General features: G+C 49.7%; 11 protein-coding genes, 1 long non-coding RNA gene and 1 pseudogene across 31 annotated transcripts; 5 read left to right on the top strand and 8 right to left on the bottom strand.

Moving 5' to 3' along the window:
- The first annotated feature begins 24710 nt into the window (after positions 1–24710).
- GDPD2 (glycerophosphodiester phosphodiesterase domain containing 2) lies at positions 24711–33082 on the top strand. Its single transcript, XM_010117562.2, has 15 exons — positions 24711–24845; positions 25975–26078; positions 26152–26245; positions 26489–26548; positions 26910–27008; positions 27348–27441; positions 27884–28029; positions 28538–28620; positions 29156–29306; positions 29860–30075; positions 30883–31034; positions 31402–31549; positions 31768–31850; positions 32294–32322; positions 32635–33082. The coding sequence occupies exons 1-15, from the start codon at positions 24738–24740 to the stop codon at positions 32685–32687; spliced, it is 1620 nt and encodes a 539-aa protein (XP_010115864.2). The 5' UTR covers positions 24711–24737; the 3' UTR covers positions 32688–33082.
- A 609-nt stretch (positions 33083–33691) lies between these two features.
- On the top strand, positions 33692–112581 carry DLG3 (discs large MAGUK scaffold protein 3). Of its 11 annotated transcripts, none has more exons than XM_086756791.1 (24): positions 33692–33813; positions 35816–35947; positions 44332–44480; positions 46075–46230; positions 74021–74074; positions 81593–81643; positions 84729–84853; positions 85322–85491; positions 85868–86004; positions 86320–86464; positions 86608–86767; positions 92043–92199; positions 92595–92697; positions 97496–97610; positions 101298–101474; positions 102167–102242; positions 104692–104737; positions 105854–105895; positions 106631–106681; positions 107439–107540; positions 107722–107894; positions 108476–108585; positions 109701–109792; positions 111590–112581. In XM_086756791.1, exons 1-24 carry the CDS (start codon positions 33798–33800, stop codon positions 111694–111696), a joined length of 2646 nt encoding a protein of 881 aa, XP_086612917.1. In that variant the 5' UTR covers positions 33692–33797; the 3' UTR covers positions 111697–112581. The 11 variants fall into 11 exon arrangements, with proteins under 11 accessions (XP_086612917.1, XP_086612916.1, XP_086612918.1 ...); XM_086756790.1 differs by lacking the exon at positions 104692–104737 and adding an exon at positions 102839–102938; XM_086756792.1 differs by lacking the exons at positions 74021–74074; positions 104692–104737 and adding an exon at positions 102839–102938.
- A 9547-nt stretch (positions 112582–122128) lies between these two features.
- TEX11 (testis expressed 11) lies at positions 122129–159647 on the bottom strand. Its single transcript, XM_086756564.1, has 29 exons — positions 159616–159647; positions 159375–159487; positions 157107–157191; positions 155899–155978; positions 155392–155472; positions 155190–155309; positions 153655–153735; positions 151110–151195; positions 149490–149547; positions 148570–148665; positions 146362–146443; positions 144524–144602; positions 143640–143791; positions 142780–142865; positions 141549–141686; positions 140701–140803; positions 139870–139994; positions 138644–138729; positions 137947–138000; positions 137287–137327; positions 136679–136765; positions 133837–133907; positions 133174–133290; positions 130408–130480; positions 128765–128914; positions 127627–127735; positions 126496–126616; positions 123459–123623; positions 122129–122425 (listed from the first exon to the last, which is right to left on the bottom strand). Exons 1-29 carry the CDS (start codon positions 159644–159646, stop codon positions 122351–122353), a joined length of 2745 nt encoding a protein of 914 aa, XP_086612690.1. The 5' UTR covers position 159647; the 3' UTR covers positions 122129–122350.
- Positions 159648–159840: 193 nt separating this feature from the next.
- LOC104477781 (nuclear cap-binding protein subunit 2) lies at positions 159841–163144 on the top strand. Of its 2 annotated transcripts, XM_086756633.1 has the most exons (4): positions 159856–160034; positions 160286–160467; positions 161556–161694; positions 162366–163144. In XM_086756633.1, the coding sequence occupies exons 1-4, from the start codon at positions 159948–159950 to the stop codon at positions 162462–162464; spliced, it is 507 nt and encodes a 168-aa protein (XP_086612759.1). In that variant the 5' UTR covers positions 159856–159947; the 3' UTR covers positions 162465–163144. The 2 variants fall into 2 exon arrangements, with proteins under 2 accessions (XP_086612761.1, XP_086612759.1); XM_086756635.1 differs by lacking the exons at positions 161556–161694; positions 162366–163144 and adding an exon at positions 160823–161462 and having other exon boundaries at positions 159841–160034; positions 160286–160500.
- A 3019-nt stretch (positions 163145–166163) lies between these two features.
- LOC104477788 (serine protease 23-like) lies at positions 166164–167363 on the bottom strand (annotated as a pseudogene).
- Positions 167364–170416: 3053 nt separating this feature from the next.
- Positions 170417–178120, bottom strand: SLC7A3 (solute carrier family 7 member 3). The gene is made up of 12 exons (XM_086756537.1): positions 177851–178120; positions 175567–175975; positions 175231–175389; positions 174970–175150; positions 174756–174868; positions 173573–173795; positions 173274–173413; positions 173092–173194; positions 172583–172794; positions 171760–171926; positions 171374–171482; positions 170417–171267 (listed from the first exon to the last, which is right to left on the bottom strand). Exons 2-12 carry the CDS (start codon positions 175934–175936, stop codon positions 171134–171136), a joined length of 1911 nt encoding a protein of 636 aa, XP_086612663.1. The 5' UTR covers positions 175937–175975; positions 177851–178120; the 3' UTR covers positions 170417–171133.
- Positions 178121–181703: 3583 nt separating this feature from the next.
- On the bottom strand, positions 181704–189567 carry LOC147599399 (uncharacterized). The gene is made up of 5 exons (XM_086756688.1): positions 189308–189567; positions 188790–189262; positions 187797–187898; positions 186995–187095; positions 181704–182277 (listed from the first exon to the last, which is right to left on the bottom strand). The coding sequence occupies exons 1-5, from the start codon at positions 189565–189567 to the stop codon at positions 182023–182025; spliced, it is 1191 nt and encodes a 396-aa protein (XP_086612814.1). The 3' UTR covers positions 181704–182022.
- Positions 185428–186947, bottom strand: LOC147599400 (uncharacterized). The gene is made up of 2 exons (XR_015259657.1): positions 185802–186947; positions 185428–185622 (listed from the first exon to the last, which is right to left on the bottom strand). It is a non-coding gene; the product is annotated as an uncharacterized LOC147599400 (long non-coding RNA).
- A 170-nt stretch (positions 189568–189737) lies between the features above and the next one.
- SNX12 (sorting nexin 12) lies at positions 189738–194404 on the bottom strand. The gene is made up of 4 exons (XM_086756109.1): positions 194228–194404; positions 192375–192470; positions 192039–192163; positions 189738–191532 (listed from the first exon to the last, which is right to left on the bottom strand). Exons 1-4 carry the CDS (start codon positions 194390–194392, stop codon positions 191430–191432), a joined length of 489 nt encoding a protein of 162 aa, XP_086612235.1. The 5' UTR covers positions 194393–194404; the 3' UTR covers positions 189738–191429.
- Positions 194405–195333: 929 nt separating this feature from the next.
- Positions 195334–220965, top strand: FOXO4 (forkhead box O4). 2 transcript variants are annotated; one of them, XM_086756701.1, is made up of 3 exons: positions 195334–195845; positions 206696–207937; positions 220597–220965. In XM_086756701.1, exons 1-2 carry the CDS (start codon positions 195438–195440, stop codon positions 207917–207919), a joined length of 1632 nt encoding a protein of 543 aa, XP_086612827.1. In that variant the 5' UTR covers positions 195334–195437; the 3' UTR covers positions 207920–207937; positions 220597–220965. The 2 variants fall into 2 exon arrangements, with proteins under 2 accessions (XP_086612827.1, XP_086612826.1); XM_086756700.1 differs by lacking the exon at positions 220597–220965 and adding an exon at positions 212131–217336 and having other exon boundaries at positions 195335–195845.
- Positions 220966–221595: 630 nt separating this feature from the next.
- On the bottom strand, positions 221596–228122 carry LOC104474591 (sestrin-3). 4 transcript variants are annotated; one of them, XM_086756702.1, is made up of 9 exons: positions 227967–228122; positions 225966–226169; positions 225569–225751; positions 225218–225454; positions 225015–225126; positions 224638–224756; positions 224021–224211; positions 223533–223677; positions 221596–222986 (listed from the first exon to the last, which is right to left on the bottom strand). In XM_086756702.1, exons 1-9 carry the CDS (start codon positions 228030–228032, stop codon positions 222897–222899), a joined length of 1347 nt encoding a protein of 448 aa, XP_086612828.1. In that variant the 5' UTR covers positions 228033–228122; the 3' UTR covers positions 221596–222896. The 4 variants fall into 4 exon arrangements, with proteins under 4 accessions (XP_086612828.1, XP_086612829.1, XP_086612830.1 ...); XM_086756703.1 differs by having other exon boundaries at positions 224653–224756; XM_086756704.1 differs by lacking the exon at positions 227967–228122 and adding an exon at positions 227495–227611.
- A 1858-nt stretch (positions 228123–229980) lies between these two features.
- IL2RG (interleukin 2 receptor subunit gamma) lies at positions 229981–234520 on the bottom strand. The gene is made up of 8 exons (XM_010129917.2): positions 234406–234520; positions 232528–232618; positions 232118–232302; positions 231845–231987; positions 231573–231735; positions 231013–231121; positions 230857–230941; positions 229981–230769 (listed from the first exon to the last, which is right to left on the bottom strand). Exons 1-8 carry the CDS (start codon positions 234515–234517, stop codon positions 230659–230661), a joined length of 999 nt encoding a protein of 332 aa, XP_010128219.2. The 5' UTR covers positions 234518–234520; the 3' UTR covers positions 229981–230658.
- A 799-nt stretch (positions 234521–235319) lies between these two features.
- Positions 235320–275927, top strand: MED12 (mediator complex subunit 12). Of its 5 annotated transcripts, none has more exons than XM_086756734.1 (44): positions 235320–235540; positions 235881–235985; positions 236818–237009; positions 238748–238907; positions 240209–240384; positions 240651–240761; positions 241310–241564; positions 244299–244445; positions 244767–244866; positions 245305–245441; positions 246250–246411; positions 247114–247240; positions 247869–248098; positions 248530–248610; positions 249498–249671; positions 249948–250092; positions 251012–251130; positions 251281–251424; positions 252219–252382; positions 252640–252771; positions 255047–255274; positions 255472–255616; positions 255905–256025; positions 256725–256826; positions 257546–257659; positions 257936–258099; positions 261022–261201; positions 261366–261437; positions 261728–261879; positions 261971–262132; positions 262218–262329; positions 262578–262667; positions 263148–263257; positions 263756–263891; positions 264163–264324; positions 264867–265244; positions 265576–265726; positions 265926–266131; positions 267396–267473; positions 267715–267932; positions 268527–268686; positions 272603–272788; positions 272955–273036; positions 275236–275927. In XM_086756734.1, the coding sequence occupies exons 1-44, from the start codon at positions 235442–235444 to the stop codon at positions 275277–275279; spliced, it is 6513 nt and encodes a 2170-aa protein (XP_086612860.1). In that variant the 5' UTR covers positions 235320–235441; the 3' UTR covers positions 275280–275927. The 5 variants fall into 5 exon arrangements, with proteins under 5 accessions (XP_086612860.1, XP_086612861.1, XP_086612862.1 ...); XM_086756735.1 differs by having other exon boundaries at positions 267393–267473; positions 272618–272788; XM_086756736.1 differs by having other exon boundaries at positions 235321–235540; positions 246280–246411; positions 267393–267473; positions 275236–275926.
- The last annotated feature ends 2483 nt before the right edge of the window (positions 275928–278410 follow it).

Here is a 278410-nt window from a genome sequence, read left to right as displayed (position 1 = left end):
CTCACCTTTCTCAACTCTCTGCAAAGACTTGAGAATTACTTGTTTACAGACACTTATAGAAATAGACATCTGCTCAGTTTCCTTAGGTAGGGAATCAAGCAGGCGCATACAGCAAGTAGCCACTGCTTCTCACAGAGACAAGATCCTCTGAGACACAAAGTTCCTGCTGAGTTCACATCCAGATGGAGCTGTAAAACTGAGGGAGGATATTGCTAATAGTTGATTGCTGGCATCTCACCTTGTAAGAAGCAGGAGCCTGTTCAGTAGTGCCTGCAAGGATTCAAAGGACAGCAGCTCTAGCCTACAGTCATTACTATATCTGTACAGCATGATGTGGCATACCAGATCTCAGGTGTCCTGGTACAGCCCTGGCACCGGAAGCATTGTTTACAGGTTACAGCAAAGCACTTGGAAGAAGCAGACCATAGGCTACTTGCTTACAGAGGTTGCTAGACAGACAGGCCAGAACAACTGCTTTTGCTTTGACCTCCTCCTACAGCCACACTTCACTCCAGCTTTTTCATTAAGTAGAATTTATCCAAGTAAAAAAGCTAGAAAAAAATGAGTGTAAGAATGGCCATCTCCCCTGCACTCTCTGGAAAGTGCCTTTTGCCTGCTGTATCATGTGAGCAGCTATTTACTCAGCCATTCCCTCAAGAATTCATGCACTTGCAGCATGGGAACATGCTATGCTACACACTATGCTATGTTATACTTCACTATCACCAGCTTCTAGACGCTGACTGCAGAAGCTCCATCTTTTGCATTTGACAATGAGGTGGAGGAAGCTTTCATTAACAAGAATTTAGAGGGGGAAAAAAAGATTAATAGGACAGAATTTGTTTATCCTGAGGAGTACCTTGAACCTCTGGAAGAGGCTTCATAGTAACAGCAAATTAAGAGCAATATTTCAAATACAAATAAAATGCACACTGCAGACCCCTCCTTGTCCAATCTAATGGCACACAGTAATATCTCTTTCAGGGTAGGCACCTTCTCCACCAGCTGTTAGACTTCTTGATGCAGAGCTATAATTAGTCACAATAATCCATCACTAAGTTCTCAGGCTAGCTACTCCAAGTTATATATCATCCTAGGGCTAAAATAAAAAAGCTATGCAATCTTCCAAAATTCCCTGACAATAAACTGTTAATTTTACACTCTGCTTACCTTGGGAAGATGTAGTCTGAAATAAAAACAACAGCTGGCCTGATGCTCAAAACTGTCATATATCTCAGTACCCCAAGGGACCACCTAGCCAGCAATAAAATGCTTTATTATAGTGGCTAGAGCTGAGAAATATAACAGCAGTTCTGTAAATTTAATCACTGGTTGTTGGAAGAGCTGAAGAAAACTTCTCCATTTGTTATCATATGCTTCAAGAGGAAAAAAGTCTGGCTGAAAATTACAGTGTTATAAACACCATGTAACTAGTTCCGCAAATTCAGCACCTTCCATCACATTTCCATTATCATTTGATGACTCAGAGCCACTCATCATCTCAGGTGCGAGCAGTCCAGTACCTAATGCAAGGACTCTTCTATCAAAAGTAGTACATTATTTTTCACTCACTTCAGGATTTTTGAGTTAGCACAGTATGGTGCAGTATAAACATACAATAAAGTACAAAGAAGGGCAAATAAGTAAATGCTCCCAAATCTCCTGCTAATCCTAATTAAAATATCACAGTAGCACACAGTTATGCTTTTTTTTTATTCAGTAGTTCAGCAGCACAGTGTAAGAATGCAATTTATTCAACAATTTACTCAAGAGACTCCTGCAACAACAATATATTCAGAAACTCCTGAGACACTCTCACCAGTGGTGTTTGAAGATTGTCTATTTATGATATTTTACAATAGCTTAATAGAACAGAGGTTAAAATCCCTGGCTGTGTCTTCCCTGCCTTGCAAACAGGGGAAAACATATCAATACTGCCCTGAATCTGGCTCCCCATTGCAAGTTAGAGAGCAGCTTGCACCACTGAAAAGCTAAGAAACAACACAAGTTTTTTTCTGAACAATTTCAACATAATCCAAAACATTTCACAGAAAACAAGGTAAGTTGAACAGCTGTTTAGCAACAGTACATAATAATAGGCGTGATGAGTAAGGTTAAGAGGCAAATCTACTAAAAGCCAAATGAAAGGAAAATAAAACTGTGGAGAATCTCAGATAGGCCTATTGTCTCTAGCAAAACAGTAAGTACCAACCTTGGTGCTTCATCACAACCCAGACAGTAAACCCAAGGAGAAGAACAAGGAGGGCCTGCTCCTTTTACTGTTTATTACCTTTCCTCTTTATGAGCTTTAGTACATTGCAGGTACTTTTAGCCTTCATACTGTCATCATATTCATAGACAGTGTATTTTACCACTATGTTCTGACCCCAGTGTAATAGAGCAACTGCTGCACTGGGTTCAGGGCCCAGCTAGTTTCAAAGTAGTTTATGTCATTAATAATCCATTTATGTCATTCTCCTAATGACAGATGGACCACATGCTCCACGAATGGGGTCCATGTTGCAGAAAAATTTTTTTATAGGTGGTTTGCCAACCATGTACACTCAAGGAATAGGGAACTTAAGGAGAGGTATTCTGACCCTCAACACTGTCCTATCCATACAGGAATGCAATGCTACTTGGTGTGCAAAATACACATGTAATAGAAAGGTGTTCTTTTAGTATGAAAGGAACTACATGGTGCTGGCAGCTCTCTCTACTCTAGTGGATGATCTTAAGGACCTTTACTAACCCAAAGGGAAGGAAACCAGTTACAGAGCCCTATTCCTAGGGATGTACTTCTAGGACCATACTACCTACAGGAACCAGGAAAGCAGAAGAGAGACAGCTAAGGAGAAAAATGGAAGCAAAACAGGAAAAAAACTCAGCCATCCTCCAGGCAGCATACCCTTCAGCTTCCACTTCTGGCGCTGTGTCTTCACATTTCCCAGAAACAGTGCAAAACAGCTTCAATTTTTCACTATCTCAGAGTGAGCTCCCATAGGAGGGACTAGATCCTAAGTAGTGTGGATGGATATATTCAGTGGAGAAACTTTTCCATGTGTATGGAAGAGCTCAGATGCAAAAGCCCCACCAAGCGTGATCATTCTGTGGCTTTGGCTGTCACAGCACATGCAGAAGAGGACACACAGTGACTCACTAGTGTACTAGTGAGCTGCACTAGTACTTTCAGAAATGCTGCAAAAGAATCATAGAATGGTTAGGGTTGGAAGGAACCTTGAAAGGTCATCTAGTCCAACCCTCCTGCAAGGAGCAGGGACATCCCCGACTAGATCAGGTTGCTCAGAGCCTCATCCAAACTGGCCTTGAATGTTTCCAGGGATGGGGCCTCCACCACCTTTCTGGGCAACCTGTGCCAGTGCTCTACAACCCTCTGGGCCGCAAAGGCGCATTGTCGGCGACATGGACAGTGGGATAGAGTGCACTCTCAGCAAGTTCGCTGACGACACCAAGTTGTGTGGTGTGGTCGACATACTGGAAGGGAGGGTTGCCATCCAGAGGGACCGTGGCAGGCTGGAGAGGTGGGCCCATGCAAACCTCATGAAGTTCAACCAGGCCAAGTGCAAGGTCCTGCACATGGGTCGTGGCAAACCCAGGCTGGGTGAAGAATGGATTGAGACCAGCCCGGAGGAGAAGGACTTGGGAGTGATGGTAGATGAGAAGCTCAACATGAGCCAGCAATGCACCCTTGCAGCCCAGAAGGCCAACCGCCTCCTGGGCTGCATCAAGAGGAGCGTGGCCAGCAGGTCGAGGGAGGTGATTCTCCCCCTCTACTCTGCTCTGGTGAGACCCCACCTGGAGTACTGTGTCCAGTTCTGGAGCCCCCAACACAAGAAGGACATGGACCAGTTGGAGAAGGTCCAGAGGAGGGCCACAAAGATGATAAGAGGGCTGGAGCACCTCTCTTATGAGGACAGGCTGAGAGAGTTGGGGCTGTTCAGCCTGGAGAAGAGGAGGCTTCAGGGAGACCTGATAGCGGTCTTCCAGTACCTCAAGGGGGCCTACAGGAAAGATGGGGAGAGACTGTTCAGTAGGGCCTGTTGTGACAGGATGAGGGGTAACAGTTTTAAAATAGAGGGAGGTAGATTTAGATTGGATATTAGGAAAAAAATTTTTACAATGAGGGTTGTAGAGCACTGGCACAGGTTTGGCTCAGAGCTCCTATTTCTGCCTCCCTGGCCCTGGGGTGTCAGCCAAACCATCTAATTCTTACACTTTTCCCCAGGATTCTGCTCTTTCCTGCATGAAGACCACTTGCAGCCTTTTGGAGAACATTTTCAGTCTCCCTCAACTTCTGCTTCTCCAGCAGCATCAGCTGGGACACACATATATCTCTACAACACTGCTTTCCATGAGGCCCAATCTGCCAGCTCCAATGGCGCAACATATCCATATGCATGGATGGGGCAGAAAGGTTTTAACTTGTGTAAGGAGACTACCAAATAACTCTGCAATTACCCATATTTATTTCCTTCAAAAAAGCCACACCAATGCACAACCAAATTCACCAGTCTATCATACACACAGTGTGGGAAAAAACAAAAAATATATATTAATTTGATAGCTGCAGGACCTGGCAGCTTTCTAGAATTACTTATACTTCTTTCTACTTATGTATTTCTGAAATAGGAACTCCAGTAGACTGGAGTTAAAACTTTCTTCAAATAAAGGCTTGAGTTATTATTCTTATTGCTTAATGATGAACTGAAAAATTAAATAACCAAGGACAAAAGTTTTGTCAAGACTTGAGGTGCTGGCACCTCCCTCTGGCAGTGCTAGATTAGCCTGGAATCTATTATTTGCTTATGAATATTCTATTACTGTAAAGGAATGTATTATAATCATTTCTGCTTGTGGTTGACTTTCACTGCAAGAAGTGTCATTTATTTTGCTAGGATCTATGCAAGTTTGTCTTGTGCCATCTGGCAACCTCATTTGCACATATCACATTGTGTACAGAAGCATCACTAAGTATCTGTTTAAGTTTCATCAACATGGTGCTTTATTTTTATTATCAGAAACTATTTTCATTCAGATCACCAGCAGTAAAACCATATCTTTCCGAGCTAAACATTATTTCCCATTCCATTTAATCTCATGTGAGTTTCTTCCAACATGCTCAAACAGATTGAAATTTAGTATGTGAATTTCATTGGTTTTTAGGGCCCCCATCTTTAAGCACACACACAACGTTATACACACAGAGGTGAAAACCAACTGTCTAACAGATGTGAGGTGCCTGGTGCACAAGCAGAATCCACACCGCACACTTCAAGAAGTAGCAGGGGAAGATTAATGCATTCACTGCCAACAGAGGCTGGCAAAAACACTCCCTTGACTTGGAACACCACCAGGAATAGCCTACACTCTTGTGCAAAAAAAGCACCCCCGTTTTCAAAAACACCATTTGCACTTCTCATAGGATTCCCTTCAAGGTCTGTAAAAAGGATAGCCAGGCCCCTCTCAAAAGGGAAAAGGAAAGGACAACTCTTGTACTTCATTAACAAAAGACACCAGAATAGAAAATTAACAGAAAGCCAGAAAGAACCATCTGAGTTACTAGTCCCCTGCCATTTAGAAAGCTACTCCAAATGCTTCATCCCTCTGTGACCAAATGCAACTATGTTCTTGAAACTAAAAAAAAAAAAAAAAAATTACCTCATGTAGCATTTACAGTCAGGCAAATGCTGTCACCTCTCCTTAAGTCACAACAGATTTAGAGCAAGATCCTATGGTAGGAATATTCAGGTTTTTGGTGGGTTTTTTTTTCTATTTTCTTTCCCACCTATATATACACAGACAAAATAGGCTCATAGAAGCCTTGCTCTTCCTGCAAGAAAAATGGATTGCTGATTATAGAATCATAGAATAGTTAGGGTTGGAAGGGACCTTTAAAGGTCATCTCATCAGCAGATTCTCCTGGAAACCATACTAAGGCACATGGAAAGCAAGGAGGTGATTGGTGACAGCCAACATGGCTTCACCAAGGGCAAATCATGCCTGACTGATTGGTGACAGCTAACATGGCTTCACCAAGGGCAAATCATGCCTGACTGATTTGGGGGCTTTCTATGATGGGGTTATAGCATCAGTGGACAAAGGATGAGCAAATGATATCATCTACCTGGACTTGTGCAAAGCTTTTGACACTGTCCTGCACAACATCCTTCTCTCTAAACTAGAGAGACATGGGTTTGATGGACGGACCACTCGGTGGATAAGGAGTTGGCTGGATGGCTGCACTCAGAGAGTGTTGGTCAATGGCTCCATGTCCAAGTGGAGACCAGTAAGTGATGAGTGGTATTCCTCAGGGGTCAGTATTGGGCCCGGCCCTGTTCAACATCTTTGTCGGCAACATGGACAGTGGGATAGAGTGCACCCTCAGCAAGTTCGACGATGACACCAAGCTGTGTGGTGCCATCAGCAAACTGGAAGGGAGGGATGCCATCCAGAGGGACCTTGATAGGCTGGAGAGGTGGGCCCATGCAAACCTCATGAAGTTCAATCAGGCCAAGTGCAAGGTCCTGCACCTGGGTCATGGCAATCCCAGGTACAAATACAGGCTGTGCAGAGAATGGATTGAGGGTAGCCTTGAAGAGAACGACTTGGATGTGCTAATGGATGAGAAGCTCAACATGAGCCAACATGTGCTTGCAGCCCAGAAAGCCAGCCGCATCTGGGGCTGCATCAAGAGAAGCATGGCCAGCAGGTTGAGAGAGGTGATTCTGCCCTGTTGCAATATGACGAGAGATGGACTAAATGACCTTTAAAGGACCTTTCCAACCCTAACTATTCTATGATTCTAAGATCTAGTCCAACCTCCCTGCAAGGAGCAGGGACATCTTCAGCTAGATCAGGTTGCTCAGAGCTTCATCCAACCTGGCCTTGAACATTTCCAAGGATGGGGCATCCACCACCTCTCTGGGCAACCTGTTCCAGTGTTCTACCAATCTCCTAATATTTCCTGATATTAATCTAAATCTACCTCCCTCTATCTTAAAACCATTAATGTTCATCCTATCACAACGGGCCCTACTGAACAGTCTCTCCCCATCTTTCCTGTAGGCCCCCTTGAGGTACTGGAAGACCACTACAAGGTCTCCCTGGAGCCTCCTCTTCTCCAGGCTGAACAGCCCCAACTCTCTCAGCCTGTCCTCATAGGAGAGGTGCTCCAGCCCTCTGATCATCTTCATGGCCCTCCTCTGGACCCTCTCCAACTGGTCCGTGTCCTCCTTATGCTGGGGGCTCCACAGCTGGATGCAGTACTCCAGGTTTAATGTGGATAAAAGTCTATAAGGACCTCAGCTTATAGATTATGTGTATTAATATTACAGCTAATCAGCACTATAATTCAACATTATCCATCTTTCATTGGCAATGATGCTGTAACAGGTTAAACAAAAGCTCAGTGTGCATTTTGAAATAACTCTGGTTATACCCTATTTCTTCATAATACACATTTCCTATCTGCTTATCTCAAAAGCATAGGTATAAGAACACTGAAGTATAGGATATACTCATTCCTGTTAACAACATCCATCTGGAGATTTTTTTTTTTTTTACACAGAAACAAAGTGAAACACAATTATCTAGGCCTCACACAAAAGGAAAAACCTTCAGAAACAAGTCATTACAATAGTTCACAGAATTGAAGGAGGAAGGAACTCCAAAAATCACAATAGATAGAAAAGGTTTATTTTTTTAAGTTATTTTCAGTTCTTTCATTCTCAGAAGTATTCTAGAATAGGCAAAGAGACAGGAAGAGATTTACTCCCTCAGTTGGGGGAAACTATTCAAGACTGTCCCAGCATCTCTTCTTTTCTAAGCATCAGGCAATACTTGCCTGGTGATAACCACAGAGCTGAATTCCCAACAGTTTGCCTCAGTTGGGACCCTAATCCTTTGGGTTTCAAATTTGTCTAAGTTTTAAGTGAACTTCCAAATCACTTTATCTAAGATATAAAGATTACATATACAAAATAAATAGCATTGCCTGTAACTCACAGTACCTAAGTATTACCTTTACTCCAGTGACATTGGAAATGCAAGGTAATTCCATAGTGTATGTGCTTACCTCCTTGCATCCAAGAACCATCACAATCTATCTAGCCACATCAAGAACTGCTTTTCCTGTGAGATACAGCCATATATCCTAGATCATGCATAGCATTGACACACTAGCTCTGGCAGAGGTATTTCAATCAGAGGTTTACCAAATTGCCTCAAATGGCAAAACTAATATACAGATAATTTTTTCAAATATTTAAGTTTGAAAGAGGCTAAACTCAACACCACATGCTTTTAGAAGAATTTCAGTTCTGAAGCTCCTCCTTTACCTATCTCAATCATTTTAATTAATCCACACAATCACAGCTGACACAATGCATTGAATTATTCACAGGTCTTTATTTTCTTTAAGATAAGATTTCATAAGCAAATACATAGAGAATATTTTTCTATTTCCACTATTACAATGTTTTACAATGTTACCCTTAACACTAAAAGTCTAGTTCCATGTTAGTCATTTCTTTACCAGTTATGTCAACATTAACTAATTTCAACTTCAGATCAGGGATTATAACAAAGGTAGAGAAGAGAAGAAAATAATAAATTGGATCAGTATGCAGAGCCTGAATGCTCTTAATTCCCCATCTGGAGTACTGCATCCAGTTCTGGAGCCCCCAACATAAGGAGGACATGGACCAGTTGGAGAGGGTCCAGAGGAGGGCCACAAAGATGATCAGAGGGCTGAAGCACCTCTCCTATGAGGACAGGCTGAGAGGGTTGGGGCTGTTCAGCTTGGAGAAGAGGAGGCTTCAGGGAGACCTTGTAGTGGTCTTCCAGTACCTCAAGGGGGCCTACAGGAAAGATGGGGAGAGACTCTTCAGTAGGGCCCGTTGTGATAGGATGAACATTAATGGTTTTAAGATAGAGGGAGGTAGATTTAGATTAATATCAGGAAATATTAGGAGATTGGTAGAACACTGGAACAGGTTGCCCAGAGAGGTGGTGGATGCCTCATCCTTGGAAATGTTCAAGGCCAGTTTGAATGAGGCTGAGCAATCTGATCTAGTCAGGGATGTCCCTGCTCTTGAAGCGGGGTTGGAGTAGATGACCTTTGAAGGTCCCTTCCAACCCTAACCATTCTATGATTCTATAATTCTATGATTCTCTTTGCACTGATGTAGCTACATTTATCAGTGCCAGGTGTGCCTCTGTACCACTGGATTCAGACTGTTCAGATTGGCCAGTTCTGAAGGATTTCATTACTATACTGAATGTCAGAAAAGTCCACTAAAGATGACCTAAAAACCTTAACCTAAAAACTTGCTGAATCTCTGCCTGCCTAAATTGGTCATATCATTTAATTGTTCTTCCACAACCTTTGCCATCAGGAAAGAGAAGGTAAAGAAGGGACAGAATTCTACTTCGCATACAGGTATTGCCTGGTTAGATTAACAAGCACTGCATTTTATTTACCTCAAAAGGAAAACAATTCATCCAACTGCACAACCATCCATCATTTCTCGCCACAAAGCTTTCACGCTGTAATGGCCCCTGAGCACAAGCCAATTGGCAACACTAAAACAAGAAATGGGATTTCACCTAGTAGGTGATAGTAGATAGTAGGTTCTGGGAGAATTTGGACTCTTTCCTGCTCTAAATATACATGCTTTCAAATCAAGGCAATAACTGATTTGCTCACCAGAAGAAACATATTTTAGCATTAAGAGACACTATATATTTTTTCTACACTGTTCAGAAAAAGCATTGGAACATTTTACTGTAAATATTACAATGCTACCTTTTTTTATCAGGTCATGAGACTATTCCTTACTAAGTAAAATTTCAGGCTTCCAGTATGATGTCAAAAGTAAAAAATATATCAACAAGATATATGGTATTCATCAACACAGTAGAGAGAGAGAATTCTGGCACATTTTTGCTTCTTGGGCATAAAAGCTACTTTAATAAATAATTTAAGGCAGCATTATAAATGACTTCATAGGTATAGCAAATGTCATACAAAGTAAGAACAACACTGTGAAAGAAGCCTGTCAAGACTCCTCCTTCTATAAAATGATGCACAGAAATTATCAGCTGTAGTAAGACACCACTAGCAGGAGAATATTTTAATGCAAAACATCTTTCAGCTTGGACTTCAAAAGTACAGTGCTAGATTCACACACTGCAGGAACTTCTGCTGAGAAATATATTTTTAGTTTGTAGTCCATGACATGAGAAGCAACACTCTTTTAGCTTTGTTCCTTACCCAGTCAAAACCACTTTCCAAGTGGCTTGGCTATGTTTGAAAATGAGTATTTAGGCCATGTAAGATCCATTTCACAAAGAGATCACTGGGAAACTAAACTAGATGTCCTCTGTCAGAAAGCAGAGCAAAGAAGAGAACCCAAGAATGCTGGCTTGCAGTCCTCTATTTTGTACCTTAGGGGTAGGAGCAAAACCTAGTAGCATCACCTCTGTGCATGAAAAGCTCTGTAGGGTGAGGAAATGCTCAAGTTAAAGTGTGTGTACATTTGCTTTCACTACTATCTCCTGTATTACTCGATATCAGCCTAAAAAGAGCAGAGTATCAGCATCTTGTGGACACTCTACAGATGCTCTCAGCTGGGAACTATTCAGTCTAACTCAATTTCATACTCAACATGCTCTCCCAAAGCACAAGAGAGGTACAAGGAAACCTGCATATAACCAGCAAGTTGCCTTCAGCATGCTGAAAACTAGCACATCATGCCAGATGGGATGAGACTGACATTTTGATTCAAGCAAATGTGCCAAATAATCTTAAAACAAAGAATACGACGTAAAAAAAAAATCATTGCTACATAGCCCATTGTTCTGGGCAGACCTTCAAGGCAAACTCTCTCCCAGGTAAATCAAATACTTGCTGTAGAAAGGGCTTTGTTTCAAACAGCTTCCTCCATCCCTGTATATTAGTGTATACACACAGAAAGTATGAGAGATTTGGCATTCTTAATTGAATCTTTTTTTAATTATAATTTAAACTTAGAGAAACAAGAAAGATCCAACTGGCACAGTTATTTTTGTGCAGTAAAGCTTAGTATAGCCTAGCAGTTGTTAGAGCACTTACAGTTATTTATTTATTTATAATATTAGCAATAGAACTTGTCTGCTCTTCACGACTCTTCACTTATACCTTTGGCAATTTCAGTGACAGCAAAGTTAAGCAAGTTGCACAGATGGGCATTAAAAACAAAACTGATTCATTGTTCTAGAGCATATAAAAGCTTCTATTTGAAACACCAGAAATCTGAACAGATAATTTAAAGAAAGTCTTCATATAGTTTTCCAAGTACACAACAGCCTTGCTAGGCCCTACCACAAGTTTGGGCACAAGGCTTTCAGCTGAAATAGAGACCTGACTATCAGCTATCTGTCAAAGCAAATAAATTACTAAAACAAGCATGGATTAGGACAACCAAGATCACTTACACAAATCAGACTATTGACAACCTGCAGTCACCCAAGAATGGATTACCCTGGATCATGGACATTGAGATTCCTTTCTTACAGTAGCTCAGACAAGCCCAATAATCTTACGCCTGTTTCGTTTCTTTAGTATAGCCTTTGTTGGTTTTGTTACTGCCTCCTCTGTTTACAAGTTAGTGTTGGAAATTGTGTTGTTCTTTTTACTTACGAAGTTACTTATATCTTCACTGCATGTGTGGATTACTGGACACACCTCTAGCCACTTCCTCATCTGCTGACCTTGCTTGTTGAACCTGCTGAATCTGCTGCTGTGTACAGCTAGCCATAATCTAACCAAGGAACCCAAATGCCTTCCTCCAAGAATTCTGCAATTCTCATTTCACACTGCAATGCATAGCTAATATCTACATCGTTTATCCCTCTAAAGTACAGGATCCTAAGTTTTTTCCTTTGGACAACATAGCCATTTATGCCCGTTAAATCAAGATTAAGACTTACATTCTCCATAATGATATTCCAAGGCTCCATGATCAGGGGAGTTCCCCATCACCAGCCAGGATATGACAGTACTGCTTCCCAAATGATACTTGCAGTCTGGGCAACAAGATGTTGATCACTTCCACTCACTCCTCTGACCTTTTTGTTCCAGTGAATTGACTGTTCCTGTGCCAGGTAGTCCTCTTTTGAAAAGCTTCCTCTGTCCCTCTTTTTTTATCATTAAATACTTTGACTTGTGCTTTTGCAGCAAAAGCCATTCTCTCAAATAATGCTGCTAGTTTCAGTAATGTCTACTGGAATTCAACACGGATTGAATTTTTCACCTGCTACTTTTTTTGCTAAGTCTGTTTCTCAATATTTACAGTAGAACTGATGTGATAACATGCCTGTAGTTAAAAAAAAATGTTTCATTTTTTATGTCATTAGACTAGAGTTACTGAATAACTCAAGGAAACACACTTCTGGTAGCAGTAACCTCAAGCAGTATTTTTATTAAAGCATTTATAGTCAGGATACTTCTAATATTTAATTAGGCATCTGAAAGGGTAGCTTATGTATTACAGAAGTGACGGTCAGAACAGTGCAAATTAGTACACATATTTGCCCTACAACAGAGCAGAACAGGAACAAGTCAGTTAGCAGTGTTTAAGTGATTCTTAGTATAATGTAACACTCCCCAAAGTTTATTCAGTTGTCCAGTTCAAACATAGCAACTCATAACCACAGAAGTGAACAAATATGATAAGGAGAACCTAGCAAGCACCCCATAGCACCACAAAGCATGGGAGGGACAGTTTGGACTACACTGTAGTGGGAACCACAGAGTAGCCTCTACTACAGACAGACTAGATCACAGCTGCCTCTAATCCTCGGTCTCCAAAAGTTCCCAGGAAGACCATAAAGTACCCCAGAAGTTTTCTGAAAGCTTTCCACTATTTTTTCAAACCACTGACGACCAACACCATTCAAGAGCAAAATGCCAGTGTCACACATAACTCAATCTGAACACAAAGTCCCAGCAACATCCATCTACATTTTGCAGTTTTATTCCTAATATTTTATCACACAACTAGAACTCTCAACTTAAGCTTTGGTCACTATTGAACCCCTATTTAGGGCTTGTTCCATTCACATTCATCCTGAATGCATTCTCCTATACTCTCCTCACTACTTATTTTGTTTTGTAACAAGAATTTTTTGTTTTCTCCCATGCTAGCCTTCACATGTAGGGACCATCTCAAATACATGCAGTACTCACTCAGCTTCTGTATAATTCTGCAGAACCTAAAAAACAAAGCTTGACAGTGACAAAATAGCTAGAGTGCCAAGACAAATGCCCTTCATGCTGAGCTATGCATATTCTCAGTTCTCATAACTATCTGTCTGTAACTACCTGACAAGGCAAGCAAGTGCAAATACCTTAAGCAACAGTCACCTTCATCCTATAGCTGTATAATGTGTAATGCAGTAAGGTACACTTTGTGGTGGTACCTCCAAGTATGACAGCTGCAAACTTAGAGTAGCATTTTTCATCTCCATATCCATTTCAACTGTTGAAGGTTTTCTCAGGACTTGCTCTTAAGACTTTTTTCCAGATGTGCTTTTCTTCCCAGTGCTGGAGATAAGGACTTTAGGTGACAAATCCTCCCACAAGAGCATCACTGTGCAGTGATCAAGAAGGCAGAGCACCCTTCTCATGATCTTTACAAATTCTAAACCCTCTGTGCACTTGTAAATCAGAGACCAGCCCAGTTCTGCCAAACAAGAACAGAATATCTTCTGAGCAATTGAGCATCTTCCTAAAATAAAGGTAAGTTATCTGAATAGACATTAGATCTCTATATAAGTATCTTATCTAGTGAGAATTTCACAGGGATGCCTAGAAGTTCTTAGCAAGTATTAGTGCATGTCTGCTGCAACACAGGAGACAAGAATTACAAGTCTGTTTTCATTTCCTAATGTAAATTACATTCTGGTTTGGCCATAAGATAAATAATTTAACAGCAAAACTCAAGAATAACTTAGCAAAAGGCATAAAAGTGAATTAAGATTTTATCGTAAGCTATATTGGCATGTCCTTTAACTGCACAAGCTAGTTACGTGCATGAGCTTTACTTTTGGGTGAAATACAAGCTAGGGAAGAACAGGACCAAAGTAACAACCCTAGAGAAAAAAAAGGGCCAGACAAAGTAACAACTGTCATTCAATAGGTACAAGTGCAGAACAATGAGTAGTTGTTTGGAAATCACCCCTAAGTTCTTCAAATCCATGCCTGAATGCAAGCTGATCCATGGTAAGCCATCAATTAACAGTAACAAAAGAAAGCAAAACCAATTAGGCAAATAACAACCTAATAAACAGGCAGCTACTCAATGCACAACTAAAACCTAGTGATTCTTCAGAAAGCTCAAAAAACACCTTGAAGAGATATGCAAATGGCAGATTAATTGCTTATAATACTCCAATCTGTTGAAGTAGCTAAGCAAAAGAAATTAAGCATAGAGTTCTTTATAGGTAGACATCAGCATCATATTCCTCCTCCCTATGTATCCTACCCATCCAAATCCACTGAGTCTCAAAAACATGCTGCTTTAAGTACCACTGCCTACAAAGTTACTATTTATCTGGTCTTAGTACCATCTGAATCTGTGATGCTTTTACTGACTCAAAAGTAGGACAACCTAGAAGTATGGCTTTTATTCTAGCATTATTTCCAATCATCAGTTAAAACTTCACAGAAATAAGCTGCTGGGCTTCCAGATAAGCTGGGAGCTAATAAGCCTAAAAGAAAGGATCGCATACATGCCAACTTGAAAATCATTTCCCAAGCAGCTAAGAATACACCTCCAACAGAGATAGCCCATACATATAGAGATTTGAGATACTAAAATGCAAGTCATTTAAGCTGTTAATACATTCCCACAGTACATTCTCTTTGCTCATTGGGAAGAACCTATTCTAAAGGTTCAAACAGGCACAGCCACTTCAAGCTGACAGTAAAGAAACACTGATTCTGGACAGTATTGACATGCACAAACTGCAAGACCTAGACCTAATTTGCCAGAACCACTCCTTTGCAGCAGATCCCTCAGGTAAAAGCCAAAGCACTATTGCAGAAGGAGCATTGGCAGCCAAAGGTTTTTACATTTTGAAGTCCTGCCTTACAGCTGAGCTTCTCTAACACCACAGGAAATTCAGTTTTCCATTGTCAGAAAACTAACAACAAAAAACCAAACAGCTTTCTGCTATACTTTCTAGTAGCAACTCTTCATCAGAACAGCTCAGCCACAATATCAAGGTTCTCCATGCTATCTGAAAAAGCAGCATCTGTTTCAGCTTAGGTTCCAGATAAGAAAAGTCTCACAGAAAGCAAAAGATGTTATACTTGCACTTTCCTAACTTCAGTGCAAAAAGAGCCTTTTTATTCCACAGCCAACATGTGATATCAAGAAAATATTAACTTCACAACTACACAAACACCTTCTGCAGTCTGAGAGGAAGATACTTTTCCCACAAACATAAGCATTTTGTCCATAAACACTGAACATGAGAAACCACAGGCAGCTAGACACCAAGCCCCAGAGATACTGATTACAGAGTAACCCTGAGAAAATAGAGAAAAAATACAAGTGCAGACCATGAGCCAGAAACCCCCAACAACTCTTTGTAATAGTTAAAGGCTCAGATAAAAAAATCACATATGTTACCAAAACATAGACCTTACAGATACTGACAGTAGGTATTCTGTAAGAGCCAAGTAAGAAAACAAATAGTAGACAGTACTAAAGTCAAATTTCTTTAACTACTACAATATTCTAGCTATATTAAACAATTCAGTAGAGCCTTTACCCAAAGGTATTTATGACTGAAGAGACCTTCAACAGGTACAAAAGAAAAAAGCCATAAGCAAACATAGCCAGGAAATTATACTTACAGGGAACAAAAAGAGTCAAACTAACTATTGTAGACCCCAATTGTTATTAAAAAAAAAACCTACTCCTCTGTTAATAACTCTACATAATTCACTATAACATAGCTATGCCCCAGGCACCTAACAACACACAGACACAACACCACCCCCTCCACCAGATTACTCACCACTCCCTACCAAGGGCCCTTTATATAAACCCACCCTTAGCACAGGGCTCTGGAGTTTGGTCCCATAAATTTGGCAATGGCAAACAGCTGCTGCTTATGTACACTGGAGAGTTTGGAGCAAGAAGTTGCTTCTGTCTGGTAAGTATGCTGCTTTGGGACTTTTTCTTGGGGGTTTTTAGGGTTATTTTTTAGCATTTAAGCTAATAGTAATTTTAAAGCATAGGATAAGTCACATGTGTGGGAAAGTTGCTTTTATGGAAGTGTTTAATATGAGTGAGTTGTCTCCCTTAAGACAATAGGAAAGGTTTCAATAGTCCTGTGAAGCTGCCTGATAACAACAGCTTGTAGGTATTAGGAGGAAAAAGGTAGAAGTACTGCAAGTACAGTATATTACTTGCTGCATTACATGATGACTTTTAGAATTGTTTTGTCCTCAGGTAAACTGAGAATAAGGAAGTAATAGTAAAATAAATATGTAAAAAGGCTTTGTTCTCTCTGTCTAGACTTATGGAGAGGAAGGATCTTATGATTAATAAACTAGTAGGGGACGAGAAGTTATATTCCTCAAGCAAAGACTGACTTGAACTGCTACCTGTGTTGATACTTGAATACAAACCAAGCACTTACAAGTCAGGTGCTTGGGAGCTTGGGCTGTATCCTAATAGGTGCTTGTTTTAGTTTAAGAGTTGAGCTTTTTTTTTCTGTCGAGTACTTAAGCTTAGTTTTGACACAAACACTGATCCAGAGTCTTATCCTATCTAGACTACTGTTAGCTCCTCAGTAATGCTGTAACAAAGTATGTGGCTTAACAGTAACACCAGTGAGCAGTAATGACTTCATGGAAGGCTTCTGAAATAATGAGAGAAGAATGCAGCTTAAACAACAGATTTTGTGTTCCATAGTATGCCTTAACATAGTGATCTCACAGCTGCTTTTATGTCCTGAAAGGGAAGAAAAAAAATGTTGTTCTACAGTAACTATAACTCTGAATGGAAATTAAAAATGCATCAGGAGCAAACACTCCATAGCAAAAGGTTATCCCAGTGCAAAAAAGTTAGTAAACAAAAAAAAAACTAAATACAAAAGATTCTGTAGTAGAACCATGGAAGTAAAGGCAGATAAGATGTTTTCTGCTTATTGATAAGGGAAGAAGTATATTTTTTCTGGGAAAAAAACATAAATAGTGGTCAGAAAATAACACAAACCATTGATACTGGTCAAGTGTGTTTTTCAGTGCAGAGTGGAACCAGATCAGCATCAGTGTTGCCCCATTCAGTAAGTTATGCCTACAACTTAACTTCCAGTAAAGCTAATTATCCCTGTAAAGAAAACAGACTAACTAGAAAAACACTTCTGCTATAATTAAATTAGTCAGCTTCCTTTGTAGATGATACAAAAACCAAAAATATGTAGTTTAAGATGCAAAACTGCATGTGAGTATGCCCTGCAAGCATCCCTTCTATTGCATCTTAAATGTAATACTTCAGATTTGTTATTGTGTGGCTTCAGTTAAGTATGCAATGATAAGGCAATTAGGAAATTGCAAATGATAAACATCTTCAAATTCTAAACTAGTTCAAGTTCCAAAAACAACAAAAAAAAGCTAAATCTAAATAAAAACAACTTCAGGCCTTGAGATCATCAATGAAGTACAGCATGTAAATCTTACATGGTAAATCTCTGACAGAAATACCAGAATCTGGTAACTTATTTTTTTAAATGAAAGCAAGACTTATCTGTTTGAATTTGTCATTTTCTCAGGAAGCCCAAGAAAAGTCTTGTTTGCCTTATTATCAACTTCAGATATCCATGATGCTATACCTAAAAAATAATTCAACTGTATGTATACGGTATAATGCTTACTGAACAGATTACCTTTGGCTTTTCTACTGTCTAAAAGTTTGTGTTCTCTGTACATTTTATTAATGCATCTCCATAAACCCTTGAGGGGTGTTAGATTCCTATTAAAACAGTGGGGCTAAATCCTGCACTGGTACAGTGCCCAATCTGAGATCTGCTGTTACTGTGCAGCTTGAACTCTTAATATGTGTTAGCATTTGATCCTCAGAGCTCCTATCATTCATCTCTATTCCAAAAATGAATTATTACCACTCCTGAAAATAGCCCCATGCTGTTTTCAAATACTTAGGAAATGAAAACTATAAGGACCACCCATGAAAAATTGGGCCAAGTTACTTGCCCGCGTTATACAAACTCAGTGGTAAGAGTTCAAATAAATACAGCTTTCTAAAGAGGTTTCTCATGCTGAACAATACTCTCGCAATCTGCATTCCTGATATCCTTAACTAGCCTACTTCTGGAGAAGAAAAAAAAATCTGATTGGAAGCTTGTTCACTAAAGATTTTAACTCCCTAAAAGCTTCTGGCCTCTAGGAAAAAGTAAACCTAACCATGGAGACTAGTGCCATGATCTACATACCTTAAGTAGGCATTTTATCTTCTGAGTAGTTCTTTCTAACAACTTAATTTCTTAATATGTCTATGCAAGATAGCTTCAAAATGTAGCAAGTTCTATATTACTGCAGATTATCAGTAAGTAGGGATTTTTAGATTCATGATGGAAAGATCTTTGCTGTGGCACAATCGGTTTATGTAAATCAGCTACTAGCTGGGGTGGAAGTACACTCTGTGCCACTGGCTTTTTAAGTGTTGACAGCAGAGGAATGGTGATAGACTGAATTTTTATTGTCCATTACAAGCTGAGAGTGTGAAATAATGGTTACAGAAACCTGTGTTGCCTTACCCTTTTATGAGTCTTGAGTCCTATGGGAGATTACATGAAGGGGAAACATTCCCTAAAACAGTCAAAAGACAATATTTCTTGTAGATTACATGCAGTATAGTGAAAACCAGCAACAGTGGTTTACATCTTTTTCTGAAAAGATTGGTTTGTGACTGGCTCAGCTGACAAACAAGAACCTAATGTAAAGCCATTAAGTCACTTCCATATGTTGAAAATACCTTTTCTGCTTCCCAAGTTAAAAGTCCAGGGAGGTAACTTCAACTGAACTGTAATATACCAACAGAAGTTTCCCTGCCCACTTAAACCATTCCTCTGTGCATTTGTTTTTATAACTTCACTAGAATTAAAAGAATGCTTACAGATGAGACTGTTCACAAGTGAAGGCAGGGCCCAAACCCTGCTTACAGCAATGCAACACTTAAATGTTGTGCATGAGCCAATTCAACTGTGCTGACAGGGACATTATTTCTGTCTTCTTCCCAACTAGTTCTGGCTCTTCTGACTTCAAGGTGAGACAGCTATAGAGCTAAGCTAGCTTGACTATGCATTCTGGTTGTTAGCTTTAACTGTTCAATTGTGACTTGGCTCCTACAGATCAGACAAGCATCTCAGCTGGCAGAGCAGTGTCTAGGATGCTCCTGTTTATGGCAGTCTGAGGAACTTGGCCACGAAGTGTCCCTAAGTTCTACTCCTTCCTTTTGGTAAAACCCTGACCTGTGCTCCTGTGCTGTAGCAAGCTCAGGCAGCCAGGACCTGTGCCTCTCGTGGGGCTCACTTTGAACAGAGGAGGCACAAGGCAGATAGCCCTCATCAAAGCAGCAGTAGTTCAGCTTGGTGAGCTGCTGACTCCTATTGTATGCATATCAGAAGACCTAAACTGCCAACAGCAGCAAACTAAATGTCACTATGTCACCTCCATTGGCCTTATTACAACATCAAAACGACCTGAGGCAGCAGGCAGCTCCTGCTGACAGCCCTGCTCCGCGGGGCCTGCAACTGTGCTAGTCCCCAGCCGAGCTGCCAGCAGGAGTGTGGCCGCCACAGCCAGCAGCGAGCTACCCTGAGAGCCCTCACGCAGATTCCGCGGCCAGGCCCCTCTGGGGGAGCGGCTGGCGGGGGCAGCCACTCCGGAAGTGGCAGTGCCGGCCGAGGCGACCCCGCCGGGCGCTAAGGCGGCGGCAGCACGGGCCGAGCGCGCCCACTGGCGGCTGCGCGCCGGCACTGACTGGGCAGGACCCGGGCGGCGCTGTCGTCCGCCGCACGTGCCAGTACTCAAAATGTCTTCCGCCGCCTTACAGGCACCAATACGAGGCCGCTGCCCTCGCTCAATGTGGCTGCCTCCTGCTGTCGGGTGGTGGGGATGAAAAATGGCTGCCGCTTTCCAAGGGGCTGAAGCCGGGGGCTCGCACAGGAAGAGCGGCCCTGCCGCCGCTCCCTTTCTCTGTAGCCGCCCGTGTCCGGGCGCCGCCGGACAGGCCCGCGCCGGCCGGATCTGAGCCGCCAACGGCCTCGCCAGCGCGGCGGGAGGGGCTGCGGGACCATAGAGTGTAGCTGGGTGCTTATGGGCAGCAGAGCCACCGCGCCCTCTGCCGGGCAGAGGCTGCCGCTGCAGGCGGCTGCGGCTGCGCGCCCGTTTCTGGTGCGGTTCACCCTAGTCCTCGTTCCGTCCGTAGCGCCGAAGTTTGTCCTTCGAGACAGAACGGGGCTCCTCCCGGCGGAGTCAGACGGCGGCCGATACCCAGGGGGCTCCCTGGGGGAGCTGCAGGTCCCCCTGCTCCATCTGCTTGTGGTTGAGGGGTGCCTCTCCTGTCAGCTTTGCCTTGCACCCCTAAAATCCACAGGTTTTGGGTCTTCAGGAGCTCCGCTCCAACCTCGCCTCTTCCAGTATGACCTGGGTCTCTTTATTCATGCTCGGGTTTCCCCTCTCTGCTGTCTAAGCTATTTCTTGGTTTAAGTGGACCTTCCCCCCTCCCTGGTGCTCACTTCTTCATCTCCTGACAATCTGCAACACTATCCCCAGTGCTAAATGTCTTTAATCTAGTAAAATGGGCTCTCTGTATCCCAAGGGCTCTCCCAGGGCACAGTTCCACTGGGAAGACCCTTGCTCACGTGTTTGCTCTGCCCCGTGGCACCACAGTTGGTCTCTGCCAGAACTGGCAGAGCACACGAATGTGAGAGGTGAATGTTGCTCCTAGCTGCTCACAGCTGACAAAATTTGGGATGCAGGGCTGCTTGCTTGTCCCAGGGGCATTCCTGGCCATTGCAATGCTTTCAGCTTAGTCCTTCGGGTGCAGAGCAGTGGGTGTTATTAACACAACCCCTCCTGCAGTGCTGCAGACCCTCCACTGATAAGGCCTCACAGATGTACTTATCAACACATTTCATGGAGCTGTTCAATAATTTGTGCCAAAATTGTTAATAATGGTGTGGATTAGGATCAGCTGCAAGGGTGAGTACTGAGGCTTCTGCCTAGCATGGCAGTTGCTGTGTTGCTGCAGGATGCTGTCACGTAAGTCAGCTTTCTTGGCTCCTTTGCAAGTGGCAGGAGATCACAGAAGTGCTCTGGGATTGCAGGCAAAGACAGAGCAAGACACTGACAAGGAAAGGTCCGAGCTCCTGTCCTGCATCCTGAATGCACTTCTGCTGATACCTCTGCTGGAGCAGAGGGTAGGGGGTATGCAGCTGTACCCTGCCACAGGGAGGGAGCTGAGAAGTTGGAGGGCCATTGTCCCATCTGTCTGCAGGTGGCATCGGGCTGTCTCAGAGCTTGCTTTCATCTGCTCTAAAGGAGTTCAGATGCCTTGGCTCTGAAGCATTTATCTTGGCTCAAGATGAGAAACCACTTTTACCTCTGCTTCCACCTTCAAAGCATGCCCCAGTGGGTGTCACCTGGGCCAGCTGTGGTGTCCAGAGACATGTCTGTCCCAGGCTTCCTCTGGCAGGAAGGGAAAAGTCTCCTTTTGACAGAGTGGCTCCTGCAGCCCCTTGCTTGATGGCTCTGAAGCTCTGCCTCCATCTACCTTCCCCATTCCCATAGCTCTCCCCAGAGCCTTAATCTGTCTGGAGCATGGGCTGCCTGCAAACTCCCCTGCGCTGCAGCGTGTGATCCCTCCCTGGGCCCCTTCTCCACTTTTCCAGCGGCCACGAAGTGGAGGCTGTGCAGGCATCAACAGGGCACAAAGCTGCTAGCAGGGGCCTGCCCTGACCCCCAGCCCTGCCTCCTCTGCCCACTGTGGGCAACCTGCCTCTGTCAGCCTGTGCAGACCTGTCAGTGGCATCAGTGGCTCTGCCGGGCTGCAAACACACCCAGGAGGGTGTGAGCAGGCAGCAGCAGAGCAGGGCTCTGCCACGCAGGGACACACAGCTGAGAGCCCAGCCTCAGCACTCACCTGGCCTGCCAGCGTCCCAGCTGCTGGAACCCAACGTCCACAGGGAGCAGGTATTTTGCCCGCTTGGTTTGCTGCGCTGGGGTGGCAACCCATGCCATGGGGACACTGTCCCATGCTGTCACGGGAGCTGTGGGAGAGCTGGCAGAGTGGCAAGGGGGGGGGGGGGGGGTGATCGTCCTGGCCCCATATGCAACTGAGTGGGGGAAGGAAAGAGGCCATCCATGCTGTTTGCACACTCCAGTGAGCGGGGACAGGGAGCCCAGGACTGACTGTATGGGGGAGATGTGGGGTGTGAGGCGGGGAGCTTGGGCCAGGCTGTGCTGCTCTTGCTGTTTTGGGGTCACCCTGTTCCTCATGCTGACCCAGGAGCTCTGTGAGGTCAGAGGACAGCAGGGCTGGGCATCAGCTGATGCAGAGCTCCTTCTAGCCCTGATAGACCCCTGGCTCCCACTGTGCAGCTCCCATCTTGGAGCCAGAGCAGAAGCTCAGCAGAGTCTGCTGTGTGCCCAACCCAGCTCTGTTGGGGACCTGTGCACAACTGGTGCCACTGCTGCAGTCCCACTCTGAGCTGGAGAACAGGGTGGCATTTTCCCTCTGAACCCTCCAGATAGCACCACTGGTGTAGATTTGTAGACAGTCCTGTGCCACTGGTCTGCCAAGCTCCAGTCCTGGCAGCAACAGCCTCTTGGATCAGCTGAGTGCTGAAGTTTGACTGGCGCCCACAGCCACACCTACTGTAGTTTGTACCCTGCGTGGAAGCCAGCTGGGGGGGTGGCAGGGTTCCCCTGAGCAGCTGCTGGCACCGGTGCTCTGCCTCTGTGAGCAGAGAAAGGGATAGGGCAAGTCCTAGGCGATGCTGGCTGAGCCCACTGCTCCCTGGTGGAAGTGGTGCCTCTGGTTCTGGTGACAGCAGGAGTATAAGCCTGCAGCCAGAGCCCCTTTGGCATCAGGGAGGGAAACTGTCTGGTCCCATGGCTTCCTACAATTGTGTTAGGGCTTGCTGCTTTGATGCAATCACTGAGCAGATCACACCTGCTGATCTAGTCCCTATAAGATGGAGGGGGGCAGCAGACATGGGCACTATTGTGCTGCTCCCCTGCGCCTTGGCTGGGTGGACCTGCTGATGGCAGCCCCCAGACCTCCCCCAGCCTGCAGAAGCTGGCTGCCAGGTTAGAGGTCCTGCTCTTGGGTTGGTCTCTGACTGTGTGTGCCCAAGTGGCCACTGCTCTGTGGAGGTCCTGGGGGAGACTCTGCACTCCAGCCCTGGAGAACAACACACTGGTGATATTTGGGAGCAAGGTGCCATGCTGGAGTGCTGCAGTGTTATGAGGGGAGACTAGGCTGACCTTTGCTATAGCCAGGGCACAGCAGAGACGCTCTGGTGTGGCTAGCTGGGGCTGAGAGAGCCTGGGCTAGCTCTGCTCCCCTTCTCCAGGGCCCAGGTTGGGATGGGACATGGCCCTGCTAGGCACATCCTTGTCCCCAACATTGGAGAGGATGTCATCGGCTAGCTCCTGTGCCTGGCTCAGTGGTTGCAGTGAAATGAGTCTGACTTAATCTGCAAGGTGATAGTGTTGCATGGGGTGCCTGGGCTGTTGGGGAAGTTGAGATGAGGAGAGGGAGTAGCTCCGCAGCAGAGCAAGTGGTAATAAACATGGAGTTTCTCAGGGTGGATAAAGTGAGACCTTGTTTGGGGCTCCCTGCTTCCTCTAGTCTAGCACCAGGTATCTGGGAACCACAGCAAAGCATCCTGGCCTTCTCCCCTTCCCAGTGCATGGGGAAACCAGTGGTACCCCTCCACCCAGCCTGAGTGTCTGTGACTAGTAATGGGTTTCCTCCCATAACTGCCACTCTTCCCCCCCACCCCCTTAGCACTTGGACCAACAACCATCCAGCTCAGCTGCAGCTCCTCCAGCCCCCTGGGGACGCCTTGCTGTATGAGCTGAGCTGGATGGTGCTGCCTCAGCAGGGACCTGGGTTTACAGAGGAGGATGGGGACTTCACAGGCTGCTGCACAGCAGGAGCCCTGGACTGCGGCATGGGGCTGTGTGGTCCTTGCAGCTGGGCTACTCCTGGGGAGGCTGGGTGCAAGGTTGTGTCAAGCTGGCTGGTGAGGCTGCTGGCCCCTGGAGCCTGCACAGTGCCCTTGCCTCCCAGGCGGAGTGCCAAACCCCGAGCTGTGGCGCAGGCTTTGCTCCCTGCCAGCTCCTGCCTTCCTCTGATTCATTAAGCAAAGGGTTCCAGAGCAGCCTGCTCAACAGGTTGGGCTGCACCCTGTGCTCTCGCTTTCCCTGGCACCACGCCTTGCCTGGGGAAATAGCCAGCAGCCCTACTATGTCCCAGGGCTCTGGGGCAGCCACTTGCCAGGGTACTTGGACCCAGGATGCTGCAGTGCCCCATCCCTGGGGTGCGGGGTGTGTTTGAGAGGTCTGCACCAACACATTGTATGCATCTACCACAGGACGCCTGACCTTTGACCCAGGACAGCCCAGCGCTATGGCGTACCTTCCTGGCTGCTGCCGCCCCTGTGCCACCTGCCTGCTCTGCCTCTACAGCTGCCAGTGGATCACGGCCAAGAAGAGGAAGGGCCTAAGAACCACCAAGGTGATGCTGAGCTGGGGCTGGCCAGCCCCTGTGTGGGAGGCTCAGAGTGGTGGCTGGAGTGGGGAAGAGCTCCAGCTGGGGGGCCCACCCCAGACATTGGGCTGCAGCTGGTCCTGCTCCCCAGAGCTGAGCCCCAAGAGAGCTGGGGTGCTACCTGGCACCTTCTCTGTCCAGAGACTTGCCATAGCCTGCAGCGGCGAGAGAGTGAGTTGTCTGTTCCCGCTGGGTGACAAGAAGGGTAGAGCAGCACGCTGGCAGCAGCGAGTCTGAGATGTAGCTGTCCCCTGCCTGGTGGAGCATGTGTCTGTGGCACGTGTGGCTCACACGTGCTTGGAGCTGTGCACTGCACTCTCTGAGAGCTGAGTATGGCAGGCAGGTCCTGGGGCGCTGAGTGCCTGGCAAGGCACATGGGAGACATGTTTCCTGGGCTGGGTGCAGCCCCTCCTGATGGGGTGCTGGAAGGGGGTGTCCCCAGTAATTTGTAACCTGGGATGGGTGAGGCCCTGGGATTCTCTGACATCTCCAACTCCCATGGGAGTGGCTGTGCTGCTTGCCCCATCTTGCCTGGAATGTGTGAGCTGGTCCGGGCTGCCAGGTGTCCTGCTCAGCACCTGTGGCATCCCTCACCTCCCTATTTACATGGGGCTGGAGACCCTGAAGCTGGGCAGACAGGAGCAGCCTGCAGGCTCATTGCTGCAATGGCAGCTCTGAGGCACAGCACCCCTCTCAAGCCAGCCCACAGATCACCCTGCTAGAAGGGAACAGGACCTGGCTCCCTGCCGCTTCCCGTGTCCAAAGTCCCAGCCTGCTCCCAGAGGCTGCTGCATGGGAAAGGAGGCAGTCCTGCCACAGGGGCTATCCTCCCCAGCCTGGCATAGGCAGCTTTTTAGCTTGATGTAGGAGATGTTGATCTGTCTTCCTCTAGCGTAGGTCCAGCCAAAAGACCTGTCCTGGGGAGTTCTGTTCCCTCTCTGTGGGGCAGCTCAGTGCCTGGGCCCATGAGGCCAGTGCCTGCTGTGACTCCCTGTGCACCCTGCTGCAGGCTGGGTGCTCCTCGGGGGTCTCAACAACCTGGCCAGGGGTTAAGTGCCCTGCAGGTGTGTGCACAGCTGTCATTTCTGGCTTTCAGTGTGACTGCAGCTGGTTCCTTTTCCTCTTCTGTGTCTTCCTCTTCACACTGGTGTGGCTCTACTTTGCCATCATCATCCTCAATGATTTCCACAACTTCAATGAGTGAGTAGGATCCCACGTCCAGCCTTGCTCCTCATGTCCCTCCTGCCCCTCTGACCATCCCCTTTCCTGGCAGGTTCATCTTCAAGCAGAGAAAGTTGTGGGTAGACTGGTCCCTGGTCCTGCTTATAGCTACGGCTGTGCTGATCACCTACTCGGCTGTGCTGCTGGTGAGCCCTTCTGATCCTGCCTGGGTTAGTTGGGGTACAGAGCTGTGCTGAGCACAGGATGGCTGCCATGCCCTGTGCAGAGACTGGTGGGGCCTGCAGCATCCAGCCTGCTGGAGCTGTGTCAGCCTGAGCGTGGCCTGCCTACATCCAGGAGCTAGAGCTCCTCTGGCTGAGTCGTGTGCCCTTAGAGGGCTGAGGTGTGGGGTACAGCCCAGCTCTGACATCTCCTTGTTCTTCTCACAGGTCCTTGCTTTGTGCTTGCAGCTCTGCAGCCAGCCCTTGAAGCTACACTGGCTGCACAAGGTGAGACCGGGGGCACAGGGAAATGGTGCCTGCCCTGGCTGCCCTTGCACCTTGGGAAGCTGCAGCTGGCCTACTGCATACAGCTGCTGTGACCCCACTGAATTGCTATGTGTCCCCACTGAGCTGGGCTGCAGCTGTTAGTCCCCCAGCCACACATCTCTGGGATGGGAATATTCCCTTTGCTGAAAGCTTGGGATACAGAGCTCGGCTGCAGACCCAAATGGGGAAAGTGGGGTCTCAGGGCTTGCAGGGTCTCAAGGGGGAGGGATGAGGAGGATTCTGCATGCCGTGCCAGGACAGAGCCCAGCTGGCCTGCAGGATGCTGTGTGCTCCCCTAACTGCCCTGTGCACTGTCCCACAGACCCTGTTGATCTTAACTGCCCTGGTGGTGGCTGCAGCCTTCACAGGGCTGGGAATAAAGTGGGCAGAGGAGTGGAGAAGTGCACGCATCTCCCTGCAGGTGAGTCACCTTGATACCAGAGACTCCCCTGCTGTACCTGAGGAGCTACATCCTGGCTGCGTGCCACGGAAGTTTATTCCCTACCCTTGACTTCTGCTGCCTGGCCAGGCGAGGTGCTACTCCTGCTCTTGCAGTCCTGCCTGGAGCATCTGCAGTTACCGTGATGGACCAGGGTGGGGAGTTTGTTCAGTCCTTCCGGGAGCTTGTCCTTCCCTCCCTGGCACTGTGGCTCTTCCAGCAGTGCTGGGTGCAGTGGCAGTTCCCTGGCATTGGACTGTGTGGATTCTGGGGATAGGAACTGGGCCGGGGCTGGCTGACACCCTGCTTTTGCCTCCCCAGGCAACAGGTCCCTTCCTGCACATTGGAATCGTGGGGGGAATGACGCTCCTTGCCTGGCCCCTGGCCAGCTTCATCTACTGCACCCACAACACAGGTAACCCCCCTTCAAAATCTCCACCTTCCCCTCAGCTGGTGTCCTGCTTCCCTACCACCCAACCGAGCAGCACTGGTGGCAGAGTGGTGCGCAGAGAGCATCAGTGTAGCAGGAACAAGTCCCCAGGACTCAGTCTTGTAGTAATACCTGCTCTTGGTTGCTGCTTCTCAGGCCCAGCCCTTGGTGCAGCTTCAGCCCTCACTGCTTTGCAGCTGAAGGAGGGCTATGGATGGCTGAGTCCTGCAGAAGTGCTAGGTGGGGGTGCAAGGACATGTAGTGGGTCAAGAATAAATCTGCAGGGTTCCTGAGGCTGGGTTACAATTCCTGACCTATGGCAACCATAAGTTAGTACCAGGTGAAGCAGCCTTGGCTTATTCCTAATGGCCTGCAAAATACCTCCTCTGTACCTCACCCCCTCTGTCTTCTCTATCTCTGTCCGCAGGGCTTAAGGTGTTTCTGCCACTTATGTACTGCATGGTGATGATAGCACTGTATCTGGCCCCCCTGGGAATCACCTCCCCTTGCGTCATGGAGGAGAACCAGCTGCCCCCCAAACCAGACCTGGTTGGCCACCGAGGAGCCCCCATGGTCAGTTACCAGTACCGGCAGTGTCCTGGCACAGTGGTCAGGGTGGATGGGGCAGGTTGCCTCTGCCAGCGAAAGCCAGGCTGAGCCTGGCCATGGGGCACCAGCATCAGACCCTTGCTGCTTCAGGCCTGGATGAGCTCTGGCCAGTCCAGCAGAGAGGGGTCCCCACACCAGCTAGGGCAGCACAGTGCTGGAGGATGGGTGAGCACAGGGTGAGGAGGGTGGGTGCAGCTGCTTCAGGTCAGAGCTGCTTGCTGAGTGCTGCTGGACCAGGAGCAGACGACTCAGCAGAAAGCCTGGGTGTGTAGAGTGGGCTGGGAAGTGGGGACGAGGCAGGCTCTGGCTGTCTGCACCCAGCCATTTTCCACCCCTCACCCTTCCAGGGTCACCTCAATTTCATTGTGGTTGCCCTAGAGCCCAACCAAGCTGCTGGGTGCAGCCAGGCAGGGTGAGTGCCTGCCTCCTACCCCTACCTGTGCCCTCTGTGCTAACAATGTTCCTTTTCCAGCTGGCCCCCGAAAACACCCTCATGTCACTGCGCAAGGCAGTGGACTGTGATGTGCAAGTCTTTGAGACAGACGTCATGGTGAGGTAAAAGGGCTGCAGGGACTCGGAGAGAGGAAGGGGCCTGTGTATCCTGTGATGTCACCTCCCATATGGGGCATTCTGGAGGACTAATATAGGCTGTATTTGGAGGCAGCCCTGTTCAAAGGGGTCTGCATTCCCACCTTCCCAGAGTGGGGCTGGCTCCAGCTTGGTGTCCCAATGATCTGGGAGAGATACCGGGTTTCTGTCCTCCCCACACAGGTTGCCTTCCAGGGCATTAGGAGGGAGGCACCATCAGGGGAGGGGCACTGCCTGGAAAACAGATCCTGGCTCTAGTTCATCTTGTGCAATCCTGCTATGGGGACAGCTGTTGCAGTGAGCAAGGAACTACTTGGTTCCTGGCTTGCTTTCTAGGTGCTCTGTGCTTTCTGGACACTCACCATTTTGTGTAGAGGACCATAAATAGGCATAAGGGTGGGGGTTATTCTAGCAGGGTGGCTGTGAGGGTGCAGAAATGCCAGGGCAGGGATAGGAGACAAACAGATGCCACACAGAGCTTACCTCTCTGCTCCTTTGCCAGTGCTGATGGGGTCCCGTTCCTCATGCATGACAAGGAACTTACCAGGACCACCAATGTGCAGGCTGTGTTCCCTGAGAGGGCTGCCCTGAATAGCACCGCCTTCAACTGGACAGACCTCCAGCAGTTGGATGCTGGCAGCTGGTTCCTTGAGGTCAGGATGCCCCTAGGGTGGCTGGTTGGGGTTGGGGGTGTTTATGGGTGCATGGGAAGCAGGAGCCCTGCCCTGGGGAAGGCTTCTTCTGCTGCACTGGTCCTGACAGACACCTGGACAGGGTGCAGAAGCACTTCCATGGTTGCACGCATTTCTTGGGTGCGGTTACACCCCAAGCTGGGGTTTGTTCTGACTCTTCAGCTGAGTCATGGAGGAGGCTGGTTTGAGGGGAGATGTCTCATGTATTTGCTCTGAGCTGCACAGCCTGCCTGGGCTTGGAGGCAGCTGTGGCATGGCTCTTACCAACAGGTGACTAACCAACTGCTGAGCTGCTCTGAATGCCCACAGGTGTTGGAGCTGCTTGAACTGTGCTGTTAGTGGGGAGAAGGGTAGAGGTGCCCTGTGGATGTGCCAGGGAAGGATCCCTATGCCTGTTTGCACTGGAGAGCATGTGGAGAGACCAGTGCAGGAAACAGAGCCAGGGACAGATGCTGGTTTGGGAGGTGGAAGCTTACAGGAGCCTATGATGACTAACTTTCTCTCGCCCTTCCAGCGGAAGCCATTTCCTACTGTGTGGAGTCTTTCTGCTGGTGATCGCTACGAGGCAACTCAACAGAGGATCCCATCCCTGGAACAGGCACTAGAAGCAGCCAAGCAGAGCAATATCTCCATCATGTTTGACCTCCGGCCTGAGAACCACAGTGACTACCAGAGCTTTGTCAATGCCACCCTGGAAGTGATCTTACAGTCAGGCATCCCACTACAGCAGGTGAGCTGGCCACTGCTCCACCACTGCCTGGTCCTGTTGTCATACCCTTGCCATGATGGAAGGTGCTCCGCCAACCGCACTTAGCATCCCTGCCACCCCATACACCACATCCCCATAAGTGATTCCTGCTAGGGAACCCTGTGCAGCCATGGGGTTCTCTAGTGGGGAGAAGTTGCCAATAATTAGGGGTTAATGCCTACAGCTTTAGAGCCCTCCAAGTATTCTGGTTCCCCAGCACTGGCCACCCTGGTGTGTAAACAGTGACTCAGCCTAGGAAGGGGACCAACAGTGCTAGCAAGAGCAGGAAAACAATGGTCAGCCTTCCACACCCCTTTGCCACACCTCTCCCTGCAGCTCCTGGACACCTTTGCACTTCATCCAACCTCTGCAGTACAGGACACACCCTGAGGGGGATGAATTAGCACCCAAGTAGCTTTCCCTTCTTGGCTTTTTGGGAATGGAGAGCAGGAGGGGACACAGCGAAGGCTTGTACTGTAGTGCTGATTCAAGGCGTGCTCTTGCTGCAGAGCTGGGGCCAAAAGGATGCACTGCTTGATCCATTCAGGGACCCAGAAAGGATGTAACTGCTGCAGCTTTCTTAACCTGGAACTGCTTTCTCCCCTCAGTGGAGTCTGTTGTGCTTACTTCTTGGCTGGGCCAAGCTCTTAGGAGACTGTCCTGGCTGAGATCCTCATGGAGGAGCTGAGCATGGAGACGGGGGCAGGAAGCACCTGTTCGAGCAGGCCAAGTGTGCCTGGACCTGCAAGGAAATATTGACAGAAAGCAAGCTCTCTGGCTCTTGCCTAGGTGCTCTGGCTGCCAGATGGGTTCAGGGAACAGGTCAAACAGCAAGCTCCAGGTGTTCGGCAAGTTTATGGCCGGAAGAGACTCCAGAATGAGAAGGAGCCACTGCTGCATGTCAATCTGCCCTACCAGGACATGAGCTCTGAGGAGATCAGGTGAGAGCCCTGTGCCTGGGGCCCTGTGGGCTGTGGGTCCTGGGCACTGTCCCAGCTCTGTCCCAGTGGCCAGCAGAGGTGAGGGTCAGCTGAGGCTGAGTGCTAAAGCACTGCTGGGAAGGGCAGGGTGTGTGCTACAGCTTTGCGGGCAAGCATGCCTTATCAGGCAGGGCTGGTGCAGGGGATGGAGCTGGCTGCAGTCCTCTGCCTTGCCAGCAAATCTGCCCTGGGTCTGGCTCTCCAGACAGTTGCTCTATGTGGTTGCAAATACTGGATCACATCCCAGATATACAGTCCTCTCTGGCTCTACACTGAATGTGTTGGCACCCTGCTGTCTGCTGCTCTGACCACGGCTGTCCCTATGCAGGCAGTACCGCCAGGACAACATCTCTGTCAACTTGTATGTGGTGAACCAGCCCTGGCTCTTCTCTGTGCTGTGGTGCTCTGGGGTCAGCTCTGTCACCACCAATGCCTGCCAGGTGCTGAATGAGATGAAACACCCCATCTGGTTGCTTGTAAGTGACCCCTGCATCCTTCACCCTGCCCTACAGCCCTGTGTCCCAGGCACTTGGGGGTCCCTTTCTGCAGCAGCCCTGGGCAGCCAGGTGCCTGGAGGGTGGCTTTTTGCTCAGTGCCTGAGCCTGCAGAAGGGACTGCTGGCACATCATTCTCAGCTGTGGCACAAGCACACTGTCCCTGGCTGATGTTCATGCCTTCCCTTGTTGCCTTGCAGCCCAGCAACACATACCTCATGATCTGGATTGTTGTAGACTGTGCTTCCTTCCTTGTCATCCTCTGGGCCTTCCTCTTGCTGAAGTATGTTTGATCCCTTTCACCCTCCTAGGGCAAGTCTGTTGGGGGAGGCTGTAGTGTGCCCTGGGTGGTTGGTATATATGCAAACCTGGTCATATCTGCCGCCACCCCTTTCTGGACTCAGATCCTGGGGGAGTCCTCTCCTGTCTGGCTAAGTGAGACAGCAATGTGTGGAGGCAGCTTTTATCACCAGGCTGCAGGTAAAAATCTGGCCTGACTCTTGCTTGAGCTGCTGGATGCCTTAGTTCACACTTACTAGCTTGCTCTGCACCCCAGGGCTTGGTGGGCTGAGGCTGGGGGACCTTGGCCCTGCTCCTTTACCAGTGCTGCAGGCACTGAGAGCAGATCCCTGTGGGACTGTGACCTGTGGGGCCCCGTGGTCTCCAGCTGGGAGGTCAGGGGAGGCTAGCCTGACATGCTAACATCTATCCTATTCCATCTCCTAGGAAATGCTCCCAGAGAAGACAGCCAGTGGGTGAGTGCACATGGGTGTGAGCTCCCCTCCCTCAGAGCCAGGCTGTACCTACCGGACTCTCCCTGGCAGGCAGGCAGCTTTCTCCAGCTGAATGTGACAGAGCGGTTTGGGATGGCTGGGGGAGGGAAGGGAATCCCAACCCAGGGAGTTCCTGTCCTGCCCTTAGCAAACAGCCCTGTAGGCCAGAGCTGGGGAATCCCACATTCTCCAAGTCTCCTCAAACCTGCTTTTCAGGCCACTCTGCCTGTTGCTGGAGGATAGTGGCTGCCTGTGATGACTTTTTTTTTTTTTTCTCTCTCTCTGTCTCCCCAGAGTCTGAGACAGATGTGCTGCTCACAAAGATCAACAGCTTGATGCAAGAGTGACCCCTCGAGCCTGCATCAGCCACGGGGAGGGGCAGCCAGAGCCCTGCACAGCTCAAGCAGGGAGTGCTCCTCAGGCCAGCTTCCAGGCTCCTTTTCTTTGCAGATTCCTTCCTGAGCTTCCTGTCGCCATAGCCTTCCTGACTCCTTGTGTGGTGCACAACTGGCCTCAGCTGAAAAGACTTGGAACTGGGTTCCTAGTTCCCACTGGCAGTGAGGAACTGGAGCCTTTGCAGGGGTTTCCTGGGTCTGGCTTGTGCTTGGGGGCTGAGTACATCCAGTGGTGCTGGGGCCAAGACCTCTGCCCTGGGGTTTGGAGACTTAGCGGGGATTTGGGTCGCTGGGGAAGAGCAGCCAGTGCTGTGAAACAGTGTTTAAAGTGCCACTGCCCTGCCCCATGGCTGGATGAACAGAAAGGGGTGGTTTTTCAGGAGGGGGATATAAGCTCTTCTTCCCCCTTCCCCCCACTACTGGACACCACTCCTGTCTCTGCTGGCACCCCTGCAGCAGTTAGTGGCTGCTGCTCTGGGGGAAGGGAGCAGGGGCTGGGGGGTGTCTGGAGCTGTCAGGACCGCGATCATGCTCCTGCTGCTACAAGGCTGCGAGGGGGGGAGCGGTGGGACTCGGCAACAGTCACTTTGCAGCAGGGCTCGAACCTGGAAACGGTGGGGGAGGGGGATCGTGTCAGTTTTACTCGTTCCTACCTCTTTATGTCAATAAATCAGCGGAGCTTCAGAGACCCTGAAGGGGCGAGTTGGGCATCACTGCTTCCTCCCCCTTTCCAACTCCCCTACACCCCCCTACCTCTCGCTGCCGGTCCCGGCCCGGGGCAGGCGGCGATGCGCGGCGCGTCCGTGCCATCTAGTGCCAGCGCCGGGAAATGGGGCCGGGGCCAAGCGGCTCCTCCAGGCCGCGCCCTCCGCAGCGGGGAGAGAGGGGAAGCCAGGCCGACCCGCCCCGGCGGGCTCCGAGCGGCCGCGCCCCGGGGCAGAGCAGCGGGTGCCGAGGCGGTGCCGGCGGGGGGCGGCTCCTCAGCCGGTTGCCGCGGGGGGGGGCGGGCGGCGGCTCGGCCACTGGTGGGCTGTCACCGAGCGGAGCGGCCGCGGCGGAGCGATGATCCGGCGGGAAGGTAAGTAGCGCCCTGCCCTGCCCTGCCCGCAGCGCCGGGCACTGCGGCCCGCCACGCTCAACAAGTGTCCGCTGTGCCGGTACCCGGCACTGGGGTCGCGCCCGGGGCCCCGCGCTCCTGCCTGGCGGCTCCCGCCCGCCCAGCCCCATGCACCCCCGGGGCTGAGACCTGAGGACCGGGTGCCCCGGCTTCACGCCCTGCCCGGGCTGTGGGACAGGTCCTTGTGCCACTGTGGCTTGGCGCGGGGGGCCACGGGTTGCTGTGCCTGCAGCACCCTTGAGTGCTGTGGGGAGGGCAGGTATGGGAGCGTGGGCCCTGCGAGGACAGATCTCTTGCAAGTGGGACTTGCACCTTGAGGTATGGTGAGATGGGTCCTGGACACCACGGGCTCTTTCTTGGATGCTGCAGGAAGAGTGCTCTGGTCTCTCCCCTGTGCTGGGGCACAGCGCTTCACTGGGTTTGGCAGTCCAGGGCCAGTGCTCCCCTGCTCCAGCTGGCTATCGCCTAGGGCTGGTAGCCAGCAGCACAGGGGTCAGGACAGGGTGCAGTCTGCATTGGGGGGGGACGTTCACACCAGGTTTGCAGTCTGTGTCCTGGTGTAGTGGCTGCGGTTATCCACCTCCTTCTTTAGCTTCTGCTGCTAAGGTCAGGAATGACCAGGCAAAGATGACTCAACTCTGCTCGTGGGAGGCTGGGCCGTGTCTGAAGCCACTATCTGATCTTGCAGACAATGAAGCCCTTAGTCATAACACAGGGCTGGGATGCCCATAAAGCCCAATAAATCTGGAGTCTGGGGACGTCCCTGCTTCCCAGAGCTAGCATGGAGCCCAGCTCTGAGCAGGAGCTATTCATGCTTCCCCAGGCTCCTTTCTCTGTTCTGCTCCCATGGTAAGTAAGTGTGGGCCAATGACATAGGCAGGACCCCCTTCACCCTTTGGCCAAGGAGGAGCCGGGCGGGGAGCTGGCTGGGCCAGCTGGGACAGCAGGTGGCACGCACCCTAGCAGACACAAGCCCCTTTGTTCGATGACCTGAATTCCCTACCGAGAGTCCTGGGATGAGCAGGGTCATCCTTTCTGCATGAGTTCCTGGGTTAAAAGATGAGCCCCCAACAGTGGCAGGACAGCTTCCCCGCCTCCACACAGATGCTCTTTGTCTGTGGGCTTCCTGGATTACAAAGGGAAATATTCACTGATAGGGCTGGGATGGGCTCAAGGTCCATGGGAGCTCCCCACCCCGCTGAGGCATGGGTCACATCTAGGGCTGGAGCTGCACTGGCAGCTCCAGGCGTCTGCCCAGAGAAGCATGGAGGTGTCCTGGCACAGAGAGATCACAGCTCCACTGTTTTAGGTCCAAGATTGTCTCACAGCTTGGGTGAATCCAGTCTTTAACCAAAGCATTGCATTATGGCAGCCTCCAGCTCCCCTTCTGGCCTGCATCCCTCCTTCCCTGATCCCAAGGTATCATGTTTCTTTCCCACTGTGTCTCCTGCTGACCCAAGGCTGCTTGCCGCACAGAGTAATTCTTACACTCCACCCTGTAGAAACCCAAGTTTTGTCACTCATGTAGCTGAGTGGTTTGCAATATTTCACGCTACGTGAGTGTGGGTATGCTCAGCTTTGCTGCAGCCATCTGGCCCCACGTGGGAGGCTGCAGCTTCTGCGGTAGCACTCAAAGCCATGTGCAACCAGGACGTGTCCTGCTCCTGAGCAGCTTCTCTGCCTGGGAGGTGGCAGAGGTGCTCAGGCTGCCCAGTGCCATGGGGTTCAGAGGTGAGGAAACTGGGGTTTAGCCCCTGATTTTCAAGTAGAGGAGGGCCAGCAGGCAGAACCACGTCCCCTCCAGCCCCTGTCCAGCTTCCGCAGTGGCCCTCCACACCTGGCGGCAGAGTTAGCTCTTCCAGGTATGTGTAAGGATGTGTAATTTGGTGGCTCGAGCTTTCCCTAACAATGTCTGTCCATTCTTCAATGTTAAAGCCTTGTTACTACTGTGTCATCTCTGCAGACACTGAACGGGCAGTGGAAATTCTGACCAGATACCAAAGCACCCTACAATCGCCACAGGAGCAAGAGCTAAAAGCCTCCATTGGAAAAGTCTCGCACATCTTCCAAAGTGACCTTTTCCAGGCTCTGCTGGGTAAGCCCCTGCCTTGTGGTCCCTGGAGCTTTGCAGTCAGTGGGCTCCCCTGGGGGTCTGATCCTGCAGAGGTACCTTGCACAGACCAGGCTGGGTGCATTCTGTGTGTGGGTGCTTATAAAGCCAGGGCGCTGGGTTGCCTTTCCCCGCCAGGGAAAAGGAGATACTGGGGGTCAGGGCTGCAGTCACTAGGTGTTTGCGATGTGAACAGGATTCCTCAGTCAGGTGATTGTGGACAAGGGGTAAAGCCTTCTTCATCAGGCCATGCCAGATCTATGCAGCATCCTTTAGTGGGTGCTGGAATGCCATGAGCACCCTTTGTACAGTGCAGGCGTGGTGTGTTTACAGTCACTGCCAGGTTTCCAGCTCTGCTGCCATAACGAAGGACATCCCGCAATGAAGCCTCACTCCTCCCTGCACCCTTCAGCCTTATCATAGCCTGCTACTTTCCATTCCTGCTGCTGACCCAAAGGGAAACTAAATCTTTCTATCTTTGAGAGAGAATCCACGGATACTGAGCTCCTTTTGGGGTATCCTGGCATTTCGTGCGCTCAGACTCACAAGCACTTGTGAGTAACACACCGTGCAAGCAGCACCATTTCACAAAGGAAACAGACTAGACAGCAAGGCTCATCTTGGGGATGGGCACCAGAAAATGCCATTTTGAGTGCAGCGTAAAGTTCTCCATGTGGATTTAGACAAACACAGCTGAAGTCTCACCAAACTATGCAGCTTCTCGGTGCAAGAGGCATGGTTATTTTGCTGAACAAGATCATTTGAAAATGTAAAGTATCTTTTTTAGAAAAACAAAATTCAATAGTTTTGGACTCTGAAGTTGCTCAGCTCCATTCCCTGTCACAGCAGACCAGATCCTGGCTGTGTGGGTTCACTTAGGGCACTAATTTTGGAGGTAATCCCAGAGAACCATTTGCAGAAGCTGCAGTGCGCTAACAGGGGCAGGAGCTCCCGCTCAGCTCCTCTCCTTAAGTCCCACTCCCTGTGAGCCTCAGGGAAGCACATGCAGCCCTAATGGCCTCTATTCCTAGGGAGAAGCTGAGTTTCCCTGCAGAGAAAGAAGGAAAAGCACCCCAGAAGTTCTGCACCCCAAAAGGTGGCTGCAGAGCTCCACGTGTGATCTGTGCCTCATTCTTGGTGCATTTTGACCAACGGCTGTCTCAGCCCTGGTGCTCCCCCTCACCATCGCCCTCCTCTCTTGGCAGCTCTCTCCTTTTTTTTGCACCTCTGCATCCAGAGACCCATTTCTGTGCCCACAAAGCCCCAAGTTCCCAGCAACTTCTCTGTGCTTCAGGTTATCCATTGAAAATTAAATACAATCATGGGATGAGCAGTGTGTGCTGAGCTATTTTATAGTCTCCTTTCCTTGTTCTTGCTGCTGAAGCATCACCTGGAGGCTTTCAGCGTCAGCATGTCCTTGTGTAGGGCTTGCACCAGGACATCTGTGCCATCAGCAGCAGAGACACATGGCAAGTGAGGGCTCCCCAGAGACGAGCGTGCATCTCCTTTCTTGCCTTATCATTTATACAACCCACTCTCAAAATGGTTCCCAGTCCATGGATTGCCCCATGCTGGAGGCAGTGGTCCCCAGCAGGGCTGTGATCACCTCAGGAAGCCTGACATGAGCCCAACACCCCTAACTGCTTCTGTGTGCTCCCCCAGCCCTCCCCAGGGCTGCATGAAGGCAGTGAAGCAGCTTTGCCAAATTCCAGGCAAATTACTGTTCATGTAAGTGCAAAAGTGTAGTGGAGCTGCACAGACTTCCCAGCTTCCTGCTGTAAGCCATCATACCTGTGTGCAATGCTCCAACTAGTAGCTTCCTACACCTGCTTCATGATCCCTTATATATATAATATAACATTATTTTTTCACATAGCCAGTGTCACAGGGAGAGAGCTTATGAGATTCAGGTTTGTTTAAAGGCATTGAGCCTTGAAGAGGAGAGAGCTTGAATTCACCCTGCAACTTCAAATTTCAAGTCAGCTCCTCCACCAAGCAAATGAAAGAAATGGAATCAGAAGAAATGGATCAAGAGAAAGTCTTGGTGTCCTGTCAACACTAGCACAAGGGAGTGTCACTTTATTGCTTGTGACCTTTTCAACTGGTTTAACAGGATATTAGTTCCCTGTGCCAGAGCGAGCTTTCTCTAGATGTGTTTACCTAACTAGGAATTTGCATTAATTACTTCCGCTGACCCCTCCCCTGCCCCGCCTCCCCAGCTGTGTGAATTCCTCCATGCCTGCGTGGACACGTGTGATGTGTCCAGCTGTGTGCTCGCTGTCCTCGGCCTGGACCCACTGGAGTGCGGTGACAGCTCTGGGAGAGTGGGGGAGCATTTTGATTTTATTTTATTTTCACCTCCGCTTTTCCCAGTGGGCTGCTGTGCCTCTGTTTGTAGTTTGCTTGGGGTCACGGAGCTGGTTGTGAGTTTATCCGACGGAGCAGGATTTGCAGGAGAGTCGCAGGCACGCCTGCCAGCGCAGAGGCTCCCGGAGAGGTCTCGGTCTGCAGAGGTCCCTCCTCTTGCAGCCTTTCAGCAATATGGGCCTGGTTTTTGTCAACCCCTGGGGAACATAAATGCCTAAGTGTGGTACATCCCTGTCCTCAGATCGCATACTCCTACAGGTAATGCTCTCCCAAGGCGTGCATTGGCCGGCCATGGTAGAGCTACCAGAAGTGCCAAGCATCATGGAGTTTTCCAAGTTGGTCTACATAAAAAATGCAAAGGATATGGCTTTCCATACGCTTTTTTAAAGGAATAAGCTGTTTTGTGCACGCCAGAAGCCTCAGTTTGCCCAGCCCCAGAGGAACATCTGCTGGGATGTTCAGATAAAGCCTGTTTGGTGTCCAGGGCTGGGTGTATCTGTCGCTGTGAATGTGCCCGGTGTTGCTCTTCACTTGCACAATTTTCTGCCGGACTCCTTTGCACACAGCACAACCCCTTAAATCCTTGTGATCACCATGCCAGACTCAACTCCCTCTCCCATGGAGAGACCATGCCCCAGAGCACACTGACTCTGCCAGGACAGCTCCTGCCCTGGCTCCGTGCAGCACAGTGATGCGGGAGCTGGAATGCACCAACCCCTGCTCTGCACAAAATAAATTCCTTGGCAGCGTAGAGGGAAAACAGGCTGTGCTGGCTCCCTCCTCCTGGCCCCTCTCTCCTTGTGTCTGAGGCCTTGGAGCCAAGCACGTGACTTACAGGGAAACAGCCTGGAGAAAGGGTGCTGGAGGAGCCTGGACTCGGGGATGCTGCAGCTGGGCTGAGGCGATCATGGCCCTGCTTTCCCTCTGCTTCCTGGAACCGCTCAGGGAGATGCTTGGCCTCGTCTCGTGCTGCCAGGAAAGATGGGGCTTGCACACAGAAGTAGGTCCCTGACCTTTCCTTACCAGAGCCAAGGCTGAAAGAGGCCGTTGTGCCCTTTGCAGCGGGCAAAGCTGGATGGACGGGCAGGGTTTGTGTGCACTCGGCCACCCTGGCTGCCAGCAGCCCAAAGGGCAGCACTTCTCCTGAAAGCCCTCTGGGGCTTGGCTCCTTCCCATGCCTGAGCAGTGGCTGGTGCAGACCCCAGTGAGGTCCTGTCAGCTGCTCAGGCCCCCAGCCCTCCCCTACAGCTTCTTTTACCCCAAAAAAAGTTGCTCCTGGAGTGCCTTCCTGCTGTGGAAGCATGAAGAGAGGCAAGCTGTTGCCGACTCGCGGTGCTTACCTGGGTGCAAAACTCCAGCTGAGAACTCAGCTTGGCAGCAGCACTGCTAGGGATGGCGGTCACAGCTTTGCCAGGTGGCTGTGGGAGCCAAGGTGGAAAACTGGAGGAATCTGGGGGAGTTCCAGCCCTGAGGATTCCTCCTCTTGCAAATTAGCCCATAGCCAAGGATGGAAACTCATAGCTTGCTTGAAAACTCTGCTGTGGTGGCCATAGGTGTGAATCCTTCCTATGGTGGTGGGCTGGGGCTGGAAGACTGGTGCGAGGCTGGAGTTTCTGCTCGGGGTAAATCTGCAGTGACATAGCTGATGATAGTGCATCTGTTGGGGAAGAAACATCATTTTCTGGCAGTGCATGTGCCAGTTGCACATGGGCACTGTATTAGCCTTTGGATGCTGGTGCTGTAGAAATATTTAATGACATTTATTTGATGTCTTGACCCCAGGAGGAAATTGTTAGACAAATTCTAATCTCTGTAAATCTTGAATTACTCTTCCTTATGTTCTGGTTTTATTTAGTGGGAGGGGGGCACTATGGTGGTAGCTTCTGTAAGAAGCTGCTAGAAGTTTCCCCTTTGTTCAGTGGACTCAGCCAGGCCTAGGGCGGACCCACTGCTGGCCAGGGCCAAGCCAATTGGTGACAGAATGTTCCCTGATAACACCTCTGCGATAACATATTTAAGAAGGGGAAAAACGGAAAAAAAGAAGGGAAGATGTGAAGATGCTGAGTGGGGACAGAGACGGGGAGGTGCGAGCCTTGTGGGCCTTGCGGCCCTCACCCTCTGGCCTCCCACTGGGCGGCCGACTGGGCCCAACTCGGCCCAGCCCGGCTGAAAAGAAATGGAGAGGAGATGAGATGTGAAGAGAACCTGAGAGGCATCTGCCTGCCAATGGTGAAGAATTTCTTGTGAGAGGAATGGTTGCAGACGCCAAGGTCAGTGAAGAAGGAGGGGGAGCAGCAATGCGGCTCCTGGCAGAGATTCCCCTGCAGCCTGTGGTGGAGCCCATGGTGGAGCAGGTTGTCCCCCTGCAGCCCATGGAGGCCCACGGAGGGGCAGAGATCCACTTGCAGCCTGTGGAGGACCCCACGTCGGGGCAGGCGGATGCCTGAAGGAGGCTGTGGCCCATGGAGGGCCCACTGGGGCAGCCATTCTGGAGGGACTGCACCCTGTAGAGGAGATGACCCACGCCAGAGCAGTTCATGAAGGACTGTAGCCCATGGAAGGGACCCCACACTGGAGCAGGGGGGGAATGTGAGGAGTTCTTCCCCTGACGATGAAACAGTAGCATAAAGTGATATGTGATGAACTGACCATAACCCCATTCCCTCTTCCCCCCTGTGCCACTCAGGGGCGAAGGAGGTAGAGATAATGTTAAGCCTGGGAAGAGGGAGGGGTGAGGGGAGGTTATCTTGTTCTCTTTCTCATTATCCTGCTTTATTTTTAATAATAAGCTAATAGTTTTCCCCAAGTCGAGTCTGTTTTGCCTGTAACGGTAACTTTAAGGATTTCTCCCTGTCCTTATCTCAAGCCTTTTTTCTTATATTATCTCTCCCTATTCTCTTGGAGGGTGGGGGGAGTGAGAGAGAGACTGCGTAGTCTGGTCCCGATCGGGGCTAAACTGTGACACCTTATTAGATCCAGAGCGAACTTACACTGTCAAACAGAAATTGGGCTGTAAGGCAGAATATGCAGTATCATCTTTTGCTACCACAACATCCTCTTACTGAGGCTTTTCAGGTAGCACTGCTTTTAAAGTGCGCAGGTGAGGGAGACTTGTGTGCAACTTGTGATGCCCATAAGAAATTAAGGAAACCAGCATATATTTGAATTATCTTTTATGGCACATGCACATATGTCCTAAAATGTACTCCTGTCACAGCCATGCCCTTCTCTACCTGAACCCTGTCTCCCAATCCTGAAACTCCTCTAATCCCTGGCACCAGCAACGATTCCCTCTCCCAGCAAGCGTCTAAAATGTTCTGAGGGTTTCAGAGGTGGAGAGTGGCTGCTTCGGAAGACAAGCTTCCTGCTCTGCAGGCACTTTGCCAGCTTGGCTGCCCAAGACTGTGTTCCTGCAGCAGATGGGTGACAAACGGGGACGTCATCAGTGGTGCACCCCCGTGACAGGGTTGCTCAAATTCTGTTTTCATTTTTGCAAAGTTTTGTGCATGTAATCCATGCAGGCAGGAGCCCCTGCTATCCTGTTACACAATTACTATTTTTATAATCAGAGGGTTATATGTTTTTGCCTGAAAACAAAGTCCCATTTGTCCGGCTGTGTGTGCGATGACTAGTTGCCATGATCTCATGTCTGATTTGGGAGGGCTTTGGGGGCTGCCAGCAGCACGCTCAGCATGTGGGGGGCTGTGGAGAGGATGCCTCAGGTGCGGTGGGTGGATCTGGGGTCTCCCACTCTTCCTGTCATTGCCAGCTACCCCATTTCTCCTGGGGCACAGGACAGAGCCTGACAATGATGCATTGCAAAGCTGCAGCTCCGAAAGTGGCATCAACGCTGGGCAGTGGCTCGGGGCTCCCAGGACTTGGGTGGCTGCATGGCCTGGCTGGGCTCCCTGTGGGCACAAAGCTGCTCTGACAACAGCTGAGATTTATAGCAGCTTTTTTCCTGCGTCTGGGAGGTCACCAGGCAGCCCCTGAGAGCTGGATGATGGAGGTTGATGCTGTTCCCTGTCCCATCTACAAAATGGATGCACTGCTGTGGTGCGTGGGTATGTGGTTAGGCATAGGTAAAGGATGGAGACTTGCATCTGGGAGTGCAATCCTGCTTTGTGAAAGTCGCCCTGGGAAATAGCCTCGGGCAGTACTCAGCATCCCTGCTTACACTGCCCAGCACTCACCAGATTTCCTTTGGAAATCTTTATAAAGTGGGCACCTGTGGTGCCTCGGTGCAGCTTAGTTTCAGGTGAAGGGCTGGTGCAGCCTCTTCATCCCCGAGCTCCCAGGGAGTGCTGGGGGAATGGCCACAGCCCCCTTGAGCTGAGACCCACCGCTTGCCCTTGGGGTTGCTTGCAGGAGAGGGGCTCTCCAGCCCCTGCAGCAGACACAAATACAGAAAATTAACTCAGGCTCCTGAAGCAGCTTTCGCTGCTCCAAGTGCTTATTTATGCTGCCGTAACTTTCTGGCCCTGCTGAATCCACCAGGGTTCCTGCTTCCCAGGTGCTTGAAGTGATTTATTATTTTTTTATGCCATTTGCAAGGTGTGTACCAAACTCTTTTGGCCAACCTTTTGGAGCTTTACCTTTAGCCTGGCAACATTTTCCATCCTTTGTGTTTTTCTCATTTGGATGCAGCTTCAGTGGTTTAGATTAATGTCTTCTCACTTTTATAGCCTCCATTCCCCTGCCATCCAGCCTTGCTTTCCTTCCTCTTGGCTTTACAGGATCATTCAGCCAGATACTGTGCGTTTGCTCTGATGTGCCAGTGGGGTCTCCCTAAATAGGCTCAGTGCCTCCCACAAATATTTTACTCTCTTTGTTACCCCTTTCAGTTTCTTCTTTAAAAAAAAACTTCTCACTTTTGGTGTAGTTTCCTTTCTGAAACTAAACACTTCTGCAATGGGTATGTTGGCTTGCTCCTATGGAGGTGCTGGATCTGGAGGTCTGTGTCTGACCTTGCTCTGGGAGACAAGCTGGGGGCTACTGGGGGGCAGTGGCTGCCTGAGTGCATGGCAGTGCTTCCTTAGCAGGGAGCGAAGCCCACTGCAGCCCTGCTGCTCCCTGCAGTCCTCCCCGTATGAGTGGGAGAGGATAAAATGCTTCTGGCAGGGGTAGGAGAGGGTCTGGGCTCCCATGGCCCCTCTGCCCCCCAGGCAGCAGCTGTCGTCAGGTCCCACTGTCACCCCATAACTGTCTCTGGAGCAGTGAGGGCTGGGACACTGCATTTTCATGCTTCTCTCCATAGCCACTGTGATTTACAGCAGCAGGCTCAGGTCCTTGGAGCCCAGAGTGAGGATACTTGGCATCTGCTTGCAGCAGTGCGCAGGTAGAGTTGTGGCATGTGGAAAGAGGGAATTTATCGAGGAAGGAGCTTGGACATAATACAGCTGTAGCCATCAGCTTTAGAGCTTGTACACAGTGAGCCTGCTGTCCTAGTGCCCTGTGCCCTCTCTGCCTGTCCCTGTGGGATGGGAGTCCCTCTGTGGGCCAGGGGCACTGGGGAGCCACACTGGGGAGGGAAAATGGCAGCGTCAGGGCAGGCAGGAAGGGACTGCCTGGCACAGGAGGCTCCTTGGAGTAGAAGGGACATGGGACCACGCATAGGGCTGGCACAGCCTGGAGGAGAGCAGGACGGGGTGGTTTTATGATTGCTGCTGCTGAGTGCCATTTGCTCTTAGTCCCCGTGAGGTGTGTGGTCATTGCTCCGTGGAAATGCCCATGCCTTCCACAGCCATGAGGCACTGCCTGCTGAACCAGGTACCCCATTGCACTTCTTGCCTTGGGGGGGGGCATGGTGGGCAGCACGGCAAGCGTGGGAAGCCATCAGAGCCCTGTCCTAGCCTGTCACCTGGGTGCCAGTGTCTCACAGAGGGCTCAGACTTATGATGCTCTTGGGGCAGATCAGTGGGCACAGGTGCTGCACCCTACGCAGGACACTGGCATCAGGCTGCCTCCCTGGTCCTGTGGATGTTTCTTATGCTCTTTTGCAGATATCCATGAATTCTATGATTTCATGCTGCGCTCTGCGCCCCTACAACCTCTCTGCCTGGACGCACGTTGCAGCACAGCCAGGCAGCAGCATGGGGCCAGCGAGCCCAGCTCCACAGTCACATCTGGAGAGCCCCAAAACCTTCCCAAGGTAAGAGCTGCTCCAGCACGATGCTGTGGGGCCAGACCCTGCACGCTCCTGCACCGAGGGAGTGGCAAGGGGCACGAGAGGCTTCTGGCCACCACCAGCTCACATCCAGGGTGTTTCCACAACTCCACTGTCATAGCTTGTCTCATTAATGAGGCAACTTCTCTGGTTCACAAGTGTTAATTGAATTACTCCTAATGAAAATAGCTTCAGCTCCAGCTCTGGTTCCTGCTCTGCTGTTGCAGCTAGTTTTGTTGCTTCCATCTGACGCTGTCTCCCATGGAGGCTCTCTGATCTAGCCACCTCATGGGCTGCTTTTGATAACTGAAGTAGGTTGAGTCTTTCAAGTTTCCCTTTTCAGGATTTTTTCCCATCTCTCAGATAAATTCTGCCTCTGTTATTTGCATTCTATTAAATTTTCAACCACCTTTTAAAAGATACAGCACCAGGTGGGGAGGCAGGAATTGAGCAGTAGGGTCTCAGTTGTCCCAAAGTCAACAAGGTAAATAAAATTGCCTTGTGCCTTTGCAGGCCCTCTTCCCATCCCTCTATCACTGCCTTGTGCCCTGCCAAGGGATGCTGTGGGGTCTCCCTGAACTGGGGATACAGAAATGCAACAATTTGAGGAGGAGTCCTTTCAGTTAAACAATCCTGACAGATAAACACCATATTTCTGCCTTACAGACTGAACTGTCTTCCCTTCATATACCTGTGGGGACAACAAATCTGAGTGGCACACAGGGACAATGGAGCTGAACAATGTCTCCTAAAGAGGAACACTTTAAAGGAGTTTGATGATCAAGAACAAGGGGCACAAAACTGCCCACAATGAGTGCAGGGGATATTTGTGTCCCTCAGGAAGTGTTTTAGTCCATTTTTTTCTTGACCTCCTTCACATTGACAGTCACTCTAGCTAAAGGCAAAGCTGCAGATCTAGTGTGTGTTTATGAATGAATTTTTAGTGATGTTATACCATAGGGAGTGGGATCCGACTTTAGTTTTTTTGTGTCTCCTGTAGCCTTGATCTACCCACCAGTGAGCTCTGCTGGAAACAGCCGCCGGTCTCTGCAGCCAGGCGAGTCTGTGGGGCCCTGAGGAAATGCGACAGTTGATAAGGACATTTAAAAATGTGGGGAAGCAACCATGGGCCTGGTGCAGCTGGCGTGAGGGGTGCTTCTGCTCCCCCTGCAGTGCCCTGCGCACAGGGAGGACGAGCAAAGCAGCTGTTCTTGGGGCTTCCCTGTGCCCAACACAGCCCAAGCCCATTGACGCCATCAAATCCCACCTTCTTTCTCCAAAAAATGTGCTTGAGGTATCTTATGTTGCTGAAACATGAAATGCAAAAGGGAGCTGCCCCTGCCTGGCAGCGGGACAGCCCCAGAGTCCCCTTCACTGTCACCTGCAGTGACCCTGCTGCCCATCGGCCCAGTGCTGGGGCAGGCTGTCACGGTTGGTGGGATCACCGAAAGCAGTATGAGCCCCCTGCGTTGGGGGAAGATCATTTTGGCCCTTCCAGAAGCAGTGGGGGGCCCTGGAGGCAAGGGGCCTGGGAGCAGCTGGCGTGCCCTACCCGCATATACCCCGTATCTCATTTCAGGATCTGTCCCAGGATGGTGAGCAGAGGCTTCCCACAAGGGCTGGGAACAGCGTGCCAGGGACACCACCACGGCTGGTGAGGGTGACAGCACGGAGGACGGAAGCACTGGCCAGCGTCTGCAGCCTGGTGCTCAGCTCTCGCAGCGCCTTGCCCCAGGTGAGCCTCCATGCGCCCCACACTGTGTCCCACCCTGCCAACCCGGCCAGTGGCACAGCACTGGGGCTGTGTGCCCGTAGGACCACAGGGACAGTGCTAGGGAGGCATTTTCCTGCACTGGGGCTGGCAGTGTTTTCTCATGGCTGTTCTGGTGATGCTCAGGCTAGGAAATCTAGCAGTCACCTGTGCCAGGGGCTGGACAACACGAAAATCTTTCCCTTGCATTAGCACTTACCATGGCCTGATATCAGCCCTCAAGGCTCGGAGGGCAGGTGGATATGGCACAGAAATAAAGAGGCTGTGTGGAGCTGAAAATCCTCCCAGCCCTGTCTCTCTCGCCCCCAGCACTGGCACGCTCCCATATTGCAGATATCCATATTTTTTTTCTCTGAGCTCTTAAATGGCAGGTCCATTCCTCAGCTTACTGGGAGCTTTTCTCTGCTGTCTTATTTACTTGGAAACGCCGTTTATCTGGATGTGCATCATAAATCTCAGCTTCCTCTGGTGTGAATGCATCACTTGGGCTACATATTTGAGGGGAGTTTTAGGGACAAGCAAAGGGCAAAATGCACTTTTAGGAGGGATGAAGTGGCTGGGATGGATAGAGCTCACCACAGATTTAAAATTATATAACAATGTTGTTTTCCTTGGGATAGTTTGAAATAATGTTTGTTTACTGGGTCCAAGTCTTCTTTAATATTTTAAATACAAAAATTGCACTGCTTATTTTATCTCCTTTTAAAATGTTTCCCTTCTTATTCTGGACTGCAATAAAATGGGTAATGCCCCATTTTTTCCCCCTTACTGTTTAATTTCTCCTTTTCCTGTTGCTACTCTCTACATTTTCAAACATTCACCAAATCTTTACCAGTTTTGGAAAGGCAGGATGGTGGTTTTCTGAACATGACAGGAGGATGAGCTTGGCTGCCAGTCTCCATTCGCCAGCAGGAGGGAACCACAACCACAGATGGGGGAGTCACAGAGCAAAACTCATGAGGGATGAGAGCCTGAGCAGTCAGGAACAGTCACATTTTAATGGATTTTCTTCCTAACTGTCCCAGACTGTGGAGTGCAGCAGCTCTTGCATCCAGCCCCCAATGTCTGGCTGTGTTGCATTGTCTCCTTTAGTAGCAGTCACCTAGCTTTGACTTTAAGACTTCATGTGATGGGGGATGTGTCCCTAGCCTGGCTGGCCTGGTGGTTATTTAGCCCTCCTATTAAAAATCTACTCTTGACTGTTAGCCTGGATTTCTCTCAGTTTAGCTCCCAGCCCCAGGAAATTTTGCTGCCTTTGTTTGCTAGGATAAAGAACTGTGGCAATCAGAAATGTTCCCAACATGAAAGTATTTATAGATGCATCTAAGTTCCCTCTTAACTTTCCCTTAGATAAACTAAACAGATTGGCTTCTTCACTCACTCAGTGTGAGGCAGGTTGCTCCAGCCCTGAAATAATTCCTGTCATTCTATTCTGAAGCTTTTTTTAATTTTCAGCCTCCTCCTTTCCTAGCCTATGTTGGTACAGGTCAGGAGCCAGTCCTCAGTGCTGGGCACTGGCGCTTTCGGGGTCACCCATCTGCAGGGACCACAGCTGCAGGCCTGGAGTAGGGCCTCCCTAGAGGGAGGGAGCAGTGGGGACCCTGGTGGGCAAAACAGGGCTTCAGGAGGGCTGTGCTCTGGCAGGGCTCTCTCATCATCTGCAGCCTCTTTCATCCCAGAGGATGGCCACTTCACAGCCTGGCCACAGGCAGAGCAGGGCCCTGGAGCAGAAAAACTGTCAGGATGGTAGTGTTCAGTGCTGTGCTTAGCCATGCTGCCCGTAGTCCTGAAACGACTTTCTGTGGAGACCCAGCAGCTTTCCTGGAAACTGGGACCCATTGGTGACGGAGAGCTGCAGGCTCAAGCACTGCTCCTCTGTGGCAGCCCCTGTGTGGTGATATGGGGGCCTTTGACACAGCAGTGAGCCTGTTCCCTGAGATGTCATCTTCCTCGCTGAACACAGGCCTTGCTCTGGCAGAGCGGTAGCGTTTCCAGCAGTCCCTCACATCAGCGATTCAGACCATGACATGAGATCAGCCATACCAATGGACAGCAGGACAGGTCCTGCTTTGCATCCCTCAGTTGTGCACGAAGGCACTGAGGACACCTCAGCTCCTACCCAGCATCACCTCCCATGTCAGTTCTCAACTGCCCCAGGATGCAGGACAGCATGGGTTTCAGGAAAATACTTGAGATGGCAAATGGCACTTGGAAGAAACAAGGAAGTTTTTAAAATAGGTGATATTAAATGCCAGGGCGAGAGGGGACCAGCTGCAGGGCAGAGCAGCTGCCCCCCTGGTGCTGTCTGCCCAGGAACAACAGCTCTAGTGGACACCCTGCCACTGACAGAAGGCAAGATGATGAATTGTCTTGGCCTGTCTGAAGTAAGTGCAATTCTCTTATCGCATCCATCAATGTAAATAAGTTTTCTGTTGTTCTGGCTTTGTCCTCTTCCCTGCCTGCAGCTCTCCCCGGCGGTGATGGCAGAGCAAAAGCCACCGTAACCTGCTTTAGCCAGGAAAATGCATGAGAAATAAATTGCCTCTCTGTACAAATGCTTCCAGGAATAGGAAATTTTATGTCTGCTGGCAAGGATGTGTGTGCGCTCCAAGTAGCCCTGAAGTGTGCAAATGGCTGCTGAAAAAGAAGTGGGACAGGTAAATACAGCAGCAATGTGTGCTTCCTGATGGTGACGCTTAGTGGGCTGAAAGCATTCCTCCATGGAAAAGTGGTGTTCAGCCCTCAATGGGGCAAGAGCAAAGGGACTCGGCCAGCTGAAGAACCCTATTGAGGTGCTCAGAGGCACAGTCCTGCCTGAGTAGGGCGTGTTGCAATAAGACAAGGAGTAATGGTTTTAAAATAGTGGGGGGTAGATTTAGATTGGAAATTAGGAAAAAATTTTTCACAATGCGAGTTATAGAACACTGGAACAGGTTGCCCAGAAAGGTGGTGGAGGCCCCATCCCTGGAAGCGTTCAAGGCCAGGCTGGATGAGGCTCTGAGCCATCTGATCTAGTCAGGGATGTCCCTGCTCCTTGCAGGGGGGTTGGACTGGATGACCTTTGAAGGTCCCTTCCAACCCTAACCATTCTATGATTCTATGATTCTATGAGCTCTGGGGTTTGTGAGGTTTTATTTGCCAAATTCTCCATTTCATCCTTTCCCTGAGCCCCATGGTTGCCTTAGCAAGGCTGCTCAGGGCTTGTGTGCATCTGCATCAGGAAGACCCACGAGGACACTCCCTTGGCTTGTGCCACTCGCCTGCGCTCACAGGCTGGCAGGAAGGCTGCTTCTCTCGGTAAACGCCATTCTTATCCTCCATGCGGGGAGCAGAGAGCCGCCAGCTGTAAATATAAATGAAAGAGGAACAATGCCACTGATGAGCAGAAACTCTGCGCCTGGAAGGAAGCGCTGCTCTTCCCCTGCCAGCCTCTCCTGCCTCCCAGCATGGCTCTGTAGCCACTCTGACTTCATCCCTGTCATCATGCCAGCACGGTGCAGCCACTCCCGCAGTCACCTGCCCGTGCATCCCAGCCTCCTGCCTGCCTGCCAAAGGTTTCATTGCTTCGCTGCCCGACGCCAATGCCACAGCTCTGTCCTTGCTCAGCTCAACAGCTGACACTGAGCAACAGCAGGTCTTAACGTGATGGAGAGAGAGAGTGAGACTGCTTCAGAGGACAGACATTCCAAGCAGGCTCCAAAATCGCTGGTGAACAGGAAACTTCGCAGGCTGAGTGTGTAGGACGCTGCTGAGCAATGTGCCAGGTGCGGGCTGTGCTTCAGCCCTGCTAGGCTGAGGCCAAAAATGTCCCCTTCCCTCCCTGCATCCCAGGGAGGACACAGCCCAGCTCCGCAGAAACACCCTGACAAGACGGTAGGGGCCCTCCCTGGCACTGAAGAAGATGCATTTGTCTGCCCTATAACCCAGAACTTAAGTGCCAAAAGGGTTCGTGGAGCTCCCTGGGGATTTGGAAGAGAAAGGCAGGCTGTGCCACCAGCATGGCGACCAGCTGTCTGCTTCCCCCATCCTTCTCTCAAGTGCTTTTTCCTCTTTCCGGATTTGCCTTTGGCCAAAGAGAAGGGTGTTCCCATGCTCTGCACCTTTGCCTGGCGGGAGCGGCTCTGGGCTAGGCATCCACAGCGAGTCGGGATGGGACTGGTGTGCGACAGATGGTGCAGCTGCAGAAATGCCCACTGCGAGCTCCCCACTCCTCCCTGCCCTGGCTGCAGCCCCACCACTCTTCATCTCTCCGCAAGGTGTGTGAGAGGGGAAGCACCATGTAGCCATTTACTATTGTGAGGAACATCAGGGAAATTAAGCAGGTCTCTGATATGGGCAATTGTCTGGCAATGAGTGCAGCCCCACCAAGAATCCCACTATGAGGTTGCTTGGTTGCATATGCCCTGCTGTCCACACTGCCCCATTTCCTCTCTGTGGGCTGGCTGGGTAGGCAGCTGAAGCCATCGCTGCAGGCCAGACTGGCCACTGCTTTATCTCAGCTTGAGCCCACCAGTGTCAGTCCTGCAACTCCAAAATCCTGCGAAGTGGCTAATGCTTGAGCAATGGGAGCAGAGGAGCAATGAGCTCCCAGAGGGACTCCCCCTCCCCATTGCATCCTCATGCACCTTTGAGAACATGTTTAATTTTAGGAGAAGCAGAGAAGAAAAGTGGCAACCTACAGCCCAGAGGCCCTGGTTGCTGCCCTGGTGTCATTTGAGCCACTTTGTGCCTGAAGGTCACTTCAGGGCTCTGCATTCAGATGCTTTTCAGCAGTTTTTTGTTTCAACACTACAGACACAGGCTCAAAAGCCAAAGTGCTGAAGACAAGAGGGTGTCTGTCTGAAGTAACACGCTCAGACTGAACCATACATCAGCCCTGCACAGCATGGACACCCGGCTGGGCAGCCGGCTGCCTGTGTTCCAAGGATGCTGCTGCTCAAAACGGGGTCAGCACAGGCTGTGTCAGTAACAGCTCTCACTTCAGTGGATGTTTTGGGGTTGAATGGCCTCAGCTTTACTAGAGGCTCTTGCTATTCCTGCTGCGGAGATGAACAAGGAGATGCTTAGACCTCAATTAGCTCAATATACAGCTTCAGCAAAGGATGAAGAAATCAGTAGGGCCACCAGGCTGTCAGACCAAAGGCTCATGCATGGCCACCTGTTCCTACTCTATTTGGGGACTTTCTGTATAAACCCAGGGGTAAAAGGAAGCTCCTCAGCAGACCCCAAGACTCTTCTGGCTGCACCGTGCAAGAAAGCCCTGCCAGACTTAGGGGTGGTTGTTGATCCACCCATTCATCCAAGTCGTTGTCACTGTTTCGAGGTTATTTTGTGATGGTGTAAATGCGTGCAGTGCTCCCTGTGCAGTGGCAGAAAGGGGACAGTGAGGGGGAGGCTTTGTGGAGTCCCCACAGACAACCATGCTCCAGAGTCATCCAGACAAGCCTGGAGTCAATCCATCCTCCCTCTAGATTAATGCTCTGGCTTCATTTGCCTGCACCTAGTGCACATGTCTGCACGTCCCCAGGGGAGCACAGCTGCTGGGGCAACTTGCACACTGAGATTCACACTGATGGGTTTCCTGCAGAGCTCTGAAAGCAAGAACTGAGACTGTTCACAGGCATCTCAGTGGGATGGGGACTGAAGAGGGGCAAGCCCTACCAGTGCCTTGGCCAGGAGCTCCATGAGCCACTGCGCTGTCCCCGCTGGGTCCCTGTCTGCTTTGCTCATCGAGTTTCCAAAATGAGCTGGTTCAGGGTCCCCACAGCAGCACCCAGGTCCCTCCTTTCCTTATTTGCCTTATCAGGTGGCTGACCACATTCCTGCTGCAACCAAAGGGAAGCGCTGGAGCCTGTCTCCCATAGCACAAACCAACCAGGGGCTCTCAAAGTGCTGAGCCTCTGTGCCTACACAGTACGGGATGTGCCGCCCCAACCTCCTCTCATCCACACCCTGCTCCCCCTCACAGCCACCCCAGCATCTTGGAAGGCTGAGAATAAATCTCCTGGATGCATTTCTGCAAAAAAAATGTGCTCTCCTCACCATTTTTTAAAGGAACAAACCAAGCTTGAAGGCAGAGCCTGGCAGGCCAGCTGCTTTCTATCTGGAGCGCTGGAGCTGAGGGAACGTCGCTGCATCTTAATGGCATCCATTATCCTCAGCATTGGTAGGAGCTAGCGGAATTGCAGGGGAAGGATGATAGTGGATGAGTGCAGGTTTGGGCATCGTCCCTCTTGTGAATGCAAGTGTGAGCCCTCTGAAAGGCGCCCGCTGCTGTATGCAGCCTCCTCTTGCTTTGATCTGCCTGCTGTGGTGGGGTTAGACCATGTGTGGCTGCAGCAGTGTGAGCGTTTCAAGCCAACCTCGTGCTCTGCTGCAGCAAGTGAGGGTTTGCTCCAGGGCCGCGCCCACTGGAGCCCTGCAGCCTGCAAGTACAAAGCATCTTGCAGGAGCTTTGCTGGCATTGCATCTAAAAACTATTCCAAGTATTGAGACTCAGGCAAAGGCCTCCTGTGGCTTATGGCCTAGATAACTCTCAGGGCTGGCACCACTCAGGCACACCAGCATCTGTGCCCAAAGCACTGGGACAGAGAGAATCGTGCCTGGCCGACATCATTCCCCCAGCCTCACAACCAGGTTCCCACCTGCACATGTCCAGGAAACGTGGCATCCTGCCAGGCTGTCCCCCAGCCTTTTTAAGGGGTATTTTTAGACCAGATCATTTCACAGCCAGGGCTACACCTGGCAGAAGGAGCTGTGGCAGAGCAAACGAGAGGGCACTGACTGCGCTGAGGTGCAATGGGAAGACCCAGGCTGGTCCTGGAGCAGGATTCATTGCCGAAGCCCGGGGTGAGCTCTGCCTGCAGCTTTGCAAGCATGTTGCAGTCCCATTGCTGCGCTTTCCATTCCCGCTCCCTTGGCACATACCGCACTCCCCTCTGTGCGGTGGTAGATTTTGTGTAGCAGAATCTCATGGGCTGTTTTTGCGGGGAGGTTGTGTAAGGTTTGGGGCTCCACTGCTGTGGGAGCACTCCTGTACTACTGCTCTGTTCAGAATAAGAGCATGGTGATGAAACTGCTCTCCCACCTGCCAGCTCTCACTGCACCGCGGCTCACTGGCAGAGCTCACGGCCTGGCTTCCTTCGGGGTGAAACTCAACCCACTGATGCACCCTGGGTCCTGTGGATGCCCAGTCCCTGGGACCCAACCATCCCTGGTCCAAACCAAGCCCTGAAGCCAGGGTGAGGGAGGCAGCATGTCATCCCTCAACATCATCAGTCACTCAGGGCTTGTGTGGCTGGTATGTCACTCCTGAGGAACACATGTGTATGGGTGTGCCTGTGCCTCGGGAACACCTGCTCACTCGACGGCTGGGACCCGGTTTGAAGGTCACCTCGGGGCTTCCGAAACGGTCATGTCTTCTAGTGGCGCACAGACGGCAGACGGGACAGGCGGGTGGCGACGGTGCGCCTTTAAGAGAGGCCCGTGAGCCGGCTGCGGCCCTGCAGTGCGGGCGCTGATTGGTCGAGAGGCCGGCAGGCGGGCCGGGGGCGGAGACAGCCATTCAGAAACTTCCGAGCAGCGCTCTCTCTCTTAAAGGGAGCAGGGTAGCGGTGGCTGGAGGGCCAGGGTCTTCCGGGCATGGGTCTCTGTGCCCCGCGGGTGCCCGGGGCTCCCAGGAACGCCAGCATTCATTTTTTACTCCGATGTTGGACAGGTTCCTACGCTGGAAAGCGTGTACTGGGGCAGCACAGGCTGGATAAGGCACCAGTATCCCTGCAAGCCACTGGCTGGAGGCAATGGGAGCTGCTGAATGGGCATTGCTCCGTCTGGAAGGGGCAGATTGGAGCAGGGCTGGCCAGGCAAAAGAGAGAAAGTGTGGACGCACAGAGCCCCCTTTCTTGTCCCCCACGAGTGGGAATAATCGAGGAAAGGGCATCCCAGGGCACTGGATGTGGGGAAAGGTCCCTCTGGGTGGGTCTGTGCTGCCCAAGGCAGCCCCAGATCTGAGCAAAGCAGTGCTGAGCCCTTGCAGTGCTTTAGGAGCCGCGTGTTGACCCATTTCAAGGATGGGACTGGTTCCTGCAGGGATGGCTCCTGGCAGAGAGTCCACAAGAGCTTACTTGTGGGGCTTTGTGAGCCCAGGGAGACATCGGCTTAGGCAGGGCTGGCCAGGAGACCTCCAACAGCTGTGTACAGCACGAGCAGGGTGTGTTTGGCTGCTGCTCAAGTGTGCAAGCACAGCCAGGGACAGTTTGGGCCTAGTGAAAGATACAGGGAAACAGGATGTCTGGTGGGGTCACACTAGGCACAACCTGCTGGAGATCAAGGTATAGGACCGAAAAAAATCAACCAGTTCTCTTAAAGACATGAGACTTTGAAATACCTCACTCTGACTCTGACTTAGAGTGGTGAAGTTGTGCTCTGGTCACATTTTCCAATCTCGCCTCTGCTCCATCAGGCTGGAAATATGCTGTATTCCAAAGGAAATGAGGCACACATAAGGACTGGGCACTCACAGACTACACGACATGGCAGTGCTGTAATTGCCATGCCCATGCAGCAGCAGGGATCCTGGCTTGCACCCAGGGACGTGCTGCAGGAAGGCAGCCCTTGGCCAGCCCATGCTTCAAGTGCTTCAGCACAAGGCAGGAGCCTCTCTCCTGGGTGATGGGGAGAGCGGCTGTGGGCATTGTGAGGCTGTCAGGAAATCCATAAAGCCTGCTGCCGTTGATTGCTGTTAAACAGAGCCTCCAGGCTCTCTTTTACAGGGAGGAAGCCTGGCCTCTACTTAGGGACTTGCCACAGGTCTCCATCGCTCCTTTCCCCTGCCAGCGGAGCCATGGAAAACATTTAGTTGGCCGTAATTTCAATTGCAGAAAGCAGCCAGTGGTGTTTATTGAAGACCCTTGCGCCACTGCTGCCACAAGTGAGGATATAGGAACTGTGTAGTGGCACTGGGCAACACATCAGGGATCATTAAGAGAATAAAAATGGTTTTGCCCTGAAGGAGAATAATTTCTTTGGCAACTGCCCTGAGAGCACTGAGAGTTGTCAGTCCCTTGGTATACCTGGTTATTATTACCCCAGCTGCACATTTCCCGACGTGAATTGCTGCCTATGGCAGGGAGGGAGAGTTTCAGTGTGAGATGTTAATTATCCTGCCCCTTCCCACTCATCCATGGCTGCACAAACCCTCCAGCGCTCACAGGCACCCGTTTGGCCGCTAGCTGTGCAGCTCTGCAGAGTTCAAGTTTCATCTGACAAGCCGTAGACACAGCAAACTGCAAATCCCTGCTGGATAGGGGTCTGTAGTAGTGCTAAAGGACTGAGCTGAGTTCAGCTGGTCACTCACTTTGCTGCTCATCTCCCTGTAGCCGGCTCCCCCCGGCACATTTACCTCGCAGTGCTCCTTGCCCCTCGCTCTCAGCTGGGAGGCTGAGGACCCTGCTGCCTCCCCTGCCCTTTGGACATTGGGTAGCTTTTGGCAGGTGACTGCAGTTGAGAAAGATGCCTCCTCCATGCAAAACTGTCCTCCACATCCTTCCCCAGCATTACAAAGATGAAACCTTCCATATCTGCATCCAGGCTCAGAGCTAATGTGTGGCTTTGGTTCCCCTGGCTGGACCCAGCTCCCACTTGGTCTAAAGGCAAGGATCAGTGTGATGGTGCTCATGTGACCATCATCTCTGCAAGGAGCTGGCTGTCTTCAGCCTGCCCCACCTTCTGCTCCTAGAAAGGCTGTAGGTGCAACAAACCCCCAGCTCCTGGTCCCTCACACTTGCCTTCCTCTTCTCACAGGACTTCATGTGAGAGGAAGGAAGCAACAACAGGGGCTGAAATGCTGGCAACACCAGATAAAACCTAGTTCTGTGCCGCCTTCATGTCGTGTAAATAGCACTATCTCTGAGGATTTCTTGACACTTTGCTGAAATTAGCACCTGTAAAAAGAGCAGCTGCCAAAGCTGAATTTAAATAAGACAGGCAGGCTTCTAGTAGGAAGAGGGTAGAGGATGAGAGAGCTCTTGCTTTCCTTGAATTACTTCCCTACATGAAGGCACTTATCTGGAAATCAGCTCCCAGCTCCTTTAGCCTTGCTCAGTGCCCACATCACTAGGACAAGATGCCCACAGCTGTCTGAAGGTGCTGGACACTGTGCCTGCCCTGCCAGACCCAAGTCTGGGCACTTCAGTGCAGGTGCACGTACCGTTTGGGCTCCTGCACTGCCACTCCCAGTAGCCAAAACACTGCTACTCACTGCAGAAAGCTGGAGAAGTGTGGGATGCAGATACCCCTGGCCAGCTGGCCCTTGCCTTCTCTTGAGCTCGGTAACATGTCCCAAGCCCCACACCGTATGAGGGAATGTTGCAAGCAGGCAGCAGCAACCAGGGATATTTTTTTTTTCCTTTTAACTGGGGCTAACACACGGTGCATGCAGTTCACTACAAATTAGTAGGAATTAAACAGCTCTCGTGCCAGCTAAAATGGGACATGTGGGTTTTCAGAAGCAAAGCTGCAAGTGAGGAGGAAAGGGCTCTGTCAGAGCTGCAGCAACTGAGGCTGAAGGCCCCTCCACTTGCAGGTGGTGATGAGGCGCTAAGAGATACAGAGCTGGGGGAAGCAGCAGCAGGTTTTAGATTGTGAAGCCATCCTTGAATTTGAGAGCTGAGTGGGGTAGAGGTGGGGTAGAGGCAGCAATGATGGGCTGGGGGCAAGGATGTTTCCCATGTGGGGATGCCCATTGCATGCACAGCTGCCCCATCTGCAGGGGCTGCCAGAGACGGAGCAGGGAAAGGACCAGAGACCTTCCTTGTGGAGGACACACTCCAGTCTGCCATGGAGGGGGCAGGGGGGGAAATCAAATACTTCTCTTAATTGTGCACTCAGCTCCTTATTAAAGCATTTTTCTGTAATAGGTCTCATGCTTTGCTTTTGCACTTCCCCCTAAGTGAATACCCATGTCCCTGCCTGCCCCCAGCACAGGACTGAGGGAAGGGAAGAGATGTGTCTGGAGCAGGGCAGGTGTCAGGGTTACAGAGTCCGCGTGTGCCCTTTCCCAGTGCTCTCCTCCCATCCAAGTCAGCTTCTTTCAGATATGGATCTCCTACCTGACCTTGGCCCAAAGATGGCTTTGGTGCAGGCTCATGGTAGTGGAGACCCTCTCCTTGCTGGGTGACCAGTGAGTCTCTGCAGACTGCACAGTCCCTGCAGCCGAACCATGCCATCCTGAGGTGGGAACTGCAATGGGAGGGAGGTTTGCAGCTGGGCTGGAGCAGTAATTAGTTATGGTTGTTACAGGTTCTGGGCACATCTCGTTGATGAAGTGAGTCAGGTCTCAGAGGTGCCACACGGTGGGTATCTAAGATGGACTTCATATCCTTTTACTCTCATGCAAGAGACCCTGGCCACCTGCGTGTTTCTACAAGGCTTATTGCTCTGCTTTGATGCAGCAATCTCCTACCTCACCTTCATTCCTGCCCCAGTCCCTCCCCTTGTTCCCACCTCTGCCTTCACTGCTGCAAGATGCCCTCTCCACATGGATGGCATCCCCCAGCCCCCTGATCCACACTGGCTATGGAGGAGGTACAGGAGCTCCTCAGCCCAGCACCCGCCTGCACAGCCAGCACTGTGTGCTCTGGGAGGTGGCAGAAGGAGCAGTAGAAAATGTGGAGATGCTCTTAATTTCTTAAAGCCTGAAGTGTAAAGTTCTTTGTTAATGCCAGCACTGCATTATTTCCTTCCATGCACACATACACAGTTTTTCACTGATAAAAATAACTCTGAACAAGTTTGCTTTGCATACAGGTATCCAATCCTTCCTTGCCTTAGTGAGTGCCTGGGGTCTGCAGCATCCCATGGCACTGAGCTCTGCAAGGCAGAAGCACTTTCTTACATGCAGCCTCTGGCTTCACCTTGCTGTGAATTTCGGTCTTTGGGTCAGTGCCACCAGTGCACCCAGTCACATAACTGACTGATTGTCAGCGAGAGCTTCTGGGACCAGCAGGGTGAGGCTCACCTGTGGAGCTCTTTCTGAGGGCTCAGCAGCAGTGCTGTGCTCGGCCACTTGAGGCCAACATGGCAGGCTCTCTCGACTTGCTTGTCCAGAAACATGATGATTGTCCTAAGCTGGGGAAATTTCCGTGTTACGAATCTGAATCACAACACCACTCCATGGCATGAAGCAGGGAGCAGCACGTGATCGTAGCATCCATCCTGTGATGGAGGTAACCTGGGAAGCCCAGAGGCAACGAGGCGCAAGCAGTGCTGGAGAGGACAGGCTCTGCACTGCTCAGTGGGGACCACGAGGCTTGGGGATAACACGGATCCTGATTACGGGGTGTCTTCTGTTCCCTCCCCTTTGCCCAGAAGCAACTATTTAACTTGATCACTTGGAAGCAATCACTGCAAGAGCACCTCTGTCCATGGTGGTCAAGTGCAGAAGTAATTTTGTATTGCAGCTTAAAGAGCTAAAGAATGAAGGCATGGGCAGGGGCGTTCTTCTCACCAGCCATCACACACTTTCTCTTCCCACAGCCCTGCTTGTGAGCAGGGCCATTATTGTGCTGGCTGCATGAGGCAGCAAGGAGCCTGCAGATCTTGCAGCTTGAGTTGAGGTGTGGAACCACCATGTCCTGTGGCTCAGCTTGTGGGCCCTTTCCACTTCTACCTCATTCCTTTACCCATATCCTGCAAGAGCCCTGTTGTGCACCTTTCATTGCTCCTCTATGTATTTCTGTACCATTTCTTCAAATAATTCTTCACCCACCCTTATGTTTATTACAACCCTTAAACATCAGGAGGCTGGGTTCAGGTTCTAACTGGTCAGATGTTGGGTTTTTGTAATGTTTCTTCTTTCTACCCTTCCATTTGTCTGGGTGACTCTCTTCCAAACTCCTTCCAGTCTGGCACTTTTGTGCAAGAGGTGAGGGACTGCCTGAGCCACACTGGGAGCTGCGCCCTTGCCCTGTCACACCAGCAGGTGTTTCTGCTCTGCTTTTACCATCCCCTGATCGTAGAATAGAATAGAATCAGGGAATCATAAAATGGTTAAGGTTGGAAGGGACCATTAAAGGCCATCTAGTCCAACCCCCCCGCAAGGAGCAGGGACATCTCCAACCAGATCGGGTTGCTCATAAAAGCCCTTGGGGTTTCTACAACACCAACGCACCTGTGGCTCACTGGGCACTGGCAGCACCCCAGGGTGCTGTGCTGGAGTGCGCGGTAACATTTCCAGCAAGGCAGGGGTGAGAGCTGATGTGGGGATGCGACAGTGATGATGCCGCCGGGCTGCTCATCATCGTTCGGATCTGGAAAAACAACTCCATGCTTCGGCGCAGCTCGCAGCTGATGCGAAGCCTCTCGGCGTCAACCGCCGCGCTGGCAGGGCTCCCCGCCCCCGTGCGGGGGCGGGAGGAGCAGAGCTGCCCGGTGCGGGGCCGGGGTGGGGACAGCGGGGAGTTTCTGTTCCTCCGGGGTTCAACCAGCGCGGACCGCCGGGGAGCAGCGGCGGGGGCGCGCGCAGAGCCCCGAGGTCCACCACCCGGAAACTCTCCTTGCCCACGGGGGCGACCGGCTCCCCCGGCTGCCCCGCGCTCACCGCCGGGGCGGAGCGCAGCGCGGGGACTCCGGCGGCGCGGATTGGCCGCCGCTGGCGGGGCGGGGAGTGGGATGCTTCGCGCCGCCGCAGGTGCTGCGCTCTGCGCTCCTGATCTGTCCGGCGCCGCATCGGGCCGAGCCGAGCCGAGCCGAGCCGAACCGGATCGGGTTGAGCCGCCCCATGCAGCGGAGCTGGGCGGAGCTGCTGCCCCGTGCTCCGTGTCGGGAGCGGCGCCGGGACTGAGCGGAGCGGCGGGCGATGCCGCGGCGCGCCCCCGCTGAGATCACCGCGCTGTAAACCGATCCCCCACCTTTCCTCCTCCGCCCGCTCCCGCCCGTGGGGCCGGGGACGCCGAGCGAACGAGGAGGCGGCAGGCGCGGTTTGCGCGGGGTTGGGGCCGCGGCCGCCCCTCGAGCATCCCTCCCTCCTCCCTCCGCGCCGCCTCCCTCCCTCCCTCCCTCCCTCCCTGCCGGCTCTATGGTGTGAGGGCAGCGATGCACAAGCACCACCACTGCTGCAAGTGCCCCGAGTGCTACGAGGTGACGCGGATGGCGGCCCTGCGGCGAATGGAGCCCCCCTCCTACGGCGAGTGGCAACACGAGCAGTACGGGTACGGCGGGTACGGCTCGCAGACCCTGCCCGCGCCCGGGGGGACTGCCCCCACCACCCGCGGCAAAGCCAAGCAGGGGCCCTCCGTCCGCGACCCCGCCGCTCTAAAGCCGCCGCCGCCGGGGAAGAATGCGCCCAAGGTGAACGGTAGCGGCCCGGGCTGGTGGCCCGAGTGCACGTGTTCAAGCCGCGACTGGTACGAGCAGGTACGGGCCAGCGCCGGGGCAGTGGGTTCCTGGTGCGGGACTAGGCGGGCAGCTGGCGGGGGGTAATCCGAGGAGACCGGCGGGATCGTGGCGGGGTGCGGCTTTGCCCCCACGGCGTCGCAGGCGGCCAGAGTGGGTGCTGGCGTCGCTGGGGCTGGGCGCCAGCCTGGTTGTGCTTGGCTGTCACCATCACTCAGGGCTGGGTGCCGGCATCACCCAGGTTGGCATCACCATCGCTCGGGCTGTCTGCCGGCATCACCCAGGTTGGCATTGCTGTCGCTTGGTCCTGCTCGGCGTAGGAGCTCTGCATTGGAGCAGCCTCCCCGAGATGAAGTGAGACCGACTGGGTCTCGTTTGGCACAAGGCGGGCGACGGGCGTGATGTTTTTCAGACACCTCACCCGAGGTCCTCACCTGTTGCCTGAAGCCCTGGCAGTGTCGAGGGCGTCCCATCATACTGTGTTTAGTAGCACGGGGCATACTGCCCACCAGGCAGCTTCGTGGGCTCACGGTGCCGCTTGCTAGCAATCCCAAACTGGCACCCGCTCTCCCTTGAGTTGTGGTTTTCTCGCTCTGCTCCTATGTCCCTGCTCCCTGAGATTATTATGTAACCCTGCTCTGGTCACTGGCATGCTGTGTGCATTCTGCCCCATTTCACTGCCTCCATTTCTTCCCACATACATTCATTTTATTAGTGTTCTCCTCCAGGACTCATTCTCAGGCTGTGTCTCTCTTTCTGCCCTAAATGGAGAAACCAGTCTTGTTTTGAACCTACAAGCCAGCTTAGAAAATGGTTGGATCTGTTTGCAAAGCATTAAAATGGAGGCTAGACCCTGCCTGGAAAACAATTTACCCTGCTTTAGAGAAAGTCGTTTCAGTTTGCTTCTTCTGCCTCTTTCATTCATTATCTTCAAACCTTACATGATTTCTTATTGATCCTTCTAATTGTTATTTTAAGACACTGTAGCAGGCAGATACACAAGAATCAATGGGAATTCTCTCCTCCTTTCCCCCTGTTCTTCCCTTCCCCTGTTTTTTCTTCGTTACTGCCTGTCTGTAGCTCTGGTTGAAATAATTAGATTCAAAGCTGATATGCTCAGATGATGTTTACAGAAAGCACCCAAAACCCCAGCCACCTTCCTATCATCCTGGTCCTGCTTTCTGTCTCTTTCACTGCCATTCTGTGCATCAAAATCAGCCTTGGCTGTCTCTCGCCTGCTGATTCCTGGCAAGCATTCTTCCATCTTTCCTTCACTGTCTCTTTCCTTCCCTCTATAAAAAGCAGCAAGCTCGGGGAGCTGGGTAGGAGCAGGGAACTGAAGCATGTCTGCTCCCTCCTTTCCACTCCTGCTTGCATGGCAAGTCTGACCCAGGGTTCCTGGTAAGGCGATTGTGCGCAGGCTGGGGAGGAAGCGATACCAACTGCATTGCTGTCATGGCAGGCTGGGCAGGGGAGCCTTTCATGTTTTCGCAATGGTGGAAGAGAAATCATTGTCTCTTTGTGGTGCTGCCATGGAGCTCAGGGGCTTGAGCTGCTCTGCAAGTCCACATTGGGAATCTCTGCCCAGCCTTAGCCTTTCTGAAGACTGGAAAAAAAAAAATAAAAATCAAAAGCTCCTCACAGCATTGCAAGCGATAGAGGACGACAGTGTGTGAGACTACGTGAGCATAGTGGGGTCTGCATGTAGAATATGACGCGTGTGGTATGTTGTGGTATGCGTGCTGCCGGTGTCAGAGCAGGCAGGATTGCTCCCTGGTGTGTAGCAAATGTGTGCAATGAGTAAAGCTTTGCAGCAAGTACCTCCGAAATGTTCCCCTTCCGATCTGAGGGTGCAAAGTGCCTGAGCCATTCAGGAATCCATGTTCTTCCCAGCCCAGTGGTGGGCAAAGAGACAAAAGGTGGTAAAATGGAAACAGCTGGGCATGGCTTGTGCCCACACAGATGGGTTTGGCTATGGGAGGCCAGGAGATGTTGGGCTTTGGGTAGATGTGGTTGGATATGGCGGAGGAGGTGAGGAGGCAGCCTCTGCATCCTCGGGAGCCTTGGTAAAGGCAGGGCTGCCATTTTTCAAGGCTGCCCCTTTAAATGAGCTCCCTGTCCTTGGAAGTACTTCCAGCAGCAGAGGTTGGAAGGAGAGTGCAGGCCAGGAGGCTTCCCCAGGAAAGCAGGGATCTGTTCACTTCCCTGGGAGCTTTACTGTCTCATTTAAGCCTTTTTTCTCGCCTTGTTTCTTCACGCAAGCAGAGGAGAGTCCGCACTGCCTGCGCGTGCTGGAGCGGCCCTGTGCGCAGATGCTCTGACATCAGAAACGTGCTCACAGTTGCATATGGTGGGGCATGTTCTCTGACGTCATGTGTACACACAGACCCTGTGTGCAGCTCTATGGCATGTGAGATGTGCCTACATGGCACAGTCCCAGCATAAACCCACACCTCCTCCCACCTCCAGTGCCCTGTTGGTTCTCTCCTCCTGCCTCTCCCCTTCTCTAGGACACAAATTAGCTTGCTCAGGCAATGCCAGTAACCCCTAATCCTGACTGTAGGGAGGGAGGAAGTCTCGGAACTCTGGGTTCTCATTTCTTTTTGCTTTGCTTTTTTTCTCCCCTCTGAGATCTCTTGCATTTCTTCTCCCTTATCTCTCCACGTTCCCTGTTCATTAGTCCCCTCTCCCTGTGCTTGCTGTCATTGATGTCCTCCGTTGTTCCCATCGCTGTCTCTCTGACCAGCCCTGTGCCCTCCTTATCCCCATTTGCTTGCTGGTGGGGGACTTGAGTCCTCCCCTGCCAGACTGGGGTGAGAGGACTCCTGGCTTTGGGGGATGGAATGGCAGCATGATCCAGGGAAGCATCCCTGATGCGCAGTGCTGGAGGAGCAGGGCACTCAGATCCCTCCTCTCCCCTGCGTAGTGATGCCTGCAGGTCCTCAAGAGAGGAGTGCTGAGCTGCCCAGCTGTGGCCATGCCTGAGCCCCTTCTTCAGTGCTGAGGATCCAGCATCAGCCACCATCTTTCCCTCCCACGGGGAAGGTCCAGCCCTGTGGCTTAGTTCACCCTGAGGTCCCTGATGCCGGGTACAGTAGCCGGAGCAGGGCCTCCTTGAGGCTCCCAAGGGTCTCACTAGTATTTTTGTGTGCGTTTGGAGTGGCTGAGGTGTGACTCCCTGAACACCTGTCAGTGGCCAGAGCACACTGGCCTTGCGTGGGCCCCCCGACAGAGGTGTTTCATGGTCAGGCAGGTGGAGGAGGGGGACAGATCCTCCCTGCCTGTCTTCGGCAGTGAGTGTTTCACCAAAGGCAGTGTTTTTTCACACATAAACATTGCTTGTTATTGTTCCTCTCATGCACTGGGAAATTACCTTGGGTAGGAGGGCATAGGGTGGCACATGTTGGCAGAAGTGCCAGCCTTTGCTGAGCCTTCGAGTGCTGCTGGATCTGGGGCTTCTGGCTCTTGGGCCATGGGTGGTGGGGGGAGGAAAGACCCTTGGGGAGGCCATAGGGGTCCAGGCAGAGTTTCTGAGCAGTGGGCAGGCATGGCTGGAAGGAAGGAGGGAGAGCACCGAGGGGCTGGGTGGGAAGCCAAACGCGAGTTGCTTCGTGGGAAATGGCTGAAGCCCCACATGTTCCCTGGGGAGATGCGAGGGAGGGTGAGAGGAACAGGGTGCCGGGGACACAGAGGCAGTGGAGGTGGTGAGGTTGGCAGGGTGATGTTGCTATGGCTACTCCTGTGCTATTCATAGAAGAAATTAGCTAAATCTTTGCACTGAAAGGTGGAGGAGGAGAGAGGAGGAAGGCGTTCTCCATGTTTGGAGAGAAGGAGAGAAGCCAAAACAGGAAGGGGGTGAAGTTTTCGTCATTCCTCTCTGCCTGCACCTTGGAGGGGCATTTGGGGGAAGCAGGGCTGCCTGACCTGCCCAGCACTGGCAGGGCGCAGGAGGACGTGGGCAGAGAGGAGCCATCCTGTGGGAAAGCCCCCCCGCAGAGCGTCCACACAGGACCCTGCATGGCAGGACGAGCTCTGCATTGTGCCAGGAGCACAGGAGACATCCTTTTAATTAAAAGACAGCTGATCTGTGAAAGGTATTTTTGGCAATCTAAATGTAGATACAACTGTAGTGAAACGTGCCCTTCACATCTGGCTCCATTGCTGAACACAGTGCTTGTCTGTTCCTGACCCCAGCTGCCTGCTTGCTGGTGGTCCCCCTGCTCTCCCTCCACCTCCAGCATCTCTTCCAGCATGTCCTCCTGCCAGCCAAAGTCTCAGGAGGGTCTTCCCTCTCCACCACTCCTGATCGCACTCCACTCCCTCGTTGTAAGAGTTTGATTCCCATCCCACAGACCTGTTTGTCACCTTACTCACGATATGTAAATCTGCATGTCTGTTCCTAATATATCTCCCTCCATCTGATTTCACCTCTCAGCAGGTTTCCTGGGCATCTCTGTCTGGTGATCTTGCCGTCATCACCCAGTTGAGTTGCTATAACTAGGTGCTGAGCTGCTCTCCTTCCCCAAAACCCAGCCTTGTGCCCGCCCTCTGCCCCTTGCCCTGTGGACCCAGGAGGCAGCCGATGTTTCTGATGGTCTTGACCTTCCTTTCCCACTGCCGACTGGAGCCAAGGCCCAGTTATTGCTTTATAAAGTCATTCCCCCTCCCTATGTGTCTCCTGGGGAAACTTATGCCTTAATAGCCAGATGCTGGGTGAGCTTCTTCCCCTTGCCCACCCCAGAGCATCCCAGGTCCTGCTGTCACCCATCCCCTGGACCAGGCTGAGGAGGGTCAGATATTCTCGGTGCTCCTTCCCAAAACATATCAAATTCATTTAGGAGTGGATAGCTGTCTCCTTGGTTTCTTTATTCACCTGTAAGACTTTTTCCCCCTTCCCTTGAGCATGTGAATCCCTCAGACAGGGGCCGTGCTCTTATGCTTGCTCACCCTTCTGACACATCCCATGAATACGGTAAGGGATAATGTTGGAATTAAAGAGAGGAGTTGAAGGACTGAGCTTAGCTCCTCTCCGGCAGGATTACCAACCACTGCCTGCCAGCCAGCCCAGATGCTCAGACCGGAGCCTTGGAGCTGCACCTCACTGCTGGTTTTGGGGTGTTGAGCTGCTGGAGGGACCCTGGGAGCAGCACAGGGAGAGGCACTGGAGCTGGTGTCCAAACTGGCCATAATAGAGATGTAGCTGCTGCTGCAGAGGCAGTGTCTGAAGCCGCATAGGTGGGAGAGACCTCATCAACACAACGTGTAGAAGAAGAGGAAAGTACCCACCAAAAACAAGATGATGTGGCCCTGCTGTGTGGCTGAGGAGGAGGAGAGCATGTTGGTGAGGCAACCAGGGCCAAGCACGAGCAGGTTTCAGCAGGGATGTAGCCAATGTGGAGGAGGTGGCTCCTCAAGAAGAATCTGCGGGTGGCAGGAAGACCTTCAGCCTCTACCACAGCAGCACCTGCCCTCACCTCTGCTGGAGGGATGCTCCCTGCGCCCCCATGGCTGCACTTTCCACCTGGTTCTTCCCCCATGTTTTTGGGTGTTACATGGCTAGGACCTGTCTGAGCCTGGTCCTGACCACTGCCCAGGATTTGGCAGGGATCTGCTGGCTGTCCTCAGGGTGTGCTCAAGGGAGGAGCGGTACCAGAGGCCCCATCCAGGTACCCTGGGTGCAGAGATGGATGAGCCTCTCTGAGGTGGAAGTGAAGCAGAAGTCATCGCCATCCCTGGAGAGTTGCCTCATCCGACTGAGCCCCTCAGCGTGTCGGGTGTGTCGTATGCTGTGATAGGAGGAGAGGAGCTTCCACTCCTTCCTTTGCTGCAAATGCTCATTTAGAGAGAGGAAGTCATTAAGACTAATCAGGCCATAATCAGCCGTGGCTATGTGCCAGGCACCTGCTGTGCATATGCAGGATCCTCTCCGAGGGGACCGTGGTCTCTGGGTCCCAGGGGAGAGCAGGTCCAGCAATAGTCTGCGCTGGGGCACGAGGAGTTTGGTATACTTGGGCCTGCCATCCCAAACCCCGTGCGCTGGCAGAAGGGACGGTGTGTCTCTGGCTCAGCATCACAGCTGTGATTTGGGAATGGGTGTAACCCTTGCTGTAAGGTCGTGCCAGCGCTGCGGGTGCAATGGGCTGTGCTAATGCTCACAGCTGGTTTTAGCACATGCAAAGATGAGATGATACTGGGATCCCTCAAGGGCCCTCATTGCAAATCCAACAATGTGCTATGAACACGTATCAGGGACTTGGAGATGAAAACTTTTAATACAGCGTTTAACAAGTTCAGAATACCTGAATTTGAAATGAAGTTCACAGTTTAGCCTGCAGAAGCTCACTTTGATGGGGTTTGCACTCAGAGAGTGCACTTATTTTGGGGGACATGTAGCGTTTCAGAGCACACTGGACCAGGCCCGAAATACCCTCTTGTCACCTTTGTGTTAACTGAAATTTAGTTTGAGGCTCTGTTAATAGATCTTGGTTTGCTTTTGTCCCACAGAAACATTGTAACTAGATGTGCACTGGAACTTAATGAAGAGAAGAAAACAGGGTATTTGAATCCCAGGGACCAAACAAATCTTTATTTTAACACTGTCTGTTATTCAATCTTCTTTTTCTGTCCCCTGTACATATATATTTGTCTGAGAGGAGGAAAAAAGAACATGAGTCTTTCAGATGATGATAAAATTGACTCAATTCCTTTTTTCACATGAAGAATTATTTGGTACCACCAGATCACAGGGAAGCTACCGGAGCCCAGCACCTCTGCAAATTGGGTCACTTATTTTAGTGGGCTCAGCCTGGAACAGGATGTCTAACTTTCAAGAATGAACACGCTGGCATTAGTGGTTTCTAAATGGAAACTTAGACTCCACAGAGTCTGTTGGGGAAAGCTTTCTTGCGTCCCCACTGAGTGAAGACTTTTTCCTGTCCCTATTTAAGCTTGCTTTTTTTTTTTTTTTTTAAAAAAAAAAAAGCCACCAAAACAAGGATTAAACCCTTAGTAGCTGCTTGTGTTCGCACTACACTTTGGGCACTTCATCGGCTTTGCCAAAGATCCTGGTGAGCACAGACCTTTCAAGTCCTGCATTCCCTGTTTCTGGATGGCCACAGTGCATTGAGCCAGTGCTGAGGTGCAGCAGTGGGGCAGGGCCTCTGCCACCGCTGCCCCAGAGCCTGCTCATGCTGCTGAAACGGCCCAGCTCCGATGTCCCCCAGAGTCAGCCTGGAGAGGAGGGCTGCTCTCGCCCACGGGTTACTATGCTGGCTGGGACCTGAGCACCGGGGCATGGGCAGCAGCTGGTGCCTGGCTAGCTGACGCCAACACAGGGCGTCTGGGCACCCACAAGCTCCATAGTCGGCACTGGCCGACTACGTCATTTATGCCATGTTTCGAGTTGTGCAGAAGGAAGTCATTAGGCTCAGTCTGTCACAGCCCTTCATGTGGGCACACTGTCAGGTGGCGTGTGCACCCAAACGATGTCAGCCAACAGGACGCTTTTGCACTCTGTGAGAAGAAATGCAAAGAGAGTTATTTTATCCAGCCCAGTTAAAGAGAAAGGAGTCATCTCTGGCCATGAAATTTTTCAGCCAGCTCTCCCTCGGGGCTCAGCAGCCCTCTGACACTCCCAAGCACGTGGTTCTGGCCATGGTGTAATGAGCCCATGAAGGCAAAAAGAGGTGAGCACAAGGAGCTGTGAGAAGGGGACCAGCCTCTGGCTGCAGTGTGGTACCTCTCCCCTTGAGAAGGGAAGGGACAGGAAAGCCAAAGCATGGATTTGGTATTGAGATACAGGAAAAGCCTTGCATCTTGGGGGCCAACTGGAAGCAAGGCTTCCGTTTGGGAAGAGATGTGCTGTGGTCTGTGAAGTGGCTTTCCTGGGCAAGCCAAGGGGGTCTGTAAGTGTGCAGACATTGGAGTGGCTCAGAGCAGCCTGGAGGGATGGTGCCAGCACCTCTTTGCTCCAGGTACCTGCCCTCTGGCAGGGACAGAGCCGGGGCTTGAGCCTCAGGAGCAGGTTTCTGTCCTGCCTCAACCTCAGAAGTGCCCACAGGTTGCTGTGGAGGAGCTGTGTCATCTTGGATGCTTTGGGAGGTGATGTTTTTGGCAGCTCCATGTTGGGCTCTGGATTGGTACAGGAGTCAGCCCCAGCATTGGGAAAACCAGTATCTGTGCAAAGAACAGGGAAGTCTGGCGCAAAGCAGATGAGTGTGTCAGTGCTTATCAGGATGAGTGGCAGTGAGTGCAAGCTCACCATGTGTGCAGTGCTGGCAGGACCTTTGTTCGCTCCTGTGAAATTAATTCATTAGCTTGGTGCAAACGCACTCGTCTCCGCAGCAGGAGCCTGTCCATCTCTCGGCATCCCGCAGCCAACCCCACTGCCGCCACAGCATTGCACCACTCCTCGGTGTCCCCAAACTGGTACCTGCGTGTTTGCAGCTAGCACTCAGCACTGTGTGGTCCTGCCGCACAGAGCAGCTACTTTCATAGCTGTAAATGCACAGCTTTCTCCATGGTTTAACACCCTTTAAAAAAAAAAAATCAAAGCAGATGGAGCAGACTACAAGCAGCCCAGTGTGTCCACCCTGTTTAGATGCTTCTGTTGGGCATCTCCACACTTGGCCTCTGCCCCTGGGAGCTTTTAAAAGGATGTGAAGACTGAATTTCACTTATCCCCAGAGTCATTGTCTTTTGAGTGTAACTATTATACCTCAGATGGTATGAAGCAAAGGATATTAAAAGGCAGATTCACTTTTCACTCTAATCCAATCTGTGAAAGTTGCAGAAATAAAGGAGTTAAGTTAGTATTTTTCTTCTCATGGACTAGCCCAGCATCACAAGTAGTCACCTTGCCCTGCTCATTGCTTGCTTTGTGACACGTGAGCCACACTGGCCTCCTGCAGAGACCAGCTCTGTGCATTAGGCCTGGTATTTGTCAGCTCTGCAGGCTCCTGTTTAAGTCCTTTTGCTGGTTAAGATGGAAATAGGTTTATACGTGGGCATGATCCATTTGTCGTTGGCCTGGGACATCTGCAGTGCATTTATTTTGTCTGGAGGAGGTACGTAATTCCTGACCTCTGTGGGCTGGCCACCGTGCCAGCTCTGTGGAGGATGTGAAGCTGTTGCAAAACTTCAGGATTTCAGCTCTGGAGGGAATATCTTGAACTTTCAGTTGAGAGCCTCCCTGCTCAACTCTCGTGTGCCAACCCTGAGAGAAGTCCTTGGGGAAATGCCACAGGGCTAGGCTTGGCCCTTGGAAGCAAGGTAACCTCCTCCGTTTGCATTTAATTGCAGCTTTTCTTTTGGTTGGAAATTTTGGGAAATCATAATGTTTTGCAATTCCTACCTTTGCCCCAGCAGATGATACCTATAGACGTTTGGAACTTGGCTGCCCCCGGGTGACAGCATTAGTACTCCTGGGCTGCTGAGGCCAGTTTCCCGTGGGAAATACAGCCCAAACGGCAGCAGTCCCTCTCAGATGACTGCCCAGAGGTGATATCTAAAGGCATTTCTGAAATGCCGCATCCTGTGCCTGAGGTGTGTTCGAGCACTGCCAGTGTCTGGCTGCTCCCTGCACATGCTGCAGTGGAATCGCTCCAGCCTGGGAGGGGCTGTGTGCTGTCAGGGACGAGTCATCCCTCCTGCCCTGCTTGCAGACCCACAGCTTCCTTTCAGCTTCAGCTATGGAGGCAGTTGCCCCCAGTTGGGCCCTAGGGCTTCTGCGGGGAGGCAGCCCCTTGCTGGGGGATGTTTGGGGTGGGTTGCTGGTCCCTCCATTAGCTGTGGCTGTGGCTGCCACCGGGACCATTGTGTAGTGCTCGAGTGCTGGTGGCTCAACATAGGCAAATGTGAGGCTCTGCTTCTCTCAGCCCCTGTGAGACCAGAGAGCTCTTGAATCTTGACCTTCAAACCTTGTCCACTTGTCACCACTATTCCTTTTAACTCCTGTGCTGCCCAGATTTTCCTGACAGCTGTCCTCTGCCTTGCTGGCTTTGCGCCTAGATCAATCTCTCTGCAGCTGTTCAGTGACCCTCCTCACTTCCTGAGGTCCTCCTTGAGTCTCACCTTCCCCACAGGCTCCAGCCCCTGAGCCCAAGGATCTGTGCAGCCCTCTGTGCCTCTCCCCATTGGAGGGAGTTTGGGACACCTCCAACTCCGCTGAGCTGTGGTGGTCCTGCTGCCATGCGATGAGCACTGCAGGCCTTGGACCTCTTCTCTTTCCATTTGTAAACCCCCCAAGCACAAACAGGTCTTGGTAAATAATAACGGTGTGATGAAGCGGTTTAGATGGAAGAGATCTGACAGCCCCTGTTGAGTGTGACCTGAATGCACAGCCCTGTTCTCTCTCCTCCCTGCGTGCAGCAACTCCCTGCTCCTTAGGGCATAAATTACTTACTGTTCCCTTTAGAGTTGAGGGCTTGGTTAATTCACCAGCACATTCCTGCTGCCTAGCAAAAAAAATGATGACGTTCTCTCTCCTCCCCTGGTTAGCAGAGGGCTTGGTACATGTGCGTGCCTGATGGAGGGAGGCAGAGGCTTTTCATTTTCAGACCCTCTCCTTAATTCTGAGTCTTAGGTCTTGTCTGACTCTGCGATAGAACAGGCAAGGTGCAAATGTTGGAGTATTTGCAAGTGGAAGTCAGAGCTAATGTCCAAACATCTTTCCTGTAGTAGCTGAAATAGCTGGCCACAGGAGGCAAGCAAGGATTTCCTGGTTTTAATTCCTCCAGACCATGTGTGACTTTGTTTTAAGCAACCACTCACATTCGGCATCTCCTGGGTCCCATCTGGAGCCTGAGTGGGAAATTGTGCTCCTAGCAGTATTTTGAGATGTAAAAATCACTAGTGTGGAATGGTTGCGAAGGATGCTCAGTGTGCAGTGAGCAGGCTAGACAAAATATGTCCTTAGGGCTCACCACCATGTGAGCAAGGCAATGTGATATGTGATTTGTGGGCTATTAGTAATTCAACAAAGAGACCGCAGTAAGGCTCAGTGGAGGACTCGGGCTGGACCTGCAGAAGCCTTTGTAATGTTATCATACAGAGCACTTCTCTCTGGGAGGGATCTAGGGAATTGAATTCATGTCATAAATCATGGGACACATGATGGGCTACATTTGCTTAGACTGCCTTTTCTGCATCCTTCCTGGAAACTCATCTAGTAAGAGCTGGCCTTTGGCACATCAAGGTTCAAACATTCATCATTTGTTAATTGCTGGCAGTAGAAGTGCTTGGTTTTTGCCTTGAAATGTGGAATCCCTTCCTAGAATTGCACTGGGGACTAATAAAAGCCAATGCCAGGTTTAATGTACGCCATCTCACAAATTATCTGGATTAAATACAAGGACTGTGTACTGCCAGAGAGGGGATATTCCCAGCTCAACATTGCTTCTTGGCCATGGAGATCCCAAGACATTGGACCTGAAAATTGTGATTCTCTTATGTGTGTGGGAGGGGTTTGGCAAGAGTGCTTGGAAGTGGTCATATTTGCCTGAGCTAGAGAATTAATTGCCATAAAAACTATGGTTTTGTAACCAATAGTTATAGCTGCAGGAAAGATGAGAAAGCATCTGAATAAATCAAATTAATTACTTCCTGCTCCATCCGTATGAAAGCAGAACCTTTCAGGGCAAAATTTAAACCACAATCCAGTTGACTCCTAACAACACTCCTACCTGTGAAATGACGAAAGTGAAAAGTCCAGAAATATGATCAACTAAAACAGGAGACAGTGGGGACTGCCATGCTGGGTTATATGAGGAGGCTGGTCTCTGTCAGGGGTGTATAAACCCAGAGGACGGCAATGAGGAGATAGTCTGCTCCTGCAAAAATACCAGAGTCACAGAGGCTGTTGCACTGTGTAATCCAACCACCTACTTTACTGGGCAGGCAGTGGTTCCTGTTAATTGCTGCACTAGCCCACACCTTGACTTGCTTGCTCCTCACCCTGACTCTGATGTTTCTGATGTCCTAAGGCAGAGGGTTCACTCACCTCACAGAATTATAGAATTGTTAGTGTTGGAAGGGACCTTTAAAGGTCATCTAGTCCAACATCCCCCCGCCCCCCGCAAGGAGCAGGGACATCTTCAACCAGATCAGGTTGCTCAGATTTCTGTCCAGCCTGGCCTTGAATGTTTCCAGGGATGGGGTATTCACCACCTCTCCGGGCAACCTGTGCCAGTGTTCTACCACTGTCATTGTAAAAAACGCCTTGCTTATATCCAGTCTAAATCTACCTCCTTCTAGTTTAAAACCATTAGCCCTTGTCCTATCACAACAAGCCCTAGTAAAAAGTTTGTCCCTGTCTTTCTTATGAGCCCCCTTTAGGTATTGTAGTTCATATCTCTTGGCATTTTCCCATCTTGCTCTGGCAGTTGTTCTCCACACGAGCCTTGGAATGATGTGGTGAATCCTGACTCACCTCTGACCTTCCAGATTTTCCATCACTTGCTGTTGTGTTCTGGTGAGGAGTATCTGCTTTGTAATTAATCTTAAATTTCTCACTTTTTTGCCGCTTCTTCCTCACGCTCCCGCTCAGAACCGAAGGCCTTCCTCAGCCCCCTTGCCCCAGCAGCCGCGCTGGCTTGAATTGCTCCCGGGAGCAAGGGCTACGCTGCGGGCTCCGCGGGACTCTGCGCCTTCAGGAGGTTGCGGCGCTGGACAGCTCCGGCACGGCGGGACCCCGGCCGCCCCCTCCCTTCCCCATGCCTCTCTCCCGGCAGAGCCCCCTCCCCATGGGGCCTCGTCCCGGCCTCCTGCTGCCTGGGGAGCCCTGCGAGAGAGCGGGGGGATGCGTGTGGTGGTGTGGGGGACGAGGTGAGGCGAGGCTCCACAGGGGTAACGAGGATGAGAGACCAGGTGCTGCCAGCTCTCCCAGGGCGTGGTGGTCTCGTGCTTAGGAGGGGCAGCAGCAGCTGCTGCTGGAAGGTGCATGAAGGCCTCAGGGCTGGTCTGCTGGCACTATATGCCTCCGTCAGAAGGACTTCCTTCCCTGCTCCTCCTATTTCTTAATCCCTCAATAATGTGGATTTCAAGTAAATTCTGGTGCTGGTGGGGTTCTAGCCCAAGGCTAGGATAGTTTCCAGTCTTCCCTGTCTCCTTCCCACAGCTTCGGCTGTGGTATGTTCAGGACACACCAGGCCTGAGGGATCCAGTGCCAGAGCTATGCTGTTCCCCTACTTCTGTCCCAGGGCTGTTGGGTACCTGGATAAGGGACATGAGCAGAGCCCTTTCTGAACTGCTCTCTTCTGCCTGGCCTAGAGGGTCTCTGGTGGCATGGCCAGGGGAGAGGCCGTGCACTGCAAAGGGCTGGGTTCATTGCTCCGCTCGGTGACATCCCACTTTTGTCTCCTCACAGGCCAACCCTGCTCCCATTATCATGAACACAGACTCGCTGGAACAAGGGCTCTCTGTAAGTCTCCTGGTTTTGTTTCACTTCCTTTGAACAAGCAGTGCATTTTCCCTGCTCAGCAGTGCAGGAAAGGCTCCTCCAGCCGAAGGAGGCCCCAGCAAGGTGGCAGAGGAGCCTGGTACCTGCACCATGTCCCCACAGAACATCCTGCCCCTGAACCTCACTGGGGCTGGATGATGTTGAGCAGAGCCAAGGCTAGCAGCAAGTGATGCTGGGGACTCCAGCATAGGGAGCGTACAAGGCAGGGGGCACTCAAAGGGGCACACTGTGGGGTAAGCAGGCATCAGAGGAGCAGGAGGAGCTGGGCTGGCTGCGTTCAGGGTTACCCACACAGCTGTTTCCTCAAGCCTTTTATGGAGGGTGGCTGCAAGGCTCTGCTGGAGCATCCCTTACCTTCTTGCACTGCCTCAGCCCCCTTCTGCAGCCCCGGACCCTCAGGATGGAGCCAGAGCTCTCCAGGGGCACTTGCTGGCATCACACCCATTGGTTCTCAGGGCAACAGGAGCCATCAGATTCTGCTTCTCTGCCAGTGAAGGCTGCCAGCAGCTGAGCAGTGCTTGGTGACTGTGAGTGTTTGCAGCCACAGTGCGTTTGGCACTCTCGGTGTAGTATAAAGATAATCCTCCTCAGTTTGTTGCAGAGAGGGTTTGCGCACTGCTGCATCCCTTCCCAGAACATTTGCAAATCATTCCTGCCAGGAAGGATGGAGGCAGGAGGGTGGCCAGTGTGGACTTCTACAGCACTGGCTCGATGCTCATGGAGTGCTCCCTTTTTTGTCCCTAAAGGGAGCTCAGTTGACAGCTTGCCAGGGCTGGGTGCTTTGCACCTGGTTTTCTTCTGATGTAGCAAATTTCAGCTGCCTTCCACATTAATGAAGCAGCACCAGGACTCAGAGCTGGGATTGGTTTTTCTTTGGAGTTGCAGTGGAGGGCTGCAGGTGACTTCTGAACCTTCCGTGTAAAGAGCTGCAGATCTCAGCCCACAGCCTGTGGTAGGGTCAGCGTGCATCAGAACTGTGCTGGGCTGGTTGCGCAGGGCTATGAAAAGGAAGGGAAGCCCAGCAGAGACCTGTGAAACCCTGACTGCGTGGTTTAATTATGACCTGGGTGCTGAACTGAAGCCACCTGGCATTGGGGAGGATGGCAATTGTATCTTTCTCAGTGTGGTGGTCCTGGATCCTGCAGCCTTGTATGAATGTACCAGAAGAGCTGCTGTCCCCCAAGGTTTCCTTCCCCAGGTGCATGGCATGACAGGGTGTTTGTGAAGTTAGAGGCTTCTTGCAGCATGCTGGGCACCCCGGCTGCAGGGCAGTGCCGTGTTACAATCTGTTCTCTGTGCTTACCTGGCTGCCGCCATTCTACAGGGAACTGTAAAAAGGGCAGTGTCTCCTGGAAGGGAAGGGCACACCACAAGGTTGGACTGGGGCAAGTGAGGAGTGTGCTGTGAGCAGGGCAGGGAGGTGTTCCTGGATGGGAAGTCTGCTTTGATGTCTGTTTTGTACCCTCCCTTCCTTGGAGGAACACTGCCTGCTCTCCGTGGCAGCCACCAGTGCTACATCCTTCACTAGGCTCCAGCTGTGCCTGTCCCTCTTCCCTGCCTACCCAAAGGCAGCGAGAGGTGAGCCGAGGGCCAAGGACAGGCTCTGTCACCCCAGGCAGGTTCCCAAGCCGAGCAGAAGCCAGCAGCAGGGAGCCCACCTGTCGGGCCAGCAGTCCCCTCCTCCCACTGCAGTGCACTCCACTTTCTTGCCCTCTTGGCTGCCTCCCCCAACTCCATCTCATTAATTCCATATCCCTCCCACCCCTCTCCCTCCACCCTGTTAGCTCCATATCCCCATCCATCCCTTCTCTCTGCGCCTTGGCAGCTCCTTCTTGCTGTGCTGGATGGGACCTGGTGGGTTTAGCTGGGTTTCAGGGGCTGCTCTGCACCCCTGGCAGGCACCAGCATCACCCTGGGAATGGCAGTCACCTACCCCATCCATCCAACCCCAGCAGCACATGCCATGGGGGGAACTGGCCTGCAGCAGTCAAAAAGAAGTGGCTCTCATCTGCTGGGCAGAGCGGGGACCACCAGCCCCATGCCCAGGCGTGTGCTGCCTGTGGGGTGCCTGGAGGAGCCCATTCCCTAGGCAAGGGAGACATCTCCCTTTGATTCCTCTCAACCTCCAGCCTAGAAGCCTTCTTGCTTTTTACTTTATGTCATACCAGCACAGAAATGAGCCCTGCTCCATCCTTTCCTTTTCTGGGATGCTGGGCTCCTCAGGCTCCATGGAAAACGCACCCCAAAAACCTCCCGTTTGGCGGTTTCCCAGGTCAGCAAAGGAGCCACACCAGGGGCTTGCTGCAGAAGAGCCCAGCAAAATGGCAAATCTGGAAGCATGTTTTTTTACAAACCCAAAAGCTGAAGCCTGTTGGTACAGTATGTATTTGGAAGGGTTAAAGTAACATCTTCCTGTCTTTAATTACTTAACTATTCAATGCTTCCCTTAATGATAAGCAGATGGATGTAGTCTAGTTCCTTCCTGTTCTAGCTCCATTGATTACATTGGAGTAGCTGCTGGGCTGAATTTGGCCCCGGCTGTTTATCAAGAAGTCTGCTCCACATTTCAGTCTCTCTGTCCACCCACCTCCATCCCCAAGAGCATGTGGCACCAGCAGCACTGTAAGGTACGAGATGCAGCACTGGGTCCCACTCACCGCTGAGGCCAGGGCACAGCTCTGCTGCCCATGGCTTGTGGCTTGCCCAGCACCCCCAGAGTGTAAAAACCCAAATAAATCCTTATAAAATTCCTGCTCTATTAAAAGCATCCCTTTATGGGTAAGGGCGGATGCTAGGGGGGTCACTCATGCCAGCTCCAGGTCATTGCTCACAGTTTCGCCCCTTGGTGCATTTTGCCCAGCAGGTCCATAGTGAGGAAATGGAGCATCAGAAGCACAGTTTCCCTGGTAGATGGGGTTTTAGAGCTGCCTTTCTGAAGCTGAAACAACTTCTTGCTCCCTGGGGTGCATGGCAACTGCTGCCAGGCAGTCCCAAAGTGGGCAGGGAAGGTCGCTCCAAAGCCCTTGAGGAGTTGAACATTTCATAGCCTGAGTCCTTGGAGCCCTCCTTTGCTGCCCCACTGCCCAGCAGTGAGGTGCCACCACCTCCTCAGTCTCTAAAAGCCAGGTCTGAGGAAACAAAGTGCTTCCCAGGCCTGATCCCAGCCAGCGAGTGCCACAGGAGCCCTGGGCTCTGCTGCCAGTGAGTGTAGAGACAACCCTCTTGTGCAGCACTGACTCTGCTGCCAGGGTCCCCAGCCACGGTCTCTGCAGGGTGCATGGCAGCAGAGATGGCCACCATGGTCCAGCACCTTTGAACACAGCAAAACTTGCTTGTAAGCCTGAAAAAAAAACAGTAGAAATCAAAACTAAACTTCCACTCTCACGCTTTGGTCCCAAACACTGATGGTGGCATGTCCTGCTGCCAGTTCCTGCAGACAACATGGCTATGGAGCCCTCCCAGCTGCGTGCTGGGGCTATCAGGCTTCAGACCTCTTCCCTCTGCCCGAGCTCAGAGGCTCATCCCCACGGCCCTCTGGCAAAAGGCTGACCAGAAATACGGTGTTTATTTACTTTGTGCACAAGGCCAACATTGTTTAGGCCAGGGGTGAGCTGGAAGCAAGTCAGTAGGTCTCGGTGCTGTGGCAGGATGTGTGGATGCGGGGAGATGAAGGGAGGGAGCTTTTGACCTATTTTCCGTGGGCCTCCTGCCATGTGTGGGCAGGGAGAGCTCTCCCTCGCCAGCGCTGCTGGAGCCCGTGCCAGTGGGAAGGTGCCCGTCGCACCCACTACCCTGGCGCAAGGCTGCTCTCCTTTCACCTCACTGAGGCAGGCGTGGGGCATCGCCAGGCACCTTCCATCCCCAGGTCCAGCTGGCACCAAGGGCTGACCCTCCAGCCTTCAGACTCTCTTCATTGTGTCGATACATGACTGCTTCACCACCAGGTCCCAGTGCCTGTCCCCATCACATCCTAACCACCAGATACAGGCTACATCCTTCTCCAAACACAGCTGCAGGCAGCATTATCCTTCCTGCAGGTTATTTTCTCTTGTAGCCTGGTGGGCTATTTGTATCTCATTTGAGGATCCCCGTCTTAGTCTTCTAAATTTGACCTCCTTTTTTAATTAAAAAACACCCAAACAACTCAAATCCTGACTCTCTAGCAAGTTGCAAAGCGCATTCCACATTCACTGGTGCGGTGTTGGCCAGTGGAGCCTGCAGACAGCTTGCAGTAGTTCTGGAAGGTGTGTGCTCTTCTGTTTATCAAATGAGTGTTAACTCTGCGACTCTGTTGATGATTTAAATGTCATCATGGCTAACTATTTTCCTGCTGCTCAAAACAAAAGAGAAGGAAAGGCCAGTGAAGGGGGCCTCTTCCTGAGCCCTCAGCTGGGCTTGTGGCATCAGAAGGGCTTGGGAAAAAAATACCCTTGCTCTTTTCCATGAGAAATCAGATGGTGCTTAGGATCAGGATGTGCTGGGAGTAGCTAATTAGCCCCAAACACCTCCATCAGTTCTGCAGGTGTTACGCAGGGAGACAGGAGTAGGGTGGGATGTGCTCTCCCTGCCCAGGGGCGATGGAGCTAGGCATCTCCCAGCTGAGCCCATAACACTGAGGTGGCCCTAAACAGGAGCTGGGGAGGAGCGCAGGGCACAGGCGAAGGAGAGGGGAAACAGCCTGAGGCACAGCCAGGTCACGTTGGCTCTGGTGGGTGCCCTGAGGAGGTTTTGCCGTTAGTGAGTGACTGGTATTCAATTTTCCGACACTGGAACATTTGCTTTGTTGGCTCGTTCCCTTGGTTACGTGGTATATATTAAGTTCTCCATTTGGCTTCCTTATGCAATTAACTGGTGTTCTGCTGTGATTTTGGAAACATAATCAGAGCTAAAACTTCATGGTCAGGCCTGGCTGACCCTGATGTGCCTGGCTGGAGCAAGCCGCTCCCAGCACGTGCCACGCCAGGCAAGCGCTGACACCACTTGCTTTTAGGGAGTGATGCAAAACCCTGCTCAGCATTGGCAGCCCCAAGATTTGGGAAGCAAGGATGCCCCAAACTCACCTATCTGGCAGCAGGGTGCCTGACGGTGTTGCCTGCCAGGGTGTCTCTGTGCCTCGGGTGCTTGCCGGCGGTGGCCGCTCGTTTGGCAGGCTCGCGTGCTGCTGGCTGTCTCTGCAGCTCACAGATTGTCAAAGTTTTCTGCACATCCCCATCCTGTAGGTATGTATGTGCTGTTCCTTTGCGGCCGTGGGTGTGCATATGGCTGGCTGGGTGGCAACTGTGTTGAATGCCAAAGTAGAGAGGACAATGTGTGTAGTAGCGAAGGCTGCCAGGAATCTGAGTTGCTGGAAAGCCTAGGAGAGGCGGCACCACGCCCCACGCACCGGGCTACCAACTGTGGAGATGAGATGAGCCTGGAGGCTGCGGCGAAGGAGGCTGTGAGGGCGGCACGGGCCAGTGAGCCAGCTCTGCTCAGGATTAGTCAGTATGATAGGATGCAAGGAGGGAAAGGCAACCCATGGCAGAGGGGAAGCCTGTGGCGAAGGAAGCGATGGCCCCCCTGCCAGCAGGAGCATGGCCCAGGGGGATGTTGTGGCAGGAGATGGCACTGGCCACACTCCCTATCCCTCCGAGGCTGTTGGGGATCCTGCTGTGGGTTAATCCCACCGCTCTCAGTGCTATTCTGCAGACGGGTCCTGTTCAAGAGCTGATCAAAGCCTTTCCCAATGTGCTGGGAGGATCAGAGCATCCTATTGTTGGAGCATCTGGATGTCCCAACCCTGAACTGTGCCCTAAAATCTTCCCATGGCACCAGGCACGGAGCACACCCAAGGAGGAATAGCCCCCTCCGCCTGTGTACCCTGGAACCCCCATCCCGTCTCTCCACTCCAGACTATCCCCAACCTCATCCTTCTTGAAGCACAGTACCCACAACAGGGTGTGGGATTGCTTTGGCCTCACCAGGGCTGAATCAGGCAGGGGATAAGGAGGTGTGTGTGTGGCAAACCCCCATCTCAGATCCTGGCATGCAGAACTGCTCTTCCACTTGGCACCTGATTATTCCTACCTGGAAAAACTCCTGTTTCCTTTTCCTACCTATAAACTGGGCGTCATAGCCACCTCGCTGAGTTTCCTTCCATGGTGTCAGATGATGGTTTTAGCACAAGGGATGTTTGCCGTTCCCTCCGTCTAAGGACTCAGCACTGTGGGGTTTTGGAGGATGGCTAGGCTCGGCCTCTGCAGGGGCCAATAGCTGGGAGCTGGGCAAACAGGACATACCCAGTGCGCTGACACCCTGTAAGGGGACCTGTGTTTGGGATATGGAGTGCATACAGAAAATGGCTCCGTATGAGCTACAAGCTGTCAATTAATGTTGGATTTAAAAGCCACATGAGGAGCCCTACATGTTGCCCAGGGGCTGCAGGCAGAGGCAGGGCTGCATGATGGGAAAGGTGTTTGCCTGCTGAGCCCTGGGTCCCGCTGCCTCCGCCACGACATGCAGATTTGCCTGCGTCCTGTCCCTTGTTTCCCAGAGTGTCTCAGATTGTGAGGCTGAGCCTGGTCCCCTCCAAAACTGTCGCTGTTGAGTGTAATAGTTCTGGACATTCCGATAGCAAATTGCTTTGCAAATCTTGCTAAATTTTAGATCTCAGAAGCTCTTTATGGCCTGATCCTGATGACCTCGAGTGAAACTGCCGCCTTCTTTTCCTGTGCATTGTTGCTTATGGGGAAAATAAGTTTTTGACCTGTATATTTACCATTTCTTATTTTAGAGCCTACGGTGTCATCCCTTTTGTTTCAAGCCACTAGATATCCCAGAGCCCTGCTTTGACACTCTGGATATGGGAGATTTTTAAGCTTGGGGATCAGTATGGTGTACAGCATTGACACAGGCTACACCAATTTTTTTCTATAAGGGTATCACAATGTTTTACTCTCTTACTGTGTCCCACACTTGCACCTCATTTCTTTTGCACCTAAGTAATTCAATAGAATATTTTTTTAAATTCCATGTTAACACAGTCATGCTACTAAAAGATTTAAAATATATAAGCTGCTAAAGGTGTTTATTATATTATTTTGTACAGATATTATTTTTTTTTGCTTGAAATGGACCAACCCCCTTTCTTTCCTTCCTGCAGCAGTGAATTCCTGAGGTTAATTACATGCTGCGTAACAAAGGCATTATTTCTTTTTGTGCCTTCGGTTGTGTTCCTTTTCATAGCTGGAGAAACGAGCCAGGAGAATAAAGGCTCTGCAATGAAGTGCACTGAAGTCAGTGGGCTTTGGCTTATGCCCAGAAAGAAAAGCAGCACACAGTTTAATTCCAGGGCAGGCTCGAGCAATTGCGTTTAAGTTTTTTTTCAGCAGTGATGGCGCAGCTTTTAGGTTGGATTCTCGATATTCAGCTATCAGAGGGGAAAACCAAATTCCCCCAGGACCGGCATTGAGCTGTAATGTGCTGTCTCCCTGTCCCCAGGTGAACGGCAGCGATGGGATGTTCAAATATGAGGAGATCGTCTTGGAAAGGGTAAGTGCTCTTTACTCACTCGCCAGCAGCCTTTGCTGCCTCTTCCCACTTGCCCTCACACTGGTGCAGCTCAGCTGGCACCCCCCGCATCCCCACTCCAGCTGATGGAGTCTCTGCTCCCCCCGGCTCTGTCCAGAGGCTTTTGAGAGTGTCACGCTTGCCTTCTCTGCACGGCCCCCACGGCGCGGGGAGAGGTGGGCTTGTTGCTTCCCACCCCTGCAGACCTCTCCAGAAGGGAGGGAGGAAGGCATGTCCCTCGCCTCTCTTGTTCACACCCTTGCCCCCACAAACCCACCAGTGTGGAACCGAGGTGAGAGGCCCTTTGTTACTGCCTTTGCCAGAAAATGGAGGTGCTGGGAGCTCTGCTTATGCAGGCGCACCCCACAGCTGGGCACAGGGGACTGAGGCCTCCCTGCCACCAGACTCCCCATCACACCGAGGTACGTAGCCCAGGGATGCCAAGCAGCAAGAATGGGTTTTCTAGTAAACAGGACCTCAACGAGGGGAGTTTCTGCTCGAGCCTTTTCTTGTCTGTTGGCAACATAGAGCTGATGGTGTGCACCACACTGGCCGTGGCTAAAATTAGCTCCCCCCACAGATGGGGCTTATCCAGGAGTGAGCCAGCACCATGGAGGGCAGGGAGGGCTTCCCCTGGCACCCAGGGAGCAGCAGGGATGGAGAGGGAGCGGGAAAAGCTGGCTCAAGGTTTGCTTCAAGAGGTGGGCACAGTCCTGCTGAGTGAGGATGGCCAGGGTTGGCGGCTGCCCGCAGTGCTCCACAGCACACCTTGCCTTCTCCTCACTGCTGCATCGGGTGGCTCAGCCTTGCCGCATGGCCAGCATTGCAGAGGAAGACACATCACTCATTATTCTGTTCCTCTCTACCTTTAGTCATCTTCCTCCTCCCCTTGGCTCTGCATCACAGAGGTGGGTGGACGGAAGGTTATCCAGGGCTGCCGCCTCACCCACCACTTCCCCAGCAAGCTGATGAAACCAGCCCAGGGGACGCTTCCTTTTTGGGCTGAGCACTTCTTGCTTTGGGCCCAATTTAGAGGCCAAAGCCTCGTTTTTCAGGGATTCTTCAGAGCATCCTCTGTCCTCGGCCCACAGCAGGAGCAGAGCAGGAGCAGAGCAGGAGCTGGCAGGGTCACACAGAGAGGCAACACTCATTGCTGCCCCATTTCAAAGGCCCAGGCAGCGATTCCTTTTCCAGCAGCGAGAAATCATGAGGGAATTTCAGTGCTTAGCAGCCAAGGCCAGCGTGGACCATAGCCAGGTCCTTCCCCTTCAGCTGGTCCCCAGTGGGATCCAACAGCCCCATCTCAATGCAGAAGCACCCTGGTGCCTGTGGGTGAGGCTGTCCCCTTGCTGGGATGTTCGGCTCCCAGAGACAACCTCAGTGTACTTCAGAATTGCTGGTCTGTCTCTGTTATTGATCCTTGTCCTTGTTGTGGAGACAAGGGCAAATGCAGTAGTGTTTTGGGGGCAAGAATTGAGGAAACACTGTCTGCAGAGGGATGTGGCTTTGGGTTTACCCACCACCCAGCAGGAGATGCCTGTGTCTATGTCAGCCCTGATGCCAGCTAAGAAATCCCTTGAACTCCATCTCAAGGTTTATCAAAATAAAAATAAACACCTCTCAGATAATTTTCAGGTTTTGTAGCTGGCATTTGAGCACACCATTCCGCAACGAATGGCTGGAGACCATTTTGCACAGTCTTAGCTGCCTTGCTGGGGCCACGCTGGGTCTCTAGTGACAGTAAGCAGCTTTTCTGAGCTGGGCATAGGGTAACCAGAATCCATCTTAGAGGAAGGAGAGTGACCTCAGACCTTTCACTATTGAATGCCTCCTTGTCACGTGTCAGTCAAATCTCAGCCAGCAGGAGAGCATCCGGGAGCATTGTGTAGTGAGAGACATTGGTGGCTCCCAGAGATGTGACGTGCTGTGTCATGAGTGGTGTAAAGTCAGAGCAGAGACCTCTGCATTGCCACAAAAGCTGATGCTGAGCCCAAATTGCTGGGGAGAAGCGTGAGCCCCAGCCGGCTGCTGGTACTAGATGATCCCGGGGACTCTGAGCTCCAGTGTGGCTGTCCTGGCCACAGGTCCCTCAGAAGAGCAGGGCTGCCCATTGCCTAACACTGAACACTGGTGCCATGGGCAGCTGAAAGAGTGCATGGCCCAAGCCCGTTTGTGCACGAGAGAGGCAGGCACGATAGGATATGACTAAGTGTCAGCTCTTCCGCATGAGAAAACAAGACGGAGCCATCTGATTTTCAAGGGAGAGCAGAAAAAGCAGAAATTGTCCACTTGCATCAAGCATGGAGCTTGAAGCAGTGCCTGTGAATCTGTCGCTAATGGAGATCCTGCAAGTAGGAGAGGTGGTGCAGGGCCATGGCCACTCATCCTGGGATGCTGCCGGGATGGGGCTGGAGACGTGGCACAGCCCCTGCCTTCCCCCTGGGCAGGCTTCAGCAGGATGAAGCTCAAGTGATGCTCCAAGCATGTGCGGGAGGAAGAGGAGGCAGAACTGGAGACTTTGCTCTGTCCTGACCCACCCAGACTCCACCCAATCCTGCAAATGTTGCTATCAGCACTGCTGGTCCCCGGGTTGGCTCCCTGCTGGGGCTGCATCCGAGGGTGCAGGGAGGCAGGGGTGGGATTCTGGTGACTGGCACAAGCTCTGCTGCTCCGTGGGGCCTGCAGCATCGGTGTCTCCTCCTGGGGAGCAGCCAGCAAGGGGAAGGTTTTTTTTCTGACAAGGACCACCCCCTCTTCCTGCAGCTCACCGCCTGCCTCACAGTCTCAGTGGAGACGCAGCGGCAAGGGAGGTCCTCAACAGCTCCCACTCTCCCACACCAACTGTTCAGTGCTCTGTGCTGCTGCACTGAGCACCTCGGCTGATGAGCACCAGCCTCCCCTCTGGCAGAGCATCCCTCTGCACCCTGAGCTGGGCACCCTGGGGCGTGACAGATGCTGTAACGGCTCCCGTGCCCCAGGCAGCCATGGCTCATGGGGAACCACTTCAAGAAGGCCAGCAGCAAGCAGTTGCCCACGGGGGAAAGACAGGGTGTCTAATTTTCCGCAGGGTAACTCTGGCCTCGGCTTCAGCATAGCAGGAGGAATCGACAACCCCCACATTCCAGATGACCCAGGTATCTTCATCACCAAAATCATCCCAGGAGGAGCGGCAGCCATGGACGGCCGTCTGGGGTGAGTAGGGGCCAGGGGAGTAGCCTCGTCAGGGTGTCACCCAGGATCTCCCCAGGAATCTTCTAGACAGCTCTTGCCCACCTCCTTTGCCATGGTCCCCAGACCCATCAGTCCTTTCCCCACAACCAGATTCCCTCAATGCAGAGATGCCCACGGTCCCCTGCCACCAGCCTCCTGTCTGCAGCCACTCCTCCTCCCCTCCCTGTGCCAGGCTCCAGCTCCCATCCTTCCCCCTGCAGCCTGGGGCAGGATCCAGCCTTTCCCCTCATCACCCATCTCCACCAAGGTTGCACCGTGGGGACCAGCCCCACTGCCTCCTTCTTCAGGCGGGACCCCACTCTCACTTCTGCAGGGCAGGATCTGGCCAGCTTGAGCAGCTCTCCTTCGCACAAGGGTCTGCATGGCCAGAGGAGGGTGGCACAGGCTGGCAGTTTCCCAGGGATGCTCAGGGCCACCCTGTGCCTGCAGGGTGAATGACTGTGTGCTGCGGGTGAACGACGTGGATGTCTCCGAGGTGGTGCACAGCAAAGCTGTGGAGGCCCTGAAGGAAGCAGGCCCTGTGGTGCGGCTCGTGGTGCGCCGCCGGCAGCCCCCACCAGAGACCATCATGGAGGTCAACCTGATGAAGGGCCCCAAAGGTAAGCCACTCACTCTGCTTGCAGGACCAGGGTGCCTTGCTGCCCCATGGAACAGTGTGGGGTGACCCCTTGGTGTGGGGTGCCACAGGGTACAAGGCAGCATCACAGAGGGTGTGGGGTGTGAGGTGGCACTGCCACGGCGCAGGATGCCACAGGGTGGCACAGCAGCGTGGGATGCTATGGGGGATGGGGTGTGGGACAGCCCCACAATGCAGTGCCAGTGGCTGGGCTGTCCCCGCACAGCACTGGAGTGGCCCATTGCCTGCCGAGTTTTGGGCAGGCTGGGAAGCCTGGTGAGGCAGAGGGTCCGTGGTGCCAGCCCCCGATGCCATCCGTCTGTCACTCGCCCCTCACCTGCCCTCTCACTCCCCCTCAGGCCTGGGGTTCAGCATTGCAGGGGGCATCGGGAACCAGCACATCCCCGGGGACAATAGCATCTACATCACCAAGATCATCGAGGGAGGTGCTGCCCAGAAGGACGGGCGCCTGCAGATCGGGGACCGGCTGCTCGCGGTAAGCCCCATGCCCTCAGCTGGCCACGAGGCAAAGCTGGACAGTCCCTGCAGTGCCACGGTGCCGATCCTGAACCCCAGCACCCTTCCCACCGGCAGCCCCACACCCCTTCCATGGGGTCCCCGCTGGGATGGTGCTGTGTGAGGGGCAGGCGCAGCACTGGCTGCAGGCAGGAGGGACAAACCCATGGAGATGAGACGTCTCCGGAGCTACTGCAGCACCTACCCTGGGGAAAAACACTCCACTCGCACAGGCCTGCACTGGCCCCTGCCCTCCTGCCTGCAGCCATATCACCCAGCCCCTTCCCTCCGGCAGGTGAACAACACGAACCTGCAGGACGTGCGGCATGAGGAGGCGGTGGCTGCCCTGAAGAACACCTCTGACATGGTGTACCTGAAAGTGGCCAAGCCTGGCAACATCCACCTCAACGACATGTACGCGCCCCCCGACTACGCCAGCAGTACGTACGCTGCTGGTACAGCAGCCCAGGCATCACAGGGCAGGGGGGGACAGTGTGCTGGGGCAGCGGGTGATGCCGGGCTGGTCTCCACATACACGTTGTGGATGGATTTCTGCTCCTGATGCCCTTCTCCTCCCCTGCAGCCTTCTCGGCCTTGGCTGACAACCACATAAGCCATAACTCCAGTCTGGGCTACCTGGGCAGTGTTGAGAGCAAGCCTGCCTACCCCGTCCCTCCCCAGGTGACTCCGTCTCGGTACTCGCCCATCCCTCGGCACATGATCGGTGATGATGACTTCACCAGGTGAGTACCAGGCATGAGCATCCTTAATCTCTGCTCCTTCTCCTTCCTTCTCTTTCCCTGCCTGGCTGCTTGACCTTATCCCCACTGCTGGTGCAGAGCCTTGGCCGAAAGTGGGTGCATGGTGCAAAGCTTGGGGCCCCTGCAGTGAGCTCCATGCTCACCCCCACTGAGACTAGCCCTGCTGTCTCGCTTCCTGGCTCACTACATCCCCCCCTTCCATATTCCCCCTTCTGCTTCTTCCCAAGCCTTACATGTCTGGGTTTTCAGCTTCATCGTCTTACTTGTTTTACAATACCTGGAATACAAGATGTTCCCTGCCCTTACAGTACCATCGGTGCCAGCAGCGTCACAGGCTCCCAGGCTGCAAGGCGGTTGTCCCTAAGCAGAGCTGTGCTGGGAATGTGGGGCCAGGGGGGCACAGCTCCATCCAGAGGCTCCTCCTCCCATGCTCCCTAAGCCTGGCATCCCAAACCACCTGCACCCAGCTGCCATTTCACCAGCTGCCAGCTTGACAGCCTCCTGGACAGCCCTGACATGGCCCCCTTTTCCCCACTAGCATCATTTACACTGCATGAGCAGGTTTGATTCGTGAACCCAGGAAATAAAGAGGAGCACAAAGGAGACATTGCTTTGAGCCTAAACACAGTGTAAAACTTCTCTAAAGCCTCATGCTGACGATGGGAGAGACCTAGCTGGTCCTACTCTGCTTGTCCAGGCTCACAGCTTTCCCTATGCTTGCAACAGCCACAGGGCCAGAGCCGAGCGTGCTCTGAGTTTGGTACCCTGGGGCCAGGGCCGTAGGGCTCAGACTGTATTCTTAAGACTGACACTCGAGTTAGGCTTAGGGCTGGCTCTGCTGTTAGGAGCAAGGTCGCAGACTGGTTTCAGAGTTGCGTTTGCAGTAGAAGATGCTGTAGCATTGGCTGGGATTGTCCCATTCTGCAGGGAACTGGCGAATGTGGGAGTGGGAGACCCTGATTTGCCATCCAGCGTCAGGTCCGCTGTCCTCCTGGAGAGTGGCTGCACTCACCTTCATCACAGGGGTTTCTTGCTTCTTGGTACTCGGCCACAGCCAGGTGCCTCTGTGCGCCATGACCCATACAACATGGCCTCTGCCTGTGCCTCGTTTCTCCCACCTATTCTTGGCACCAACAATGCCACTTCTACAGCTTGTTCCCAGCACTGCATCCTCACTGGATGTAGCAACTCCTGTGCTGTCAGGGCACATGGGGATGATGCTGCATGCAGGAGCAGTGCTTTCTGCCGCTGCATTGCACCACAGAAGGGACTGAGTTCCAGCACTTGGATATTGCACTATCTGTCCCTTGCCAGGGACCCTGGTCCCACCAGGGTGTCCCTCCCTGCATGCACCAACGTCTGTATTTGCAGGCCAGAGAGCAGCGAGAGCAGCCCAGCCTGGGTTGGACGTGGCCTGGTGGCAATGGCTCTGCAGCCAAGCCGTGGCCTGGCAGTGGCTGGTGCAGGACGTGCCGGTGGCCACTAGAGGATGGTGCTGGCTTGCAGAGTGCCCGGCTGCAGACTGGGTGTCACCGCTCAGCCGCTGTCCCCAGCCACAGCCCCCTGCTCCCCCCAGATTCACAGCCTGCGGTAGGCTCAGTACCTCCCTCATTCATCCCAGTGCAGTGCTGGAAACCTCGTGTGCATCACCAACTCCCCCAGGACATCTTTGTTGCTGCCAGTCTGTTGACTTATGCATCACCAAGATTGTGCACTGGGACCAGTGGGGTCCCAATGTATCTTACTGGTGTGGGGAAAGGCAGTGACTCCTCTGAAAAAGCAACTGTCTCCCAGAAGAAGCAGATGTCCCGGCCTGGATCCAGTATCAAGCCTCTTCCCCTCCCGTAGACACAAGTGCTGCTGCAGATGTGGACATGGCTCCAGTGACCCTCATGTCCTGCAGCACCCAGGGCCGCGACTGGAGCATCTGTTTTCCAATGAGCTCCACCACTGCACCACTGCACCCAGCACAGCCCCACAGGATCCCTGCAGTTGCTCTGTGCTGAGGTCGCAGTGTTAACGTTGCAACATCCAGCATGGGATCTACATGCAGGATCCGTCTCCTGCCTCCCAGGATGAGGATGGAAGTGGAGAGTGTGTGTCATGACTGAGACCTGAGATGTACCTGTCTGGGGCTTCATTTCCTCTCCTTGGTTCCTGTAGTGTCCTACCTTCCACCAAACAGTCTGGTCCTCACAGGTGCTGGGGATGCTTTCCCCCTGGCTGAGTTGGGATAGTGGTTCCTGGGCACTGCTTGGGCAGCAGCAAGTTCATCAGCTTGTTGGAGGGAGGGTTTGCAGACCCAGAAATCTGACCTATTTCTTCCCCTGGGCAAGTACCAGGCATAGCTTTGCTGCAGAGGGACTGATGGCTGCAGCCCTCCCTGCCCCCTCACAACCACCCCAGACCCAAGCACTGGTGATGTCCTGAGGACTTGGGGTTGAACCTCTTTTGACCCCAATGGCATGTCTGTGGTGTTTTCCTGGTCTCCTCCTGGTCCTGGTGCATCCCAGCCTCACGCTACGCTCCAGCCGGGTCCTGAGCCCAGCTTAGCTCAGAGCTCAAATGCATCCAAAGGCCGTAAGGATACAGTGGGTGTTTTCTGGAGGTCACAATGTAGATTCAGCCTCTGCCCCATCAGAAATACGTAGCTGGAGTTACCACTCTGCCATACCTCTGCATTTGAAGGCAAGGGGCTGTGGCGATGCGTGGTCAATTGTATGAAGTTCAGCAGTGCTGGGTTGGCACTTCAGGCCAAGTGCTGGGTCCTGCACTTCAGCCACAACATCCCCATGCAATCTTACAGGCTTGGGGAAGAGTGGCTGGAAAGCTGCCTGGCAGAAAAGGACCTGGGGTTGCTGGTTGACAGCTGTCTGAACATAAGCCACCAGTGTGCCCAGGTGGCCAAGAAGGCCAACAGCATCCTGGCTTGTGTCAGGAACAGTGTGGCCAGCGCGAGTAGGGAAGTGATCGTGCCCCTGTACTTGGCACTGCTGAGGCCACACCTTGAATACCATGCGCAGTTTTGGGCCCCTCACTACAAGAAGGACACTGAGTCACTGACGCGTGTCTAGAGAAGGGCAACGAAGCTGGTGAAGGGTCTGGAGCACAAGTCTTATTAAGAGCAGCTGAGGGAACTGGGATTGTTTAGTCTGGAGAAGAGTAGGCTTGAGGGGAGACCTTATAGCTCTCTACAAGTACCTGAACAGAGGTTGTAGTGAGGTGGGTGTTGGTCTCTTCCCCAAGTAACTAGCAATAGGACAAGAGGAAAGGGCCTCAAGTTGCAGCAAGGTAGGTTTAGATTGAGTATTACGAAAAATTTATTTACTGAAGGAGTGGTCAAGCATTGGAACAGGCTGCCCAGGGAAGTGGTAGAGTCACCAGCCCTGGACGCATTAAAAAAAAATGTGTAGAGGTGGCATTTCGGGACATGGTTTAGTGGACATGGTGGTGTTAGGTTGATGGCTGGACTTGATGATCTCAGAGGTCTTTTCCAACCTTAAAGATTCTATGATTCTATGGTGTGTGTGGAGCTGCAGGCACAGGGAGCCAGGCTGCGAATTTGCTCTTGTTTGGGCAGTTAAGTCTGTACGGTAGAGCAGAGCGAAGGGGAAGCCTCAGCAGGGCAGCTGTGTTGAGGAGCATTCAGAACATTCCTGCCCTTCATGCCTCCTGCCTGCACTGGCAGCAGAGCCAACAGAGCCTGCCACCCCACAATGTTCACCGTCAATGTCTCCTCGTCCATGTCCTACAGGGGACAGCCGTCCCTGTCCCCTTCCAGGCAGCAGCGAGGCCACAGGAGCAAGTGTGACCAGAGGTAGGGGACTGGGATGCTGCTGTGCCTGGTGGGAGGCGCGGGGACCAGGATAGGAGCAGCTGAGAGAGCTGTGAGGGTCGGGTTGTGCTGAGCCCAGGGTCTAGGCAGGGCAGGAGCCCACTAAGACCTTCTTGCAAGGTGTCCTTAACTTCTGTCTGTCTGTCTCCTACTCCCATTGCTCCTTATAAGGTGGTTGCTTGGCATTAAGCATCATTCAGCCCATCAGGACTCCCCCACGGGGAAGGATGGTGGGAGACTTTTCCTGGGGTGCTGGCAGGTGTCCGTGGAGGTTAACATCTGCACTTACATTCGCAAAAGCACCAAAAACCTTCCTCCATCCACCCAGTGATGCTCCAGCCTGGCCTAGGGGGGTGAAAAAGATGTTTGCTTGCCAGAGTAGCCCAGGAGCATGCTGACAGGCTGCAGGGCTTTGTGCTGTCTGCTCAGCCAAACTTTATTCCTCTGAGTCCCTGCTCTGCTCCTGCCACCTGAGCCTCGCTCCTTCCCTGGCTGTCACTGGCAGCTGGGGGGCCGGCTGGGCCAGCTCCCTCAGTGCCCCAGGGTCCCCTTCACACAAGTCTGCCAGCATTTTAGGGTCCACCATGGGTGCCAGTGCCGTGCCTGGGGCTTCAGCATCTCTCCTACCACATTCCGAAGATCTCCCTCTGCTCCTCGGCAGTTGCGGGGTTGATCAGGCTGCTGAGCTCACTGGCAGGTCCTCGGTCCTTGCGGTATGTTCCAGAGTGCCCGGGATCCAGCCGGTCACTGCAGCGGATGCACTGATGGTCCCCATTATCATCTTGGCTGACAGTGACCTCCTGCCTGTGCTAATTGTCTGACATCATTTATTCCTTCTTATTTTAATCTAGCGCTTGAGCAGGGAGCTGCTGTTGTTCCCACCAGACTTGCATTTTTTTCACAGATGATAATTGATGAAGGATTTTTGCAATGCCAGGCAGTCTTTCTGCCTTTGCCTACCTATTGTTTGAGCTGCAAAAGAATTAAGTCATCATCAAAAAATTTAGGACTTCTGTTGAGCCGCACAGGGCCTGTGGCATGGAGGTGCATGGGGTTGTGAGCATGCTTGCCATGTTGCATGGGTGCAGAGGAGCTTGATCCGCCTCTCCTGGCACTGCCACACCGCCCTTGATGCCCAGGTTTGTGGTATCTGATGCTGCCTCACAGTCAAATGTTTCTGTGCGTGATTTCGCAGCAGATGCTCCCTCTCTGTCCATGCTCTGTCGCATGTCAGTCGTGTAACTGCCCGCGCCTCTCCCGGTTTATCAGCCTCCTCGGTGCCAAGGGCTGAGTCATGCCAGGTTGCACTCAGGGTGACTCCAGCCCCACGGGTGTGCCAGGAAGCCTGGGCATGACCGACCCTGTCATCGGCTTTGCTGCTTCTCACCCTGATGTCTCCCTGTCCCATATCTGTCCTTACAGGGAGCCCCGGAAAATCATTCTGCACAAAGGCTCCACTGGCCTGGGCTTCAACATCGTCGGAGGGGAAGATGGCGAGGGGATCTTCGTGTCCTTCATCCTGGCCGGAGGCCCTGCTGACCTCAGCGGGGAGCTGCAGAGGGGAGACCGCATCCTCTCGGTGAGTCGGCGGGGCCTCCTGCACCTGTCCACTGCCTCCCAAGACCCGGTTCAGCAGGGTTCATCCCCAGTGGTGGCGTGGACGTGGCCCCTGGGTACGTAGAATGAGAGCAGCAGCGTGTCCAGGATCTGCCCTGCAGCGGAGCAGGGGCTGGCTGGGCCCTTGCCCGCCTGCTGACGGACGGCATCCGCGATGCCCAGGCCAGCCGAGAACGGGTACCAGGGATGCCAGTACCAGGAGCGGTACTGGGAGCAGAGGGGCTGGGTGAGAAGGCGTTGAGACTGTGGGTACCCCGGGGACCGGTAGCGGGGCGGGGCAGTGGTGCTGAGGGCCAGGCGCAGGGCAGACCCAAGCCCCCGTGGGCCCGGTCCAGTGGAGCCGCTCTGTCCCGCCAGGTGAACGGCGTGAACCTGCGCAACGCCACCCACGAGCAGGCGGCGGCGGCGCTGAAGCGGGCGGGGCAGTCGGTGACCATCATCGCGCAGTACCGGCCCGAAGGTACCGCCACCGGCAACCGGAGCGGCGCAGGGTGGGGGTGGGGCGTCTGATGGCGCGCGGGCCGGGAGGCCGGGGCAGGGGGCGGCCGGCGGGAGCCGATTGGCGCGGGGCGGGGCCCGGAGGGGGAGGTGCGGACGCCGATTGGGTGGGGGGGGCGGGGCGGTGGCGTCCCGCTGGCGGTGCCTGCGCGGCTTTGTGTGCGGGCCGGGCGGCTCGGGGGCTGCTGCCGGGGGCGCTGTCGCCGCCCTCCACGGGCCTGCAGGTGAGCGGGACTCCGGCAGTCTCACCTGTGGGTGGGCCAGTGGCACAGGGGGGAGGGGGAGGGTGTCTGTTCGCCTCGAGGTCCCGCTCAGTGGGGTCCCGTGAGCCTTGCTGGAGGGGATCGCGGGTGTGGCAGCCGTTCCTGGGGGGCGGCTCCATTCCCTCTCCAGTGCGGTGGGCTCCGAGGACCCCATCCCCCCCGCCCCACTGCGACCACCAGGCCGGCGGGGCTGTAACCGGCGCCTCGGTGCAGGGTGGGGGCGCGTTCCCGACCCGGAACATCCCGCCTACCGCGCTGCCCCGGCGACTGCCTTTCGTTAGCGCTGGCCCTTAGTTCCCTCCGCAAAGGCGTTGCGGGCCGCTGGTCCCGTGTGGGGCGGCCAGTGGCTGGCGGCTGCCGATCGAAACCCTCCCCAGGCTGACGGGGCTGAAGCGTCACCCGTGGGCTGGCCGGGCGACTGCTGGGGTGGGCATCCCGCCGGCGGGCGAGGGCCCGGGAGTTGCTCCCGGGGCTGCCCCCGCGCTGTGACCCTATCCCCAGCAGCACTGTGCCAGGATAGGGTGGTTCACGTCCCCCGGTGAAGCCATCTCTCCTGGGCCCTGCTGGTTTTCTCCCGCAGCAGCCCTGGTTCTCGCCTGCCCTTTGCCTTGTGCCGCCCCGGTGGCATCGCCGGACCCCGGGGGTCCCTGTCCCCGCAGAGGCCATTGGGGTGCAGAGCTGTTAGTGCTGCTCTGGGGTGTGCTGTGGATGCAGAGTGAGTTTCGTTTGGCTTTTTTTTTTTTTTTCTTTTCCCCTCTCCCTTTCCAGGAAGCACTTAATATTCTTGTATTTCTGGCTCCATTTGCCGCTTCACGTTTGGCAAAGATGCCAACCAAGAGTGGTTCCTAAATGTCAAACAGGACAAAATGTTTTGAAACCCCTTTAGACCGAGTCGGTGGCTTTCTGGGTCCACAGTGGCTCCTCCACACAACAAAGCCTTGATATTCCTCACCTGAAAATACAAAAACTTGTGTGACGGCATTTCTCTGTGTTGGCCGCTCAAAGGAAAGTGACAGGGCCACAGGGTGACTTTTAGAAGTCTCCAGGCTTTCCCCATGGCTATGGTCTCGTCCACTCACCTGGGCCTGCAGCATACATGCCCTGTGCAGGGAGGTATCTGTACTTTAACCCTGCACCTGGAAGGTATGTGGTGTCAGGACGATAAAATGCCAGGCTTGGAGGGGAAGGATGGAGCTGGGGGTAGTTTTTGCAGGTGGCTGGGCTGGAGCCTGTGGCCAGGCATCCCTGGGCTCTGCTGATGGCCCAGCAGAGCTGGCATGGCCATGGGTTTCTGTATTGCAGAGAGCAGGGCACATGCACAAGGCTTTATGCGTGTTCAGGGGTTGCTTTCTAATGCAGCTCCCCTCTCTGCCAGCACCTTCTCTCCTTGCACTGTTTCCTGGTGCCCAAAAATCAACTGCAGACCCTCCATCTTGCTGAGTATATTTGCAGGTGCACCACACAAGTGTGTGCTGGTGCTGGGGATCCTCAATGCAGGCAGGTGATCCCTGCCTGATCTTAATGGTCTGTGACCTGTGTGCACTTGGGCGTGCAAGGCCATGTCCTGCTCTTAGTGCCAAGCTCGCCCTGCAGTGCAGGATCAGACCCAGCTCCAGGGCCACCCGCGCCCTGAGAAGGGAAGAGTGGCAGGAGGGTGGAGCAGTGTTTCTATAGTTTTTTTGAGTGGGAATAGCAAACGTCCTGCCTCTCCTGACCCGCAGCACAGTGCCACCATGGCACTCATGGCAAGAGGTGACAGGTCACCTGTTGCATATTTTTCAGTCTTGATAAATGTGTCCTGAACATGTCTGGCACCTGGGTCCCGTGGGAATGCCAGGGAGGTAGGAATCGGCTATGGTTCACCTCCCTGCCATGCTGTGGACAAGCTTCCCGGGCAAGTTTTGGCTATGCAGGAGATCTCCTTCCAGGATGCAGAGGCAAGGTAGCTGTGAACCAGGGAGCAAAGGCAGGAGCACTGCTTGCTGGGGATTATCTGCTGGTAATTGTCTCGGGAGGCAGATAAGGGTGGGGGCGATGGCAGCTAGGAGCACCCCATGGTCGCTCCTGCGGTAACCTTACCTCCCCTGAGCTTGGAGGGAGGTGGCATATTTGCCTGTGGGACTGGTTCCTCCTCAGCCTTTCACCCTCCCACATCGGAGTGAGCACAGGTTGGTGGCTCCTTGGGAGACCCTTCCTAGGATGGGATTGCATTTGCTCTCAGAGGACTAAAGCCAGCGCAGCCCCTGTGTCCTCCTTCAGTTTGCTGCATCCAGCCTGGCCTGTGCTTCTTGTCATGCTGGCGGGCTTTTCCCAGCCCCTCCAAGTAGCGTGGCTGCTCCAGCAAAATTTGGAAAGTCCCTTTCCATGGAGTGCCCCAGCCAAGGCAAAGGTGTTTGAGAGCTCTGCCTTTGAGTTGCGTGCAGGGGACGCAGTTGCTGACAGGGTGGTGGCAGCCAAAAATTGCCCTCCCGACATCCCGAGCCTGATGCCAGTGGTGGCTAAACCTGCTTTTGCTCTTCACTGCTTGCCTGATCCCAGGTGGTGCATACTCCACACCAGGCTTCTCATGGAGAAGGGTTTCGTGGAAGGGATGTAAGCCCATGTGGCAATGGCCAACAGTCCTCTTGGTGCAGGATGTGCAGACTGTGCACACAGTGAGGTCTGGGACAACTCAGATGGGGACAGGGGTTATAGCACCCAGCACAGCAACTTTCTGGGGGAAATAGCCCTTCTGTACCAAAGAGGGTTTACAGAGCAGCTGTACCTCCTTCTGACAGATGCTCCTCTGAGATACAAGACCTCAAGGGCATCCTGGGGCAGAATGAGCTCCATTGCAGATGCTGTAGTCCACCCTAGTGTGGAGTGAGAGGTGCAGAGTGGGATGAAGCTCACCTCCCTCTGCCAGGAGCTTTGTAAAACCCTGGTGCATGTTGATGAGTGCAGAAGTGCTGCTTTGGTGTCAGAATTCTGTTTTCTTGTAAAATAAGCCTTGTCCATGACTGGCTGCTTCTGCGTTTCCCTCTGCTAGTAGGAAGGCAGGTGGGGGCAGTGGGGGTCGATGGGGGTTTGGTGACCCCCATTAAGTGGCTGACCCTGCCTGGTGTGCAGCACCTCTTGATGTCTTGTGGCAGGGGAAGGGACTTCATGTGGAGTTTCTGTGTGCCACTTGGTAGTTTTTGTGTGTATCGCCTTTTTTTTCAGTCCTTAAGTAAAAATGCATCTTTGGCAGCTGGGTGTGGAAGAGGAATGCCCAAGCAGGTCTGGCTGCAGAGTGAGGGGCTGGAGAGTCAGGAAATGCTGAACTGCAGCTGCATAACTTCAACCCCGCGTGCATCTGCATGGAGAGTCACCTCTGCCCTTGCACGGTGAGGGGCTGGCTCTCAAATGCAGCCCGCAGTGTGTTGTTCTCACTAGCCTGGTGTGATGCAGCTCTGCAGGCCAGGCAGCTGCCTGCACAACCCCCTCCACTGCTGGGACTCTGCTCTGCAGCGATCGCGTGCCTCCACTGCTGAGCTGATGTGCTCTGGTTCACAAAAAAAAAAAAAAAAAAAAACAACCACCCAAACGACATCTAAACCACTGGGTTGTGGAGAAGGTTTTCTAGGCAAATCTTACAGCAGAGATGAGACTGGTCCCCTCGGATGCAGGGATGTCACTGCAGGGTATGCCCAGGGGACAAAATCGAGGGTACTGGGAGAGAATTGCCAGGGTGGGCTGTGGTGATGCCGGCAGCTTCCCTGGTGCTGCAGTGCCTCAGTTGCTTGCTGCTCCACAAACCGTTCCTAGTCGCTCCTGGGTAAGCAGGGCCAGTACTGCCAGTCTGACCTTTACACCCAACGGAAGGTCGGACTGGTGCGGAAGCAGGCGCCAGAGTGGTGGCTGCTCCGTACAGCCACCTGGCAGGGAGTTTAGCAGCAGCGGTGGCTTCTGGAGGGTCCCTCAGCTCCTTCTGCAGGTCTCTGCCGCTGGGATGTCGGAGTGAAAGGTGAATTCCTCCTCCTCACTCCCCTTCAGTGGGCAAGGGCCATGCTTTACCTCCCTCTTCCCTGTGCCTGCTGAGGAGAGGGGCTCCGCTGCTGGCAGAGTGGTGCGTGGGACCCCCCCATCTCCAGCCGGTGGGTGACGGTTTCCTGGAGGAGCTATCTTTCTCTGCACGTTTTGAACCATTCTATAGATCAGCGTCTTGCTGAGCCCTGCCCAGCCATTCCCTTGCTGAGTACCGGTGGAGGTCTCAGTAGTCTTTGCCTGAGCTGCCCGTGCGGGGTTTCAAGGTGGGTGTGGGCACAGCCAGTGCCCTGCCTGCTCCAGATGCCCTACAGCTCCCAAAGGTGCTGTAGCCTCTTTGGCTTCATCCTCCCTCCTGTGCAGGGACGTACAGGACCATGGGCAAGATGCCCCACGGACAGGCTGTCATTGCCTCTCTCGACACTTACCAGTTGCACCCCGCTCAGGCTTGGGGGAAACTCCTGCCTGCACTGACCACCTCTCTCCCCACAGAGTACAGCCGCTTTGAGTCAAAGATCCATGACCTGAGAGAGCAGATGATGAACAGCAGCATGAGCTCCGGCTCCGGCTCGCTCCGAACGAGCGAGAAGAGATCGCTTTATGTCCGGTAAGGTTCAGCTTCCCCTTGCTTCAGGCAGCCAGAGGCGGGTGGGATGGATATATCCCCACAGTGCAGGATGCAGGCTGGGACAGTTCAGCCGGGGCCATGCAGCACATCTGTGGACGGGTGTCAGGGAAGCAATTGATAGGTGCATCATGAAGCCCAAAGGGTGCAACAGGAGAGCAGTGCTTTTGCACTGGGTTGCTGAGGATGGGTGCTCTGCACTCAGGTGCTTTTTCCAGGGGCTGCTCTGCTTTGGGAAGCATGGCTGCTAACTAGGCTGATCCACTGGGGACCACTGGAAAATGCCAGGCATCCAGCACTGCTTTTCCCCCAGGCAGCCCTGGGCAGCGTTCAGGCACTCTTCTGGAACCACTCCCTGCTAACAGACTTCTCCGTGTCTCCTCCTGTCATTCCTGCGACAGGATCTGCCTGGAGGGGAGGTGAGCTCTTAGGAGGATTATTGCTCTGAGCCCTTGATGTGCTTTTGGTCTGGAGCCAGGCACGAGGCTGCCAGGGGTTAAGCAGCCATGCAGCTCTAACTGTTGCAAGTCCTGCGCTGCTAGGGCAGTCCTTGCTCACTGCCTGCCTCCTGCCACCTCCTGCCTGCCACAGCACAAGTGAGGTGACAGCTAATGAGTAATTTTAACATGGTAATTAAAATAATCCTGTAAATCCTGTTGTGAGTCGGGGCTGGTAGGAGCAGGGGATGCTTCTCCTTCCCCACAGGAGGGATGATGAGGGCCAAGGCTGTATCAGCCTCAGCCTGCATCTCCCCCCACATGGCTGCTCCTGCTGCAACTCCAGCCTGGCAGGAGGGGAGAGCTGCAGCTCTGTGCTCCCCTGAGGCTCTGCAGGCACCTTGCTTGATTGATCTCAGGACTCTGTGCTGGGAGTGTGCAATGAGCTGGGTGCCATGTGTTGAATAAAAATCATCTTGCTAGTCCTGCCCTCGCTCCCCTGCTATCCAATGGACACCCTCATAGGTGGAGCAGGATTTAAGCTGGGTCCAGCTTGACTTGAGCCTGTGAGGCTCCTGTTCCCTGCCTGGGTAGGTGCTGCACTTATCGGGGCATGCCTGCGAGCCAGAGCTCCCTGCTGCCTCTGCAAGATGCTTGTAGCATCTTGTATCTCTTGGTGCATCCCTCCATGTGGCTTTGGTGGCCTCAGCAGTGCTGTGTCCCCTCACATACACCCAGGAGGCTTCAGATGGGAGCTGGGCAATGCCTTGGTGAGAGGGTGATCCCAGGGGGATGCTTTCCTCCAGCACAGCCCTTCCTGACCCTCCCTGGCTCTGGTGGCCATGCACCCCGCAAATGTGCTTGCAAGAGCCACTGGGCGCCCAGGCTGCCCCAGCCCTTCTGGGCGGGGTAGTTTCGAGCACAGTTTACCTGAAACCAGCTGAGCTGCTGCACTGAGGACAGGACATCAATTACAGGATTTGCTCTCCAACTGCTTGAGTCAGCCCCATGAGGCTGCATTCCACCCTTCGTGCTGTCGATGGGGCTTGGAGCCGGGCACTCGAGTGCCTCCCGGATCCGATTTGGGAGTGCTGGCACTCACCACATGTTTCGGAGCTGCAGCTGTGCAGAACAGGCAGAGGCCAGGCAGGTTTGCCTGCTGCCTGCCTGTGTTGCCGCAGGGCAAAGTCCAGCAGCACTGGAGCTGTGCTGGGTGGGGATGTGGGTCAGGCGGGCGCTGTGCCTGGGCACTGGGAGGAGGCTGTGCTGAGTCCCTGGCACTGCTCCCTTGCCCTCCAGCCAGATCATCTACTCTGCTGGCAGCTCGGACTGTGTGCCAAGAGCCAGCCCAGAGGCAGAGCAGAGCGACCACACTACCCTCTGGTCCCTGCATCCTGTGTGTCCTGGGGAGCACCCAGCCATGGTGCATCCTGGGTGCTGACATGGCCAGGGGCTGGTCTGCAGGAGCATCACGCCTTGGAGAAGAAAATGCCTTTGCAGGTGTCCAGCCCTTGCACAAACCTTGCTGTGCCTGCCCCGGATGCCAATGGCTGCTGCAGGAGGAGGCAGGGAACCACAGGGTGCCCCGCAGCCCACTTGGGTCTGGGAACCGGCCTGACCAGTTCCTCAGGGCCTTGGCTCCGGCTTTTCTCCCAATGGCGCTGGCCTTCCAGGGACCTGCCAGCCATGCACAGCCTTATCTTTTTGCCAGGAGCTGCCTTCCAGAGTTGCTTGCCTCCAGCCAAAGCATCTTGTGGTGCTTTGCTGTCAGCTCCAGCATGCCGGCGTGTGTGCTTGGGTGCAGAAGGACCTAGCATGAGAGCTGCCCCAACCATGAGCAAGCTGGGAAAGGGAGAGCAGCCTGGTGGCTGGAGGTACCTGGACTCATAGGTCTTCATGAGGTCCTGTCCCAAAGCCCTTCCCAAGCCATGGGGCAGCCCCTCTTCTCCTCCCCATTTGAAACCAGCTGCCTTGACCCTGTCCCAAGTGATCCAAAAGATTTCATTGCCCAGCCCTCTCCTGGCAGCGCTGGAGCAGGGATCTGGCTGTAGAAGTGCCCTAGCAGCTCTGCTGCTCCATAGAGACCTGCTGCATGGTCCCTCAGCCCTGCCAATTGCACCATGTACTTTCAGACCTCCTTAGGAATCCCTGCAGCAGAAGCAGGCAATAAGCAGGACAGAGGGTGTCTCTTCTAGCTGAGGAAGGCTCGGTAGTGCCAGGATTAAACCAGCAACCAGCCAGTGTTTGTGGTGCCTGGGTTTGTGTTGGGCTGGGCCTGGGGCTCCAGGGGGGCTGATGCACCAGAAGCGAACGCAGGGGTGCCAGCAGTAGTGCTTTTGATGACTGTTCCCTCGGTTTGGTTTGTTGTGAAGTAGATACATCAAAGTAGACGTGGTTTGAGATCTGGCATTAGTAGAGTGCAGTGCACTTAAAGGCACTGAGAGCAGCTTGTGGGTATGGCCTGCAGTGCTGTGTGTGATTAAGTGTGCACAGGAAGGGTATTAATGCTCCTCTAGTTCTTTTAAAAAAAAAAAAAAAAAAGAGAGAGAAAAATCTTTTCTATAGCTGGTTAGTTTATTATTGAACATAATTGAAGATAACTTTAAACTAAAACTGTTCTCAGGGGAAGTATTTAGGAATCTGAAAAGGATCAGTTGTGGAAGCAGATATATATACCTTCAGATGGATTCCTAATTCACACACACTGGACTAATGTACCCCTGGTACGTAAATAAAGCGCGTGCCCTGCAATCTCTGCCTATGCAACCACCCACCAGCAGTGGGATCTGATATTCCCCATCCTGCTCCTTGGCCCCAGAGCCGCTGAGGAGGGATGGTGTGGAGCAGCCCCTACCCCGGCTTCCCACTGCCCTCCTACATGCTGCTGCTTTCTTGGGGCCATGTGAGCTTTGCCTGCTCGCTAACCACAGTCACCTTCAGTGCATCTGCGGTTTGTGTGGCTCTCACCGCTAAAGTCCAGAGCAAGTTGTTTTGGTCCAACACAGTTATTCCTGTGTTGCACACTTTGGGGCTTGTGCTGAGCCTACCAGTGGGAGGGCTGTGCTGGTGGCTGCGTGGCACCGCTCACCTTGGCAGGAGGCTTCACCAAAGTTTGGGTTTAAATCCTTTAAGGTAGGAAGGTGGCAGTGCCTCAGAAGGCTGGCAGTGCTGCTGCACTCACTGCCTGGCCATGCTCAAGGAAGGCATCACTCATCTCTCTGCTCCTCTGCAGAGCCCTGTTTGACTATGACCGGACCCGGGACAGTTGTTTGCCCAGCCAGGGGCTCAGCTTCTCCTATGGGGACATCCTGCATGTCATCAACGCCTCCGATGATGAGTGGTGGCAAGCCAGGCTTGTCACACCCCATGGCGAGAGCGAGCAGATTGGGGTCATCCCCAGCAAGAAAAGGTGAGTGTCCGTCAGCAGGAGCTGTCACGTGTGGTGCCTCCTGGAGCTCCCCAGCCTCCACAAGCCCTGCAGCCCTTGGGGGCCTTGTGGTTCCAGCCCACCTCCCTCTCAGTGGCTGTGGAGCATGAAGGGTGCTCTGGTTGCAAGCTGTGGCTGTGTGCAGGTCTCCCTGGGGAGGTGTTCTCCAAAGCTGAATGAGACTCCAGAGAGGGAGAGGAGGAGGGGAGCACTCAGCTCCCTCTGGTCCCCATGGGGATGGAGAGCTGGTGTTAGCCACTCTGGGGCTCCAAGTGAGAGCAGAGTCACAGCAGTGACTGTGGGCTGCTCCTCGTTTCCTCTGACAACCTGCCCAGCTCTGCGAGTCAGGTCCCGTGAGGTGGCAAGTCACAGAGAGCAGAGGAGCTAGCTGCCACTGCCTGCCTTCAGATCTGGAGAGCCAGCCCCATCTTTGTCCTCCATCCCCTCCCCTCCCGGGAAGGCTAGCTTGTCCCCTTTCCTGCTCCTGCAGGCGCTGGCTCTGGCCAGACTTCAGACAGGTGGCTCCACCTCCATCCCTCTCTGGGAAAGAGCTGCCCTTTGCCAACAGGGTCACCACCCGAGGGTGCACAGAGCTGTCTGGAGAGCCAAGCGGGCAGCACAGAGGGTGCATGCACGGGACTAGCAGCTTTTTCTCCCCTTTAACTTCTGATCAGGGTGGAAAAGAAGGAGAGAGCGCGGTTGAAAACAGTGAAGTTCCACGCCAGGACTGGCATGATTGAGTCCAACAGGGTAAGTGACGTGCTGGGGCTCAGGGGGCACCTGGAGCCAGTAGCTATTGGGGGCAGGATGAGTCCCAGGAGCCAGATTTCCTGGTGGAGCAGCTGGAGCAATCTGAAAGCAGAGAGCAGCGTGACTGGAGCTGCCCCAGGCCCACATCTGCTCGGTACGAATCCTCCATGACTGTGCAGAGGGTGAGCAGAGGAGCCCAGGATGGTGCAAAAGCGCTGGGGAAGGACCCCTGGTTGGAGTGGTGAAGGAACAGAGCCCATCCCACTGCAGCTGGGAGCTGACTACAGGCAGCTCATGCATGTGAAGATAGCTGCCCTCACTCATGCGGTATGCTTAGTGAGTGGACAAGGAAGGGAGAATGGCCTGGCTACTCCTGCAGAGCTGCTGATTGCCCCATCAGCTTCCCAGCATCCCTGCTACATGTTCTTTTCCGTGCTTAATTTTTTTCCTGCATTACAGTTTTCATGTAATCTCCATTATTTCATTTGAGAGTAACTGCCCTGGCGCAGCTCCTCATTGTCTCTTCATTTTAATTTTTCCCACGTGTTAAACACCATTGTTCTTTCTGTCCTCCCTTCCATCTCCATGTTCTTCAGTCGATCAAAACGAAACGTAAAAAGAGTTTCCGCCTCTCTCGAAAGTTTCCGTTTTACAAGAGCAAAGAGAACCTGGCCCTGGAGAGCAGCGGACAGGAACGTAAGTAGCAGCAGGCCAGAGAGGGCAAGTGTACAACCCTTAGACCCCTCTGCCTTGAGGGGAGAGATTTGGCACATTTCTGTAGCCAGGGGTCCTGGCATCTGCCCACATTTGGGACTGTGCTCCACAGTCATGCCAGCAGCTAGAGAGAAACTGAAGCAAAAGCAGCAGCTGCAGGCTGGCACTCTTTTTTTCTCTCTCTCATGTTCAGTGTCTTCATCCTTTCATCCAACTTTACACCCACCTGTCCCCCTGCTTTGCCTCCCCCTGCTCTCTCTGCTCTGCTGTGGGCTCTGCTCCCTCCCTCTGACTGCCAAGGGCTGCTCCCTTCCAAGCGAGGGGCTGGCCACCTCCTGCAGAGCTTCTCCTGTCCCTGTCAGGGCTGAGGGGCTGGGGAGGTCCCAGCTGTGCTCCCCATCTCCCTTCTCCCTTACATGTGACTTGCAGCTACATATTCCCATCTGCAAGCCCTTCCCATGGGTTAAATCCTGTGGCCATAGGAGAGCCATGCCCTCGCTGCTGGACGAGCTGCCCACTTGTGACTGAGGCACATCTTTGGCAATGGGCTGCAGATGTTGTGGGGTCCCCAGCTCTCACCTGGCAGCCCCCTTGGACTCCCAGCAAAGGCAGGGCATTGTTGCCCCAGATCCTGACGTGGGCAGCACTGGAACTGCTAGCCAAACCCAGCCTGTCCTCCTTCCAGATGCTAAACTGCATCCACTCCTTTGGCAAGCAGAGAGCCACAGTCTTCGCACCTCAGGGAAGAGGAGGTGGGCAAGGCAGAGCAGTATCTCTGCCCTGGTGCCAGCACAGCGAGTGCATCCACTCCCCTCCAGTGGCTCTCCGGGGCGTGATGCAGAGGCAGGAGATTGGTGCTAGGCTGCTCTGGGGGCTGCCCACTTCCTTCTGCTGCCCATGTCAGGCCAGTCCCAGCTTCCAGTGGGCTTAGCAGCCAGCACTGGCCTGCGGTGAAGGTTAGTTTGTGTGTCTTGGTATCCCTCATAGTGCCTGGATGTGGCTGAGCTCTGGTCAGCTCCATGCTGGAGCTGGGGGCTCACTGGGGTGCTGCTCTCGGCCAGCCTTGCAGTGCAGTGACATACAGCACAGGGATGGGGCAGGCAATGCTCTGTGCCAGCCCATGTCACAGACACACAGCCAGCTGCGTCCCCGTGCTCTGCCTCTGTCCACCCCAGCTTGCAGAGAGGGGTCCTTCTCCTACATTTCCAGAGTCTGTGCAAGCACTGGGGCATGGGCAGCTAACACACACGAATAGGGAAAACATTGCCCCCTGCCATGTATTAGAGGACTGCTGTGCTGTGTCTGCCCCCCTGAACAGCTGGGCTGTTCCAGGGGAGTGCAGAGCCACTGCACCCTGCCAGAACACCCTGTGAGGCATTGCAGAGAAACGCCTCGGCCTTGCTTTTCAGCAGCTTGGGGCTGCAACAGCTCGGTGCCAGCAGATGCTGCCATGGCTGCCCTGCTCTCCCTAGACCCAAGGTGGCCCTTGGGGGCTCTTTGGCTGAGAGGATGAGCTCCATGCGGGGCGGTCCAGCTGTGCAAGGTGAGACATTAGCAGTGGGCTGATGGGCGTCAGCTCTGAAAACATTTAACCTCACTTGCAGTTGCAGCTCTGGGCCATTCAGCAATCCTGTCACTAATGCTGGTCTGGCTCTGTCTCCCCCATCCTTCTGATTGCCCCCTCCCGCGCTTTCTTCTCTCTCCCTTTCCCTGTTCTTGCTTTCTGTGAAATCAGGACTTCCCTGGGTTAAGTGACGATTATTATGGAGCAAAGAACCTGAGTAAGTCAAATTTCGATGCACATTATTCACTTTTGGTCTCTGGCATGCCTAGTGGTGCCTGGGGAACAGCTGGGCTCCAGCTGGGGCAGCTGCGCTTCTCTGGGTGTGGGGAAGGGGGAACCCCGCGGGTGCTACTCCTTTGCCGGGAATGCTGCGTCTGCTGCTGGTGGCTGCTGGGCTTGAGCAGGTGCTGCTGCTGCATGCAGAAGGGGTCCAGAGTTTGCTTTGGGATGTTGGCCGTGCCCTAAGTGGGCCCAGCTGAGGGCTGCCCGATGCACCCAGGGTGAGCTTTACCTCCTCATCCTTCTTTTCCTCCTGCTCCCAGCTGGGCTGGCTGCTGGTTTAGCGCTCAGAGACTGGGAGCCACTGCCAGTGGGAGGTGGCTGTGACCATGGTAGGTCCCCTCTGCGTGGGGCGAGTGACAGCATTTTGAAGTGTCACCACCTTCCTCTGGGGCACATGTACCCAGAGCTGCAAAACAATGGTGTCAGGAGCCCCTCGGCCCTCCCAGCTGGATATGAGTCCCGTGCTGAGCTCTGCACCCCTCTGACCGGTGCAGAGCCTGGCTGGGGGCAGGCAGCAGCCAGTAAGCTTCTGCGGGGCGGTTGCAGCACTGGGATCAGCCTGAGTAAGCAAAGCCCCAGACTCTGTCCCATCCTGTCACTGTCTTGTCTTTGTGAGTCCCAGCCCCGTACCCAGAGGTAGGCTCCCTCGTCCCCGTGCTAGCGTGGAGCCATGCCCTCCTGTGCCCTCCATGTGCATGCTGCACCCACTCCCCCCAACCAGCACCCTCCTCCCCATGCACCCCACCTTCCCTCCCTTGGGCTAGGAAGCCCAGCACCAGCACATGCCTGCCCATGCCTGCCAGGCAGCCCCCTCCCAGCATCCCTGACTTCTCCCAGAGTAGCCAAGCATCCTCCTGCACATCCTTGGTTTCACAGCAAAGGGTGAGAGATGCCACCCTGCCCATGTGGCCCAGTCTCATCCCAGTGGGTGCTGGGGCACAGATTTTTTGGGAGGCCAGTGCTGCCCTGCCCTGGGTCAGTAGTGCTGGGGGTGCCCCCATACCTTCTGCCCATGCTCTTCCTGAAGGGAGTCTCTCTGGTTGCTTTGCAGAGGGCGTGACATCCAACACCAGTGACAGCGAGAGCAGTTCCAGTAAGTGTGCATCTCATCTGCTCTTCCGCCCCTGTGCATGTCTGTGTGTGTGTGTGTGTGTGCACGTTTTGACACTTCCATCTTGTCTTGTCCCAGTGGTGATTCTGTTTGGAGGCTGGTCCTTCCTGCTGGTGACACTGAGATGCTGCAGACAGCTCCCTCCTTGGTGCTAAGGGGAGCAGGGGCTGGGGGGCAGGAGCGAGCCTGCCTGCCTCTCTGCTCTCTCCTGGCTGCAGGGCTCTGTTCCAAGGCTGGGTGGTGGGTTCCCAGTCCATGGTGGTCCCCCATCTTCAGTGCCTGCTGTGGAAAGCAATGACCAGAGGCCAGGTCTGTAGCATAGGTGGCTCCTGGAGTCCAAGCCTGTACAAGAGCATGGGGGTCCAGCCGCAGTGAATGCTCCCTTTATCCCTGTCAGGTCCTCTAAATATCTGTAGCACATCTGCCACCTACCCCAGAGGGAGGATGGTGCATCCCAACGGGCTCCAAGCCTGCAGCAGCGGGGAGGGAAAGGGGAGGCTTGACCGTGAGTGGGGACGTGAATAATTAACATGGATCAAGGGCTGGTAACTGCATGCCTGTCACACTCCACGTCAGCTGGCAGCATGATGGGGGCAGCCTGGAGGCGTCCCTAGGGCTGTGGGAGGCTGGCGGGGGCAGAAGCCAACTCCTCATGGATGCAGAGGGGCTGGAAAGTTGCTGTGAGCGCTCACCTGCGTCTACCTGGCTCTGTTGCAGAAGGACAAGAGGACACCATTCTGTCGTATGAGCCGGTGACGCGTCAAGAAAGTAAGTCCTGGCACTGGGCTGCCCCATGCCTGCTCTACCATGTAGAGCCAGGGTAAGCAGTGCAATCTCTTTCGCTCTGCCATACCAGCACAATGCCAAGTGAACACAAGCGGAGTTTCTTGTCTGTTAGGTGCAGCAGGGGAGCCAGGCATGCAGGCCACCTCGCCAGACTTTCCCTAGCCTTGATTGTCCCTTTTTAATTAACAGAAAAGACTTGTGACCTGTTCTGCAAGACCAAAGGAGAGATCTAGAGCTAAAATTGAGCTCTGCTTTAGTCCTCAGCTGAGGACAGGATTATCCCTCCCTGCCTCAGGCAGGGTCCCTGCTACAGAGCAACCCCCTCAGCATTCAGCCTTGCTCAGTGCTCAATCCCTGTGGACCCTTTCGTGGGCTGAATAGTCCCAGCCTTGGTGGTCTCTCCTTGCCAGAAGCTGGATTAGACTTTTAGGCTCCTGTCACTCCGCCAGCTCTGTGGCATCCTCGCCCAGCTGTCCCCGTTGTCTAGCTCCTGTTCCAAGTGAGGGAGCAGTTTTGCTGATCCACAACTCCGGGGCTGTGCAGATGGTTTGGGTCATAGGAAGGTGATGCTGACCATGACCAGGAGGAGATAAACTTGCACAGAGGATGCACCTTTCAATGCCCATGTGAGCAGAGCACCCACTACCAGCAAGGAGAGGGCAGGCTGATGCCAAAAGTGGCAGTAGGGTCAACTGCCTGCAGTACAGACAAGGCCTCAGGTTGTGGCTCTTGTTTGCAGTTCACTATGCGAGGCCAGTGATCATCCTGGGGCCAACAAAGGACCGAGTTAATGACGACCTCATCTCCGAATTCCCACACAAGTTTGGTTCCTGCGTGCCTCGTAAGTCCCAGCTGGTGCTCGGTGCCCTTGCTGGAGGGAGGGGAGAGCAGTGGCCCTGCTACTTGCAGGGTCTAGCCTGTGGCATGGGTAGGGGGGCCGGGAGCATGAGTGGGTTTTCTCCCACCCAGAAGGTTTGGCATGCATGACTCCAAGTTCATTCATCATGTCCGCTCTCCTCCAGACACTACCAGGCCTCGGCGTGAGAACGAGGTAGATGGACAAGACTACCACTTCGTCGTGTCCCGTGAACAGATGGAGAAAGACATCCAGGACAACAAATTCATAGAGGCTGGGCAGTTCAACGACAATCTCTACGGGACCAGTATTCAGTCAGTGCGAGCAGTGGCAGAGAGGGTAAGTGTCGGGTGGCATTCGTGGGACCGGGATGCATCCAGACCGAACCCAGATGCATTTGGCAGTTCCCCTCCTCTCCTCATGTTGTTAACAATGTTAACAAAGGGCTTTAACCACATTAAGCAAGTGTGGCACGAGCCTCTCCTCCCTCTGGAGTCCTGCCAAGCCATGTGGCTGCTTTTCTCATCCGTGTTACTCCACCTCGGTGGTGTACTTCTGTCATCCAAACTCCACCTGAAAGGCCGGCACTGGCGGCACCAGCCTCCTGCTTGGGAGCTCGCAGGGCAAAGGTGCCCAGCTGCCCTCCTCAAAGCAGGAGCATTTCCTCCGCAGGAGTACTGGAATGTACTGATGGCTTGTAAATATTCACATGTTCAGAGAAAGATTCAGTCCCTTTGCATTGCTGCTGCCCTGCCCTAAGCAAGCAGGAACGTAAGGCTACTGGGAGTTGGCTTATGTCTCGGGACTGGTGTTTCATCTCTGTGTCTCCTCTCTTTTGTAAGCACATCTGTATGAGCAAGCCGTTTTCTGCACAGAGTAGACTGTGTGGGTAGGTCTGATCCCAATCATCTCCTTTCCAGGGGAAGCACTGCATCCTGGATGTGTCTGGCAATGCTATCAAGAGGTTGCAACAAGCACAGCTTTATCCCATTGCCATTTTCATCAAACCAAAATCCATTGAAGCTCTCATGTAAGTGCAACACCATGTTCTGTGACTCTTCAGGGTGAGCAGCTCTGGCATGATAGGGATTCATATGTCTGCTGCCTCTGCCTTTTAGAAAGCAACAGAGATTGCTGCTAGTGCTGAACGTGTCCCTTGTTAAGAGGAGCTCAGCCCATTGCTGTCTCTGTGGTGTCCCTTCCTGTCTAATCATAGAATCACAAGATGGTTTGGGCTGGAAGGGCCCTTTAAAGGTCATGTAGTCCAACCTCCTTGCAAGGAGCAGGGAAGACATCAACCAGATCAGGTTGCTCAGAGGCTGCCATGGTGCATCTAGGCTCTATGAATTGCTCTGGCTTAAAGACCTTCATTCGCCCCAAAAAGATTATCCATGGGAAATCTAAAAATGCTCCCAAATGTGCCTGATGTAACCTGCTCACCTAAGCCCTGAGTCCAGCCAGGGGAGCTGCTGACTGCCCATAGTGGTGGACCACAGCTGGATGGTGGCTGAGCCAGACCAGCCCTGGGGAGCAGAGAGGAGACTTTTCCTGTGTGCCTAAGTGGGACCTTCTGCTTGTCCTGCTGCTCCTGGCCCTGGGCAGCATAGGCTGGAAAGGACATTAAGAGCTGAGTTTGCAACTCTTCTGAGCAGTAGCAGAGAATATTATCTGTGAGGTGACTGAGTAGCTAGAGATGACCTCTGAGCTAAGAAGAGAGTCTGCTGGCACCAAGGGAACTGGGAAAACCCCTGGTCAAGGCAGAAGGGGTGAATTGCTTATTTGGGTGTTGGTATGAATATGAGAGAACCTATGCAAGGAGGGTGGTGACAGGCCCTAGAAAAGCAGAGAGACTTCTGCAGTGGTCTTTGCAAATTTGGAGAATTGTCTGGATTTGAGTCCACTTTTGTGCTATGCTGAAAGGAGGCAGGGGGCGGGTGGCAATGGGAAGAACTGTTGGAAGCTGAGATGAAGTGCCAAGGCAGCAAAGAGCGTGTTGAGAAGGGTCCTGCCTTTGAGAGCTGAGGCCTGCACAGCTTCCATTCCTGGTGTGCAGAGGCTTCCCAGGCACCCTGGCTCCATGGGCTATTTTTGCTTCTGCTCATTGCTAAGAAAAAGAGCTAATTTTCTATTTTTTGTACATGGCAGGGAGATGAACCGGAGACAGACATACGAACAGGCCAACAAGGTCTTTGACAAAGCCATGAAACTCGAGCAAGAGTTTGGAGAGTATTTTACAGGTGAGGCTTGTATCTGATTTGTTTTATTTTTTCCAGCTGACAGCTGTGACCTCTCTACCAGCACTGTCCTACTGCAGGGTCATGGGAAAATGTCCAGCTTCATCAAAGCAAAAAAGAGATGGCATTTTGCCAGCAGGGCTCTGCAAAGGGTCTGCTCCAAGATCAGTGGATAACAGTAAACCAGCCCTAGAAAAGGAGATAAGTTGTCAGGCAGGATTTTCCGAGTTTGTGAAAGCTTGTCACCAACTTTAATAATAAGAAAAAAAAAGAAAAAAATCCCCAGGCAGGGGAAGTACAGCATAGATCAGGGTGCTACAAGGCTACAGGAAATAAAACTCCCTGCACAGGGGAAAGGGGAGCATTTTGAAAAAGAGAAAAGAGTAATTTTAAAGAGGAATGATAAAAAATTAGTGACCTAAATGGTGGAGACTGTCCTGAGTTATTACAAAACACCTCCCAAAAAAAGACTGGAAGTTTGGCTAGCTTCCCTAAGTAGTCTTTGCTGAAGAGCCAGTCAGGGGCTGCCTGGCACTTTGTGCCTGCAGGGATGAGCTGCTCATGACACAGGCATGTTTATGCATTAAGGAACTAATGTTTGCAACATGATTAATTCTGGAAAATCGTGGGCAGGCAAAGAGGCAGATAAACCTGGTCTTCCATCTTCCCTCCCATGCAGTAACTATTTCTTCTAAAACTGAGGAGTAATAACCCTGCCAAACCCTGTATTACCCACCTAACAGCTACCAGGAAAAATCCCAAGCCAAGCAGAATGTTTTCCAAAAATGGATCTCAGCTGAGCAAATGTATGAGTACAAACAGGGCAAAAGCTTTCCCCAGACTTCCTGTCCCAGGCAGCAGTTTGAGCTGCTGGCTGCTCTTCCAGGAAGAGTGCAAAGGGAGTGTGTGCTGTGGTTTTACCAGACCCTTGGTATGCCGTTGTGCACTTGAACAGTGAATTTGAAGTTGACCTTGGGAAGGAATGCTCTTGGCTGATACCCATTGTAGAAAGAAGTGGGGAATGGGCAGAGAGATGGTCGCTGTAGCAAGTTCTGTACCAGGAATTTATAAGGAGGGGACAGATGCTGGAGGATGGTCCTGGCTAGGCTACAGAGGCAGGCTGAATTACCAGAAAGTTTGACCCTCCACCTGCACCTTTCTCCTCTGATGGAGGAAACACAGTGAAGTGCTTCGTACTGTGTCCATACTAAGCAGCAAGACTGTTGCTGGTCTTTGGGCAAGAGTTACTGCTGGGAGCAACAGCCATAAGCTGGCCTTTTCCAGCCTGACATTGCTGCAATTCCCACCCTACAGCAGAGAAGCAACAAACACAAGAAGCCCTCAGGAGGGCTGAGGAGGAAATGGACAAATCCGGCACCTCAGGGTATGCGCTTGGCGCACGCCAGCTAATCTGCATGAGACCCTCCTGTTCACCGCAGCAGAGTAGCTGCAGTGCCAGGGCCAGGTACCCGCAGCCTCGGCACAGTGGCGTGACACAGTTTGCAAAGCTGATTAGCAGCCTGTTGTGGAGAACCTGGCTGGCACTTCACACACACCAGGAGCTCTGCCAGTGCGGGATCAGCTCTTGCTAATCCCCTTGGACACACTAGCTTAACCCTCTGCGTCATTGTGTGCCTGTTACAGCTCCTTTGACACAAGTTATCTCATTCATTAATTGTTGGCCACACCACACCACACTGGCCTGTTTGGTGCAGAGTAAAGGCCTTTTCCATAGCTTGTGTTGGGGAAGGCACAGCATTGCCTGATGCTCAAGGTCTTGCTTGTTCTCTCCTCTTCCAGCCATCGTACAAGGAGACTCTCTTGAAGAGATTTACAGCAAAATCAAACAGATCATTGAGGACCAGTCTGGGCACTACATCTGGGTTCCATCCCCAGAGAAACTCTGAAGATGTCCTCCACTTGCTTCCCTGTGAGCAGAAAATCTCCGAAGTCCCACCTCACCCAAGCCCTCTGCCCTAAGGAGGAGGATATGAAAACTATTCCTGCCCCCTTTTTTTAGATCGTCACAAAATTGAGTTTTCTAGTCCTGTTTCTTTTGTTGGGATGAACTCATTCATCGTGTGACTGTTCCCACCGTTCCTGCATGGACCTTCCTACTGCTCCATTAGAGACAGATGAGAACCATTCAAGGTCGTTTTTTATTATTGTTATTATTATTATTATTAACTAAACCAAGGATCAAGATGGGAGGAAGCGGCTAAGGACTAATGTAAGAAACAAGTGAAACAATGGACTCTCAGCACATGAGCTAGCATCAGAGCTCCAGGGGCATTTTTCCAAGTGTGACTGTCTAGCAGCTCTGAACAGTGCAACAGAAAGGCAGCAAGAAAGCATTTTATTTATCTGTATATGTAATTTATATATAATATATAGAGAGATATTATATATATATTATATATATATATATATGTGGACTAGGAAACCTGTGGGACCTCTCTTAAAAGGTATTGTATTATTGCAAGGATCTTTCAGTTTCTCTGTCCCAGCTGCGGGGCATAGGGAGTCCACTTGGGCAGGAAGAGCTCAGAATGGTACCAGGTGCTTCAGAAGCGTCTCCCATCAGGGCCAGCCTCCTGCCAGCCGCCCCAGGTCTGTGAGGCAGAGCAGAGACTGGTATGCTGCCTGTGCAGAAGGGACCAGACATTCAGAGCAACACAGCAAGGAGCAGCAGTTCCTCTGAGTGAGGCTGGGAGACAGAGACTGAGCAGGAGGCTGCAGAGCAAGAGAATGGATGATACTACATATTAAATTGCACATTGTTTTACACACCACCTTATGTGTTTGCATGAGAGGTTTCCTTTTGGGTCTATTTTTTTAAGCTGATTTTAAACCAAAACCATATTGTGTTGCTGTGTTGGCCTTTTTTTTTTTCCCATTATTCCATTTTTCTCTTGTTAATGAACTGAATGGGTACAAAATCCAGGTTTTTAACTTATTTTTTATGCTGGCTGTATTGTAAATAGAATCTAGATCTGTGGTGTTCAGTTAGAAAATACTCTACTGGCCATATGGAACAAATGCACTCACTGTCCTGTGTTGCTGTGGAAAAACCTGGGACGTTGGGCTGGCCCTGTACCCATTGGCGCAGGTGAAATGACCCGTTCTAGCTTGTGACAGCACGCTGGCATTCCCTTCTGCATTTGCCGCTGGTAGAAAAAGCCTCCAGCTGTGCCTTGGGTGGATGCTCACATTTCTCCAAATTAGTAACAGAATTGAAAATCTTCCTCCCTCTCTTGCCTGCACCATGCCAAATTCTGGCTCTGCTGCGTGCAGGTGGTGGTGGTGGTCTTCCCAGTGGAAGGGCCATCCTTCCAGCACAGCAGGGACCTTGTCTGCTGCTCTAGGAGCTGGGGCTTGGCAGGTGAATGCATGGCTGCCTTGCCTGGTTCTGTCTCTGACATCTCTGCATAAAGCCTCTTTCTGAAATTGGGCTCTGCTCCCTCTCTTAAGGTGACCTTAGAAAAGCAAATTGGGTGCCCTGTGCTGACAGGTCTGTGGGGCAGGGGGATGCTGCACCCATCTGCTGTGCACAGGTATTTTTCAAGTGAGGCGACTGTTGGTGCTGAGACAGTTGGCTCTGGGCTGAAAAATGTCTGTCCTTTAAAACACTTTGGCTTCCACACTTGAATGGGGCTCAATCATGAGAGCAGAGCCTTGTGTGAAGCTGGGGCAGGGGGGAAACTCAGAGCCTTTGAGAAGGAGCACTGTTGCTGGGTACTCCTAGTGCAGGTAGAACAGTGCTCCCACCTTACAAAGAAATGGTGAATCCTATTTCTCAGACACAGTGCCAAGAACCAGAACAAAGGTGGTCATCATATAAGCACAAGCAGGTAAGTCTTGTTCTCCCTCCTATTTTATAGGGATAAGTGAACACACAGGGCGCCAGTTCCCTTTCCTGAAGATAATGGTTATCAGTGTGTCGGTGTATGGTGCGTGCAGGCCATGGTTTTCCGTGTGAATGAGAACTGCTGTAAGACTGTACATGTACTGTCTGGTGAGAAGCTGTCTTACTCATCCTGCATCACAAGGAGCCCTGCAGGGACTGAGCAGCTTCCTGGGACAGAAAGCAGTGCTGCAGAAGAGAGAAGTCCACTAGCACAGAAGAGGGCAGGAAAGATTCTGCTGTCAGTGGGACCAAGCCTAAAGGAGCAAACTTTGGCAATAGATTCCTGTTTGGCATCTAGCCCCCCTGCCCCACTGGCGCTGCTTTGGCTGCTGTAAATGTCAGTCCCTGGAGAAGCGGAGTAAGTGAAACAAGTCCTTAAGATGCTAGTCATGCTGTTCCTGTCTTTTTTCTTTTTTTTTTTTTTTTTTTTAATTATTTTTAATAGCCTGTCTCCCTCTCAAGTCACATGGAGAAAAAGATAATGTACTCCATGGCATAGCTGACAGTATCGAATCGATCATGACAACTCTAGTTGGTTACCAGTGTTTCTTCCAAGGAGACATATATTTTTAATAAACAGAGAGTTGCAAAAAACTCTGTCTGTGAGACCTTCTTGTTAGAGTCGTTCATTGCGTGACAGATCTGTTTTTTTGGTGCTGATCTTACTAACTATTGATGTGATCTCTTCACAACAAACTTAAGTGTTGACAGTGGTTTAAGAAATATAAATTAGAAAATTGCTTTTTTTTTTTTTTTTTTTAGTAGAAGATCATCACTGAGAACTTGCGTAAAATAAAAAGGAAATTTAATAAAAAAAAAAAAAGGAAGTTACCTTATTTACAGCCCTAACCAGGCAACTGAAAAGCTCTTTTGGTTGGATTGTTGTAAAACAGGCTGACTCTGGTCTGATTACTTGACACCATAAATGTGTTTTGGGTCATGGCTTGAGTTGTGAGGAGTTTACTTTAAAAATGCAGATCAAATTATAGTGTTTATATGCTGCTACATAATTGCTCCTATCTTGGATATAGAGACAGCAAAGTAAATATATAGTCCAGCAAATATAAAGCATCTTTTTACAGTTTAACATGCTGTTTAGACATAAGAGAGACGAAGAAAGATGTTGTGAAGACAACTAGTATCTTTTTCTAGTACCTTTAAGTGCAGAAAACAGGAGTGTTCAGTGGAAGACAAATGTGGTTAATGAGGTATCATTATACATTCCTGCATGAATCTGCTTTGTCATTTATCTGAGCTAACTGAAGGTGAGAGAGTTCTGGTTTTTAAATCTTGAATTATTTTTTTCCTTTCAAACTGCACACAAAAGTAAAGTGAGATTTCAGGGGAGCAGGGGCATTGTACCAAGCATGGGCATGCGGTTTGCAGCCAGTCCACAATTTATGACGCTCTTTGGACAAATAAAACAGTTTAGAAACTCCTTTAACTGATCAGATGAACAGTTTTGTGGTGGTGGTTGCCAGTAAAACACTGGAATATTAGACAGTTGCTAAGCAGATCTGATGCTAGCATTACCACTCCCCAATATCAAACTGTTTCCTTACGTAGTGATGGCTTTGGAATGATGAAGTTGTTGATGTAAAGCATCACAGGAACATCGTCCATTAATGGCCACGGTAGCTGCCAGGCTTCTCTGTCCAGTCTGCAGTTAGTTCAAGTAACTCTGAGTTGTGGTATGTGGATCTGCAGACACTCCTTCTTAGACAAGTCATGATGAGCTGATGTGTCTTGATCTGCTCTGACAGTGAAACGTTAAGGTTCCAGTAGGGAAAGGAATATAGGGTTATGTTCGCACATAAATCATGCCAGTCCTGTAAGATGGAGACAACCACTGGAAGAGTAACCTGCAGGCTAAGAGAAGGAGAGTGGCATGAAGGGAAAGAAGAACTTGTTCTTTTAATGCTTTTTAATCAGCTATTTTTCTGGCTAAGGACAAATTACTCTGCCTACCAGGATCTTAGCAAAGTCCTTCTGGACAATACAATAGCAGAGCATTGTCTTGTTAATGGTCCAGTCTCACTGTGAAAAATGGGGGGGGGTGGTTCTTTTCTCTCCCAAGATGTCCTGCTACAGATGCCCTCTACAAACATGAAACTAATCTGCCCTAAGACACTACTAGAAAATTAGACCATAAGCTGCTTGTGCTATAGAGAAACGTATCTATGCATCTGTCTGCAGCTCTGGTTAATTAACCGTCTTGGTCCTTGTTAAGCAGAGGAGCACAGGATCTGTGAGCCTATTGGAAGAGGGGTTTTAAAGGAATTTAATAATAGTTTTCTCAAAAATTTTCTCCCCATTGGTGCCTGAGATGCAGGCACCTGCACAGCTGTCTTAGATATGGCTTTTCTTACTAATGATGCTTCAAGGACTGCTCTCCTCTGCTTTCCTCAAGATGTCATAGCAGGATTCATGGCACTAAAGCATCTGCTGTGAATCAGGTAAAGTTATCATAATGTTAAAGGCATCGCTTTCCTTGAAGAATCTTTAGGTACTCCCTGACCTTTAGTGTTTATTTATATCCCTTGCCTCCAAAATGAGGGTCATGCTATTTACTTTAGTTTGTTCTACCCTGAGAAAAAATATTAAGTTGTTTGTTACAGCCAGTGTAGCAGCTGTTAATGGTGCAAGCACATAGGAATACTGTGGGACTAGCATGGACCTTGTGGGGCTCACCACAGGGGTGACAGTGGCATTTCCTCCCTTAGCTCCAGTGCACTACTTGACAAAAACTTCTGCCCAGTCCTCTAATGACCTTCATTCCTCTTCCAATTACCTTGATTTCTGATTACTGTGATCACTTCAATTCTAAGTGCTAGTGGCCAGAACAACCCCTCTTCCTTCCTGCCTCTCTGGAATGCTCAATACAGCCACCACATTAACAACAGTGAAGCTCTTCTCAAACTGTTTCATGGGAGGTAGCCACCATTTCCCAAAGTGGAAAGCTGCTAGAGAGAGAGTGCGCCTACTGCAGGTGCCTCTGGGTGAGAGGTGGCAGAAGGGGCTCCAGGGCTCAGCAGCTACAGCTCTACCTTCTCTGTCCTGCCCCACTCCCAGATTCTTCTTAACAAGGACTTTTTTACTAGGCAGGTTCCCTGTAGCCACATTACTAGTGGCTTAGTGGTAAAAATACCCTCTCGCTGGACCCATCCTCCAAGTCACACTGCATTTCCCTTCTGCCTCTAGACTGCTGCTGCTCCCTAACAGTGAAGAAGTTACCGGATTAGGAAAAAAGACAGGGCATTAAAAAAAAGGTGGAAGGGGGGAAATTTGTGAACTACTGCCCTAGAGGATACATTTATGTTCTCAGAAGCAAGGAGGAATGCTGCAGTTCCAAAGCAAGTGTCCAGCACACCCTGGAACTTCCACAATGATGTATACATCAGAAACTGCTTCTGCAATGCCACCCCCTGGAGCCATCTGTTAACATCTCGGGATGAGCACCCACATTCTCTAAGCTGAAATGATGCTGCAACAAAACAGTGATCAATAAAAAGTGAAGACTCAGGGAGGAATGGGCAGCACTATTTTTTTTTTTTTTCTCCAGACTAGCTGTTTCTGGCTTAAGAAGATTCCCACAGTCATCCTAGCTGGGCTATAAAGCAACCTTTAGCCTAATAAAATAAAACACCGGACCAGCCAGCATCTATAATACTAAACTCGGTGCACAAATACCTACAAAGCAGACTGACTGGATGCAAACTAGCTATTGGGAATGATCACTAGAAATACAGCTGATTAAGGTCTGATTCAACTAGGAAAGGAATTCTTGCCCTACTTAAAACCTACAGTAAATGCTAACCCTGGAATAAACTGTACAATGCAAAAACATGCAGAGGTCAGAAGTACTATTAGCAGAGTCTAACTGATCTGGACTTCTTAGTAAAGTCTGTAGCATAAAATAAATCAAACTTAGCATCTCCAAGGAAAAAAATCAAACAATTCCAGCTGCAGGCAAAAAACACATTTAATGCTTGCTGCATTCTATGGCTGTATGTAATTACCTGCTACACTTACTGGGAAAACATGACCTTCTTATCTGGTACAGTGTGACACCTTTACCTGTTTATGTTTTTGTGCAAGTCAGAACTGGGAATAATAATTAAAGCTGGCCCGGCAAGCACCAAGGAGATACTATAGGCAGCAATGGACACCTTTGACTCTGGCATCGTTTACACTAATGTGATGCAGCATACATCTCCAAAACGGTGACTCCAAAATAATTTTATGTGGCATTTGAGGCCAGACTTTTTATGGGTTCAAAGGTGTTTCTGAGTTAAACAGACAGCACATTGTGCATTAAAGATCTGAAAGCAGCAGCTCACAGTGATCCAAATTAAATATGGTGAACTGACGTGGAGAAGTTACTCTAAATAGATCTATCCTCCTCAGTGTGTGTCAGGAGCCACCTAAGGTGAGAGCTTCTGTAGGAAACTGCTAGAAGTTGCTCCCCTTTGTTCAGTGGACTCGGCCAGGCCTAGGGCGGATCTGCTGCTGGCCAAGGCCGAGCCGATTGGTAGCAGAATGTTCCGTGATAATACCTCTGCGATAACATATTTAAGAAGGAGAAAACAGAAAAAAAAAAAAAAAAAAGAGAAGATGTGAAGAAGCTGAGCGGGGGCAGAGGTGCAGAGGGGGAGGAGCAGGCCTCATGGGCCTTGCAGGCCTCACCCTCAGGCCTCTTGCCAGGCAGCCGACTGGGCCCAACTCGGCCCAGCCTGGCTGCAAGAAGTGGAGAGGAGATGAGATGTGAAGAGAACCTGAGAGGCTGCCAGCCTGTTGTGAAGAACTTGTGAGAGAAACAGCTGCAGATGCCAAGGTCAGTAAAGGAGGGGGAGCAGTAATGCAGCTCCTGGCCAAGATTCCCCTGCAGCCTGTGGTGCAGCCCATGGTGGAGCAGGCTGTCCCCCTGCAGCCCATGGAGGCCCATGGAGGAGCAGAGATCCACTTTGAGGCCATGAAGGACCCCACAGCGGGGGAGGTGGATGCCTGAAGGCGGCTGTGGCCCATGGAGGGCCCGCTGGGACAGCCGTTCTGGAGAGACTGTACTCCATGGAAGAGATGACCCACGCCGGCGCAGTTCCACGAAGGACTGTGGCATATGGGTGGGACCCCACAACAGAGCAGGGGAGGAATGTGAGGAGTTCTTCCCCCAACCATGAAGCAGCAGCGTGAAACAACATGTGATGAACTGACCACAACCCCCATTCCCTCTTCCCCCCTGTGCCGCTCGGGGCGGGTGGAAGGTGGTAGAGATAATGTTAAGCTTGGGAAGAGGGAGGGGTGGGGGGAGGTTATCTTGTTCTCTGTCTCATTATCCTGCTGTTTGTAGTAATAAATGAGTAGTTTTCCCCAAGTCAAGTCTGTTTTGCCCGTAACGGTAACTTTAAGGATTTTCTCCCTATCCTTATCTCAAACCTCGAGCCGTTTTCTTTCTTATATTATCTCTCCCTGTTCTCTTGGAGCATGGGGGGAGTGAGAGAGAGACTGCGTAGTCTGCTCCCGATCAGGGCTGAACTACGACAAACCTCCAGGTGAATGTAATTATTTTTGCTTTCATCTTTGCATCCTGCGTGACTGTTTCCAAAAAAAGTACCTTCCTGTTCCCACCAGTATGTATCTGTCTAGCTGAGCCTGAAGTGCACAAGACACTTCACAACAAACTCTCTAGCAGGGGCACAGCTCAGGCAGCACCAATCTCAGCTATAGCATCTGGTATCCTGCTATCACAGCCACCAGATCCTATAAACTTCCCAGTACTTCCCTGGTTGCTATCTTCAATATCATTCACTCCTTGAAGGAGACCCATTTTTGCACTATTCAGAAGCTGACACTGTGCAGTACTGGAAAGCATCTACTAGGTTCCTACTTAACATTACTGTAAATGCCACACTGAGTTAGCTGTCTGCATGTACCTGCCTTCAGGAAATGACCCTGTATCCAGCTGCACAAGACATGACGATGTGGCAGCTATGCTAAGGGCTGCTTACAGGCTAGAGAAGTGGGCCTGTAAAAACCTCATGAAGTTCAACCAGGCCAAGTGCAAGGTCCTGCACCTGGGTCATGGCAATCCCAAGCACAAATACAGGCTGGGCGGGGAATGGATTGAGAGCAGCCCTGAGGAGAAGGACTTGGGAGTGATGGTAGATGAGAAGCTCAACGTGAGCCAGTAATGCGCCTTTGCGGCCTAGAAAGCCAACTGCATCCCAGGCTGCATCAAGAGGAGTGCGGTCAGCAGGTTGAGGGAGATGATTGTGCCCCTCTACTCTGCCCTGGTGAGACCCCACCTGAGGTACTGCATCTAACTCTGGAGCCCCCAACATAAGGACATGGACCAGTTGGAGAAAGTTCAGAGGCGGCCCACAAAGATGATAAAAGGGCTGGAGCACCTCTCATAATTATGAGGACAGGCTGAGAGTTGGGGCTGTTCAGCCTGGAGAAGAGGAGGCTCCAGGGAGACCTGATAGCAGCCTTCTAGTACCTCAAGGGGCTTACAGGAAAGATGGGGAGAGACTGGTCAGTAGCACCTGTTGTGATAGGATGAGGGGTAATGGTTTCAAAATAGAGGGAGGTAGATTTAGATTAGATATTAGGAAGAAATTTTTTACAATGAGGGTTGTAGAACACTGGGAACAGGTTGCCCAGAGAGGTGGTGGATGCCCCATCCCTGGAATCATTCAAGGCCAGGTTGGATGGGGCTCTGAGCAACCTGTTTTGGTTGAAGATGTCCCTGCTCCTTGCAGGGGGGTTGGACTACATGACCCTTGAGGATCCGTTCCAAACCTAACCATTCTATGATTCTGTGCTTTCTAGCTTCAGCTATAGGGTGCAAAGTGGCACCTGGTGCACACAAAAAGCAGAAATTCACAATATTTGGTTTACTCAGACTATGAAGACAGACAGGAAGTAGTGACAGACTGCAATGCAACTGACTTTTAAAATTACTTTTTGGCCCTGATCACTGCACTATGGACACCATTCAGCTCTTCTTCCAGAGTATGTCAGGCTTTCAGAATGGATTACTAATGTAACTTCTTTTCTATAGCCACCATCCTGCTGTTAGTGCCCCATCCTCTGTCAGAATAGGCTTTAATAATCGGGTTCTAAGTAAAATATATTTTTAAATTTTAAGAACAAAATTAAATAAGTCTTAATCTCAAACCAGATGATCTTACAGCTGAAAGATACTCCTGCCCATCAGCTCTGCCTTCTGTGTAATGTTTGTAAAGAATAAGCAGAAAAGCACTTTCAGCTCTCTAGTAAGCAAACCAGAGGATCTGAAATGACTGCTACAATGTTCCTTAGGGTGCTTGAACATCCTCTTAAAGAAACAGCAAAAGAATTCATTACTAGGATGTATGCCCAGTTATAGATCACGCAAATGTGTGGTCTGTCACACAAGACACAATATACCACCTTTATTTTGACCTGCCTTGCACCTGCTTACTATAGTGCAGCAGCCATAACTGAAAAGCAATCAGTAGACATCTAGCAGCTATGATACCTACCTCATCTTCTAATCAGGCAACGGAGACTCGAAGTCTGTGCTTTTTGCTGAAGCACACTATCAGCCTTTATTTAAAAAACAACAAAAAAAGCTATACTAAGTATGTCCAGGCTCTGCTAGAACCCACAGGACTGGTCCCCAAGCACTCAAACAGCTTTATCGGAGTGTACTGTTCCTCCCTCCCACTCCAGTCACCTTTATTTTCTTACAGAGAAGGGCTGGGCACACTGGAAGATGCATGGCCTTGTGCTCATACGCAGGCAGAATGCAACCACAATTTGTCCCCAGGAGTAAGGGCATCAAGAGGTGTCATGCAGCACTTCTGCACTACAGTACAGATGACAACACTCAGGCCATGCTTCCTCTGACTTCTGAACCTGCCAGTGAAACAGCAACAGCTGTGTAGAACTAATTACGTTTCTTAACCCCACTCCACCTCTCCACACTCCTCACTATCCACATTGAACTTCAGGCAGGAAATACTGCTTCAATCCAGCTGCAGTATGATTCATCCATTTACCAGCCTGTCTTTTTAGGTGAATTTGAGAGGATTTAATACTGAACTGTGACTAGTGTGCTAGTTAGTAGTCTATAACCAGCAGCACGTAGTCAAAGTTTTAGCTTTTTCTGTGAGCCAAACAGTATCTGCTCTTTTTTATTCTAACTAAATTGTGAAACTGGCAAACCGCTCTGAATTCTTGTCCATACTGAAATGGACTGAAAACTAAACAATCTGATAAGTATTTATGCAGCAAGGCAGCTATGACATCCAGAGGTGATGCCTGATTTTGGAATACTTTTATTGTTCTCATTACCACTTACTACTAAAATCAGGTATTTAAAACCAACCTGCTAGGCAACAGTAGATGCATCTCATGAAAAAGTTAAGTATTTATTTCTAACTGTTATATAGCTCCAGAGAACAAAAATTATTCCCTAGAGGAAACCAATTACATTTATTCAATAAACACTTCCTAAAAAGTACATAACTTAATTGCCAACAAGGAGGAGATCCTGGTTTCTTTTCCACTGCTCCCATGACCCCATGCCTTCGCAGAGCTAACGGCCTCCTTCATTCAGCAGAATGTTTCCAAGAGAGACTGCTGTCCTCCTTTTTTTCCAGTTGTGGCTGTCATTCTTCTTCATTTGGAAGAAATCCTTTTGCTCTGTCCAATTTGTCCAGAACCTCACTATAAAGACCAATCATCTGGAGAATATAAGCACCACAGTTGTCAATAAAGATGGATAAAGTTGTATCATTCAACCAGATATTACAACAAAGTGACACGGAACTGAAGCAAGGGAATAGGTGGGAGACTACCACCAGCTTCTAAACCTAAAATTTCAGACTGATGTAAAGATTTTGGCACAGATTAAATACAGTGGTTTAAGAAAAAACAAACAAACAAACAAAACAGGTTGCACTGGTTTAACTAAGTATGGTGGTTTTATTTATACTGAGAAAAAGCATAGTTTATAGCTGAGTCTTATATCAGTGAATAAACCTATTCACAGAATCACAGAATGGCTGAGGTTGGGAGTGATCTCAGTTCTTATTATCTTAATTGATGTACTTAAAATGATATAAAAGTTGCAACCAGTTCTTGATTGTCCAGCTCGTGCATAAGAGAATGCATGGTGACTGCATTCATCAGCCAGGCTGCACTGTGTGGCAATCAAGATAGGAGCACCAGCCAAAAACTCTAGAGAGAAGCTTACTTGTGACAGAGTAAGAAAAAGCATTTTTGCTTTTACAGAAGTACCAGCTCTGAAATTTCTCCCTCACAGAAACCGGCTAAGCTACACCTGAAAAGATGAGCTTTAATGACTTTATTTACATCAGCTTAGACCCTATTTATGAGACACTAGATTATACCAGAAAACAAGCTTGAAAGTATTCATACAACAGCTAATTTAAGTAAACTGGTACAGCACCTTGACTTTAATGAGAGCAGGCAAGGTACAAGGATTCTCTCATGGCCACAAACAGAAGTTTCTTTCCAACCAGCCATTTACATGATCCTTCCAGTAAAAGAGCTCTACATTACTCTTTCTATTGTCTATCAAAACGTTTCTGGCCTCACTTTGAAAAAATAATTTGGCATTAAGCTCTCCCAAAATATTTAGGTTTCTCCTGAAACTCTTTAAATATCTGTAGTGGTTTCTTCACCCATATCTGTATCTCAAATTCAGGCCAGACATCCAATCTTGCATCCTGAAATCCATCTGCTTACACTTACATGGCCTTCATAGCTTTTCTTCAGAGATCCTAAGTAATTGAGAAAACGCATTCCTAATCCACACCACTGCTCAGCTTCCTTGTATTTACCAACAGTATACTGAAATATTCCTGTATTCCAAGCTCTTGTCATCAACCAAAGGATCTCCATCTCTGGGTAAGCATCCTGGAGTAGCAAACAAGAAGCAACAGCTCATCAGAAAATAGACTCTTCACTTTAAACCAGAGAAGTCAAGAGAGCATTAGAATTTAGTTTAAGAGTGGGAAAACAGTTGTGGGCTTTTTTTTTTTCCTCCTAAACAAAGGGCAATTCCTTCAGAGACATACTGTACTTCACAGTTCATTTGCACTACTGTCAAACAGCTTGTTTCCAACATGTGTATGTCATGTTGCAATTGGCTATTGGTAGGTCAGAAAATACAATTCTGTGGGAATGATGCTAGAATAGAAGTATGCTGTCTATCTGCAGACAGGGTGAACTTGCTGCTGCTCTCCTTTCCAGTTTATCCAAGCAGTAGTAAATGGCAGGACATAGTTGCTCACTACAGATGAGAAGCAGTTCTTATGTCTTCAGAATTTCTCTATGCACTGTAGCAATGGCTTGCCAGAGTGAAAGTTGCACTTTTAACTGCAAAACAGAAGCCAGAGTACCCAACAATACTTTAAAGCTGGTGGGTAATTGATTCAGTTGGCGAAAGGAAGGACAAGCAATTATTTATTTGCCACACAAATCCTTACGCAGAGGCTGGCAGGACTTCTTTTCCCTCTTTCATAGATACTTCTCATCCTAAGTAAGAGGGTCCAGAGTAAATTTCTGAACTGCAGCATCCATTTCTGAATAGGAAGTATATATCATGAGTGCTGTACCAGCTTTCTAATTGATGTACACATGTGATGCCCCAATGTCCTTCTTCTAGCATGGTATCAATTAGTCCCTGCTGCCATGAGCAAAACTGCAAAAGAAGGCCTTCTAGTACTGTGAAATTTTGCTGTTATCAGTCCACATTAACATTTCATTTGTATCCCTCAACAAGAACACCATCAAAGTTATAGATGAGAACTTTGTTGAAAAGCAGCCATGAGTGTGGACATTCTTTTTTTGGGAAGTCAGGAACAGCATATTTTTATGTCACTTTTACAAAAGAAGAGACATTCAAATCTGACTGAAGAAACAGCTATGCAATGGAATGAAGCTATGAAACACAGTATTAGTTTCATTAATCCTTGTGTTGGTTTTGTTTAGTGAGGGTGGCTACAGTGGCAGCTTCCGCAAGAAGTTGCTAGAAGTTGTTCCCCTTTGTTCAGTGGACTCAGCCAGGCCTAGGGCGGACCCACTGCTGGCCAAGGCTGAGCCAATTGGTGACAGAATGTTTAATGATAATACCTCTGGGGTAATGTATTTAAGAAGGGGAGAGGAAGAGAGGAAAAAAAAAAAAAAAAAAAAGAAAAAAAAAGCAGCAGTGAAGAAGCAGAAGCAGGGGCAGAGAGGGGGAGGCGCGAGCCTTGTGGGCCTTGCAGCCCTCACCCTCTGGCCTCCCACCAGGTGGCCGACTGGGCCCAACTCAGCCCAGCCCGGCTGCAAGAAGTGGAGAGGAGATGAGATGTGAAGAGAACCCAAGAGGCATCTGTCTGAGACTGATTGTGAAGAATTTCTTGTGAGAGGAATGGCTGCAGATGCCAAGGTCAGTGAAGAAGGAGGGGGAGCAGTAATGCTGCTCCTGGCAGAGATTCCCCTGCAGCCCGTGGAGGCTCACGAAGGAGCAGAGATCCACTTGCAGCCCATGGAGGACCCCACACTGGGGCAGGCAGATGCCTGAAGGAGGCTGTTGCTGGTGGAGGGCCTGCACTGGGGCAGTCAGTTCCTGAGGGACTGGACCCCATGGAAAAATGACCCATGCTGGAGCAGTTTCACAAAGGACTGCAGCCCGTGGGAGGGACCCCATGCTGGAGCAGGGGAGGAATGTGAGGAGTTCTTCCCTTGAGGACAAAGGAGCAGCGAAAAGCGACATGTGATGAACCGTAACCCCCATTCCCTCTTCCCCAATGTGCCACTCGGGGCAGGGGGGCAGGGGCAGGGAGGGAGGCAGGAGGAGAAAAGAAGTTAAGCCTGGGAAGAGCGAGGGGTGGGGGAAGTTGTTTTGTTCTCTCTCTCATTATCCTACTTTGGTTTTATTAATAATAACAAATTGTTTTCCCCAAATCAAGTCTGTTTTGCCCATAACGGTAACTTCAAGAATCTCTCACTGTCCTTACATCAAACCTTGAGCCTCTTTGTTATATTATCTCTCAGCATTATTTGGAGAGTGGGGGGAGTGAGTGACTGCGTAGCTTGGTCCCGAGTGGGGCTAAATTATGACAGTTCTGAACAAGAATACTCCTTAACTGATTTTTGCCTATGAAATTTAAGTAGAAATGTCTACTTAGTACAACTGCCTTCACTGTACAGCATTATGCTTCAGGCCTGAAAGGAGCAGCAGCAACGCTTACTGAAAGGAAGATTTTACTCTCCATATACCTGTCCTCACAGAAACAAGGCACGTGGTGCCACAAATACTGACAGCACAGGAATCTAGTTCTAGGTTATTTGGAAAAAATAGTAACGTAGTAAGTTCGCAAATAGATTTAACAAAACAAAGCTGAGAAAAAAGCAAGACTGGTACCCAGATTTTAGCTGACTGTAAACTGATCTGGAAAAGTAATGGGCATTTAAAAAACTTTTCAGTCTAAGAATGTAGAAGGCAAGAAAGGGAAAGATGGATGTTCTAGCTCAAGATGTTTCTAAAATAGGCACTGAAAATTTGGCCTTAAATGTCTCAAAACCCCGTACAAAATCCAGGGAAATTCATAATTCAGTCATAAATAATCCAGAAGCATTTCTTTTGAGGTAATTTCATTGTGTCTTTTACTGAAGAAGTCTTAGCTGCTCCACATATAACACTACATAATGTTCAGTCTACTAATTATTCTCAGTCTGATGAGAATTTTTTTTTAAGTGTGCTCAAGATCATTTCCTGATCTCGTTCTCCTGTTTAACTTACTGTGCTGCTGATTACACTCAGAGCATCTTCAAAGTAGTCCCACACCTCCTGCACTACACAGGCATCCAAGTCTGTTAATCCAGTCGGCAAAGAAAGATTAATCAAACTATGTAAGCATTTGCTGAGAATTGAAACAGAGCAAAAGAGGAAACATTAACTACCATGTGCACAAACAGCTACTTTTAGTAGTATCAGTACACTAACTTATGTCTCTATGACTGTCAGACAGACATTCCACCTTGGTGTTTACTACACTCACATTCTTACAGCAGAAACAGATTTTTCTAGTATCAGATCTCATTCATACAAACTATGCAAAAAGAGAGCCAAGAGTAGCAAGTACTTATTTTCATTGCTAAGCTCTAAAGTAACGCCAAATGAAAGATACAGTATTTTCTAGGGTGCTGCATATGACAGTGAAGAAAAAGTACCTTTTCTAACTTCACCAACAAGAAATAAGTAGATAGCATCCTCAGAAAATCAGTAACAAATACACGGTTTCTGAAAACAGTCAATCTTTCTCAGTGTTAAGTGAGAAAGGCAATATTAACAGTTGCCTTTGCCCAGTGGTTGCTGCAAGGAACTTGGAAAGGAGGAAAAAAAAAATCTTTTATGGGATACAAGTGAGAGAAGGACACATACTAGGTTGTTTTTCAGATTCCATAAGGTACAGCTGTTAAGAGAGACAGTTACTCACAAAATAAATCACATATGTACTATGGCATCATACCACTAACTTACAACTCATGGCTTTCTTCTCTGCCATTAATATCTCTTAACTTCATTGTCTTTGAAATACTTAGCTAACTACTGCAGGGTAACATTTGAAATTAACACCTTCCTCACAAGAAACAGCCAGAGACCCCTTCTGGATCCAAATTTTCATTTTCCTTCCTCAATAGATTCATTTTTTGGAAATACAACTGTTTCAGAAAATACGTGAAGTAAACAAACTGCAGTTAACACATCTATTAGACAGTCATACTTGAGAGGTACATTGGTTGGCCAGCAAGTGGTGGAATCTTTCACATAAGCTAAAATCCACTTTTTTTTTTTTTCAAATTGCAGGCTTTATTCCCTGTCAGCATTTCCAGTTACAGGCTTGTGGCAAAACTACATGAAAACACTAACCTAAATTTCACAGCATCAATGGCATCCTGCTTTCTGTGAAGGTTTAGTGCACTCTTGAGAGCTTTCTTACACAGTATAGGATATTGAGCTGGAGATTCCATTGCTAATGCTTAAAAGCAAAAGAAAACAGAGAAGAAGAAGAAATAAATTACTGGAGCCAGACTTTAATTTCATTGGTCACTAAAATAAACTACAGCATGTTGCCATATCCCTTGTGATAAACAACTGAAAAGAGATTTGCTTAATGCCTGGGCTGGTCACAAACTAGTGCTTCTCTACTACTTTCTTATTGTGCACATCATCAATGAGGACTACAGGGCAGAAGCACAGAATGTTCCATGACTTATAAGTACTCTTTCTGCTGATTACTTCTGGTGCAGTAATCCAGAAATACTGGGGCGGTGGGGGTGGTGGTGGTACAGCGGGGTAAGTAAAGACTATTGTTTTGTTTGCGTCCTTGAAAATGAAAATCTGGACGGAAAAACTAGGCAAGGGTGGGATGTCAGTATGGTGTTTCAAAGTCCAGGTCTCCCTCAAGACTCCCTCATGACACAAGAGATAAGTAGCTGTTTATGCAATCCTACAGAACCCTCTCCAAAGATTTGCCATGGTAGTTCTAAATTTTACTTACCTTCCTCGGATCCTACTCTAGATTCTCAAGGAGGCATCACTAGAACTTTGTGATTAAAGTATGGTACAGTATACAGAAATGTTATTTACAAATTAACTACACTAAGTTGAAACTGCCTATTTATGCAAAGTCCACATTCTAAAACTTCTGTATTGGAGTATAAATTAGGTAGGGTCATTCTCTAGCCTTTGTCAGTTTGGAGCTTGTAGAAGTTTATCTGAATAATCTTTTCCAGACTCCCAACCTATACACATGTCTCAGGGTCTAGAAATGGAAGGATGTAACAAATTTCTGGTTCATCATCCACGGTATTTCAAAATACAGATCTCCTTATGTTGCTGAGATCCTAAGCATTTTTGCTTCTGGACAAAATATATATGGTCAGATCCATTTTCTGCATACTGCACAATACATGATAATCCTGGTCACTCCAAATGAACAGGAAAGAGCAACAAAAGCTGGGGTTTATGACTCGAAGAGCTATTAAAGTACAAATGCAGACCTTACATGCAATTATTTCTAGTGTCTTGACCTCTATTCGTGGTTGCTCCCATACTGACTCCATAAGGTTGTGGAGTGTTGGATCATTCAGTTTGGATCTTGCTTCAAATTCATAGAGCAGCAACAATGTGTCTGTTGGGTCTTTAACAAAATCTCCTACAGAAGAGACAGAATTGCCTGTATGCAATAATTCATTTTCTTAAAGCCACATGGTGTACCATAAGGTACAAATTTTGCTTCCAACAGGCAGGAAAACCATTAAGGTACTCCAATTTAACAGCAGAGCAAGTGGAACTCTGAAGAAGTCTTGGACAGAAACCTCAGATGTCCAAACCACAACTCCACCAACCACCATGCATCCCCCCTAAAAAAAAATAAATAAATAAATAAAATCTGGATTGTCTGTAATTGGTTACATTCATGCAGCCCTCCTAGGCAAGGTAATAGATACTTGGCAAGCCATTTTCATAGACAGGTAAAAGAGATAACAGAAGGCCACCATCAGAAGGTCAGCTTAGGAAGAAGTTATCATCAGCTTCAAGTTTTCCTTCGTCCCCTTTCTGGTAGAAAAGCCCTCAGCATGTCCTTAAACACAGAGGAAGGGTAGGAGCATAACAGAACTGCCTGGAAGGTGTAAACCTGATACAAATGCCACACAGCCCTTTACTGAACTATCACAAAGACTTTTGGTTTTACTTCTAAACAAAATTCTCAGCTTCCTCCAGGGCAACAGACTTGTCCAGACATTGGCCACGGTCTAGTAAAGAAACGAAGGAAGCTCCAGGTTACCATTCCAGAAACCTCTGGAGGAGAAACTCCAATATGTCCCTGTCCTGAGATAATCACCCCTTGGGATTTTAAGGATGGAAAATTTAAAGGGAAGAAGTCTTCCTGAGTTATCATGCCTACAGTGCAAAAGGGCAAAGAGAATCCCAAATCCAGGCCATATAATGAACCTTTTATTACAAAATTTTAAGGGGAAAAAAACCCAGCAAGTAAATTTCTTGACAAAAGTTAAATACTAATGCATCTTACAATGGAAACTCCAATGTCCCAGACCTATAACGGAAAAGAAACCAGATCACAGACCAGACAAGGAATGCCTAATGGAATTTTTCTACCAATATACTATCAAAAATGTGAAGCATGCTTCCTCTAGGCTAACAGTAATTCAGCATCTCAGCTGTCAGCTAATAGCACACCAGTCTCCAGTAATATCCGATCTAAATTGACAGGGCATAGTCAGGGGACAGACAATTCGTTTTGGCTCTTCAAAGTACGGCAGCAGGACTTTCTGTATCCTGAAATGCCTCATATGTGAAGAGGTTAGTAAAATTACTAAAATCACGGAAGGGCGACTCCACTCTAGAGCAAGAATCTTGGAGTTTCCTAACATTTAAGACAGAACATTCACCCCAACTTCATTCTGAAAGACTGTTCCACATTTCACAGCACCTATACATTAAGAAACCTGCAATTACATATGAAAAACCAGTAGTTGGCTTTGCCAATTCTTTTTTCATACTGCTGTATATCTGCTTCAACACTCTTCAGCTGAGACAGCAATTCCATATGCCCTATATTTTTCATGAATACAGTGACTAAGTCTAAGAGTTACATGTGCTAAGCAGATATACTTTATAGCTTACCTGTCAATTTCAGAACTTTCCAGATCTCCTTGCATGCCTGAAGATGTTGAAGAGCCTGAGTCAAAAACTCCATCTATTTTACAAAATTTAAGAAGTTATTTTTGTCATAGAACTTTTTTATCTAACTATAAAATAAATTAAGAATCAGCCTAATTAGTACATCATCTACATCAGTTACTAGGTTTTGGGATTCTTTTCTCTTTTTCAAAGACCTCCACATCTGAGAAAGCCTCTTCACAGCAAACATTCCATTGGTCCAGAAAGAACCACATGGGTTCCTAAGGGACATCATTTATTTTAGCTCCCAAGTATAAAATTAGTGCTATGGAGACTGACAAACCACTAAATCCCACAAAATAAACTGCTGTGCGTTGCTCTCCACAACTTTCTACAACAATCACTGTACACCAGACTTCCTTCTGTTCTGGTTTTGTTTAGTAAGGAGGGGCCTAAGGTGGTAGCTTCTGCAGGAAACTGCTAGAAGTCGCTCCCCTTTGTTCAGTGGACTCGGCCGGGCCTAGGGCGGACCCGCTGCTGGCCAAGGCTGAGCCAATTGGTAGCAGAATGTTCCCTCATAACACCTCTGCGATAACGTGTTTAAGAAGGGGAAAACAGGAAAAAAAAAAGGGGGAGAAGATGTGAAGCAGCTGAGCAGGGGCAGAGAGGGGGAGGTGTGAGCCTTGTGGGCCTTGCAGGCCTCACCCTCTGGCCTTCCACCGGGCGGCTGACTGGGCCCAACTCAGCCCAGCCCAGCTGCAAGAAATGGAGAGGCATCTGCCAGCCTGTTGTGAAGAATTTCTTGTGAGAGGAACGGCTGCAGACACTAAGGTCAGTGAAGAAGAAGGGGAAGGAGTAATGTGGCCATGGTGAAGACCATGGTGGAGCAGGTTGTCCCCCTGCAGCCCGTGGAGGACCCCACGCCGAAGCAGGTGGATGCCTGAAGGAGGCTGTGGCCCGTGGAGGGCCCACGCTGGGGCAGCCGTTCTGAAGGGACTGCACCCGTGGAAGAGATGACCCACGCCGGAGCAGTTTCACAACGGACTGTGGCCCGTGGGAGGGACCCCACGATGGAGCAGAAAAGGAATGCGAGTTCTTCCCCCGACGATACGCAGCGGCGTAAAACAACGCATGATGAACTGACCGCGACCCCCATTCCCTCTTCCCCCCTGTGCTGCTCGGGGGGTGGGGAGAAGGCAGTAGAGATAATGTTAAGTCCAGGAAGAAGGAGGGGTGGGGGGAGGTTATCTTGTTCCCTATCTCATTCTCCTGCTAGTTTTAGAAATAAATGAGTGTTTTTCCCCAAGTCGAGTCTGTTTTGCCCATGACGGTAACTTTAAGGATTTCTCCCCATCCTTATCTCAAACCTCGAGCCGTTTTTTCTTATATCATCTCCTCCTATTCTCTCAGAAGGTGGAGGGAGCGAGAGAGAGACTGCGTAGTCTGGTCCTGATCGGGGCTGAACTACAACACATTCATAACCACTTTCCTTAATCTTACCACAGTAAGTACAACACTCACAAAAAAAGGATGTATGCAGAAAAACAAACAAACAAAATATATGTGAGCTTTATCACAACCATACTGGTAACTACTTTCAGCAACGTCCTAAAGATGCAGTAACTATCTGCCTGACCAACCAATGTTTAGCAGCAGACTCCTTACACAATATATAAGGTAGACTGAAATTCCTCTAAGAGAAGGTACTGCCATGACCTTTTGCTGATATAAATCCGTTAAAATCCTCTGAAGCCAACAGAAGAGGGAAAATGTGGGCCCTCTCCAGAAGGGAACACACAAGAGATTTGCCAATGCAAACCTCATGAAGTTCAGCAAGGCACATGGGTCATGGCAATCCCAAGCACAAATACAGGCTGCGCAGAGAATGGATTGAGAGCAACCCTCAGGAGGACTTGAGGGTACTGGTGGATAAGAAGCTCAACATGAGCTCGCAATGTGCGCTTGCAGCCTAGACAGCCAACGGCATCCTGGGCTGCATCAACATAAATGTGACCAGCAGGCTGAGGAAGGCGATTGTGCCTCTCTGCTCTGGTGAGACCCCACTCAGAGTAGTGTGTTCAGCTCTGGAGCCCCCAATATAAGAACATGGACCTGTTGGAGTGAGTCCAAAAGAAGGTCATAAAGAGGATCAGAGGGCTGGAGCACCTCTCCTATGAAGACAGGCTGAGAGAGCTGGTGCTGCTCAGCCTGGAGAAGAGAAGGCTCCAGGGAGACCTTACCACAGCCTTTCAATAATTAAAGTAGGCTTATAAGAAAGATAAGGACAAACTTTTCAGGTGTTGTGACAGGACAAAGGGTAATAGTTTTAAAATAGAAGGAAGTAGATTCAGACTTCATATACGGAAGAAATTTTTTTACAATGAGGGTGTTAGTACACTGGCACAGGTTGCCCAGAGAGGTGGTGGATGCCCCATCCCTGGAAACATTCAAGGCCAGGTTGGACGGGGCTCTGAGCAACCTGATCTGGTTGAAGATGTCCCTGCTTCTTGCAGGGGGGTTGGACTAGATGACCTTTAAAGGTCCCTTCCAACCCAAACTATTCTATAATTCTATGAAGTAATCTACAGAAATCCAAGATTTACAGTTGTCTGGAAAGCACTAGGTGCATTAATTCTAATTAACTACGAAAGGTTCCCATTCTTACATTCTCAGTATTCTGTTCTGAGTGAAACAACTAAGACTTCAAAATCAAAAGAAAAAAACGCTACACTGATACACACAAAATCAGCTAACAGAACAATGCCCTACCTGTTTAGAAGGTGTTACTTGTTGCCTCCCCATTTCCAGATCAACTGCAGTTGCCATTAACAGGCATGTCTTCTGAGCAATTAGAACAGCTTTGTCAGAAGGACAAAACTGGGACAACTGACATGAAAAAAAGGAAAAAATGAGAATTCTGCCCATGTAAAGCAGCATGCTCCTGAACAGATGATTGTTGAGTTTCCTCTATGATACTTTTAGTAATCAGTCATGAACACTATATATTAATATTCCAATTTTATTTGTACAATTACACAAGAAGGCTATTTAAATATAAAGTGTAAAGCAGTGTTGGAGTCTCCTCTTTACAAACACATACAAAACTGACAGTGTTCATAGAAGTTCTGTATGGAGATTAGGACTCAAGTACTTAACATGTTTGTATTAATGATACAGTTTCCAATCATCAGAATCAATTTATTTCAGAAAGCTGTCATTGAAGTCTGTTTCTTATGACATTTTTAAGCAACTGAATGTAAAGTATGACAACAATGCTTACATTTGGTATTACAAGTCCTTCTAACAGAAGTGCTCCATCTTCACAGCATACAAGCATGTCTCCAGGGAGACATCCCATACACAGATGTAACTTCTAACAGAACTAGACAGATGACAATATTCCTCAGAGATACTATTAGCAATAGTACGTACCTTGAAAGACAGCAGGAAAAAATCCCTCATCTTTTCAGGGCAGCCCCTGAACTGTACAGCTAAGTTCCAAGCTAACCAAGACATAAAAAATGGAGACTAGAATAAAAATCTTCAACATTACAGGTATGCCCATCTAACCTCTAGTAACAGGCAGTTCACATTCTACAATTCAATTTCTCAATCAAAATATCATCAACAGCTCATTTAACACCACCAAAAAATATCATTGTTATTTGTTAAAATAGCTTATTCATGCTTCCAAATTTTGTCCTAATAATTTCACCACAACCATGTACCCATTCTACCACATACTCTATCCACAAAACCATGAACTGGAAGAAGCATTTTCATATGTTAGTAAACACAACTAGTATCTGAATAAAAGTGTTGAACAATATTCCCAAGACAAATTAAAGAAAGGAAAAAAGCCCACAACATTTTGAAACATTCTCCATTTTACCCCAGCAGGGTCAAATACATGGCAATTAAACACATAGTTCTGATTAGCAAACGGATGAGGCATCTAAAGACAATAAAATGAATTATGTGAGAATCTGATCCAATTAAATTTTTAGATTCTACAGTGACTTTACACATTCTAACTTTCATGTTAATTTATTCCCTATGACATGATTTGTAGTCTATGAATTGTTTATTCTGTGAGAATGCTGCCTTGGCAAAGTCATAGTCACCACAGATTCCATTCACCTTGTGTTACTATTTCTTACCTCTGCTGCTTCCCTCTCTCCTTTGCTCCTCTTTATTGGAGCATAGCTACATTGAGAGGATGTGTGCAAAAGCACATGGCAGATGTTTTCTGTCATTGATTTCAACTATTTTCTCTCCTGTATGCCCTGGCAGAAGCAAGAATCTCAAAAAAAAAAAAAATGCTTCAACCTGTTACCCTACCCTTATATTTTTATTTACAGACAGCAAAAGCACTGACTCCTTTACCAAAACAGTGTAACAAAAGAGTACTAAATGACGATCCAGGGAAACACTACAGATAGTGCTTAGGACAGCTCCATGGGAGCTGCATTTCCCACTAGGAAACACTTTATCTATGATAATGTTTGCTGTTTAGATTTAATATACTGTAGCTCAAGGCAAACTCCAGGACTGTTGATTTAAGGGACTAATGAAGACAGTCTATCTCGGTGGCAGAGTGTTCTGGTTTTATTTAGTGACAGGGGGCTATGGTGGCAGCTTCTGTAGGAAACTGCTAGAAGTTTCCCCTTTGTTCAGTGGACTCAGCTGGGCCTAGGGTGGACCCGCTGCTAGCCAAGGCCGAGTCAATTGGTAGCAGAATGTCCCCTGATAACGCCTCTGCAATAACGTATTTAAGAAGGGGAAAACAGAAAAAAAAAAAAAAAAAAAAGGAAGAGATTATATGAAGAAGCAGAGCAGGGTGAGAGAGGGGCAGGCACGAGCCTTGTGGGCCTTGCAGCCTCCCGGGCGGCCGACTGGGCCTGACTCAGCCCAGCCTGGCTGCAAGAAGTGGAGAGGAGATGAGATGTGAAGAGATCCTGAGAGGTGTCTGCCAGCCTGTTGTGAAGAATTTCTTGTGAGAGGAACGGCTGCAGATGCCAAGGTCAGCGAAGAAGGAGGGGGAGCAGCAATGCTGCTCTGGGCAGAAATTCCCCTGCAGCCCGTGGTGCAGCCCATGGTGGAGCAGGCTGTCCCCCTGCAGCCCATGGAAGCCCACGCAGGAGCAGAGTTCCCCCTGCAGCCCATGGAGGACCCCACACTGGGGTAGGCATATGCCTGAAGGAGGCTGTGGCTGGTAGAGGACCTGCACTGGGGCAGTCAGTTCCTGAGGGACTGGACCCCATGGAAAAATGACCCACACTGGAGCAGTTTCACCAAAGACTGCAGCCCGTGGGAGGGACCCCATGCTGGAGCAGGGGAGGAATGTGAATTCTTCCCCCAACAACAAAGCAGCAGCATAAAACGATGTGTGATGGACTGACCAAAACTCCCATTCCCTGTCCCCCCGTGCTGCTCAGGGAGGGGAGGAGGTAGAGATAATGTTAAGTCCAGGAAGAGGGAGGGGTGGGGGGAGGTTATCTTGTTCTCTGTCTCATTATCCTGCTTTGGTTTTTAGTAATAAATGAATAGTTTTCCCCAAGTCGAGTCTGTTTTGCCAGTAACGGTAACTTTAAGGATTTTCTCCCTGTCCTTATCTCAAACTTCGAGACTTTTTCCTTATATTATCTCTCCCTATTCCCTCGGAGGGTGGGGGGAGTGAGAGACTGCACAGTCCAGTCCCAATTGGGGCTGAACTACGACACAGAGGTCAGCGCATCCTGCACCAATCACACTATCACACTCATCTGAACTTCCTAATTATTTTGCCTATACAAGAATACGCACACCTAGGATCAGCAGTAAGGTTTTTTTTATTGCTCTTAGCAGCCTTTTTTTTCAGACATTGAGGAAAATCATTATTTTTTCTATTTGCCTGATCTTACATTTCACTTCTGTAACATAGTTTTGGTAGTGAAGGGCTAACCAAGAGAAAAATGGTGAACTCTGAATAGGTGTATCATGGACACACAGAACAATTCCAGTGGTGAAGGGAACAACATATCAGCTATCCCATCAGTCAAACATACCTTGGGTATGTATTTGTCTTGATAACTGACTAAAAACATAATCTATATCAGACAGTTTCAGAAGACAGAAAATGCAGCAGGAGAACTTTAAGACTAGTTAAGTTAGTGACTGCCAAAGGTGACAAGTTTTATAAACCTACTACATCTTTAAACACTTCTTTCTTCCTTAAGGTCTGGCTAAGTGGAGGTGGAGGGGATTCAGTTTAAGTTTTGAGAGTGCAACCTACCAACTTTTCTAAACCAGTGAGCTTCAAGGATCCTCATGTCGCCTGTAAATTTCTCTTCTGTGAAAGACTCAGCAAGTCTCTTGTGAGCTGCAGAAAATGTGTTGTTCAATATGTAAGTAACACTTTCTGAATAGAATAAAAACATTTCCAAGTCAATAGCTACACTGCAAAACAGAGGTTTCCAAAATTCCTATATAATTCCTGATGAATTCTCACAACTTAAATCTCATATGCTTGACAAGAGAGACTTATAAGAACATCAAAAGGTGCCTCAAACAGCATTTTAGAGAAGATACGTAAGGCTGCCAAGAAGTACTGCCTCTTCAAAGTTTACTGACACTGAAGTCTGATGCAGGAGTTTCACTTAATTTCACAAAACGTTTCAGTTGCAAGCCTGCAAGCTTTCCATAGCAAGAACCTGTAACACTGAGATCCAGCTTCACAACACTGTTGAATCTCCAGTTTTAATTTTCACTGATTTCAGCATGAAGTTGGGAACCTAGACTGAAATAAGGAGTCTAAATATTTTGTTGGTATGGAAGTAATAATACAATAAAATGTTCACAGATTGAAGAACTACAGAAAATGTAAATAAAACAAAAGCATACCCAAGGTCAAGTAAGTCAGCATTGAGTTGTTACCTTCATCTCTAGAAGGGAGGAAAAATTAAGTTTAGAAAATGTTTGATTAACTTTCTTACACATTATTTATGTTGGAATACAACATCTCTGTAATTACGGATATAATCATTCTTCCCCTGACAAACATGTCAGGCATTGGAAACTTGTAATATTTGAAGATACAAAAAGATTACTGAAGGCCTGCAGCAGTGAAGGTCATTGTAGAAGTACAGCAGGAGATTTTCTCAGTTTTTGAGGCTGCAGGTTAAACTTCAAACCCACTGACACTACATTGTTTTCTTGACAGTCAAAATCCAGCAGCACTAAGTCAACACACCATTTGCAAATCCTAGTGTCAAAGTTAGAGGCTGCTTAGCTCACACTCCCCATCAAAAATACCTGACAGTCTTACACATTAATAGAAGAGGAAGGTAAAGAGTAAATATTTAAAGGAACAGTTATACAAGTAGAAAAGATATCCCAGTGTGGTCTCATTAGGCCAAGCTGGGAAGTCCTCTGGGTGGACGTTTTACTAGCATAAAAACTAATCTTTTTATTAGTCTGCAAGAAAATAAGCCCAGTAAGAAAATATTATACCATTTGTAGAACATATCCATTGTAAGAAAATGGTTTTGCAAATGGACATACCTTTTCTCTTCATTTTCTGCCATGACCTTTGACAACGTAAGACGAACCAAACATCTAAATATGAGAAAAACAAGCAATGAAGAAACAAGAATTTTTTTCCAATAGTGCACTTAGTCCTAATTTTCCAGAAATTATCCCACTTTTCTTCCTTATGCTATCAGCCTGCAGAACTCTCAGAAGAATTCAAAGTGTCAAACTGAGAATAAAACTATACTATTTCCCACTCTACTGCCTTATTTTATACATCACTCTGATAAATCATGTAATAGTAAGAAAATAAATGTATTTTAACAAAGACTTTAAGCAAATATTGTAATAAATACATCTATCTCACAATATTTGTTTTTAAAAACATGATGGAATACTTCAATAAGAAGGTAACACTTCACCAGAGGATACAAATGAACTGGTATTTTCATCAAATATATTGTTGCAATCTCATTAGAGTCGTGTTGGACATCTGTTCAAACCACAATGTAATCATAAAATCGAGAGCAACTAGTACTACTTGCTTGGGAGAGATCTGGAACATCTATAGATATTAAGAGTTCAGGCTTGAGGTACATCTGCAGCACCAAAAAGACTGCTAACTAATCTTTTATCTACTCTGTTTTTCACCTTCCTCAATATAATAAATCCTTTTTGAAAAAGAAACCAGAAAAATGTATCTTTTCTTGTAAATATATTGAATTCTCACTTTAAAGCTGCAAATAATTGCTGGCAGTCTTGTAAATGTTGAGACAAATACTCCAAAGCTTTGATAGCTACAACTCGCTGGTCATTCTGAAAATAAATTAAAACGTGTTTTGTATAAACTGCACTACCTCAGTTATCATAAAAAAAAAAAAACCAAACCCAAAGCAACAGCATATTCCAAAAGTCTGTGCAGTCTACTAGTCTACTAGCAGGAAAAAGAATAAAGAGCTCTGCACAGAAAAGCATCAGAGTTAAGAGAAAACTATAAGGAGAAATCATATGATTCCGTGCACAAGAAGTCTATCGCTAGAAGAGGATCAGTACAGGCTGGCAAGGCATTCATGCCTTACAGTGCCATGAACAAAGCCCTAAAAGGCAACCAAAAGTCTCTTCTAATTTTGCCAATGTAATCAGCCAGTTCAGGCATCACTCAAATCACCAACCAAAGAGGCAAATAGGAGGGACAAGTGACTTTTCAGTCTTTAATCATTTATTTATGCGTATTTGGAAAACAGGTTCCCCCTAGCACACGAAAGATAAAATTTCAGAGGCAGAAAATGATGTAACCTTTTGCTAAGGAGAATTTTACAGAAATATACCATGTCTCTTACAGATACCAACATTTATAATTCAGAATCCTTTATTTTTCTGAAGAAACACAGAATCATAGAATAGTTTGGGTTGGAAGGGACCTTTAAAGGCCATCTAGTCCAACCCCCCCGCAAGGAGCAGGGACATCTTCAACCAGATCAGGTTGCTCAGAGCCTCATCCAACCTGCCCTTGAATGTTTCCAGGGATGGGGCATCCACCACCTCTCTGGGCAACCTGTTTCAGTGTTCCACCACTCATATTGTAAAATTTTTTTTCCTAATGTCCAATCTGAATCTGCCTCCCTCTATTTTAAAACAGTTACCCCTCGTCCTATCACAACAAGCCCTACTGAAGTTTCTCCCTGTCTTTCCTGTAGGCCCCCTTTAGGTACTAGAAGAGCACCATAAGGTCTCCCCAGAGCCTTCTCTTCTCCAGGGTACATTTTAAAATATAATTTATTTATATGTGAAATCAATTGCTACTTTGCATTACACAACATGTTTGATTGAGACCCTGGTCATGGAAGCATGAAATACTTAGAAATACTTAGAAATACTAAAAGCAGGACAGGTTACACAGGTTACAGCTGTCGTACTTATATTGATAAAGCAAAGCAAAGACGTTATCTGCTCTACCTCTAAAGCAATTTGGGCAGCTAAACTCAGGAGATTAGTGCCTGTATTTTCATCCACTCTCAGCTTATCTTCATGTTGAGATGTCTCTTCTGCTAGCTTCCCCATTTCAATAACTGCTTCCACAGCTGAAATATACATAGGGAATTTTTTTTTTTAATAGAAGCAATTGGAAGGTAGAAAGTTCTGCTGTTTCAATGAGGCTTTAGAAATGACCTATGAAATGCTGTATTTTTTTTTTCAATATGAAAAATCAAACCAAGAAAACATGACCATACCAGCACTTCTCCACAATTATGCATTTATTCCTAGAGAGGTGCCAAAAGGCTTTCCAAGCTACTAAACTACGGAAACAAAGATGCCATAAAAATGAAACTATCTCACATCCTTAATTTTGCTCTGCTAAATAACTGTTTGTCACTGAAGACAGAAGACTTTGTCTAATACACTGTTTGGGCACAATTCCAAGCTCCCACATCTTGGCTTATGCTAAGGGTGCTGTTGCTTTTATTTTCACACCGTGCTGTGGTTCCCACTCTATAGTATGCAATCAAATTATGCTGTCATCAAAAAGACTTATAGAGAACAATTACTTGACACAGAACTCATCGGAAAATAAGCTTTGCATGTTACTCTGTATTCTAAGTAAATATAGAGCATATTTCCCAATTTTCATTACTTGAGCTAAGATTCTTATTGAAATATGAAATGGCAGAACTCATTATAAAGAAGAGTATACAGAGACATGTCATTCTGTAAGTCATCTCAGTAATTAATGTATTTTCTGGTAACTTCAAGGTCCTTGTAGTGGACCCTTTATCTTTCAAGTTCTACCTTTATCAGTATCTTTCTCCATCACTGCAATCTTATAGACACTGAATTTAGTAAAGATGCTGTTTGGATCACACCTCTCTGCTTCTTTAACTGCCTCTTTAGCCTATTCAGAGAAGATATTAAAGGAAATCAGTACAATTACATCTTTAAATCAGTAATATAATATGCAATAGAAGAGAGCTAAAAAGATACACAAACTGTTATTGTTACATTGTTGATATTTATATAATTACTCAGCAAAGTTTGGTTTGGCAACATCTTTGCTGGAAAGAAAAGTGTTGAGAGCAGAAGATGGCACCAAAAACTGACAATGACCAGACTGAGGAAAAGGCAGTTCCTCAATATAAGAGCTACACAACCAGAAAGCAAGTGAAGCCCTGAGAATGCTGAAAAATTAAACTCCCTTCTGCTACTCCGAACTGTGGAGTTTAACGCCCCCAAACCAGAAGGCCTAGAGAGGTAAAGCAGGTGCACTTCTCTGCAGAGGTGAGGGCTAACACACTGCTGTGGGAAGTTCTAGTGAGACACATCAAATGTTTTTCCTGCCACAGCTCATCTGTCTTGAAGAGAGCTGGACCTCTAATCTGAGAAGAAACCTGATATACTGAGGCACGGTCACACAACTTCAGGCTGTTTCTCCTATACAGAATGACAGGTGATACAAGAGGCCCCCATAGCAGCTAAGATGATGAACATCTCTCTGTCAGATGATGCAAGACAGGCAAAGACAGTTCCTCCTCTCAAAGCAGAAGAGGTAGAGTAACAAAGATATAAAATAAGTCCCAATGACATAGCTACAAAAATAAAAACAATGCAAATAAATATGTATACATATATACTATATATACCTTGTCAATTTGTTTCAGATGAAGATAGCAAGAAGCCATGTTCCTCTGCAATTTAGCTAAGTTCTGATCTATCTGCCCAGGTGTGTAGAAGCTGACAGAATATTTGTACCAGTGAAGAGCTTCAGAATAACTTTTTGCCTAGGAAATTAAAACAAAAACAAAACAAACAAAAAAAACCAAAATAAACACATCCTTATTTAAGTGACTAAACTGCCGATGTCTTCCCAAATTAAAAAAAAAGTCATAAGAAATGAAAGATTTAGATAATCAAGTATATTCTCGTGGCTTTACCTATTTCTACTTCTCCCTTATTCTTACAGCCACTGTCAAAGACAGGACACTGGACTAGATGGATCATTTGTCTGACCCATAAAGGACATTCTTATGACTAAATACAAAACAGAAATATTATTTTTAAAAACCTCTCTCTACATGACACAAAGCAACTGAAACTAAGACAAAAAAGTGTTTACCCCATTTAGACTGTGAACCCTGATGATATCAAGCTGAAGATGGTACTCCCAAATATAGTTCCAATTTGGATAGATAATTTATTTTAAAATGAGGAGGAAGGAAGCTGTGTCATTAGCAAAATTACTTCTTGACTACACAGATGAGAGCACTAAAATGGAACGTATGGCTTTCTTATATATTCAAGGAACGAGCATATGACAAATACAAGGGTAGAACATGAGCTATCTTCTCAAAATACTGAAAGAATGAGAAGGTATCTGGTTTTGAAAAACAGAACTTTCATATACTCACACTACAAACATATATGAACCAAGAGACAATGTAAGCATCCAAACCTAATTTATATAGGCTAAAAAGAAAATCAATGTACAAATGATAACAGTTCGTGCTCCTTAAAGCAACAACTGACCATCAGATGGTAGGAACTGTAAAGTTAAGAGTTCAATGTAAAGAATACTTTCAGGTTTTTGTACTCTTCCCAGGACAGAAACAGAATGATGGGCTGCACGGGTTCCCTGGCTGATCAACTCTGGCCATAATTGTTCTCAGTACAAACCTTGAGATGAGGCTACCTGAAACGTGGTATTGTAATGGAAAACAGCACCCAGCTGGATAAAAATAAAACTAGTGTCAGCTGGAACAGGGATGTTAGTAACAGCTTGCACTCTAACCAAAAATAGACATACCAAAGAGGTCAGGAAAAGCAGATCTTCATTTTCACTGATACAAATAACAACAATACTGTTTGGTCCCAAACCTCATAATGTTTGGCAGCTCTGTCCCACAGGATGATGTGCAGCTGGTTCAAGGCTTCAGGCAACAGCTGTTTCCCAATATAATGATCTGAAAAGACACTGCAAGTAATCACTTTACAAGAACTTTAAGAAGCACACCGAGAAACACTTAAGAACTATCTGAGAAAGACTGTCCCATAGCCTACAACAAACAACACTGACATAGCAATAGTTTCAGCCATGACCTAGTGTTTCATATCCTGCTTCTGAAAGTCTCCAAACCAACCAAATAACAAAAAACAGTGGGTAAGACAATACATATTTTCATGCTTGAACAATATAAATGTGGCTCCTGCATGTAGCTTGATGCGACGTCAAATACTGATTTCCAGCAGACCTGACAGTAAAAAAAATATTAGTGCTACAGGTGCAACAGACCTGAAAAAGAAACTGTTACTTTACTGCTCAAACAAGGATACGCAACCTGTTTTAATACTGACAAACAAAACCACATTGGGCTGGATGGACAAAGTATTGACATTACACAGAGTATTAGTATTACACAGAACTTCTAATAAATGTTTCTAATCTCACATGTATCAGTCACACACAGTCTACACTAAGAAGAAGGAATTGTTCTAGCAGGTGAATTTAACCTGAGCTGTACCATTACTGCCATTCAACATTGAGAGTTGAATGTTGCCATGTCATTCAAGTTGAGAGACGCCATGCAAAAAAAAACCAAAAAAACAAAAAAAAAATAAGGAAAAACAGACAAATAGAAATAAAGATGAGAATAAGCACAATAGTGACAATCAGTATTCAAGACTTTAGTCAAATAAATCCAGCTTTCAGTAAACAGCAGCAAAAGATGGATACAGACCTATAATAATTTCTTCAACCTTCTGCTTAGCAAGCAGCTCCCTCTTATTCTGCAACAGGAACTCAAGATGAAGCAGGGCAATCTTTCCAAGATCAGGTGAAGATTCAAATCGTTCAGGCACAGATTTCAGAAAATCAAAACCAACTGATTCCCTATTCACACAGACACATTTTTAAGAGGCTGCACAAGAAGAGCTGTTAATTTCCCATTCTAAAGAATAACATATTCACACATTTCTCATTAATATTGTTGGCATACAATCACACTGAAAAAGTGAGTCAAGGTATGAATTCACTGTAGTTCATCTATTCAGTAGTAACTTCCTATTAACACATGCTTGTTTCACAAGTATTCACAAGGGAGTTTACTCCTCACAATGAAAGAGTAAGAATTTACTGCAAAATAGAAGCATATACATAGGTAATCATGATGGAGTATTCAACAGTGTGAAATTTAATGCTTCAATTTACTTTGCAGTAACTTATTCATCTGCACACTGTTTTTCACAGGAATGTTTCTAGGAATACAAACTCTTTAATTCTGAAAGTTGGTTAGTCAATATGGAAGGAAGATTTCAGTCAGAGAATTCCAGACTCATATTATTCCAGATTATATATTAAAATTACATTGGAAGAATCTTAATCCTTCCAAAGTAAGGCTACAGCATTGCAAATTGCCACTCAAGATTATTTCACACCTTGTTCTACTGCTACCATAATCTGTATCACCTTGCTACAAAAAAAGACAGGCTCCCTGTCAAAACTGTTCAAGACTGAGTTTTTCTTTAAAATAAAGTGTCATTGTATAGCAGATGTTCTTTGCTTATAAAAGACGACCTACAAAGCCCAATACTGTGTTCACCCCACTTAGTGACGCTTTCATACCTTCCATGCTCCAGCAGCAGTTTGGCAGTACTCAGACAAAAGTCTAAAGATATCTCATGGTGCAAGAATTCGGCAACAGCTAGATGGAACACAAAGCAGTTGAGATTATTTAATCAATTTAGACACTTAACTGCTCAATTTACCATTTACCTCTTACAGCTTCTTTGAAAAACAAAACAAAACAAAAATCAACCCCAAGATAATAGTTCTAAAACAAAAGGAAGAACAAACCATGTCTATTGTGCTTTGACTTTCCTTTCGCTGTAGAGTTAACGTAGTACTACAGAAAGGTGACAGACTGATAGTACAGGAATTGCAGCCCTCTATCTATGCTGTTCCTGTTTAAAGAGACATTAGTAGCACAAACTTTTGCCTCAAGCTGCTTTCCATCAAAATATCTCATCCTTACCCAGCAGGAATCACTTAAGACTGAGGTCAGCTGAGCTCAAGCTGTGTGGTGGTATCATACTGCAACTGGAACTACTTGTGTCTAATGCCTTTAGCATCATCTGTTGAATTGACTGGTGCTCATAAGAAGGTATCAGTTTTAGACCACTCAGATAAAGTTTAAAAATTGCCAGACTCTGCTGGATGGCTAATAACAAGACTTACACAGTTACAGTTTGGATGAGATCAGAGAAGGAACACATAGGTACATGACTGTAACAGCAGCTAAATGAGGCACCTGTGTACAAGTGCACAATACAATATTTCCATCAAATACCTAAAACTTAGCAGGAACCTGAACTCTCAAAAGAAAGAGAAGTTGCAGCGCATAGACACAACACTTTTCTGTCAGTCATACAAGACAATGCAGATGTCTACTCATTAATAAACTTGCTTGAAAAACTGACTTAAGTCTTAGTGCTACTAAATATAAGCAGAGTGTGTTTTGATAGGCAATACTATGGCTTCACAATTCAAACTACTGAATAGAAGCCAACTATTGCAATGGTAAGTTTTGAATAACTATCGACTTGAAAGCTGGCTGAAATTCCCTAGGAACAATCTGAAGTGGAGTTTCCATTCCTGCTAGTCTGGCAGCATTCAAACCATTCAGGTCTCTGCAAGAAATTCCTCATCTCGTCCCACATGTATTTCTCGGAGCATTCATTACGCATCTGATGCATTCCAACCATGAAGAGTACAAAGCCTCTCTTCCTTAAGATTTCATTATTTACGGAAAAAAAATTGCTCCTGACACACTATCCTTCGTATATTAAAGTCCCTCCAAAAACCATCTTCTCATCCCATGCCAATATAAAAATAAGTTCTCTTCAAATGATAGGTTTGAGGAATAAGGAGAGAACAGTTTATATGCCCTAGATAAACTCTGGTAACACAAGTTTATAACACCACACTGATCAGGACTTGATGTTTCTCGGCCAAAATGCACAATCACACACAGAATATCAATGTTTCACAAAGCCTTTCTTCTATGCTGACTGCATAAGAGACAATCAGCCTCCACCCTATTTGAGTAAACTTAGGCACATGTCTAAAATAAACCATACCTTTACATGGCTATATTTTCACTGTCTTCATTCTAATAGGCTTCCAAGTCTTCCCCTATTTCCACCAAGTCTATTTAAATTCTCAACAAAAATTAAATTATGCTTAATTCAAACTTACATTAGAACCTGCATAACTCCTCTGTGAACACTATGTCTCACACGTCAAAACCAGAAGGATATTTAGCTAATGAAAATTCCTCTAAAACACACAACAAAGAAAATAAAAAAAAAAAAAAAAAAAACAAACCTTTCTACAACTCAGGCCATCTTCTTGGATATGGAGTAGCATGACCTTACTAGGAAAAGTATACAGAACTGTGATACCTGAGTTGATATCTTCATCTGATGCTCCACTTTTAAGAAGAATTTTAACTTTCAAAAAAAACCCTGCTGGATGCAAATTCTCCTGCACAATGAAAAACAATACATTACTTGGACAGCTGTCTGTATAATACAGATCCTGTGAGAGTCCAACACATTCATAAGACAGAAAAATACCAGGAAATCACATACACCCCACTGTATTCCTCAGTTTCATTTTAATGACTAAAGCAATAGGTATGCAACTGGTAGTATTTTTTTTTTTATTAAATGCAACATGTATCTTTATTATTTATTCTTATACTGCTGAAAGACCACTAGGACAACAAAAGCAAGAAACACTTGATTTTCATTTTGCTGTGGCCCACTTCCAATACTTTTAAATAAAAGGAGAAGAATACTGAATACCAATCGCAGCCTGGGCTGCCATCAAGATGAGTGTGGCCAGCAGGCCACTCTGCTCTGGTGAGACGCCACCTGCAGTACTGCATCCAGCTGTGGAGCCCCCAACATAAGAAGGACATGGACCAGTTGGAGAAGATCCGCCACAAAGATGATCACAGGGCTGGATCACCACTCCTATGAGGACAGGCTGAGAGAGTTGGGGCTGTTCAGCCTGGAGAAGAGGAGGCTCCAGGGAGACCTTATAGCAGCCTTCTAGTACCTCAAGGGGCTTACAGGAAAGATGGGGAGAGACTGTTAGTACGGCCTGTTGCGGCAGGACGAGGGGTAATGGTTTCAAAATAGAGGGAGATAGATTTAGATTAGATATTAGGAAAAAAATTTTTACAATGAGGGTTGTAGAGCACTGGGAACAGGTTGCCCAGAGACGTGGTGGATGCCCCATCCCTGGAAACGTTCAAGGTCAGGTTGGATGAGGTTCTGAGCAACCTGATCTGGTTGGAGATGTCCCTGCTCCTTGCAGGGGGGTTGGACTAGATGACCCCTGAGGGTTCCTTCCAACCCAAACTATTCTATGATTCTATGATAGAAATATTTCCTGCTGTTCTATGTGTGAATTGGCTGGCTCACTATAAAATTAATATTAGCAGAATTCAAAATAGCTTGTAATAATACGAAGTTTAGAAGAGAACAACAATGGGAGCAAACGGAAATAAAGACCATATACAACAGCTCTCATTAAAACAATGCACATTTCAAACTCTAGAATAAAATTTTTCTTCTAGTTTTCCATACCCTCATACAATATCAAAACACAGATTATAAAAAGTGATTATAAAAACACCTTCCACCTCAAAAGGTTTTGTGAAAGTAAATACAGTAAGAACTGCAGAGGGCTTAGATATTGTAGTAGCATGTTATTTGAATGATTAAAAGATACTGCCTTTTATCCTGATCTCATGAGTAAGTGTATGCATCATCATCTGTCCGAAAGTTTTAACAGCATGTAGAAAACTGAATTTGGGATTTCAGTTAAAACAGGATTTTATACTTAAAACTTGTTTGATATGAAACAGATAATGGAAATTTTAAGATCATCAAACACAAACACAATTTTTCAAATTTAAGTTACTCTAACTAAACTGAAAAGTCAGAAGCACAAAATTAATTCAAGTCTCTATATGGGAAACAGAATTTGTACAAGAGCAACAGACCTCACTGTAGTGACTGCTTAGAGATATATGAAATTTCTTCAGCGTATCTGGTATGTTTATACAGCTCATTTTTTAGGTTCCAGAAGAAATACAGTCATGTTAGTAAAGTGCAAGAGCTAAATAACTTGTTTTAAATAAGACTGATGTAGCATGGCTACACAGCTTTCAATATTGAACTGTGTTTGGAGCTCGCTCAAATATTTGTACTGATAATGAGATGAGGACTCAAAATGTACTATGGACAAAGTCAAAGCAAGATAAAAGGTCTGATGCATAAAAAGCCAGCTCCTATACATCTCAGGTGGACCACACTGTAGTTTATTCTGATCGTACAGTTTTCATGAATAAGAGAAATTTTAGTCATATTATTATCAAAGGACCTCCCTATTAATAGACACGAGGCAGTAGAACAACTCTACACCTACATGCAAAGAAGTATATTTCTCTATTAAAAAGCTTGGAACACCAAAACAATGCAAACATACCTCTGTCTGATGCCAAGAATAACACACCACAATAGTAGTCCATATTATTATGTTAATAAAATCCTGAGTTTTGACTATCGCACACCAGAAATACCGTAACACATTACTACCTGATTTGCCAAGCTTATAGCTTCCAATGCCTTGTCAAGGTACAGATCGCAATCCCACTCAAAATAGGCTGTAGCTAACAATCGGAGCACTTTAGCCTGGAAAAAAAAACCAAACTGGAAACTTAAATGCCATCTGAAGAACAGGGAAAAAAAAAGTAGCCACACATGAACATACATATGAATACAAAAGACTTGAAATTTAAGGTAATGAAAAATAAAAGCTCTTTGAGTCAAAAGAATGACTGCCTGGTATCAGACATATAAAGAGATTGCTCAGTTCTGAAGTGTATCCAGTCTTCAACACTGTAATTCATACAGGACATGAATCAACTAGAGTTCAGAGAAGAACAGGAGGGCAGCAAGGAAAATGAGAGATCTGATAAAAACACAATGAAAGAAACTGAAGGAACAGGAGGTACAAACTTCATTGAGAGAAGGAAAAAAAAAAACCAAACACAGACATACATGATAATTGCCTTAAAATATAGAAATTATTTATATAAAGAGAAAGAGATTAAAATCTCCATATACACTGTGGGTAGTAAAAGGAGTAACAGGCTTATGAATGAGACAAATACCTATCAGAAATGACACAGATGTAACTGATGATGCCTTGAAAGAAGAGGGAGAAGGGAAGAAGAGATGGCCTTTCAGGGTCTACTTAGCCTTACTTTCTGCAATTTAATTTCTGAGAAATCATAGATTCAAATGTGATTTAATGGCACCGATCAGTGACCGAACTCTCAGATTGATGCTCATAGCAACTGAACTTGCAACTTTGTCAAATTTCACAGCAGACAGTACCAAAGAGGAAACCAAAGAATCACTGATCATGTTTGGCACAACAGAGGAGAATGATACAGTGCAGTCAAGTTAATAAAATTCTCCTATTTGTAAACAGCAATTTCTCTATTTCTTACCTGCATTTCTTTGCCAACAGAGTATTTCCTGTCCATCTTCCCAATGTCATAACTCTGGCTATCAACGACAAGTGAAAGTTAGAATTAAATGAGATGACAGAGATAAATCCAGCCAATCTTCTGGTATGTGCAACACTCCTATCCTTTTCCCACTTCTTAACTAGTCAGAAACCACATAAATCACACAAACTAATCTCAGTACTCACTCTTATTAGAGAATAGAAAGTTTTGTCTTCTTTCATAATCCTCACATTAAAAACTGTACTTAAAAATTAAAAAAAATCCCTTTCATAATCCTCACTTAAAAACTGTACTTTCTTCAACCTGTTGCACCACTTTCTGTAACATCTTCTATTCAAACATTTCAGAAGGCTTTATCAGTTTTAACCATAGAGGTTTTGAAGAAGCAAGTATTCTCATTCTCACCTGACATATAATATGACATATTATATGACCTGACGTACACGACCTGGTTTCAAGATCACAGCAAATCAATAGCAGACATAGAAACAGAACCTGGAAGCCATGATTCCCCACTGTTTTTCTAAAAGTTAAATGACAGCACAAAGGACCACCCAGGAAAAAAACACAGTGGTAATTAAAAAAAAAAAAAAAAACTAGACTTGATTGCAAATGCTATGAAAGAAGAACTGTCAGAAAGAAAAACAGTAACTGGGCATTGTTTCCTAATCTAATATATTCTCAGTACAGGGAAATCTTAATCCACTAGATGGACCTAAATCTCTTTCTCCAGATGACTATTTGCACTTTGCAAATAATTTTCTCCACAAATTTTGTCACCAGTACTGGGTATTTAGTTTTCCATGAGAATAAAACATCAAAGAATATCCAAAGCACCAGCTGTAACTAATTCTAAGTATTTCTACAGATCCTCTTTGACAACATACGTGACCTTAACTATTTTGAATTTTATATGTTCCCATTCATTTTCTTCTGCCTATTTAAAAGAAAAGGAACAACAAGAATTAAAAACAAATTTTCTGAGCTGAGGCTGTGACCTTGGCATGAGGACAGACTTCCTGATATTCTACATTTTTTCTTCCCTGGTAGTACCACATTACTTAGTTGGATCCTACTTAAACCATCTCTAGCTATTCCTTTTTCACCTTAATGTTTGTGTCTGTTTCACCTTGATGTTGTCTTTCTTCTGTCAAGGATTTGCTCTCAATGAAGCACCTCCTTTATGAGAAATTCAAATATGTTTAAAACAAATTCATTTAAAACTGGTCAGAGGAATTAGTACGCTCTTTTCCAAAGTTTTCAAATCTCTTCATTATCACTTAGGAATGGCACAAGAACTGGGAGGAGCCTCTTCACAATAACAGTATCTTTGGAATAAGAGTTAGGGAGAGACTTGATGAGAACAACAAAAAGACTTTAATTCTAATGACAAGAAAATCAATGTGGAAAGCAGACATAAATGTTATGGAACAGAGTAAAACAGTCTCTAAGTATCTGCTTAGCTAATCTGGTTCAGCTGAAGTCTTGCATTCTCATATTTTTAATTAAATCTCTACTTTCCCTTGCTCGCCCCTCTCTTTCACACATATTTTTACATCTCAAAAGCAGAATTTTATTTTGCTTGCCTCTGCACATTACCTGAGCCAGAAGGAGCTCTGTTCATACCTCTTCCATTTATAGGTTTCCACTCCAAAATTGTAACAGAGGATTGACAGGTAACAGGTCTGCAATAAAAGACTCCTGCTTCTATAACGTTCTTGCAGAAACATCCTTAGATCTATGGCACTCCAGTCTCAGGTTCTTTAAAATGTATTTTATTTTAAAGATATATCCACTGTTATCTCTTCAAACTTTATACAAGGGGATACTGACCATGACTAAAATGGAATTATGACTGTGTAGTAAAGTGAAGCATCAACCACCAGTCCAGGAGATGCAAAACAGTGGAATTTTTTAAACACATGAGGTAGAATAGCTCCTCAAGAAATCACGTTGAAAGCACTAAACTGTGTAAAGTAAACAATAAAAATTGAAACTTGAGAGGAAAAACTGGAATATTACAACTTAATTTTTTAAAATGACAAAAAGCTTTATACAGTTAAGTGAAGAGGATTCTACCTCTTTCATAGTAGTCTTTTTCCCAGGATGTCCCTTTGGGGTTAAAAAAAGATCATCCACATCACAAGTTTTAGGTGGAAATTGTTTTTGACAATGCTTGATTATTCAGAGCACTGTTGCTTTCTGCTTCATCAGTCAGCCCTGACAATGTTCATTCATAACAACTTATCTTTCCTTTGAAATGATTTACAGCTGTCATATGTCGCCCATTTCACATGCTAACAGGCTGACACTATTTACATCCATTTTTGCCTCTGCAGTAACTTTCTTTTCCAAGTATAAATGACCTTTCTTGCAAGTGACTACAGATTTCAAATCTGCAGGCAAGAATGAGGGAGGGAGCACAGCATCTTGCTTATCTCATTTATTATCTCATTGAAATCCAGGAACAAAAGCACAGATTCAGTAGGCATAAACAAAAAACCTGATCACTCTCAGATGTGAAACTCTTATTTTTCATAAGGTAAGTTATTAACATTTTCTTTCCAGAACAGAAAGTTTATTGTATTGAGAGGCCTTCATGCAAAGTGTTTAGCATAATGACGTAGGCATACCCCAGTCATTTACTTGCATGATTCAAAAAGAAGTATTTCAAAGGACAGTTCAAATACCATTTCAGTGAATGACTGTGTGCCAGGTGTCAAGCCTAACAGTAGATATTCCCATAAACCTAGCACCTCTCTGAACCACAAGCGTTTGAAACAATTCTGACATTTCAGTCTGTAGGGCAAGAGTTCCCAGTTATGGTTCATAGACCACTGATGATTCAGAAGCTGCAAATCCTCTCCAGCTGATCTGTGGTACCATACATTACTATAACACAACAATCTCCTTGTGGTACTTTACAAGTGCTCTCTGATACAATGGCAGTTAAGGATCTAGTGGTCCAAAAGTTTCAAAGTCACTCAGCAATCACTAGCCATTTCCTTTTTTTTCGTCATTGTTTAAATAGCACTCTTTAAACCAGAAGTAAATTGTATCTCTCATCATCAGAAACTTTTTCCTTGTCTGCATCAATGCTCCTGGTTTGTGAAGAGCATTCATCACGAGAAGTTTAATATTATTTAATGGAGGAGTTTAAGCAGAAAGGATGAAATTAATTTAAAATGAATGAGGAACAGTAATGAAAAAAACCCAGTGAGCATTTTCAGCAATTCACAGTAAGAAGCTCTGCTCTTACTGTTCAAACGAAAGCTAGATCCCTGCCAACTGACTTAGTCACTCAGATGCACTGAACAAGGCCTGCAGATCACACAAAAAAAAACCCAATTTAAAATTGGTTGGAGTTAAATTGGTTAAAAATCCAATTAAGCTCCAATCATATTTCCCATATATTCCTTTCAAAACTCACATCTACTCATTTGAATTTTATTACCTGTACCACCAAGACAGGAACAAAATGCTTCTAAATACTGGGAAAACATTAAAGTAAGTAAATGAAAACAAACATGGGGAAGTTTATTCTGATCTAAACATACTAGACTTATCTTTGCAAACAAAGAACTAGTCTGCATATGCTAGAGTTTGTTTTCTTTGGACATTGTTGTGTGACACAAGAACTACAAAAACACATGGGAATTCTCCATTCACAGCTCTACAACTTCATGGAGATGAAGATTAGTACTGTAGTGATCGACTTGCATATCAAAAGCTTAGTAACTCAGCTCTTCTCTTGTCCCATCTGTCTCTAGACAAAAGTTCACATGGGTACAAGTGAAGAAGATCAAGATGTAAAACGCAGTCGGTTCTGTAGAACAGTAGAAGGCATATTCAATTTAGAAATCTTTTTGCCTTGCTTGCTAATTCTTTAAGAATAGTTTATCATTCCATTTCAAATTATAAACTATGAGAAATGAGGAAAAAAAAACAACTTTGAAGAAAAAAAAATCTGCTGTTTTCATGCAAAATTTTTAGTAAGAAAATCTCAAAACAACCAACCACAGAACAGAGACACAGTTCAGAATACTTTTCAAAATGTTATATGGCTTATATCATTCTTTAACATATACAGAGGAAATTAGATTGTCAAAGTTTGGAATTATAAAGAAGGGATGATTACACTTACCTCTTTTGGTAATTTCATCAACATATCCTTGCAGCGCTGCACACACATCACTGCTTTCTGAAAATCACCTTGAGCAACTGCCTAAGAAAGCAGTAGAGCATGCCAACAAACTGTTAGTGAGTAATTCGTCTTTAAAATTCATTAAAAGACCGATTCTCTAAAATAGGACTTGGGTTTTTCACATTCAGTAAAGCTAGGTTTTGGATTACATATCTGTGATTACAGTGCTACAAGAATTCTGTAAATTTCTATATATTGCTAGATGATAAAGACATCCAGAAAAACACTGCAGTCCTTAGGTAGTGTGAAAAGGCCAGATGCATGGGACAAGTTCATTCAGATGTTAAGATGATACATCTCCAATAATTTAAGGTCCTCTTTTGTCTCCAAATATTTTGGTCACTGCTTTGCCTGTTCAAGGAAGTTCTTGAGAATTTTGGAAATAGTACTCCCCTTCTAGATAGTGAGGTCAGTGGTGTTGTCAATAAATGCAGGAAACTAAATTTTCCTCATATTTACACTCATACATCTGTAATACTCTATAGCATTGATAAAGTAGTCAGAAACTTCAGACAGGCACAAGAATGCCTCACAAAACATAAGAATTTCTAAATTAATTTGTGTTGTTGATCCCCTACAAAACCTTTAGCACATTTTCAGACTTCTCTCATACTGTGCCAGGTTGTTTTTTTTTTTTTAAATAATTATCACCATGACTCTTACCTCATTGTATGATGCCAGAGATTGAGACTTTAAAGAAAATATCAAATGTAATGGAACTCAGTATTTCCAGATCTTTTCATTTTATACTGATTCTCCCACTGTTTAAAGTCTTTATACACGGAAAGCAGCATGTATGAGGTCATGGAAGAGAGGGTATTCATGTATAGAAAGATCTCTGTCTTCTGGTAGATAATATCAATAGCTTTCATGTTCATGAGTTTGCACAGTCATGGAAGTCGTAAGTTACAGAAAACTTTGCACATGTGGCTTATAATATCTACTTGTTAGATATGAACTTTGGCTATCTGCAGCCACGATGAACACTACCTTCATATACTTTCAATCAGCTGAGAGCTGCAAATACTAGCACAGTATGACGAACATTCCAAAGTGACTAGTCTTGCTGTGTGTATGTTACACAAATACAGTTTGGGGGACCTAGGCTCTACACCAGTCATATCCTCCTTCTTCAGTCAAGCACAGGTCACCTTTGGAACTGACAGATTTATGATTCAGAAAGGTAGCTATTTGTTTTATAAATAGCCATGCTAGCCTAATCCCAGAGCAACAAATCTGAACTAGAAGATATAAACATCACGGCAGAAATTACTGCAATAAATTAGGCAAATTAAAAATCATTAAGTGATTGCAACACTGAATGAAAATATGAGATCTGCTATCCTACATCTAAGTGAAGGAAATATATCCCTCAGCAAGTCTTCAATGCCAAGCACTCATACATCTAATAACTGGGTCAGAGTTTCCCTCTATACCCTTAGTGACTTATAAGGAAAACTGGGAAGAACACATACTGATTCAGCCTGATAAGAGAGTACTTTGAAAAGGTTCTTCTCCACATCAGCTTTGTGCACATGAACATCTGCTTCACCATTGCTCTCCTTAAGTAACTTTGCATACAGTTTTTCTATGCTCTGGAAAACAAACCACAGGCATCACCCATGAATCTTACAAATAGGTGTGTTTATAAGAAATTAAAACTGGAAAAGAACATACATTCACAGCAATCTCTAGAAATCCATCGGCAAGATCAGCTTTTCCAATATCTATCCATCCTTTCCCAGTTTTCATAGACATCTGAAGGAGAAAAGTGCTTTGTGAAAATATAGTCACTGTCAAGAAAGGCAATGTTAGATCTCACCCCGCTGATGCACATATCTAGTGTAGAAGAGGGGTATTTCAGCTCTTCAAGTCCTTAACACTTAGATTCAGCATAAGACTTATGGTGCCCTACTAGACCTTATTATAAGATATAGAAATAAATGAATGTGCTGCTCATATAACATTTTACCATATGACAAAGATTTGATGCTAACTGCACTGTTTAGAAATTCCTAGCTGCACTGGCTCAGCAAGGTATTCCTGTGATAATACAGGTCCCCCTCCAGCCTGTATATTCCCCAGAACTACAAGCATAATTTGCTACCTTTCCAAAGCAACCGTAATAGGGTTTGAAGTTTTCCCTTGGTGATCACTTTACTGCTCACCCACTATGAGCCTTACCAAAATCTGTCTTCGAATAGTTCCTTCCGGAGGATCACTGCCTTCACAAAGGCACACCAGTCTGCAAGCAACAAACCGTACTGCAAGAAAACAGTGCAGACATTCAGAAGCTCCCTCTTCTCTTTTTTTGAAAATCAGGCCCTGACATATCTGAAAGACTGCTTGCCATTTTAAATTACAATAGAGAAATTTGAAAGCTTCAGGAGCCAAAGCAGTCTGAATGTTAGCAAACTTAAAACTGCTTGTTAGGCAGTAAGAAAAAAAATACATATTCTCATCAAAATACCTATTAGACACTTTACAGAGACTTTAAGTTAAATACATGGTATTCAAAGACTTAACTAGGTGCTTACAGTAACATGTCTACAGAGCCTCAAAATAGCCTTCAGCCAAATAAGAAAATTAAGTTTAATAACCTCTACATTTTCAAAGTAAAAAGCAAAAGTATGTTATACATCAGGGATAGAAAAGACACCACTTAATGTATTTAAAATAGCCTCTCCCTAGCCCTTCAGCTGTCATACAAGATCTGAGAACATTACACTCTACAATTACTACTTATTTTGTGTAAACTTACCCTTTTCCCTTTGCCTGATAAAATTTATATGACGCAGATTATACATAATTTTTACTATAATCCCTCAAGACAAAATGTAGGCCAGATATTGCAATCCTGTGGAACCACATAAAGAACAGGTCGAGCAAAAAGAACAAAACCTCACTTCTGCTTTCCCCAGCCCTGCTCCTGCCTCCAAGCAAACCCACAAGCTGTGTATCTGAGTAAAGCAGGAAAGCAAAAAGATTTAGTTTTTCTGTATGTAAACATTGATGAAATAGTTACATTAAAGAAAACCTCACTTGACATAAATTATGTTATTTCCATACATTTTAGACTAAAACCATAGCATTAGAAGGCAAGATACAGCTTCCTTTGGTCACATCACCTCTTTACTGATGCTCTAGCATGGAAAAGGGGGGTGATAAGAATGCCTACACTGATTCTATGTCACAAGATCACTATTACACCAGGATGCTCCTCCCTGAACTGTTTACACAAGCCCAGCTGTATATTTTCCTTCATCTACACCATGTCTGCAAAGATATAAACAAATCTACAGCACTACATATATGCCCGTCAGCAGAGAGTTTTTCCTCTTCATGCTACAGTACACAAAACACATTTAGGAAGGTATAGAACATATACGTACGTTTAGCTCTTTGCTCATCATTGACAACAGAATCAATGTGTTTGGTCACAGCCCAGTTCCACAGGCTTATTGCGCTCTCTTCAACCTGAGCAGGAGAATTCCATTAGATTTAATTTTGTCCTGGTTTTGGGTCACAGTGAAATTTACTACTGGTAAAGGAACCATCTTTCACGTGTATCACGGTAATGACCTGTCCACATGTTTGTGCAACCTACTTTCATGCTGGAGTCAAAGATATGAGTTTCCCATGAAACTGCTGTATGATCTCACAGAAAGATCTGGGATAGTGACCTGAAAACAGGGATGCTGAATGGACCACATAGCATTTCTTCAGCTAAAAGTATGGATCATTCTTTTCTATAGATTCATCATCAGAGAAGAATTATAAGCAGCTGGCAAGAAGCACATACTCTTTTCATAAGATATATTCAGTCTTACAAAATACTATTTCACATCTTTTAAAAACACGAGAGCACTTCTAAGATGAAGGAAAGTAGGAAAGAACATGACCGTGTAAATCCAAGGCTGTCAAGATCTGAAACTATAAATAATTAATCATATGACCAATAGCACATACACATCACATCATCCATCAGCGCCTTCAGTTAAAATTTGAAATTATGCATAATAGCAAATTCTCTAAGTGAAGTGGTGGACTTCAGAAACATTCAAATATGTCCCTAAACAAATCCCATAAATCTGTCATACTACTGAGATGTGTTAACATATGTTTCTAACAAATTCTCTTCCAAACTTAGCAAAACATCACCTCACTTACACCATCCATCTGAAATGAAGTTTTCTCACAAACACTCAGATACAAAATTTGTGCAACAGCACATCACCACGTCCAAAACACAAATGATAAGTGATTCGCTGGCAGTTTTCAGAATACATTAAGTACATTTTGAATAGATGTTGGAAAATTTGAAAGGATTGGAAAAGAGCTGTAAGAACCGCACCGAGTTTGAAAACATATCTATAGTAAGGCTTCACTGCTTTTGCCTATCAAAAAGAAAAGCAGTTTTATTATTTTAAATGCCTACACTGAGAACCTTCTGGTATTAGGAAACAAGGATGAAAGACTACTGAGCATACACTCGTTAAAAAGATGATGCAGTTCTACAGAAAGGTAATAAGCTCTTTTAACACCCCACCTCGAAGGGCTGCACTTTCCATCACTTCAAATCCTAGTTTCCATGGCAGATCTCGACTGCAAATATGCTCTTGCCTAACTAGGAGACATTTTATGGCCCCTTTTATTGAAGAGTTCAGATTAAAATTAATGATATCTCCTTTCTTTAAAAATAATTTAGCCCAACTGATTCAGGAAGAAGGTTACCAGCATTATGCTTCCGTATTTCTTTACGGACCGCACTAAGCATACTTTCTGTTGGGACACTTGCTAACTTATCTTGCTCATTGTAAAAAAATTAGGACCTTCAAAATCAGTTTTCCTTAGATGATAACCACAATGAGTCAAATTTCTCTTCAAAACGGTGGGACAGTATCACAGCTGGTCTTGTTTTTATTCCAGATTCATCTATTTCTCATCATACTTTTGAAAAAAGCCTTTTAAAGTAGATGTTTACTACTTTATAAGTATTCCTCTATAAGAGATGCACAGAAGGAAAAAAAAAAAAAACCTAAACCTAAGAACATTATAAACATCATCTAATTCACTTTTATAATGTATGAAAATTAGTACTTCCCACTCTAATATTATGTACTGGGTTTACCATGCAGTTAAAATTACAAGCTTGCTTGTTTTCTTCTTCCTCAAGTATCTGCTATCACTATCAGAATACATATGGAGGATAAGAACTTCTCCTCCAACCCAGTACCAAACTCTTAATGCATCAGCACTCTATACTTGCACTTTTACTTGACATTACAGTTAGATACTACTAGAAAACTGAACATCGCTAAGACACCAGTAAGTTTTCCCATTTTCATGCAGATTTTTACATATAGGATCAATATTTTGCATTTACTTGGTAAATATAAAATTTTCCCCTTTATTTTGGACTTCCACGCTACTGGGTTAAAGATTAAAAGATAAACTGTTTTGTTTAAATTCTGAGAGTGCTAGAGTTAAACGTTCAGCTTCACCGCAGAAGGCAGGAAGCGAGAGCACACGCTTCCTGAGCTGCAGGAACCGCAGCCACCTGCCCGGCCGAGCGCTGCTGTGTGGTGTGAAGCTCGTGAAACCCCCACTTCTTCAGGCGGGCTGCAGAGGAGCACCGGGCCGGGGAGCCAGGGCTCTACCTCAGCCGCACTCCTGCCCTCCTCAGAGATGCTTCCTGCCGCCTGGAAGAGCTCTTCGGTGAGGGCGGCGATGCGGGACGCGGCCTCTTCCCTCAGCAGCTCCTGCACCAACCCTGCAGGACAGGACGAGAAAGGGCGTGAGATACAGCCCAAGAGCAGGCGAAGGCTCCCGGGCACGCCCCGGGAGGGGAACCCTCACTCCGCGGCAGGCCAGGCCAGGCCAGGCCAGGCCAGGCCGTACCCTCCACCGCCGCCAGCCGCGCACCCGCCATGGCCACGGCACCGCCCAGGGACTGCGAGGAGCCCTTACGGCAAGCACATGCGCCTCTGCACATGCGCAGTGCCGCGGAGCATGCTGGGCCGAACTCCTCAGTCGCGCCAAACACAGCGCTCGCGCTGGCTCCTCTCGTCGATTGGCTGTCCAGCTCTACCGCCCCGCCTTCCCGCCCCGACCGACAGGCGCCGGGGCCAATTGGACGGCCCGGTGGACCGGCTGCTGCAGTTGCCGTCCGGTGGACGCCGTGGCGGTCCTGGAAGGATCTTGGGAGCGGGGCTCGGTCAGGCGCGGGCGAGATGTCGGGGCTACTCCACACCACGCTTAGTGGACTCAACAGCGACTCCTATTGCGAGATCAGCCAGTACCGCGACCAGCACTTCCGGGTGCGCCCGGCGGCCGGGCCTAAGAGGCGTGGGATGGGGGCGGCGGGGCCCGGGCCGGCGGGACCCGACCGGGGCCGGGGGTGTTGCGGTGCCTGAGGAGGAGGGCTGTTGCCGAGGCAAGGCCGTGCGAGGAGCTGGCGACCGGGAGGGCACTGCATTTCCGGGGCGGCGGGAGGTGCCCGCCGGGGCCTGGCGCCGGCAGTGGGGCAGCAGCCGTGCTGACCTCTCCACATGCTCCCCTCTGCCTTCAGGGTAGCAGGCAGCTGCAGGAGAAATCTCTGAAAATTTCCTCTACGCTGTATGTTGGGAACCTGTCCTTCTACACCACTGAGGAGCAGATCCAGGAGCTCTTCTCCAAGTGCGGAGACGTCAAGAGGATTGTCATGGGGCTGGACAAGATCAAGAAAACCCCCTGTGGCTTCTGCTTTGTCGAGTATCCTTTCTGGTTCCCTGCTACTGTCAGCCGGTGTGTGGTTGCCACCTTTAGAAACATTTTAGCAGGGCCTGTTGTGATAAGACAAGGGGAAATGGTTTCAAGCTAGAAGGAGGTAGATTTAGAATAGATATAAGGAAGACATTTTTTACAATGAGAGTGGTGAAACACTGGAACAAGTTGCCCAGAGAGGTGGTAGATGCCCCATCCCTGGAAACACTCAAGGCCAGGTTGGACCAGGCTCTTGAGCAACCTGATCTAGTTGAAGATGTCCCTGCTCCTTGCAGGAGGGCTGGACTAGATGGCCTTTAAAAGTCCTTTCCAACCCAAACTATTCTATGATTCTATTATTTAGTTCCTCTCTGCACAGCAAGCTTAGCTGTACTGCTGTGGAATACCTGAAAAGGAGTGACAGTCGAGTGCTTTCTACCAGGTGCTTCCCTGCTACTTCGCCACCATCACCTTAATTAAGAGAGAGACTGTACAGCAGTGCTGTAGGTGAAAAGTGCTACTGCTGCTGTACTTGATGGAGGTGGCAGAGAGGTCCTTTAATTTGTTAATTTAGTGATTTTAGGGCCAAAATGAGAACTGTTAAAATTGTCAGTCTGAGCTCTTGCATGACCAGAGGACATGTTCACTTTATCATCTTGGCGTCACACCTGAATGGAGTAGCACAGGGTACATGCTTACACAAGTTGTACCATGAACTGTCTGCAAAGCTGTCCTGTGAGGCCTGCCCCTCTTGTTCAAATTCAGTGAAGTTTCATGTTATAAAAAGGCATGTTACGATTTCTTGCCCTTCGCAAGGCTTTAACATGTTTGTTTCGTCTGCTTGTGAAATAAGTGATCCAAAGCTACTTCTTGTCTATGCAGGTAATAACATTTAAGTTCAGAATCCTTTCTGAGTGGGAGCAGTTTTTAGCTTGGATTCATATAAGCGCAGTTTTTGAGCCTATAGAGAAGAGCAGGAGGAGCAGAAAAGGCTGTAATGCAAGGTTTTTCTGCTTCTCAAATACAATACTATTCTTTTTTGTTTTCCCTGTACCAAACAAAATAGCACACTTAGTTCTCCTTATAGTGTGCTTCAGATACTACACGAGAGCAGACGCTGAACACGCAATGCGATTTATCAATGGCACACGATTAGATGACCGCATCATTCGAACTGACTGGGATGCTGGGTTTAAGGAGGGACGACAGTATGGAAGAGGAAAGACTGGAGGACAGGTAAAGGCAATACCAATTCATACCTTGAATTTGATCCCCCTAAGACTGTATACTGCTTTGCTAGTTTTGTCTCATGCAGAACAATGTGTAGACCTGATAATGAACCTCAGACACTCCTAGGTTGTTGTGGTAAATGATGCCTGGTATTAAAAGCTAGAAATAGAACTTAAGACCATTTCTGCCTAGGGCTCCAAACTTCCTGCAATGCAAGCTGAATGTTCCCTAATCCAAGCTAGTATTCTTAAAATAATGCAGAATTTGAATGGAGGGGGACAGCATAGCTGCTAGGCCAATCTTATGGCACAGCAGTTTGCCTCAGTGTGAAGGTGAGGTTTCTTTGCAGATTTACAGGTTGGAGAGGAGAAAATGTTCTGGAGACCAAACATGGCAATGCAGAAAGCTGGACTGCAAAGCAGAATAAAAGTATTTAGAGGTCCTCTTTGCTTCCTGTCTAAAAAGACCTCAGCCATCAGATATATCCTCATTTGTCATTTTCACCACCATTATCACCTTTTTGGTGGATTATTTGAAGATATTTCAAGTAAATCAAAGTACTTCTAAACTGAACTTCAGTTCCTCATCAGCTGAGCAAGGAAGGGATGATGATTTTGAAGTCTGTCAGGAGACAGGCAGTGCAGGGTACTAATATCTGTGTTACTGCTGTGCTGCAGGTGCGAGATGAGTACCGGACAGACTACGATGTGGGAAGAGGTGGCTTTGGCAAGATCATTCAAATGCAGAAGGCAAATCATCAGCCTGCAATCTATTAATTGCCTCATGGATCCTAGCTTGTAGAGGGCTCTGGCCTTCCAGAGCTAGTCCTGTTCTCACATTTTGGATTGGGGTAGAGAGTGAGATCCAAGTTCCAGCAAAATGTGACCCTGCTTAGACTGTGGATGTCTAAGTCTACATGTATTCATTCCTCCTTCCTTCTGGGTTAGAGAGGATGTTTTGTGCTGATACAGGGCGACAAGGTGGGGGAAAAACAGACAGCTCTGCAGGATTCTGAGTAAGAAGAAATGCAGCATGTCACACACACCTTGTGCTATGACGTACTCTTCATGTTGCAGCTAAGCAGGTGGCTTCTTCCAGGCTGTGACTGCAGCCGTGGTTGCTCTCAAATGGAACTTGTTAAAAGCTTACAACCATCAGAGCTCTCCAGGTGCCTGGGCTCCTTGTGGGGATGCACAAGAGATTCAGGTTTCTAATTTACAACCTGCTTACAAAGCATTATCGCTGTTTGGATGGGAGAAGTGGAACAAGGTCTTATCGTCCACTTGGAGATACTTGTCTGCACATCTAGCCCTTGGGTTGGTCAGGGCCTGCAGAGCATTTCTCTTTATGATGCCCCCAGTGCTGCCTGGCTTTTCAGATCCTCACTGTTTGGTGTGATTTTTGTTAAAAGTTTCGTGTAATTTTTTTAATAAACACTTGCATTGGGTTTGGCTGAGATGGAGTTCATTTTTCCCCTCATAGTTTTGTGTTTTGTATTGGTAGCTGGAAAGGTGTTGATAACACACCTGTGTTTTAGCTACTGCTGAGCAGTGCTCCTACAGCATCAAGGCTATCTCTCCAACCTTTCCCCCCCCTCGCCTAGTAGATTGGGGGTGGGCAAGATCTTGGGAGGGGATAGTTTGGGTCAGCTGTCCTGGTTCTGACCAAAGGGATATTCCATACCATATGACATCTGCTCAGCAATAGAAGTTAAGAGAAAGGAGCAGTTGTGGGGGTGTGGGTATGTCTTCTGGAGCAACTGCAACACCTACTGAAGCCATACTTTCTGGGAAGTGGCTGGACATTGCCTGCTGATGGGAAGTAGAGAATACATCTTTTGTTTTCCTTTGCTTCTACACACGGCCTTGCTTTTGCTTTATTAAACTGCCTTTATCTTGACCCACGAGTTCTTTTCCATCTTATTTTCTCCCCCCTTGTCCTGCTGAGGAGGGACGTGCTAGAATGGCTTGGTGGGCACCTGGCATCCAGCCAAGATCATAGATTCGTAGAACAGTTGTGTTACAGGGACCTTTCAAGGCCATCTAGTCCAACCCTTATGCAAGGAACGGGAACATCTTCAACTAGATCAGGGTGCTCAGAGCCCTGTCCAGCCTGGCCTTGAATGTTTCCAGTGTTGGGGCATCCACCACCTCTCTGGGCAACCTGTTCCAGTGTTCCACCACCCTCATTGTAAAAAATTTCCTTACATGGAGTCTGAATCTGCCTCTCTCTTTTGTAAAACCATTAACCACTACAACACTGAGTCCTGTAGCTGTTGCAGTTTGCATGTCAAAGCCACTCACTGTATGACAGGAAATGAAGGGGGGCATGAGTCTTACTGTGTTTCTCTTGGCTTCTGTCTTGGTGCTGGCTTTTCCTCTTCTGTTTTGTGGTAGCTGATGTCAGAGGAGGTTACTTACAAAGTGTACGGCTGGTCTGAATAAGACAAGTCCTTATGTTTCACATCAGCATGTTCTGGAAGAACTTTCCCTATCCCGTCACCTGATCCACAATTGGAGGGTAAACAAAGGCCTAGTGTGCACTTCAGAGACTAAGGTACCAGGAACTCCCTTGTGTTTAAGACAGGCTTTCTTCCCATTTTAAGAGCATGGCTGACACTCTCTAACCTGTTCTTAGGATCCCAACAAGGGACCAGAGAAGATGAAAACCCTTTCTGATCTGTGTCCAAGAATTTCTCAGCTACAGCAGGTAATTCCATTGAACAAGTTAAATTCTGTCTGTAAATTGGATTTGTGTTATGTAAATAATAGCAGCTGCTCCCTGCCCAGTAATGTCTAATCATGATTTTTCATGCATTATCTCATCCAAGATAATAGAAACTGTTGCACACTCATCTGCAGACCAAGCGTAAAATTTAAATTAAACACTCAAATTAACCTGAAGTCTTTAGAACTGAGCAGGAGGGTGTGTTACATTTAGTTTGCTGAAATGTTTCCTACCTGCTTGTTTTGCAAGTCAAGTTGGTGCGCCTGTACAACTGTCGCACATCTTGAAGGAAATGCATGTTTAGTCTTCAGCAGGTTTAAGCAATGACAGCATTGAGAAGCCTGTGATGCGGGCTGCCCCTGACATTAAGTGAAAAGGAAGCAGGACATTGACTTAAGAGCGAAAAATACAAACAGTCATCTTTCAGCCTGGCAAAGCAGTATCAGCATAAGGTCCCTTGTGGAGAATATGAATTCCAGAGGGAATTCATACAAACACAGCAGGGAAATGGGAAAACTTAAGGAAGATGCAGAGAGGTATCAGCCATGAAACTCTAGGATTACCGAAAGAATCTCTTGTGTATGAGGTAGGGCAACATAAGGCAAGCTTTCTATTTGCTCCTGGAATAGCATAGTGTGGCCTGTTGGATACATCAGTCCTATGTATATAACCGAACATGCAGAAATCTGTTCAGTCAGACGCCCGAGCTGTTTTATGACTGCAGAAGGCATCAGTTCCTATTTTTGCAAGATACTGTAATTTCAACTCTACACAGATCTCACTGTCCCACTCTCTTCAGTCTAGAGGAATAGTGTCTCCTTCAGCAGGTCCCAAACCAGGGCTAGCAATCTATGCACCACCCCTCTTTCAACATAACCTTTGAAAAGAGATTTGTGCTGACTTTTGTTCAAATACAAGTATTTGTCTAAAAGAATCCACCTCAAATACTACAGCTGCAGTAAGTGGCAGGATCCCTTCCTTCTACAGCAGTCCTAGGCAGAACCAAACAGATGAGAAAGTTTACAAGTCGGTAGGTGCTCCCGGCTCTTGGCCTGTGCTGCCACACATAGGTGCCCACGTGACACCATGCTGCATCAGTCAGAAGAGGTGTCCTTGCCAAGAGTGTTCCCAAGCACAGTGGCTGCCAGGATCCTGGAGCAGCCCTACCTGCCCTGACCTGGTGGTGGGGGCCTGGCAGTGGTATGCTCTGTGCCCAGAAGACTCAGGCTCTAGGGCTGCCTTTCAGACACCTTTCATCAGCACACAAAGGTCCTGTTAGGAGAGAAAACTCTTTGTCCTCCCATTGCTGGGGCAGTACCAAGCCAGGCAGTGCAGCCAACAGACCAAGAGACCTGATGAGACCCAAGAGAAACTGGGTACAGCTTAGCAGCAATCCTCTCCAAGTCATGAGCAGTTAACATGCTGGAAGCAGAAGCCACTTTCCCTGGCCAAATGCCAAGCTCTTTCTCTGAAGAACCCTGATGCTGACTTCACGCCAGCACCAACCAAAGGAGCTTAAACTACCCTTCGGGCTTCCTGGGGAATCAGGACTTGGACTTCAGTGAGTTTCTGCTGGATCCCTTGTGATCTGTGGAGACCTTCTTCCTCCATAATAGAGAACAGAATGAGATGGAGCAGTTTTGCCAGGAAACACTGCTCCTCCTCAGGCTCCTGGGCCACGCGCTCGCTCAGGATTACCACGCTCAAAGCCATCTGTACTGGGGAGGGGAAAAGGCAGGCTGCAGTTCTCATTCATTGTGACAGCTTTTAGAGTCCGCTTTGATCCAGTAACAAATCTGAGCAATGTTTAAGGTGGTCAGGCAAATGGCAACATCATAGTCGTGGTGCTTCCAGCCACTTCAGCCAATGGTGCCCTGAGAAGACCCTGATCAGCTTCCTCTCCCATTTGTGTCATATAGAGTCCCACACTTTCCTATGCACCCCAGAGCCGGACGCGCCAGGCCTGGCATCACAGTGCTGGCAGATGCCATGGACCATCTCATCCTCCATCCCACAGATGCAGTAGACTAGCTCACCCAGCTGGTCACTGTCAAACCCCGAGAAATTAATCCTCTTCCCAGCCATCTTGTCCGCTGCTGGAGCTGCCATCAGCTTCATGTGCAGGCACCGGTGTGGCCTGCACAGCTCCAAAAGGGTTTAGTTATAGTCCATGCTGACCGATTTGGGACCCCAGATCCAGTCCATGGGCACTTGCATACACTGCACCTGAGTCCAGCACATTGCCAGCCTCCCCATCCCTGTCCCATTGCCAGCGCCCTGTGCCAGCGTCAGGAAACCCACCTTGATCTTCTTGGCCCACTTCATGTAGTCTTTGCTGTTGTGAATGCAGTGGGCAGTGGTGAGGACATGCCACTCAGACACCAGCATGCCTGTGCAGCCTGTGGAGATCTTAATGGTGGCAGAGGAAGGGTAGTTCATCAGGAAGTTGTTCCTGCTGATGAAAAACCACCTATCTGCACCATGAATCTGCCACTTGTGTTGCACATGCCACTTCCACCATCTCCTCTCCATGCCACTTGCCCAGAGGCTCACTTTGACCATGGTGCAGGTGCTGTTGGGATACGCTGTCTTGTAAGAGACATACTCCTGGACATCCTAAGGGACCAGGGCAGCCTCCCGCCAGGTGAAGGCATCATTGCAGCATGTTATTAGTTCCAGGACAGGCTGTGACAAGAACCACCCTTTGGCTAGTTGCAGCATGGACCAAGGAACAAGAGTAGGAACCAGGCCACCAGCTGCAGCGCAGGGAAGAAAGGAAAGCAAGAGAAGAGCAACCACCTGGCAGCAAGTCATCATGCCAGACCTGCAAAGGCAAAGCAAGGAGACCATTAAGCCTGCACAATTACAGAGCCAGCTACCTGCTGCAGCTTGGGGCTGGCAGGATTATCGGATGCACACAGCCTCATGCCAGCTACAGGGTCGTGCATGCTTAAGCTTTTACCACGGAAAGCAGAAGGGTTGGGACTTGCCTGCAGCAGGGTGAGTAAGAAACGATAGGAATCTCACCTGGCACCAGCTTTGATCTCCTCGATGAGGCCCTGCAGCGCAACCAAGCACTGCTGCAAAAATATCACGAGTTGATGAGTTTGCTCTGTCACGCCAGTAACCCCATCTGTCCCGAGATGGATTTCCTGGGTGCCAGGGCTTGAGCCCCACTGATGGATGCATCCCACCCAGGAGCCACTGCAGCTCTGCTGCACCAGCTGGTCACTTGCAGAGAGGACAATCTGACCATACCTGCTTGCTGGTCCTACAGGGAAGAAGGCAGCGCATTAACTCCTCAGGTTGAAGTATTTGGTGTAATAGAACAGTGTGGACCAGCCAGCCTATTTTAACTCACAAACAGATCATTGTACCCAAATCTGCTGCTACATCACCACGTGCCAGGTCCACCTCTGTTCTGGCAGGGAAGTAATGCAGAGGGCAGGCACTGCAGTGCCAGCTCCTCCTCCAATGGCTCAGCCCCCCATCTCCATCCTGACCCATGCCTGCATACCCACACAGGCTCCTCTGGGCAACCCCCCAGGAAGCTCTTTCTCAGCAAGCAGCTGGTGTGCAGAGAAAGCTGCTCTGATATCTCAGCCAGGAAAGCCCCATGTCCCCTGAAGAGGCAGCTGGGGTGTGCGCCGGGCACGTGGCAGGGCATGCGGTTATTAAAGCCACAAGGGACAGGGTGGAGCAAGGCAGAGTAGGAGGATTGAGAGCCACCAGCTCTCTGCACTCCCCGCACCCTGACCCGCCAGTGCAGCATCCCTGGCATGGCCCATGACCAGAGCACGTCACTGTCAGCCGGTGGCTGCAGCCAGGTCTCTGCTGCAATGCCGGCCCAACTGCCTCCCACCTCAGCACGGCTTGGGCCAAACACAGCCAAAACCAACAACCCTCCAGCTCACCTTTAAATCCAGGGGCAACAGCAACAGGGAGATCATAAACCAGGGCCTGGCAGTGACTCCCAGAGAGGCTGCCTGAGTTCCTCCCCCCAGCTCCACAGCCAGCAAAACAGCACTGAAACCATAGCCGGCCCTGCCTCCCCTACCTGTGCTCCTGCCCAGTCTGCCCAGCACCCATGCAGTGGCAGAGGTGCAGGCAGGGGAGCAGCTTCTGCATTGTTTGGTTCTCTCCAGAGCTCTGCCAGCTACGCTGCTGGGGCTGGAGACACCCTGGGGAGCCCAGAGCTCAGCCTACGCTGTGCGCCTGGGTGGCAACTCCCTGGCTGATGAGCCAAACCACAGGAAGCTGTGTGCAGGACTGAGGACCGGGCCTTTCGGCAGCAAAGCCAGGCTCTGCTTTTTGCTGTATTTTTCTCAAACCAGAAAATGGCCCCTTCCAGACTGGCATGGGAGGGGAAAGCCCACCCTGCAGCCCCCAACACCTGACAGCCTTCACCCAGGACCGTGCTTCCCTCCCAGCCCCTCTCTGCTTCTTGGAGCCCAGGGTTGCTATCAGAGCATCTCAGCAGGCCACACACAGTGTGTAGACAACACACTGGGGCTCCGGCTGGCTATTGTTCACCCACCAACTGATGCGCAGAGATGTATAGTAGTGCCAGCAGGGCCCAGGAAATGCAGAAGTGAAGTGCTGCCCAGTGGAGGATGCTCCATGTCTGGAGTTCTGCCAGTCCCAATGGGTGTCCAGGATAGGACACCAGTGCCTAGCACGGGACCAGAGCAGGTCCCACAGCCCCAGGCACAGCCCTAGGGCAGGGCTCCCAGCTCAAGGCCAGGGGTCAAGAAGAGCTGGTGGTGTAAGGCCTTCACCACTGACTGTGCAGTGACTCTGCTCCATTGCCGACAAACAGGGAAAGATGCCAAAACCATGCAAGAGCCATCTGCCCTAAATTAGCTTATTTTGTAAAATAATGTTAGGACTGATTTAGACCAGAACAGAATCTGGGGAATCATCATCATCTCACATCGATGCAGCCCAGCTCCTGGCCATGCTTCCTCTGCAGGCCATTGCTGGAGCCTCCAGGAGATATGGACTGAGAAGCAGCCCTGAGGAAAAGGACTTTGGAGTGATGGTGGATGAGAAGCTCAACATGAGCCAGCAATGCACCCTTGCAGCCCAGAAGGCCAACAGCATCCTGGGCTGCATCAAGAGGAGCGTGGCCAGCAGGTCGAGGGAGGTGATTCTCCCCCTCTACTCTGCCCTGGTGAGACCCCACCTGGAGTACTGTGTCCAGTTCTGGAGCCCCCAACATAAAAAGGACATGGACCAGTTGGAGAGGGTCCTGAGGAGGCCACAAAGATGATCAGAGGGCTGGAGCACCTCTCCTGTGAGGACAGGCTGAGGCTGTTCAGCCTGGAGAAGAGGAGGCTCCAGGGAGACCTTATAGTGGTCTTCCAATACCTCAAAGGGGCCTACAGGAAAGATGGGGGCCTGTTGTGACAGGACAAGAGGTAATGGTTTCAGAATAGAGGGAGGTAAATTCAAATTAGATACTAGATTTTTTTTTTACGCTGAGGGTTGTAGAACACTGGAAGAGGTTGCCCAGAGAGGCGGTGGATGCCCCATCACTGGAAACACTCAAGGTCACTGGATAAGGCTCTGAGCAACCTGATCTAGCTGAAGATGTCCCTGCTCCTTGCAGGGGGGGTGGACTAGATGATCTTTAAACCTCCCAAACCATTCTGATTCTTTATTTCCAAGGTCTTTACTTCAGCCGCTGCCCTGGGACCTGGTGACACACTCCCATGCAGCACAAGGCCTGCAGGGCAGGGCCATGGCGGCCTAGTGTCCTGCCCACAGGTACCAGCAGTGCTGGGTTGAGCTCGCCTGAGCACTGATCTACAGGTTCCTGGCTCACTAGCCCAGGGCTGGTAGCCCAGTCGGCGGGTTTCAGGCAGGGAGCTGACCCAGCACAGTCAGCTGTGGCCAATCCCTGCTCTGTGCTGGCACCAGCCTGGCATCAGCACATGGGGTTCTGCCTGGGGGTCTGTGGCCACATGGCATTAACACAAGATGCAGAAGGACCAACAGAGCCAAGCATTTGAAAAACATTTAGTTTAACAGGTATAAAAGTTGACATTAAAACATCAGTTATACAAAGGCATGTGAGGTTCGACACTGGTATGGCTACACTGTGGACATCTTCATGGACACCCAAGCTAGATGCTCACACCAAGCAGCATGGCTGGGACAGCACAGGGCTCAGCATGGGATGCAAAACCCAGATGCACAGAGGGTTTTGGCCAGCTGAGCCCCATGCTGCCAGGTAGCACTGGACTGCTGGCAGTACCAAAACGAGCTGCCCCAAGCCTTGTCACATGGCTCCAGCCATGGCTGCCATATACACGCCCAGCACCTGGAAAGCATGGACAGGAGGTGGTAACCACAGCCACATGGACAGATGGAACTAATACAGCTGCACCATCACGTGGGGCCTCCCACGGGAGGGAAAGCAGCATTTCTGACATCAGCTTCCACGGAGGGAGGGCCATGCTGGTGTCACTGCCCCTCACAGGGTTGGGGGGATGGCAGACCAGCCCTGGGCCACCAGCACTCCCACTCAGCCCGGAGACTCATCTCCGTGACCTCTGCTCTGCGAGGGGAAATGGCAGCACACAACCCGGCTCCACAGTCCTGACTCTGGGACTCGCTCCCTGTGGGAGGGGGGATGGATGTACTGCGCAGATCATGATCTTGTCCCCCAGCGGGAATACTGGCAGAGGTCCATGGAGTGCCGGTGCCTGATCCCTCAGACAGCAGCAGCCTGGGGGCCGAGGTCCAGTCCAGGGTGGTGCAGAGGCTTTTCTACTGTGGTACAGGGTTCTTCTGCATTTTTTCCTTCCACACTGTTCCGAATCCCGTAGCTGAAGTAAATCATAAAACCTGCAGGACAGTTTCCGTAATGAAATGTGTGGCAGTGGGCTGCCAGTGTAACAGGCCCTCAGGGGAGACTCTGCGGGCACTGCACTCCCCTCTGCAGGACACCTACCCACAGCCATCCAGACAGCAAACCGCACCCAGGTGCCGGCACTCAGCTGTACCATCAGCAGGATGTTAATGAACATGCTGAAGATTGGCAGGAGTGGGAGGAAAGGTACCTGCAAGGGACAAGAGGTGCCATGTCAGCTGTGCCTTGAGGGACTTGGCTGGGCTCAAGAATGCTTCTGGCAACAGAGAGATTCCACTCCTGCCACAGCCCAGAGAGCACCTGAGCACCTGCATGCTGGGGACTGCATCTCAGAGAGCCTGGGCCTTCCTGGATGGTGACTGCCCAGCAGTGAGCCCTGGCAGTGGGGCTCACCACTGGGCAATGGCCCAAACCCCGACAGGGGTCTGTCAGAGTGCAGACACCAAGCTGCTGGGGGCTGCACTCACTTTGAAGTTCAACCGTGCGTTGCTCTGTGGCTGCCTCCAAACGATGATGGTGGGAATGAGCAGAGCCAGGAGGAGCAGCACCAGGGCCACAATCCAGCCCACGCTGGCGTCCTTCAGCGCAGTCACCTTGAGGGTCAGGACCATGCAGATGACCGTGATCAGTATGGCTGCAAGAGAGGGGGCAGTGGGGAGGCTGCATGGCATGTGGACCTACCTGGGACCCTGAGCCTCACCAACAGCTTGGTTGAGGCACCCACTCCTCTCAGTCAGGTATGGGTCCAACATGTGCTGTCTCCAACACTCATCCCACAGCTTCAGGAAAGCACTTTGGCAGGGGAACTTGCCAGCGCAGGAAGCCGAGGGGAGCCTGCACTCGGCTGGGCTTGAATCCAGCTCTCATGCTTACCCAGACCTGGCTGAGCTGCCCCGTTCTGGCTACACAATGAAGCTATTGATGGACAGATCAAACCCTTCTGGCTGAGCCCAAGCACTTTCAGGGGGCCTGGGACCACTCTCACTGGGTGGCCAGCCTAGGCCAGGCTTGTCACAGGGAACTCCTGTGACCACTCGCACATGCTTGGCTCAGCACCCACGTCCTCCATCAGCAACCCTGCACCCCAAACCCAGCTGTGCCCTGCACTTGGCACCCTGCTCAGGGCAGAGCTGGTGCAGCACTCACTGCTGCTGGCAACAGGGCAGGCAGGCCTATGCTGCCTGGCCCCTCTCCTCCACCCACCGTCCCTTCCTGGCTCTGCGGAGATGTGCCAAAACACTCTGGCCCCCGGCAGAAGGGAACATTGACCACCAGCTCCCACTCACTCACCGATGACCGAGACACAGATGTAGACAATGCGCCCTGAGAGCACAGTGGGGGTGTCTGTGGGTGGGTTGAAGAGCATCGCCAGGGACAGCGTCTCTTTCTGCTGGGCACTGGCAGCAGTGACACTTGGGTTCATGATCACCCTCTCTTCCTCATTCCCATTCAACTCCAGCATTTCCATGGTCTTCGAGGAGTTCAGCTGTCCAGACTGGTACCTGAGCAGATGGAACAAGCTGCAGCAGAACTTGAAGAACTTCCCAGCCCAGGGGGACAGTGGGCAGCACCCTCAAACCCCTCCCACTCCTCCAGCCCCACATGTTGCTCTGGCAGTGGCACGGCAATGGCTACCCCACAGATGTGCTCAGAGACACTGTGCAGGCTCTTGTGAGCAGCCTCCATCTTAGAGGCTTGATGCTTCCCTGGGCTGTATCCCCTCAGGAAAAAGCCATGGCCCTGAGCTTGACACAAAGCACATCCACCCCAGCCACCGCCACGTGAGAGGAGGCACCCACCGGAGGATGAGCACACACACTGCCACCAGGGAGTAAGCCAGCAGTGTGCCGATCGACATCAGATCCACCAGGTCCTTCAGGTCAAGCAGGAAGGCCATCATGGCTGCAATGAGGAAATGCAGCACGAGCATTACTCCAGACCACCGCGGGGCCAAGTGTGAGGTGGCAGCCAGGAGCCTTACCCGCGAGGCACCCCGAGGTGATGGTGGCTGACAGAGGGGTCTTTGTGCGGCTGTTGATGCTGGAGAGGAACTTGAAGAGCAGCCCATCCTCTGCCATGGCATAGATCACACGGGGCATGGGGAACATGGAGCCCAGCAAGCTGCCGTGGGGAAAAGATGGCCACACTCACCACCCAGGTGAGGATGGGACTGGCTCTGTGCCAGGAGCAGGACAGCAGCTGAACAGAGCAAATCCCCAGCCCAGCCAGGATGCATGCTGCTGGTCCCCGTGCTGTGCCAGGTATTGGAGACAGTCCTACCTGGTGGAGAGGGCACAGAGCGAGCCGACAGCAACAGCATAGCGGGCAGGCTCCCAGCCCACTGCCTTGAAAGCTTCAGGCAGTGGGCTCTCCTTGTTCAGGAGGAAGTAGGGTACCATGAGGGTCAGGGCTGTAGAAACCCCAAAATAGGCGATGAAGCAGATGAGGAGGGACACAATGATGCCAATGGGGATTGAGCGCTGTGGGTTCCTGGCTTCTTCCCCTGTGTGGAGACAAGGCAGAGTCCATCCCTGCTCTACGGTACAAGAGGATGAGCCACAGCAAGGACTTTCCGTGGCAGCATGGGGCTGGGCAGCAGCAATCAAGGACTATTGGAGAGGAGGGGTCCCCAGCCATGCTGCTGCGCTGGCAGAGGCTTCAGCACTGCACTGCCAAGATGAGAGATGTGTGGCCACAGCCCCAGCTTCCAGGCATGTGGCTGCCCAGCAGCTGGGCTCACAGCCTGCCAGCCTGTGCCAGCCCTCTTTCCCCAGCCAGGAGCTCCCGCTGCCCGCAGAGCTTGCCGAATGCAGATCCTCCATGCATGTAGGCACAGTGACACAGCCACTCTGCCCTCTGCCCTCCGGCCTTTGCAAAGGCGTGCTCTCCCACTGCACCACGCTCCCTAGCAAGGGGCTCTGTGGCTGGCATAGGAGGGAAGGAGGCAGCTGCCGGGCAGCCCCTGGAGGCAGGGAGACACAGGCCTCCTGGCAGGCACAGGTCAGGCAGAACAGCCTGTACCAGTTACCCACTAAGTAGATTCCTGGGGGATGAGAGGAAATTAAGAGGGCTCCCTGCACTCCAGAGAGCAACGTTTCTGCGTTAACTCAGTCATTTAGAAAAATGTTGCTTCAGGCTGGGAAATAACCAGGAGGCATTAGCAATTCCCAGTGCTCTCACAGGCTCAACTTGGCAGCAGACAAGCTCCCTGCTGCCCCAGGAGCTGCCTGTGCAGGCAGGGTGCAGTCCCGCTCCCACTGCGCGGTATAGCAAGCCCCTTTTCCTGAGCCAGGGCAGGCTGTGAGCCCTTTTGGGCTGGCCCAGCTGGGGCCAGAGCTGCTGCAGAGAAACCTCCCAGGAGCAGTGGGATGGGCTGTTTCACACACCACGAAGCATCCTCCCCAGCGAGGCCCAGCCAGCTGTGCTGAGAAAATGCCCACACCACCGTCACCCAATGCGGTACCTGTGGTGGCGATGCAGTCAAAGCCCACGAAGGCATAGAAACAGGTGGCAGCACCAGTCAGGATCCCTTCCAGTCCAAAGGGGACAAACCCACCAGAGCCAAAGGCTTTTTTACTGGAAAGGAGGAAGGAAAGCAGTTGCCATGGGGTGCATGGAAAGCAGAGCCAGTGCCAGCCCTGTGCCAGGCCCTGGCCTCGCACGGTTGCTCTCCTCACCTGATGTCATCCAGCAGGTCCACATGCGAGTAGTTGATGTAGTCTTCCTCTGAGAGCCGCCAGTTCTTGGTATCTCCCTTCACAAAGCCAGAGATGATGACGAAGCTCAGCACCATCAGGTTCACTGCTGTGAAGATTTTGTTCACAAGGGCGGATTCACTGACGCCAAAGGCCAGCAGCACTGCAGGGATGGAAAGGATGAGCCCAGTGGGCTCCCATGCCACCACCCAAAGTGCCACAGAGCCGCTCCTACACACTCACCGGTCAGCAGCACAATCAGGATCAGGGCGAAGAAGTCTGGGTGCTCAGCCAGCACCCCTGGCAGGTGCACTGTGGTCTTGTTCATGAAGAAGGTGGAGATGTGGTTGCCAATGATGTTGTCAAATGCTGCGCTCCAGGCTCGAGCAACACTGGCTGTGCCTGGTCAATGGCAAATCCGTGCATCACCCCGAGCCCAGGGCAGAGCAGCACTGGCCACCCCTACCCCACACCCTGCTCCTACAGCACCATATGCTGCCCTCCCAAGCCCCTCACGCTGACAGTTTGGTCCTGGAAGGAGCCCAAGCACACATACCAGCACCTTGCCTGGCCCCATACCTATCACGTAGGAGAGGATGAGGTTCCAGCCAGTTGTGAAAGCCCAGATCTCGCCAACGGTGACATAGCTGTAGAGGTAGGCAGAACCCGTCTTGGGGACACGAGCCCCAAACTCTGCATAGCAGAATCCAGCCAGTACTGATGAGAGAGCAGCCACCAGGAAGCAGAGAACTATGGAGGGACCAGCAATCTCCTTGGCCACCTCCCCGGCCAGCACGTACACACCGGCCCCCAGCGTGCTGCCCACCCCTAGGGCTATGAGGTCCAACGTGGAGAGGCAGCGAGCAAAACGCGTGTCTTCGGAGCTCAGATTCACCACGCGCCGGCGGATCAGCTTCTTTGCAATGCTGGTTATTTTTCCCTCAAACATCTTGTACTCTCGTGGGTGATGCTCAGCTGTTCAAAACCCCTGCAAGAGAAGGGACCGTAGGAGCATGAATCTCAGTATCCTGCAGGCAGCAGGACCCACACTGCGGGGAGCAGGGCAGGCAGCGATGCCCACAGGAGCTGTGCCTGCTCCCAGACGACCCATCAGCACCAAGCCCCCACCACGCTGGTGGGGCAGAGACCATGGTGGCTCCCTCCAAGGCACCATGGGGCTGCACGTACCCTATCTGCGCAGGCCCTGCACCAGGAGACTGAGACAGGGATGAATCCAGCGGGTCCACGGTAGGAAAGAGGTCCGTTGCACAAGCCCTATGTGGTCCCCACCACAGGCACCTGGGGCACATCCCAGAGCTTGCCCAATGTCTCCCAGCAACTCCTCACTGATTTGGCAGCCTCGAGATCTCTCAGCCCAAACTTGACTGCTGACACATCTGTCTGGCCTGGTGCATGGGTGTGCACAATAGCAATGGCAGGAAGACAAAGCATTCCTCCAGCAGAGGATTTGGCAGGCTGGACTGACTCACTGGGATGTGGCCATCCCCACATCTGCACTACACCCTCAGCAGGGATGCATGGCCAGACACACAGCATGGGCCACCGGCACACATGCCCCGCATGCCAACAGTGTTTGCCAAGCAGCCCACATGCTCTGCAGGCTACAACTGCCCTAAATATGTGACACCCCCCACTACCCTTGCTCACAGCAGCCACCCATCCCCAAAAAGCTCTGGGAGATGAGCACCCTGTGGATCAGTCAGTCGGCACAGGGTGAGAGGATCTGCAAGGAAAGCAGGTCTGAATGCCCACAGCCGCAGCTGGCACCCTGTGCCCAGTGCCGGACCACCCACCCACCAGCGCCTTCTCCCCACCGGCTGCTCCCTTCTTCGGGAAACGAAACCAGCCATGTGCAGAGGGCAGCACTGACACCATCCTGTATGGATTAGTACACACGAGGATAATTTTGTTATCCTTTTCCACTGAGAGGGATTATCAGGGTCACAGCAGCAGCCATCAGCTCGGCTGCTTCCCCATAACCAGTAAACCAGCCATTTCTGGAGAAACCTCCTAAGCTGGCATGAGTCATATGCAGCCCTGGCCCAAAGGAGCCGTCCCAGCCCAGGGCAGCCCTGGGCCAGGTTTCAAGGGAACAAGTGCTCCAGCACTGGCACGATCTCCAGCCACTGCCCAGACAGCTCTAGCTGCCTTCCCCTGTGCCGCTTGAGTTGTCCATGGATTTCGTGAGCTGACCAAACTGTGAGCACAGGGCTGGCGGCAGAAATGTGCTCAGCCCTTATTTCCAGAGCAGCACAGAGGAAAAAGCAAGAGCAGCACTGAGCAGGAAGATGTGAGACAGCTTCCCCTTCCCAGCTCCCACGGGCCCTGCTCGGATTCACTGTGCCCGGTGGAAGGATCACGTTAAGCACCCAGACCCACACCAGCACCTCCCAGAGCTGACACAGGGCTTGGAGCTCAGCCCACAGCCTGAAAGCGGTCTCGCAGAAAGCCACGCCGTCACTCGAGATGGAGAGCGCGCAACCAGCTACAGGTGGGCAGAGAAGGGGAGAAGCAGCGTGTGGGGCGACAGTTCCCGCCAGCCGGAACCAACTGCTGCCCGCCGCGGCTGGGGGCAGGGGCCGAGGGTCGCCAGCCCCCGTTCGGGACCCTCGCCCCCCAGCCCCCGCGGGGACATCTCCAGCCCCGAGGAGCCGCCAGCCACGCTTCGTCCCGCCGGGGAGCCCGGGGCTGCGGACGGGGACGGCGGGACCGGGACGGGGCATCGTGGCAGGTCCCGGCCGCCGCCCACACCAGCCCCACGTGCGGGCGGCGGCTGATGCAAGCACGGTACCGGTTGCGCCAGGCCCCGCTCGGGCCGGCGGCGGCTCCCGCCGCGACTCACCGGTGGCTCGGCTGGGCTCGGTGCGGCTCCGTAGGGCTCGGCTGGCTCCGGGGCGGTCCCGCTCAGCTCAGCTCCGCTCCGCTTCGCTCGTCCTGGGACTTGCCGCTGCCACTGCCGCCGCCGCGGGGTTTGAAAGGCGGAGCGGCAGTAGCAGTGAAAGGCGGAGCCCACCAGATGCCAGAGCGCACGGCACCGGAAGCCATCGCAATGGGCCTCCCAGAGCGGCCCCCCCGCTCCGTCCCTCCTCCCCCGCCGCCCCGGGAGAAGAGACGCACGGGCGGGACCGGCCCCGCGGCCGCAGCGGGGAAGCGCATCCCCTCCCAGCCCGGTTCCCCGCGCCCTGCCGCCCCCCCACCAAGGTCACAGATTTAAAAAAAAAAAAAAAAAAAAGTATAAACTCGAGTCATAAATGGCACCAGAGCGGGGAGCCAGGCACGGCTCGGCTCCCGGGAGTGCGGCTGCTGCGGGCGGCGACGCCGAGCCCAGGGGAAGGGATCGTGTGGCCGGCGGCAGCAGCCGGACAACCCCCCCGGGAAACGCCTCGGAGGGGGCGACTGGGGGTTCCCCGAGCCCAGATGTGCCAAGAGAGCAGAGCCTGCCCCGACCCTGCCCCGCCGCAACACGCCCCTCTAGGTGATGGGAAACACCGGTCGCGGGAGAGCTGTTGGGCAGCCGGGCCGGCAGACTCTTTCCCCGCAGGCAGGCTGGGACTAGCCCAGAAACCCGCTCCTGATGCAATCCAGCCTCCTGGTGTCGTGAGCGCCCGTCCAAATTGGCAGCGATGCCAAGGAGGTGAGCCAGCCCCTCCTCGGCATGGCAGGCAAGGCTCTGTTCCAGCGCCGCTGCCGAGGATGCAGAGCCAACAGACTTCCAAGGCGTTCGCAGCAGAGAAGGCAGGAGCACGGGGCAGGGTGCGACAGGCTCCGCGGTGGGTGCCTGCCCACCCCGCCTCCCCTGGGGGTGCACACACGAGGGCCGGGGAGACAAAAAGTCTCCGCTCAGCAAGATGACTTCAACGCAACGGAAACAGTAACGCAGCAGGATCCTGCGAGCGCAGCTGCCGGGCAGTGACGCAGGCTGCAGGCTCTTCGCCCACTCTCAGCTCTTTTAGATGAATGAACCCTGGCTCAGTGTCCTGGTTTCAGCAGGGATGGAGTTAATTTTCCTCTCAGTAGCCAGTGTGTTTTGGATTTCACATGTGAAGAACGTTGATAAACACACCTATGATATGAGTTGTTGCTAATGAGACCAGGGACACTGTCCGGCTTTCCAGGTCTCACAAATATGCAGGCACAGGAAGCTGGGAGAAAACCAGACAGAATAATTGACCCAAACTTGCCATACACATCATGCTCAGTATATAAGTGGGGGTCACCCAAGTGGGGAGCATCGCTCACTGGCTGGCATCGCTTACTCTACCTTGCTGGCTTCCTTTTGCTCCTTTGCTTGCTGCTCAGTTTTGTTTCTGTGATCGCTGCTCAGGATAGGCTGTATCGGTCATTGAGACATTGGGTGGTGAGAAATTGTGTATTGTTAATTTTGTATGTTTTAGTATCCTCATATTCTGTTAGTGTTGTAGTTTTCCTTTGCTATTCAAGTAAACTTAGTCTCAACCCACGAGTTCTTATTTCTTCCCATTTCTCTTCCCCCTCCTGCTGGGGATGGGGAGGAGGAGGAGGGAGAAACTGTGTGGTGACTAGGGCTAAACCACAACACTCAGCAATGCCTCTTCCCCTCCCCAGCCCCATGCTCCCACCAGAAAGGAAGTAAACTCAAGATGAAGACAGAGAAATCCCCCACAGCCTTGCTTTTGACACTTCCTGCTTCTTCTCGGGCTGCCCACAGCAGGCGGGGACCCAGCTGGGCCAAAGCCCTGACACCAAGATGACACAAAGACTCGCCTATTCCCAGAAACTCTCTTGCGACAGCAGTCGTTGGGAGGCAGTTTTGGGAAGAGAGTAGCACCAGGGCACCAAACATGGCTCCAGCTCCCAGACCTCACACACAGCTCCACATCCATCTTCCCAGTGCTCCATCCTCACCTCCCAGTCTACTGCTCTCCCTGTTCTCGGTTCAGGGCCCTGATCCAGCAGCATGGGCCAAGGGCAGGGAGCAGGTGGAGGCACAAAGCAAGCCAAGCACATGTCCCAACAGGAGTGGCAGGAAGGCAGACAGTGGCAGGCTGTGCATAGCCATTGCCAAGGAGGGTAGGAGGTGGCTCCAGCCCAGAAAGGTGGCCAAAAGGCCTGCAGAAGCAGATCCAAATCAGCCCTTGGAGCCTCATCACCTTCCACGACTGGAGCATAGGAGCAAAGAATCACAGAATATCTCAAGCTGGAAGGGACCCATAAGGATTATCGAGTCCAACTCCCTGCTCCTCACAGGACTACCTAAAACTAAACCATACGACTAAGAGTGTTGTCCAGTGTGCCTTGAACTCTGACAGGCTTGGTGCTGTGACCACTTCCCCGGGGAGCCTGTTCCACTGACTGACTACCGTCTCAGTGAAGAACCTTTTGCTGATGTCTAGTCTGAACTTCCCGTGATGCAGCTCCATTTCCTTGTGTCCTATCGCTGGTCACCAGAGAGTGATCAGCAGCTCTCCCTCCACTGCCCCCCATAAGGGAGGTGTAGACTGCAATGAGATTGCCCTCTCTTCTCCAAGCTGAACAAACCAGGTGACCTCAGACACTCCTCCTAAGTCTTGCCCTCAAGCCCTTTCACCATCTTGGTGGCCCTCCTCTGGACACACTCTCAGAGTTTGACGTCCTTCTTATGGCGAAGCGCCCAACACTGCACCACAGACCTCAAGATGGGGCCACACCAGTGCATACCATGACCGGCTAGCTATGCTGTGCTTGATGCACCCCGGGACATGGTTGGGCCTTTTGGCTGCACTCGGTGATTGCCTGGCTCTCTAGTCTACACAGATCTTTCTCTGTAAGGCCTCTTTGCCCTCAAGGGAGACCACCAGCTCCTCCTAGTTTAGTATCGTCAGCAAATTCAGTTAAGGTACATTAGATTTCTGTGTCCGGATCATTTACAATAACATTAAAGAGCTCTGGCCCTAAAACTGAGCCCTGGGGAATCCAACTGGTGGCTGGCTGCCAGCCTCACGTAACCCCATTCACTGTAACCCTTTGAGCCCGGCCTGTCAGCCAATTACTCACCCAACATATTACAGACTTGTCTAGTGGGGTACTGGACAGAAGGATACTACAAGGAACAGTATCAAAAGCTTTGCTTAAAATCCAAAACCACCACATCTACTGGCTTCCCTTGGTCAACTAGATGGGTGACCTTGTCATAAAAGGAAATTAAGTTGGTTAAGCAGGGCTTTCCCCTTGTGAACTTCTGCTGGCTATGACCACTGACTGTATTGTCTCTCAAGTGTTTTTCAATAATTCCCATAATAACCTTCTCCATAGTTTACAAGGGACTGAAGTGAGACTGACAGGCCTGTAATTACCAGTCTTCCTTCTTACCCTTCTTGAAAACTGGGACAACATTTGCCAGCTTCCATTCAGCTGGGACTTCTTCAGACTCTCAGGACTACTGAAAACTAAAGGAGAGAGGTCTCAAAACTACACCAGCCAGCTCTTTCAGTACCCCAGAATGAATCCCACCTGACCACATAAATTTAGGCACATCCAGCTGGAGCAGCAAGTCTCAAACAAGTTTCAGAGTCGGCTGGGAGTTTATCACCCCACCCCCCCCGCCCCGTCACAGTCTTCCAACACAGGGCTCCAGGGATCCCAGGGCCCATCACTGGTGTTGAAAACAGAGGTGTTACGGCCTGGAACCATAGCAGGTTTGTGATTCCCTCAGACTAAAGGTGAACCGACACCAAACAATCGGTTTAGGATTTTATTTAAGATTTGGAGGAATGACTTAACTTTGGAAACTTGGAAAGGATAAAGGGGGTTGGTAGCTGGGGCTCTTATCGGGATATTTCTAAGAAGGAAAAGGAAAATAGAAAAGAGAAAGAGGAAAAGAGGGAAAGAGATATCACCACCCTTGGATCAAGCGACAGCGATGATGGGCGGGCGCCCGGATCCTCCAGTGGGGTAGCGGGCGCTTGGGTTCTGGTGGCAGGGCTGCGGTGGTGGGGAGGCGGCCGTGATGGTCTTCTGTTGAGGGGCTTGCCCCGCGGCTCCCTCAGGCAGTGTCTTTTATAGTCTCATCCCCATGGTCTGGTTCCAGAGAGTTCTGAGTCCTCTCCGCAGGCGCGAAGCAGGCACTAAATGTGAGGGGTGGTCGGAAGCCCCTTCCTCAGAGGACCGCTGTGTGACCCCTGGCCATATTTGGCAAGTCGTTAACAGGGGCCTGGGGAGCTGCACATCCCTCATTCGGCCTCCACCTCCCCTGTGCAGACTGGACAGGAGCCACAGCCACAACAGTGTTTGAGACATTAACTCTTTCAGTTCCTGACAAGAGGCAAAGAAGGCATTAAACGTCTCCACTTTGTCTACATCCCTACTTGTGAGGTGACTGACCTGGTCCAAGCAATGGACCAATGTTATCTCTGATTCGCCTTTTGCTATTAATGTATTTTTAAAAGCCCTTTTTGTTGTTCTTCACAGTACTAGCCAGCTTAAACTCTAACCAAGCCTTAGCCACACTAATTTTCTCCCTACAGTGGCAGACAGCATCTCTGTAGTCCTCTTGTGTCACCTGTCCTTGCTTCCAATGTCCATGCATTTTCCTTTTCCACCTAAGTTCTAGAAGATCCCTGCTCAATGAAGCTGGTCTTCTGCTCCACTTGCTTGACTTCCAACACTTTGGAACAGCCTGCTCCTGCACTCTTAAGAGGTGGCTCTTAAAAAGGGACCAGCATTCATGGGCCTCAATACTTTTAAAAGCAGATTCCCAGGGGATCTTACTAACTAGCTCCTTCAGCAGCCTGAAGTCTGCTCTCCCTATATCCAGGGCCAAAGTTTTGTTGGCAGTTTTTCTCCTCTCACCAACAACTTGAAACTCAACTAGTTGGTGGTCGCTGTGATGAAGACAGCCACCAATCACCACTTCACCCACTAGTTCCTCTTTGTTTACAAACAACAAGTATTTATAAGCAACAATCTCTGTTTACAAACAATAATAATTTATCATCAGTCCTGGTTAACAAGGGAGGTCCCAGATGACTGAAGGCTTGCCAGTGTGACGCTCATCTACAAGAAGGGCCGGAAGGAGGATCCGGGGAACTACAGGCCTATCAGCCTCACCTGGGTACTGGGGAAGATTATGGAGCGGTTTGTCTCGAGTGTGCCCACCAGGCATGTGCAGGACAACTAGGGCATCAGGCCCAGCCAACATGGGTGCATGAAGGGCAGGTTTTGCTTGACCAACCTGATCTCCTTCTATGACCGGGCAACCCACCCAGTGGATGACAGGAAGGCTGTGGATGTTATCTACCTGGACTTTAGCAAAGTCTTTGACACTGTCTCCCACAGCATTCTCCTAGAGAAGCTGGCAGCTCATGGCTTGGACAGGTGTACCCTGTGATGGGTAAAAAACTGGCTGGATGACCAAGCCCAGAAGGTTGCGGTGAACAAGAGTTAAACTCAGTTGGTCACAAGTACTGCTCCCCAGAGCTCAGTCTTGGGGTCAGTCTTTTTTAATATCTTTATCCCTGGAAACGTTCAAGGCCAGGCTGGATGAGGCTCTGAGCAACCTGATCTAGTTCGGGATGTTCCTGCTCCTTGCAGGGGGGTTGGACTAAATGACCTTTGAAGGTCCCTTCCAACCCTAACCGTTCTATGATTCTATGATCAATGGTCTGGATGATGGGATTAAGTGCTCCCTTGGTAAATTTGCAGATGACACCAAATTGGGTGGGAGTGTCAATCTGCTTGACAGTAGGAAAGCTCTGCAGAGGGATCTAGACAGGCTGGACTAATGGGCCAAGGTCAATTGTATGAGGACTAGCAAGGCCAAGTGCCAGGTCCTGTGCTTCAGTCACAACAACCCCATGCAATCTTACAGGCTTGGGGAAGAGTGGCTGGAAAGCTGCCTGGCAGAAAAGGACCTGGGGTTGCTGGTTGACAGCTGTCTGAACATAAGCCACCAGTGTGCCCAGGTGGCCAAGAAGGCCAACAGCATCCTGGCTTGTGTCAGGAACAGTGTGGCCAGCGGGAGTAGGGAAGTGATCGTGCCCCTGTACTTGGCACTGGTGAGGCCACACCTTGAATACCATGCGCAGTTTTGGGCCCCTCACTACAAGAAGGACACTGAGTCACTGACGCATGTCTAGAGAAGGGCAACGAAGCTGGTGAAGGGTCTGGAGCACAAGTCTTATTAAGAGCAGCTGAGGGAACTGGGATTGTTTAGTCTGGAGAAGAGTAGGCTTGAGGGGAGACCTTATAGCTCTCTACAAGTACCTGAACAGAGGTTGTAGTGAGGTGGGTGTTGGTCTCTTCCCCAAGTAACTAGCAATAGGACAAGAGGAAAGGGCCTTAAGTTGTGGCAGGGTAGGTTTAGATTGGGTATTAGGAAAACTTTATTTACTGAAGGAGTGGTCAAGCATTGGAACAGATTGTCCAGGGAAATGGTGGAGTCACCATCCCTGGAGGTGTTAAAAAAATGTGTAGATGTGGCACTTAGGGATGTGGTTTAGTAGGCATAGTGGTGTTGGGTTGACGGTTGGACTTGATGATCTCAGAGGTCTTTTCCAACCTTCACGTTTCTATGATTCTATGAACAAATCTAGAAGGCATCTTTCCAAGTCAGCTCCCTTAGTGCCTGCACAGAGAAGTTGTCTTCAACACACAGGTACCCCCACTGTACACCCTGTGGAGGACTCTGCTTCGGATCGTGCTGGCACTGGAGCTGCTCACCTCAGCAACTGAGCGCTAAGCAGTGGTGGGAGACAGAGGATGGAGCATCCCTGTGGAGCCACCCCTGCACATGTTCAAGAGCAACCACCCCAGGAAGGGGTACGGGCTGTCTGCTGCACTCTGAGGCAGCCAGGAACGCCAGCTGAAGATAACAGGCCAGCCTTCCTGGCCCAGCCTTGGGGCACTGCCAGCACCAGACAGCAGGACTTTCCAGGGCCTCACCCAGACCTGAAGCAGTGCAAGAAGATGCCTGTGTGAACCTACCACAGAGAGAAGGCAGCATGACAGGGCTTCCAGTGCTAGTACGCAGGAACAGTGAGGGACTGAGTTCCAAGCGCTCCTTCCCCACCACCTGCCCCCAGACACTGACACAAGCCATCAGCTAATAAAATGGCAAGTAGCAGCTAATAGCTGCAGAAGCCCAACATGCCATCAGCCAACACTGGCTCTACCCACATCCACCGTGAAGTCAGTTTAAGGCAGAAACCTGCCCATACGGCTGTCTGCCACCACCACACATCCAAACATCCCGCCTGGAAGCACCAGGTTTGTCCAGAAAGGCTTCCCTAGAACCATGCTGTGCCTCTGTCCACCATCCCAGCTCCTCCTCCACACAGTGGACCTCAAGTCTCTCCCTGAGCAGAACGACCCACAGCTGGACACAGACCTGCCCTTTCTGCCCAGCTCTTTGGAGAAGAGCGGGCAGCACTGGGCACTGGCCCTAATACAGCAGACAACAAGCACTGCTGGGAAAAGACACCTTTATTTTAAATACAAGGAGTTAAAAAAATAATTCATTTAAGAGCTCCACAAATATCACTGGCCTAGCAGCTCAGGTGGCTGGACAAGTGGCTGTTGCGAGCTTGTCCCCATCTGCCAGCTGTCAGTCTCTCCTCGAGTCACTACTCTCCTCCACTGCAGCACCTTCCGGACAGATTCCTGGGGAGCAATGCAGCATCAAAGCACTGCTGCTCCTGGCACTCAGCACTTGCTCCACGGGGAAGGCCACAAGCTGTGTCTCTTCCACCTGGCAGCCCTTAGTTACACTGGCAAAGGATCACCGGAGCATCCCTGCAGCCTGCCCAGGGGCAAGGGCTCACCCCAGCAAAGGAACATACCTGCTCCTCTGAGCTGAGCCTGCAAGGAGGAGATGGTCTGACGATAGGCTTCACACTGGGCAGTCTTGTCAGCTGCAGGCAGGAGGCAAGTAAGTGTGTGCTCAGCCCCATCTTGAACACCTCACCCCTAGACTCTGAGGCAGCAGCTGAGATCCTGCTCTACCCTCAGACAAATAGCCAGCCCCATCCCAATAGAACTGCAGGCCCTGGGCTCCAGGTACAAGTGCAGGGGGTCTCATCTGGATTGCAGGTGTCCCACAGCCTCCAAAACGGCCAGCCTCACATACTAAGCTCACCCTTCACTTGCTCCAGTTCATTATTTAAACGCTTCAGCTCCTGGGACAGCTGATCACCTGTGGACTGGCAAGGGCAGGGTGTAGATGTGAGGCAGGGGCTGGTCACCCCCACACAGTGACCCACCGCTGAGCCCCAGCACAGCCCTTCCTGTGGAAGAGCAGCATCTCTGCAGGCAGCAGACGCACACCAGCACTTCTTGGGCTTGGGGAGCCCTGCTCACCCCCCTCAGCACGTCAGAGCAGGGCCCCATTTTGACATTCACCCCTGCTTCAGGACCCTGGTGCTGCTGCAGTGCAGCCCAATCAACACTCCAAGCCTAGCACCCACAGGACCACCGCCAGAGTGTGTTCATTGCAGCCTGGCAAAGGAGCCACTGTTAGCTTGTCAGTGAGCAACTACCAGCGCCTCTGTGTCACAAGGATCCCTTTGGCAGGCTACAGCCGCATAGCAAAGATCCCTAAAACTGCTGGCAAATGCACAAACATATTTTGCAAGTAGGAGACTTCACACCTTGGAGCCTGCTCCACAGGCTCTGCTCACCCCAATCTGGAGACATGTCCAACATGTCAAGAGGTATAAAAGTGACACCACAAGCCACACGGATCACTCAGTTGCTGAGGTGAGCAGCTCCAGTGCCAACACGATACATATCTTTCAAAAGCCTCTTAAAAAAATTAACTGGTCAGAAGCCTGCAATCCTCCAAGCACTAGAGAGTGGTAAAGCCATGTAGCAAATGCACATGGTCTTGTGTAAACCCCAGGGAAAGGCTAAAACAGTTAAGGTGCCAGCCCAGAAACTGGCAGCCTCAGGTCCCATCACCTCCCACCTCTGGGCACATCTGGCCCTGGCCACCGGCTGAATGGTGCTACATGGTGCCAGGACAGTTGGCTCTTACCTGCTCAGCAGGGGCTGGATTCTCACAGCCCAGAGTCAGGCCAGGGGCCAACTCACTGGAAAAAGAGGACCCTACACACACCCATGTCTGGTCAGCTTTACCTGTGAAGAGAAGTGTTGCCATTAGAAATACTAGCTGCCATCCCCAGCCCCTCTTCAACCAGGCTACAGAGCTGCTCCAGACCAGCAGCAGAACCTGCCCAAAGGAGCCAGAGGTCTTCAAGCCCCTCTAGCCCAATGGCTGCTGCTGGCCTGGCCTGTACAGATGTTGCTGGGAGAAAGTGCTCCTGGTCTAGCTCTCAGCAGCTCTGGGCTCCTGCCTGGAGTCTGCTCGCACAGGGAGGGCAGACAGCTGCCCTGGACAAGGCAGGGCTGTTCCAGCAGAGTGGGGATGGCCTCCTTGCTTCTTCTTCCTCTGCAGGGCCCGGGACTGCAGGCTGCCCAGCTGCAGTTCTTGGGGAAGGCAGCACAACCTGCCTGCAGAGCAGGCCGGAGCACCCCAGGCGTGCCTGTTCAGCGAGGGCCCTGCTGGGGAGTGGCACTGCCCACAAGCAGCTGCCAGGTGGCCTAGGCAGCTGCCCATGTTTCCCCATGCTCACCTCCACACAAGGCCACAAGGCCACCCACCAGAGCCCAACGCAGAAACGTAGACTCTCCTTACTGTGTCAAACTCACAGGATGCTTGGTTTTCAGCAGGCCTTTGGCACTCAGGAGCCAGGAAAGCTCCAGGCAGGCTCCTCTCTACAGGGGAGCAAGCTCCAGCTCCTCACTCCTGCATGGGACCACACCTCCATACCACTCACCTGCTCCCAAGCCAGTCCCTGCTGCAACCAGCCGTTCTTTGCTCTTACTGTTTTCCATCAGCTCTGGGGTCCTATTGCATATCAGCTCCTGCATAGTCAATCCTGAAGTGGGGTCCAGGAAATGAAAGGGAAAAGCATCAAGCTCTGCTTAGATAGTGACCTGGCAGCAACATGTGCTGACCATGGCCGCTCCCTGTCCTATGTATCAGGTAGAGCACCAGATTTGTTCAGGTGCTTTGCCGGGTGCCTCTCCAGCGAGAGGGACTTTGCCTTGCCTTACTGCTCCGACCTTTGCTTCCCCTCCTCCCAGCCCGAGCATGCACTGCCCCCTCCTGTCTTTTCCCCTGGATCGGCCTTTACTCTGCAGCGGAGACCTGAACGTTCTCCTTAGGGCAGGAGCTTCCTCCTCCCAAGACACCAGAGCCTCTGAGGCTTCTGCCCAGATTCATCCTTACCGAGGCAAAAGCACTTGGGGGAAGCCACTTTTCTCAGTGGTCGCAGTCGGGAGTGAGAAGCCACGGTAGGAATTGCTGTAGAGAGCCTCCGGGAGGGCTGCCTGCAACCCCCAGCAGCCTTGACAGCAGCTATAGCAGACAAACATTAGCACAGTTGCTGCCATTCCAAAGCAGCTACACCGCACCCCTCCTAAGGCAGCCCAGGGCTCAGCCAGGCTGCCCATCTCAGCCCCACAGCCACCAGCACCTCCGCGACCCCACAAGACCATGGGGTGAGGGCTCCGAGCCAACAGGCTGCTAGCCCACATTGGCAGGAGGCCAGACAGTACTAATTAATACAGCACTTGAGGCACAAATGCATTTCCTGGGCCACCAGGTGCCCAGGTAGCACCTGCACCACTTCCAGGGACTCCCCACTCCCCATGCTCTGTCCCTGCCCCATGCTGCCCAGGCCTTCCCCCTTCTCCTTCCTAGCTGCAGCATCAGTCCCCCTAAGCTTCCCTGCTTTGTGTGAGGCAACTGGCAGGTGCAGAATTACTTTCCATGTCTGTGTCCTGGGAGGTAGGTTTGGGAGCGGCAGAAAGTTGTGCCAGCTGCAAAGCTCTGCTGGGATGCTGAAGCCTGGACTTGGCAGCCGGCATCAGCTTGGTACCTGGGGAAGAGAGAGGGTTTTGCAGCCCCGGGAAGCAGTTGCTGTGCCGGGGCTCCCTCCAGCGACCTGGCTCACCTGGGGGCTGGGGAAGCCTTGCTCCCGGGGCACCAGGCCCCTTGCCGGCCTTGGGGAGCTCCAGACCCAGCGAGGCCTGCGCCCGCGACGGTGGGAGCCTGCCGCTGACGCGGCCCGGGGACCGGGCGGGAGTGCGGGGGCGGCCCGCCCGGCCCGGCCCGGCGTAGGGGGGCTGTCCGGCACCGTACCATGCTGCCTTACGGGACAGGGCCTGCGGGCGGGCGAGCCGGGCCGCGCTGCACTGGGGCAGGCGCCGGCAGCGGGCTGCAGGAGGCGCCGGGGCTCTCCACGGCACGGGCCAGCGGCGGCGGCCTCACAGCCACCTGTACCCGGCCGGGCGGCGGGCGTAGCGCCACCCGGGCCTTCCTCGTCGAGGAGCGGCGAGGCGCGCAGCGGGGTGGAGGTGACGGGCCCGGCGGCGTCGGGCCCTGCCGAGGCGCAGGCGAGCGGCGATGGAGCAGCATTCCTTCTCGAAAAAGCTGAGGTAGAGCGGGGAGAGCGGCGAGCTCAGGCCGCCTACGCGCTGCAGCAGACCAGGGCAGCCCGGCGAGCCGGCGGCCGCCGGCAGTGGCTGGTCCGGTCGCCACATCCCCCCTCGCCGCCAACCACTCCCAGCTCAGCGCCGCCGCGCAGCGCCCCCTGCCGCCAAGGAGGCCCGCCCGCACCCCTCCTGCCCCCGCGCAGCGCCCCCCCGGGTGCCCCCTCCCGGTGCTTCCCCCGCCCCGCCCCGCCCCGCAGCCCCCAGGACAAGGTAGAGACTTGGCTTCACAGTGGTTTAATGTGAACGGAAGCGGGACGTTACACTGGACAGGGTGGAGACAGCTGGGCGGATGGGCAGCCCCGCGGCAGGACGGGCAGGAGGAAGGGGCCGCCCCAAGCCAGGGCCAACAGCGGCGGGGGGGACGGGGACGGGGCCGAGCCCTGCTGCGGGCACGGCTGCTTCCACTGGAACCGGCCTCCACGCTGCCCCAACAGCCCCGAGCCGGCCCCTGGAGTAGCTCCTTCCTGGTTTCAGCGACTTATTCTCCTCCTCAAGAGCCACCTCAGATCCAGCAGCACCAGTTCCTCACCAGAAAACTCACGAGATGGGAGGGAAGGCCTGGGGGAACATGCTTGGCAGGAACAGAGGGGCAGTCACTCAGGCCTATGCTCCAAGGAGGGCTCAACTGTGCCACCACAAAGCAACCAAGCGCTTATAAACCAGCCAGTTTTGACCCGAGGAGCTCCCGAGCCAGGGCCCAACCTCATTCATTGCAGCTGTGGTAGTTGGAGAAACCTCCAAATGTTTTGCTGCAGCAAATCACAGCCTCGTGGTCACCCTCAAGCTCTGAATGCTTCCCTGACCAGTCTTGGGTCCTTGCTTCCACAGAAGTAACTGCCTAGCTCACTGCAGATCAGGGGAGAACACACAAAAAGTCAATGTTACCTCTCCTGCTTTGTAAGAAAACATCTAACTCAGGACTGACTGTTTCCTGCCACCTCCTTCTGGAGAAGTGGCCTCGCCCCAGGCCCCACTGCTGGACGACTCCAGCAGCAGCCATCACAGCTGCACACTACATCATAGCTGCGCACTGCAACAGCCCCCGCCAGTGCTCTCTCGCTCCTCATCAGCCAGACCTGTCTTCTCCCCTCTGCAGCTGGGGTGCAAGATAAGGTCACCACGGCTCAGCTGAGCAGTGTGCTGCTCAAAACACCACCACTTCAGCCCACAGCAAAGCCAGCTGTGGCATTTTTTAAATCCTGGGCCAAAGCATCACAGCACACTGCTACAGCCCAGGCTATCCCAGCTTCCACACACCAAACTGCCCATGCAGAGCATCATGAGAGCACACATCATGGAAACCCCTCAAGCTGCCAGCAGCACGTTAGAAAGGAGTGGGATTAACAGGAATACACCAAACGCAGGAGGCTGAGAGCAGGGTTAGAGTAGATCTTGGGTCTCAGCACTTCCAGTGAAGAATGGGGATTTCATGCAGGGTGAATAGGGTGGACGAGAGACCAACACATCCAGGCACCTACTCACTGTACGCCTTACTAAAACTCTGATACCTGATGCGACCACTGACCAACATGACAACTGCTATTCTTCAGAGTCTCCTGCAGAGATGCTTGGGGCTGCATGGAGAGGGGAGTGAAGGTCATCTCATACCTTCCTGTACAGGGAGAGAGGCAGCTCCTACACCATAATGCCATGAGCAAGTTCCTGCTCCACACCTATCGACATGGGCCCCTAGGTGTGGGACAACATGCTCACTTGCACAAATCTTCATACCTTTAGGCCAAGACCACAGCCAAGTAGAACAAACTGCTGCCAGTTACAAAAGAGGAAAATACTGCACTGGGAGGTTCAAGAGAGGAAAAGCTGGTTCAGAGAAGACAAATTTAGTGTAAAAATAAATGTCATTTTTGCAGGAGGGAGGGTGGAATGGAGGAAGACAGTGCCAGGTGCTCCTACTGGCGCACCTTCCCTGGGACGTAATTCCTATCAATAGTCTCCTCTTGCAGGAACATATGTAAGCAGCGCTCGTTCTGTGCCAGTGGGTGTCCAGCAATTCTGGAAGAAAATCAGATGTGGAGGTTAGCACAGGCATCACCGTGACCTCCACACCTCCGCTCTCTGAAGGGAGTGTGTAAGGCAGACCTCCTCATTAATGAGCAGCTAGCTCCAAGCACACTTGCACCGGGCTCAGGCCAAGGTCACTGGACTGGCATGCGGCAGGGACAGCAAGAGGTGCGTGAACACAGGGTGTCCCCTCCCACACTGTCCCCTGCAGCAGGGCACGAGCATCCTGAACCAACGCTACCCTGTCAGTGATTCTCTGTAGCACAGCTATTCTGCTAATATTTGCTTCACTCTCAGAATAGAGTGCTGAGCACAACCCACACTCAAGGCAGGACTTGCTTCAGAACCGTGGTTTCATTACCCAGCTACAGGCACCATCCTTTAGCACAGCACCTGCGTGCGGCAGATCAAGATTCCTTCCCAGTCAATCCACAGCCCTCTTCTACTGGCAGTAGCTGGGAAGGCAGCACACAGCAAACCCAGGACATCAAGCTTACTTGTTAATAAACTGTTCTAGTCCCTGTCTCCGCTCCTCAATGAAGGACTCTTCAAAGATGCCTTCATCTCCTCGGAAGGGAAGCTGTCGTTTCAAAGCTTTTCCAGGCAGCGGTGGCACTACAATCTGGAAGTACAGAACCCTATCAGCAGAACCCCCTGCAGGCAGGCAGCCTTTGCCATTTGACACTAATCTCCAACCCCATTACGTGGATAGAGATCAAGCCCCAACAGCTGCACACCACCACAGCCTCTCTTCTGGGCAGGTCAAGATTATCACTACAACTGTTCCCATATGTCCTGATTTCAGAAATAGGCAGATCTGAGCCAGGCCTCACCTTACTGTCTCGTTCCAGCTCATTCTTCAGCCACTCAAAGTCACTGTATCGTCTCCTCACGCATGATTCCTTCAATTTGAAGATTGGGAGGTTGGTCTGTAATGAAGAGAACTAGTTAATTTGCAGGTTGCTTTGGAAGCCGGATAATATTTCAACATGTAATTGAAACCTGAAGCTGCATTTTGAAAACTAAGCCCCCTGAGAAGGAGGTATCACAACAACACCCAGCTTCTTTATTAAGGACAGAGCGCAACCACCGAAGGACTTCAGAATCAAGCAAGCACTTGCCAGGCTACTCAGAGCCAGCCATTCCCTCCCCATCAAGTGACTGTTTCAGAAACACAACCCCTCCCAGGGTCACACGTTGGAACCAGGGCTCACAACACAGAGAAGGCAAATTTGCCCCGCCGCTGAGTTCACTGTGTTTTGAAATGATCTACAAGAGAGCTTCATAGGAGCCTGCAGAGCAAAAGAACCTCTGATCCATCACTGGCATTTCCATGGAAGAACTAAGCGAGGAAATCTTGTCCCAGCAACTGTTCAAGGCCAGGCATCATGCTACAATCTCCTCTCAGAACAGAACACCTACCCTAACAGGTGAGCTGCTGGTTCATATCTGACTTGTGTCATTGGAGGAACACGTAGCAATTTCCCACCCTTCTACCCTGCCACTAGAGTCTAAAGATTGCCAGCTACCGTAACTTCACCTTTACCCTACCAATGCAGCCTGAAATTTTCAAGGAACTGAGGTAGCAAAACCTTCTGACAAGCAGCAACCAGACGAACACAAGTATTGCTGCAACATGTTTAACTACATTCTTAAGAAGTCTGCAAAAATAAAACCAGCTGCTTTCAAAGCATCTCCGCAAGAGCTAGTTTCAGGGGAACTAAGAGACACCCTTCAGCAAGCTCATGGAAACCAACCAAGCATCAGAACAGAAAAAAAAGCAAACACTCAGTTCTTCCAAAAGGCAGTGGAGACTTAGCAGTTAAATCACACTATGAACAGAAGTCAATGCCAGCACCATAACATATGCTAAAGGTAGCTTTTTTTCAGGGGAAGCTCAATTTTACTCCCTTCTACTATCAGATGCAGAGCTGTGAAGAGGTCCTCAGTTTGACTTGGCTAAGGCCCAGTGAAGAGAACCCTGCAGGAAGTGCTCAGCCTGCTACACACACTCCTGGATCACAGGCTTTTTGTAAAGTGATCAAGCTGACTCAGAAGGCGTAGCTAGACTGCATTGTGATCAGGTCCCAAGATACTGCTAGACAGCTTTCCTCCCCTGCTGAAGATAACCAGCTGCATGCAGTCATGCCCTGCTCAGCAACCACCCAAGGGCACCCAAGTGTCCAGAATGGACAGGAGCAGGAGCCTGCTGAGGCAGCACCCTCCTTGTCCTTGTACATACCAGCCCTCACCGCATGCCGAAGGGCCCCAGGAAAACCTGGGGAGGCAAACCCACCAGCTGCCTCTGGCCCAAACCCACTCTGACCTTGAGCCCTGGCCCGCCGGAGAGTTGCAGGCAGACGACCAGCCCCAGCCCAGCACTGCTGGCCTGGCAGGGCTGGGGCTCATCTTCTCAGCCCCCCACCACCGCAAACCAGCACAGCCTCTGCCTGCCTACCCCGTGCCTCCAGAGCTACGCCGGGGCTGCACGGGGCGGGGGTCTGCACACAGAGCAGCGAGACTGCCCCGCCCCGGCGCACCGAGTGCTGCTGCCCTCCCCGGGCCGTACCTCCGGCCACCGGGAGGTCCAGCCCCGCCCGAGCCCACACAGGGCTTCGCGGCACGCCCCGAGGCCTGCCCCCCAGCCTCCGTCCGCCCCGGGCCCGCAGGCCCCGCGGGGCCGCACCCGCATCCGGAGCTCGTAGCTGGTGTATCTGGCGCGGCCCATGCCCACGGTCTGCGGGTTGAAGATGTCGATCTCGAGGAAGTTGCTGGGCGGCCCGTACGCGTCCGTCAGGTCCTGCGGCTTGGCATTCAGGCGCCGGGTGTCCGCCACCGCCGCCTCCGACATGGTGTTGCCGCCACCGCCCCGCCCGGCCCGGCCCGCCCGCTGCCGCAGCCCAGCCCGCCCCGCCCGCGTACGACGCGACGTCGCTCGTCCGGCTCCTGAATAACCGGGAGGATATCCAGGGTTCAGGGCCCCTCCGCCACCGTCCCATCCGGGCATGCCAGAGCCACCGCCCGGCCGTCGCCTGCATAAGTGGGATGGCTATTCAGGGCGCGGGGCATATCACGGCACGCCCCGGAACCTGCACGCCAGGCTCACTCTCGAGGCTCTCCCGCGCTGCCTGGGCTACTTCAGCCGAGGCCCCACATGGCATTGCAGAGGCGGAGGCTGAGTTGGCTGCGCTGGGCGCCTGGACTGGGAACCGAGGCGTAGGGCCGAGAAACGTACAGAGGAACTGAGCCATACAGCGTCCTGGGCGGGGCCAGCCCCGGGCGCTGTATGGCGCGGGGAATGTCGGAGCCCCGGAACCTGGTTGCCGCACTTCTAACAAGCAGAGCGGGACCGGGACGCCTTGCGCTGGGGCGTGTCCCGGAAACGGGCTCCCGTCCGTGACGGGACAGCGTGAGGAAGCGGCACTCCCGGCCCCGCACACCCCAGAGCGCGCCAGCGCGCTCTCATGGGGGCAGAGGAGCTGTTCCCTCCTTAGAGCTCCCGGCACGGCCCCCCGCCTGCACAGAGCCACCGAGCCCACAGACCGGCGGGGCGGGTTATGTGAGCGTGGCCGCCGCGGTGCCCGCTGGGAGCTGTAGTCGCGAGGGCGCACCGCCTCCCACGCTCCCTCCTTGGGGCACCGCCCTGTCCCCGCCCCTCTAGCACGAGGGACGCTAGGTGTTGTAGTCCCCCGGCCGTGCCGAACCGCCCGCTCTCGCTCCGCCAGCACTACTGTTCCCGGCGTGCCCCGCGCGCGCAGGCGCAGGAGGCGACTCTGCTCCCTGGTAAACAGAGTGGCGCGGCAGCGGTGGGGCCCGGGTTTCACAAAAGGGCGGCGGGCCGGGCCGATGTTCGGCGGCGGAGCGGCTCAGACTCGGTGGTGCTGAGGCGGGCACCCATGGCGGAGGCGGGTGGCGCCGCCGCAGTGGCGGCGGCGCCGGACATCGACCCTGATTTCGAGCCGCAGAGCCGGCCGCGCTCCTGCACCTGGCCACTGCCGCGGCCCGAGCTACCGGCGGCCCCGGTGGAGGCGGGCGGCGCGGCGGGCGCGACAGAGGAGGGCGCAGGTGGCGCGGCGGCGGGGCCGGCGCGGCTCGAGGGGGCGCGGGCGGGTGGTGCGGCGGCGCGGAAGGGCGGCTCCCGCCGCAACGCCTGGGGCAACCAGTCGTACGCCGAGCTGATCAGCCAGGCCATCGAGAGCGCCCCCGAGAAGCGGCTCACGCTGGCGCAGATCTACGAGTGGATGGTCCGCTCCGTCCCCTACTTCAAGGACAAGGGCGACAGCAACAGCTCCGCCGGCTGGAAGGTACGAGATGGGGACGGGCCTGGCCTTAGGCGGTGCGCCCGCGCTGGGCCGGGCGGGGAGCCGCGGCCTGCGGCGGCTTCCGGCTCCCCCGCCGCCGGGCTGGTGCCGCTACCCGCCCTGGCTTGCGGCCCTGCCCGCTGCCCGGGCCCCTGTTCGCCTGTGGCTGCTCGTCCGCAGCCAGGCTCTGCGCGCTCGGCGTTGTTGCCAGAGCCTGATGCCAGCGCTGCAGCCCGGCGGCCTTGGGTGCAGCTCTGCCAAAAGCCGCTTGGCCTGTGAGCGCGGGGTAGCATCCTCTCAGACCTAGGCCAACCTCCGGCAGGGAGGAGCAGGCTTCTCTGGGTGGGAGGTTACGGCATGGCTCTGTGAGGCTGATCCATGTGCCCTTTGTGTTTGGAAAGTTTTCCAGGAGAGGAGCAAGGGTCAGTTAAAAGGCTGTAGCTAAGCTTCTGTGCAAGATGAAGTATCAGTTGAAGGATTTTTTAATACAAGGCCACGGTTCTTTGTCACCTGCCTGTGCTGAAGCTCAGTATAAATAACTGTTTCATAGCAGGTGTTCTTGGCTTTCGAGAGGCTCCTTTTAAAAAGGGTGCTCTTTCCTAGAGTAGTGCCAGTGCTGCAGCCATATGGGGACTGGGGGCCTCTGCTGGCGTTCAGAAAAGGGTAAGCAATATTCCAGTGTCTCAACTTTGTCTTCGCCTCTTGCTCTGGAAATAGGCACGTGCAAAGCTCTATTTAAAGAGTTAAACTCCATTTCTGTCTTCTGCAGGTGGCAGCCTGATGTTCCTGTTCTCTTTAGTCAAATGAACTCCAGCAAAGAGAAAGGGAGGTGTGAGAGCTGGCTTGGGAAACAGCCCCTCAGGCTGTCCTTGATATATCACAGCAGATGCCACTGTGACTGGAGTCTAAAGAGTGTGATTTATTGCTCTCGCTGCAGACTGGAATTACACTTACACCACACTCTTGTTTGCAGTGTACCCCTCTGTTCTCAGTGTTAGTTAACAGTTTGTCTGTGCTGCAGTTCTGTGGCAGCTTGAGCCAGTGTGGTTTCAAGCTTCTGTGACTCCAGCCATGTGTTCTTCTGCCTGTGTGATTGAGCAGTAAGTCAGCACAGAGAGTTAATGTTACAAAAAAAAAAAAAAAAGCTTTTTCTGGTAGGTTAACTTTCAGCTGGCTCAGCTCTCTGAAATGGCACACCATATGGTTGCTCGAGAGAGGGTAGGAATGTAGTGAGACGGATGCAGCTGTCACAGCTTAGGCTGGCGCAGGTCAATACAAAACTTCGCTTTCAGAAAGTGCACGTAGTTTGACTAAAGTTGACTCCCCCCCCCCCCTCCTTTGTGCAGATTGAATCCTCCTTATTAAGCTGTGATTTGGGACAATCCTTAGGTGCGTTTTCTTTCTCTTCAGATGATTTGGTGATCTAACTGGAAGATAGTTATTGCTTCCCCAGGCTAGGTGTGCTGTCTGGGTGCTGCTGCTGCATGGAGTCACATTATTTTGGCAGAGTTTATGGAACTGGTGCATTTTCTTTTCAGGAATGTGTCTGTATCTGTTTGGCAGTAGTGCCTGAGACTGAAGTTCAGTGTGGTTTCTGAAATGCATCCCCAGATGTTGTAGGGAAGATGGAATATAGTGAAGCGTCTTGACAGACTGGATGCTGGAATAGGTAGACTTCTGACTTGATTCAGTATGGCTATTCTTTTGTTACATCTATTCATGTGTAACAGGACTGGCAGTCTTTGATTTTACTCTGTGTTTTAATCATGTATCACCTCTGGGAAATGTCCAGTTGGATTTAACTTGCGGAAAGGCAGAGATGAGAATTTGTGCACCTATAAGGGTTGAGGTCACTGCTCAGGTACTGTTGCTGTAGCTGTTCTGTGATGACTTTTCAGTGTGAAATTTGTTTATAGTTTTTCAGCCTGGGAATGGAATGACTCAGGCTGGCTTTAGTAGAGAAAAAGCACAGAAACTTCGGAGGGCAGAATGACAGCAGCTGTGGTGGGAATCGGCCTGCTTTATGATTAGGGCAGTTTAAAATCTTTGTCTTTAACTAACAAACAGAAAACCATGATAGAAATACAGTTAAAACTGTTTAAATGCAAGGGGAATGTCTAATAAAAACTTATTTTCATTTTTAACAAATATTATCAAAGTTTTGATTGATCTTTATACCCTCTATGTATAATCTTATGTGCCTAGGAGAGGCAAAGGGGGCTGTGGTATATTTCCTCTACTCTGTTTTCTTGTCTGCTTGCTGTCAAATCCTGTTGGCACGGGTTGGTAGGATGCATGCTACATCATGTGTGACCACAGAGCTCTGACTTCTAGTCTTACTCTATGTTAACATAGTTACATAGATTTGCAAGAAGTTTTATTTATTTTACTTAGTTTACTTACCTTAGTCTGTTTGCATCGAGGTGCATTAGATGAAGGCAGGTTAGACATTTACAGTTTTAGAGATGTGGAATCAATCAAATCAGTTCAATTTGATTTTGTGGACTTAAATATAAAATACAGACCTATTAAATTTACTTTAAGACAAACTGAATAAATGAAAGGTGTCATGTCAGTTGAGGAATGGACCTGCCAGTTTTTTGGTTTTGCCGTTCCTTGTTGTTTTTAGAGCTGTGAAGCTCTGCTTGCATCTCTTTTTTTGTTTGGTTTTTTTTTTTATTATTATTATTATTATTATTTGTAAAGTAAAAGAAAAGCTTCTTGAGTTGTCTTAGCTTTGTTGATTTCTCAGTTTGGACTGAATGAGTTTGGATAAAGGAAATTAATGTGGAGCTGCTGCTAAATGCTGATGTAGCATTTTGATGCCTTTTAAGATAGTACTACAGCTCCCAGAGTTCTGGTATTTCTGTGTTGTTTGGGCAGAGTCATACTGATAATGTGTCACATTTGTATGTAGTGTAGTTCAAATAGAGAATTTAAAATATGAAATTAAAAGAAATGTGTCTTTAAATTTTTTTTTTTAATCTACTTTAGTTAATATAAACCCTGTAAACTCTTTGTTGCTTCATAATTACAGCAGACTGGAATTACACTTACACCACACTCTTGTTTGCAGTGTACCCCTCTGTTCTTGGTGTTAGTTAGCAGTTTGTCTGTGCTGCAGTTCTGTGGCAGCTTGAGCCAGTGTGGTTTCAAGCTTCTGTGACTCCAGCCACTATACAATTGGGGGAAATACAGCTGTTACAGACTGCCAGGGCATAACCTCTGTGAATTCTGGAAGAATCTGTGTTTTTGAGGAAGGTGGTGTTTGCTGTTCTTGAACTGTTTCAAGCACTTTGTAAAGGACAGATTTTTCTGGGTGTGCAGTCTGTCTTTTCCCTGCAGTAATTCAACTGAAGTTAAGAATTAACCTGCCTGAAAGGCAGAAGTGTCCTTGCAGGGCCATGTCGTGGGGCTTCTTTGTAATCCTCCCCTTGGTGCTCTACAAGCTGCTCTATGAATAAGAGGATAATTCCTCCTGGCTTTGAGATTACTTGGAGGAGGAAGATGTTGAGGGTTTTGAATAACGTAGAAGTGCATAAACTCTGCTGAAGCAATTTGCACTGGTTGTTGCATTTCTCACACCCATGAGTTTGAGACAGTGAGGAGCAACGTTAAGGACTAGTCTTTCTTTGAAATATTCTGTCTTTTCTTCCAAAACTTTGTTCCTTTGTAGGAACAGAATAAGCTTTAAAACCATCCTTTTCACTCTCCAAAGACGCTTCACTGAAGCAAAAAAAGCAGATGTTTCCTATGCCTGCAATGTAAAGGAAAGAATTAATGATTCTGCAGTATTGCATTAGTTATAGAAGGCTGAAATCACACCTCTGCATTCTGGTAATTTGCATTCACTTCAACTCATATCTGTACATGTAGGTATGCATACATATGTGCAACAATGCAAGTAGCTGTATTACAAATTAAAAATTACCAAACATTCTGCTTGTCTGAAATGGAAGATGTAATCCATCGGGAAACTCAGCTAGCTTTTAATCTTTCTTACAGTGGACAACATTTTACTTTCAACCCTTCCATTCCGTGCTTGTGTTATATGTGTGTTGCCCATAGTTGATGTTAACTGTTGATCAGATGGATCGGGAGACCTGGCTGAGGGCTCTCAGTTGCTTCCTTGTGTGTGCCCTGCGATTCAGTTTATGTTGACAGAATGACTTCACTGCTTCCAGTGCCATTGTGCTGGCTCTGAAGGTCCCTGGCCTCTCCCAGAGGTGAGTATGTCTGACCTCCTGGCACAGGGCACGCAGAGCTCCCATAGGTCGGAGCAGCTGCTCACCCTGTGGCATTCTGAAGCTCTTCTGTGAAAGAGTAATAGGCCAGCAGACAAAAACAAGCTTGTCCGTCTTCTGAACTATTTCTGCTGTGCTGCAACTGGTAGATTCTGTCAGGTTATCCTTACACCTTGCAAATAAATTCCAGTTTGGTGAATACAAAATCGTGTGAACATTTGTTTTGGTAAGGAGGAAAAGTTTATCATTCTTTGGTGTGTTGACTACTGTTCAGCCAGCTTTTGTGTTTTTTTCTGTAGTCAGATCTACAAAAGAGCAATGGTCAGTTCCTAAAATAGTAATGTTAGCTGTTTGCTTATATCCATCTGGACAGTGTCCCTGTATCCTTGAAGATTTTTTGCCTCAGGCTTGTCACAATCAGATCATTCTTAAGGTGGACAGGTAAGGGTCCAAATCACTATCAGGAGAGCTTTCTTTAATTTCACAAATAAACCCTTTATCTGGAAAGGAACATCTGGTGAGAATGCTTTACACAGGTTTGCTTACATTTTTTGGTAATGATAATTTCAAGATGATGATTTGAAAAGATATTAAAAATATTTGAATGTCTTTGCTCACTGAGGCATAACTGACTTGATGCCATAAAATGAAAGAAAACATAAAAATTAAACTGGGCAAAATATAATTCTACCCAACCTTCAGCCTGGTGTAGGTTTGTGCATAGGGGAGGCTCAGTCTAGAGTCTGTACCTCTGCTGCAGAGTGCTGTTGATCTCAGTCTGTGAAGAAAGGCAGCTGCTTTCTGAAGACTGTGCTGAGAAAACCCATAATGAACTCCTAAGTTCACATGCCTAAAATGATATAATTCTCTGTTAAATCTTCTGACACTAAAAATGAAGAATTGCATGTTCTAAATCTAATAGGAACAGTGATGTCATTACTGTCATTGTTGGTACTTAAATTAAGTCCACTTAATCTTTAGTGGTGTCGTAGGTGCTGCTTTCTATTAAGTTAGGATTATTTTGGTTTCTTGGAAGTTGCTGCCCTGCAAGGGGAAGGAGGGTTTGACTGTTCAAGTCCAGAGTAGCTAGGGGTGAGTGGAAACTGCTGGACTCTTGCCGTTACGTCATAAGCCCCCAAATGCATTCATGTGGTGTTAGGGATGTGTTTAGTCCTGGTCGCAGGGAGATGTTTTCTGTCCCAGCTGCTGACAGCCTAGCTGGGTTTCCTTAAAGCAGGGGGAAAATAACGAACAGGAGCTGAACGATGGTTGTTCAGAGACTGTAGTGAAGAGTCTAGCCTGGAAACCTGAGGAGCACAGGTGACTTTTCTCCATTAGTCTTTCTTTTAACAGCATCTTTTACCTTTTAATCCCGTTAGTCCTTATATGATCTGACTTAGGTGAGGGCCCGGTGAGGAGGGCAGGCAGGTGGGCATGACAGGGTGTTGTGGATGGGAGGATGGTGAAGTGCTGAATATGCAAAATGAGGCTAGTGGCAGTGCATAGGAGCAGGAGAATGGTGCGAGTGTGGAGTCCCCAGGTGTTTTGTTTTTCAGGTAGGATAAAACTTACAGATGAGTGGTCAACTATGGTGAGGGCCCACCATCGCAATATAGAGGCCCTTGTTTAAGTGACATTAACGACCCCTTCTCCGAACAAGGTGTAATGCCTTGAATAAGTATGGAAGTGCAAGATTTTAATTTGAAGCCTTATAGAGTGTAGTTGTCCTCCTCGGAAGTGAGGGAGAGCTCATTTTTTGGTGAAAGTCCATCTGCCCTTTGCAATGCTGTCAGTTAAATCACCTGAAGATTTTGCTGCTGTTCTTTCCTGCTCCCTGCAAGTTTGTTCTGGAAAGCTGCTTTGCTGAAAGATTATTCTTTGCAGCATGGCTTAATTTTCCAGGCAGTCCTTAGGGAAGGCTCCTCCTGGGCTGTAGGTATTACTTGTTCCAACAAGTTTCTTCTGCTCTATCTGAATGGCTTTTGTTGTATATGCCTGCCTGTCTTGGTAAACTTGTAAGTTGCCTCGGTCTTTGAATTTGAGAGCTAGAATTTTCTTCTCCTGGGCTCCCATTGAAAAAGTTACAGAAAGGAAAATGTTCTTCCTAAGATGCAGCTCCTCATCTGCTGAGCTTGATGTCTGTGCTCACGTGTGCCTTCTGGGGAAATGTTTTAGCTCCTTGGCTCTGGGGCAGTTGTTTACTTGCTGGAGCATAACTTTGCAAAATCTCTGCAATGAATATTTTTTCCTGAAGCTTTCAAAGCCAAACGGCTGAGTGAGTGCTGAGACAGGCACTGACAAATGCAACAGATGGGGCATTCTCCCCTTGTAGCCTCCTAGGAATGCCGTGGCAAATGATAATTCGGCACAATGATGGGCCTGGCTTTGGAACATGCCCCTGCACTGGGATGTGACCGTGTTCTTTGTATGCCTCCCAGGCAGTAAGAGTGTATTACAGACAGCTTCAGTCATTGCATTTTTTTTTTTTCTATCACTCATTCTTGAGAGAGACTTTTTGTTAAGATATCTGATGCCTCTGTGATTTGTAGTAGAAAATTGATGTTTTGTGGGAGAATGGCCCTGGTGCCAGTGATTAAAAATGCAGGCAAATGAGGGCAAGTGCACAATTTCCAAGGATAGCTACTGTTTCTTGTGTCTTTCTCAGCATATCTTGTGCTTGGCCCTGAGTGCTCTGCTAGTACAGTTCATGCACCACTGGCTGCATGGACAGGCTCCTCCAGGGAGGGCACAAGAGCCTCCTTCTGCTCCTGTCTCATTGGTGCTTAGGAGAAAGTACCTCACAGGAGGGTGAGTTTAAGATTGTTCATAGTATGAGGAACCTTTAAAGTCTGAACAAACCATCCTGAATGTTCTGACCTGCTCTGAGTAAAACTTCAGTTTTGTGGTAGATAACCTCAGCCTTACCTATGAAGCTGTGTAGTCCACTGGAAAGGCTGTCACTGGCATTCTGTCTTCTGTATGACCTACTGATGCATTTTCCGTAGTATCTCAGTGTCCATGATAGTTGTCCAGAAGACAGATGGGGCAGGATAATTGCTTGGTTGTGCTGCCAGCTCCCATGGCTAATTCCCCCTCGTGAGACCAAAGCACTACTTGATGCTGGGCAGGGTCCACAGCAGCCCTGATGCTGGTGTAGGGCAGGCCTGGTGCAATGACAAGGAGTGTTCCTGCCCTTTAAATAGGGCTAGGAGATTTTATCAAAGAAGATTTTAATGTTTTGGTGACTGCCATTTAGGAAATAGTTTGTGCATGCTGCTAGCCAGTCTTCTGTGATGGATTCCTATATCCTAGCTTGTACACACAGTGGTTGGGACCTAGTGAATTGTCCACTCTTCAGTGTACAGTAAGTGTCTCTAGCCAAACTTTATTTTTTTTTTTAGCATAATATATGTCACTAATTCCAGAATTGTTTTGTTTGAATGGGGTTTACAGGAATTGTCTTTGATCTGTGGATTAGAGACACAGGCTAGCATTTTTTTTTTTTTACCACAGTACTTAACATACAGCCGTAAGAACCTCTATGAGATGCCTGAATAAACAGCAATAACCACCTATAACTAGTTGTTGGAGAGGGCCCTAAGGATTTGAAGGATTCCTGCCTGTGCGTCTTCCTTAAGGTCATGCTTCCTTGCAGTCAAAGATGTTGCAGAGCCAAAACCTTGTGTGGATTGCAGGTGCTCAGACCAGCTAGGATCCTTCCACACTGCTAAAGTTGAGCATCTAAAAGGTTAGTCATCTGTATGTTTCTGGTTTGAGTTGCTTAACATTGAGAAAGGAAATACGTCATGGTTGTCTGGGTGACTGAACTGTCATTTCCTCTCCTGTCAGGTTTGACCTGGAGTTCTGTGATTATTTTAGCATAATTGATTTGTCCCTCACTTTCTCAATGAGATTTGAGGGCACCCTCTGCATACTAGATGTACTAAATCATTCTAGCAGATGCATTCTTGTGCTGGGGAGCGTGCAGTATGCACACATGAATCTTTTTTTTCTGCCTTACAGCACCCAGGCTGGTAGGTGTGTCAGTTCAGTTATATTTTGCGACTCTCTGGAATTGAGTTTCCTGTACGCAGGTGAGCTCAGTCAAGCAGGTGTGTTACGGCTCTGGGTGCTGTGGTGGTGAGCTGCCTCGCAAAGTCTGCGGGAGAGGTGCAAAAGTGAGATTTTAAGCATTGCTGTTTTGACAGCAGTTAACCCTAACGCAGGAAGTGTTTGGGTGTTTTGCCTCTGCCTCCAACCACGCATTCTGTTCTCTTCCTTAGTTTTTGGTGCCTGACCCCCACAGTGAGGTAGTTCAAAAGCCAAGCGGAGATAAAAGAGGCAGAAAAAGTAATTTTGAAGGAAGGCTAGGGCTGGTTTTCAGTTGGGTTAGCTCTCTGAACCAGCTCATAGGGTCACAGATGCTTGTGTTATGGGAGGATGAGAGTTTGAAGATGAGGAAGGAAGTAGTAGTACAGCAGTTACCTGTTTCTACGGATATTAACTGTTATGTCAGTTTAGCAGTAACATGTAAAAGCACTTTGAGACTGTTTCATGAAAGGTACCAGGCTTTGCATATGTGTGTTCATGTGAACCCTAGTCTTAATCCAAATTTTCTTGAGGTTTTAGTGTTACTGAAACGCTTGTACCAGTCCACTGTGCTTTTGCTTACACAGGAATTAAAACCTGGCTATAGCCATGCTTGAGAAGAAAACAGAATATAATTAGCTGTGAAACTTTGAAATCCTGAACCTATTGGTTTAAAGTTCTATTTTAGTAAATGGAGCTAAAAAAACCCCAGGTAGTTAAGAAACTCCAAATCTCTACTGTGTGTACAAGTTACTGGGTAATTCCTGATGGGACTGGGTGTCATCATGAGTTCAAATTCTACTTTCAGGAGAATAAATGAATTAGTGACAACTTAGTGGTTCTTATTGCTGTAGCAGTATGCATTCAAAGGCCTGCACATTTACCTGGGAAAAGGGGGATGGTTCTTTGGAAATGAAAGCAGCAGCCTTCCAGGAGGCAGGGTACAAGTCTGAATTACTTTTTTCGAGACGTGAAGGAAAAGAAAGCTTTATTTAGAGAAGATACCAGGCAGAAGTGTTGTATAGCTATTCCTGTGAACAACTCAAATAATAGAAGTCCGTAAGAGTATTGACTGACACATGTCCCATCAGGCCCTGTCTCTGCAGTAACCCTTGGGGTGCTCTCTGAATAAAAGCATATATATCCTTTGATACTGATAGCAACAAGCGGCTAGTCTTCTCCAAGCCCTCAACAGCGAAAGGTTAAAACGAAAGCTAACGCAGAATGATTCTCCCATCTCCTTCCCTCTGCATGCACACTTTCTCCTTTGCCTGTGTTGTTTATCTACATCTGCTTTGTTCTGGGATAGTACTTTTGGTGAGGTGGCCAAAATTAGCATTGTGAGGACTTGTCTGAGAGGAAAAGGGTGAGGAGAGGCAAAGCAGCAGGCAGGAAAGAACTGTGTTCAGAGGTGGTAGGAAAGGATGATAAAAGCAGAGTTAACTTTTTTTTTCAGAATTAGGAGAGCATGCATGAAAGCTGAAGGCTTCTATATGCCTTTTAGTTTGTATGAAAAGTTGCTCTTGGACAGCTGTTATGCTACCAGTGTAGCAACTTTTAATAATGTGTAATTTGACCATCTGAACAAATTTAATGCAAATATAAAATAAATGCATGACATGGGCCTCAAGGGGAGTTTATAGAGGATCTGCTCAAACAATGAGATTATTGCTTGCTGATTCTAAAATCCTGGGGAGTTTATCAGTTGCATGATGGAAATTGAGTCTGATTATGGTGTACAGGTATGTTAGCTTGCAGTTCCCAGCAGAGCTAAACCAAAATAAGAGAGTTGGGAGGGAGGGGCAAGGACTGTGTGCCTTGCCAAATGGAAGGATAGGATAGACTAAAACTGGCGTACACTATCTGCTGCGTCTTACCCCATTAGACAGGCACACAGAGGAAAGTGTACTGCCTCCTTGCAGAGTGAGGCTGGGAGGCTCCAGGATTACTAGGACTCTTGTTACACAAAGTTTCTCTCTTGTTTCTCTGTTTTTTGGGATGAAGATGGTAATGGGCATACTGAATTAGAAGTGTTTTGCCATTTCTCTTCACCCAGTCTATTTGATTCACTGCTATGCTCTGCTCAAATCTGTCTGAAAGCTAGCCATATAAAAATTAAAAACTTTAGCCAGGCTTATGTTAGCTAACAGGATTGGCAGAAGGGTGGGAGCAGCATTAGTTCAAATTCAGTTAGGCTCATGTTGAAGTTGGCAGCTATATTTGGGATTTGCATACTTGCTCTGTAGTATGCAGATTCTGTATTGTCTTGAAAAGTTCTTTTGTGTTAGTATTTTGCTAATTGGAAGTTGCTAGTTGTCACCCTTGGTGCTGCAGTGAGACCATGGCACTGCTTGCTAGTGCTGTCAAGCATGTTCAAGCAGAAATAGCGCTTTTTAATGGGTAGGTCTTTGTTATAACTTTCTTCTGGATACTGTCTAAATGTGTTTGTCTTGTGAGGTTTCTAGGTGGGAGATGTGCCAACTGTCAGGTCCTCATATCTTGGGTTTTTTTTCTTTTCAGAACTCTATTAGACATAACCTGTCCTTGCACAGCAAGTTCATTAAAGTCCATAATGAAGCCACAGGGAAGAGCTCTTGGTGGATGCTCAATCCTGAGGGTGGTAAAAGTGGAAAAGCACCAAGAAGAAGAGCTGCTTCGATGGACAACAGTAGCAAACTCGCAAAAGTCAGAGGTAAAGCATCCAAAAAGAAACCTCCTCTCCAGTCTGCTCCAGAATCTACTGCTGACAGTCCTGGCTCCCAATTCCCTAAGTGGCCTGGAAGCCCGTCCTCAAGAAGTAATGAGGACTCTGATGTGTGGAACACCTTCCGACCTCGAACCAGTTCCAATGCAAGCACCATTAGTGCTAGGCTTTCTCCTATCCTAACGGAGCAGGATGACCTTCATGATGAAGAGCTGCTTCCTTCTCTAGTGTACTCCAGTGCATCCAGCAATGTTCCACCAACTGTGACTGAGGAGCTTGAGCTCATTGACGGGTTAAATTTGATGTCTCCCAACTCATCTGTGTTGTCTACCCAGCAGTCTGCCTCAAGTGGTCAGATCCAGAGAGATTCCAGCTTTTCCTTACGGAGCCCAAATGCAGCTGGTCAGACCACTACTTTTGGCAATTCCCTGTTTAACCCTGTTGATATCTCGCTGCAAAGTTCTGTCAGCCATTTCTCTGCCCCTCAGACCTTGGAAGCTCTTCTGACACCTAGCTCTCCACCTCCAAGGGATGTTATGATGACTCAGGTGGACCCAGTTCTCCCGCAGACTGGTAACAGGATGAGCAGCCAAACTCTTCTGCTTCTAGGTGGACAAGCTGCCCAGAGTAAGATGAGCTCAGGCAATCCACGAGGAAAGCCTACAGAGCAGCAGGCAGAACCAGTTGGTGCCAGTGTTTTGCCATCAGCACTTCCCACAGTAACATCTACTCAAAACACTGCCAGCATTGCCAGTTTGAAGACTCCAGCTTCTGCAACAACTGCCCAGTTGGTCCAGCTGGGCAGTCCACTACTTCTTTCTTCTGCTAGCCCTGCTCCCTTGGGATTGAACCAGGACAGGCTGCCCATTGACCTGGACATTGACATGTACATGGAGAACCTTGAATGTGATATGGATTACATAATCAACAGTGAACTCATGGATGGAGAAGGACTGGACTTTAATTTTGAACCCGTTATGTCTACTCCCAGCTATCCCAGCACCTCGCAAGCCTCCAACCATACCTGGGTACCAAGTTAACTTCAGGAGCGCAAAAAGGTAGGTGTAGTTATATAAAATGCTACAGCTGTATAGTGGGAACAGCCCTGTCTGGGATGGTTCTTGTGCCCAATTGTGCAGCAGTTTAAGATACCTCTTTCGAAGCACAGGTGCTCTTTGAGTAAAAAGGTTCTGGGAGAGCCACAGTCTTTTTTAGGAGAAAAAGCTGTGTAATGGTAGGTAGACTTAACTTAGCAGGTAGTAAACGTCTTTGTGGAGTAGAGCAGCAACCCGCATGAAACTCCTGTTGTTTCTTGTTACGAAAGATTACTGCATTTCAGACATCGGTCTCTGCTGTGCAGTGCCTATAGCTCTGAAGTTGACTGATTCAGTAAATAAAGACATGATCTTATATGTATGGAATGGTTGAACTGAGCCAAGCACATGCTGTGTTTCTATCCAGATCATTATTATCTTTGCAAAATTTTCTAGTATGTGTTGCAGAGTGGGTCTGTATCATGACTGACTGCTTTGCTCTGTATGTAGCTAGGACACAATCACTCTCAGTTATCAGGCCTTCTGACGTTCCCTTATTTGGGATAGTGTCTGTAAAGTCGGGTAAGCTGGTTCATCAGCATTAACTACTGAATTGCTTATGTACCCGTTATTGGAATGGGAAATTACAGCATGCAGTGTGGATGGAGATGGAAGGAAGAAGGGTGTGTCAGTGCTGTCCAGTGCACAGCAAAGGTGCTTCTTCAGCAGCCTTTCATATTTGCACAAAAATGTCTAGAGTCAGTCTGACAAATAATGCATATGAGAACAAGAGTTAAAAATGTCTTATTCTCTGAGAGTGTGACACCCTGATTTGAAGCTCTTTAACTACTGAGGCAGTTGAAGAATTGCAGAAATGGAGCTGAAGGCATACTTCACTCTTGGAGCTTAGATAGCTAACAGAAAATGGACACTTTCTTTTATAGACTGGAGCATAGGCTGGATGGTCAGAAAGTGGAAGTCTTGCCAACAGTATTTTCTATTTAGGAGGCAGATATGAGATTTATTAGTGTTGCAAATGGATATGGTATTTGTTAGTGTTGCAAATAATACTGGCCAGCTGAGCAGGCAGAAGTAAGGGCAAATTGCAGATACGACTTCCACTGTGCAAAGCCCTTGAGCTTCAGAATGCTGGAGACTGAGTGAAGTTATCATGTGTATGACCTTAATGCTCTTTCCTAGACACCTGAGTAACCTGGAGGTAGTTTGGACTGGAGGCCCATTTCAGTAAGTGTTCTGGCGATTTCTGCTGCTGTTCATGGTGGAAACCAGATATTAAATATTTTTTGCTCTGCCCCAGTACAGCCGTTCCAGACAAGCATATTGGGTGTAGACAAAGTGAAATGCTCTCCTTTGAGCTGGTGGTCCTTAAACCCTGTGAACGTATTGATATACCACAGTATATTGACTTTTTAAACACAATATAACTCCCTCCCATTTCAAGTCTCACCACACTAATTAGGATTTTATTTATTGTAATGTTGTTCTGTCTGTACTTAACAGAGCTCTTTATTGTAGAGAGAGGGAGGATCAATCAAGCTGTTTTTGTTACAGGGCTTTTTATAGTCTTGTGCATTTAACTGTGCTCTTGCTGAATTACTGTCTTAAATAGCCTAACTTCAGGTGCAATATGGAAACTCAGTTTTGATTGCAAAGACAAATTTCGTCGACAAAACATTGACATCCCTCATCTGTGTTAGGACTGTTTGCAAGTTAGTGACAGAAGCTGTGGCCTTTTGGGCAGTGTTTCCAATGGATATATATATATATTTTTTTTTTTATAACATGCTACAGCAGGCCATCATATTTGGGGAATACATTGACTTTGCAGAGGTGAAAGGTTTTTCACAGGAGTGTTTTCAAAGCATATGCAAGCCATCCTGCAGTCCTGGGTGCATTAATTACCTGAACTCGATAGACAAGACCTCTGTCTACAGAATACCAGGCACAGTTTGTTTGTTTGTTTGCTTGTTTGTTTTTTAAAGACTATAAGGCAGAGAAGCTTTATCAAAGGGTTGGGTCTAGTACTGGCGAAGATGTAGCTATAATCAAATGCTTAAGAGGGAGAACATGAGTTCTTAACAGCATGGTTATGTTCTTGTTCCATATTATTATTCCATACTTAGCATGTGAATTGCTTCATCAAAACAGAGAAGCTATCTGATGTTAAAAACCCTGGATATGCTTTGTTCCGTGCATGAAGTGGAAATGATACTTTCTGGGAAATACACTGGATATGTGCTTACTAAGAAAGGAGTTATATCTGGAAAAAGTTCTGAACCAGTGTCATCTTTCTGCAGAAAGCATAGCCCCTACATGCCTCTCAGGGAACAATTCTTAACAGCATGTTAAATTCCCACTGGCAAAAGCTACTCTTAAGTGATCGCTAACTTAAAGCTGTCCTTCTGAAGTAGTTACTGTGGGCTTCATCTGTTGCTTTCTGGGTCAGTTATGGCTGTAACGCCGAGCAAAAACTTTTCATCAATAAATCCCAGTGATTATAGTATGTGGTTTGAACAGCCAGAATGAAAGTGAAGCTGGGGAAATAGATCTTCAGGAATAAGTACTTAGTCTCTTTGCAGCACTTAAGAAGACACAAGCTAGTTGATGTTAACCACGGTGCTCAAAACTGATATGACTTTATCCTCTTCTTGCAAGGTAAATGCTAAAGGGCTTGTCCATAGCTTCATCAGGAGTCTGTTTGAACCCTGTGTCTCTTTACTTGGAGATTAGAGATCAGACATTGAAATTTTGCTTCTGCCCAGCAGTGATGCAACACTCACAAACCTAGCTATTAGCCACAGAGGAAGAAAGTCAGTATGTGAATACTTTTCTTGACTGGGAAAAAATATAAATTCTACAGTTTCTGCTGCTCTTGTCTGGTACCTGTGGCTCATTCAGTTGTAAGCCTGCTGTTCACTGGTTAAGGTGCTGGATGTGCAAGCCGTACAGAGTGACTTATGGGAGCTTTAGTGAGCAAGGGCATGGAAAAATGGTAGCCACAGCTGCAATTAGACTGTGGCATGCAGGTGCTGAAACACTGGTAGCACTCTTGCCTTCAGCACTTAGTGCAAGTGTCCTCCATTCCAGTTGTGGGAAGTGTGGCTGGCCACCCAGCTGTCCCTGAGCAGCACAGGGACTTTGGGCTTGCTCATCTACCTCTGTTATGTATTTCTGCAAGCCAGCAGGAGGAATACCTGGGAAAAGAATTGCCTCTTTTTTACAGTGATACAGTTTGTGTCTTACTGATGAGTGTGAAGTCCATCCACTCTTCTGGTGGACATTAGTTAATGATCTTTAGTTGTTCAGTTAGAGTCCCTATTTGTCTACCAGAACATTAATAAATAAATAAAACTCCTATCAACTTGCAGTTTCCCAGAGCCTGTTGCTCTGGCTTCTATTTTAAGTTGCTGTCTTTCCTTATTCAGGGCTGATTCCCTCTTTAGCTTGTTTCCCTTTCCACGGATTTATTTCATGCTCATTATTACTGAATGCAAGTGATTGGGTGCCCTACATTTATCTCACTATTCTTCCTTCCAAAGAGGATCATAGACCTACAGTGAAGGTTTTGTGTCAGTGTCTTAAGTCTGCTTATACCTATTTCAAGGCTGGTTTGAACAAGTTGTGACAGCTTCATTGAGATGAGGCAGAAGACCTGAGAAGGGATCTTTAGACTTGCAGCAGAATGAGATATCTAGAAGTGTGTCATTATTTGTAGGTAGATACAGGATTTCTTCAAGTGGGTGAGCATAAACAGTTTTAGTGTGTGATCTCTAAAAATCCCTTTTTTAGTCTTTTTCCCTACCAATTGATATTTGTGGTAGCTTAAGGTGAAGAGTAGTTTTCCTCTTCCTTGCTGCTTTCCTGCAATGCTTCTGATGTTAGCCAAGTTCTTTGAACCTCCTTATCTTGCAGAGCTTTGGTTGGTCAGCTTACAAGAGGAGTGCTTACTTTTGTCCCTCGTGCTTTTGTTTTGTCTTTGTCTCAATGGTACTCTGAAGCTTGGAGCTGAGCAGTTGCATCCTCCACTTGACTATCTGTTGGTCAAGGTCTCTTGTGATCTGTGTTTGTTCCTTGCTGGAAGCTGGAATCCTTTGAGCAGGAGGGACTGATTGATAGTAATGAGTTCCTTGTCTATGTAGCCAGGATTCCCACTGAAGCTGAGATCTAACCATTCACTTTACTTTTCTTCTTCCTAGTGTCCTTCAGGTTCTCAACATCAGGTTCTGACTTCACTTCCCACCCCTGGCAGAGAAAAGAATGGAGCATGTTGGATTCAGTTTCCCTGCACGCTATGCCTGGGGCAGAAGGGGCCGCCCACCTGGGAAGAAGGGGCAACCTGCATCTAGCTGCAACAGGAAGAGTTTAAAAAAAAAAAAATCCTGTTATGTGCCATGGCTTTTCCTACAAACCTGAACCGCCTTGGACCATGTGGAGAAACCCTGGGCTGTACGTGGCCAAAGAGGAGTCCTGGTAAAAACCTCGGCCAGAAGACTCTGTGCCAGGCAATAGTTTTTTCCCCATGTGAAGAGTTGGGTTTGCTGGAGGAATCTCTCAATGGCTATCCTCTCTGCTGTGGCAGAAAGTCTCCCAGTGCCTCAGACCGATAGAGGGCTGACTCTGCTCTCACTTGGCTTGCCCTCTGGGGCAAAGTAGTTGGATGTTTTCCTTAAGCCACCAGGTGTTTGCTTGGTGTACCCCACAGACTCTCAGAGGAATTGGAAGGAGCTTGTTGGTGAAAGCCATAGGGGAAAAGGGTGTGCTATTTCAGGGGTTGGTTTCAGTGTGCCCATCTCCAGAGCACCCATTGTTCTGCAGGGGAGGGTGGTGGTAATGGTGTAGAAGTCTTTCTCTTGTCCACCTGAGTGGAACAGGAGGACACTGAGTTTTTCACTGTGCCAGCTGAGGCCCATTGAATCAGAAGCATCTTTCGAGAAGTCCCTATTCTGTTCTCAGCACTTTCCTGATACACCAGGCTGCTGTAAAATAAGCACAGGTGCTAATAGCTGTTTCTGAGACATAAAAACATCATTTTGGGTTTGTTTCTGATCTGTATTTCTACAACAGAGAAATAGAAAACCTGGGTGTGGCCTTAACAGAGCCCTGGTTGCTTTTCAGAAGGGCATTTTCTATACATTAAATATTTTTTTACTAATCTGGGAACTTTCTACAGTGAGTATGAAGCCAATGTTAAGTGTGCCCCCATTAGGCGTATTAGGCATCTCTCCCTCTAAGAAAGTACCAGTGACAGACTTCTTTTTCAGAGCTGTGTTAGGGACAAATACATTTGATGTTTGATAATGTATATGATTGAGGGGAAAGAATTGGCAGGTCCCTGTGGTTTCAAACCACCTTGGGGAAGAGTTGTGCAGTATTGTAATCTATATGTAAAAGTAGTTGCAAATTACATAGAAGCTTTTCTAAACCTTTTTAAATATATATTATATATTTTAATTGAAAATGAGAATATTGGATTAAAAAACTCCACATTTGCTGCATCTGTCCCCTTGATACCAGATAACACTACAGTGTGGGAGGGGATGAGCCTAAGGTATTTTGGGCCAAGAAGCTGAAAATGTTGGAAAAATGGGAAGGGCACCACAGTGTAACTGGGGAATGGCTGCTCTTCCCAGAACAGGCCTCTGTGGCATGGCATTCCGCCACAGCTACTCAGTCTCTTTCCTTGACTGGGCACCCCACAATGTTAGGGAATGCTAATCATTAACAGCATGTTCATTCTCAGCTAATCCCTTAAATAGCTGAACTGCACTTGATACATAGGACAGATTCCCTAGTCTACTAAGAAGATGGTGTGGACTTAATCGTGATAGATCTGCTGACACTCTGGATAGCCCTTATGGAATACACAGTCAGTTGTATTTGGTAGCTTGCTTTTTGGTTTCCAAAGGTTTTGTTTTCTTGCTGAAGCTTCTGCTACTGCTGGGGAACTTGAAGCCTATAGGTACACCCTTAGGATCTGCCTGGGATCCTCCCCTGTCTTTTTTTTTTTTTTTTTTTTTTTTTTTTCTTGCAGGACAGAAACTAGACGTCAAGGTGTTAGTTCAAAGCATTAGCTGGCATGTTCCTGTCACCTTTTTGGTGTTTGCAGTGGTGGGATCTATGAGAGACATGGTACTTTCACGGTGTTCTGGTAGGCTTGGTCTGGTAGAAAGGCTCTCTGAACCTTTCTGAAAGTGGCGGTGTTCAGAAGATTTCTTTCATGCAGTGCAATGAGCCATGCTGATTTACCACCTTGTCATGGGTTTCATTTCATTTTCATTTGAGTGGAGATTGGAACAGGAGCACTTTGTCTGGTTATCTGCCACAAGGAGTCTTCCACAGTCTTTAGTGTGCTCTGCCATCGGAGCGTTTTAATAGTTTGATCACCTTTGCTTTGAAGACTGTCTTCATGGCAGACCTCATGGTGATATGTTTCAAATTTACCCACAATCTGCATGTCTGGCCACACCTCACTATAATAAAGCAACAAAAAGGCAGATCCTAAGCTTGGATCCCAGGTCTTGCAGACTTGAATTACGGATACACGTTCTCAGTGCAGTTATTTCATTACACAAATTGATAGGTACCCTTTCCACAAACACTTGATGGCATGTCGTATGTAAGAATCGGCCATTCTGGGCTGCAGCTAGTGGGATTTGTGTTATTTGGTGCAGAGTATACCACTGTCAGCTTCGGCCCTGAGGTAAAATGAATCCCATGATCTCCAGAGCAAGTTGACTGGCTGCCTGTGTTTCACAGACATGTAGAAGACATTGGTATGTGTGGTCATGTTATATGTGAATCTGTAGGTCATTTCTCATTAAAACAGAGCATAAAGAAATAGGAAGGACAATATTATAACCTGTGCTTCAGATCTGCAAATCCATGGTGAGATGTTTCTGGCTGGGTTGGTCTCTAGGGAAGAAGTGCTGTCTTCAGGCTGTTCCAAGATGTTCCCTAGGTGTGACAGCACTGAGGACCTGACCTGATCTCTGGCTCCAGAGAATCTGGTCCTAAGGACTTGGGTAATGCCTTGAGGAGATCTGATATACTCTCAGCTGGTACATGTCCTCAACCTGTTCCAGCAGAAGGAGCTGCAGCCCAGGTACATCAAGGCTCATCATGGTTGGTGCTCTACAGTGTGATTTCATAAGAGGCCCTGTCCTTTTATTGAGGAATAGAGCACCTCTCTATTTTTTTCCATGCTCTAGGGAGTTGCCTGTCCTGGGGACAGCACTGCAGACAGGAGCACTTATGTATAGAGTCTGGCTGTACCAGTGTGCTAGCAGTGCAGCAGTCCGTGCAGGTGCTTTCTGTCTCCTCAACACAACAGGAGCTGGCAATGACTGAAGAAGCCTAAAAGCACGCTGGTGTTGAGGATGGCTTTTGGAAGACCAACGGTGCTCCAGGAGTGCTCAATAAACCATGAATGTTTACAGGCTCAGGCAGGCAGCCTAGCTTCTCGTTTGTATGTGTAGTGGAACAGCTTGTATCCTTGCAGAGAATTTGTGAGTTCTCCAGCCCCTTCTCAAATAACTTCCTTTTCATACATCTTGAGCTTTTCTAGCCTGGGATATTTCTTCACAGGACACAGGAGACTTTAAAGTTCCAAAACTGCTGCTTGCTGAAAGGACCCTGTCAGGGCATTGCTCAATACTTGACCAGTTTTTTGTATTGTTGCCCAAAGTGTTTGCTACTGACTGCTACTGGATTCAGGACAGTATCTTGGTGGATCTTTGTTCTGGGTTAGCACTGCAGGCCCCATATTGTGGGCTAATTTTTGCTCTAATAAAGGATTGAACTGGGATTTCAAGAGCAGCTGTGAGCTGCACTTGGAGGAGAAGTGACACTCTGTGAGGGGACTCTTGGCATGAAGCCTTGTGTTGGGCTGTGTGTGTTTTCCTTGTTCTCACTGAGCTTGGGTAACAAGTTTCTTCATCTCCAGAGGATCAAATGCCATCTTTCACAGTATGAAGCCACCATACAGCTCTGGGCTGTGAAGGATTTGGGTAACTAGGCCAATGGAGACTAGTAGGAGACAGACTTGATGCTTTTATTTACATTTGGGTTTAGCAAATTTTTCAAGCCTTCTTTATAACTTAAGCATATTTTACTATATTCCCAGCTTTTTGTGAGAGATTGGAATATGGAAGGCTTCTTGGAGCCCTTAATTTTCCTTGTTGGTATATCTAAAAACATGTCATCCCCTACCCTGTGCTGCTTTAAAAACAGCAGTCAAATCATCCTGGTAGGGAAGAGGAATGAAAGCGGTGGGAGCATTCCAGAGCCAGGGTGTATTCATAAATGAGGCGCACACTAGAAGCAAGTATCACTGATCAGCTTTTCCAAAGGAAAAGCCTAGAAAGCTTTTATGTAGATCATAATTTGTTATTTTTCTTACTTAGCTGCTTATTTATAGCCACATTCAAATGCTTCAGGGTTAGCCTTGCTCCAGGAATGAGAAACCTTTGGGACTGGTGTCCTGGACTGTCAGTAATAATGTGAAAATTTGGACCCGTTATCAAAAAAAAGCACAACAAATCAACTTTGGGACATGAGCAATTGCAGAGATAGCTTAGAGTTTGCCTCAGTTGCATGTCTAATTAAAAACATGTTGTAATTAATGTGGGGAAAAGCAAGCAAGAGGTGACTCCTGAAGCCTGAAAGATCTGTCATGTGAAAGCTTGGTAGCATGTGGTAACCCATCACCACAGTTGCTCACTCTTCAAGAAAGGGATCCCCTCCCTTCAGTAGCCTTTGTCTCTCCCCACACCCTGATGTGTCTGTAGTTGATGGAAAACAACCTCTGATGGACTCAAAATTGCATCTAATACTGCGGGGTCAAACAGGGAGAAGAGGCAGCAGAAGCTGAAGGTGAAAGAGCTGATGGTGTGGCATTTATGGTTCTCTGGCTAAGGCAGCATAACGATGTGTGGTAGAAGGGGATGTTTGCAGCTGGTGCTGTGGTGCTCAGCATGGTGCTACCCTGTGGTGCTCACCACGGTCTCTTGAGAGATTGGACTATGTAGAAGATAGGCTCCTTTCAGGAGACATGACCTTCTTCATAAGGCAATAGGGATGGTTCTGTGAAATGATGCTTCCAACACAGTGGAATCTCCACCTGGTGCGATCCCAGGAAGGGTTTCTGCATTGCTAGCACAGATGTCTGCTGCACATAGGGCAAGCACCACTAGCTGACATAGTTTCTATCCCATCCTCTCTGCACTCTTTCACACATTTCTCACAATAAATTCTTTTACATAATAAATCTCTTCTTTTGTTTGCTCTCTGTAGCAGTGTAACTTCTGAACCATTACAGGCTCTTTGTTACCATCTGTGCTAGCAAGACTGTAGAATGTGCTAGACTAGAGGGGAATGTTTGACAAATAAAAACCTGTAATCCTCTGTTCTGTGTCTCATGTAGTTTGTTCTGTTTCCCTGGTGAGGACCAGTTATTTTTTCCTTGCCCTTGGCTGTTTTCTTCTGCCCTCCTCACCTGCTAGGGAAACCCTTGGTGAAAAGCCCCTTAGCTAGCCAGAGGTGGAAGGGTCACAGTGTGACAGCCCACAAGGCTCCAGGGTGCTCTGCAGTGTGTAGAACCCCTTGTTGCAACTTGCTGGCAGTGTGTGGGGACTCAAGGGGTTGCCAAGCCCTAAAACTGACCCTGGGGCCTTTTAAATTCTGCAGGACTAATCTAGAGTCATCCTAGCCCCTTCATTCCTTGCCCTTCTAGACCTAAGTGCAAAAGATGACTGTTAATTTTATATAGCTGTATTCAAACATCTTTGTGTGTCAGCAACTCTGCCAGTTATCTCTGCGAACAGAGAGATGCATTTGCTGCTACTCTCTTATTTCAGCCCCCATCCACAAGCAGATGCTGACACTTAATTAGGACAGATGAGCATGTGAGTGAGCTTTCTGTCTTTTCTTACATACCCCAAAAGCTCCATCAGAAAAAGGAAAGTTACTACAGCTAGGGAGTATCTTCTGATATTAGAAGATAGTGGCTTGGAGCTGCCCATCAAAGGGGGCATGAATGTCAGAGCAGAAGGCAGGAGCTGGTCATTCCTTGAGACTGCTCAGAGGTGTGCAAGTAGGTAAGATGCTTCTCTGGGCAGGAGAAGGCTTCAGCTAGGTACCTTAAGGGGTCCTTCCTTGACATAAAGCAAGTAGAATGCAGATACAGTCTGAGCCAGTGAAACAGCTTGTGAGGAACATGGTGGAGCCCTTGAATCAAAACAGCATGTCATTCTGGCAGGTCTGCCTTCCTGCAACTGGGATGAGGCTAGAGAATGTGCTGTCCCCCTCTGCCCTGGTGGTGCTCCATGCACCACAGCTCCAGAGAGATCTTGCAGAAAATGAGACCGGTTCAGTACCTCAGTTGTGTTGCAGTAAGGAGATCAGAGAAACGGGCGAAGGAGCATAAAGTACGGATTCCACTGGCCTGGTTAGACATACGGAGAGCAAGATGGGGATGTTTTTAAAACTACTGAGGAGAAAGTCTCATTCATTAAATGGCATGGTATGCCTGTGGCCAGAAAACTTGCATTTAAAGCCTTGGATACTCAATATTGAATAGTATCTGATAAATAATACCATTGAAAAATAATAGTGTTAAAACTATTAATGCAGATAACTCTAGAAGGGATCTTCATGCTCTTGCTTCAAGATTTAAGCCAGTCTCCAGAAATGAGGGATTAATAGGAGATCCCTAGGGGAACTGTCTGTTCCTTGAGCACTTATGCCTTCCTGCAAGCATGTAATGGTAGGTGCTGTTGGAGAAACAAAATGCCAAGGGTGGATTTTGCAGTTGTTGATCAGATCAGTTAATGTGTTCAAAACTTGACATAGAACAGGGGACCACGCATTCCCGTCAGGAGCTGTTAACACTGTTTATCCTGATTTGAGCATTGGCCTGTGACACGTAAGCATTGCCAAAGAAAGAAAAGCACAGAATAGATGCCAGGTTGGGACCTGGATGCCTTGTCTCAGGATCACTTCTGGTGTGTGTGACACTGTTTGCAGTAGTTACCAAGAGTCCTGCTGTGTGTCACCAAGTCCTGCTGTGTTCTGTCCTGACAGCTATGTGGGTTCAGTGCACCTTTCTTACAGTAGGTCAGCCTTTCTTGCTGTCTTGGAGACCTCATAGCTCTCCCGCGTTGTCACCATAAGCATTTTGGCCTGAGTTGCCTGCTGAGCAGCAGTACCTGAAGCCAGTGCAAAAACTTCACCAGCTTTTCTGCTCAGGTCTGTTTTTGACCAGAGACCTGCTTTGCCCCGGGTTCTCGCTGGTTGATGAACACTTCTCCTGTGCTACCAGTAATGGGACCACTTGTGAAAGCACAGGGGGGATGTTTGTTGCCCTATTTCACATGGCTTTTGTGGTGGAGTAGCTGTTGTGTGGGGAACGCAGGCTGGGAAATAGGGTGATGGTGGGGTGCACGCTGCCTACTCCAGAGCTGTCCTGGCAGGACAGTCTGTTCCCAGCTCCCATGTACTATTGTTTTCCTCCCCTGCTGCTGTGGTAAGACCAGCAGCCATAGACATGACTTTTAATGATTGGGTTGCAGAAGCTGTGACATTAACCATTGCTTCAGCATGGCTTGCTGTTCTCTGCAGGCTAGGGCACACCATTCCTCCCACCGTGCAGCTTGGGGACGGCTCAACTGTTACAAAAGCAGTCCTGGCTGTGCCTGCCAGCATGCCTTTCTGCTACAGGCTGTTGCAAGAAACTCTCTGACTGCTTTGGACGTGTGCCTGCATCCTACCCTCAGTAATTCCAGGTAAGGTCACAGTGGCCTGGCTCCTATGTGGGCGTGTTGGACATCCTGGAGGGTTCCTGCAGAGGGTAGGTACCCTGGGCTCTGGTAGCTCTCCTCCTTCCAGCCGTGGAGCCATAAAGAGGAATATCCTAGTCCAAGCAGATGGAGGGTGCAGGGGGCGCCAGGTCAGGGTCCCAGGCATTGAAGTTGACAGGCTTGTGGCATGCTGCATGGCTTAGAGTCATCTGCTTACCTTGAATAGTGTAGTGCCTGCACTGCCGTTCCCAGGAAGCCTCAAAGCCTGGGCCTCGAGGAGTGCCACAGCTTCACAGCCTTGCCAGGCACAGGAGCAGGTGAGGTTGATAAGGTGAAGGACCAGCTCATGGGTTTCAAAAGCTAAGCTGCAGCTACTGGTGTGGGTGTAGAACTGCCCTGAAGGGTCTGATCAACAAGACCCTTACAGGTTTATCCAGTGACACAATGCCCTGTACTCGAGTTTTCTGCTACAAGATCTACTTGAGACATAACTTTGCTGGCTCTGCAAGGATGGGAGTAGATGGTTGCTTAATCTCTTGCTTTTTAGTTCTGAGATCATGCACTGATGTTTTCTTCTTGTCAGGTAGCTGAGGCTGGCAGTCTTCCCTGGCCTTGCCAGCAGCTGTGGTCATTTCTGGTCAGGGTTGACAGCTCCTGAAGTCTTCAGTCTCGCTGCTGTGACCAGTGCTTGTTTTGTGAGCTGGAGCAAGCAGCAGCTGCACCACCTCCTGCAAAGCCAGCTCTTTGTGCACAGAGAGATACGGGGGGCAAAAGGGAACATGCTTTGTATCTTCCAGGGATGGGCAGCTGTTTGTCCCCAGCCAGCGCCTTGCTGTCACTGCCTTCTCCTTTCTCTCTCCCCACCAGCGCAGGGTGATGGCAGGTGGTGATGACGCTGCTGCTGACAGCATGCTGGGAGCCAGCCCCGGGCTGCATGGAGCTGCGGACGCACTACTTGCTTTGGGAGTGGTGAGCCCTGCAGGGAACTGGCTGCTGCAGGTTGTCCCAGCCCTACAGGGGACAGAGCTGCTTTCACAGGGGCAAGGCTGGCAAAACAGCTGGCAGGCAGCTAGGCTGCTACGGTTAATCAGAGTGCTATGCCTGACAGTGTGCAGGCTACCCAGCTGCCCCGATCTGGGCCCAGCCCTCGCAGAGGCTAAATGATGGTACAGCAGTGCCTGTCCCAGTACTGTCAAGCCAAGCCTGGTGGCAGCTGTCCCACCTCCAGTCATCTTGATACTGGTGCCACTGTCCTGGCACCAGTACTGACTAAGCCAGTACTGCCCAGCACCAGTTGTCCTGGCATTTTACTGCCCAGGCACCAGCTTGCCGCAGTACAAGCTGGCCCAGCCAAAGCCCAGGTTCCTCCAGCTCATGGTGCAGGGAGGGCACCTGCAGCATGGCTGGGGAAAGACCTGGTCGTGGTTTATAGCCTTGCTCACTGAGCACCTGCTTGTGAGTGTGAGCAAAATGCTTCTTCCTCAGCTGCAGAAGCAGCACCCACACCTGGCAAGGGAGAAGCCAGCTCCTTCCAGCACCCTCCTCCCTGCTGGAGCACCACAGCCCCTTGAAAAACCTTCCCTCTTTTCTTACTGAACATGCTACTCTGTGGGAGTTGCTCAGCTGGACGTGGGAGGAGGACAGAGCTAAGCTGAACAGGATGGGTCCAGCCTAAGTGACCAGCTACTGACCCTGGACCAGAGCTGTCGACACAGGACCCCATCATGCCTGGGAATGTTGGGGTTCTTGGAGCTGGAGCCATCTCAGGGCTGCAGTCAGCCAGACACTGGTATCCTCCTTTCAGAGCAGCTGTGTAAGTTTGGATCCCATTCCCAACATGTGGCAGAAATAAAGCACACATCCATGTCAAACATAATATATTTATAGAAAAAATAGGCTTTTTCTGTAGCTTCCATACACAAGGTTTTCTCCCTGTACATTTACACAGTAAACAGGTCGACTAAAGCTATGTGTGCTGGGCTGACTCAACAGCTGCCCTCGCTTCAGGCTCCCATGTATCATGGGTGGCCTCATTCCCCTTTCATGGCTGCTCTCTGGAGCCTGTGCTGGATCCGTCGTACCTCCCCAGCCAGGGGCTGCAGCACAGGCAGGGAGGCAGCCCTGGGACAGGGTGGAGCCACGGTACATGCTCCTGCCTGCTGGGCAGAGGACATGGCTGGTGCACAGGCTGCCTCTGTTTAAAGGGGGAGAGCCCAGAGAGCACCCCCAGCTCAGGTTCAAGGAGAAGCCTCCCATAGCTGACCTCTGTCCACCGCAGGCTCCTCCTCCATGCTGTTAAGCAGCAAGCGACTGGGTGCCAGGACCTCAGCCCTCATAGTGCCAAGAACATAGAAGCCACATTAACTCAGGAAGCCTCACTTGTTCCTCCTGCCACTGATGGGAGGCACAGGAGGGGCTTTGGGGCAAGCTCCTCAAGGACTACCCAGAGTCTCCTGCAGAAAATTCTAGAGCCTGAACACTGTCAGAGACCTTCTCACCCCACTCTCAGAGAAGGCAGAGCACTAGGGCACCCTGCCAGCAAGAGCTTCACAGTCTGGAGTTCACCTGGGTCATCGCTTGTCCATCCCCAAGGGGTGTGGCACATAGACCTAAAGGGCAGGACACGTAGGCAGCAAACGCATCCTCTTCCTGTCCTGGCTGGGTAACGGCCCTTGCTTGGAGCCAGTGCTCCTCCCTGCCTGCCCACACAACTCAGGACATTGCAATGCACCCACAAGTTTGCGAGCAGGGCAGCCACTGCAGCACAGGGAAGGAAGCCAGCTCCCTCCTTTGCCATCCCTGCAGTGGCCAAGGCTCCTGCAGTATCCAGGCAAGGAGCTTCTGCTCTCAAGGGAGCATTCCTCTAAACCGGCCCCCAGCCCCTCTCGCCTCCCTCTCCCTCCCATGTCTTTGGCAGTCCTCCTTGGACATGTTCAAGTCTCCAGCATCACACTGACATCTCAGCAGCATGGACTTGCCTCACAGTTTGGTAATTGCACATAACGGGGCCACTCAGTGAGCCCCACAAGGCAGGGGGGGAAGGAAAAAGACAGTCAAGTAAACTAAATTGAGTAATCCCTCGCTGTCCATCCCAGCATGATGGGTCACACACAAGTCCAGGGAGAAAGGATGCTGCCTGGCCCTGCCACAGTGCAGCTCCTCACTGTCTAGGAGATCATGTACTGGGTGATGGCCTGCAACGCATACAACAGCTCTGCCTGCATTCGGGCTTCCAGGATGAGTAGGTTCACGTGGACCTAAGGGAGAAGCAAGAGAGGTTCAGGCAGCCGCAGTGTGCTGTGGGCAGCAGTGCAAGCAAATGCCCACGTGGGCTAGTGAATCTTGTGGCATGGGACAAAATGCCAACAGTTTTTCCAGCACAGGCAGCTGCCCTTTCCCCATCCTCCCAGTCCTGCAGGCTGTGCCTGTTTCCTCAAGCCACATGCTGTGGAGTCCCTGGCACACTTGGCATCAGCATCCTAGGCTGGCATCAGCATGGTCCCTGCTGCCCACAGAGCCGCTCCTGTGGGCTGAGATGTCGCCTGGAGGCGCTCATTGATGGGGTAGTGGCCTTGGAGATCCCCATGCTGCTGGTGGCCCCTGTGCTTATCATGCTTCAGACAGCCTCAAGCCATGCTAAGCCCAACTCCTTACAAATGGCCAGTTTCCATTTCCCCCCGACCTGCCTCAGACTTTGGTGGCTCAAAAGCTTTCTGTACACCCCTCAAAGCACCCCAGCCTGCAGCCTCTGCCTGCTCCCAGCCCCACTGCAGCCAGTCAGATCCAGGAACCGGCTGTCCCACCTTTTCACTGTGCTTGAACTGCTTCCAGAACCTGTCAAACATTTCTGAGTTTGTCTTCTCTGGGTAGCAGGTTACAGTTTTAATGTAAACTTTGAGCATTCGCTCCAGGAGCTGATTCACTTCTGCGTAGTCGTAGTCATCATACCTGTGGGGAGCACAGGGGCAAGTCACAGCCAGCACTGTGTCCCTATGGAGCACCTCACCTCTAGTCTGCTTGGGGCACAGCACACCCACAGGGCAGGGGGACACAGAGCAGCAGCCACTGGGCACTGAAATTCTGTTCCTGAAGCACCCTGCCCTGGCGAGAGAAGATGGGGATCTCTTCCCTGCCTGGCCCAACATCCAGGCAGGCAATTCACCTCTGTCTCTTTCCCAAGCCCATCTGCAAGACAGCCTGTGATGGTTTAGACACAGCCTGAGTGCCCTACCCTCCTCCCGCCTGGATCAGCTCGATTTTCTCCCCTGGACCATGAGGTTCCTTTCCCTACCTAATCCCAAACATGCAGTGGATGTAGTTCCAGATGCCCCGCTTGAAGACAGAGGGTTCACAGCCCAGCCGCTTGGCCATGGCACTGCTTTGCAGACCATCCACCATCCGAAATTTCTCATCCAGGAGATGCCCAATGTCAGAGTAGAGCCGGTTGACCAGCGAGAAGCCATGGTCTTCCCAAGAGTAATCCTGTTGAGCACAGCAAGAGGCTTTCGCAACTGTAGAAAGGAGCCTGGGGCATGTTTCTAGGAAGAAGGGCTGGAGACCTTGGGATGCAGCAAAATTCAATAGGTTTGCTCTGGGGGCAGCTCTGCCACAAAACACAACATCCCTCATCAGGCAGCTTTTGAATGATTTTGACTCTTGCCTCCATGAGGGCAATGTGAAGGAACTGGCAGCCCTTGGGGACAGAAGTCACTGGTCACCTCCTTCTCCCCAACCCTAGTGGGGCAGGTCCCCTCTCAGAGCTGAGCTTCCTCACTCAGGCATTTTGCAAAAGCGGCTGTGCCAGATCCAGGCTACACAGGCACCCCCGTGACTATCCACTCCTCACCAGGAGCAGAGAGGAGAGGTGGCAGCCCAGGCTGCTGCCCGCTGAGAGAGCAGGAACCTCACCTGGGCTCTGAATACCTGCGTCTGATCCTCGTCATGCCGGGCAAAGTCCTGGTAACCAAAGTCAGGGTCCTGCATGTAGCAAGCAAGGTTGGTGGCACCGGTGACTTCCCCATCAGTATCTGTGAGGGGAGAGTCCCGCAGATGGGTCAGAGCAATGCTCAGCTGCCCGGTTCTCAGCTGCAGCAGACATCGAAAGCTGGGCCTTGCTGTGTGTCTTTGGGAAGCACCACTGCCTCCTTCCCGTGCCACCAGCATCCCAGGAGCCCCTCTCCAAACAGTATGTCACGGAAAATATAAGTATAGACATGGGGGAGCAACACCCAGGTGTGCCATACAAACTCCCTCCTGCACACCCACCTCTTCTCCCTACCCCTCACCTTCCTCTCGGTCCTGCTGCAGCAGCCTCATCTCCTCCCTGCCCTCAGTCTCCACATGGATCCGCTGCATGCGTTCCCGGAGGCAATCCAGCTCCATGCAGGAGTCCAGGGACTGCACAAACACAGGTTTGGGGGTGAGGGCAGCACCTGGCTGTGCCCCTTATCCCCCCAGGTGTGCTCCCTTATCCCCCTCAGGGGCTCACCCGCTTGCGGTTGATGCACAGCAGCTCCTGGCTGCAGCCATTGCCGGCAGTGGCTTCGCAGAAGCACTGGCTCCCAGGTGACAGGGGCTTCAGCAAGCCTCGGCCCCCCGGCCCCTCATCCTGCTCGCAGCCACAGCCAAAGACAAAGCTGGCAAGTGCGTGACAGTGTGCCAGAAGGACGACAGCGTGTACCAGCTCCGCCAGCGACCAGCTCCACTCGCTGATTTTCAGCAGCTTCTGCAGGATATGGACAGACCAGCAATGTGACATGGGCAGGGTGCTGGCACCCCCTGAGGATGCTGCTTTCCCCACCACTGCGCTAGTCCCTGGCTGATAGACCCCCCCCAATACCTCAATGTGCTCCTTGGTGATGAGCCATGGTCGGTGCGCCAGGATCTTGTTGATCTCATTGAGGTTGCGGAGTTTGGGAGGGATGAAGTCAAGGCCACGCAGCCACTGGGGATCACCTCCTGCCCGCAGGAATTGCAGCACATGCAGGTTCACCAGGTACTGGCACTGGTGCCGTGCAGCTGCCTGCAAGAGCAGCACATCAGCATCCCCACATGGCGCCAATGGGAGCGGTGTCCTGGCACCCTGCCCCCACCTCTCTCCTAACCTCCAGGACACCATGATGTTGGCCTCTGCAGAGAAGCCCCCAGCACAGGCTGCCTGGTGGAAGGAGAGCAGGGAGCCTTGTGGGGCTAGGCAGAGCCCCCCATCTCCTTCAGTAGCTCCCACTGGGACTCACCATGATGGCGATGTAGTGCCGGCAGTCGAAGGGCAGTGGGCCATCCATGTGCATCAGGTAGTGCTGCATCTTGAGGAAGCTGTCGAGGTACTGTGGGTGGTAGCCCATCTGCTGGGTCACTGCCTCCAGCCGCCCCCGGCTCGCCAGCACCTTCACGAAGAGGAACTGGGGGTGCTCAGGGTCGCTGCCGGACATCTTCACTACCTGTGGGGAATGTGCTTCTGCTTAGCTCTCCCCAGAGCAGCCCCTGCTGCAGCAGCCCACCCTTGCCAAGCCTGGGCTCTGCAAGGGGCTGGGATCCCCTCTTCTGGCTTGGTGCTCCCAGAGGGACAACATCAGGTCAGAGGCCACTGCAGAGAGCTTAGGCTCAGATCAGAAAGCTGGGCAGAGCACCTCCAGAGGGTCAGGGCAGCACTGGCAGGGACGACAAAGCCGTGGGGCACGGAGTGGAGCATCCGAGGCTGAGGGGAGGCCGAGTTAGGGCTGAGCTGTGCAGCAGCACAGAGCAGTCACACCCAGAGAGGCAGCACAGGAAGCAGCTCTGGCTATTTTCTACCATACTGCACTTCTGACAAACACACCATTGCTCAGGTGTTGAGATTTACTTGATGCCATTTGGAGCTTTCTCTTCACTTTTGGCGAAAGGGATCCAAAAAAACCAACCCAAATCCCAAACTAAAATGGGGAGGGATGAAGACCACCAGCTTCTCTGTCCTACAGAAGGTGCAAACCAGAAGTGACCTGCAGAAGTCCCCCACAGAGTCCCTCTGCTCAGGGAAAGGAGCTGCCCTGAGGACATCCATGGGGCTACAGCCACTGGTCTCCTTCTGGTGGGCAAAGATGGAGGAGCCGGGGGCCGTTCTGCTCCCCTGGGGGGAACGTGGCCCCAGCGAGGAGCCTCGCTGCTCTCATTGCTCTGCTTGTCCAGGTGATGATGGAGTGAGCAACCAGGCAGACATGGCTTGGAAGGGCAGGATGAAAGAAGAAGATGATGGAAGGTGCAGGGCAGCCCCCCAACTCAGCCTTTGCCCCCTAGTCGGGCTCTCCTGCCTGCTCGCCACCGAGGGTCTCTCCTGCCAGCAACACAACCCACGTTCCCCAGGCCTTGCCTCCCCAGCCTCCTGCATCGCCTCCGACACCATCTTCCTCACCCTCTTTGGCCATAACCCTCCCCTCTGCCCACTGGGAGGGCTTTCGCATGCTCAAGCTCCCTGACCCCAAATAGGGACCCCAACCCCGTACCTACTGCCAGCCTCACCCCGTCTCTGCCCGGGCAGGTGCTGCCGGGGGAGCGATGCCCCGGCACTATCCGGCCAGCCAATCGCCGGGCAACAGTTTGCATGTAAAGCAGGCAGAAGGATGGAGGAGCCCAGCCGGTCCTGCGGCCTGCGACCAGGAGCAAGCCCGGGCAGCGCCGGGAGCAGCAGGAGAGGGGCCGGGGGGCCCCGCCTCGACCCCGCCCGGCCGAACCCCGCCGCCCTCCGGGACTCCATCCCTCTGCGAACCAGTACCGATAGCTCCGCCTGTACCGGTGGCTCCACCAGTGATGCCCGCGGAGGGCACCTCTCGTCCGGCCCCCCGACCCAGTTCTCGAGGGGACAGGGGAAGCGCTAGTGCCCGCGGCAGGAGTCCCCACGGCGGTGCCGGCGGCCGGTAACCAGGGCCCCATTGTGCGGGCGGCGGCGGCAGCGCCCCCAGTGCGCGGAGCGGGGAGTGCAGCCGGAGAGAGAAAAACAAGTTTGATTGGCAGTGATGGAGGCACGGCGCCTCCCGTATCCCGCACAAAGGGGACGGGGACTGCGCCGCCGCACCGGTACCGGTACCAGGCTGCCGGCCACCGCATCGGGAGAGCGCGGCCCCGCACGCTGCCGGCGAGCGGGCGGGCAGGCGGCGGGAATGCCCTGGCCTGCTGATGCTGCAGCCAGGCTGGGCCAGTGGTGGCGAGCAGGGCCGAGCCCGGTGCTCCGGTACGGGCTCCGGTGGCGGCAAGGCGGGTCCTACCTGTCCCGGCAGCCGCTGGCAGCGGCTTCCTCGGGGGTGCTCCACGCTCTGGGGACACACGATCATGATGATCCCGTGCCGTGTCCGGTACCGGTGACCAGCGCCGGTGCTGCCCGCCCGCTCCTGCTCCGACCCAGCCAGCAGCAGCGCTGAGCCGGGCACCGCGGCAGCCCGAACCGCGGGAGGCGTTCCTGCCGCTTCGTCTCCGCCAATCACCGCCGAAAGGGGGCGGGACCGCCGGCATCACACCCCAATCGGCCGCGGGGGAGCGGGTTGCCTGGCGCACCACGTGGGCAGTCGTGGAAAGTTACCTGTCCGTCAAGCGCGGATACACCGCCCACCCTGGGCAGGGGCGGGGCTAGGCCTGCCCGTAGCCTGGGGACGCTGCGGAGGGCATGCCTGTCCTTGTGTCCCCTGACCTGGTGTCCCCTGTCCTTGTCCCTAGCGATGACCATAGCTCTGGGTAGTGTATGGTGGGGGCAGCCCCAGTCTTTATTGATCCTCAGCACTGCCCATCCTGCTGGCCCAGCCCTGGCCTTTCTCTGGAGGGTGAAGCTGCCTTGCGCCGAGTCCCCTCCATCCCCACTCAGCCTGGCGCCTTCCCCTGCTTAGAGAGACACAACACTGGGGCTGCGGTGAGGAGGTGGAGGGACATGGGTACAACAGGGTCCAAGGATACGGTCACAGGGACGGTGGGGCAGGGGGACGGAGCTTGAACGTGGTGGAGGACGGGGGAGTAGGGCATGAGGGTGATGGGGTGTGGGGACAGCAGGCATGGGGACAGGGACATGGGGCATGAGGGTGATGACACGTGCAGACAGCATGCATGGGGACCAGGCAGTAGGGCACGAGGGTGATTGGTATGGGATAGCAGGCATGGGGATGGGGCAGTGGAGCATGGGGACAGTGGGCAGGGGGATGGGGCAGTTCCTCCTGTGAGCTGCATGCCCATGAGGTGCTGGAGGCCGTGGGGGTGGGAAGGTCCCCAGAACAGGGCTGGCCTGTGGCAGACAGTGTGCCCCTCTCCCCAGGGCAGAGGTGGCCTTGATGAAGGTGGGCAAGGCCAAGCCAGCTGCCATGGGGGCCACTGGCAGCCCCTTACTGCTCCTTGGCCTTGTACTGTGGACGGCAGTGTCTCCACGTCAGGTGTCCTCCTCTCCTCCAGCACTGATGGGACACTGGTCTGCCTCCTGTGCAGATGCTTGGGCACACACTCCTGGGGTGGTCCCACACCTGTCTGTGCTGGGCTGGGGTGCTCCAGGAAGGGTGTGAAGGACCAGCACCCCACTCCTCGTTGGTCCCCATGGGACAGCCCTGCGGTCACTCCTGCCCTGTGTGCCCCATCACCCCGTGCACTGCTGGGACCCCCAGGGCCCAGGGGGCTGCACTTGCCTGGACACCTACCAGGTGCTCTGAACTCCACCCTGCAGACATAGTAGGTGCTGTGTGCCTGCAGAAACTCACTGGCCCTCTCACTCAGGCTGGTTATGGGAACAGCAGCTTGGGGGTGCCAAGCTTGTCACACAGGTCGATGATGTCTGGAAAAGCTAGAGAGAGGTGGGGGTGGGCTGCTGGCACAGTGAGCACAGGACCCCCCCCACCTCACCACTGCGCCCATGTGAGCCTGTGCAGCATTCCACTGGAGATGGGACGAAGCACTAGTGCTGCTGCCAGAAAGCTCTGGTTGTCTGTAGGGACAGTGGTGGTGGCTGAGGGCAGCAGGTGGCCCTGGCAGCAGCCACAGAGCCCAGAGGCCAAGCTTGCCACCTGGTGAGGCCATGGCGTGTCCCGTCCATGCTCAGGGAGCAGGCACCTGGGGGACAGCCAGGATGGGACTCACCTCCGTGCTTGTTGTAGATGACGCTGTGGGCTCGAGACAGTGGGCCCGGTAGTGCAGGCCCAGATTGGTGGGGCTGGACCCCCCACCATGGCATTTCAGAGGTCAGAGGTGGGCATGGCACAGGGCTCCACTGTTGCTTCCCCTAGACCCTGCGAGACAAGGCTGGGCGGAGTCTCCAGGGCAGCAGAGTTTTATTGCAGCAGGAAACCCGGGGCGCAGGTGAAGGTGCAGCGAGGCCCCAGTGGTACAGCTGGGCTCGCCTGGTGCCCCAGGGGCAGTAGCCCTTGAGGCCAGGGATGACACAGTGGCACGGCCCCTCTGGCCCTTGGCGTTCCTTAGCTCCAGTGTGCCTGTCGATTGGCGAGTGGCTCCTGCCTGCTGCCAAGCAGGCAGGAGCCACCAAGCATGCCTAGCTTGGCATCAGCTAGGGCCAGGCCGCTGGGCTGCCCCCTCACCAGGGGCAGCACCCAGTATACCCTATGCATCACACAGAGCATCCAGTGCAACAAATAGTGCACTCAGGGTGCCACGCACGACAGCGCATGCACCACGCAGTGCACCCAGCATGCTGCACTTACCCAGCACCTTGCAGTGCAGCACAGCCACTGTGTCGCAGGGGGCTGAGTGTGGCTACGGCTTGGAGCAGGGCTAGGGGTGCTGGGCACTCGGCACAGGCAGGGTGGGAGCAGGGAGCAAGGCCCGCGGGGCAGCAAGGTCTCAGGGGTGTGGAGCATGTGAGGTGCAGGGGTGGAGTGTGTCACACTCCCAGGTAGCTGTTCTTGCAGGGGCTGTGTTTGCAGGGGGTGGCTGGGGCCCCAGGGAGTGGTTGGATGGCAGGTGGTTGCTACTATCCTAGAGGGGCTCGTAGCTTTCCGTGGAGGGCAGCTCACTCACATAGCAGATATTCTCACTGTAGTTGGGCTTGAAGCTCTCCATGACATCTTTTGGGACTCCAGCCCATTCCTCCAGGGAGCAGAACAGGGTGAGAGGAGCCACCACTCAGCACAGCCCCCCCCCGCCACGGGGCAGAGCTGCCCACAGCTGCCTTACCTGGAAGTTGCCTTTGTGGGTGATGAAGAGCTCGTCAAAGCTCTTGCTGGGGTTGGGGATTCGTGGCATGAGGATGACCCACACCCTGTACGAGAGAGCTGTGTCAGAGGGGAAAGGCCCCAGCGCTGCTGCCCCTCACTAGTCCCCCACACTCACCTTTCCATGCGCACCAGCAGGACCACAAGGACCAGCAAGAGCAGGCAAGAGGCAATGGGGATCAAGACCGTGTGGATCCAGAACCAGTGCAGTTGCTCCTCCACTGTGCCTGGAAAGAGCCAGTGTGACAGGGACCCCTGGCTGGTGCACCACCACGGCAGTGGAGTGGGGACACCACTGGCCCTTCATGGGTGGCCATGGAAGCTTGACATTGTCCATGGCAGGGCTCAGCTTGGAGCAGAGGATGGAGAAGGGGCCCGTCCCGACGGCTGTCATGCTGTCACCACAACTGGCTGGTGACCCTGTCCTGGACTAGCCGTGCCAAAGCAGCACTCCAGAGCTGAGAAACCCACAGCAAAAGTCAGCAGGTCCCACTGGTGGGGTTGTTTGGCTTCTAGAAGTGCAAAGCATGCAGAGGCCACTGCCGCTGCCTGCGCCCCAGGCACCTGGATGGGTCCTGCCCCTACAGCTGCTGCCTCGGCCAGTTTTCCACTTGCTTGGCCATCCCTCACCCACCACACCCCAGCCCATCCCATCCTGCTGCAGCCCCCAGGACCTACCCTTGCTGGTGGCGTTGTTGCCCCAGACCACGGGGATGCTCCACTCGCTCCAGAGCTGAGTGCTGCCACAGTAGCTGTTGATCTTGCTGCGCACATAGAAGGTGTAGTACTTCTCATAGTCCACACTGGGGAAGGAGAAGATGTCTCCTTTCACCCGGTGCTCCTGCAGAGAGATGTGAGCCAAGCAATCAGGGCCAGCACTGCCGTAGAAGCTGGTGCACGGCTCGTCCGCGGGCACAACCGCGAGGGTGCTGCATTCAGGGGGCTCTCACCGTCCAGCTGGTGTCTTTGTTGCTCTTGTACTTGACAGCATGCTCCAGGCACTGGGCTTTGGGGTATGGGGACCTCCAGGTCAGCTGCAACTGGTTGCTGCTCATGTTGCGGACGGTCAGGTTGACGGGTGCTTCTGGTTTCACTGTAAGGCACAGGTGATGCCTGGTGAGTGCAGCCCCATGCCCCCATCACCAGCCAGGACATGATGGAGCAGCCCTGGGGACAACACACAGCCCCACAGGGGAGAGTGGGTGCCCCCCACCACTCTGTACCCAGGTCCTGCAGCTCCATGCGCTCACTGGGGATCTCCAGGGTCCTGCCACCGAGGCTGGCATTGATGAGGACACGGAAAGGCTGGAACTGGATGATGTCGCTCTGGTTGAAGCGGCAGCCGACGCTGACACCCCGGTCCTGCAGGTAGTGCTTGCACTCCACCATGGGGGACCTGTTCTCATACCTGTGCTGCAGTGGGTTACCGGGGCTCCTGGAGACCCCACATGCCCCATCCGTCCCTGGAACCCCTCTCCCCAGCACATCCCATCCTGCTTGCCCTGGAGAAAGAGCCTCCCCCACCCTGGGCTCAGGGAAGAGGTGCAGGCTTATGCTGGGACCAGTGATGCCACACAGGGACCCACCACTGGACACCTTGCTGTGGGGCTGGCCATGGGGCAAGGGCACCTACCAGTAGTAGAGGGAGTAGTTGGCTGTGAGAGTCTCTCTGCTCCCCCACGTGCAGGTCATGTACTCCTCATTGAAGAGGATGCACTCCACCCCTGCAAGAGACAGACACCACTGGGCACCGCGGTGATGGGTGGCTGCACCAGGGCCCAGGGGTGCACCAGGGAGACACGGTACATGCCAATGTTGCCTGCACATCACTGTCAGCCTTCCTCCACGGGAGCCTAACAAGCCTAGCTCTTCCTGGCGGAGCAGCAATGCAGCCTGTCTGCAATGCCAGGCCACATTCACATGTGCTGTGTTGGTGATGCCTGGGGCCACTGGCAGCCCTGCATCTTCTTCCGAAGGACCATTAGTCAAGCAGCTGTCCCTCCCACATCCGTGACATTAGCTCTTCTTGATCCAGATATGCTGTTTCATCCCAGTTCCTCCATCTGCTCCCCTTAGTCACCCTGTGGCTGCTGTTTGCAGACCCTGACACTGTGGGACGGAACAGAAACCCCTCCCTACCAACCCATTCTGGCTAAATTCATCTCGCTGTTACCCTTTTGGGTGCTTGCAGGTGCCCACATGTTCCTGTGTCTGGATGATGTGGGTTATGCTGGGCTGTGTTCCCACTGCAGCCCCTTCACCATGGGGCTGGGGGCCCAGTCCTGGTGGTTTGATCTCTGCAGGAAACACTGCCGAGCCCCAGGAGGATAAGCAGCTGCTCCAGGCACCCACACCGGTTCTCCTAACCCCTCTTTCCACCATGCTGTGCCCCAGTCCTGCCCACGCAGCCAGAAGCCACATCCTGGGCTGGCTGGGGGCTGCAGGGCACAGTCAATCCCCACGTCAGTTACCATGCTGCAGTCTGCTCTGTTGGCTGTGGGCACATTTCGTTGCGGGACAAGATCCTCCGATGGACCTTGCAAAGCTTTTGGAAGTGCCAAAACAGCTGCTGGCAGCTGAGAGCAGTCCTGGAGGCTCCCAGAAAATTGGATTTTTCCCCCTAGAAAAAAGCCAATGGGACACCTGGTCCCTTCCAAGGTTCAAACCCATCAGCCAGCACTGCGGGGTCAGAAGAAAGCCAGAGCTGGGCTTTGCTGGTTTGCAATGTAATGCAAAGGAGCAAACAGGCGCTGCGCTTCTTCTGTTTCCACATGTGGAGATAAACGGTACCTTCCCAGCAGCCCAGGAAACCCAGGGATACAGAGGGGCTGTGTTTCCACGGAAATCTCGTGTTCTACTGTCAGCCAGCCAAGAAGTGGATTTTTTTTCTCAGAAAATGACAGCTGGGGTGAGGGTGCTGGGTGGAAAGAGGAACCGCTGTCCCCTGTCCCCTGCCTGTGCACAGCACTGCTGACACAACTAGGATGGAAAGAGTAGCTGCTGCCCTGCCCTGCTGATGCACGGGGCCGATAGGATCAGCACGTCACATCCTGCTGCTGCCCTCTTTCCCAGCCAGCCATGTGCCACCCCCATGGCCACAGTCACTGCCGGCAATGCTGACTGCAGGGCTGGCAGCCCCATGGCTGGCAGAGCTGTGGGACTGGGAGCTGTGGGGCCAGGAGCCATAGGGCCAGGAGAGCTGCAGGGCTGGTAGCTATGCGGCTGGTGGTGCCAGCGATGCTCCAGCACTAGGGCAGGAACAAGAACACCCAACAGGGCTCTCTGGCACAGCCTGGCTTTCCTGGCAGCCCCTCTGCAAGGGGCCATGTATGTGCCAGGGGTCTTGGGATATATCGAGGGGCTGTGGGGTCTCTGGCGCACATTGCAATGGCTCGCCAGTCCACATCCTGTCCTCTTTGTCCGCCATCACCGGTAAGCGGCATCCCCCAGCCCCACCACCCTTGGGTCACCACAGCCTCCTGCCTCCCCTGGGACCCATGTGCCCCCTTACCTGGAGGGCTGTGGGCAGCAGCAAGGTAGGGGCCTAGCCGGCAGAGGAGGAAGAGGACAGCTGCAAGGAAGGCGCCGGGCACTGCCATGGTGAGGCAAGCAGTGGGGCGCATGCAAACAGCCTCTGCGCACAGCCCACTGCGCAGGGCTGCTGGCTTCCGCACCCACGCCGCTTCCTGCCCCACGGCACCGCCTGCTGCCAAGGGGCCCACCCCACCGCCAAGGGGCCCACCCCACACGGTGCTCCACGAGTCATTCCAATGGGGACCATGGGTCACTCCAGTGGGGTCCCATGGTTCATCCCACTGGGGCCCCACCATCCTTCCTGCCCAGGCCCCACGGCTCACCCCTCTGGGCCTCACTACCTTGCCTCACTGGGATCCCCTGGTTCATCTCGCCATGTTCCCATAGCTCACCTCGCCATGCCACAGAGTTCAGCCCCACAGGGCTGCCCGGCAGGAGCAGGGCCAGTGTGGGGATCGTGACCCGGGGGTGTCCTGGGCTGGGTCCCTGAGAACGGGGCAGAACTGGGAGTCACTGGGGCAGTCCCCGGGGCAGCTACAGAGAGGCGGTCACAAAGGGGCTCGTGGGGGCAGCCGTAGAAAGTTGGGGGCGGTTCAGGAGGGTGGTCGCGGGGTCCACTGACGAGGCCGGTGATGGGGGCAGTAGCTGGGGGGGCGGCCGGGGTCGCTGGGCCGCGGGGCGGTCCTGGGGAAAATGGAGGAGTGAGAATGTCCCTATCGCGTGACCTCAGCCTCTCGTGACCGCGGCGCAGCATCTCCGCCAGGGGGCGCCGCGGGCCCCTTGGACCCCTCCGTCCGTCTTCGGCACTTTCCGCCTCCGTTCGACGCAGGCTCGGGATTCTTCGTGTTTCCTCGGCTAGGCTTCGGGGCCCTTCGTTTCCCCTCGGCGGCGCCCGTGACAGGGTCGCTTCGCTCGGGCCTCTCCGGCGGCGCTCGGGCGGTCCCGGCGCAGCGCGCAGGCGCGCGCCGTTCTTGTTGTGGCCCGGCCGTCTTGTGTGCGCCGGTTGACTCGGGATGGCGGCTTTCGGTGTCCTCAGCTATGAGCACCGCCCGCTCAAGCGACCGCGCCTCGGCCCACCCGACGTCTACCCACAGGACCCCAAGCAGAAGGAGGTGCAGGGGGATCCGGGGTGTGGGGCCGGCCGTGAGGAGCTTCCAGGGTGGGGGTAGGGAGCCCTGCGTCCCCGTGGGGGCTGGGCGAGAGGGGCCTATCTCGACTGGCCCCCGGGTTCTGAGTGGGCGGCCTGGCCGAGGGACCCGTGGTCCCTGTGTTCCAGCACTCGCCCGGGGCGCTGCCCAGCAGCCAGGGCCTGGGGGAGGCCGGTTGGGACCTGCCGGGCCCCTTCCTTGCTCTGTCCCCACGCTGGCCGAGCCGCCGTGGTGGGGTCAGGGGCTGCGGGCGTTTGCCGTGGAGGGGCCTTGCCGGGCCCTGCTGATCGTCCTTCCCCCGCAGGATGAGCTGACTGCTCTGAACGTCAAGCAAGGCTTCAATAACCAGCCGGCGGTCTCTGGGGACGAGCACGGCAGTGCCAAAAATGTCAATTTCAACCCTGCGAAGGTGAGAGCCATCCGGATGGTGTGGGAGTTTGGCAGGGCCTGGTGTCTGTATGAGAAGGGTGCTGGGCCCTGGACAGTTCTGGATCTCATTCTGTCCCCGTGTCCAGACCCAGGAGAGCCTTCCCTTTAGGACAGGTGTTTCAGGACCCAACCTTCTGGCCCAGTAGAATCACAGGTCAGTATTCTTTTGCAACTGCATCCCAACTCAGAGAGTAGCTTCTTATCTTGCTTCATGCATCTTAAAGGTAGGTCTATATCTACAGTCTCTGTTAAACCAGCAGCTAGAACTGCTTATATTCCTCAATTAAAGCAGAAGACTAAGGTACCAGGAGCGGGAGACTTTCTTGGTTTGGTTACATTATGGCCATGGTAGAAGAGATTTCTTGAAATATCTGGTAGTTTAAACATAGCAGTTATATAACAGGCTTCAGCTACAATGTTCTGATCTCTAAAATAAAGATGTTAACTTCCTGCCCCCACCCCTCCCCTTGACAAGAGGGCTAATAATGACCTGGGATGGAAAGAAGTCAATAAGCATGGTGTATTTGTTTTCCTTGGCTGATGTCTGTCTGAGAAGTCTTCTGTCTGATTTGACAAGTATTTATAAAGAGTTGTGTTTGTCTCAACTTGAGTCCTTGCTTGTGTATTCTGTGAGTTACTGTCAAAGCATTCCCTTTGCAAGTATAACAAAGGAAATTATTGGCAGGTTTTTTATGTTTCAAATCAGTTGATACTGGTGAGATTTCTGTTAGGAATGATAAATGAGATTTTAAGCACATAGACTAGATCTTTGATCTGTGAAATGTAATTAATCCTTTTTTCTTTTTTTCCAGATCAGTTCAAATTTTAGCAGTATTATTGCAGAAAAGCTGCGGTGCAATACACTGCCTGACACGGGAAGACGGAAACCTCAGGTGAATCAGAAGGATAACTTTTGGCTGGTGACAGCACGTTCTCAGAGTGCCATAAACAACTGGTTCACAGATTTGGCTGGAACTAAGCCCCTCACTCATCTCGCTAAGAAGGTATGTTACAGGAGAGGCTGCCTGGCAGGGCAGAGCATTTAATCTATGCTTGTTTTTGAAATTTTTGTGTAGTAGAAGGTTTTTACTATTTGGAGAAGTTCTCTCTATATCTCTTGAAGCTTTCAGCTTGAAGAGCGTATCCAGGATTTGGAGTGCACTGGCTGTAGTTGTCCCCACTCAAATAACTGTTTTGTTATTTTGTGTTCAACTTTGCATTTTGGCTTGTATGATACAACTGGTTTATTTTTTCAGAAGAGCTGCCACTGTTGCCTTTGGTCTGTTGTTTAGATTAGGAGGATTATGGAGGGTTTTTCAAGTTCTCAAAAGTCATAGTGAAAATTACTGGAAATAATCAGCTGAGTAACTTCCCAGACTTCTGTTGCAGTGACAGATGTTTCTGGTTTTAAGCTGGGAATAGTATGTGTATTGTAGCTTGGTCTCAGCCAGGCTAGGGCACTTCTATGCATGGTCCTCTAGGGCTAGACATTTCCCTGGTAGAATTCTGTAGAGTATGAAAGAAGGATCTTGCTCTGCCATTTTATTCAACCAGAAAGCAAGGGAAGCTAACTGTCTGTCAGGGTGGGCCTATAAACAAGGAACTCAGGATTCTAGTATGCATTCTGGAAAAATGTAACTCCCAGATGTGAAATGGTAGCAGAGCACATAGTTTTGAAGCTGGAGTTTGTCTGATCCTTGGTGTTCTGAGTCACTCTTGGGGCAAAATAAAGTAATTAGATTTTCACAGAATATGTATCTTTATAAAATTAGTCCTTGTGATCTTCTTTGCCTGTTGGTTGTCAGTTTCCTGAGATCATTGTGAAAGCTTGAACCCTTCAAGGCCTTCCCTAGTTTCCTGCAGTGGGCTCCATCAGTTTTCATGGCCTTAGACATGACAGCAGTGACTCTTGGTAGCCAAGTAGTCTGTGTCTTTCAGGCATCAGAGAATAATTGGGAAGAATGTAAGAAACATAGCAAGTAAGCAGTTGAACCACTTGTAAATCAGGGACTTGTGGATACCTACCAAATGGACCTGTTCTCTGTGAATTTCTCTTATTTGTGGGTGAACACACACATACTTTTGCTTTTCTTAGTATCCTGTGGAAATGAGTCCCACAGATGTATTTTTTTCCTATGATGTGCTATTGCTTCCTGGTTTATAGATCTGCAGTCCAGTGATTTCACTGGTATCCTCCCATGTTGTCTCTTGAGTTTTGAATCTTGGATTAATGAATTTCTGCCTACTATAGTACTCAATTCACTGTTTGTCACAGTCTTCTCTTGGCTACTCATGATATTACAAGACTTTTGTAGCCACTCTCTTCTGTTTATGAAATGAAGAGTCCTATCTTCAGTCTGTATAGTAGATACTCTGCGTTTCTGACTCAATCTGTCTGTTCCTTTTGTAGTTGCTTTAACCTCTCTGGAGGATATCCTCAAAGCTGTTTGCAGAATTCGGGGTGTGGATTTGCTACAGTGATGTAACCGTTTTCTGTCTTTCAATTTTTTTTTTGTTTCTGTTTATACTGAAATGCAGCTCTGGAAATGTTGCTTTCTGACCAGAGGTGAATTCTTGAAGTAGGTTTTTTGAGATACAGAGCAACACAGTACCTTTTCCCTTCTTACCTTTTTCACAGCTTTCAGTGCCTACAGCGTAGGTAGTTGCTTTGAAACAGTTCCCGTGGTTGCAATTAGTTGCAATAGTACTTGCTTGCATTTCTCCTTCTCAATTCTGTTACAGGTGCCCATCTTTAGCAAGAAGGAAGAGGTCTTTGGTTATTTGGCGAAATACACTGTTCCAGTAATGAGAGCAGCCTGGCTCATCAAAATGACTTGTGCCTATTATGCTGCTATCACAGAAACCAAAGTGAAAAAGCGTCACGTCATCGATCCCTTCATTGGTGAGCACTTTGTGTGGAGACTGGTTTTGTCCATCCCAGATGTTTCTTTCTCAGCCTGCTCTTGAATAGTGTGAGGTAGTCTGGAAATCCATATAAACTTGCTTCCTGCTAATAAGTCCTAGTGCTCTGACATGCATAACTGTCTGAAACAACAAGGTCCATCTTTGAGAGTACATTGTTGAAAAATAAGTCTTAGCAGCCACAAATACTTCCTGAGAGCCTAGGTCTTCTGTCTCCCTGTTAAATTGTGCTGTGCTCCTCTGCTGTATAACCTGTTTTTCCTTCTTACCCTAGAAACACTGTAACCATTATAATTTAGTGATGACTAATTAGCTTCTTCTCAAGTGAGTATGTACATTTCCCAGAGAATTCCGGTATGTTAATCCCTGCTTGTGTTTCCAGTTTTATTAAGCCTTACTGGATCCCGTATCTAACATCCTTTGCATCCTGGCCTGCTCCAGATTCCTGCAGTCTAGGGGAGCTCCCCTGGCTGTTTTATGATTTGTGTGGCTGTGACTACAGGACCTGACCACACTCCTTTGAGAAGCAGTATTAGCAGCTGGAGTCCATGGATTTGATTCTTCGTTCTTGTTTATCTTTGTTATAAAAATTACAAATGCTTCTTAGCTCTATTTCTGGAGGTTGATTGGTTTGTTAGATATGTTTATTCTATTTACTTTCTTGTTTCTTTGAGTCTTTGTCCTACTGCTGACCCTGTAAGTGTTGTTTGTTTCATATTCTTGCCTATTTTGGCTTGAGTTTTGCCATCTGCATTGTCCCAGAGGAATGTCATCTTGCTGTCACTTTGTGTGTTGAGTTTGCCTCTTATACAGTTAGATTTCAGTAAAAACAATTATTTTTTAAAAATCATTGATTGTGGCTTTACACTGATATCTGAAAGACATTAAAAACAAGTTCAGAGTTGAAGTGTTTCCAGTGTTTCTGCTGTCTGTCAGATTACTGAGGATGTTAAACCAGGCTGGCCTAACACTGCTGCCTGCTGGAAAGCCTCTTCTTTCTGCCTGCTGATTCTTTCTTCCCAACTTTTCTCATACAAAGTAACACTGCCCCCCAAACACAGTTTTTCCCCGTTTTCCCTATTTCTGTGGATACCTCTTCGTCCCTACCACCCACAGGCCACAAGCAAAGATAGTATAGTGGCACTTACTTTTATTTCTTTGTCTTCCTGTCCTTTTCAAATGACAGGAAAGTTTTTTGGGTTTCCATCTGAGCACCAGTCTGGTTCTTTCCTGCTTCTGTTTACCATGGCTCTCATTTCTAACCTGTTCTCTCTTCTGCAGAATGGACGCAGATCATCACCAAGTACCTGTCAGAGCAGCTGCAGAAAATTGCAGAGTTCTATAGACAGCTCCCAGGGCAAGGCTGTGGTTCACCATCTGGACCAATGCCCCAAGAGGTGGAACAAGCTTTGAAGCAGTGGGACTACAATGAGAAACTAGCTATGTTCATGTTCCAGGTGAGGGACTGGAGGGGGCTGCTGAGTGGGTGCATAGCAGAGGAGGGCTAGGGGAAGCGGATACAAAGTGATTTAATTTTGTTGATTATTCTCTTTCTGTGAATAGACTGGCAGTTTTGAGCTCAGTAGTAGAACAGGGGTAGTACAGAACTGCAAACTTCTGGAGTTATTTCCACTGTTAGAAAGTAAGCTGCTGCTGCTCTGCCTTATCTTAGTGAATGTTGCTTCATCTTTTGTCCGTTGGCTCTGCTTTTATCTGTGTACAGGATGGCATGCTGGACCGGCATGAATTCCTGACATGGGTCCTCGAGTGCTTTGAGAAGATACGGTCAGGAGAAGATGAATTTCTGAAAATGCTACTACCCCTTCTGCTGCGGGTGAGAAATATGTACCTGACTTCCTTCAGGAGAGTGCTGTCTTCCGCTGCTGCCAGTCCCCTTCCTGTTCTCTAAGGGGTGATGAGCTATTTTGCACTGAGAATGCTAGGTAGTGTCCCTCTGAGCATCCTTCTTAGATCATGCAAGGATACCTTTTTATTCCTACTCTCTTCTGTTTCTTTCTACTTTACCCTGTTTTCCTGCACTGGACTTAGTAATCCCTACCCATGTCATAGCTATGATAGGTAGACTCGTGCACCACTACACAGTAACTGCTTTTCTTTCAACAAATTTTAGACAGACCTTTGAAGCCCTGAGAAGGGTGGATATGGGTGCATTTTGATACATGAAGTCATTGCAGTAGAACATTTAAAGGGTTTTTCTGATACATAGTAGCCAGGGGGTGATCAATGATGCTAAGGAGCTCTCTGTAAAAAGGGACTCTCTCTGCAAGGCAGTGCCACACAGTATACTGCTATGGGAGGGTCAAGGGTTTCTCTTATATTGCTTGTCACGAGAACCTTTTCCCACCTTCCTCTTTCCTGCAGTACTCTGGAGAGTTTGTGCAGTCTGCATACCTGTCCAGACGTCTGGCGTACTTCTGCACTCGCAGGCTTGCTTTGCAGCTGGATGGTGCTGGCGGGCACCCACCCCACATCCTGTCTGCCCAGACAGGGAATGCTCTTCCTTCAACTCCCACCCCTCAGCCAGCTGCAGGGAATCCTCCTCCCAACCCTTTCAGCGACTTACTGCTGTGCCCCCAGCACCGGCCAGTGGTATATGGGCTCAGCTGCATCCTCCAGGTAGGTTTAAATAGTGATTGGTGATAGTGGGGTCAACAGGGACAGTTTGCATTGTATGCCATGACAGAAAAGTTATTACAGTCTGAGTCAGCAGCTTCCTGAGTACAGAAATATCAAACTATGATTGTCATGGTAAGTGGAGCAATTGTGGCCCTGTACTTGGCACTGGTGAGGCTGCACCTTTACTACTGTGTGCAGTTTTGGACCCTCCCTACAAGAAGCTGAGTCGCTGGAGCGTTTCCAGAGACAGGCAATGAAACTGGTGAGGGGCCTGGAGCACAAGTTTTATGAGGAGTGGCTGAGAGAACTGAGATTGTTTAGTCTGGAGAAGAGGAGGCTGAGGGGAGACCTCATAGCTCTCTACAACTACCTGAAAGGAGGTTGTAGGAGTCAGGTGTTGGTCTCTTCTCCCAAATAACTTGTGATAGGGCAAGAGGAAATGGTCTCAAGTTGTGGCAGGGAAGGTTTAGATTGGATATTAGGAAACGCTTCCTTACCGAAAGAGTGATTGGGCACTGGAACAGGCTGCCCAGGGAAGTGGTGGAGTCACCATCCCTGGAGGTGTTCAAAGAACATGTAGACGTGTCACTTCAGGACATGGTTTAGCAGGCATGGTGGTGTAGGGTTGATGGTTGGACTTGATGATCTTGGAGGTCTCTTGCAACCTTAAGATTCTATGGTTCAAAGGGTAGGTCTTTGCTGATATGTTACAGAGCTTTCGTACCAGATGTCAGTGCTGTAGCAGTGTTGTTGACTGACTTGCATAAGAAAAATGGGTTGGAATAGAGCCTTTTGTTCGATTCACAGGTGCCTCAGATGGCTGTGAAAGCTTTGCAGAAGAGGGGGTGAGAAATAGTGTTATTTAATCTTGTATATGTCAGTAACAGGTTGTTATCTAGGAAAGGAAAATATGCCAGAAATGAAAGAGTGCTTTGTAATTTTGTGAGCTCTTGAAAGCAAACAACTCCTTATCAGGAAAACCCACCCCCACAGAACAAAACAAAACAACAAAAAAAAATTTCCAAACCAAACAACTGGCACACACGAAAAACAACCTCTCCCACTTCCTTATGGAAGAACTGGGTCTCTCCTAAGGAGTGGCAGCAGGCTGTGAAAAGGAATGACTCTAGACTTACAATCTTTATACTTGGAATTGGTTAAACCTTACCTTGCAGTAAAAGGGCAAGGTTGCTGAAGCCTTATTGATAGATGTTTGAAGGGCAAATGCTGTTCTCAGTCCATACTGTCCTTGTGGCAGATGGAGATAGATGAGTTCTGTTCAGCATGTGTGTTCGTCATTGTGTTTTTCTCTTTCAAGACAAGAGTGGCTAGATCAGGTGTGTCCCTGCAGAAGGAGTGGAGATTGCCCCTTCCAGGGGAGGAAAGGAGTACATTAAAGTAGAGGAAATTCCAGAGAGTGCGGAGTGGAGGAGGAGGTGGAGGGGAAGAAAGCATAGAGCTTGAGAACCTGCAGCTCAACAGAGAAACTTGAGATCAAGAAGCAACCAGCCAGCTCTCAAACAGGGTGGAAAGAAAATTCCTAGACTGCAGTTAGCTGGAAGTAAGGATCTATCCGCAAGGGCTAGAGAGCCATGCGGGGGTTATAACTAACTCCTTTGTGTTGCTATTAAGTCTGTCTTGGTCACTTTCAGTTTAAAAAGTTTAGGGTGGTTTGTTTTTTTTTTTTTTGTTTTTTTCTTTTTTTCCTTCCCTAGCTTCTTTGTGATAAAATGTGCCTTTTAAAATATAAAAATCTTTTGTTTGAGGAGCTTTCTTTAGGTTAAGCATATACATCTCAAAGATTTGGCTGATTTGGGGCTTAAACACAACCTGCTTAAAAGGTTCAAACTAGTTAATGATACTCTGATCTTTTTTTAAAATGTCTCAGAGGAGCTCTTCTGATAGAAGTTCTGTGGATCTTCTGATCTGCAGGTAGTAGATAAGGCTAAGGCAGAATAAGATCTAGTGGTTGGAAGCTGGAGCGGGGTGAAGTTGGGCTGAAAACAGATGCAATTCTAGAAGTGTACGTAATTAAACTTTGCTCAAATGTTCTTGAGATGTGATGGATTCTTTGGTTTGAGTATTTAAAACAGCCTTGGTTGTCCATCTTAATGCCTGGCTCCTTGTGAGCCAGAAGCTGTGGGAGTGTATCCTAGGAATTGTTCAGTGAAGTTTTGTCTGTGTCTGAACAAGATCATATAAGAATGAAAATGCATATATATAATATTGTTGTTATAATCATCAATGTAATCATACTTGTAATTATTAAATAATATAGTATAATAAGTTTGGGTCTGACTCATATTTCTTCTCACCCTTTACTCCTGATGAGGGCTGTAAGTCACTAATGTAAATGCTGCTCCTGGACCACGAGGGTTGGATTGTGCATTGACAGTATGAGTTGTAGAAAATAAGTTCTGTTTAGAAGCAGCAGGGAGCTCTGCAACAACACGTTACTGCTTTTGGATAACGTGGAACTCTGGTCTTGGCTTCCTAAGCACACATAGGGCCAGAAACTCAGTGCAGCAAAAATAGTCCTTTGTATTCTAGGATGGTCTTTACCCCAAAGACTCAGAGCTTAGAACAAAAAAAACCCAAAATACTAAATATCTGTAAAGGTTGTTGAATGCCTGGGCAGTAGGATAAAGGAGTAGTTATTTCTGTAGAAAGCAATCTAATTTAACTGTTTTTACCTTGATTTGCTTGATGATACTGACTCTTCTATCTGTTGCAGAGTATAATTTTGTGTTGCCCAAGTGCCCTTGTGTGGCATTACTCATTGACTGATAGCAGGATAAAGACCGGCTCTCCATTGGACCACCTGCCTATAGCCCCATCCAACTTGCCCATGCCAGGGGGGAATTCAGCCTTTACACAGCAGGTGAGCAGCCTTCAAAGAAGAGAACTCATGTGGTCCAGGATAATAGCTGTATCTTGGCTCTCTCAGGATTTTCTTTTCATGTTGTTTGATAACCAGGGCTGGAGCTGCTGTCCCAGGGAAATTGTGAAGAAATTAAGCAGTTAATTCCTGTGGAATTAACTGCTGTGGTTCTGTTATAAGTAAGATGATGATGTTCCTTGGAAGACAGGCAAAATCTGTTGTTGGAGAGAACTACTTTCATGCGCTTTGTTTTCTGATAATTTTGTACACAGGACTTCTAAGGCAGTCTGTTGTATGTTTACACAAGTCTGTTGCTTTTAGGTTCGGGCAAAGCTGCGTGAAATTGAACAGCAAATAAAGGAACGTGGCCAGGCTGTGGAGGTTCGCTGGTCATTTGACAAGTGCCAGGAAACCCCAGCAGGTAACTTGCTGTAGGTTAAAGTTTCTCTCCCCCTGTTCTACATGTTATCCTGAAAAACCTCCTGTTTGGCTATTTCCTTTGACTTTTCCTGTTTGCTACTGTTGGTGTTTACTGTCAACAATGGAACAAAACCCACACTTTTCTTTCCAGTGCAAAATTCTGGGTCTATTTCCCCAGGCATAGGGGGTGTTTCTGTTGCTGGAAGCTGGAAATGTGTACCAGAGAACTATACTCTTGTATGTATGCCATTCTGATGCTTTCCCCTAGCTTCTGCTGTTGGCCACTGTGAGAGTCAAGATACTAAGTTAGGTGGACCCTTGCCTGACTGGTGCAGCTTTCCTTAGGCAGTCTCCTGAGCAGTGAGCTCTCAGAACTTTTACTACGGAGTCTGTTACATGAGTTGCTAAATATGCGTTTCTCTTCTGTGTTCTCTTCTAGGTTTCACTATTGGCCGTGTCTTGCACACTTTAGAAGTTCTGGACAGTCACAGCTTTGAAAGATCTGACTTCAGCAACTCTTTAGATTCCTTGTATAACAGGATATTTGGGTTGGGTCCAACCAAAGACAGTCATGAGGTGCCTTGGGACTTTGCTGCTGGGCCCTGGTCTTGGACATGGCTGTGTTATTGTTTATATTCCACAGTTACTGTCCTGTGTCTGCAGAGAGCTGACTAGGTAGTGGCCTTTGGCCAAGAGATGCAATCTCAATTGAATAGGATTTCATGCAGCCTTAAGTTAGGGAGGTACTAAAGCGACAATGGGGTGCAGTCTGTGCCTTGAAAAGTCTACACTAACAAATACATGTAAGCTTGATAGAATCCACACGCCTAAGTGAGGAGAGTCTCCTCATGGAAGACATCAGTCCAGATAGCAGACTGATGATAAAGACATGTTATGTGTCTGAGAAGTAAATGCTAGCCTTGTCAGATTCCGTGATGGCACCTGCTTCCTGGGAGTCTGGGAGCTCACAGTTCAAGTTCCTCTTGGCCTGGGACGTGACATATTTATCATGCGTAGGACCATAGTGCAACCAATACTGCATTGGTTCATGGAAGTGAGCTGCAGGACTGTTAGCTTGCTTACTTTATATAATGCGGTTGAGAAGCTGTGTTTCACTCTATGCTAAGATTAGCACTCCATAGATATGCTGCTAGAAGAGAGATTATTTTCTGAAGTAAAGCCAGCCTGCAGATTTGTCAAGAGCTGTGGATCACCTCATGTTGCAAAGTGGAGTCAAAGCACAGACAAAGCAGGAGGGCTCTAGCTTGACGTCTGTCCTCCATGTTAGAAAGAGGGGACTTCAGGCTCTACTCTACTAGAAGCAGACTCACAGTTATATCCAACCTGAGGCCTTAGGACTGCTCATGTCTTCTGTTTGTTTCAGGTTCTCACTGTAGTGCTTACATCTCAACAGATCTCCCCAGACGATGATGCAGTGGTGGCCTTGCTGTGTGAGTGGGCTGTCAGCTATAAACGCTCTGGGCGCCACAGGGCTATGGTCGTGGCCAAACTCCTGGAGAAGCGTCAAGCAGAGATAGAGGCTGAGGTAAGTCCTTATTCCTGGAAGGCTAGCAGTGGTAAAGGAGAGCAGGGGTTACCTAACTACAGTTGTCTAACTATGACACTGGAAGGCAGAGTCTTAGCAGCACAATGCCTCTTAACACTGGTGCTGTTAATTATGACATTTGCTCCATCTAATGCAAAGTAGGTCATAAATGAGCCTGTGGGATGGTTTGTATCCCATTTCTTGGATACATTTGAAGACGAGTGATTGCAATGTGGAATCATAGAATCATCAAGGTTGGAAAAGACCTCTGAGATCATCAAGTCCAGCTGTCAATCCAACACCCTCACGCCTACTAAGCCATGTCCTGAAGTGCCACATCTACATGTTCTTTGAACACCTCCAGGGATGGTGACTCCACCACTGCAGCCTGTTCCAATGCTTGACCAGTCCCTCAGTAAAGAAATTTTTCCTGGTATCCAATCTAAACCTTCCCTGCCACAACTTGAGACCATTTCCTCTTTTTTTATCACTGGTTATTTGGGGAAGAGACCAACACCTACCTCACTACAACCTTCGTTCAGGTAGTTGTAGGGAGCGATAAAGTCTCCGCTCAATACTGGCATGCTTGGAGGCTGTGAAGTAGCTTATAAGAAAATTCTTTTGAAGCCTTCTTTTTTGAGATATATGGATAGTGAGTTTCTCCTGTGTGACAGCAGTCGATACTTTTTTCTGTTTCTGTAGAGATGTGGGGACTCTGAAGTTGTGGATGAGAAGGGCTCCATCTCCTCAGGCTCTCTCTCAGCAGCCAGCGCTCCTGTATTTCAGGATGTCCTTATGCAGTTCCTTGACACTCAAGCTCCTATGCTAAGTATGTAATAAGAACTTGTCATCTCCCAGTTTGTAGCTTTCCCTCTCCTGCAAATTTTGAATTTGTGTGCTATTCTCTTGCATCTTGGATGTACCTAAATTCTCTCTCTGACTTCCTTGCCATCCAGAGCATACTTTTAGAGGGAAGGAAAGCAACCTGGAGGGCCAGGTGACAGAAGGATAATGCGGAAGCACTTTTGTTAAGAGAGCATTGGCCAAGAATAAATGAGTATAGCCTGATCAGGAATTAATTCGGTCTGAGGAATAGAGGGAGGTTTCTAACTAGTAAGTGACAATGCTCTGGAAGAGTCTCTCAGTGGAAGTACTGTAAACAGATGAAGGAGGATAAGATGCAACTCTGAATGATGCAGGCAACTGTTGGTACACCCAGGAATAGCACTTCCAGACTGAAGTCCTGTGCCTCTGGTCTGTGAGACTAACTGGAGAGCTGCTGACTTACTTAATTGCCACCTGTTGAAACTAGGCTTTCTGCTTTTAGTCCCTGCTGTAATCTCAGAACTGTGTATCAGTTACTATGTTGAGATGTCTGGAAACGCTTTCTCTAGCCCTGGTGTTGCTCAGAATGTTGTGGAAGAGCTCTAGTAGTCCTGACCGTGCTGTCCTTTCAGCTGATCCTGGGAAGGAAAATGAGAAGGTGGAGTTCTTTAACCTGGTGCTGCTGTTCTGTGAGCTAATCCGACATGATGTCTTCTCTCACAACATCTACATGTGCACGCTTATCTCACGGGGTGATCTTGCCCTGGATTCTCATGGGCCTCGCCCGCCCTCACCTTTTGATGACACTGCTGAGGAGCACGACAGGAAGGAGACAGAGGGAAACAGTGGCATCAAGCTTGAGGTGAGGGCACAAGCACCGTGGCCCTTCTGTATGTGTCCTTGTGTTGTGCTTGCCTGTTTTTACCAGCTTTGCAGCCTCCTTGCTATCACGTGCTGGAAGATGTACCAGTGAATTATGCTTCTCCTTCCCCCAGCCATTTCGGTTTCAACAGTAGAAGGCTATGTTCTAAGTGTCTGGAAAGGGCCTGCAGACTGTAAAGGAGTAAACAGGAAAATCTTGCACTGCTTGGAGCAGAGCTGCCTGTCATGAGGTGCTGTGTGAGGCCTGTCTATGATGTTTGCAGTGTATTAGGCTCCAACTTGCCAGGCACCATGGGTGCGTTGGTCTGTTGCTGTCACTGTCCAACACTGACATCGAGTGCTGTGATAAACAAATACTGTCTTGTTCCCTGGTGCACCACTGAGACGTAAAACTGCTCTGTCTGTTCCCAGGACACAGGTCTTTCTGAGCCCATGGACATTGACCACAACTCCAGCATGATCTTTGATGACATGGAGAAGACAGACTTTTCGGTATGCTCCTGCATTTTCTACCTGCTACTCAGTAGGTCAGTATGTTGTAGTGGGACCAGGGACAGCATAAGCCTCGCTTTTGTGTGAGTACTCCCTCTCTGCTGTAGCGCCGGTATGGTAGAAGTGTCTGAGTTGTAAGCCAGCTGACAATGTAAAAAGGTCTGTATAACCTGTTTACACAGGTCGGGATCCATCAAAGTAGAGTTAGTTCCAGTAATTCCTGGGACCAGTTACGCTCTGGCCACTGCCAGCCCAGTGTTTGGGCAGGGTAGGAAGTGGGCTCCTTGGAAGTGGATGGGAAATGGATGATGATGATAGCACCAGGAGATCAGGAGTGCTGTTGGCAGGGGTTTTCTTGTTCACCTGGGAGAAGACACAGGTCTAATGTCATTGTGCTGTGTGGCCTTCAGTACTTCTTCAGTTTTACAGTTCTTCGTAATATTTGTGGGTATAGTTCTTGGTTACAGAATGGTTTGAAGCACTTGGTAGTACAAATAACTTGTGGTGGTTAAAATCTCTGAGGACCTACATCCCTCCAGTCATTTCTGGCCTTTAAAGGTACATGTTGGGCAGGTGTGATCTGCAGAGCTATGCGGCTTTCCCAGAATCCTTGCTTGTTCTGTGGAGGTGGTTGTTTCCAAAATCCTAAGTCATGGTTATTTATTTCCTATTGTCTTTAACTCAACATACAGTAGGGACTAGAAGCAGAAATTAGAATAGTGTATTAGCACATTGCCTTGGTCATTGCTGTAAGAACTGGATGTTTCACCAACCCTTCCTCTTCCTGCTCCTTTTTAGGCCTGAGCAGATGTACCTTCTTTCAGCGATCTTCACTGTTGTGTGACTATGTTCCCTAACTGGCTTTTCTTGTTCTTATGTCTTCCTAGATGTTTTCTCCTCCAATGCATTGTGAATCTAAAGCCAGTCCTTCCCCTGAGAAACCAGATCCTGAAAAGGAAGCAAAGCTTCTGCTCAAGGATAAATCTGTGGAAGGAATGCTAGCATCTCTGTATGACCAGCCTCGGCACATCCAGTATGCAACACACTTTCCTATTCCTCAGGTATGAGACCTGCTCATAACCACTCCCCTATTGCTGCCTTATGCTCTGGTTATGAGGCTGCCGTATTTCCTGCAGTACTGTTGTGAGTGAGTAAGGAGCAGTCATGTTTTCCTGCACTGCTGCAGGAGGCGATTTACTTAAAATGTCTCCTTACTTACTCCCAGAGCACCTTCTGAGATGGTGCTTTCCTTTTCCCTTAAGAGATCCAGATGTGAAACAAGATTAAAGCATTCAGCCTCATAGTTGCTAATGCAGTTGTCTCTTTTGGTTCCCTAGGAGGAGTCATGCAGTCACGAGTGTAACCAACGGCTGGTAGTTCTTTTTGGGGTTGGAAAACAGCGGGATGATGCTCGGCATATGATCAAGAAAATAACCAAAGACATTCTAAAAGTCTTAAACAGAAAGAGCACTGCAGAGACTGGTTAGTAGAGCTTGAGCCACTCCTTTCTAAAGTAGAAGTGTCTTTCCAGTTGGCTGGCTCCTTTGTCTGGAGTCTCACAGTGAAAGGATTTTATATAATCTGCAGCACCTCATAAGTTGTATCAGCCACTGAGAGTCTGTGATGGCACTCTGTTCCCAAAGATACTAACCAGCAAATAAGATGATTGATTTCATGCTGACAATGTCTGTTTAATTGAACTTTTCTTCAGAAGAGGATTAAGTCATACCAGGTTCAGAGAGAGATCCTGGCCAAAACTTTGGCTTTTTTAATTTTATTTTCTTTAGTTCTTGCGCTTAGATCCTTGCACAAGAAGCCAAGAGGACTTTGCTTATGCATATTCAGCAAAGACTTTGATTAAATATAGCATACCATTATGCTTGGGGCACATGCTAAATGCATAGGATGGGAAATTTGGATAGATGTGTCAAAATCAATAGAAAGCTGATAATCTGGCTACAATTTTTTTTTTCGTAGTCTGATTCCTGAAAGGCAACTTGAAATGTGGTAGAAAGATGATTCTTTAAAAGGTGAGCTGCTCTGAGAAGGAAGTTTTGAGGCTGAACATCTCTAATCCAGAATGTCTGTTCTCATCAGGAAATCAGTGTACCTCTAAATCGAGAGAGAAAGTATTTTCCCCCTTCAAGGATTACCTTCAGTTGAGATAAACTAGATGTTAACCCTGCTGTCATTCTCAGGTTAGAAATTCCTTCCTCAGCAGTTCATAATTTTGAATTCAAGATGGTCCTTATCAGTTTAAGATCTGAGACTTGAGCTTTTGACTGTGCTGCAGGACAGGGGCTGGTCTTGCTGAGGGACTGGCAGGTGCTGATGGTTGATGTCTAGTCCTCCTCTAGGAAGGTAGTCTAATACTGTTTTCTGATCTCTTCAACTTTGATAGGTGGAGAGGAAGGCCAGAAGAGGAAAAAGAGCAAGCCAGAAGCTTTCCCAACAGCTGAGGATATCTTTGCAAAGTTCCAGCACCTTTCTCACTTTGATCAGCATCAAGTCACATCTCAGGTATGAAACTTTCAAGACTGCTGTCCTTCTTGGGCCCTGACTGTGTCCCTTTGCATTACTGAGAGCAGCTTCCCAGAGGGAAAGGGAGATGGGCCTGCTGAGGGAATTCAGCAAGGGGAGATAGTACTGTGTGTCATCTTGCGCTTGCAGGTATCTCGCAATGTCTTGGAACAGATCACCAGCTTTGCCTTGGGAATGTCATACCACCTGCCTCTGGTACAGCACGTGCAGTTCATATTTGACTTGATGGAGTATTCACTCAATATCAGTGGTCTTATCGACTTTGCCATCCAGGTAAGTGCAGAGTGTTCAAATGCTTCCGGGGGAGTGGTTCATCAGCCTGAAAGGCAGCAGATATATGCTGTGGTAGTTGGGCTGCTCCTGGGATTATTGCTGAACCTCTGACCTGTGTCATGGACGTGGTCAGATTAGGTGGTCATTGCGGTGCTTCTGGGCTGCAGCTGTTAGGAATAACATTTTTGTGGCAGGTGGTCTTACATGTTCTATTCTGAAGATTATTCTTCCAGAGGCTTCAGGGTTGTCTCCAAAGGATTTGCATTGCATCTTTGTCCCTGGCTGCAGCAAGGCCTTGTTCTGAGTGAGAAGGAGATTGTTTGTCTCTGGCGGCTCTCCCACCTTGCTCCCCTGGAAAGATCCTTGGCACATGGCAGCACAGGCTGCCTTCTGGATCCTGCTAAAATCCTGTTGCTATTTCTGCAGCCTGTGCCAGGTGCCTCTTGAAGCCTTGCTATGGTTGCTGACAGAATTGAGGCTGTTAGCCTTAATAAAGGGAGCCGAGTGAGATTTATGCAGGACAAAATTCCAGACGAGCTGCCTGCTACTGTCTGTGCCCGTGTCCCAATTGCCCTCTGATACCCAAGCACTGACAGGCCCTTGTACTGCCTGAGTGAGGCATTGTACCAAAGTATGGGGTGCCAGCTCTTCCAGAGGTACATCTCTAGGCAGAAAGTGCCTACCACTCCCTTTCCTGGCAGGTCCTGTAGGCTGTGGGTGTGGTATGCCTGCTCCATTTCTGACCATACCGTACCCCAGTGGCTGTTGAAGGGTTTTTCTGTCATTGGGTACAGTTGCTGAATGAACTGAGCGTGGTGGAGGCAGAACTGCTGTTGAAATCCTCCGACCTTGTTGGCAGCTACACTACCAGTTTGTGCCTGTGCATCGTGGCTGTGCTGCGGCACTACCACTCCTGCCTTATATTGAACCAGGACCAGATGGCTCAGGTCTTCGAAGGGTAAGGGAATCTTCACCTCACCATGTGGAAGGAAGCAGTGTACCTTCTGGGGGCTTGTAAGGGGCAGGGATATATCTATGTCTTTCCATAAAGGCAGCAATTTTGTGCCTGAGAGTTCAGCTCACAGAATTTGTGGGGGATGGGATATGTTACAGTGAGCACTGTTGCTGTGAGCTCAGGAAGATATCTATGTAACGAGGTTATTCCTTCAGATTTTATTTTCATGTTGCTGCAGCATTTTTTTTGTCTCTATGCAGTCTGTGTGGGGTGGTGAAACATGGCATGAACCGCTCAGATGGCTCCTCGGCAGAGCGCTGTATCCTGGCTTATCTCTACGACCTGTATACCTCCTGCAGTCATCTCAAAAGTAAATTTGGGGAGCTCTTTAGGTGAGTCTGAGGCAGGTGGGATGCAGTGGATGCTGACCAGTATAGCACCTTGGCTTAAGCTTTGCTTGTGGTCTTGTTTGATGGGATTGCCCCTGAGACCCTCTTAATAGGGACCTGAAGTCTTGGGGGTATTGCCTGTTTTACCCAGTGCGTAATCTTCCCTCTTAGATCATCAAGCTGTTTTTGTTAAATTGCCTTCAGTAGTCCTCTGCACCTTCACAGGTCTGTTCTTGCCCCGCTCCTAGAGGACAGAAGTAGAGGTCTGTTCCTACCAAACTCAGAGCAGTTTATCCTAAAGGTTGTTCTCTGCTTGTGCTCAGCTCCCTAATAATCCTTGGACTGCTTCTGAACCTACTCTGCTTGGTTCTGGATTTGTTCCTATGCTACTTTGCACTCCTTATCCTTGTTCTGGCTCTGTTGGCTGTCTAGGTTCTGCTTTCCTGATGTTGCCTCCAGGCTCTGTCCTGGGGACTTAATTTACTCTGCAGCCTTCTGCCCTTTGCAATTCTTCTCCTGGGAACTGTGCCCCGACCAGCTCCATGTGGAGCTTCTCCCTTAGCAGCTCAGAGATGGAGTCCACAGGTCTCCCTGGCTTTTTGCTTACATGATCCTGTGAAACGGTAATTCTCCTGACAGCCCTGTTTCCCAGTACAGCTCTTCACTTTGTCTTCTCTCACAGCCACTGGTCCCTGTTACTTTTCCCAGTGGAGGCGTGCCATAGGGATGTCTAACTCTCTGTGTTACTGTGCACTGGAGGACTGTGAGAGTGGCTTGTGCCTTGGTGTCAGCTGGCTAAACTCCTGGCTGCTGAGAGCCTTTGAAGTCTCTCTCTATTCTGAATTGAGAAAGAGAGAGTGAGTGCTGTGCTCACAGGTGTGTTAGAGTTCTTTGAAGAAGTTATCACACGTACAGAAATGAGAAACCTGATTTTAGTCTAACTGAATTCCCAAAACCTGTTCAGCAAGGTGTTAAAGTAAATGGCCAGAGATAAAAGGGAATATTCTCTAGAAGGCAGACAATAGGTTAGAGATGGAGACAAGGAGTGGAAAGGAGTTGGTATTTTGAGGGTGATCCCTGCATGAGGAGTCCCGTAGTTCTCTGCTAGTGCTTGTGCTGTTCTATGCATTGGAAATTGTATGATTGGTGATATCGAAACTTCTCATATAACTGTTATTCAGCATATAACAATAGAAGTTGGCTGCACATTGTTTATAGTAGGGTGCAATGGTGATGATCGGGTGATAAACTGGGAGATGAAGTTTAGTATTGTTAAACATAAAATAATGCACATAGGATTGTCTGTGTTTCCTTTCAAACTCTTATGTAGTGATGAATATGTACTACCAGTTAGATAAAGGATCTTTGAACTTTAACAGATATATAATTGAAAATGTTGTCATAGTACTCAGTAATAGTAAAAAAGCAAATTAAATGTTAGGTATTGTTTGGAAAGGAGAGGATAACAGAGCAGAGAGCATCATTAGGCCACCATGTAAGTCATGGTACAACTGTGCCTTATGGTTTGGGGCAACAGACTGCAAAAAGCATGTAGTGGAGTTAGGCCCAAAGGAGGGTGAGTGGACAGATGACTAGAGGTTTGGAATAACTTCCTTATGAGGAACTGAATCTCCTCCCCACAGAAGAAGAGGACTGAAGGGGAAGGGTAGAAGTTTGTAAAGATCTGGTTGATATGGAAAATAAACTGACTGTTCAATATGTCTCAAAATACAAGCACAAAAAGGAATGAATAGAAAATAACAAATGGCAGGTTTGGAACAAAAGAATAAACTTTATAGTTCTCATAGTTAACATGGCAGTCATTCCATGTTGTGAACGTCAAAAATCTACTGGATTCAAAAAGTAGGTGGACAGATTTGCAGGAGGAAAATCTGTTGGGGAGAGCATTATCTGAAAATCTATCAGCCATAAGTTGCAGCAGGGTGGGAAAGGATGCTGGAGTAGTATTGCCATGTGCCTGCCTTGCTCTTAAAACTATTCTATGGGCATTAACTGTTCTGACGCCAAAGACTGAGCTAGATGTTTCCCTTATCTGACTTGGAATAGCCATTGCCATCTTATGTTCACTGAGTCCATGGGTAACTTTCAGATGCTTCCACAACAAAGAACCAGCTTCACTCTTTTAGTAGAGTCTTTGTTGGTACACAGTGATCTTGAGTTTCCACGTGTTCTTACCCACGGAGGGCTTGTCTTGCAGAGAATTGCTTTGCTGATCAGAGTTCAGCGGAAGCTTTGTTGTGTTTCTGGTCCTGTTTAGTGACTTCTGCTCCAAGGTGAAGAACACAATCTACTGCAATGTTGAGCCATCTGACTCCAACATGCTTTGGGAACCAGAGTTCATGATCGACACTATTGAAAATCCATCTGCACATAACTTTACATACACCAACCTGGGCAAGAGCCTCAATGAAAACCCAGCCAACCGCTACAGTTTCGTCTGTAATGCACTTATGCATGTGTGTGTGGGACACCATGATCCAGACAGGTGAGAGGCAGAACTTTCATGGTTCTACTGAGATAGTAAAAACTTCAGGTGAGAGTAAGAAAGCCAATAGCCATTCTTTGGCTGTTTTGGGGTGTGAAGAAGAAGCTGAGGCTGGGGTCCCTTAGAGAATCACTGACCTAATGGCATGCATGAGTAGCAAAGTTGACCCTCTGCTTTTGTCATTATTTATTTAACAGGGTGAACGACATTGCTATCCTGTGTGCTGAGCTAACTGGGTACTGCAAGTCTCTAAGCGCCGAGTGGCTGGGTGTGCTCAAAGCTTTGTGCTGTTCCTCCAATAACGGGACCTGTGGCTTCAATGATCTCCTCTGCAATGTTGATGCAAGTGCAAACATTCAAAAGGGGAAAAGGAATTGAAGCAAGAGTGGAGGGATCCATTGGAAGAAGGCAGAAATTAACAAAGGATGGAGGCTTTATCTTCTGAGGACAGGGGAAAGGCTTTGAATACTGGGGCTACTTTTTGGTGTTTGTTGCAGCTTGGGCAACATGGACATTGACCTGGGGTTGTGGGCCCTTCTACCCCCCAACTCCTAGGCAAGCTGAGGAGTTGCTGACAGAGGAAATGAGGCAGAGACTGTTGTGATCACTGGCTAATCTCCTCTCTTTCAGGTCAGTGACTTATCTTTCCATGATTCCTTGGCCACCTTTGTTGCCATTCTCATTGCCCGGCAGTGCTTGCTGCTGGAGGACCTGATTCGCTGTGCTGCTATCCCCTCGCTCCTCAATGCTGGTAAGTGCATCCTTGCGGAAAGCTAGTCTTAGTCTCGGTTCTGGCCCAAAGGCCTGTGCTTAATGGATACTTTGTGAACCCCATAGTTGTTAAACATGCCTCCAATATTTCTTTGATAGTATGGTACTTAAGAACCATACTATAACACTTTGTTTTAGAGAGTTTCTGGCCTTTTGGTTTCTATCAAAAACTCGTTGTGCTAAGGTTTTTCAACGTCTTGCTCTTTGGAATTTGTATGCAAGCTGAAATAAGCATGGAGAGATGTTATCAGCTGCACTGTCTGACCAGTGTACTCAGCTCTGAACTTCAGCAGTACACCTCCCACTGCTGATATGGTTCAGCTTAGCATTTTGGCTAGGGCAGCCAGCTGACCAATTGGACCTACAGCACCTGAGTCACTCTGCCTTTACTCTGCCACCAGCCTTCCTAGCTTTGTTCTGGGGACTGTAGCATCCAGATTCTGACAGGGTGAAGTTGGAAAGGTGGAACAAGCATAATGCAGTGCATGTCATTGGGGATAATATGGATTTGCTCCCTTGCCTGTTAATTGCTGCACATACTCCATATTTGTAAATACAATAAGGCTGCTGCAGCTTCTCAACTGGGTGCTCCAGAGCAGTGCACTGTGAATAGCTTTTGCATTGAGCATCAGCTGTTCTAGTGCTTAAGAAACCTCAGTTGACTGTTTTCTTTACATAGCCTGCAGTGAACAGGACTCAGAACCAGGAGCACGTCTGACCTGCCGGATTTTACTCCATCTGTTTAAGACTCCACAGCTGAACCCATGCCAGCAGGATGGCAGTAAGTGAATGAAAGTAGAGCCTTTCTTTATTGTGAAAGTACTGAGGCTCTTGCACCCCAAGAAAAGAGATACTGGATGCTATGATTAGCAATATGACCTACTTGCTTTGAATAAAGCAGGCAAAACTTGATACGCTGCTTTCTGCAGAGGACAAAGAACAATATCCTTCTGTTTATGTCACTCCATGGTAGCCAGGCATACTGGGGAGGAGGCCCTTGGAGGGAGGAAACCAGCCAGTAGATGTGGCCTTGCCTTCACGAATCCATTAGAGTTCTGGTCACTTCTTTTTTTTATGTCTAGAGCTTTGTTTAGGCTCTTAACTTGGTGCCAGAAGCTGCTATTTGACAGCGCTCCCTTTTTTGTCTGAGAATGGAAACAGTCCAGGAAGCTCTGTTCTTGGCTCCTCATCAGTATCCTGATAGCTCGGATCCCTAAACCCAGCCTGTATTCTAGGTTAGGGTACTGTTGGAGCTTGGAGTTTGTGACACAGGCATTGCTCCCTGTTTGAATTTTGTGGTCCAGTTGTCACAGCATGATTGGCACTATTCTTTGTGAAACTTAATTAAATTGACCCCATGCTACAGTTGGGAAAAGGACTAGCCTCAGGATTCTCTGAGCTGGATTCTATGGTACTGTCTGGCACATAATTTGTGCAGCTCTGGAGCCTGCACGTTTCTCTCTGACTTTGTGTTGCCCTTCCCCATTATCCTCTTTGCAGACAAACCCACAGTGGGAATCCGCTCCTCCTGTGACCGTCACTTACTGGCAGCTTCCCAGAATCGTATTGTGGATGGAGCTGTCTTTGCAGTGCTGAAGGCTGTCTTTGTTCTGGGTGTGTACCTGTGTTAGCTTGAAGCTGTAAGAATATTTTTTAGGGGGATGGGAGAAAGGCATTGTATTGCATGTGTTGGCTGTATAGCCAGCCAGAGGAGATCTGTTTTGGTGGCTCTGTGGCTTGTCTGAAGCCCTTTGGTTGAGCTGTAAACGTGCTTCATATCTCTTAGCTGCAGAGATCACTGATCACAGAGTTTACAAAAGCTCAAGATGTTTTGTGGGTCATGCTTTGGATTTAGCATTGATGATTGTGATGCTTGTGCTTTCCTTGTAGGAGATGCAGAACTGAAAGGCTCTGGCTTTTCTCACCCTGGAGGTGTCGATGATCTCCTGGATGATGAACTGGGCACCAGGAAGGCTGGTGGTCGGGTATTAACTGTAGAAACAGCTAGCTTGGATATTTATGCCAAGTATGTACTAAGGAGCATATGTCAACAGGTGAGTCTATCCTGTCTCTAGGTTTATCCCTTCTGCAGACAGATATATCCCATATGACTTTCTGCAAGATGGGGTTTGACAGGCATTTCTTTGAAAGATCAATAAAGAACCTGTGATGGCTCTACCATGTGATGGCACTAAAGATTGCTCACTCTTAGCAAAAAATAGAGGCAAGCAATTGTCAAGAACTATGCACATCACCTTTGCTTTGGCAACAGCACAGGGCTCATGTTCAAGGAGGGGAGTGCTGGGAGTGGTTTGCTGAGATGTATGCTGGAGGGAAAGATGATAAGCATGAGAAAGACAGCCTGTTGAATTGATAAATGGTTCCTTTCAGAATGCAACTTAAGTGTTGCTTGCAGCTAGGCTGTTAATGTATTCCTGGGCTCTGCAGTGTCCTGTTTAGTTAATAAAAGGAAGAAAAACAAAAATCTTCTGCTTAGCCTAATCTGACAGCACCAGTGTTTCTGTTCCTTTGTGGAAAATTGACATTTGAGGAACTGAAACCTGGCTAATAAGGTAGGTAGTTGCAGAGTGGAGTGGCTGTTACCACTACTGTATGAAAATGCATGTTGAAGGATGTCTTTGGCCTTGGTTGCAAATTTATTCTGTAAGCTGGAAGGATGTGGAGTTACAATTTGAAACCTGTATTACAATTTGAAACCTGTGTTCTGTGTTACTAATATGTAAACACAACACGTTAGTGCTGTGTTGTCATCATGCTTTGTGATGCTGCTTACCGGTTGACTCACTATAAAGCAATGTTACCAGTCTAACAAAGAAGAATTGTAGCTACCTATTTATGACAATAGGTTCAACATACTTGGTGTTACTGAAACCTGGCTGTAGCATTGGCAGAAGCAGATATTTCCTTGCTGGTGCCAGTCTACATAGGAAAGACTCATAGTAGGTAGAAAGCATGTGTGTGTGTACAGGAGGGAGTAGCAGTGTCAGGTATCACTAATCATACCAATTGTTGACAGCACTGGTTATGTAGGAATGAGCGCTCCAAAAGACACCAGTGAGTACCACCAAATTGTGCCAGAGCTCCTGCAGGGTTCCTGCAACTGTAAAAGACTGGTAAAATAATGTGTTTAATATTAGCACCTGCAGTGTGAGCAGTGGATGCTGTAGAACTCACACTAGCAATTCTGAAATGTCTGTAGAATGTCTTAAACTATAGGTTGTGATTTCTTAAACTCAGAAAATGATGCATCTCATATTCAGGTGTGTATTTTATAATAGAATTCATCATGAAGGGGTAGGGAAAACAATTAAGTTAATGGTGTCTTAGTTGCAAATTATTATGACATAGTTACTGGTCTGCCCTTTAGCCTGTTTTAATTAATAAATGTAATTGTGACTGGCCTTTTGTAAACGGTAGTTTCATAGAGCTGTGATAAACCACAGTGGGAACCAAGAGGGAGGCTTGAGTCAAAGGTGCTAACCTGAATCTGATGATTGGGATGGTGGAGTTGTCCATAGTGCTTGGAAAGCATGTTCATAGTGCTCTCCTCTGAAGAGGCATATGAGGGGCTCTGTTTCAGTAATATGAAGCCTGTGGAGGTGGCTGTTTTGTAAAAGGGTACACCAATAAAGTGGATCAGAGATGAAGTCTGAAATCTTGTAGGAAGCTGAGCAAGTGACAAAAAGGGTCTTCCCAAGGATATGCATATTACATACACAAGGAAGAAGAATTTCAAGAGATTGTGATGTAGCGACACTGAAGGGGAGAAATGCAAGTTGGCATTGGAGAAACCACCAGATCATGTGTATTGGCAAAGTGGAAACTTCATCTGGGATGAAGTTGAAGATCTAGGCTGTTGCTTTGCAAGGATTTCAAACCAAAGATTTAGCCTTTCTGATCTTTGTGCTATTTTTAGTGCTTAGAGTGCTCTCTGCTGCTGAGAGGGATTTTTCCCAGCTTTCTAGGCTTAGCACCAGCACCTGTGCTTTGTGAACTGGGTCCTCATCTCTTGTCTGATTGTTACTTCTCAGTGGAAGAATTCTCTTATCAGGCTTGCTCTGCCACTGCAGAAGTGCTTATATAGCAGTCCTCTGTAGATTTTAATTTCATGAATTTATTTAATTGATTTTCAATATGACAAAATCCTGCAGTAACGAATGCTGCAGGTTAGCTGTAAATTGTGTGAAGAAGTAGCTACTTGATACTTGTTTTGGAAACTACTGCCTTTATTATTTTCATACATTTAGGGACCACCAATTGAAATTGACAGGCTGACAATAATAATTTTCTGTCTACCATCTCCTCATTATTTGTGACTTTATAAATGGCTTGTGTCCAGTCAGTTGTTTCCCCTTGCAGGCTTTGAGAAGAGAAGTAATTTTTTTTTACTAAGGATGGTGGTGTATTTTCCGTCACTATTTGAGAATTAAGAGGTGTGCTTTTCCCTAAAACATGTTCTAGTTTAACCTTAGCTGCAGCCCTGTATTATTTAATTTAGGACAGCTCCAGGGCTTTATTGTGCAGGAAATAGACCAAATAATTTTAAGTGATCTCTTCTGATCTTTTGAGCCCAAGTCTTGATGGAGCCTGGGCATGGCAGTGACTGTGTACTGTTAAATCATACCAATATTTTATCAAAAGAAACAGCAGCTACAGTGTTTCACCACTGCAGACTTGTCAAAGTTGATGTTTCTTCTGTTGTGATTGCTGTGCTGTGCCGGATGCCTGCTGAATTGGGATAGTACAGTTCATGAAGAGAAATGATTGCCAGGCATAACTGCATCCTATGTAAGGGTCAGTCAGAAAATCAGTATTGTCTCAACCTTGTGACAATCCTAATAAGGTTTTTGAGTTTGTGTTCCCTGCATCTCATTTCAACCCCAGATTGAAAGCAGGGGTGCTGGTTTGGAATCAGACATCAGTTTGACTGTGCTGACTCTGCCTTCGTCTTGCAGGAGTGGGTAGGTGAGCGATGTCTGAAGTCCCTCTGTGAAGACAGCAATGACTTGCAGGATCCTGTCCTGAGCAGCACACAGGCACAGAGGTTGATGCAGCTAATTTGTTATCCACACCGGCTGTTGGACAATGAGGAAGGAGAAAATCCTCAGCGACAGAGGATTAAACGCATCTTACAGGTGCAGGCTCCTGGCAGAGTCTAAGAGTGTCCTAGTAGTTGCCTAATGTAGTGTTAGAATGGGCTTGTCCAAAACACAGCTCTCTGAGGGGTCTAACACTCATTATCATGGGAGCTGAGGGTGTAGCCTGACCTACTCATGAAGTATACATGCGTGTGTTGTAGAATCTGGACCAGTGGACCATGAGGCAGTCCTCGCTGGAGCTGCAGCTCATGATTAAGCAGACGGCAAACAATGTGAGTTTCTGCTCAAAGGGACTGTACAGGGATGTGTGTTGCCAGTGTTGAAGTGTTTGCTTATGAGGTGGTGGGGAGGTGGCCTGGCAGAAGGGAGAAGGTAAACAAGGAGGAAGTCAGGCCTGTGAAAGCCAAGCATGAGAAGTCTGTGATGAGTCTGAGACCCGAAGAGCAGCAGCCATGGGGAAGGTGGCAAACTGGGTTTGTATTGAGTTGTATTGAAATGTGCAAGCCCTCTCAGTGGGTGCTCTCAGAGAAGGATTTGGCTGTTTTTTCTTCCCTATCTCCAGGAGATGAACTCCTTGTTAGAAAATATAGCCAAGGCCACCATTGAGGTATTCCAGCAGTCAGCAGAGACCGGCTCTGCTGGCAATGGAGTCAACAATATCAGTAGCTCAGCAAGTGCTACGCCTGCCAGCAACAAATCCAAACCCATCCTCAGGTAGGTGTAGTCCCAGCATGCAGCTGCCTTGTGGTCAAGTCTGAATCCTAAGTTGGATTGCAAACTGTTTTTCTCTCTTGTGTTGTCACAGCTCACTGGAGAGATCAGGAGTGTGGCTGGTGGCCCCTCTGATTGCCAAACTTCCAACATCAGTGCAGGGCCATGTGCTGAAAGCTGCTGGAGAAGAACTGGAGAAAGGTCAACATCTGGGGTCATCATCCCGCAAAGAGCGGGACCGGCAGAAGCAGAAGAGGTGAGTTCTGGGGAAAGGGCAGGCAGTGCTTGCTGTGCTGATCCCCCAGCCTGGTAGTATGGCTCCATCTCTGTTCTGTCTGCAGCATGTCCCTCCTGAGCCAGCAGCCATTTCTGTCACTGGTGCTAACATGCTTGAAAGGACAGGATGAGCAGCGGGAAGGCCTGCTCACCTCTTTGTACAGTCAGGTCCAGCAGGTAGGTGTCTTGCTTCTCCCCTCATTTTCCTCAAAGGCTTGCTCCTCCAGCAGCCAGGCTGTTGGTCATCTCCTCAAGAATGTTGACTTTTTAATTGTATGCTCAACAAGGCAAAGATCTTACCCTGGCTGGAATAGGGTGCTTGAGCTGACCGTCTCTGAGTCACTGGACAGTGGGCAGTACAAGCTGCTCTCTATAAACTTCAGTGTACAGCTTGTGAGGTTTGTCTTTTCTTTTAAATTTCTTAGATTGTTACGAATTGGCGGGAAGATCAGTACCAAGATGACTGCAAAGCTAAGCAGCTGATGCATGAGGCCCTGAAACTACGGCTGAATTTGGTGAGCAGTTGCAGAAAAGGAGCTTAACCATATGGAGTGAAGAGTTGTCTGCCTTTTTTTTTTTTTTTTTCTGGTTTTTTTTGTTGGTTTTTTTTTTTGTGGTGTTTTTTTGTTTTGTTTTGATTTTCTGGAAAACACACACACCAGAGGGGCTATAAATGTCCTGAGGCAAGGAAGTAGGAGAGGCACTTGAATTCTGAGTGGGATAGAGTGCATGCAAAAACTTCCTTGCTCTGTTTCACCAGGATGAAATCCACAGCCTTTCCCTTTGTTTTGGAAATACACCTTTGCTTTTCAATGCTTTTGCAGTCCACAGCACTACTACTTGCGTCTGAAGTTTGTCCTACTGACTGCAGTGTCCTTCAGCTCTCAGTAGGAGTTGCTGTAGCACAGAAGTTACTCTGGTTTAGGCTCCTTTCTCGCATTTAAATCGTAGTGTTTCTTCAGTGTCCTTATGACTAAACTACTTTTCTCTGCCAGGTAGGGGGAATGTTTGACACAGTTCAACGCAGTACACAGCAGACGACTGAATGGGCTGTGCTTCTCCTGGACATCATCAGCAGTGGCACTGTGGACATGCAGTCAAACAAGTAACTCTGGCTGACTTCTAATCCATATACTTCCCAAGGGAGGCAGTCTTTAGCATGGCCCCTTTTCTCATGTGAGCTAGCTGTCTCTTTAAAATATCTGTCGTGTGACAACCGAAAGAGACTTCAGAGTAATAGTAGGCTACAACCTAGGTCCTGGTATCCAAGTGCACTCTGACATATCCAGAGCAAACGGCTTTCCAGATGGAGAGAGATAAACAGGGGAGAGCTGAGTCTGGACCTGGTTTTTGGAGAAGTGGAATGGATAGACAGAAGGCCAGTCTTAATCTGTGATACTGCACTTGACTCAAGTGTGGACACCTTGTGGTGTATAAGCAAAAGGAGGATTAATGTGGGAGGTTAGTCTGAAGAGCGCTTGGCAGTTCTTTCTGACTGTAGGCAGTACTCTTGGTTATCTAATAATACTTGGTGTTACTGTGATGGCAGAGGGTTTATATCTGCTTCTCAGGTGACTTTGACCTTTTCTGCTCTGACCAACAGTGAGCTCTTCACCACCGTGTTGGACATGCTGAGTGTTCTCATCAACGGCACCCTGGCTGCTGATATGTCCAGCATTTCTCAGGGCAGCATGGAGGAGAACAAGCGGGCATACATGAATCTTGTCAAGAAACTCAGGGTGAGGGACACCAGGCCCTGTATGGGGAGCACTGTGTGCTGTGTCATGGTTGTCCAACTATGCAGATTTACCCATGTCTCATGAGTGGTACTTGTCTTGTTGCTGCTGTTTAGATGAAGCAGTGAGAGTGACCCAATGGCTGTGTAGGGCTGAAGGGTGCAAAGGTGAGAGATAGTGCAAAGATGGAGGTTGACACCAGAAGGGACACAGGTGAACTTAGGATGATTTTTCCTGAATAATTCTTCAAGCCTTCTCTATTCTACTTGTGCAGAAAGAATTGGGGGACCGGCAATCTGATAGCCTGGAGAAGGTGCGACAGCTACTGCCACTTCCCAAGCAGACCCGAGATGTCATCACCTGTGAACCTCAGGGATCCCTCATTGACACCAAAGGCAATAAAATAGCTGGATTTGACTCCATCTTCAAGAAGGAGGTAAGTGAAGCTTTTTTTTTTTTCTGCATCACAGCTCCTGAATGCAAGTGTCACCTTGTCCTCTGATGCCTTGAGTCTACGCAGCTTGGGAGGCATCTGTATGCAGTGCCTGGTTGCCTGCTGAGCTTGATGTGGCTGGCTCCATGCAGACAAGCTGGCCCATAACCGTGTCCAAAACTGGCAAAGCTGAGTGTTAATGCTTAGCCATACATGCTGCTATGGCCTGAGAAGTTACTTAAACTTCGGTTTTTGTTATGGCTATATAAAGCGTAAAGAGAAAGCTATAATCCCTGTCACGTGAGTTACTGGGCAGTGCCAGTGTGCAGAAGACTGGCAGAGATGGGATGAAGGAGACTGGCAGTTGTTGATGAAGGCCTTTAGAAATGGCTGCTTTGCTACATGGAAGAGCAAGGATCACTAGTAAGGGCTCAGGCTGTTTTCTGGGACGTGTGGAGTAGAGCCTGAAGAAAGCATAGAGTTTCCTGTACCCTTGTAGGAGAAACAACAGAGACTTGGAGGTTCTTATCTCTTTTGCTTTAAAGGGTTTGCAAGTCTCTACAAAGCAGAAGATTTCCCCTTGGGATCTGTTTGAGGGCTTAAAGCACTCAGCTCCCCTCTCCTGGGGATGGTTTGGGACTGTTCGGGTGGATCGCAAGGTGTCTAGATTTGAGGAGCAGCAGAGGCTTCTTCTGTACCACACACACTTGAAACCCAAGCCCCGCAGTTACTACTTGGAGCCGTTGCCACTGCCCCCTGAAGAGGAAGAGCCTCCTACACCTGTGGCTTTAGAGCCAGAGAAGAAAGCTGCAGAACCAACCAAGGCTGATAAAACAAGCTCCAATCCTGCCACCTCTACTGAAGAACGCAAGAAGAAACAGAGCAAGACCAAGAAACGCAACCAGTCTGCCACCAAAACTGAGGTAATTGACTGCACAACCGCCATGGAGCTCCTGTGTCCACCCCTTCTAGTCACAGAGCATTTCCTTGAGTCTTCTTGAGGAGCCCGAGAGTGGTGTAATGGTGAAGATGGGATGTGTTTCCTCTCAGCTGGGAGTGCTGGAGCTCTATTCTGCTCTCTCTAGACTGGAGCGGAGCAAATGTTTTCTTAATTCCTAATGGGAGGGAAGGAGTCTCCCCAGCTCAGAGAACATCCCAGGCTTCCTCCTGTGGACCTTGCAGTCCTTTCATACTCTTCATCCATTCATGAATTCACAGTGCACATTGATCTATCATACTCCTTTGTCTTTGCAGGATTTTGTGTTGGGCCCTACCCGGGGGGTTTCATATGGAGTTGGTATGCCTACAGATCTCTTGCATCACCAGTCAGGAAGCACTATGTCGAGGCTAGCATACGGGCAGTCACCAGTGGGTCTCTATGCCCAGAATCAGCCTCTCCCAGCAGGTAGGTGTACAGGAGAGGTGAGCATGCTGCACCTCTTTGGGAACCTGTTGTAAGACCCCCTTCTTTGAGATGGTCCTGTGCAGGTCCCTACACTTTCCCCTTTTGCCTGTCATGTGTCTAGATACAGTGATGAACAGTAATTCTGGAGCTACACGACTCAGCAGTAGCATAAGTCAGCCTGTTTCCCTTCCTCTTGCAGGTGGCCCTCGCTTGGATACATCCTACAGACCTGTACGCATGCCACTTGGAAAGCTTGTTCAGAGTCGTCCTCCCTATAGTGGTGTGCTACCTCCAGGGATGGGAAGCATGATGGGCATTGATCCCTCCTACAAGCCAGCAGTATACAGACAGCAGCCTCCAGTGTCCCAGGGACAGATACTGAGGCAGCAGCTTCAAGCAAAGTTGGTAAGTCCGAGCTGTCCTCTTGCTGGACCACACAGTACAGCAAGCCCAAGCTGTTCGCTGGGGCTATCCCTTCTAGCCAGAACTCTCCAACTCTGTCTCTGTTTCTGCCCTGGAAAGATACTGTCTCTTGCGTCTATTCTTCTGGTGCAGCAATGTGTTTGCCATCTGCTTTGTGGGCTCACATCACTAATAGTGGAGGCTGTCAGTGAGGTGCATTGGAGCATCTGTGGCTGTTTGGCAGTGAGAGGGGCACATCCTGGCTGTGGGCTGGTAGAGATATTAGTAGCCTATTTGTCCCAAGTTTGGGTGAGGCAGAAGTGGTTAGCATCTTGTCACGCTCTGATTTCGGATAAGAGGAAGGCCCCTCTGCATTATAGCCAACCTCAGACGAGTCTGGGAGGCTAGGGGCGGCTAGACCAACCTCTCACACACACACCGGAGCAAGGTTTTGCTCGTATTCTCGGGAACAGAATTAAGACTCAAAACAGAATCAAGCGCCAGGTAACTTTATTAACCCAACAACAAGTTTGTAAATACAAGAGAAAAGAGAGGAAATGAGAGGAAAAAAAGGGAAGAGGGAAAAGAGTTCCAGTTGCAATAGCTACCACCACGGAGCTGTGGCATCCTGACAGTCCAGTTCACTCGGTGGGAGAACGTTCCGTCAGATGTTTGTTCCAATGTTGGTTCCTTTTATGTTGGTTCCCTTTTGATGTTGGTTGTTTCTGTCCTTTTATTGTTTATCTCATTGCATATTCATTGTCCTTCCAAGAATCACGTCACTTATTCCAAGAGCAGGTTTGCTTGGCCGCACCACTCACCTGGCGGTGATACGCATGCCCAATACCGTCTCTGGGCCCCTCTGTTTTTCTGGCATGGGTCTGGGCGCATACGTAGGGGTAAGGCTAAATTTTGCAGAATCAGCTCTGCATTCAGGTTCACAGGAAAATAGGAAGAAAACAGGAAGCTTCTAGTCCTGTGGCTTGACTGGCCTGCAGGATAAGGGAATCGGCTTGCAGGAAAACAGGAAGACTCTAGTCCTATGGTTTAACTGATGTTCCATTGTTTAGGTGGTGGTTTGATGTTTTGACAATGTTGAGACAAACATTCGACACAGTCTTTTATACATCTGCATGCTGTGCAGCAGCCTTGTAGGTTTAGTGGTGACGTTACTTTTCTGGTTTGGTGGGAGCTGCCAAGAAGAAAGCAGCAGTGTCCTACCCTTTGGAGATGTTGAAAAAAATATTTCTCTGTTGCCTCCCAGCAGGGCCAAGGCATAATGGGACAGCAGCCTGTGCGCCAGATGGCTCCAACCCCATCCTATGGAGCACTGCAGCCCTCCCAGGTAAGTGGCAGTGACTGCAGGTAAGATTGGAATCTGGCTCCAGCACAGGACAGCATCTTCATTTCTGCTGCTAAATCCTGAAATCTCTTGGCTGTTCTCACTAATTTACTGGACAGCGTGAATCTGAATTCCAGACATAAGCAGCCTTGTGACAGTATTTACAGGAGGCTGATGTCCTATTATCCAAATTCTCTTTTGTACCTTAGCTCATGACTGATAAAGGGTTTTTGTTTCATTTCAGGGTTACACACCTTACGTCTCCCATATAGGCCTTCAGCAGCATCCCTCCCAGTCAGGCACGATGGTACCTCCTACTTATTCTGGCCAGCCCTATCAGAATTCCCATCCCAGCTCTAATCCTGTCCTAGTGGATCCTGTTAGACAGATGCAGCAGAGACCAAGTGGCTACGTACACCAGCAGGCCCCTGGCTACGGGCACACCTTGGGCAACACACAGAGGTACCTCTCACCATGCTGGATGTTAATAAGCTGTGTTTCATCAAGGGCTTCCCCGCTCTGCTCAGACAACCCTAACAGCAATCTGTGAAAAGCTTGTTGTCCATACTACGTTAGACAGCATCTGAGTCCCCCTCAGGGGAACATCTTTATCCAGCTTTCAGTCTTAGGAAGAAACGGAGAGACAGGATGAAATTTGGAGATGCTAGTTGCAGGCAGGAGACAGTGTTACCAGCTAGAGAAGGATGGAATTGGGAAATATGAGAAAAATGACCTGGGAAAGTCATAGTTTTGGTTTTAAATCTAACCAGCAGATCACCATCAAAGGGCTAGATCTGGGATTTCCCCTACTCCTGAGCAGGGATAAATCCAACAGGAAATCCATGCAGAACAGTAGGCCAAGGACTGTTACTTAGTTTCAGGGCTTCTAGAAAAACAGGTTGGATTAAACCCTTGAGAGGCCCTGGTGTCCCTCACCTTTCTGCAGAGAGGCAGTAGGGATTGCAAAGGGGTGGTTTGGGCTCTCAGTCTTACTGATGCTAGTTGTTTGGATTAAATAAGCTGCCTGCCTGTGAATCTTGTACTTTTCTCTTGCAGATTTCCTCACCAGTCAATACAGCAGGCCCCCATGATGAGTGGGATGAACCATTTGGGTCCACAAGGAGTCCCCTCAGGAATTCGACCCAGCCAGATACTGCCTGACCAGCAGCAGCAGCAGCAGTACCTGAGGCAGCAACAGCAGCAGCAGATGCTGAGAGTGAGTGGTTGCTGACAGGAGGAAGGCTGTTGGAGCTGGAGAAGGCTTGCCCAGCACTGCTTACCTCTGTGTCAGCAACGCTCTGCTCTGCCCTTCTGTGCCAAGAAGGATGTCAACTCTGAAGGCTGTGTGTAATAATTTGCTTGGTGGCTCTCCCTTCTTTAGAGCTAGCAACTCCTGATGGAGACACCTTCTGTGCTGTCTTTTGCCAGTCACATAGCATGAGCTAAAGGGAAGTTAAGAGCAGTAAAGGTCTGTTTAGTCTTCTGTGGCCTGCATCCAGCCTCTTCCTGCTCCAGCTGAGTTCATAAGATTGTGCAGAAAGTCTTAGAAGTGTTGCAGGAGCTAGAAGCAAAGTGAAAATCCCCCTGCCCGCACAAGAGCAGGTAGAGTTATTCCTTACAAGATCATTTTTAGGGGCATTATCTGGATTTTCACAAGATCAAAATAAGTGTTAGTTGCAGTTTCCAGTGGCAGGAAATCTGGTGTGAATCAGTCCATGTACTCCACATCTAACAGCAGATGGTGAAAAACTGATCCAAACTAAACTGTTAGACCAAACTCTAGGTTCGAAGAAGTTCACAGGCATGTGTCAACAGATGTGAGTATTCCATGGATTTGCATTATGGTCTTACGAGTGTTAAATACTTATATGATACACAGATAAGAATACATTTCTTAGAGTTGCAGAAATGAATTGACAGACAAACACAGAAATAGTTTGAGTTAATTCATAAATTGCATACCTTATGACAAGGCCTAGCAAACCTATGGAATCTGGCGAGACTTTACATGGTACGGAGTGCTGAGTGCGAGGGGCCTGAGCAAGACAGTGATTCCTGCAGAGCACTGCAGTCAGCAGTATTTGAGATTTGCTGCCTTGCACTGGATAAGAGATTGCCTGTAGCATGGTCAGGAGCTTTTAGTCCTTTTGATGAGTAGTACCCCGTGACTATTCACTTGACTTCATTCAGCGTTCTCCATCAATCCTATTTAGAAAAACAACATACCTCAGACAAACTGCTAGCACTTCTCTTAGCTAAGTAACTTCATGTATACCTTCAGCTTTTAGCTGACATTGGTTGGTTGGTTAAAAAAAAAAAGCAACCAAATGGGTTGGGGGAGATTTGGGAATCTCCCATTTTGGGAAAATCTCCAAAAATGGGAGATTTTCCCATTATTGTGACTCCTGCTGTGTTATCAGAGGCATCCCAGATGCAGAACAGACTCTTGGTGCTTGAGTTGACTGTCATGAGGCAGCAGCTTTTAAAAAGGACTGATGGCCTTTTTGTGTCTTGTATGGGTTAGTAGTCAGCTGTTGCAAGAAGGTAGAACATGAAATTGGGAGGGGTATCCTGGTTCATCTAGTCAGTCATCTGCTTTCTTGTGTACCCAGGTCATAGCATCCATTTTAAGAACCTAAGTGGCAAAACTGGTTTAAGATGGAAGTTAGGAGGCTGTTCTAGAAACTCACTCCCTTTGAGGAGCCTCAGTGTGATTGTGACGGTTTTTATATCCAACTATTGTCCACTGTCTCTTGTTTACTGACTCTTCTTTATCTCTGATGTTTACCCAATGTATTCCTAGGGAGCACTTGCAGCTTCCATAGGTCAGGTTTTTCTAACTTCCTTCTCATAAGATACTGTTCTGCACGACATCCTTCTTCCCACACGACATCCTTCTCTCTAAACTAGAGAGACATGGGTTTGATGGACGGACCACTCGGTGGATAAGGAGTTGGCTGGATGGCCGCACTCAGAGAGTGGTGGTCAACGGCTCGATGTCCAGGTGGAGACCGGTCACGAGTGGCGTCCCTCAGGGGTCCGTGCTGGGCCCGGCCCTGTTCAACATCTTTGTCAGTGACATGGACAGTGGGATAGAGTGCACCCTCAGCAAGTTCGACGATGACACCAAGCTGTGTGGTGCCGTCGACACGCTGGAAGGGAGGGATGCCATCCAGAGGGACCTTGACAGGCTGGAGAGGTGGGTCTGTGCCAACCTCATAAAGTGCAACCAGGCCAAGTGCAAGGTCCTGCACCTGGGTCATGGCAATCCCAGGCACAAATACAGGCTGGGCGGGGAATGGATTGAGAGCAGCCCTGAGGAGAAGGACTTGGGAGTGCTGGTGGATGAGAAGCTCAACATGAGCAGGCAATGCGCCCTTGTGGCCCAGAAGGCCAACCGCATCCTGGGCTGCATCAAGAGGAGCGTGGCCAGCAGGTCGAGGGAGGTGATTCTCCCCCTCTACTCTGCCCTGGTGAGACCCCACCTGGAGTACTGTGTCCAGTTCTGGAGCCCCCAGCATAAGAAGGACATGGACCAGTTGGAGAAGGTCCAGAGGAGGGCCACAAAGATGATAAAAGGGCTGGAGCACCTCTCTTATGAGGACAGGCTGAGAGAGTTGGCGCTGTTCAGCCTGGAGAAGAGGAGGCTCTGGGGAGACCTGATAGTGGTCTTCCAGTACCTCAAGGGGGCCTACAAGAAAGATGGGGAGAGGCTGTTCAGTAGGGCCTGTTGTGATAAGACAAGGAGTAATGGTTTTAAAATAGTGGGGGGTAGATTTAGATTGGAAATTAGAAAAACATTTTTTACAATGCGAGTTATAGAGCACTGGAACAGGTTGCCTAGAGAGGTGGTGGAAGCCCCATCCCTGGAAACCTTCAAGGCCAGGCTGGATGAGGCTCTGAGCAAGCTGATCTAGTTGGGGATGTCCCTGCTCCTTGCAGGGGGGTTGGACTAGATGACCTTTGAAGGTCCCTTCCAACCCTAACCATTCTATGATTCTATGATTCTGTCCCTTCTCTTGATTGTATTTTTGTCTGTTTTCTGAGTCACTTCAAGGTTTGAACCTTACCCTTTTGAGACAGTGATCAGAACTGTACCTAGCATCACCATGTTGGTTTTTTTTTCTGACAGCATTAGTAGTTTTCTATTTCTGCTATAAATTCTTCTTTTTATCTAGAGAGTTCAAAATTACATTGACAGATGGGAGAAATGTCTGAAAATTAAGAGAAATGAAAAAACTTTGAGATTTGTGGGCATATTCTGACTCAAAGTTCAACACACTGAATATTCTTCTCAGTGTAACTAGTTCTGTCAACTTCTAGGTTGGAGCACTGCATTCAGTTTTATCTGCATGCTTTTACTGAAGTGCAACACCAGCTGGCATGAGTGGCAGAGAAGTGCAGCAAGATAGATCAAAGAGTTAGGGAATGTGACCGAGAAGGAAAGACTGAAGTAGCTGAGTGTCAAGTTAGAAAGGCAGAGACAAGAGGAGAAATAAGCTTCCAGATTTTTTTTGTCTTCAAAAAAAGCAAAAAAAAACTTTATCTGTTCTTGTCCCTTGGCTGTAGGACAAGAAATGGTCTTAAATCATAACATATGAGAATCAGGGTAGAGATTAGGGAAAACTACAGTAGTAGGAGTAACTGTGACATGAAGTGAATTGTGTAAGGAGGTTATAGGAGCTCTGTTTCTACCTCCGCAAGAATTTTGTGAACAAGTCAGGCAAATACTCAGTGAAGTCACTGTTGCTGATCTTAACCAGAAGGCAAGAGATGAACCAGCCAACCTCTTAAGGTAGCTCTTAGTTGTTTTCTATTTCTGTATCTTGTTTGCTCCTAGTCATTCCCCAGCTGACCAGTAGCCTTATAGTTCTCTTCCTGCTGTATGTCAAGACTTCATCTTGCTGAAGAACTTTGTTACTGTTGCTGTATTTCTTGCCATTTCTCAGCCCAGGGCAGAGTGTTGGTGAAATTTGGGTAATTTAGGTCCCCATAAGGAAAATGGTGTAAGAGGATGTGTTACTGCATGGAACGTTCTTCCACCTCCAGCCCTTCCTGTGCCCATTTGCTGTGTGCATTGCCCAGACAGTTCCCTTATAGTCTCTCCTCTTTTGTCTTCACAGCAGCAGCAGCAGCAACAGCAACAGCAGCAGCAACAACAGCAACAGCAGCAGCAGCAACAGCAACAGCAGCAGCAACAACAGCAACAGCAGCCACAGGCACAGCAGCAACCCCAGGTCTCCACAGTGCCTCAGCCACAGGCGCAGGGCCAGCCACCAGGGCTGGGGATGCAGGCTCTTCCCCCCCAGCAGCCCCTTGTGAGTGTTCCCTTGGAGGCAGAGGGACATGATAGTCCAGTACAAATCCAACGGTGCTCCACCTGCATCCCCCTACTTCTCCCTTCCCTGTGCTTCCCAGGTCTTGTATGAATGCCATGACTGCCAGCCAGGTGGTGTGGCTATAACTACGTTTCTCTCTTTGCAGTTCCAGCGCCAGGGCCTTCAGCAGACACAGCAGCAGCAGCAAACAGCTGCTCTGGTTCGACAGCTTCAACAGCAGCTTTCCAGTAAGCCTTAGTCTTCCTGGTCCTGTCCCTAGTCTCCTCCCCACCATTTTCTATTGAAGGTACCACGGTGTAGAGAAGCCAGGCCAAGCCAAGCCAAGCCAGGCTGTCTGTCTGAAGCCATAAATTATGCTGGCAGGGAGGTGGCATCAGGACTTAAAGCTCCTGGCCCAAGGGGGCACAGCAACAGGGCAGGCAGTGCTTGCCAGCTTGTGAGCAACCTTCCAAAGCTGTCTGCTGCCTGCAGAGGGATGAAGGAGCTGAGCCTTTGTAGGGCTACCATGCAGCTTTCCAGAAAGGATCCAGTCTGCAGTTTTAAAGCATTCAGAAGTGTTTCCTCTGCTGCAGATTACCTCTGAGGGCCACAAGGAGCCTCTATTCCTGGGGCGCTCACTTGATGGATGACTGTGGATGCTGTGTTTGTGGTTGTGATCAGGACAAGACTTCTTGAAGGTGGAGAGGGTACTCTGGGAAGTGTTACTGCACACTTGTGTTTGTGGTGGTCTGTGGGCTTCTGTGGCTGCCATCACAGACAGGGTAATGACATAGATGGTGTTTGGTCTGGCACTGTGTTCCTATAATCTATTGAACTACTGGCTGGAGTATCTAGAAACAGAACCCAGTGTCTGTGCTGTTCTCTTCCAAATGGCCTGCTGTTTTACTATCACCTCACTGGCTCTTCTGTCATGAAAACGGTAGGCGTGCTATGAAAACACCCCGAAATTGACTGCACAGGGTTTATTTGCAGTGCATTAAGTGTGAGACTGTACTGGATTTAATAACGTGTAGAGTGGGCGCTTGGAAATTTTGCTTATACTTGTTCCTTGATGGAAAATTCTTAGTCCTTGTCACCAAAAATCCCACCCCAAACCAGAAGTCTTAATGTGCTATGTTTCCCACTAGCCTGATTCACAAATTACAAGTCTGTGCAAGGATCCCAGCCAGGACATTCAAGTATATGAAGACCTCATATAAGAATCTATATATAGCAGAGTAGCCCTATTTTTGTATCCTGTCTGTACAGCAAACGGAGCTGTTTTGTATGGAACATATGCATGGGTCCAATGCAGTTGTGTCAGCATGCATCTTCCATGCTTCCTCAGTGGGTTTGCATCAGTTCCACCAGGAACCATCTGGAGTTCTTATTTGTAGTGTCTGGGATGGAGTGGAAAGCAGGACATAAACCAGGAACAGCCTGTAGGAGGGGACAAGAATACTTTGGGCCCAGGATAGGTTATGTTAGGAGGCTCCAAGGTGTACCTGAATCTACTATTGTCTAACAGAGTTGAGAAGGAGAGCAAGCTAGGCAGATTACACTGGTCTCCTTCTACTTAGTCTGACTTAAGGTCAAACATGGGGTTTCAGGGAAAAAGACTACAGAATTTTATTAACCAGACAGAACCCATGTATACTGTGAGCACTGTACATCACAAAACATCATCCCGCCAGCTGGTAGTTCATGAGGTTCTTGAATATACTTTTACTATGTTTCCTGCCTTTTTTGTGCTGTCTGGAAGTTCTCTGGGCGTGTCCTTAATTGGTACCGAGATACTGACAGGGAGCCAGGATAGTTGTCTCTGAAACCTTCACTAACTCTGGTTTCTGGGTATGCCTTCGTTTCTGGGTATGCCTCTGGATGAGTGTTTTGACACTAGCTGTTTGAGCAGTTTGTATGGCTGCAGGTGTTGTGCAGTCCTGTAGGGCAGGTTTTCTTTCAAAATCAGAAATAATTAATCCATAAGCTCATCCTCCCAGCTAGCTGCCACCTTTCAGGGCTTTGTTTTGGTGCACCAATTCCATCACGAATGATTTCTTCTGGAGAAGCTTTGGGATCAGGACTGGCACATATCTATCTTTTCCTCCATTAATGCGAGGTCCTGACTGTGCTGCTGCCTAAAGGCTCAGGCAAATCAACAGGAGCAGGGAGTGCCATAAAGGTCTGTTCTGGTTTTCTTACTTCTCCCTGTCCTTATCTCAAACCTCGAGCCTTTTTCCTTATATCATCTCCCCCTATTCTCTCGGAGGGTGGGGGGAGTGAGAGAGAGAGACTGCGTAGTCTGGTCCCGACTGGGGCTGGACTACGACAAGGTCATATTTTTGTTCTCACAGCCTGCAACACACTCATCATACTGGTGATGCGGGGAGAGGGATCTCTTCTGAAGCAGACCTTGTGACTGTCTAACTCTGTCTTGACCTCAACAGATACACAGACACAGCAGAACAACAACCCATTTGGACGCTTCTGATCTGTGGCACTTCAGCCTGATCCAGGAGGTAGACATCACTGTGGACTGGATACAGCCTCTTCAGCATGAGCCACAAACTGGGACTGCCCCCAGCCTCCGTCCTTGGGCCTATGCCTTCTGTGCTGCTGCTGCCCATCTCACAGAGAAATGCTAGGAGGATGGTTTTATTGTACAGAGAAAGTGTTTTTACTATCTGATTTCTACAAACATTTATGGAAATCCCTTGTGGCTGATAGTCTCCCTTCCCACTTTGGTTTCAGTTTTTACTCAGTTTTTAGTATTTTTGTTAAAATAATGGTTAAGACATTGTAAAATTTTGTACTTTATTTATACCAGATGAACCCCATACTGCCGACATTCTTGGATGAATACAGAGAGCTTACTTTGCAAAAGGAGTGTGTATTCAGAGCCTCCTCGGTGCTCATCCCAGTAGAGCCCAGCAGCACTTCCTAGACGTGGTCTCCATCTCTTTCTCAGTAGAACTAATGTCTGCATTTTCAGCTTTTATGAATGGCTAAACAATTTGGTTTGGGAAAGAAAGCCCTTCTTCATTGTTTGTTTCATAAGCTGATGTTCATATGCTTGCAAGGGTTTGTACAAGTTTTGTAGGATTTGTATGTTAACTAAGAGCTTTACTAGTAGGCTTTGGCATGTTCTACTAGGACAGAGGTATAAAGCAAAGAGAAGGTTCTGTTGCTGGGTAGTTCTGAGCCCGAACAAGCCAAGCTTCCCAGCCACAGCAGTTACTGAGGTACTCAAGCTAGTACCTCTGAAGTCTAGGAGGAGCTGCAGAGCAGGTGCATTCGCAACACTACTCCTCGCAGCATGGTTTTGCTGATAGGTGCCAGGGCTCCTCTACTAGCTCCATCCTGACAGCCACAGTGGTTTCTCCGGATGGGTAACATGCTGCATTCTCAACTCTTGACCTGGCTAATGCAGCCTGATGGCATGAAGTCTCATCTCTTGTCTATAGCAGGCTGCTTTAGCTTAGTGCTCTCTGTTCCTGCTGTCTGTTGAACCTGGAAACTGCCATCACCAGCACCTTTCTTCTCTCTTTGGTTCTTCCTCAGCAATTTGCTTGTGGTCTATCTGGTAGCTTTTCTTGACCAATATCTTTCAGTCCCATCTGTTTTGGCTCTGGTGAGGCTCGCAGGGACTGCAGAAAGAGCTGCAGTTATTCTAAGGACAAATAAACAGTTCTATAGGGTAGGCCATAGCAACAAGGCAAGCTGAGGGAGGGAGAGGAAGGAGGGATGTTGGGGCTCTAGCCTTCAGCTGTGCTCAGACTACTGTGAGGGGTATCAGCAATGCAGGGCAGTGCACTGTGCACCAGCTGATGATCTTGTGTCTGCTGCCCGAAGAGTTGAAGCTGAGCCCTTCCCTCCCTGGGAGCAGGCAAGTACTCACCCCCAAACCGTTGCACCTGCGCCAGGCTCCTGCTGTGTTGTTGTGAGTGGATTGGAAGGTGTTGCTGCCCAGTACTGATGCAGATGGACTCCCTTGTTAATGAAGACAGAGTGCTGTGTATTCCTCTGTGCATGCTTGCTGGAAGCTACTTCAAGCCTGCTGTTGGGAGCAGCCCGTCTAGTCCCCCATCCCCTTACGCCCCAGGGGAGGCCGGTGCCTAGGGCTCTACTTGCCCACAGCCTGTGCTGGGTGACCCCAGGGGTGGAAGCCCTGCTCACAGCCGTGGCTGTGCCAGCTGACCCCTTGCTCTGTGGGACCCCTGGCTGGGGCAGGAGGAGGGAAGGCTGCGTTCCCCCCCATCCTGCCCGGGGTGCGGGCAGGCAGTGTCCGGGGCAGCCCAGCGCTGTCTCTGGGCAGAACGAGCCCCTCTTCCTGCCGAGTGCGGCCATGACCTGGTGCCCCCTCCTCCGCTGGCCACGGGAGGCAGCTGAGCCGGCGCCAAGCGGCGCCTTGGATGCTGCCTACTGCAGCGCTGCCGTGCCGGGTGGGAGGAGGGCGGCTCGCTGCAGCGGCCAGCGCCGGAGCGGGGACGGCAGAAGGGATCGTGGCCGTGGGCGGCCCTGGGCAGGGGTGCAGTCGGGGGGCTGTTTGCATGGCGGCTGCGGCAGGGCTGGGTGCTGCAGCGGGAGAACATGGAGCCGGGTGCTGACCTCCTCCTTTGCGCCCTTCAGCGCCCTACAGGACCCCCCTGTTTCCTTGGGGGAAAAGGGACGATGTGTCCCTCCCTGGGGCCAGGTGCCTGCTGCCAGGGGACCCTGCTTTATGGCATGGCCCAGCAACGGGGCTGCCCCTGCTCTTTCCTCCCGCAGAAGGCTCATTCGGGCCGTGCCAACTGCTTGGCAGGCCAGGTCTGCATGCGATGAGCAGGACCCTAGAAGCTCCATCGTGGTGACAGACCCAGGGCTGCTAGTGTCCAAGACCCCACAAAACAGTCTGGTTGCCCAGAGGTTTCCAGTGGGTGCAGGAGCCTACATGGGGACTGGGGAGCTGTGCTCTGCTCAGCCTGGCTGCATGCCTTGCAGCAGCTGCTGCTGTGCTGCACATTAGCACTGAGCCACAGTGGTTTTAAGCAGGTCTGACAGATTCCAGCCGTTCTGCTCCTTTTCCTAGTCATGGCTAAACACTGCGTGTGACAAAGCAGAGGTGACAGGAAGGATTTTATTACACACTAGCCATTGAGTAATGCACATGGCTGCCCTGCTGTGGCAACTGGTCTGAGGTGTGGGGGGGTGGGTTGATGCTGGGCTCCCTGGGGCTGGGGCCAGGCCTGAGGGGTGCCTGAGCAGGGTCCACAGGCAGCACATGCAGGCAATACCACATAGTTTGTGCCCAGCACATGAGGAGAAGCCTGAGGTTGCACAAGGCTTGTCACAGTGGCAAGATGGGTGGGCAGGAGCAGTTTGTGACCCATACACCCACCCTGCCTGGCACAGGTGGTCTCCATGGACCATGCCCCAGGCAAAGGTGGCTTGTCAGGCACTGTCAGAGCTGGTGTTCTGCAAGAAAAATCAATTGCTGCCCACTCAAGCAGCTGAAGCCAGAAGTGGAGAAGCTCCACCCAACCCTCCCCACATCATGCTCATGGTGAAGAGGGGGCAATGAGGCACCATTGCAGCTGTGCACCATGACCCTGTCCTGGGGTGGTTTTGCTGTGCAGTGGGACA

The sequence above is a fragment of the Chlamydotis macqueenii genome, chromosome 11 (assembly GCF_036417535.1).
Source record: "Chlamydotis macqueenii isolate bChlMac1 chromosome 11, bChlMac1.mat, whole genome shotgun sequence".
Classification (NCBI taxonomy): domain Eukaryota; kingdom Metazoa; phylum Chordata; class Aves; order Otidiformes; family Otididae; genus Chlamydotis; species Chlamydotis macqueenii.
Note: the sequence above shows the minus strand (reverse complement) of the source record. Positions and strands in the feature narration are given on the sequence as shown.

Bases quoted from the DNA above. Each gene is read 5' to 3' on its own strand.
- TEX11 (XM_086756564.1), bottom strand. From the start codon at position 159,646: ATGGCGGGTGCGCGGCTGGCGGCGGTGGAGG. The intron at 153,736-155,189 runs GTATGTGTTCTT...CTGCTTTCTTAG, and splicing joins TCTCTTATCAGGCTGAATCA to GCAGTTGCTCAAGGTGATTT. The intron at 136,766-137,286 runs GTATGCTTTTGT...CATTTTCTGCAG, and splicing joins GCTGACTTACTTGACCTTGG to CTCACAAGAGACTTGCTGAG.
- GDPD2 (XM_010117562.2), top strand. From the start codon at position 24,738: ATGGCGTACCTTCCTGGCTGCTGCCGCCCCTGTGCCACCTGCCTGCTC. The intron at 26,079-26,151 runs GTGAGTAGGATC...CTTTCCTGGCAG, and splicing joins GATTTCCACAACTTCAATGA to GTTCATCTTCAAGCAGAGAA. The intron at 31,550-31,767 runs GTAAGTGACCCC...GTTGCCTTGCAG, and splicing joins AACACCCCATCTGGTTGCTT to CCCAGCAACACATACCTCAT.
- IL2RG (XM_010129917.2), bottom strand. From the start codon at position 234,517: ATGCGCCCCACTGCTTGCCTCACCATGGCAGTGCCCGGCGCCTTCCTT. The intron at 231,736-231,844 runs GTGAGAGCCCCC...ATCTCTCTGCAG, and splicing joins ACAAAGACACCAGCTGGACG to GAGCACCGGGTGAAAGGAGA. The intron at 230,770-230,856 runs GTAAGGCAGCTG...TGCTCCCTGGAG, and splicing joins CCCACAAAGGCAACTTCCAG to GAATGGGCTGGAGTCCCAAA.
- LOC104477781 (XM_086756633.1), top strand. From the start codon at position 159,948: ATGTCGGGGCTACTCCACACCACGCTTAGTGGACTCAACAGCGACTCC. The intron at 160,468-161,555 runs GTATCCTTTCTG...AGTGTGCTTCAG, and splicing joins TGTGGCTTCTGCTTTGTCGA to ATACTACACGAGAGCAGACG. The intron at 161,695-162,365 runs GTAAAGGCAATA...GCTGTGCTGCAG, and splicing joins GAGGAAAGACTGGAGGACAG to GTGCGAGATGAGTACCGGAC.
- LOC104474591 (XM_086756702.1), bottom strand. From the start codon at position 228,032: ATGATCGTGTGTCCCCAGAGCGTGGAGCACCCCCGAGGAAGCCGCTGC. The intron at 225,455-225,568 runs GTATTGGGGGGG...CATATCCTGCAG, and splicing joins TCACCAAGGAGCACATTGAG to AAGCTGCTGAAAATCAGCGA. The intron at 223,678-224,020 runs GTAGGGAAAGGA...TGCTCCCCACAG, and splicing joins CACTGCATGTTTGGGATTAG to GTATGATGACTACGACTACG.
- DLG3 (XM_086756790.1), top strand. The intron at 107,895-108,475 runs GTAAGTGTCGGG...TCTCCTTTCCAG, and splicing joins TGCGAGCAGTGGCAGAGAGG to GGGAAGCACTGCATCCTGGA. The intron at 109,793-111,589 runs GTGAGGCTTGTA...CTCCTCTTCCAG, and splicing joins GTTTGGAGAGTATTTTACAG to CCATCGTACAAGGAGACTCT.
- SLC7A3 (XM_086756537.1), bottom strand. From the start codon at position 175,936: ATGTTTGAGGGAAAAATAACCAGCATTGCAAAGAAGCTGATCCGCCGG. The intron at 175,390-175,566 runs GTATGGGGCCAG...GCCATTGACCAG, and splicing joins CATCCTCTCCTACGTGATAG to GCACAGCCAGTGTTGCTCGA. The intron at 171,927-172,582 runs GTGAGTGAGTGG...CCTCTCTTGCAG, and splicing joins CATCTGTGTCTCGGTCATCG to CCATACTGATCACGGTCATC.
- LOC147599399 (XM_086756688.1), bottom strand. From the start codon at position 189,567: ATGTGGCGACCGGACCAGCCACTGCCGGCGGCCGCCGGCTCGCCGGGC. The intron at 187,899-188,789 runs GTAATTCTGCAC...ACCCCACTTCAG, and splicing joins CCAGGACACAGACATGGAAA to GATTGACTATGCAGGAGCTG. The intron at 182,278-186,994 runs GTAAGAGCCAAC...GCCTCTTGTCAG, and splicing joins ATCCAGCCCCTGCTGAGCAG to GAACTGAAAGAGTTAATGTC.
- MED12 (XM_086756732.1), top strand. From the start codon at position 235,442: ATGGCGGCTTTCGGTGTCCTCAGCTATGAGCACCGCCCGCTCAAGCGA. The intron at 250,093-251,011 runs GTTAGTAGAGCT...CAACTTTGATAG, and splicing joins AAAGAGCACTGCAGAGACTG to GTGGAGAGGAAGGCCAGAAG. The intron at 264,325-264,866 runs GTAAGTGAAGCT...TTTGCTTTAAAG, and splicing joins ACTCCATCTTCAAGAAGGAG to GGTTTGCAAGTCTCTACAAA.
- SNX12 (XM_086756109.1), bottom strand. From the start codon at position 194,392: ATGTCGGAGGCGGCGGTGGCGGACACCCGGCGCCTGAATGCCAAGCCG. The intron at 192,471-194,227 runs GTGCGGCCCCGC...TCTTCATTACAG, and splicing joins GCTACGAGCTCCGGATGCGG to ACCAACCTCCCAATCTTCAA. The intron at 191,533-192,038 runs GTAAGCTTGATG...ATTTTCTTCCAG, and splicing joins CTAGAACAGTTTATTAACAA to AATTGCTGGACACCCACTGG.
- FOXO4 (XM_086756701.1), top strand. From the start codon at position 195,438: ATGGCGGAGGCGGGTGGCGCCGCCGCAGTGGCGGCGGCGCCGGACATC. The intron at 195,846-206,695 runs GTACGAGATGGG...TTTTCTTTTCAG, and splicing joins ACAGCTCCGCCGGCTGGAAG to AACTCTATTAGACATAACCT.